Source organism: Hydractinia symbiolongicarpus, chromosome 8 (assembly GCF_029227915.1).
Source record: "Hydractinia symbiolongicarpus strain clone_291-10 chromosome 8, HSymV2.1, whole genome shotgun sequence".
Lineage (NCBI taxonomy): Eukaryota > Metazoa > Cnidaria > Hydrozoa > Anthoathecata > Hydractiniidae > Hydractinia > Hydractinia symbiolongicarpus.
In genome coordinates this window covers 13,166,499-13,454,856 of record NC_079882.1, presented here as the reverse complement: position 1 = coordinate 13,454,856, position 288,358 = coordinate 13,166,499, and the positions used below count along the sequence as shown (strand labels likewise).

Sequence of the window (288,358 nt, the reverse complement as noted above, 5' to 3'; positions counted from 1 at the left end):
ACTTATTCACCAAAAAAAGTCTTTATACCGGAAGTTTCCTGTAATTTCTTAAAAAAAAAATTCTCATCATTAATTGATTTCTCTTCCTTCTCTTGTATCATCTATAAGCTATTACATAATAGGGGTTGACCCGTTTGCCAGTATGGATTTATTATGGGGTTTATTAAAAGTGCTTCTATAAAACGCCCCTCTCGAGGGGGGGGCGTTTAATAGAGGGGGCGTTTAAAAGAGGGGGGCGTTTATAAAATATTTCGGATTTTAAGGGGGCGTATATTAGAGGGAGGCGTTTAAAAGATGGGGGGCGTTTATTTGGAGATTTACGATAGTTATTGACTTCGTCAACTCGGGGGGAGTGTTGACGATTGCGTCATATACCCCCGCAAAGACGCGAAGTGTTCATTTTTAGTGTATGTTTTTTATTCGACGAGTGAAGACATGTTTTCGAAAAAAGACAAGAGTGAAGTATTTTTATATTATAATCTTAGTTTATACAAGGTTTTTGATAACAGGATTTCAATTAGTTGAAGAAAAATTCTATTTTTTTTTATCGATATAACGAATGGGACTAATTTTCGTAGTAATTAAGGCAGGATACGCTTGTGCCTGATAGCGCATGGTAGAATACAACTTTCCCACCCATTTCTACTAACAAGTCAATTCTATTTGTACCGTTCAGACGATCCGGCGCCCTGCCCTGTAAAAATTGATGTAGTTACTCAATAAATGATACTAAGACTGGCTGAGTGACATAGTATATTACACCTACTATACGGTTTCTTTTGAAAAATAGACGTAGCCAATGTCCCCTTTAGCTCGCGTTAACCGGACGTTTTTATCCTGACGTCCGTATAAGACGAATGTGTAATATCAACAAGGTAATAAACCCTAAAATGTTTATATCACAGACGACTACAAAGTCAAAGTTAAACAGAAAAAAATAATCATCTAGCTAAAAAGGTTTCCCTGGAATTTGTGCTTCTATTAAGAGTCCGTTTAAAAATTGTTGTTGTAACCGGAGTACAATACTGTAGATGATTCCACACACAAATACCGAAGATGACTGCACAGACAAAAATCAAAGATGACTTCGCACACAAAAACCAAAGATGACTTCGCACACAAAAACCAAAGATGACTTCGCACACAAAAATCAAAGATGACTTCGCACACAAAAATCAAAGATGACTTCGCACACAAAAACCAAAGATGACTTCGCACACAAAAATCAAAGATGACTTCGCACACAAAAGCAAAGATGACTTCGCACACAAAAACCAAAGATGACTTCGCACACAAAAATCAAAGATGACTTCGCACACAAAAATCAAAGATGACTTCGCACACAAAAACCAAAGATGACTCCCCACACAAATACCAAAGATGACTTCGCACACAAAAACCAAAGATGACTTCGCACACAAATACCAAAGATGACTTCGCACACAAAAACCAAAGATGACTTCGCACACAAAAACCAAAGATGACTTCGCACACAAAAACCAAAGATGACTTCGCACACAAAAATCAAAGATGACTTCGCACACAAAAACCAAAGATGACTTCGCACACAAATACCAAAGATGACTTCGCACACAAAAACCAAAGATGACTTCGCACACAAAAACCAAAGATGACTTCGCACACAAAAACCAAAGATGACTTCGCACACAAAAACCAAAGATGACTTCGCACACAAAAACCAAAGATGACTTCGCACACAAAAAGCAAAGATGACTTCGCACACAAAAATCAAAGATGACTTCGCACACAAAAACCAAAGATGACTTCCCACACAAAAATCAAAGATGACTTCCCACACAAATACCAAAGATGACTTCGCACACAAAAATCAAAGATGACTTCGCACACAAAAATCAAAGATGACTTCGCACACAAAAATCAAAGATGACTTCCCACACAAATACCAAAGATGACTTCGCACACAAATACCAAAGATGACTTCGCACACAAAAATCAAAGATGACTTCGCACACAAAAATCAAAGATGACTTCGCACACAAAAATCAAAGATGACTTCGCACACAAAAACCAAAGATGACTTCGCACACAAAAACCAAAGATGACTTCGCACACAAAAATCAAAGGTGACTTCGCACACAAAAAGCAAAGATGACTTCCCACACAAAAACCAAAGATGACTTCGCACACAAAAACCAAAGATGACTTCGCACACAAAAATCAAAGGTGACTTCGCACACAAAAAGCAAAGATGACTTCCCACACAAAAACCAAAGATGACTTCGCACACAAAAACCAAAGATGACTTCGCACACAAAAATCAAAGGTGACTTCGCACACAAAAATCAAAGATGACTCCACACACAAATACCGAAGATGACTCCACAATCAGATCTTATATCTCGAATAACGCCCTAAGTTTAAACGAAATTACGTAGAAAATAAAGCTCTTATTTTTGGCTGAATAAAGTAGGTAAGAAAACGCCTGATAAAATGAAATGTTCTTTATTTCCCTTCGCGGTTCCTTATATTAAGTCTACTGTATTCTGTATTGTTTAATTGTTTATCTTCGGGTAAATTTTGAGAAAAATGCACTACGCTATGTTTTGTGAATCAGTATATCTTTGAGATAGGTTAGCCAAAATTTAAAAGAACACCTTACTGCATTTTTGTAGATTTTAAAAAGACTGCACATTTCTACTTATTTTCTAGCTTTAAATTTTTGCAAATGCTTAAGGCGATATACCTCGGGCGTTGGTTAATTTTTTTTTTACCTAACATTTTTGCAACATTATTTCAACGAAATAGAACATTTCAGGCTAAAAAAAAACATATATAAATAATAAAATTGATAGTAGCCACAAATAGAAGATTTTCATGTAATTTTATTTACCGGCATGAAAAGGAGTGGGCCATTTGTTATTTATGCTACAGCGCCGTACGCGGCCGTAATGTTTTAAATAATTTACTTTTACTCTTGGAATTAGCATGCGCGTGTATCTCTATGCTCTATCTAACGGAAAAGAGAAAACTGAAGCGGAGAACGGTGTCTCTTTTTAAAACAATTGTACTCATTTTCTCCAAACATAATGCTCCAAATTAATACTGAAAAAGTTATTTCAAACAAAGCACGTCAATGTTTACCCATCGGGGCGACATTAGTTTAAAGTTTGTTCTTCTTATCTTCATTTTTTGTGTTCTGGGACTGAGATTGCTACTTTTATAAAAGAATCTATTGCATTCGAATACTTTATTCGGACAAACTTTCGCGAGAGAAACTTTCAAAAATGGCCATTCGCGAAAGTTTATTGGGTACAAACTTTCTAAATTGTCGATACGCAAATGTTTATCCAATAAAATTTAAAAGAAAATTGCTGGTTTTAAAAGTTATTTCTTGACTCGCCCTCACTTGACTTGCCTCCCGATAAAAAAGGAGACAACTGGCTCTGCGAACGAGATTAGAATAAACTTAGAAATAAACAAAAGCGATGATGTTTCAATGTATGTATGGCTTATAACCGAGTTACTGGCGAAGAAGACGATGATGCGTGGGAGCCGGAAGAAGACGAGCGTAGAAATGTGTTTGATCCGTTTTGTGATTTTGACGATGAACCCAATATGTAAATAGAAGTTTTTACATACCATTAGAAAAAAAATTACATCGTTAAAAAACACTTTTCTATCATAAGAAATATAGGTCACTTATTTATAAGAACATAAAAAATCACGAATCGCGAAAGTTTATCTCGCCAAAACTTTCCAATTTCAGATTTCGCGAAAGTTTATCTCGCGAAAATCTTTTAATAATTTGCAGATTCGCGAAAATTTATCCAAAACATTTTGCGAGTTTTTAGACTCGCGAAAGTTTCTCCGAATAATATAATTCGAACCCAAAATCTAAAAAGACAACAAAACTGTTGTCGAGAATAAAAGTTGGCGTGTTGGTAGTTCGAAATATTTTTTATAAAAAAGAAAACCGTACAGAGAAAAGATTGGAACTCAGACACAATACAATCGTATACATTTCTAATCAGTTCGCTTTAGGGAGGAGCGAAGTATAGTAATGGAAGAAAAAATTGATTGGACTTTTATCCAAAAACGCTAGTTAGCTACCTACTAACAAAGCTAAAGACAAGCAGGTGTAACATTAGGAAGATGGTTTAGAGTATCTGGTAGACCGATAAAGTTAGATGTGTAACATTATTTTAGCCATTCAACTTTCAGAGCTCAACGTTCCCTTAAGTATTTAATTTTTTTTGTGTGTCTTGAGCCTAGCTAAATACGCACATTTTTTACAAGAATATACTCTGAAATTAAGTCAAAAGTGAAGAATATGGCTGGATTGTTTTTACTAAATATGAAAATTTGTATTTAGTTTACTATCGCATACCAAGTTAACTGAACTGAATCCGTCCAAATCAACAATAAAGCCTTAAACGTAGCAAAATTTGCCATTAGCTGCAGCAGACTATAGCAAACTTCATTTTATTAAGGCATTGTATATTTTCAGGCCATATTCATAGATTAAAAATAATGAGGATAGTATTTGTCAAAAAGTTAAGAATATTGAAGCTAAAACCAAAAAACACGATTCTTATATAAAACAGCGTGTATTTCCTAGAAAGAAATTTATTAAATCAATGTTTACATCTGTTACGTTACCACCACGAGTTTCTAACGGTTATGGGAGAGGAAAGATGCATGTTTCTTGAAAGCGCGTTTTATAAAAACTGATATATCAACGTTATAATTTTTATTTTTTATTGATGAATATTTCTTGGATGTAAAAAGACAAAGCGAAATTTTATTACAAAGCATACTTCATTAAAAGGGACACTAAAATGCACGTGTTTCTAGTCTATGAGAAACTAAAGAAGAAACAGTCCTTTTTAATTTTTTTTTTGATTCTAAAAATATCTGGGGTATAAGGAGCCAAAAACGCATTTTGCTTTCTTCATTAACAGAAACAAATCTAGGTTATAGATTGATGTAGTTGTTAAACATTTTTGCGATATAATAAACCAAAGTTGTATATTAATTTAAGGCGCAGTTCATTAAAAGGGACACATCGACGTAGCACAAATTTCTATTTCCTATTTCTCATTATTTTTGAGACTAATCAATATATAAAGGGTTGCGGAGCGGGGACAGGTCGAAATATTTACATCATATTTTATGACAAATATGAAAAGAACTTTTACCTGCTCCAATAGACAGTTTAAATAAGATCTTAAAAAAGGTTCCTCGAGGAAAATGCAATCTCGTCCCCAGAGCTTCTTTTTCACTTTTTGATATTGATATTTGATATTGATTTCGCAATCTAATAGTGGCCCTAGCCACTATTAGATTGCGAAGAAATAAGTCCTGAGAAAAGATATTTACAATATGCATTTGTTTTCAGAGCGTATCAACAGCAAACATTTTGCAGCATAGATTATCTCTTATAGGTTTCTATTATTAAACGCACTTTTCCGTTTTCGGGGTTTTTCTGTTTGTTTAACAAAAAGTCTAGAAAAATCAGAGAAGGAGAATTAAAAAATCCGAATACGCGCTTAGTAAAAAACCTTGAAAACATTTTCATACAAAGCAGAAATAAAGGTTAACTGAGCAATGTTATGTGTACTCACATAGAGCATTCTGGCTATTGACCTGCATTGCAGTGTCTTCAAATTTGATGAATTGAACATAACATCGATCCAAATCATAACGTAACGGACTACTTTGTGTTTCAGGAGCTTTTTCTTGTTGTACTAACAGTAAAAACAACGTCATTATTTTTCACAGTTTGAATATTTTATTCTCCAAGTTAAATTATAAAGAAACTGAAAAAACATACAAGGATGTGTTTAAATTTTGCAATAACTAATTTAAAGTTCCTCTCCTCCTAACAACGGATGTTGCAGTTTAAAAATTTTACGAGGACTTTTCTTTCCCAAAACAACGGCCAACGTTATATTCAGGTTGCGCAATCTGTACAAAAGATACAAATAAAGAAAAATTAGATTCGGACGATTCATTTAGAAAACGTTCACGTCAACACGCTTTATGGGTAAAGATTTTTTTTTTTTATCTTTACTATTTTTTCGTATCACAAAAGTCGAAAAAAAATCGTTAAAAATTCCAATTCATTTATCTAGCTAATCTATACTTATCAGAGAAATTTCAAAAAACTGCAGACCAAGTTGAAGCTACCTTTAAATTTAGTTATTCGTTGCCTGAAATGTGACAGGATCATTTGTTTTCGACGAACGCCTAAGGAGATATAAGGGCGGGTTTAAAAATTTTGCTGACGTCAGCAATGGCTTGACAAACCCCCCCAAAAAAAATTTTTTAAATTTTATATACCTAATGCCTTCATCGTATAGATCTTGAAATGCTGATCAAAAAAATATATAGGATCATGTACTTTTGACAAACGGTTGCAGAGATATTGAGGTTCAATGGTTTTTTGATGACATCATCAACCCGTCCATTCCGAAACGAATTCGGGGATCCAGGTTTGGAAAACTTACCCTAATTACTCACGCGGTGAAAAATAACTGACGTCACCACCTCGTTTCCAAGTTATTTGGCCTCAAAGTTTTTAGTGCATTGTAATGGATTCACTAATGTTAACATACTTTCCTTTGACGTCAATATTATTTTAACATTAAAGTTTGGTAAATTACAGAACAAACTTATAACTGATGTTTTACAGACTTAATTGAAGAGAATATGAAGAATATAATGAAGCTCTGTATTATTATAAGAGACTAGTCGATAATGCCCGTGGAAAAATCCACTGAGGCAGCATGATCAAGAAAATGTATAGGATCATGTACTTTGGACAAACGGTTGCTGAGATATTAGAGTTTGAAGGTTTTTTGATGACGTCGTCAACCCGTCTATTCCGAAACGGATTTGGGGACCTAGGTTTGGGAAACTTACCCAAATTGTTCCCAGGTGGTCCCTAGTTACCCATGCAATGAAAAATCATTGACGTCACCACCTCGTTTTCAAGCTATTTGGCCTCAAAGTTTTAAGTGGACTTTAGTGGCTTCACTAATCTTAATTAACTTTCCTTTGACGTCAATACTATTTTAACGTAAAGTCTGATAAATTGCAGAACCGTTTTATGGGCCATGTTTTAGAGATTTTATCAAAGAAAGTAGTGAAGAAAATAATCCACTTTGCAAAAGTCACAGACAGACAGACAGACGGAACTGGCGTATTATTATAAAGATTTTTGAATAGGAACAGAGACTGAGGGAATTTGACTTATCAAGTGAAAAATGTGACACTTTTGTCAAAAGTTTTTTAATAATTTATTTTTCTCTCGCTGTATAGTACAAAATAGAAAAAAAATAAAACGCACTTAAATATCAAATAGGCTCTGCTACGCTCAGCTCGCTTCGCTTAGCTCCGCAAAAAAGAACGTTAACCTGTTATAATTTCATTTTTTTGATTTTTTAATATCCCTTTAATTAAAAACTGCGAAAATGGTGTTTCAGTTCCAAACATATTCCATTAAAAGAGACATTTAGAAATATCCTTTTCTTGAGGTTTTATCGTTGATCAAATCAATAAGAACAAAGAGAGAAAGGACACTCATCTTTAAGATGTTCTTTTAAATTTTTTCTCCCGAAGAAATAATAAAACAATGATGTAATTCAGTTCAAAGCACATGTCATTAAAAGGGACACATTAAAAATGTAATAAAAACGGAAAGGCACAACGCTCTATTTTTGTTTAAAACCCTGTTCATCGGAAGGAACACATCAACGTAGCCCGTTAAAATTTCTATTTTTGATTTCTAAAACACCAAACATGTATTTTTGTTAACAGCTACAATTTATGTCAAAAGGGACACGTCTGTCGCAGTTTCAAAGTTGTAGGTTTCATGGATTTTCACGGTATATTGAAAATATAGGGAGGAGGGTGCATTTTTGTTTAAAGCAATTTTTTTTTTAAATTTTTCGATTTCTAATCATCTTTTAAAGATATAAAACTAATGTGTCTTATTTTTGGTTAAAAGCAAATTTCATTAAAGGGGACAACAATGCCATGGTAGTTTCGTTTTTTCGATTTCTAATCATCTTTTATAGACTTAAAACGAATGTTTTATTTTTGGTTAAAAGCATATTTCATTAAAGGGGACACCAAGTCCAGGATTGTTTCGTTTTTTCGATTTCTGATCTTCTTTTAAAGACTTAAAACCAATGTGTTTTATGTTTGGTTAAAAGTATATTTCATTAAAAGGTACATTAAAAGGGTCGAATTCTATGCAAGTCGGAAGAATAAAATAATAGATATGCTCTATTGTAATTAAGATTTTATGAATTCTCATAGTCTATTAAAACAAGAAGAAAACATATATGTTAGTTTGTTCACAAATTTGCAATAAGGGTGTGCTCGGTTTTTATTTCATAGATAGAGAAAAGTCAATTCGTGTACGCCATTCAACAGTGACAAAGCAGTCCGAAACCTATTCGTCACTATACTTGCAACTCCTGACAATTCTATTGTCTTTTTAGCCTAACTCGAAAGTTATAAAATAGCAGAATTCAATGCACAATCATTAAAAGATTACAATTTCATTATCAAGAAGTTTATTCCTTTTTTATCTTCATTATAAAAAGATTTAAAAACGTACACAATTTTTTTTTTGAACTACACTTACCTTACGTTGGGCTGTCAACAAATGAACTAATTATAAAATCCTATTCACTTTCTCTGCGCTATATGAAATGAGCAAGGCCTTAAATTCCATTACCGAATTATTTTAGTAGGTAGAGAAAATTGTAAATTTACCAATGATTTAACTCTTGGGATTGTGTACGACATTTGGCTTCCACTGGCAAACAATATTCTCACTTTCCATAGATTTACTTTTCGTTTTATTTTTGACTTTCACTTTCGAGGTTTGTAACAATACTGAGTTCAATTTGTTGTTTGCTAAGGTAACATTTGTCCCCTTGCTTTCATCATTTTTCTCTTCTTTCTCTTTATTTCTCTCTTGCTTTACTTCATCGAAAGAAAAACAAATGCTAACATTGTGCCTTTTATTACACTTAAAACACTTCCCCTTTGAGTAATACTCTTTAACTATATGTCCTGGTTTTAAACACAATAGACAACGCTTTTCCTTCATTAAAAATCCTTTCTTGCCGATGGTTTGCTAACGGTTTCGCACTGATGTGATTTGTGTGACGTTTTTTTTGCAAAATACACATGAATACGGACGATTTGACGGTCGATTGGAACCTACATATAAGGAAGCACCTGTTGGAATTTCCTCCTCATCTACATCTGTTGATCTCACTTTTTCCGTTGCTTCTAATTCTCTCCGTAATGCGTCTAGAACTAACGTAACATCCTATGTGTCTTTTCCAAACTGACGACTAATGACAAGTTTAACATCTTGCGGTAGCTTAGACATAATCACACGTGCCAACATAGCTCCATAATTTAAACCCAAAGATTTTAAACTTCTAACTTGTGTGTTTATTGTATCATACAGTTTTCGTAGCTCGATCGAACTCGACATACTATCTGCGCATTCTAAGTTCAAAAGTTTATTTATGAAACTCGATATTATAACTTGTTCATCCCCAAATCTTTGCTTCAACATTTTTATCGCGATGATGGGATAATTTGTATGCGATAGTTGTAATCTCTTGACGGCAGTTGCTGCTTCTCCTTCTAAAAATTAATTAAATAATTTAATTTTTCGACAGGACTGGCTTTCACACTTATCCACTGCACACTCGAACGAATCGAAAAACGATGTTCACTCAGTGACATCACCACTAAAATTTTTAATCTCAATTTTTGGTAAGCGTACAGAATTTTTAGTTTCCTATGGATTTCTTCTACTCTCAGATTTATTTTGTTTTTCCGCAATATTATTAACTCTCTGCATATGTATGTTGGCCCACGCTTCAATTTCATAACATTTTTCCGACTCTGCGATTGCTTGTTACTCACTAACCTGTTCACATATTTCATCATACAATTTTACTACAATATTCGATTTCATTCTTATCACCTATTCTCTCGAACTCATTCTCAACTACAGCTTCTTTAATAAGATTTGCTAACCTATTTCTTTTCTTCGACAATTTTTCAACATCAACCATGATTGCAATGAAATTAAACTCTTTAATAATTACTCTTCTTTTAAACTTTTTATATTTATAATAATAAACGTTTTAATAATAATAGTATCCGGCTCGGTGGACCATGTTATAAACGACGACTAATATCTCAATTTTTGTTTTCTTAACCCTATTCGGTCCGGTGTTTTTCGAACATACTATGACCGGGGGGGCGGATTCCTCCCCCCCCCCCCCCCCACAATAACTTTTCGTAGGATTGTTCAAATTGAATCAAACTTGGTACACTTATAGTACGTCATAAAAGGAACAAAATGGCGCCAATAAACTTTTGCTTGCAGCACATTTTCTGTGACGTCATCAGAAGCTTGAAAATTGTTAAAAATGCCACTATCTGCTTAAAGTATAATTACTTTTGTTCTAGAGCGAATTTTTACATTCTGTTTGAAGTTTCTTAAAGCTAAATAAAACATATCTTCCGGTTTTTACATGGATCGGATAAAAAATTGCCAAAAATTGCCCGAAAATCCGTTTTTTTCCCGATTTTCGGTTGAAATCCGACAAAATCAGGAAATCGGATTAGTCACGTGTTCAAATTATTCAAAATGATTCTTCGTGATGAAACAAAGTTGTGTTGCAAGTTTCAAGTTCTAAGGATAATCCTAACAGGAGTTATTATATTTTCCCCATTATAAAGATTTCATAGAGATTTTTAGGGGTAGTTTCGAGTAATGGCCAATATCAAAGCCTCTGAAAGGTATGGGACCTAAAAAATTAGCATGCAGGTGTCTAATAGATAAATGTTTAAACTCAGTAAGTATCATAGCCATATAACAAAGCAATCAAGAGTTATTAAAAAAAAACCGTCAGGGGGGGGGGGGCGGAATCCGCCCCCCCCCCCCGGACCGAATAGGGTTAAGTAACAAATTTAATACAGAACGTGATATACTTACAAATATGTGTGTCTCGCTCATTCAGTTTTCGACACGCTATTTTATTATTAACCTAAAAAGTGCTGACTAAGGAAAAAAATCATCATAATTGTGCGAAAGTGTAAAAGCCAATCATATTTCAAAATCCGATCAACAATACCAGGGTATTTTTTGACGTATCTCTCATATCAAAAATGCAAAAAACCCTGGAAACGAGGGTGAATTTAGATCTAGTAGCAGCCTAGCATAAAACTACCTAATAACGTCTAAAAGAATTCTCTTATGATGATCATAAGAGAATTCTTTGAGACAGATTTTGGAGCTAGCTAGCTGCCACACATACTGTACAGTGAGTGACATAATTGGGAATTTCCATCACATAGCTTATTCTTGGTAGTTATATCCGTTCACAAGAATCAAAAAACTTTGCAAAATTAGCAAAAGAGCTACTTATTCTACAGATAAAACTTCCTGTCACTCCTCAACATCAATGTTTATATAGACATTTACACATACTAATGCTCGTGTTTTCAAGTGTTTTATAGTTTAGTGAATTATGAATAAAGACACATACACCATGATTTTTAATAGCACGTGAATGATGTACTAAAATATATATCCCGGAATTCTTGTTCTACATCCCTTTCCCTACACCAGGTTTCAGTAAAGCAAACCACCATAAAATTATAATTTAAGGTAGAAAATAACGATTAAAAATCTTCAAAATTTTTTGGATACCTCGAATATTCACATTGAAAATAGAGAAATATAGAGGATTAGAATTATTTCAGTAATTTTTTGCTTAAGAAGAAAAAGGTTTGGTTTCGAAAGTTTTAGAGTTGAAATAATTAGTATCAGGATTGGTACCGTTGATCCACAAGAACTAATTCAGTCATGTAAATATGATAGGCAACAACTAGAGGGGTAGACAACAACTAGAGGGGTAGACAACAATAAAATCGTGATTGCATAAAAAAAAACACATTTCATATGCTCAGCATATTCTCGAGTACCATGTTCTTTTCTTGGGTACTTTTTTCCCCATTCAGTGCAACAAAAATTTGCATCAGCATGACTCAGCATAAATACATGTATTTATATATAATATATTAGTTTAAAAATCCTTACAATATATCTTCTTCGTATCTGTAAAACAATAAAGGGAAAGGAAAAATAAATCAAACAAACGATCAAATATGGAAACTAAGTTATAGCTTTTAACAAGTGCATAATCAAAACCTTGCAGCTGATTTTTTTTACTTCTAGCACACTCTCGTTAGATTATTAATTGATAAAAATCATGACAAAAATTCTTTAACATTAAAACTAACATTTGATTAACTCTCTGCGTAGACATATTTCTAAATAATTTCTTACAACTACAATTGTTAACTTTTACAACTAAACACACATGGACAATAAACTTGTAGTTCGACGTTGAAGAAACAAAAACAATTCGAAAACTGATAGTGGAAAAGTTTAGAGGTAGAAAAGTTATATAGGATATAGGTTGGTTACTCCACAGGTGCGAAATGGAAGATTGAAAGTACTGGCAGGCATTAAAGCAGAACAATTTTTCTGTCAAACAAAAATTCCTGCGGGACAAACCTTTCTGTGATACAAGCTTTTTGCGGGAAAAAGTTTCCGGAGAGACAAACTAGCAGTGAAAGGCGGAAGCAAGAAGAATTCACACATCTTACAGAAACTTAAATAAATTAAGCAGAAATGAGCTTTAAAGTTTTGGAAAAGATAGAAAAAAAATAAAAAATACACTTATTACAGTTATTACACTTTTAGCTGCTTTTTCCAAATCTTTTTAAAACAAAATTTTACCGGCGGTATTACAGATTATAAAATCCACACACAAAAAAAACAATAGAAAAAAACACAACTAGAAAAGCGAAAACACTGACAAAGAGCGTATATCAAATACATAAAACTTAAATTACAACTCGCAACGAAAACGCATATTCATGCTTCCATATTTGGCAAACAAAACACCTTCCCATTCTGATAACCATTTAGCATTTCTAATGCGTCCAATTGCTTTCTCAGCTCTGGTGGATACTTCTGGTGATCGGACATAACGCTTTCCGAATAGCTCGTTTTGCGGCTTGGTGCTCTTCGAGGTGTCGGTATAAACTGTTCTTGTGATGCGCGTCTTGGCATCATGTATTTTAAACGTTTTTCGGTTTCCGGTGTAGGAATATCATACGTGCTTGTTCGTCTTTGCGTTACAAAGTAGGTGTAACCATCGTACAGTTTTTGCATCAGTGGTGGCATGACATCACGCGGTCGCTCGAAGAAGATAAACTCCTGGTGGTGCTTTATTTCTCTGTTGCAGAGGTAAGAAAAGAGAAGAAAAACAGTTTAATAAGAGATTTAAGATATAATATACCTTTCATTTTCTCTCCACCAATATCTTTCATAATAATAAAAGAAATCACAAATGGAGTTGATTAAATAATTAAATCAGCAACCTGTAGGTAGCAGGGCTTATATGTATCTTTCCAGTGGCACTCGTAGATTCCATTTTATTGGCTAGCGTCACATTATTTCCAAATAAACAATATCTTGGCATTCGTGTTCCCACTACACCAGCTACAACTGAACCAGAGTGAACTCCAACACGAATCTAAACAGAAAAGAATGTGGAGATAATGCGGTTAATTTAACATATTGCGCAAGGTTCACTTAATTAAATTCGCGCTAGAATTGTGTTTTTTTTTGCTACGTTTTTCACGTGTTTCGGTCATTAAAAATTTTTGGATAGTTTCCTTTTTATCTACGTTTTATCTGCTTATTATTTTAACGGTAAGTTAACGTTGCCTGATGTAGGAAGAAAAAAAACAAGATTGCATTTTTTTTTTTTTTTGGAACAAAATTTTGAACCAAAATTATTTATTTTTGTTATCCGTCGAATAAATTCCGGCAATTCGGCAAATTTTCTTTTTATAATTTTTTTCTTTCAATTTTTTTACCCTGAAAGTACAGAAACGTAAGCAAAAAAAATTGACTTGTATTTCAGAACGACATGATTTAGAAATGAAACTCACCTGAATACTTTCACCTTCTGGTGTTAAAACGTTTTTCGCCTGAGCAATCATTTCAATACCCATCGCAGTTGTGAGGCGGCCATGTTCGCTATCTTTTCGATGTAAACCGCCTACGGCCATATATGCATCGCCGATTGTTTCGACCTATCAAAAATGATCTAAATGCATTCGTTTGCAGTCTTTTAAGTAATGGTAATACTGGAAAACAGAAAAGTTGTGAATTGTCAGGCGGTAGAGGAAAATATGTGGGTACGAAAACATACCATATTTACGTTGCGAAAGAGCTAAAGTGTAATGCGAGTTAGAAGAGTGCAGATAAAACAAAATATCATACCTTATATAAATCAAACTTTTCGCAAAGAAAATCAAACTGGATATATAAGTCATTTAACATATCAGTTACATCTTCAGGATCGCAATTTCCACAGATTGCAGTAAAACCAACAATATCCGTAAACAAAATCGACACTTCCGCTGCCGTCACAGCTGGTACTGGGAGGTCTCGCATCAGACGCTCCGCAACGTCCTTGGGAAAAATCTCATCCAATATATTCTCCGTATTGACCTTACCTAAAGCTAGCTCTTTAGATGTCTCCTTTAGTCGGTTAGTCAGAACTTGTAGCTGAGACTTTAACGCATCTTGTTCGTGCGTTTGCTCGCTTACTAGTAAAACCTCTCGCGTTGCATCGTGTAAGGGAATATCACTTAAATATAAGTTACTGTCTCCGTTTAGCTGTTCCACAAAATCAACTTTGGGTGAACCGATGAACCATAAACATTTTGAACTCTCTAAATACGAAACCTGTCCCTTCAGGACCAAACCACTGGAAAATGTTTCTTGAAACATCCCCCTGTTACTCGACAGTATAAATGCCGTGTTCAGGTTGTTTCTTATAGACGCGTAATTCAAATCAATGGCTGGTTTTACCACAGAGAAATATTTCTCAATCGAAAGTCCGTGAATTGGAATATAATGTTCTAATAATCTATTTAACGACATTCCTAACTGGCACATCTCTAATTTTTCATTAAACATGATATGAAACGGGAAAATACTGTCCATCAAATAAGGCTCGATGATTAAATCTTTGCAACGAGAAGAGATTTGCAGTTTAGATACTGACGGCTTTTTAACAAGCGAGCTAACGGCTTTAATAGATATGATGGAGTAGTCTTCACAATCTTGTCGTTGTCGCTGCAAGCTTACACGACTGCGCATACCGTACAGTATCCACGCTGCAGCTTTAATAAAACCAATCAAGAAGTATTCCAAGTATTTTTGGTCTCTGTTAGAATGATAATAAAGCAGAAGCGTTCCTTGCTTGTCTAGGATGGCGTAAATAGAGGGAGGGTAGTCGTCAGCAATTTTTTCAATTTTGTGAATATGGCGTCGTATGTCGTCCATGTTGTTTATAAAGTCAGCCAAATTTGTTGCAATCGATTTCAAAATGTCGCCATACTTAGTGCCACAAAATTCGAAATAGTTTTGACCAAATTTTTGAAGGAAAAGATTGAAATTTATATCTACAAATATAGAAAAAATTAGGCCTATAATGAAACAACTAATGTGTAAAAGTAGGAAAAGAAAGAAATTATTCGATTTACAGCTCCCTGTAAATACACGCACCCTTCACATAAGCGTACGCCTTACCTAAACGCACCCCTCCGTTAACCCGAGCAGATATCTATTACATCATCTGCACTCTTGTTGCGAAAGCAAAAACAACACTGTGCTTCTTTCACAAAAATTACGTTTATTAAAAAAAAAGTCATTTTAACTTTTGATCCTCATTTTGATCATTTTTTTCTTGTATCTACCATTCCTAAAGACCACATCCCCAATCAAGCACACTTTAGAAATTTATTTAACTGCTAAACGGAACAATTACGGTTCAAAGAGCAGAAAAACAACGCAGCAGTGAAAACAGAAGACATTCATGACTTACTAAGCATTTTCGAAGCTGTGCGTACAACTTGATCAGTTATCGCGTCATCAAACATGGAGTGTCTCGGTTTTTCAAACATCGACACTTGTCTGCGAGATAGATTCAAGCTACTACTAAAAAGAAAAGTTTAACTTTCCTCGATTCTGAATGTAAAAGTGATCAAATGTTTTTCCCAGCTTTGCTTTAAAGGGTGCAATATTCACTCATGCTTAAGAATATATAGGCTACAAGACGGAGGGTTTTTCTGGATTTAGTGTATCACTTAGCAAGCATCGTTATTTATCATTTATAAACAAATTTATCACAACTACAAAATGAAGGAAAAGACTATTTGAGGTGAACAATCAGTTGTTTTTAATTATAACGGTTTTCTTAATGGCATCAAAAAAATTCCTAAATGATTTTTTGTTTAAATTTGGCAACACTTTAAGGAGGAGAAGTAAAATAGAATAACTGAATAAGTGCCCAAGGCGCTTACCACATTGTGTAACTTCGTAACAAAGACGTTTCATTAGACCGATCAGACCGAAGCAATAACTTAAATTTTTTGACATTTGAACAGCGTGTAAAACGCTGACAATATTTTTTGAACAAGTATTCAACTGTAAACACGACAGTGTGGTCACGACAGTCATAACTGATTTTACTTAATTATTTTAGCCATGCCAACAGAGGAAATACATAACAAGATCAGAAACTTAACAAAATGCTGACACACACTGTCTTTAACTGACAAAGGTTAGAAAATTAATTAATGTGTAATATTATTTTTGTTTTACTACAGCTGTTATCTTGAGCGTCTTCTTTTACTCACATTATTTCTTTCCATTTATCTATTCCATATTCTTTTGATATGAAACTATACAAACAAAAATTGAAGTAGCCAAACTAAAAAAATAAAACAAGAAATATTAAACAAGAAATTGACTCAATTTTCTACCTACCTACCTACCATTCCATTCAATCTTAATCTCATAAGGGGAGCAATTAATAATCTCTTTTTTGGCAAAATTTTTTTGTTATGCAAACACCTTTTGGAGCCAATATTTCATAATAAAAACAGCATCAAGAGTGGACACGCTGTCTGCATAAAATATTTTTAAGCATAAAAAGTAAACAAATGTCTAGGTTCATTTTCACCTAAGAATTATCTAGGTGTGGAAGACATATGCCAAAATGATATAGGATACTGTTCTCACTAACTATCTATCAAATTGATAAAAAATGGCTTAAAACATACCATAAAAGTAAATCTCATGATGTGAATTTAAAATGATGATATGTCACCTAAAGTACTTCTTACAATCTTATTTTGAAAGAGTATAAGTCAAAATTGTTATCGTAATTTGATATTTCCCATAAAAAACATATTTTTTAAAATTCTATTTGGCAAGTGTTAATTTAATTTTTTAGCTGCAACAGTTGTTTTAAAAAATCTGTTAATCAATAAGGTTGCTTAGTCTTTTGATAACGAAATTCCCTGCCTTCCTTCAACAAGATCCACCCATAGTCCAGCACACTAAATATTCTTACAAAGGCAATAACATAAATGTAGTGTTACTTACCATAGTCGAAAAGGTCGTCGTTTTCTGCTCATCAGCATGTATCTTCTTTTCGTATATGACACCTTGAATTTCTTTGGCTAGAACAAGTGATAAATAAAAGTACGATGGGTGCAAACAAAAACAACAAATCTCTTGACAAATATGAATTTTGTTCACTTGCGGACAGCATACGGTGTAAAAAGAAAAATGTTATAAATCACGATAAATAAACTATATACCTATAAGGAGAACATTAAAGTCTTTTCAGAAAACAATGCAACAAAGAGAAATTATTAAACATAAAAACATTTAAAAATGTCGTAAAACACTGCAGCCACTTCACTAAAGTGTCATTTAAATTATACCACCTTATCAATACACAATAGCAACAATAAGTGGCTTAAAATAATACTGGACAAAATATACAATAATTAAAGAAACTTAACAGTTAACATACAAAATTAGTATGGTTTTTAGTCCAAAATAAAAATGAATTAAAAAACCTAAAGGTAAAGTCAGGAAGTTATCTTGTACGTACATCAAAACAAAAGATTGTCAGAGAAAAAGTTTAAGTCTTAAAATAAAAACCTCAGTGTTGCCAACGAGATGTAAATATAGCAAAATGGGGGATGTACTAAACATAAAAAGTATGGTTGTCATAGAAAGAATTAGAAATTATTTCAAAATGTCGCCATACTTAGTGCCACAAAATTCGAAATAGTTTTGACCAAATTTTTGAAGGAAAAGATTGAAATTTATATCTACAAATATAGAAAAAATTAGGCCTATAATGAAACAACTAATGTGTAAAAGTAGGAAAAGAAAGAAATTATTCGATTTACAGCTCCCTGTAAATACACGCACCCTTCACATAAGCGTACGCCTTACCTAAACGCACCCCTCCGTTAACCCGAGCAGATATCTATTACATCATCTGCACTCTTGTTGCGAAAGCAAAAACAACACTGTGCTTCTTTCACAAAAATTACGTTTATTAAAAAAAAAGTCATTTTAACTTTTGATCCTCATTTTGATCATTTTTTTCTTGTATCTACCATTCCTAAAGACCACATCCCCAATCAAGCACACTTTAGAAATTTATTTAACTGCTAAACGGAACAATTACGGTTCAAAGAGCAGAAAAACAACGCAGCAGTGAAAACAGAAGACATTAAACATAAAAAGTATGGTTGTCATAGAAAGAATTAGAAATTATTTTCAATACAAATTGTCATAAATGGTTCTAGTAATACGCAAATGCCCTGCTGTTGACAACAGTTTTCTACAAAATATGCCTATACGATATTATACATGTCAAATGTGCTTTGGTGAAATGAATATTGCTAAACAGTTTAGTAAAAATTAATTTTTTTCATTTATCAAGGACACACAGCACTAGGGCTTGCATGTAAGACGAAGGCTTAAAGAAAATCTAAATGTGTAGTGAAAAATTAAGGAAGTGAAAATGAATGAGGAAACAAAAAATAAAATCACAATTAATGGTACATATACAGTAATTGGTTCATTAATGGTTAGAACAAACAATTTAACATAATACTAATCTCCAGCTAACATTTATAAGAACTTTGTATTAATTACTACTATGCATAATTTGCCAATAACATGTATTCCTGCAGATTATTAGATCAAATAAGCACAAGAGTCTTTTCACAATGCAATAAATCGGTTTAATTCCCGCTTTTGAAATCAAACTAATTTTCATTTTTTAGCTTTTTATCATGAAATCATATATCTACTGCAATTTGGTGCTTTAGACATTACACTGTCTAGACATATAAGTTAGTTATGAAAACATATTACAAATGAAAAAAACTAAAATCAATATTAAAACAGATCTTCTAGAACTAACAGTTATAAATATCAAAAATGATGCATAACCATTATTTAAAATAAAAAACAACAACATCAAATTTGAAACTCTTAAAATTCCCACATCCCCTCAACACAGCCCACCCAATCAGTTAGCCAGAAGTACTTACAGCAATGTATAACCAAACCATATAAGTGAACTGTCAAAAATAACAAAACACTAAATATGTATACAACTTGTTGTTAAAACAGTAACACAAAAGCACCTGCTGTTCTAACTGACAAACACAGAGATGTTTGCTTAACTGGATCATGGGAATCTCTACACAGACAAAGGAAGGTCATTCATTGTATTAAGGTTACTGTAAAGGAAAAAACTCACTTGATGAGTAGTGTCAGAAAAACCCTTATAATTTATCAATACTTTTATATTTTTTCTTATTTTTTTTTTGTTGCTGAATGTTTGATGAAAGACTTTTTTGATGGTGTTATTTTCGTGAGATGTTAATTTTCCCAAATGAAAATATAATGAAATAAACACACACCATTTTTTTTCCACTGTACGTTTTAAAATGGCTTCTTTTCCGAACACGTGGTCGCAGACTTCTCGTTTTTGCACTATTACATTCAGCATAAATTAAATTCAAAAAGGTTCCCGGTTTTTTTTCTAACAACGTCATTATGAAATTAGTTGTAATTATATATAATCATTCAAAAAAATGCATATTTTTTTCTTTCTGTCATCATAATTCGCTAATCGGTAATTTATACAAAAATATCGGGGAACCTTTTGTGCATAATTTATTCAGCTTTCCATTACCGAAAACTTCAATGAGCCAATAGGACGCTTTCGGAAAAAGAGATTACAAACGTAAAGGCAAGTATGCAAAAATTTACTAATGAGATATTTGTTTTTAAAGATTTTCGTAGGTGTTATGAAAATGTGTGAACTGAGTATGCAGAAAGATGATAGAAGTGTGAACTTTTTCTTTATGCTGAATATGCGTGCACTCGTTCAGAATTATTAACAGACAGAAGTCAGGTTTACAAAAAGCTTATATCCATACTCCTTAACTTTGATTTTTTTAATGATTTTTTATACGACAACATTTATAAATATGTATATATATCGATGGTGAAAGTAAACTATCTAAAAAATATTATTGTGCATATATTTATACGGTAGTTTCTTATTATGCATAATGTTTACAAAAATATGCTCAACCCATTTTGCACATATTTTTTAGAAGGTGTGAAGGATATAACACCTCTGTAAAGGCTTTTTCCGGAAAAAAGGGATGTTCCAAATATTTTCATGGAATATAAAATATGTCATTCGAAAGAGAATTTTTTTTTCTATATGTCATGAATTTTTTGCAAAAAACCTAAAACAAAAATTGTTTCCTTTACAGTAACCTTAATGATTAATTAAGTGTTTTTTGTGGTATGTAAGTTCAGAAAAAACCAATCCTCAAGAAGCAATTAAAACTTAAAATTTATATTAAAATAAATAAAAAAGTAAACTACGTCCCATTTTTCTTTTGTTATCCTTTGCAAAATATCATACATATATTTATGATCAAGGTGAAAGATCAACAATGTGCATAATCATGGATAAAAGAAAAACACTTTTCTAGGTCAGTGTAATAAGAATAAAGGTAAGATGAAGCAAGTGAAAATTTCAAAAGTGTAAACGGAATGTGACTATTAATGTGACTATAGAGATTTCAAGACTGATAATAACAGTGATTATTACACATCCAAAAAGTCTTTCATGCCATAAATATGTTAAATATATTTGAAAAATGAAATACCAACCTTGAAATTCTGTTTCAAACTTGGTCAATTTTATGGCAGATTAAACAACCTAAACTGACTACATCGTTAAACTTTAACTTAACCACAATTACTGTATTGGCCACATAATGACTTCTAGTACCATTTTTATCTAATTAAATTACTTCGTAGAAATTAGCTTTCCCTTGTAGCAAAAACGCACAGCCATTTACTTATGATACCACTTAAAGGTTAATTCAAAGAAAATATGTAAAGTATGTTCTCTTTGGTTGTATATACTCCAAAATTAAACTTTTATACAGAAGTTATCTGTGCTTACATAAAATAAAATTTATCTAATTTTTTGACCTATACTAAAAAAATATCCAATTTTAACACAGGAAGACCACAAATGTCACATGACAATTATAAGCCTCATTTTAATAACCTAGAGAATTTTGCCGGTATCTTGACTAAACTCATGGAACATTTAAAATTTCACAAGGTCCTTTCACAATTTTAAAGGATACAATAAGTTATCAATATACCACGTCCGACACATGCTAACTGGAATACAGGCATCAAGGCGAGAATATTGATGATGACGATGATGACAATATTGAACAATGGATTACTTAATTGCGCAGTTTTTGTGTATAAAAGTGCAAATGATAAGGTAAATATAAGTGCAAGCCTATATTTTGGTAAAGTTAATGCATTATTAATGATTAGGCACAACATTATTACAGAATTATTAAGAACAACTGAAAATTAGGCAAATAAAAGGAATAAAAAAAGCTTTACTTATTGTTTTATCTGTTTCCTTATTCTTAATGAAATCAATTTCATCTTTCATGGAGAACTCTTCTTTTTTAATTTCTTTTTTGACTGAGTTGGTAATCTTGCATTCGCTATCATTGTTTAGTGTTTCTGTCGACTGATCTGAATCACTCTCATCATCAGACACAGCAGGACTATAACCAGGTGATGAATAAATGGATCGTTCCTCATCGCTCTGTAAATGCTCTGATGTTTCCTCATCTATTCGCAATTTGTCAAATGGACGATGTCCAGAAATTTCATTTCTATACAGACTAGGTGGTCTATATGGCACTTGTTCGCTGCAAGATGACAATGTGTCATGGCTGACAGAAATAATATCTCTTGTTTCTTTATCGGCAACAACTTCCATCCCCTCATTAGCCAAATCATCAAATGTTAAGTACTGCCCAAATGTGGACATCTTTCTGCTTATATTTTCCGGAATAAAGCATGATTCATAACTCGAGGGTTGTTCATCAAATGTCCGAAACCAATCATTTACCCGAGACATTTTCCGTTTTGGAAGCTCATCCAATGACACAATGCTAACAGTTCCCATCTTGCGACGTGGTTTTACTGAATTTTCCAATGTTTCCTCATCTTGGGATGATTTTCTGACATTATCATGTGTTTCAAAATAAGAACTACCTATGCTTGAGTTAAATGAACTTGTTCTTGTTGTGATACCAATCATTTCACCACTAGCTAAATCACCCAAGGAAGTGAAACGTACATTAGAATTTTCATTGCTATTACCAAAACTATTATTGCGAAATCTATGGCTACGAAATGGATTTTCATCCTCGGGAAAGTAATCTTCCTCGTTAGGTGTTTCTTCATGATTAGAATCGAGAACAGTCAGGTTATTATTAAACTTATTGCCTTCTTGACTGTCAAAAAAACCTGACTCTTCATCTTGTTTCCTAATGTCCCTAACAGATATCATTACTTGTGACTTTTTCCTGGCAGGTATTTGACTTACAGCAGATATGCTCAATGGTGGACGCTCTATTACAGACACTTTATTACCTCGGGCCATATAGTTGCTACCAGAATCATCTGTATCATATTCTCTGTTGTCTGCATTATATTCCTGATCTGTTTCATATTTCCTATCATCTGAATCAAATTTGTCTTTATCAGAATGATCTGTAATTTCATTTGGGACATACCTTTCATCTTTGCATTCCTCAGAAGCATTTTCACCTTTGTTTACATAATTACGACTTAACAAACTTTCAACAGCAGCAATATGTTCATCCTCATAATTGCCAGAGTCCTTTTTCTCAGGCTTAGTATTATTAGTTGTGATTTTATTTGCTTTCAATTTAACTTCAGCTTTTGGACCTATTGTAACTTCCGCATTTGATTCCAAAATATTTCTGACCTTAATTTCTGTCAGCTGTTTTGATTTCAATAATTTTTTATCACAATGGAGTAATAGATTTTCTGCGTTAGCATTTACCAAAATATTGTTCTGGTGATTTATTTGAGACAAAGAGCCAACAGAATTCCTTCTATAAAATGATTTTTGACCTGTTTCAATCTCCATTTTTGTATTGCATGTTGTCTCTTTAATACTAGAGTCATCAGTTAAACCAGATTCGAAAAAAATGATTTGGGACAAACAACCCACTGACTTCCTTCTATCTTTTTCAACTTTATTTAATATTGTCTCGGTTTTTGATTCTTCTTGTTTTTGAAACTTATAATTGTGAAATGTTTTTCCTCTCTCAGAGTTACTCACTAAGCCAGATTCAAAAAGGCTGATCTGAGATAAGCAACCAACTGATTTTCTTCTATTTTTTTCGGTTTCTTTAACTATTATTTTTTCTAGTGATTTATTTTGGTTATGGAATTCTTTATTAAGGAAGGCATTTTCTACCTTAGTATAATTGGTCAAGCTAGACTCAAGCAAGTTGACTTGTGACAAGCATCCCACTGATTTTCTTCTGTTAATAGTTCCCTTTTTCAATTCCCTGATTCTTTTTCTTCCTTTGTTTTCAGTAGCCATAAAATCTTTCTCTATATCCTTTCCCTCTGCATAATTTTGAGATTTTTGTGTGGCTTGAAGATCTTTTGTGCTTTCTTCTTGTGGCAAAGTACCAGCTGATTTTCTGCTCTTTATTGTTAATAAGTGTTTATCAATACTGTCAGACTTTTTAATTACTTTGGGTTTTTCTTGTCCCTTAAAATTCCCTTGTTTATTCATTTTATTAGATTCAATTACCAAATCTGATTTCGAATTGGATCTAAATAAATTGTTGTGAGACAAACTTTCATATGAATTTCGTCTTGTACTCTCTTTTTCCTTCGCAACTGCATTGAATACTTTTTTTTCCACTTCAGTATTGGTCTCTATTGTGGTTGCTGTTTTTTGTGGGTGCTTATTTGGTGCAGATCGTCTTCTTTGTAATGTTCCTTCAACAGCAATTTTTTCAAACATGTCAACAAAGGATTTTTTCTTACTAGCTAAATTGGTTTTGCATGACCCAGAAAACAGTTTTTTTGGCAACTGTGGAGAGTTTAAATGTATTGAAACAACACTTTCTTCTGAAGTGTTAATATCATCTGGTACACTGGCATTGCTATCTGTACTCCCCTTTCTATCTTGGTTACCCAAACTTGAAGTCGAACTACCTGAAAATCTACGCTCTAGTGCACTTTGGTAGTCAACAATCTTTTGTGCTATAACAGGTGAAGAATTTCCAGAGCTTTTTCGTGATTGGGTCATAACAGGATAAGAAATTTTTTTTCTTAATATCACTGGAGTGCTTTCCCTTTCTGGCACAATACGACCAATGCTTTCCCGTCCTACTAATGGCGAATTTTGTGATGAACGTCTTGGCAGATCTTTATTTAACAGAGGAGATTTATTCTCAATAGGATTTTGTTTTATTAACACTTCTTTACTAAACTTTATTGAAGTATCATGAATTTTAAGGTTTCCTTTTGTAATCCTAGACATTTTATTTTCCAATCCCACAATTTGATTATTTTGAGAGAAATCTTTACTTGAAACCAAATGGGATTGACCATCAACATAATTTGTGGCACCATTTAGTCTTGTTTGTTTGGTTTCAGCATCCTTTTCTTTTCTGTTAATATTGTTAGTTATAGGATTGTTTTCTTCCATGACCAAGGTGGCACTTAAACTCCTTCCATATGGGTGGATATCAATCTCATAATTTTGAAATTGTTCTGTTGTAAGTGACACTCTATTTTGATTTTTATCATAGGATGTAGATGAATTTTTTCTTCTTGGTATTGCAATGGGAGTTGAGGTTTTTCGACAAGGTGTTGAATTGTTTTCTTGTCTTTTATCAAAAAAGGTGCCTTTTTGTAATACAGGTAGAGAAACAAAGACAGCACCTTTCTGTTTTGCAACTGATAAAGCTGAATGTCTATCATCATTCGATCCAGTTATCTTATAAACTGTTTTTTCCATCGTTTCATCTATTGTTTAAAATTAAGTCTTGCTCAATAAACAATTATATAAATCTTCTAATGTGATTTGTTCATAATTAATAAAAATTCTGTTAAGTTATACCATAACAATAATTTTCCTTTTAATCACATTCTTATATCGCACCACTTATTTTTTAAGAAGGATAATGTTCTTAAAAAAATAAATCATAACGTCAATGATACTGAAGACATGAGCTGCATTAAATTATTTTGTGAAAAGTAAAATTCTTTCAAGAGCAAGCAAGGACTTTGTGTTGATCCTTACCATAAACAATAGTAAATATTTGTCAGATCAAATTTCACCACTCTCACACATACTGTCAACAAAAGTAGATTTTTATGAACAATAGAAATAGACCAAAGGAAAACATGGCAAGGAAATTAAAATAATGTTGCATAACATGTATAGAAAAGACAAAGGTGACATTGGATAAAAAGGATTATTTATGTACAAAAACTCAGAAACTTTATAAAAATAGCCACAAAGATGGAGAGTTAGTAGAAAGGATAGTACTTACCTACACCTACACAACTTCTTTCTTTTGTTGTTTTTATATCTATATTTAAAAATCTCTCTTTGTCAACATAAAAAAAAACACAACAACAAAAAAAGAAAGGCTTACAAAACAAACTAATTTTTTACCTAGAAGATTAATTAATCTCTATGCTATTGACTTCTAAATTTATGTCAAATTTCCTGACATTTTAAAATCACATACATTACTTCTTTCTTTCTTCCTTTTTTTCATACCCAGAGCTTGTTGCTAATTTTCTAATTTATATATATGTGTATAGAGTTGTATGAATTTGGTATGGGCAGGAAGCAAAAAATTAAAAGTTTGATTTATTATAGTAACTCGCCATAGAATGAATGTATGCACTGAGGATGGTTTAAACCGAAAAGCTTATGCTATTTTAAAACTTGTTTTCATATTTTACTTTTTACCACAAAAGTTTCACTACTCCTTTCTTTTTTATGATTATATAATTAAGGAATTAATTTTCCGACTAAATATTTTCAATTTTGTAAAAAGAGTTGACAAAACTCTATTATATAATTAATTTTTTCTTTACAGAAAAGAAAATGTCTACTGTAAAGGTTTTATAATGATTGCTAACTAACTACAAACACACAGTTCCTGTGTTGGGACGGAAAAACATTGACACTTAAAATACAACAAAACAATACATAAACAAATGACGTATATTATAATTGTCTGACGTAAATTGATTGATCACTTATCAAGTTGTCAATTAATATCTTAGAAACAAAACATACAACAAATTTAGCTAATTACGTAAATCTTGTACAAGTTTGGGTAGGCTAACTTTATACTAAAAGGCTGAGTAACAAAAAACAAACCAAAAAATGTTCTACAAACTAAAATACTAATTGATGTAGCTACCTTCATGTGCACGATAGCTACATGTGCGAGCACAAAACACTCAATTCCATTCTTTAGCTGCTTTTACATATTTTATTGTGGTTTTCGACGCTTGGGATTCACTTTAAGAACATCATGGCTGTAGAACACCGTCAACTATTTGCACAGGCCTCCTAGGTTATAATATGGCCTTTGCGGCCTAACCAAGGCCTTACACGTAAATCACGTTGTTCCACGTAGCTGCATAGGATACCATCGGTCTATTACTTCCACTGCTAATGCAGTAAGACGTCTCAACTGGTTTTCATTGGCGCCATGGCTTTAAATCACCGTCAACTACTTGTACACGCCCCTAAATGCTGTAATGAGGCCTTTTGCCGTTTAATCTAGGCCTTAGAGGTAAATCACGTGGTTCCACTTAGGTGCACAGGATACCATCGCTATAGTCCTTCCACTCTCAATTTACTACGACGTCCCAAGTCGTTTTCCCTGGTACCTTGGCTTCAGAACACCGTTAACTACTTGCACAGGCCTCTAAAGGTTAAAAAATGGCTTTTTGCGGACTAAACAAGGCCTTACACGTAAATCCCGTGGTTCCATGGGCCCAGGCACGTAATCATGGGCCCAGTCCTTGCACTCTCAATAGACTACGGCGTCTCAAATCATTTTTCCAGACAATCATGGCTTTAGAACACCGTTAACTACTTGCACAGGGCTCCAAAGATTGTAATATGGTCTTTTGCCGCTTAATCAAGGCCTAACACGTGAATCACGTTGTTCCACGTAGCTGCACAGAATACCATCACTCTAGTTTTTCCACTCTCAATGGACTACGACGTCCCAAGTCATTTTTCCAGACATCATGCCTTTAGAACACCGTCAAGTACTTGCACAGCCCTCTCGAGGTTGTAATATGCTTAATAAGGACTTTGCACGTGAATCACTTGGTTCCACGGGCTTGCTCAGGTTACCATCGGTCTAATCCTTCCACTCCAGGTGGACTACGACGTCGCAAGTGGTTTTCCATGGCGCAATGGCTCTAGAACACCATCAACTACTTGCAGAGGCCTCTAAATGCTGTAATATGGCCTTTTGCGGCCTCATCAAGAGCTTTCACATCAATCATGTGATTAAATGCACATGGGCAGGTTACCATCGGCCCAGTCCTTCCACACTCAATGGGTTACGACGTCTGAAGTCGTTTTCATTGGCGCCATGGCTTTAAAACACCGTCAACTACTTGCACAGCCCTCCAAAAAATAAAATATGTATTTTTGCCGCTTAATCAAGACCTTACACGTAAATCGTATTGTTTCACGTAGCTGCACAGGTTACCATCGGTCTAGTCCTTCCACTCCCAATGGAATACAACGTCTCAAGTCGTTTTCCCTGACGCGATGGTTTAGAAGCCGTTAACTGCTTGCATAGCCCTCTAAAGGTTGTAATATGGTCTATTGCGGCTTAATAAGGACCTTGCACGTAAATCCCGTGATTCCACGTACCTGCGCTGGTTACCATCGGTCTAGTCCTTCCACTCTCAATGAACTACGACGTCTCAAGTCGTTTTCATGGGCGGCATGTCTTTAAAGCACCGTCAACTATTTCTACAGGCTTCTAAATGGTGTAATATGACTTTTTGCCACCTAATAAATGTCTTACACGTAAATCACGTTGTTCCACGTCCTATTCGTTCCAATCTCAATATGCTACGGCGTCCAAAGTTGTTCTTCCAGACACCATGACTTTACAACACCGTCAACTACTTGCTCAGCCCTCCAAAAATTGAAATATGTCCTTTTGCCGCTTAATTAAGACCTTACACTTTTTTTATATATATAATGATTTAGAAGAAATTACAAGAAAGATACAGAAAAAAATGAAAAAAATACTAAAAGTACGACATTTAAATAGGTGTTAGACAAACCTAACTACCAAAATAAACAAAAATAAAATATAAGTAATATACATTATTTTTTAATGCTTTAAGAAATGGAAAAAAAAAAGTTTAAGAGAAGGGTTTGAAAAGGACTGTTAACTCAAAAAAGAGGTCCCTCAAATCTTCCTGACGATTTAAGAAACACAATTGTGTTATTCAGTATAGTTACGTTTTCGCCAATATTAGTGTTTTCTTGGCCATAAAGAAGTACTCGCACTAGGTTTTCATCAGAAAAATTCGAAATATCACCAATTATTTCTATAATATTATCAAAAAGGAGTTTACTTTGGTTACCATAAAAACTACAGCGCAAGAGGAAGTGGGACGTGGTTTCTGATTCTAAAAGACCACAATTACATAAAGGAACAAGCGTATCAGCGAAGTTATGCCGATGCTTATGGTCCTTTAGGTGACACATACTAACTCTTAAACGTGTTAACAATTTCAAACCAAGAGAGCCCATTATATTGTAAATAGGAGAAGGTTTAGAGCGAATAAACTTGAGAATGGATTTTTTAAACAAGGGCAAGGAATCTAATTCCCTGATTGCTACATCGAGTTTGTTCTATTCATTTATCGAGGAAGGGAAAAAATAATTTGCAAAGTAGTTACTCCGTGATAGGATGCGATTAAGTAAGTTCCTACGAAAAACACTACGCGAACACACATAACCAGGCAAAATATCAATGAGATACTGAGGAGCATCTCCACTTGCAATTTTATAAATCAAGCATAACCTACCATACCATCGCCTATCACGAAGACTTTCTAGAACTAGTTGGTTTGAGTATCTTACAGCCATGCTGTAGGATACTATAATAAATGTGCATTAACTGTCAATATAGCTTAAAAAGTATGATCTTCATGACCTTACCGCTATTGGTCTATCTCTACAACTTGTAACCTTAGCATGCGTACAAGATAAGAAGAGGAAGAAGTATAACCAACTTGGAGCACCAGGACCTCTACATGAGTACGGAGTCTCATATCTCTGTGGCATTTCCTGAATTTACAACGTATGCCATCAAGGTCCCGACGACCTATCTAAATGACCCTGTTAATGCAAATTGGAAAGGACAGGCCCTGGATTACTGGAATATCCAGGCTAACTTTGCCACCCATTGCGCAACAACGGTGCTGGGCATATGTGCCAAGCACATGACCGGTTCCGTGCCACCTACCAACTCAATATTCAAATTCCATGTCTATTATCACATACGACGTATCCTTGCCAGGATGAGGGTACCCATGCGTTATGATGATGGTTTTGAACAATACAAAAACCCCTACTCAACCTCTGGGTATGCGCACGTATGCCGTGATGCTAATGCCTTGTATAAATTCAAGGCTGTTATGTCGTCACTTACCAACGGTTCCCGGTGGCCTCAAGTTAACAGGGATTGGGCGAAGTTTATTATGCCCACAAGTCAGTGTCTGACGTCAGAGGGCCGGACTAAGCTGAGTGAGAGCATCAGGGTTTACGTGGTCCTATTACTGGGTTCTCAGGCGGGCGCCAAAGCATCTCTCATCGGGTCCAATGCCGATAATTATACAACAAGGCAAATTCTAGTACAGAAGTTCGGGGCTATGGTCCAACGTCAAGAGAATGTAAGCCATGACATTACGGAGTTCCAAAAGGTGTTGCAATATGCCAGGACTCCAGTGAATTTCGCTGTCATGCATCACGTGTACAAGTTTCCCTCCGACATGAACTTGCGCATAGGCGAAATCGTAGTGTATAACAACAGCATCCTGATAGCACCAGCTAGCACAATAATTGGTATCTAGCTTGATCTGAATAACAAGCCGCTTATGAGGCATGCCGCACCTCCTATACATACCATACCACGTACACCTCCAAAGCATACCACCGGACATTTAGTGGGGACCAAATCCTCCCCCAAGCATACAACACCTAGTACACCTCCTATACATACTCCGGATCATACCATACAGGCTATACCATCTATACCCCCTAAGCCTACTACATCACCCCCCCCCCCCATACCTGAACAACTCCCACAAAATCAACACGAGGAGACCAAGGCCGTAATAATAACGATAGGGGTTGGCCTCATCCTTTGCCTATATATGGTTGCGAAAAAAATAGACCTATTTCACTTATAGCACGACAAACCCGACGGCGGCAGCAGCTGCCATGTACAGATGCTTGACCGCGTATGTAACGATAGTAAACATCACTCTTAGAAAAAATGAGACTACCGTACCAATGTCCCCAGGCAATGCGGCACCCACCTTACCTGCAAGATATTTAAGGAAGTTTCCGAGCCTTTCAAGTTGCTTTTGTACAAACCCTTTTTCACCACCAGCTGCAGCACTTTCTCCTGCTCCAGCTGCAGCGGCACCCCCCGTAACGGATAGTACAATGGTGGAAATCAGTAGAGCTACAGCAGAGACAATACTTGCAATGGTCAAACCCTGCTCCTTGAAGAGTGTTTTTAGCTTCTCAAGCAATGATGTGTCATCCCCAGATATTTTCAACAAAGTGTCCCTTATATTTCTAAGCTGGCTGTAAATATCCCTATTAAGCTTTTTAACCTTCTCCTGCAAAACACCTCTTTCATCCTTCATCCTTTTAATACCCTTCTCAAGCTTCTTGATCGCCTCCTTGGTGCTTTCATGAATCTCACCATCGGCATCTACCTGATTACTTATCCTTTTCAAACTATCCTCCGAATTCCTAATATTTACATTATACGTGACTATTTTGTTTTCCAGGCTTTTAATATTCCTCTGGTGGGTTTGAAGTTCAAGATTGAGTCCTGTTAATTCACGTTCGGTGAATTTGCCAGAGAATGAAGTTTCCTCCGTAAGGGTTCCAACATCAGAGAATGGATTTTCCTCCGTAAAGGTTTCAACATCATACATAATCCTTCTTATATTGTTGATCGTTTTCATCTGAATTACCTTGCCAGGGTCCTCATTATGAACAATAGCATTAACCTCCATCGAAAGCTTCCGGACCACTTCCATCTTGTTGGGCGAGGTGACAAACGTTCTAAAACCAAAGTTTCGTATGGGGTCTGCTCCCAAACTACTTATAACGGACCCGGGGCTTTGTAAGCCACAACCCAATCTTATATATTTTTTCGGTAATATCCTCACCTCTGTAGAAAAGACGTTTTAACGACACGAAAATCTTCATAGGGGATCACATGGCCCTCCAACGATTCCATTCTTGGGTCCTTTTATTTATTTATTTACAACATTTGTTCCACCTTATAATAAATACATAATGAAAACGTACGGATGCCTTATGGATCCTTTCCAGGAAACCCGGCACAAGCAGCACCTGGACATGAAAGGTAGAGACAGAGGGTCCCATCTCCCATACACCCTCAACCAACAACCAGAACGAAGACTTATATGTCGACATACACAACATGCCTCAAAATGATGTCATTATCCGGGTAGTCTCTAGCTCCTATTTGATTTAGCAATAACAGGGACCAATACGACACGTACCATCATCAAAGGCCTTGTAAAAAACCTTCGTATTACATTAAACGGAAAAGAGGTCCAAAACGTATCTGATTATAATATTCTAGCTGTGTACGGGGACCTCTGGTTACCAAAATTCGATCGTGACAACAATCTTATTCTGGAGGGTATTAACTCCAATGACGGGACCATCAGAGCCTTGCAGGTGGAGGCGACTGGCCACGTGGGAACGGATGAAGAGAAAGCTCTTGTTGCAGAGTATGGAAACACCTTTAGCATACCCTTGGGAAGGTTGTTTGAATTGACCCGGGACCTCCCATTCTACCCAGCAGGCCTCCGCGACAGATTGCAATTTATCATCAATTTTGCACCTTACGGCAATGTCATCAAGGATGCCGGGACGGCAGCCTCAGGGAGCACAGCAGCCAAGTCAGCTGATGCCGCATATAAAATTACCAACATCAGACTTGAATTTGACAAAATTACCCATGAAGGTCTCGCTAGCGCAATGATCATTCGATATTCAAGGCTTGCCCTGGCTTATGAAAGAGTACTTAGAATGAAGGTGATTGCTATGAAAAAGGCTGATACCAGTTACAACCTCCAGATTGATTCTCCATCCAAGTCCTTCAAAGGCGTGTTGCTACTGTTTATAGACCCCGGAAATGTAAAGCCCTATGCCGGCGTCAATGAGAATTTTTACAACCCAAAAATTAAGAACATTAGCGCAACTGTTGAGGGAGAGCCCAATGAATAGTATGGCCATGCAATGTTGCCTAAGGACCATTCGGAGCAAATAGTCAACATTTTCGGTAACCACAACTTAAGTGTCACGATTCCTTAATGAGAGATATGCTCTATTTGTGGACTTTCGGACCTCCTCCGACAATATACTATATTTCTCCGGGAGGCCACTGCAAAGGCTTAGTGATGGGATCACCCTACATATCACCAAAAAAGCCGATGGAACCGGAGACTTTAAGTGCTATGTGTATCTGCTCCAAGACGCTCAATTAAATATCCTGGATGGCAGATTGGACCATGTCGAATATTATAAAGAGACATGGCTACTATAGCAGTACTGGTAGCAGGTGCGGCGATCAACGCATTAGCGTTCAGTGGGACCAATTTTCTATTTTCTAAACTTGCGGGACATGGCGAGATGGAGAGGAAAAGACATGACGAGGCCATTGAAAGATTAAATGCAGCTCAGGCTCAGTGGATAAGGGGTAGACAAAAAAAATTGATTGGTTCAACGAGGAACGAGAGAGGCAAAAAAAAATCCGGCAAGAGCCTTCGTGGATATGTATCAGTTCTATGTGGCCTCCGATAAAAAAGCCCCACAATTAAAGGACTTTTACACCCCTTCAAAGGAGAAACAGGACGGAGAACTCACATTCGTTCTTGGCTCCTTATCCCTGCTAGGCTTTGTGGCCTACAAGTATCTGTAAGAATGCGTTTTTAACATGTATAATAAAGACATGCCAAAAACGCACGTTGTTACCGAAGAAGAGGCAGAAAAGCTGGGCAATATCTACTATACCCCGGAACAAATGTGGACTGGCCGCAAAGCCATTAGATTACTCAAGAAAGAGAGTGGCCTCCCAAAAAAGCTAGTAACTCATTGGCTATCCCGTCAACTGTTGTGGCTGAGACGCATTCGGGGTCTAAAACGTATCGATTATCCCCATTTTACCATTACGGCACCGAATGAAATGCATCAATTCGATCTGTTGTTCATGCCACATGACAAACTATATGGGAACACGTACAAGTATATTCTGACAGGCATTGATGTAGCCTCACGTTACAAGGTGGCTAGGCCGTTGCGAACCAAAAAAGCCAGCGAAGTTGCCGGGATGCTGAAGGACATGTACAAGGTGGGACCCCTTCATTACCCTAAAACCTTCCAGTGTTTTAATGGTAGTGAATCAGATGTGACCAAGCTCCTATAAGTTAAAGGGGTTGAAATTAGGCGGGCCACCACCAAGTACCACCAAGTAACACATTCACGGCTTCGTGGAATCTTACAGTAAGGTCCTTGCTGGAAGGCTTTTTAAGCCTCAAGATGGCCGGGAGCTGGCTTCCGATGAGACTAGCAGCACCTGGGTCAAACATTTGTACACTATAGTGAAGGGTCTAAACAATACCAAAACTTACATGATTGGCATGAAACCTAACAAAGCGATCAAACTGGATGATGTACCACTCGCAAAAAGCGAAGAATACCCCGAAAAAAAACCCTTGCCCGAGGATGGGCTGTACTTGTATCTGCTATAATCTGGGGAAGAGCACGGTGATGCGAAGCGACGCGCCGCTGATGCTTTCTGGAGTAAAAAGATGTATAGGTTGGACCACATGGTAGAAGGTAGTCGTGTTCTGTACTATTTGAAGGATGGTCCCGAAAGAAGCTTCGTCTTGGAAGAGTTGATGCTTATTTCTGAGGACGTTGAAGTGCCGCCAGAGCATGTTAAAGAGTGATAAACACCCTTAATTTACATATAATTTTCACTTTCCACAAAGGCAGTGAAAATTAAGCGCTACTTATGACATATCAATATCGAACATTCCCTCAAATAGTTCCCGTGTATCATCGTCGGGCAACGTGAAATGGTTGAGGTAACAATTATCAGTACCAAGACAATCGTCTCTGAATCGACACCAAGCATGTACGACATTCGGGTCGTTGTATTCCGGTTTCCTCACCGTCATGTCGGGGTACATTACCTTTAATGTGTTTATTCTTGTGCTGAGCTGCCTGTGTTGACATCGTATCATATAATGCTCATGCATGCCCTTTTTTCCATGCACGTGGGGATCGTTTTTATCAACCGCACATAGCACGGTATCATATTGATGACGACGTGGTACATGTCTCTGCCGTAGTTCCGAGTTGTCTTGCTTAAGGACATCAAGATCATCCTCGAGCATAGCGATGGAAACATCCCTTTCTTCAATTGATGCAGCAAGCTCTTCCTGTAATCTCTCCACACCCTTCCCAGCCAACCATTTTGTCAAAGCTACAGCCCTAGGCCTTTTTGACTTTACAACAATTTCGATGGCCCCTTCCAGCGTAACAAAGATGTCATGCGGTCATGAGGGAAAACACTCTTCCAAAGGGGCGGTGCCACCGCCCCCTCCTTCAGCCCCACAATTTCCTGCCTTGTTTTGGTTTCCTCGGTCAAATATTGAAAATTAGACTTGATATTAGCAATACCCAGAAAACGTCCAAGATCTGCCCTTTTAAACAGAGGTTGATCTTGCTTGTCAAACAGGGTTTCAATGTTATTGAAGATATTATTTCGGTTTGTCTGTTCAGTATTCATATTACTGTGAAAATTTTATCATTTCTTGAACATGATAGTTTAGTAGGCGACGTTTCGGAAGATCCTTCTCTCATCATCGGGCAAAGTAAAATGATGTTGAGCACGTATTTATATAATTGCAGGGGATCGAAATTCATAAAAATTAACCAATCAGAAACGAGCTGATAATTACATTTAACTACGGTAATTAACCCTAACTACTTCTTCTGTAGGGCTGGTAACCAAATCTCAGGAAGTTGATACGAGATGCTGTTTATGTGTTTGTTACGTTCTACAGAGGGTTTCAATGCCATCTGCGGGCACTGCATTGAATAGCGAAACTTGCGACGACATCTTTTTATTATATCGATGCCTGGCCAGAGGCACCGCGGTCACCCAAGGATCTTTTAAGTCCTAGGATATTCCAATCTCACCCACAGGCAGGCATGCCTGGATTTTTTTAATTCGGTTTTTATTTCATCCCAGTCTGTTATTAGGCTCGTCTCTTCATCAATTAGCCTCATGTCGCTACGTTCGTGAGGGTACCAGAGGAAGAGCTGTTTCTTTTGACGACGAAGGTTCTTGAGGAGAGCGGAATAGCCCTGGGTTAATAACCACAAACTATGCCTTCTATGCGTACCCGAAATAGCCAATTCAAGTAGTGATTGTCGACGTTTATCGAGGCTTTCATCGGCTATGACGTCATCAATAACAAACAAGGTCCCCTCACCTGCTAGCAATAAAGATAGTTTCGCTATCCATTCAAACAACTCATTCCCGGGGTCTATCATAAATACATAGTTATCCCTCCATAATGAGGCCCTCTCTAGGTATGTCTTATTCCACCGCAATGTCGGGCACAGGATGACAAAATTGTGGAAGTGCCTCCTGTACTCATTTTCCAACAGGTCCAGGACGCGCTGTGTCTTACCGCAAGACGTCGGATCTGTGAAAATTGCTGTGTGGGGGTCACCCACAATGTCCATTTATTTCAATAATTCGACCACTTTCGATCGTGTATCTTGGGGTACAGGGCTGCACAGCCCAAACATATTAACACACCTCCATGCCCGTTTTCCACGGACCCCCGACAGGCAGGGCAGAGCTTAGTATTTCGAGCCTTGTATTCGGGGGAGGGGGGGGGGGGGTGGAGTATATATTAATTTACCCTGCAAACATTTTAGTGCATTTCGATACCTTTCAACGAGCCCTGCCTTCTCGGGGCCATCCCCGATGACTTCCGTATATTGAGGTATAATGTTGTACTAGCTGTTTCCCGTGGAAGAATCCACTGTATTCCATTTAATTTATGTAGCAGATATATGTCCATCAAAAAAAAAACAATACAGCAGTGCGCATCTTACATCTGCAGTATTATATAAATGACCAAAAAATTTAAGGTTTTCAACAACTGCAGTATATATGTGACATTTAAAATCTAAATCTACTAAAATTACTGCTCTGACCATCTGACAAATGCGAAAATTATTCGAAAAAAAGTTTTTAAAAGCATTTCAACATACATCTCACCCATAAAATTTAAATCACTCAAAACGCCACATATATACAAAAAAGCTGATCAATGTCAAACACAAATCTCTCTCATTGTATATGTTAAAATCAGTTAGTTTATTGCAAACCCTGCCAAAGGTTGACACAAAATGTGAAAAATAAACAATAAATTTTGCCTAAGTAGAAATTTTTATCTAAGGGGTTAAAAAGGGATTTGCAAGGATAAATTATAATGCAATAAAACATTATTTGATATATTGCATACGGTCCTTCCTCACCAAACTTTAGACAAAATGCCAACAAAATAACGGTGTTTAAATCTAAAATTAATAAAGTCCTTTTAGCAATTTGCATGCTGTTTTACCATCAATAAAGTAAACAAAATTTCAAATCTCACATAGTATTCTGTCACAAATTTTCATAAAATATATATATAAGTCATAATGAGTCATGTTAAACAACAGCAATCAATCTTTATATAAGTTCATTTTGTCAATTTTTGCACCAATTTTGCAACACAAAATACAAATTCTAAATAATACTAAAATCTCTTATTTTGGTCCTTCGCATACCGACGGTCTCCCACAAAAGTTTAATCAAAATGTAAAAAATGAGAGGTAACGACAAAATCAAAGTTTGCAAAATTTATTTATTTCGGTACATATATCTACTGCATATGCACTCTAAAACAATATTTTAATCCAAAATGCCTAAGAAAGACAGTTTGCAACAAAAATCAGTTATTTCGATAATATTGCATACACTCTTTCCTCACAAAAGCTTCACAAACTGTAAAAAAAAAGAATGGTTGTAGGGAGTGCTTCTGATTCAACAAAAAAAGTTTTGACATATTGCATCTAGCCCTTACCCATTAAATCTTACACAAAATTTCCAAAACTATATACGATTTAGAACACATCAAATTTAAATCGAGAAGGATCAGTCATTTCGATATATTGCACGGAGTCCTCCCCAGTAAGAATTTATACAAAATATAGAAAAACAAAGCTTGCAAGGTGTAAAATTGAATTCTTCTTCTGTGTATATATATATGGTCCTTCCTCGCAAAATTAACATAAAATGTCAAAAAGGTTCAGATATAACATCTAACACAACAAAAACCAGTTCTATCAGTATATGTCATGCCATTGTCTTCCACCAAATGTTCCCCTTAAAGTTTCACAGACACAGCCTGTAAATTAAAAACAACTAAGATCAGGTATTTTGGTCTTATTCATACCATTCTGTTCCAAATAACTTATAAAATGTAAAAATTGAGTGGTAAAACAGAAATTTGCAAAATTCCGTTTTTTTATATGCATGTATATTATATGCCTTCTACAACAATAAGTTAATTCAAAATGTCAAAAAGAAGAAAAAAATAGCTTACAAAGAGTATAAAATTGAAATCAACAAAGTAGCTCTTTTGGTGTATTAAATATAAGCCAAACGCACAAAAGTTTACACTAAATGTAAGAAAATGGTTGTGTTTAGTAATTCTAAATTAAGAAAAGTCAGTTCTTTTAGCATGCTGATTAAGGTTTGTGCCCACAAATTCTTACATGAAAATGTCAAAACCACAATTTGAAACAAATTAAATTTACATTTTAAAAATAAGTAATTTCTGAACTTTATTTTCAGAATATTTGGAGGAAAAGAACTTCGCAAACCAAAAAAAACCCAGGAAAATGTTTAAAATTTTCAGGGTTAATAACGTTTGATGTGTTTTGTGGGAATATATATACTGGGAATCTTTAGTTTAAAGCTAGCATTAGCTAGCTACAGCAGCTAATAGCTAGTCACTTAAATATAAACTGGAGACTTAGCTAGGTATAAAGAACATGGCTACATATATATATATATATTCCTAGCTAGCTAGCTAGTTGTTGGTGGTGGTTGGCTTTTTATGATGCTAGCTATAAAACATGTCTGGCAACAATAATATAATCAAAACTGAAAATAAAACATAAAAAAACCTTACAGAACCTTGCTATGATTAATTTATAAAACCATGCTCTTCTTCAAATGTTTTTTTAAAGATTTATTTTGAATGAAAGAGTAGAGAATACTCAAAAAGAACAGCCATCTTTTTCGTAAACACAATTTCCGTTTTATGCTAGGAACTTCATTTAACAGTCCGTATGCTTTGTGAATATCTAATACCGTTTCATATGTAGCGATACCTATATATATATGCTAACATAGAGTTTTTTGGCATAGGGGTATATATATTTATATCGTTATTAGCAGCGGGTTATATATTTACACCTTATGTGCGATTTCTATGAAGTACATCCCTAATCTTTTTAGTTAAATTTTAGCGTACAGCCACGTCATAAGAAAGTGACCCGTGATTTCCGTGTCGTGGACTCACAGTTTTACTCACGCAAGGGAATTAATATATAAGATATGAATAGCTTATACAGGATTAGGTAATTCTCATTCTGTTGAACACCTAGAATTTCCGCATCAATAGCGATGGGATCCAACTTGTGTTCAACGTCTTCGATATCTCTATTTGCTACAGCCCGCCTCTCCTTCGCTTTATCAAGACAACCTATACAGGTCTTAGTCCGACCATTGCCCCTAATTTTAAACCTATACAGCGACAAAATCTCCTTGCATGTTCTACAGCATCTGATCTCCATCTGTTATAGCATACTATGCCCGCCGTAATGCATTAGTGACGTCAGCAAGCGTTGGAGAATTAAACGTTTCATCGTACCTGAAGCGTACTTTATTATTCACATGCCTCTCAAAGTTCTCCCACGTGTACCCATCGGAAAACTGGGCTTGAATATGGTCCTGTAGGATGATTATTAACTCGTATAGGCGACGTTTACCTTTTGAAATCCTACCGAGATCAAGGCAGGGAATGCATGTTTTTGTAAGTTGCCCTTTACCCTTTGACTTGAACTGATTCAATGGGAGGTATTATAAACATTTATAACACTGCTTGGCCTCTTCCATTATTTCTATATCTCGGTGAGATATAGAAATTTCACTAGGCGGTCTATTTCGGAGCTATTAATGATTTTTTGTACCATCCTTGTTTTATTGCGTATACGTCGAACAGTATCGCTGCACTCATATACCCGGCTAGTTTCAAGTCGTCCTCCATTTCCATCTTAACACCCGGCCTGGAAACCCCAGGGCATTTTGCCCACCCATAGCGATTAGAATTGTGTAAGACACGAGCCTGACAGACTCCCACAGGGCATCAATAATCATGGTTTCCTTGGGACCCATATTTTCATCATGCTTGCTTGTTGCCATTTATTATTACAGCATTTTGAAAAAATCGATAATTGGTTGGGTTTTGCCCTTTTTGCCATGCTGAGGCTCCGGATTAGCCACCGGCTTGTTGGATTCATTTTTACCCCTGCTAAACATATACCAGACACCTACTCCTATAGCAATCACAACTATCGCTCCAACTCCATAGATGTGGACACTGTCCATCGACCGTACGGTACTGTCCCCAGAAGAGGCTTTGACTGCGGGCACTACAGTACCCTCTTGTTGCTTCATTTCTTCCTTCCTCTTCTTCATCAGTGCAGCCAACTTATGTCCCTGCGCAACCCTTCCGGGATGCTTTGGTGGCTTTGTAAAGACTCTCTCTTCTTTCTGTTGCTCTTCACTCATTGTTTATTATAGCGCCGTCTCCTCCGTCGTATCTGCCTCCTTCACCACCTCCTCTTGTTTCTTTTTACCTATATGCCTTTCAGTATGGCCTGCCACAAGCAACGGGGCCAAACACCTCCCGATTGTGCAGTATACGAGGATCCCAAGGTCTGTCATGCTATCCCAGATAATTGGATCTTCCTCAATGTCCTTGCGCAGTTCCTCGACACTGTCGATATCGACTATATTTCCAATCATATTGGCATAGAGACTTATAACATGGGTGGACAGTGTCCTAGCCGTCTTCTCCCCCTTCTCCTGAAGTTCACGTTGCACATACTCTGTATGGACCTGATCGATCGCGTCGTCCGGAGCCTTGTCAACGAATCCCTCTGTACATTTTTTAGGCAAAAGGTGCCCTTTAACTTTGCGAAGGGCCTCCTTTAAAGCCTGACGCTTATTGATAGGTTTCTCTATCTGCTCATAGGCTTCTGCAGACGCGTTGTCGAACACTTATGCAATATCGGACGACATCTTTATTATACGTCTATATCTGAGGAAGCAAAATGCGATCAGAGCATACGGTAGGGGTATGGCAATTAGTAAGCATGCCCCCATTTTGTTCCCCGGTAGACGCTAGGCGGTAATGGCCTCTTGGAAGCGTCGTAATTTGATCGTGTTGTACGATAGTTTGTCATCTGCCCTGTTAAGGGCTAACTTGTTCACCTCTTGGGTATATACCTTATGTCCCTTGTTTTGAATAAGCACCTGGCTTTTGTAGAAGTCAACGCCCTCTTCCAGACATCGCCGATAGTCATCGAAGGTTATTGATTTTTTGGTAACACATCGCTTTACGCCCTTGGCTTTGCGATCTCCACCTTCTTTGGTAAGGCTCTTATAGGCGTAGAGGTTGGCTCTCAGGGTGACGAATTCGGTCATGATTTTACCACCTAATTCGTCCTTCATTAAGCCTACCACCTTCTTGTTCTTGCCTTTAAGAAAGTGGGGCCTTCTATCATCAGGATTATAGACACTCGTATCGAAACGTGCCTCAACATCGTCGGCTATATTCCTGTAGAAGTCCTCCGTTCGTATATGGTAAACGAACGAGTTCGTATCCACGTAACAGAGTTGCAGCTTGCTACTGTACTTAGGCTGCATATAGTCATAATGGAACTCATACATCCCTATTTTTGACATGTCCAATATAGTCTGACCAATGTATACGGGCTTATTCATCTTCACCTCGGTCTTGCCCATTTCAACGCCTACCAGGTTTTTGCTGCACCTGCTCCCACCCTTGAAATTTGGTTTCATCACAAGATTCGTATACTTTTCTTCATTGGTGACCAGTTGGATGTTGCGGTGATTTCTCATATTCTATATGGTCTTGCCAAACACTGAGAGGTTCATGAGCTTGTAGAAGCCTTTCTCAAACTCGTTCTTTGCGTTTTTTCTCAACCTCGTATGGTGATCAATGTACCCCTTTAACCATGGCTTTTGGTTAAACAGGATCATCCTGCGTACTCTCTTCAATTTAAGCCCATGTTTTAAAGCCTCATTTAATGCCCTGATATGTACCACATATTTCAGCTTCTTTTCCAGATCTGGTACTAATTTCTCGACCTTGTGGACCGTACTTCGTTCGGGCAGGAACGGTAACTCGTTATGTTTGTCATGTAGCTCCCTGGGGTAGTCGATATCAACCTCTAATATGTACCCGTGCCTATTGTCCTCGAAGAGCTTCCTGATCCGCCTTTCGGTAAAGGCCTCGACATTCCGCACCCATTTGAAACCATTCGTGGGCAGGTCCTGACGCATCGTCCCGCCGTACAGGTTGTTGGCATCCAGGTACTGCAGGTAGGAGGATTCAACCTCCGAATCGTACTGGTCTTCCATGTATCTATTGTTAGCTTTGGCATACCGGTGCACAGGCTGGGTTATACCTCCACGGATGCCTTTTTCGAACATGAGGAGCATGTCGGGATCGGTGAGAAGCTCTAGCATGATTCCAGTATATTTAAGTGCTGCCTCTCATGCCAAGCCAGGTGCGCTGTACAAGGTGCAGGATCTGGGGTAATACAATTCCATACCTTTTTAGGGTGTGCATACTCATTGTCGCTTATCCCATTCATAATAAGCTTGCTGTAAAAGGCCTCCTTTGGTGGCAGCTCTGCCTCTTCGAATCGTTTCCATCCATCCATGTATTCATACGGTTGCACGCCCTTTCTGCGCATGAGCTTAAACGTGTCGTCCTCATTGAAAAACCAACGGAGATTTTTACACTATTCATCGCCAAGGTTGCTTGCCAATTTGTCAAGGCTTGAGGCAAATAATCGACAGGAATCGATGAACCTAATCTGTATGGTCTTGTACTTCTCGCCGTCACCATATCCCATGCCCCCAAGGGTTACCTTGATTTTGACATTGAAACTGATGTACTTCTCTGTATTCTCTGCGATGCACTTAATATCCTGAGTATCATATTTTTCACCCAATTCCCGTATGAAGAGATGGGCATCATACCCTGAAAGATTATGGAAGATGACGGGGACGTGGCTAGGTATCTTGTATTTGAGGTTACAGCTGTTATGCGCCGCACCCCTATATAATCCTGTATAGTGGCAATGGACCCTGACCTTACGATTATTCTTGCTGTCATCAAAGGGTTTCAGACAGATATGACATTTCGATGCCTCATCATGTTCCCTTTTTAGGACCTCAGTTAGGGGCTTCATGTCCTGCTGCGGGTATGTATTATAGAGACGTTCCACCTCATCCTCCAGGTAATTCACGAACTTCGTCACACAGTCCTCACCCCTATAGACTTTTACCATACGTGCACCAACCAGATGGTACATGCTTGCTTAGCCTTTTCGTCTTGGTATGATTGTGTGGGGGTTGTTCAGGTATGAGAGACGATGGTGTGGGCCTGGGAGGTATGGATGGTATAGCCTGTATGTTATGATCAGGAGTATGTATAGGAGGTGTAATGGGTGTTGTATGCTTTGTGGGTCTTGTCTTGGGCTGCCCTGCCATAGAGTCCCATAACCATATGTTTGAATGTTGCATAGGTCCCCTTGACCCCCTCCTTTATAGGTTTAAGGACAGCATCAACCAGCCAGTTGTACCATCCCAGCATCTTGGTCTAAACAATCGGGCAATTTTTCAATATCTCCTGTTTCTCAAAAATATCCGTGGCCTCTGGCGTTGACCGGTTTCTGTGGTATGTGCTCCAATAGTGCGGCATTGCGTGGCCTTTTCGTCTTGATGTCCCTGGCATCCTCTACCGGTACCAGTAGGCTGTCGAATTCCGCATAAATAACAAAGGGTACTTTGAATTGCTATTCCCTATAATATATCCATTTCTCGGCCTCTGTCGGCATCGTAATTTTAACAGCCTCATGATCCTCGCAATACCTATAATGCTTATCCCTCGATTCAACTGTGGGGAAGCCCTGCAGGCAGTTTAGACAAAAATGCATCGCATTCCTATTCTTCGAGGTCTCCTTGCCTAGGCGTCTCGACAGACTTTTGACAGCCGTATAATGTCTCTTTTATTATTGGTGATAAGCAAAAGTACGTCCGTTGCGCACCGATCGGCGTAGGATGTTGATCTTCTTTCCCACTATATACAAGACATTCACCGCAATGTCGGGGTTATTCCCCTCAAATTTATATATGCTCTTGGTGCTGGTTGGAAACTCTATACCCTCCCAGTTATAAAGATCCACGTAGGGTTTCATCTGAGATATTAGATTCGTGTTCTTCCCTATCTCCTCATGATGTAAGGATGCTATAACAACCCATTTGAAGCACTCCTCATCCTCATTCACCGGGTTAATGATTGCCTTCTTTCAGGCTATCCATTTGGGTAGTTCGATATATGATGAGCCTCTTGTTAATCTCAATTTGTGGAAATCTACGTCGAGGTATAGTATTCCACTAATTGTAAAGCCACTTTGGGGTAATGCTGGATTTTCCACACCTGTTTTGACTTGAGCAAACATCCTATCTATTCCACATTGCTAACGGCGCACGTCACAGTCACCCCCCGCAAAGTCATCGACAATCCCTTAATAGTCACCCCATCCATTCAACACCCATTCCATATTAATCTACATATGACCTAATATTCACCATAATGACGTCATCGGGATTCTAACACATTTCCCTAATAATCAACGCATACATAGGGAATTTCACTCATGATACTAATATTAATCAATAATTCAACGTATGCGCAGTAAAGAGGGAAATTCCCTTAAGGGAAATAACTGTGTTAGTTTTTGAGCAGAATGAAAGCTTCCGACAATGCAAAAACTCTATATAATAAAGAGAGAATGAAATAAAAACTGTCAAACAATTACGTGATATCGCAAAAACACGTGGTTTAACAGGCTATTATAAGTTACGTAAAGCCGAATTGGTTTCCTTGTTGGAGGAGAATGTATTACAGAACCCGGTCAGACCTATAACATCAGAGGATATGGACGTCTTCGAGAAACAGGAGATGGCCAGGACCCGTCCAGGTATACGGGGTAAAATCAGGGAATGGCATAACTGGGTATTGCCCCCATCCGAGATAGACGTCTTCGAAAAACAGGAGCTGTCGAAGAATCATTCTGTTGTAAGGGATGGAATTAAGGGTTTTTATAATTGGCTGGTGGATGCCGTTCCAAAGCCTATAAAAGAAGGGATCAGGGGTGCATGTGCGGCCTTTAAACGTACAGTTATGGGATTATATGGCAGGGCAACCAACACAAGGCCTACGCTGCATGATGAAGTCGAACAGGAGGCCAATGAGGACTATGTACATAAACAGCCGGGAAATAACTTCACGCCCCAGTAACATAAGCATGCTCATCATAGAACCTTCCGGAGTTTCCGCATTCCCGGTATAGGAGGAGCGGACGTCAACGGATATATAGGGATAGTACGACCACATGTGCGGACCCTGGTTGAGGGGCAGGTAGAGGATATGGGATCGGCGAAGGTACAGCTGTCGCTATGGATCAATTGGAGGAAGCCAATAGAGGGAACCAAAGACTATGAGGTTCATCATATATAATCAGTTCATTTCTTCAAACGAAGGCATTCTTATGACTTTTAATGAATTCAAATAAATCAGAAGGCATCAACCTACACTCGATAATAGTTTATAACCCAAAGGATGTCCCCATTAGAAGAAATCCACATTAAAAGACCTTTCTTCACTAAATCATAGCATCTTTTTTCCTCCCACGCAAAAGCCAGAGCCAAGGGGTTTACTGCTAAAAAGTAAACAAATGACGTCACGCTGGAATTCATCTATAATTTTTTTCACATTACCTGTGCACTTTACAAGGGGGACCACATGCAATATGACAAGTGGAACTAATTTTATAGAATTTAAAGTGTGCGTGTTAAGTTATTTATTATTGTTTTGTTTCTGATTTTGTAATCTAATGGTCGATGACTGTATGCACTGAAATGACTGATTTTTCTGTATTTTGATGCGTTTCATAACCTTTTTGTGGCAGATTGATGGGTAATGGCAATATACGACATGCTGAATGAAATTATTTTTGTTGATTTAGATGCGATTCTCAAAAACCAATCTTTTTTACATTTTGTGTAAACTTTTGTTTAGGAACCGTGTACAATGTAATGAAAATAATGATCTTTTTTAATTCAAGTTTATTCTCTGCTTATTGTTTTTTTGACATTTAGGTTTAGAATTGTTGGTAAAGGGCAGTACGAATCATCATACTAAAAAAGGAAAATTTTTGTGTTCTTAACTGGTTGATTTTTACATTTTGTGTAATTTTTTGTGGGAAAGAATGGTATGCAACTGAAATGACTGATTTTTGTAGATTTACATTTAATGTTTTCTTAACTATGACTTTTTCATATTTTTGTATAAGCTTTTAAGAAAAAGACAATATTTAAAATGTGTAAAGAACTTATATTTATTGATTTGTAATAACTCTTGCAGGCATCCTTTTTGACATTTCAGATTGAAATATTGAGGGTTTTCAACATAATCACTTATAAGATGTACATATTTTAGATGCGTTATTTCTGACATTGTTATTATCCGTGTTGTAACTGTCGGTGTTGTAACTGTCGGTGTTCTTACTGTCGGTTTTGTGAGTATTGGTGTTGTGAGTGTCGATGTTGTGAGTGTCGTTGTTGTAACTTCTTATCAACTAGATTTTACATCTTGCAAGCTGTTCTTTTTGATTTTGTGTAAGATTTGTGTGGAGGATTTAATGCGATTTGACATTTGACATTTTGTGTAAGATTTTAAGAACATTATTTTTTTGTATATGCACTACTGACGTCAGCAAAACATCTAAAGCAACCTATTTTTAATTGGCCTTTTGCCTAAGTGGATTTTTCCACGGGCCTTATCGACTAGTCTCTTATAATAATGCAGAGACTGTGTCTGTCCGTAAGAGGCAAAGTGGATATCGTCATTTTACTTTGATGTCGCCGAAAAACTTATGTCTAATAAGTTAAATTTTCTGACGTTTACGGCGCAACGTCAATAACACTACTTTAACGTCAATATCCTATATATTAAATTAATGCAGCCATTACAGTGCACCTAAAACTTTGAGGCCAAATAACTTGGAAACGAGGTGGTGACGTCAATGATTTTTCACCGCGTAGGTACCAATTTGGGTAATTTTTCAAAAGCTGGTTACCCAATCCGTTTCGGAATGGACGGGTTGATGACGTCATCAAAAAACCTCCAAACTCCAATATCTCTGCAATCGTTTGTCAAAAGTACATGATCCTATAGATTTTCTTGATAATCGTTTCAAGGTCCATACGATGAAGGTAACAGGGATATAAATTTCTAAAAAAATTATTCCGCGTTTTACCGGGCCATTGCCGACACCAGCAAAATTTTTAAACCCTTATATGTCCTTAGTCGTTCGTAGAAAAGATATGATCCTATACATTATTTTGATCAGCGTGTCAACTTCTACACGTTACAGGCAACGAATAAACTAAATTTCTCCAATTTTTTTTGGATTTGCAATGCTGACGTCAGCAAAACGTCTTAAACAACCAACTTTTTCAATGTCCTATTGCCTAAGTGGATTTTTTATAAACTAGTAAATGAATAAACTGTGCGGTCATGTGTAACATAAATTAGAAATAATACTTTACCAGAACATAAAATGTTAGCCTCAGGTTCCTGTGTAGGATATGAGGCCTACTCATATTCATGCAGGAACAGTCTGTAACAGGCAAAGTGGATGTGTTTATTTTTCTTTGAAGTTGCCGAAAAACTCATGTCTTATTCGAGAAACTTAAGCAACATCGAGTCCCACTGAAACTTTTGTGTTGCTTATAATGTATTGATTTATTTAAGGTTTCGACACATTCAATCACAGCCTCTAGATTTTTTTTGATTTTTTTTCTCGCGGGACAAAAGCTTCATGGTCGGTTTCCATTAATATAGTGTTGAGTAACTGTTGTAAAACAGTTGGCGCAAGTTTTACAACAACTGCCGCTAGCACTTCATGAAAACACAGCGAATTTTTGCATTCTGTTTGAACTTTTTGAAAGCTAAATAAAAGTTATTTAACATATTTTCCGGGTTTTTTTTTACGTGGATCGCATAAAAAATTGCCAAAAATCCGTTTTTTTCCGATTTTCGGGTAAAATCCGACAAAATTGGGAAATCAGATTAATCACGTGTCCAAATTATGCAAAATGATTCTTCTTAATAAAACAAAGTTGTGTTGTAAGTTTTAAGTTCTAAGGATAATCCTAACAGGAGTTAATAAATTTTCCCCGTTATAAGGATTTCGTAGAGATTTTTAGGGGTAGTTTCGAGTAATGGCCAATATCAAGGCCTCTGAAAGGTATGGAACCTAAAATTTCGGCATGCAGGTGTCTAATAGATAAATATTGAAACTCAGTAAGTTTCACAGCCATATAACATAGCAATAAGGAGTTATTTAAAAAAAACCGTCAGGGGGGGTGGGGGACGGGCGGAATCCCCCCCCCCCCAGACCGAATAGGGTTAAACGGTTCAACGTCTATCGTCGTAAGAGAACTCTAGGACAAGTGAAATCCTAGTAACTTTTGCTATTATTAAATCCTCTATCACGTGACATTTATCTTTCTTTTTTATTTACTTGCTTTTTGAAAGATTTGAGCCTCATTCTGCCTGTAAAAAGCGTGTAATCTTAAAAGAGAAATTAGCTGACAAAAAAAGTTCCCAAAAAAATTGACAATCGAGGAAATAGTAAGAGAAGCATAGTTACCGTTATTTCATTTTTTGTCAAGTTAATTATATGAGTAAAGCATAAAAACATCGATTTACATGCTGGTGAGACATTTATTATTCATCAATTACAATACTTGTATAGAATTAAAAAAGGAATACAAAACTTCTTCTGTGTTGGATGAGAAGTATTATCAAATAATTGCATATTGAGTAGGACCCAGAACTACAACTTGTAACAAAGCCCGTCAGATGCGAAAATTAATTTAACAATGCTTGTATAGAAGTAAAAAAAAACAGTTCCTTCATATGAAAATAATTTTTTTTAATTTTTTTATTCATATAACAGAAGTATTAAACTAAAACCGGTTGATGTTTGAACCGTGGCTCTCTAGGAGATAATACACGTCTTTTTTTAATAAAAAACACGTTTATAAGAGAAAACCCGTGTGGTAGAGGAAGAAGCTGTACTTTCATAATAAACCTATCAAAATAAATCGTAACATGGGAATACGATTTTTACAATAACATTTTTACAACTTTTTTATTTATCCAATTGATTCATCACCCACATTCCATCATTCAAATAATGAATATTGTCGACCCCAATCCCCTTATTTTTTTCAGTTCTAAATTAAAAATAAAGATCAATAAATCATATATCTGAGACATAAATTATATAGCAAAAAATGAAACATATGAGATAACCTACACAAAGTTTACAAACTACATTTTCGGAGTGGTCGTTTACTCGGCGAAGATTAATCTCTTCTGAAATTAAAAGGTAAATTTTCGTGGACAAAAAAAAAAATTTGGACTTTTGGTTTAATCTTTTTTCTTGTAATAAATAATATATCAAAAATTTCAATTCCAGCGGTATTTACTTTTTCTTTTACGTAAAGGTACAAATGGTACAAATCGAGAACATTCTTTTTTCGTGAACATTCGCGAAATTTAATAAACGTAAAAATTAATTCCCTCAAGGATACATGAAACATGCCCCGGGTTGAGAGTATCAACTGTTTCCTAAACTGCGAAATAAAAGTATATACAAGTGTATGTATTCGCAAAGTCAAAAAAATAGTGCTATTTTTGTCATAAAATAATAAACTTCAAAAAGGTTCAAATTATGAAACCCCTTTTTCGAATTGCCGACTGTTGAATTTAAAGTATACCCGCCCAATAATCAAAACTACTCCACCTGAGTACCAAAACGGTGTCTTGGGATTGCTTTTTAAGGACTAGTTGCGAATTTATATCGAAAAGTTTTTCTCTGTTGTACTGTTTTACCTTCACATTGTGATAATATCTTGACCCTCTCCCTGCGGGGCTATTGCTTGGAATGTAATTACATTAATGTGACAAATAAAACATAATGTAACAGCATATACTAACGAGTCCCCTAAACCTTGCAAAAAAATTCACTTTTCCAGCTATTTTAGATAGGAATTTTGTACTATTGAAGCCTTGGATTACCTTGAATATGTAAATATTTTAATAACGAACATATTGAGGGAACAGATTGGTTAAAAATTAATACTAATTATTTAAGAACAAATTTAAAATTAAATCCTTGCCAATATTTTGGAAAAGGACTAACCCTAACAGATTTGTCGTGAGGTATTTATATTTGTAGTTTTGCCTCCATATCCATGTGCTTGTACCTATTAGCCTGAAACGTAGTGGTGCATCAAACAAAAATTGCTTTTGAGATATTCAGATTCAAACTTTGTAACTTTTCCCTCTTTTCAATGTCAAAGTTTTATATTTATTTGAAATAAATATTCTATGAATTATAAACTTTCCAATGATATATAAATTAAAAAAACTGGTGCATGTATCCAAAACTCTCCATAATTTGAGCAATTACGTGAAAGCGGCACGTTTTAACTTAGCAGATTTTTACAACATATATAAACATATAGTAATATTAACGACATAGTAAACATATAGTAATATTAACGACCTACAAATGTCAAACAAAATCCAGCTTTTCAAAGAACGGCATTGTGCTACTTTAAAGGAAGAAAGTGTTTGTGGTTTTTGCGGTTTTGGCTCGAATCGCAAAAGTTTATTCCCGCAAAATGTTGTGATATTAGTGAATCGCAAGTTTTTTCCCGCAAAATTTTCATAATTATCCCAAGTCGGAATATTTTTCATTCATTCATAAAATTTAGCAATGTCTTACGATAAAGTGATAGAGTTTACAGTCGCTGTTCGTGGGTACTATTATTACCGCAGGTTTTGGAAACCACAACCTTCGCAAAAGTTGAACTGTGTCTTTGAAGAGGGTACCCATTCGACACGTTTGCCATAAAAGTATGTAAAATTGGAAAAACCGCAGCTGTCGGACATCTTTCGAGAGAAATTTCACGGGCAACAAAGTTTTTTATTGATCGAGATGGAAGATTATCAGTTACTTTAATGAGTGAGCATTATCAAAGATCGCCATTGGTTCAAGGGGGAATAGAAATAGGCTGCAAAGTCACAGCTTCAATCCCTGGAACTTGCATTAATATTCTCATACTGAAAAAGTATCAGGATATAATAGAGGAAAATTACACAAAACCTAAAGAAGAAACCATACTAGGTTCGTATTTGCTTGTGGTAGATCAAGCAGCAGGAGTGCCCTCGACTGCAACAAAAACGAGCACAAACAAAAAAAGAGAAAAAGTGAAATTGAGCGCACCAAAAAGTAAGAACATTTGGATATTTTTCAATCAACAACGAACAGTAGAAAAACAAAAAGAGAGTGATGAATACCAGAATCGGCAGAAGGGTGAAACAACTATCGTCATTGATTAGTATTCTAGATGTATTATTTTCTTCTTATTTTTTGTTTACATGTGAATTATTATTTCCATATGGCATTCTACATCATGATTATATCTCTTGAAAGAAAAACTAGATTAACAGCTTTAATTCTTTATTTCAGTCTTTTCGATACAGCATTTGTTTGAATCATAATCTGGTCTGTTAAGCTATACTCCGAAAAATATTACTCACATTTGGCAAACGCAAAAGTTTTTTCCCGCAAACTTTCTTCCGCAAACACTTTCTTCCTTTAAAGTACTAATAAAATAAGTAATCGAAAATGAGAAAAAATATAACATACATTTCCTGTGTACTCATTTTTGTCACACCGATACTAACTGCATGTTCTTTGCCTTCGGCCATTATAGCCTATTATCAATTAGTTAAGGAAAAGTACTCGTCAAAATAAAAGTATTTTTAAAGAAAAGTGAAGACAATTAGAGTGTCTGCTTATTAATATCATCATGAAAGAAAGATACAACAATTGTGTCTTTTTCAGCATTGTTCATTTTTGCACCGGGTGAAGTTAAACCAGGACACATTATGTTAGCACCACTTAAAACAAAACGAATAGCACCTTTGTCGACCTGTTCTATTGTCAATAAAAATGGATCTGAAAATAAAGAACATTATTTTGTTAAAATTCACTTTTACAAAATTGAAGTCACGGGGAAACTGGGTAAGACAGAGCATAAAATAATAGGCAACACAACAATGACAAAAAAATCAACATTGTCTTCAACCTTGTGAGAAAAAGCATACTTACATTTATGAAGTAACCTCAATGTAGGTATCCATGGTCCATCACGCTGTCGAAAAAATACAAGCTCTGATTTGACCGACAATACCTCAATATGTTCCTTACTAAAAAAAATGAAACAGGCGTAAATGTTGTTATTCTGTTCAAGTCTACAAAACATCGAACAATCCTACCATTTTATTAACACAATGCTTTCTTTCTTTGGTAATATTTGGTCTATGTAATGCTCGATAGCAGGGTATAACTCCAAAACTTTGGTTCTAATACCTCTTTGCACGGATGATTTCAACTGACTGGTGCCCGATATCTCTTCTTTGGCTACAAATCTAAGAAAACAAATATTAATTTATGAAATTGCAAATAAACTCTTGAACACTGGTGCCATGTTGCTATTCTTTCATGTGCATTACACAAGCAAAATTGCATTGTTTAGCCAGGCATATTTTCCACTTTTTAGTGCTGCTCGTACCATGCCAAGTCACGCATACAGATAAGTAATTTATTGGTTTAACATTCGTCGTGAGGACAATTTTTAATACTATAAACTTACTTAAGGATACAGTAAGATGAATACATCAACTATACCTGTCACAGACGGACACACTCTCCGTATTATTAGAGATATGTTTTTATTTCAACTTTTTTTAAAAAAAAAAAAAAAAAAAAGATTTTTGAATGAAAATTTTTTACCTACTTGGATTTAAAACATTAGAAAAAAGTAATAATCCAATCCTCTAAAAAGCTCGAAAATCCGTATTTTAGAACCATTTTGACTCATTTCCCACCACGAATTCGCCATTATTGGTCTAGGAGAAAAAATCTCAAAAAAATGACTTTGTCATATTGGATGGTCAATTGCATGTTTGTGCAAAAAGTCAGAAAAAACTAATGATCCAATCCTGAGAAATGTCGTAAAAACCATATAATAGGATCGTTTTTGCTCATTTTGCGTAGGATTTTTTCTCAGAAAACTGACTCGTCACATTCGGGGGACTATTGTTCCCTGTCATTGTGCAAAAAATCAGTAAAAAATTAACAATTCAATCCTGACATATATCCATATGGTAGGATCGTTTTTTCTCATTTTGTACATAAATTCACCATTTTTGAGCTGATAAGGTTTTTTATCAGAAAAGTGACATCGTTACATTTGAGGGTTTATTGTTCCCCATCTTTGTGCAAAGAAGCAGAAAAAACTAATGATCCAATTCTGAGAAAAGCTAGTACTGGACGTACGGACACAGGTAATAAGACCTCGCTTGTACCAGGTAGGTCCAAAAGAGGATTAAAGGGGTTAACGTATTCAGGAGAGAAATTCCGTCGAAAAAAAAAGTTTATAGATTGGACAAAAATGAAAGCTCAATTCTAAAAATGACTCAGCTGTTTTTTTTAGGGGAATGTTCACAACTTTCCTTACTAAACAATACGTGTTACCCACAACAACAACAACAATTTTTCTAAGAAAAAGCCGCAGACACGTGATCGCACTAAAAGGCAGGCTAGCTCTATTTATATAAGGAAAACGAAATCTATTATTCCCTCATAAATATATTTATATTCGGCACAATCTTCTGTATCAACTGGTAACCACCTACAGTAACTTAAAGATACTAAGCATGTGCAAATTGCTGGTTAGCGACAAAACTTTTTTCCAAAGGATATTTCGATATAGGCACATCGGAAACAAGGATCTTTTTTTCCGTTCTGACACCTGACGTCCTATTAGGGAACTCGTTCTGCAACCCAATTATTAAATGCACCCACCATCCCTAGAAAGTAAATGTTATTATAACCATAATTAAAATAGTTGTTTTTTATGAGACCTTTTAATTACTCAAAAGTTTTTCACATATCAGTTTAGGAATTGTGACAAGAAACTTCTTCCTGTAAAACGGACTTTGTTCGTTTTAGGGGCAGGGGCTTTAGGCTCATTCGATGGCATGCAAAAGTCTTGTTTCAGATATTTCAAAAAATTCTTGGCATATTCTTTTTTTTCCGCTGAACTAACTTCCCAAAACTTTTTTATTTGCATTGACTAGCAAAGTATCGTTTACTGCTGTTTACTTACTGTTTTAATTTTATTAACCAGAAGTACATGTTTTAGAGAGTTTATGTGGTTGCTACTTTGGATGGTCATAATTTGAAACATCATTGATATATAATGGCTGTGGTTTAATTTAGTGCTAGTAAACCATAGGTTTAAAGATAAAAATTAAGTATGAACATTATTCATCATAACAATTTCAGTTGCAGAGGCATAAAAATCACAAAAAATTATTGCACACAATCATTTTTTTTTAAAAAAAATTCACCACATTTGAAAACACAGATATGTATAAAAATATACCCAAGATTTTTTTCTTTCCAGTCCATAATAATATTGTGAAGATTATCTTATTAAATTTTCCAAACTGAAAATTATTTCTTGCAGTACTTTTTTTCCTCCCAAATTTTGTGAAAATTTTGGAAATTCTGTCCAGGCAATACTTTGGAAGGTCATATTTTGAAAGCCCATAAAAATAAAATGATTAAGTTTAAGTTAAATGATGGAAAATTATTAGTTTTAAAAGAAAAAAAAAGTATAGACCTTTTCACACTTTGATATTTGGGTAAACGAGGCATCAAAATCCTCAAAAAATTACTTGCATGCACTTTTTCGAAAATCAACCATATTTAAATGTAAGGTTATATACAGAAGCACTCAGAATCCCAAGATTTTTTTCCTTTAAGTGCTGATGGATACTTTAAAGATTATCTGCCGAAATTTTCAAAGCCAGAAAATTTTTCCTGCGCTGCTTTTTTTTACCTGGAATTTTGTAAAAATTTAGGAAATTCTGTGTGGGTGGTACTTCGGAAGGTCATATTTTGAAACCCCATCAAAATAAAATGATTAAATTTAGATTAAATGATGGAAAAGTATTTGTTCTAAAAGAATAATAAGTATGGACCTTATCTCACCTTGATATTTGAGTTACTGGAGCATCAAAATACTAAAAAAAACATCTAAAAGCAATTTCTAGCATTCTCTGATCCATAATTGCGGAATTCTAAAAATTTTCTAATATCAGTTTTGGTTTCTTTAAAATATATGGATGGAATACTATGATTTTATAGACTTTTAGAGACATTGGGTGTCCATACATGAAATTATGGCATGCTGAAAACAGAGGATTTTGTTAATGTTAAGAAATGGCCAGAATGGGGAAAATTTCTAAAGGTCATATCCTGGGAACAACTCGAGGTAGGAAGTTAAAAATTTCAGAACTTCCATATCCTATTAATATAAACTTGTGGTAAAAATTTCAAGAAAATCTGTGAGGGTCGACATGGAAAGTCCCTTGATTTTGGTTCATTTGGCATGGAATGACCCAATTAGCATAATCTGCTTAGTTAGCAGTTTCCTTACTGCTTGTCAAATAGGTGTGTGTGGGCAAAATTACAATCAAGTCCTCCATCAACATTCTTGTTGGCTGTCATTGCATGGCAAACATTTTAAAATTATTTTTGCAGACTCAAATATTATTTCCTAAGAGTTTATTAAGCTAGCTAGCTGCTTTATAGCTTTTAGTCAAGTTTGTGTTTCTTGGTTTCCACAATTAAATCTGTTAGTCGAATGAAGTGTATTACATTCCCTGTACCCAGAATGTTTACAAAACCTTGTTTTAATCATAGAGGGAGAAATAGACACGCAGATTGAACTCATCTTAGTGCGCATTACAATTCTATTCAAATTGCTAATGTTTCGGCATCCCTTCGATATCCATGCGTAATGTGCATTTCACTGGATTTTTACAAAAAACATTAGGTAATCCTTCAGCGGACCGTTTGTTTATATACTTATCTTGCGATGTGTATTGATTGTGTCTTGATACATTTGGAAATATGATGTGAAGTTGAAATAACACCAGAGAATCCTGCTGATTTATTTAGCTAAATTTTAAAGTAATGGAACCATATACATGTGTATATATAATTATATTTTTAAATTGTATATAGCTATACGGTAGTCAATATGATTTGAGGGAAAACACAGCGTTCACCCAGTCACCTCTTCATAAATAGGGGCTGAATTTTTCACAGATTCCTTGTTTCCTGACTTCAAACCTGTCATATTGTGTCGCTTTAGGTGAGTTTTTGCTAGTATAGCTTTACTTTAATTCCGATACTTGTAGTTCTTGTTTAATCAAAGCTTCTTTTGTGAGAATATGGCCGTGAAACTTGTGTGTTTTCTCTCATCCGAAAATAGTACCATGTGACAATCCCACGGGGAAAGATTTTGTAAAAGCAGGACCATGTCATGTAAATTCCTTATTTATAGATTATTATTTTATTAAAATAATGCTTGAGTAGTTCTTATACAGTGATATGTTGAAATGGTGTGATGTTTACAATTATCAATTTAGAAATTATTCTGTCGTTTTATAAACTATTTGATTATTTTACAATATGCACCTTTTAAAATTTAGCCATAATGCCCAATGCAAGAATGCTTGGAATGAACAGAAGTTTTTGCGGCTCATTTATTTCTAATATAACATAAAGTTATAATGACAAAAAAATGTTGTATTTATTATAGTGTATTAATAATTGTTCATCTTATGAAGTCTATTTCATATTCCTGCACATGTTCCAACGATCGAAATAAGGGTTTGCAGTTCCCTAAATGCGAATCGTTTTTGAATACTGCGACCCAATTTACACAAATTATATTCTCAAAACGACTAGTGAGCAGTCAAGACATCGTGTGCATGCCACAACTTTAATCTGCAATGTAAATTCAAGCAAATAAGTAAATGCAAATTTTTGTTCAGTTGTTCCGCAAAGCAGTATTTTTCAGGAGTATTTAAGTCGGTGTGCGATGATTTGCACAGATATATCAAGAAACGCGTGTGATGTGAAACAAAATTAATTCACAAATTGATTAAAAACAGGTCACAAAGATGCCAAAACGGCAATCTCAAAAGTTGTCAATCATTTATTTTACGTTCTTTTTCTTTCACTGACAGATATTCATGACCATAGTTTCGATATTATACAAGATCGGATTGTGTGCTCAAACCGACTGGTTTTCTTGTTTATCTTGCACAGTGCGCTACATTTATTGAAAAAGAATATTTACATGTTTAGCTCTATGCCACCACGAGTTGACCAAAATAAAAAATAATAAAGTAAAAATGGTTTTTTTCAGAATTTTTCAGATCTGATGGCGGAAAGTACTGATTGAGGCATTATGCTAAACCAGCAATCGACATGCGCCAATGTTAATTAAACTAGTGACGGATCAATTCTTTTCTGCATTGTTTTTTAAACCAATCCTTTTAGTTTCACAGAATTTTAAGGCTGTCTTGACAAAATGTTTAAGTTTTTGAGACATTCTTTCTGACAGCTGGGGTGAATAAAAACAAGGGAATCAAAAAACCTAAAAACACTTTGACTTTAAAATCTAGGCACAGCGACGAAAATGACGGTAATGAGCCATAGGATAGGTCAGACATGTATTCATGTGACATAGCGAGGGCGTTGCAGATACTGAATGACCTTAATTTGAGGCTATTCACAAACAATTTGCTATGCGAAACGGCTACGCTAAAGTTATTAATATTGCAAATGTAGAGAGTCAATTTGAACAACACTTTATGTCAAACAACGCTTTGAGAAAAGCTACTGCCAGGCAGTCGACAACAACTGATTTTTTAAATAGGTAATGAGTATGCAGTATTGTTATTGAAATTTTATGTTTTGCTGTTAGTATTTTTAAGACCATTTTTCGGTAGATTTGGCCATAAATTCAACGTCATTAACCATCAGATCAATTTGTTTGCGGTAGAGATTAAAAAATCATAAAACATTATTTGATCCTAGTTTTTGAGGCGTTAGTTGTCATCTTTGTTTAAAAAAATGCTTGAGTCTATATGACTTTAATTTCAAAAAGGTCTAAGTCCAAATATCTTTAATTTAAAAAAATTTGATTTTAAGAAAAGTCAAAAAACCTTTCGTGTTTTGTTGTAAGCCCACTCTTTACTCTTCATGTGTTTTTTGATTACGTATGTTTGATTATAATTTCTATTGAGTTGATTCAACTCATCTTGTTCTTACGTATATTAACCAGGGACTGAAAAAAGGATAAATTGACTTAGGCTAATTTAAAAAAAACACTTTTTAAATAGTATTGGATTTAGCACTTTAAAAGCACTAAGTTAGGATCGATACTCGGTCCTATACTATTTTTGATATTTTTTAATGACTTCTCGGAACACCTTGAGAAAAGTAAGTGTATTCAATTTGCTGACGATACCGTCATCTATGTTGCAAATGCTGACCCCTATATAATAGAAACAACATTAAACGATGAATTAGAAAACGTATCCACTTATTTGAACGATAACGAACTCATACTGAATCTAAAGAAAGGAAAAACAGAAACTGTGCTATTTGGAACATCTAAAAGATTATCCCGTAAAAATACCAAAAATACAATCCAATTGGCAATGCAGGGTCAACCTATTCATCATTCCACGTCTTACATATATTTGGGAAACGAACTGGATTCGTCACTAACCCTGGTTGATAATTTCGAGAAGTCATATAAGAAAGCAGCCGGAAGATTGAACCTTCTTAGAAAAATGCGACCATTTCTGAGTTTTGAAGCTGCTTATAAAATCTATCAGATGGTAATTGAACCCCTTTTGTTGTATAGTTCTCTTTTAAATTTAAAATTAACGATGACCCAACGAAAAAAGTTACAATCAATAGAAAATCGAGCCGGACAAATAGTTGGAGGAAAAAATACGATTGGGAGTATTGAAGGAAAGATGAAAGGACGGGCATGCGTTTTGGTAAAAAGCTGTCTGACGAGCACTGTCTGCGAAAATTTCAATAAGTATTTTGTTATCAACAAGTATTCAATTAACACACGGAATCGAAATATGTTAGTGAAATTACCACGTATAAAATTAGAGTTCGGAAAAAGATCCTTCAAATATCTTGGTGCAGCATTATACAATGACTTACCATTAAAAATACGTTGTTGCGATAACTTATTTCAGTTCAAAAAATTAGTTTATCAACATTTTATGTAAATATTCGCTTTTAAAATATGTTTTATATGTTTTTAGTAATTATTAAAGTAGCTTCTGTTTCTAACTTTTGCGCATTCTAGTTTCACATTTTTCTTTTTTCTCTTTTTCTTTTTTCTTGGTACGTACATGCGTTTTATATTAATTTCTTAGCTAACTCATGAGTGGTTATTTAGTAGATAATAGTTTTTGCTTATATTTTTCTTTCTTTTATATATTTTTACTGACAGGACACACGATGATAGCAGTAGTTCATTTTACTGAAGTGTAAAAAATCCTGTATAAATATTGTTTAATAATAATAATAATAATAATAATAATAAAGTATTTTGCAAGTAATTGGGTCCAAGTCTGAAAAAATCTTTATAATTCCCTTTTAAAAGTCTAAGTCCCTACATTTACATTAAGGAAGCAGGAAGCCTTAAAATCAGAAAAAAATTTTTCAATGAATTAGTTGCGAAAGGCCATACACCATAATATTCATATTTTTCCTGTTATAACACACCTGTCACGATTTTATAGCCATAATACTATTATTATCTTTTATTAAAAATATTTAGCTTTAACAATTCCTCTTTAAATTAAAATGTCGTGAATAATTACTTCAATTGGAGAAACTTTCGTGAGAAACTTTCGCGATTTTTCGTCATTTTCGCGAAAGCTTATCTCGCGAAAATGTGACCTACAGAACCACGCCTTTATATGATCAATCATAACTTTCCTTGGTCTTGTTAAAAATAGCAAACAAAATGCAAAGAAAGATTTTTGTTGACGGCCCCTTAGAACTGTCAGTTTCATGTTCTCGTAATAATCAGCTCAACAAGTACCTTTACAAAATGGTATTATACAGTTATATAAAAATGGTAGATACAACTTAGCTACACATTAACAAAGATACACTTACTTTTTAAACATTCTAATACAAAATCGCAGCAAACATCAAACTCATTCGTTCGCCTTGAAATGTCTAAAATGGTACTATAGATAAATAAAGAAATACATTGATAACTGCCGAGATGTCTCCGACCTACGGTGGCCTATACGGTGGCCCACAAGTGCCACGGCAAAACAAAAAGGCCCACGGCAAAACAAAAAAGCCCACGGCAAAACAAAGAAAGCCACGGCACAACAAAAAGGCCCACGGCAAAATTCTCGCGGCAAAAGAGAAGGAATACCACGGCAAAACAAAATTTAAGTATTATCGGTCACGGCCCTATTCTAACCTGAACAAAGCGTGTAACTTGCAGACTCGGTCCCCTTGTTTTGCGATGTCTAATTATTTAAAAAGAATCCCTGGCCTGGAGATTACAATAGGGACTTTACGAAATGACGACACGAAAACCGGAACGGCAAAGGGAGCACAATTTTTATCGACCGTTGCCGTAAAACTTACATTACGTTTTAGGCGGGAACCAGACTGTTTGTTTACTTCATCGAAATATGCCAAAACTCAAGACAGTTCGAGAAGTAATTCTGTTAGCCCATGCTAACCGTTTAATAGATGATGAAGAATGTTTACTCCTCTATGACCTAAACAGTTCTTCGAATCTTGACCTTCGCTATAACAACTATGAAAAATTTGATTTGGATTTACTGAATGCAGATGACTGAAAAAGTGAATTCAGAATTTGTAAAGGGGACATATACCGCCTTTGTGACGTGTTTGAACTGCCTGACAAAGTCAGATGCTGCAATGGAGTGGTTGTGCAAAAAGAAGAAGGTCTTTGCATATTTTTGAAGAGATTTGCATACCCTTGTAGGTACCAAGATGTTATGTTTAGGTTTTGAAGGCCATTGGTTTAGCAATTTCCGTTGAGCCTTCGATTTCTAGGAAATTGCTAGAAAGGCTGTAAACAAAATGGAATATGTGTTTTGCTATTCCTGTGGCACCAAAAATCCTTAAAACAATTTCTGTGCAGTCTAATCGATATCCAAAACTGGATATGTTCTGAATATATTCACTTCATAGCCGTATTCCGTCTGTCCTGTCTCCTGCGCTGAACATGGCGGAGGAAGTAGCGAGACATACGGAAAATCCCCGCGGCCCTGCAGCTTTATTTCGGATCCACGGCAGACCCCGTTTTTACCGGCTTTGTTTTGATCGCTTACGCGTAAAAGACCAATCGCGAGGCTCCATTTTCACTACTGACCAATCCAAGTGCTTCGCGGCCTCAACATACCAACATTCAAATGTGTGCAGGTCAAAGAGCGGGGAGTGAAGCTGCCATTCATGCGATGCGAGATATGTTTGAGAGTGAAGAATCAGAAGCAGTATTATTAGTAGATGCAGCAAATGCATTTAACAGTATCAACAGACGAGCTCTGATTCACAATATTCGAATATTATGCCCGATCTTATCAAATTATGTGACAAATTGCTACAATATACCAGCAAGGCTATTTGTGATTGGTGGGATTGAACTACGCTCGAAAGAAGGAACTACCCAAGGCGATCCCATTGGTATGGCAATGTATGCAATAGGTATAACACCACTACTTGAATTGATGTTAACAGTGATTACAGGACAAGATCAAATGGTCGCTTTTGCTGATGATCTAACGGCAGTAGGAAAATGCGAATCATTGATTTTATGGTGGGAAAATCTGAAAAAAAAGGGCCATTGTTCGGGTACTTTCCGCAACCTCAAAAATCGTGGTTGATTGTTAAAGAACAGTATGTTGAAAAAGCCAACGAATTGTTTCGAAATACGAACGTTCAGATTACTACACGTGGCGAAAGACATCTAGGCGCAGTAATTGGCAGCGATGATTATAAAAGTGAGTACTGTAACAAGATGGAAAACCAATGGGTTCAAGAATTGTCAATGCTGTCCAGAATTGCGATAACCCAACCGCAAGAGGCATATACCTGCTATATTAGTGGATACCAACATCGCTTCTCCTACTTCGTTCGCACAATTCCAGGAATTGAAAAATTTCTTGATCCTGTAGAAGACGTAATCAGACATCAGTTTATTCCAGCGATAACTGATGGTCATGTCGTAAATGATGAAGAACGAATGCTTATGTCACTGCCGCCCAGATTGGGAGGACTTGGTTTGAAAAATATATGCGAATACGCTCCAGTCGAGCTGGAAAACTCGAAACAATTGACGTACCTGCTTCAAAAAGAAATCGTGGGAAAGATCGACAATGACAGTGGTAAGACAATTGCAGTGATAAAAAGCGAACGGCGTCAACAAAATAAAGAAAAAAGCTTCAGCTGTTAAGAGCAAACATGAATGAAGAACAGAAGAGGATTAATGATGTAAACATGATGGTGGGAGCATCGAATTGGCTGACGAGTTTACCTATTAAAGAACAGATGTATGACTTAAACAAAGAACAGTTTAGGGATGCGTTACGTATCCGTTATAATTGGGCACTACCTAGACTCCCTTCAGATTGTGCATGCGGTAGCAAATTTAACGTGACTCATGCTTTATCCTGCAAGAAAGGTGGTTTTATCACGATGAGACACAATGAAGTTCGTGATATCACTTCTGTTTTTCTAAACGAAGTGTGTAAGGACGTTCGACGCGAACCAATGTTGATTCAGTTGGATGGTGAGCAAATTCAACCACAAAGCGCCAATAGAAGTCAAGAAGCTCGTCTTGATATAAGCGCTATTGGGTTCTGGACTCCTGGTCAAAGGGTATTTTTGGATATACGGGTTTTTGACCTAAACGCTCGGAGATACCAGGGTTTGGAACTCAATAAATGCTTTAAACGCAACGAGGATGAGAAGAAACGCCAGTACAATGAACGTGTGCTTGATGTTGATAACGGGTCGTTCACCCCATTGGTTTTCTCAACAAATGGTGGAATGGGGCGAGAGTGTAAGCTGTTTTACAAACGTTTATCGGAAATGATTGCAGAGAAAAGAGACATACCTGTATCACAAGCAGTCAATTATATTAGAACAAAAATTTCCTTTTCCCTGTTACGGTCAATGTTGTTATGCCTTAGAGGTTCTCGTTCGCTTAAGAAAGAACATTACATCCATGACATCGAACTGTCAAATGTCATGTCGACGATATAACGAATGATTTATTAAAAAAAACAAAAAAAAAAACAGATGTACACCGGCGGCCTATCGGTATAAAAACAGAGCCAACAAGTGTTGTATATTACTTATGAAGGGTTAAAAAAAAATAATAGCTATCTGAAAAAAGGAAACATGCTACCCCTACATAGGTCATTTTGGTTTGGAAGTGATGGTTTGAAATTTGTATGTCTCCTTTTGATCCTTTTTTCTTCTGAGTACTTTGTATCCTATAGGATTATTTAGTTTCTGTGTGTAGGGGCCTTCTCGATCGTCGCGATATAGTATTCTCGCATACCCTCGTCGAGGTTCTTGAGACTCTGTCCTGCAGCACGCTGTTCCTCTCGTTGCTTGTTGTACCAATCGATTTTCGCTTCACGATCCGAACCCACTGCGCTCGAACAGCCTGGAGCTCTTTAATCGCTTTTTCAGGCCTTTTACGTCCTGCTTCACCATGCCCCGAGAGCTTGCTGAAAAGGAAATTTGAACCGCTGAATGCGAGCGCATTAATCAACGCTCCTCCTGCCATTACAGCCAAGATAGCCATGTTTATTCTAGTATTCCACAGAGTGGAAGCGCCCATTTAGGATGTTCAGCTGCGCATCTTGGAGCAAATACACATAGCAGCGGATATCCGCACTTGTATCGTCATCTTTCTTAGTATCTTTTTTGGGCATGTGGAGAGTGATCCCATCGCTAAGCCTTTGCAAAGGTCTGCCAGAACGATGGAGACTGTGATCTGGACTACTGCGGAAATCAATGAACAGGGCGTAGCGTTCCGTAAGGAACTGGCGATGGTCACTTTGCTATCGTGGGATCCGAAGAGTTCAACGATTTGCTCGAGATGATCTTTGGGGAGCATGAGTGGCTATACAGTTCATTCGGCTCACCTTCCACCGTGATCGCGGTTTTCTCTATCTTTGGGTTGTAGAAGACCTCACTGACTCCGCTGTACGCCTTCACTTTTCCAGGATCCACGAACAACAGTAAAACAGCTTTCAGAGACTTCGCCGGAGTATCGATTTGGAGGTTGTAGGCGGTATCAGCTTTCTTCATCGTTAGAACCTTGCTGTGGAGTACACGCTCATAGGCAGGGCGAGTCTCAAGTATCGAGACATCATAGCACTCGCGAGATCTTCGTTTGTCACTTTATCGAATTCGAACGCGATGTTGGTGATCTTGCAACCAGCATCAGCTGGTTTAGCTTCGATAGATCCTGATCTTGGTGTACCAGCATCTTTGATGACTTGGTTATAGGGTGCAAAGTGCAGTACAAACTGCAATCTGTTATATAAGCCTGCTTGATAGAATGGCAGATCCCTCATAAATTCGAACATTTTGCCTATCGGGATGCAAAAGGTGTTGCCGTAGGCCGCCACGATCGCTTTTTCTTCATCGTTGCTTGCATGGCCGCTAGCTTTGACTTGATGAACTCTGATGGTACCATCATTGGGATTGATGCCCTCAAGAATTAGATTGTTCTCACACTCAAATTTGGGGAGCCACAAGTCCCGATACACTGCGAGTATATTGTAGTCGCTGATGTTTTACACTTCGTGGCCGTTCAGACTTATGCGAAAGTTTTGAACCAGGGCTTTGCCGATGTTGCTGAAGATGGTGCGCTGGGTGTTGGTACCAGTAAGCTCCAGGTCGAATAGGAGTTTGAGGGACCCTGGGAAAATTACATCATTCTGTCCCATGTTTGGAACGTCGACATACAAGTCTTCGTTCTGATTAATCGTACCGGGTACGTGGGAGACCTTGACACTGTGCTTCTTGCCTTTCATGGCCTGCATCGTCTTTAATTCCTTGTTGGGATCCAACTTCGTTCCGTACATTTATTAATAGGCAATTGCGGTGTTGAATAAATGTCGATTAATCCAGGAGAAGGAGCTTTTGAAGGTATTCAAATGGATGATCTCGGGCCCGAGAATGTTCCTAGTGAACTCCTTGTGCCGCAGAAGTTCCGTGGTCTCGAAGACGTGCAGGGATCCAGCCCAGCAGAAAATACCACGACGGAGCAGCAGGGAGATACACTTGATAGAATAACGAAATCTGTACTAGAGGAAGAGGTAAGTGCTTTCTACACACATCTAAATAATCAAGACCTGGGACCTCTGGATAAAATACGGATGGATATAAATGTAACCAGGGGTAGCTTAAGGTGTGAAGGGGAACAGCTTTTTTTCAAAGGTATAAGGGTTACGAAGGAGAATGGGACCGGGTTCCTAGCATTAGGACAATAAGACAAAAGGGCCTTACGGCTCAAGATATTCGCGATATGGGCTTCACCAAGTATGTCTCTACACCCAACAATGGTGATAAAGCACAGCCTCAGAGCCTTGCACTAGAGGTTGATTTTATTGTTAAGAAGGGTGAGGAGGGGCTTCGGGTAAAGAGGAGGGTGAGATTATTGAAATGAAAACAATTGATAGTGTTCAAAATTTTGCTCGTGACGTAAAGGGTTTTATGTAGATACTTCGTTCGCGGGCATCAACGATGAGATCGAGGTCCGTGATATGAGAGAGTTAAAGCTAGAAATTAAAAACTTGCAGAAGACCATTAAGGAGGTAAAGGATAAACTTGTACAATATGATAGCGAGATAAATACGAAAGAGGGTAAGTTAATAGAACTTAAGAAGCAGAAGGCCGGGGTGCGAAGGCTTCAGGATATTAATGATCTTGAGAAGGAATTGAAGAAATTGAAGGAAGATAAGAAGGATGAACTGAGTAGGCACGGTTTACTTCCCTCCGAGGTTTTTAAGCAACTGAGGTCTATTAAGTCTGAGCTGATGAAGATTACTGGAGACGACAAAACCTTGCTGGAAAAGCTTAAAACGCTTTTCCGGGAGCAGGGCCTGACTATCGCCAGCGTTATTTCCGCTGTTGGCTTGCTGGTCTCTACCATCGTGCTCGCCGTTACGGGAGGTTGAGGCACTACCGGAGGGGCTGCTGGGGGGAGTGCTGGAGGTAGAGGTTTTGTACGGAAACAGCTTGAAAGACTCCTGAAGTACTTAGCAGGCAAGGCAGGTGCAGCTCTTCCTGGCATCATTGGCAGCGTTGTGTCGTTCTTTTTCAGAGTTGCAGGGAGAGTTGTCGGGTTCGCGGCAAATCATTTATACATGGCCATGGCTGCTGCTGTGGGATTGTTGTTGCGTATGTAGGTAACAGGAGGAGTAAGGGTAAATCGCACTGAGAGTCTAGTATGTTGTTCAACACATTAGACCTATTTTTTCATCCAGATGAAGGCGAGGATTAGCCCTACTCCCAACGTGACAACGGTAGCCTTGGTATTCTCATGCTGAGTTGCATCGACTCCTGGCGCAGTGTGCGACTCTGATCGGGGTAGGGTCCCACCCTCCTCTTTTATTTCTTGCCTTGGTGCTTGATATTTGGAACTCTGTGGTCTGGCAGTGTTAATCTGCGGGTTAACACCAATCGAGAAGTACTCCTTGCTGATGAGGATTTTGTTCGTGAAGTCCACGACACTCCCTATATAAAGGCTCATGTTGCTAGGAATCATGTATACTCCATGAGCAACGCTGAAATCGACCTTGGACCGCGCGTACTTGAGCACATTTTGGAATCGCCTTATTCCTCACCCGTGTCACTAGGCCTCGTGATCAAGTCCTCAAATTTTGTCAAGTATAGACACTGAGCGTCTATGGTACTGCCTTCGCTCCCAATTATACCACTGCGTGCGTTCGCTTGACTTTCCAGGATCAAATAGGCATAGAAGCGCACACTCTGGGATAGGCGCTCCATGCCTATACGAGTGAGACCTTGAGAGGTTTCGAGAATCCATCGACTCCATGAATCTTCATCGAAATAGCTCGAGCCACTGCCGGGATAGTCCTCACGAATAGCTTGCCACCTACTGAGGAGAGTCTCGTTCCTCCACTCTTGCTCGCTGTCGCTTACCCCAAATTCACGTGCTAATTGCTGGAACTTGTAGTTCCAGCAATTAGCTTCGCTAGGGCCTGATCAAAGGGTTACTCGAATTGAAATAATGAATAGGTTGTACAAGATCGAGGATTTAGCAACTATCGTCAACAAGCAGGCGGAGGGCAAGATCGAGCTCTTCGTACTCAGGAACGGACTCTGCAGGCTCCGTGTCAATGACGGGTACACGGTGGTGATTCATCGACAACTACAAGAGCTCTTGGGCCTACCCTACAATCCCAGTAAAAAATACTATATGAAGGGTGACCATGATTCATTCTATAGAACTGATGTATACCAGCGGCTGAGACTTGTTTGCCCTCAGTTAGATGAAGATGAAAGTCTGCTGGATGGTAAAAAATCCAAGATACTGGCTATGCTCCCCACTAAACAGCTAAATGCATAGGCAGACATGCTTACATGGAGTTTTGACACTCCTATATACCTTCCCTTGAAAGGCTCCACCGATCGTCTCGAGTTCATGTTGACGGATGAGCATCACCACGATAAGAATGTTTCGTTCGTGGAAATTGCTATGCACCTACTGATAGAATAAATGACAGATATTGCTTAGCTTTATCCGAGCGTACCGAGTGCACCCCCGGAAGACAGGCAGGAGGACAGTTCACAAGTCTACAGACGAAATAAGATCAAAGAAGTGGAACAATATTTGCGAGCTGAGATTAAAGAGCCGGAAAAACTCGCTAAAAATTTCAAGATGCATGGTACGTGGGTTCGATATATGGATCACGGGTTACTATCGGTAAGTGTGATAACTTCCAGCGTTGGTATTGGTAGCATGCTATCTGGGATCGGTGTGCCATTAGCCGTGGCAATGGGTGGAATTACGAATGCTGTAGGGTTGTGACAAGCTGGTCTGCGGAACGCGGAGAAGAGGCTAGGTGCCAAGAGTAAGAAGCATGAGAGCATCAGACTACTAGCGGAGACCAAGCTCAACTCTATCGATGACTTCATCTCGAAAGCGGAGGAGAACGGTGTCGTTAGCGACCATGAATTCAGCCTAATCATTCAGGAGAAGCAAAAGTAGATGGGGTTGAAGGAGCAGATCAGACAACGAACACGCAAAAACGTGGATTCTATCAATGAACGGGAGCGACAGCAGGTGATCGCACAAGGGCGTGAAGAGGCCAAGGATGAACTGTTGAAAAAACTTCAATAGAGATCTGCACAGTATGTCAGCGGTACTTAGTGTGTTGAACAACATACTAAATCACTTACTCGATCTCGAGCAATTCTCCGGTGTCTCGATCGAACACCAACTCAGCATCCTATGCAACGTCGCTGATTTTCGGAGAGCTGTCTCGAGTATTGCTCAAGATTTTTTTGCCAAGCGAGCGTGACGCAAGGTTCGCAATAAGGACCGTCCGTTTGTGTCGAAGCGTTCTTGTACTTGACCTTACGGATCGCTTCGAGGAGTTCAGGTTTTTTCATAGTTAAGTGGTTTGAAACCTTTAGTGCTTTCGCTTCCTTTTTCAGTGCTTTAACGTCGTTCATGTTTGTTTTGAAGTATTGATCAAAGCACGTCAAAACCTCTCACATCTAGTCTAGTACGACGAAGGAATCGCTAAGGGAGCCGTAAAACTCGATAACCTTATACTTACACTCCTCCAAGTAGGTTTTCATGTAGTAATTTGAACCTTGCCTGTAGATGGCACATAGCTTGATGATGGCCTTGCACTCGCAGCTTTGTTTTAGTGGTACTTTTTTGGAATGGAAGTCGGTTCTGACTTTGCCCTCCCACTCCTTCACCTTGGTGGTGATGTATTCACCTTTTTTCACAGATGGGGTGGTGAAGCAATGACCCTCCAAGGAATCTACCTTGGTCAGGATACTCTCATACTTTTTTAACCACTCGGGGTGGTTATAGATGTCGAATGACATGATAAGAGAGCAGCCCTTATCGTAACACGAGGCACCATTGGAATAGAGCTTTTTAGGTGTTGTGATCAATAGAGGGGATGGCTTGTTGTCATTAATATAGCCAAAGATGAAGCGTTCATCTTTGCCCTTGTTTGCTGGAATGGGGTCGCTTAGCATGATATTTTCAATGTTTACATCTTCGATATTTAGTGGAGTCGCTTTGGCATAAAAGTCTCCTGAGTTAACAATCTCGTTACCGAATTTGAACATCCTTTTATTTTTGTGATAATGGAGTTCAACTAGGGTTTGGTACAAGTACAGCTTCCACTATTATACGTGATGTACTCCTGATAACAGTACCAACAAAGCAGTTTAGCTTTTATGAAGAATCTTCGTCCAGAGGAGCATCTGTCGTACCCATCGAGCACACGTTCACACTCATCGCATTGTTCCTTCATCGTTTATATACTCCACAAGAGCCTAAAGTCTGCCTTTTCATCCTCCGAAAAACACCAGTCTATAGCTCTGTCAGGATGCCAGGCCACTGGTAGCAACTCCTTGTTAATCCTGTACTTCACCGCTTTTCGCTGACGATAGGCCTCGAGCAGCCTGGAATTATATTAAACCACCTTGGTACACGTTTTCCGGGTAACAAAACAGTCCGGAACATACCCAAGTAGCCAAGGCATCCGTTTAATCTCCGAGGTGCACATTTCTTGGGTCTTGAATTGATCCGGAATTTCCCCAAGCACCCAAGGGTTCTTTTGAACCGCCCTGGTACACATTTCCCGGGTCATGAGATTCTCTGGAACAAACTAGAGTAGCGTGGGCATGCGTTCAACCGCCGAGGTGCACATTTCTTGGGTCATGAAATGGTCCGGAACATCGCCGATCAACCAGGGTATCTCCTGAACTACCCTGGTACACATTTCTTGGGTCTTGAAATGTTCCGGAACATACTGAAACATTATGGGTAAATCTTGAACTACCAAGGTACACATTTCACGCGTCCTGTTATGTTCCGGAACAAATTGCAGCATTCGAGGCTCCTCCTCGACTGCCTTGTTACACATTTCATATGTCTTGATATGTTCCGGTACAAATCTGAATACCGTAGGATCCCCTTCAACCTCTCTGACCCGCATTTCCGGTGTCTTGATATGGTCGCGAGCTGCTGATAGTAGGGCTGATATGGTGCCATAAATTTTTTGAACAGGATCATATTTATGATACATCCTACATCAATTAGCAGTCACAACAAAGGAAGCGGGGGTTTGACGGGGTAAAGGTGTCAAAGGAGCGGAAATGTACTAAAATTTATCCCTTACTACTACTATATTTAACCTAAATATTGCTTTGTCTTACTCTTAAAATAGAGAATCGCCTAATTAGCAGCACCTACTTAGTTAGCAGTTTCCTTACTGCATATCAAATAGGTGTGTGGGCAACATTACAATAAAGTCCCAGATCCTCCATCGACATTCCTGTCGCTGTCGTTGCATGGCAAACATTATGAAATTATTTTCGCAGACTCCAATATTTTTTCCTAAGAGTTTATTAGCTAGCTAGCTGCTTTAGAGCTACTAGTCAAGTTTGTGTGTTTTGGTTTCCACAATTAAATCTGTTATATGTTGAATAAAGTGTATTACATTTTACAATTACATACCTTTTCACCACACAAATTTCTAAAATTTAGGCCATAATGCCCAATGCAAGAACGCATGGAATGAACAGAAGTTTTGGCTGCTCATTTATTTTTAATAAAACATACAGTTATAATGAGAAAAATGTTGTATTTATTATAGTATATTATTAATTGTATGAAGTATATTTCATATAGGAATATGAAATATACTTCATACAATTAGTACAAGTTCTTTTTCTTGCATCGACAGATTTTCATGACCGTATTTTCGTTGGTCTATTAGCCATAGAAATCCAGTGTGTTAGCAATTTACATAGTGGTGCTCGACCCATTCGAGGAGGTCCTCCTGGCCGAGAAATGATTGGATTGTGTGTTCAAACCGACAGGTTTTCTTATTTCATTTAATTTAATTTGCGTTATTTATTTAACTCAGTTAAAGGGTAATGTCAACCTTGTCCCCTAGGCGTTCTTATCTTTTTTTGCATTTGAGGCTGGCTCAAAGAGAAAATTTTAAGCCGTGAAGTAAGCGCTAGCGTCTTCAACATCAGGCAACAAACCCTTGGGAAGGAGGATGAGAGTATGTCTGAGGAGGCAAGTTCATACTGTTGTCTATTGTCCTCAAGACAAAGAGCAAAGTGTATTGCAAGCGAAAGCTACATTCGCGTCAACTTTACTGCAGTTAACAAGCTATCTTGGTTATGATACCACAAAAATCTAACCCTGACCAACGGAATGTTATATTTTCTAAATGTGTCCTTTTTCAGAACAGAAAAACAGAGAATAACAAAGACTGTGGGTTGATCATATGTATCTTCGTTCCGAGGGCCTCTCCGGATTTTCTAATGCGTCGCGATTTCCCTCTGAGCTTTTCGGCCACGATCTCGATATTTCACTCCCATGCTACTTCTACAAAAAGCTTACAGTAACAAACGACCGTCTGCGTTGACGCATCTTTAAACTTAAGTTTTCGAATGGCACACTCCAGTTTCTCTCTCGACATTTTCGATCTTCTTTTGATACCTAAAATTGTCGCTACCCATCTTCAGAATGTTCCTGTTTGTTTTTGTAGCTACTGCTGACTTCAAAATCCTACTACCGTAAGGGAAGAAATTATTTGCGGAATAAATTTGTACGGAACTTTTTTTTGCGGAATTAATTTTTGCGGATTTTGGCCAAATCTGCAAATATTAATTCCGCAGAATTGAAGAAACTCTGGTCACCCGCAAAAATAATTTCCGCAAAACTTTTGAAATTTTTCATCCACAAAAATAAATTATTGTTACAGCTTAGTATTCTTTTTTTGATATTTTGATGAAAAATAGAGAGATGATATTCCATAAATCGGATGTTTTTCATACACTAATGTACTAAATTAGGTTTTTCCCGACCTTTGATTTACCACATTTTATCAAATTTCTTGCAATAAATGCTCCCTTTGATGATGGCCGAGCACTCTATTGAGAGACGCCCTGTGAGTAAATAAATTTTTAAATAAAGTCTTAATCAACAACGGAGATAGCGTAGGCTGTTGCTTGTCTTGATCAAGATACCCAATCACATATCTCTGATCCTTACCCTTGTTTGCCGGGATAGGATCGCTTAGTACTAGGTTTTCGATATTCACATCTTCGATATTGCGTGGTGTTACGCCACTGGAAAATTCTTTTGATTTGCTGATCTCGTCTCCAAAATTCAACATCCTTTTATTTGGTGTTTTTTAGGGGGTATCGGGTAATGGACATACCTAAATTACGACATACACAACTTCCGCCGTTGTACGTGATGTGCTTCTGATAGCAGCAGCAGCACAACCTTCGACCACAAGTGTCCGTCCACACTTGCATCTATCATACTCATCAAGTAGGCGTTTACAGTCATTGCACTGTTTTATTACTTTATCTTATGCTCCTGAAAATCGTAAGAGCCTGTATAGTGTCATTACTCTTCTAAATTCTGAATCCAATCCGATAGTCTATTAATAGCCTCTGACATTTTGCCGGTGGAAATAACAACCATACTCTCCGGCTCCCGCAGCTTCCACAGTGCCTTAGCAGTTTCCTTCTTTTTTTCACTTTTTTTGGAAGAGAGCCGTGGTTAGGAGGGGCAGAGAGAGTCCAATACCGACCATAAATATCATAAAGGCTGTAGTTTCTATCCATTCGAGTGCTAATTTCTGTTGCTTGTTACTCATTTAGTAGACATTTTTCCATTATTTTTTAAGATCCTTTCTCTCGTCCTATGAAAGCACCAGTCTACGACTCTGTCGGGATGCATAACGCGATTTCTTAAATCTTTGAGAGTCTAACATTACATTAGCTAGCTCTGCTAGGTGGCTAGTTACTAAAAAAATAAGAGGCATAAAATTGTGAGTAATGATTAACTAACTTAGTCAGCTCTTGGATAGTGTAGGAGCACACCCTGCAGTTACGCTTAAAGTTTCTTAAGGGTTTCCATTTTGAAGCATTCAAGAAATATATATATTTTGCCTTAAGAACTACCTAGATAGCTAAGTTGTAAAAGATCTCCCTCTTTTAAAATACATAAATTTTAAAACCTTAAAAGTATAGTTAATAAAAAATTACTTGTTGTGCTAATATTTTCAGACAGTTCTAAAAACACCCCAGCTGCTTTTAATGTGAAATGAGATATTAAAAGTCTTACATAGAAACATTGAATAATAGCATATAACACTGACAATTAAAGCACACTTAACAAAATCCCAGTACGTAAAGGGTTATGTCTGCACTGACTTGCTTTCTTTCGCTCTGTGGTGTGATAATATAAATTTGTATATATCAGGTGATGAAAATAATGAAAGGTATATACAGCTTTTATAAATTTGTGCTTCAAATGTCATTTTGATTTGTCGTTCTTGTACCTTATTTAAATTGACGCCCAACTGAAATAGTTTGAGCACCAGTTTAAAGCATGTGCATTTTTTTATCCTTATTTTTTGAGGATTCTGTCTTTTCAGGTCAGCTGTGATCAAAGCAGCCACCATCAACATTTTTTACACAAATGAAGGAGAGTAAATTTTGAAACCCTACATTCTATTATTACTTTCTCGCTTGCAAGGATAGTATTGCTTTCCAACACCTAACTATCTAATTACGTCCGAAATGGGTAACTTCTACCTCATTAACGAGCTTGTTCTTTTTTTTTTTTTTAAGAAAAACTCTCTCCGGGTGCATTCGAACTCACAACCTTAGAGTACGCGTTATGGCGCCTTAGCTAGCTGAGCTATATGCCTTGAGTAAAAGTGTTTAATTTGACGGCTTTTATATCAATCATTTGTAAAACCGGTTCAACGGCTGGCGAATTAACGCAAAATGATTTTTTGATGCGAAATACAAAAATTTTTCAGAAATTTTTACGAAATGATTCCCCTCAACGAAATAAAGTTGTTTCGTCACTTTCAAGTTCTAAGAATTATCCTAATGAATTTTCCCATTATAAGGATTTTATAAGAATTTTTAAGCGGTACTTTCCAGAAATGGCCAAAGAGAGGTCAAGGACCTAAAAAATTCACATGCAGGTGTCTAAATATAAAAAGTCAGTAAGTATCATAGCGATGCATCATACCCTTCACGCCAAGAACAACTGTAAATCAATTTTTAGGTTTTGTGAATGACCCCGTTAATATATTTGAAATATATTGTTGCAGTGATGTGTAATTGACATGCAAGATGCAGACCCTGCATCTTGTTTATTAAAGGAACTAATGACATGTTGAACTAATTAGTCATTTATTTCGATTGCTTTCAAACATTAATGTATTCTCACTTCTCATTAAACTTGTTTGGAAGTTTTATTTGTGCAATTATTTGCATCAATTTTGCATAACAGGTCTTGTGCATTGAGGAAATGGAATTCATTAAGTCAAAGTGTCTTAATCAGACAATATAAGCCGAATGAATTTATTTTACAATATGTGTATTTCGTGTTACATCCAACACATCTTTCAGCTTGGGACTTGCTTTTATTTTTTATTACATTAAATTGTCAGCTGGAAATAACTGGAAACTTTGTAGACTGTTTTTTATACTGTTTCAGTTTTTTTTCAGAATGCAATTATATTGCATGTAATTTAGCTACGGTTTAAAAATACATGTTACTTACAGTATTAATTGTGAATCAAGTTTTAAGTTTTCTTGATATTTAAAGATTTCCTCATGTTCCTTGGTTTCAAAGTCTATTTCAAATATTGCACCGAAATTTATTTTATAAATAGCTAGCTGTTTTGATTTTGTTTTTATTGCCGTTGTTATAACTGGTTAGCATTAGCAATTTAATCAATTTGACTGTGCGGTTCAGGTTGTCCATGACTACTTCTAAGATTTTCTCGTTGTTAATTTTATCCTCAAAAAAAAACATAAGGAGAAAAAAAGTTATTTGCGTCCTTATGTCAGCCTCGATTTATAAAAAAATAATAGTATTTTAGTTTTAATTCTTGATTTTATAGGTGCTAACCTAATTTGACAAAAATTCTGTTTTACAGAATTGTGTTTACTGAATAACTTGAAAAACATACCTATAAATGTCTTTGTTAAGGAATTTTCAGTGCAAAATAGGTAAATTGGCAAATGCGCGCCCTTCACCCCCAGCCGAGTGCGCACATGTTTTGCTTCGCTCAATATTTCGCCTAAGGGGGAAAAATCCTGTATTCGCCCCTGATACGACTAAAATGACTTGAGAACGAAAAATGTTAAATTTGTTATGCAAAATTTATTTTTCACAAATGTTAATGTTATTTGAAACTACAATTTTATGTAAACAAGTAAAGAAGCTAATGAACAACAACGAAAACACAAGAAAGTTTACCAGCGAGCTACTACTAAAAAAACTCGACCAATATAAGAACAAAATTCCTGTGCGAATATATTACATATTCCATGGCTTCTTCTCTTGTCATATAGTAAATCTTGCAAACACAAATTGCATAGCAAATAAAGCTGGTAAATCATCATGTCTCGAAGTTCCTTTATCATGCTTGCTTCACATCATGAAAATGTATTTACCAAATTGATAATATTACTGTTTTAGTCTGTGTTTTCATGAGGAGAGTAGGCTGCAGAAACTTCCTTACTAAGATCTTTAAACGTCATTTTTCGATATGTTTTTTTGTTAAATTGCTTGGCAAAATATCTCATTGTCTTCCTCTATGTTTATAATAAACACGACCAAGATTTGCCTCGTTTTTACGCACGCGACCTTATACAGAATATAAATTCAGGAAAGGTGTATTGATGGTATTTTAATGTTTTTGTTTCGCAATTATTAAAAACCCTTTAATTCCTTTAAAGAACTAGATTAAGCCTTAGATGCTGAACTTTAACGTGGCTAGTTTTTTAGCAACTGATTGAGAGCTGGGACAAAACAGTCTAAGATCTCAGCCTGTTTTTAGTATCTCGTATCTCGGCTGATTATCAAAAAGTACCTCGCTAATGCATTCAAAAAACACACAGGTTTGTAAATAAATCTCACGCTGTTCAAAGTTACTTCTTATCGATTGAAATTAAAAAATTAAAAATTAAAAATACAATAAAATCAATTGTCTATTAAAAAGGGACGGTTATCAAATAAAAAGGTGCAAAAATAAACGTATTGACATTTAAACCAAGTACTTCTTGGTATAATTTTATTACGGAATATGTGTTTAATTTAATTGTTTCATGTTTAATCAATTATCATTTTCAACTTCTTTCTTTTTCATATGAGCTAACAGGTTCCCCATTAGTGTAGCAAGTGCGACATCCATGGGATCTAATGCACCTCGTTGTATCCATTTTGGAATAGTTAGGGCCGCATGCGTGAAACCTAACTTCTCTAAAACCCAGTCTATGCTCACTGGATCCATTCTTTTACCTGCCCAACTTAACAATCGAACACGGGGTTCAAGTTTCCAGCTCTTACACCGAAATTCACGATATTTTTCTTCCTTTTTGATTGTAGCTTCAGGTTCATTTTTAGTTACGTCTACTGTTTCCTGTTCTTTAGATTGGCCGCGCGTGTGCCGTGCTGTTACTAAACGCAAAAGAATATGCAAAATTAGTAGTAGTCAGTGACTATTACACGAGTGTTGGGAATTGTAACCAAGGCTAAGCTATACTATTATGCCAGTCACAATTGTGTCACCAAGACAGCCGCAAATTAAAAAATTAAACAACTATACTAAAATCACCGCTTTTAATCTATTTACACGAGGCTTTATTGGACTAGTGCAGCGGCAAAAGGAAGGGGGTAACCTGGTAACTAACATGCATGTAATAAGTAATTATATATAACCAATACTCTTACATGAATGTCAGCAGTTTTTAAAATTTAAAATCAAAATTTTAATTTAAATTTTGTCATCAAAATAAAAGTTGGAAATTTTGGCACTCAATCACATGTCCAACAAAAGTTATGGCCAAAAGAAGCTGTGGGCATTTCATGTAAAGTTACAATAAATATTCTATACCAATAGATTGGTTATAAGCCAACTTTGGGATACTAGTGGTTTACATGCAGGTTTAAAGAATGTATCAACAAAATGTTGGCTTTTACAGATTTAAACTGGCAGTTTCACAAAATCGTAGTTAATTGTAGTTAAGTTCTAGGTATTACGTCAGAACCGTTTGAGTAACCATTTAAATTAAATTGGAGAACGAAACGGTTTCTGTGAAGTGAAAAAAATGACGGAACAATTAGCAACTTTTTAAAATAAATCCTACATCCGTTTTGGACATTAAGAAGTGAACTACGACGTTTTAAATGTATGAATCTAATATGGAAAACTATGTAATAAGTTGTAGCGGCAAACTTAAAATTCAGCTACCGTGATAATAATACTACTTGATAGTTGCCTTCACATAATACTAAAAGTCCAGTGTCTGTTGTCAAACTAGAGTTAGAACTAAACTTTTTTTCTTTAAAATTTCTCAGTGCACTTACGATGGCATAAAAGCCATCAGCTTTAATTCCTGTTGCATTGAGACTGTTATGTTTGTTTTATCAACGTGCAGCACCGAAATGTAAACTGGAAGACTGGAAGTAAAACATTTTTAGCAAACTTAAGTAAAAATATCAAACGGGAATATTCTGCACTAAAACTAGATACATTATAGATACTAATTGCTTAGAAATTTAGTGATTTTATCCTAATTGTTTACTGCTATTTCACATCGTATACGACAAATCGTACCGTGTATCCGACCCTTTAAAATCTTTTTTAATACTTTTAACCCTTTTCGTACACAACTTGAGAGCACATTTCAATAGACTTCTGCTGACCAGCTAAATACGAGTACTGTGTTTGTGATTAGCGTGAGAAATAAAACAGAATCAAAGCCAAAATAAAGAGCAACACAAAGTATTTTTAGCACTAAAATCAAAGTAACCATCAGCCCGACAAAATACGGCTATTATTAGACTTGACTTGGAAAAAAAAAGTTGCAATTCATTTTTCGATGCATTTATTAGTAATTTACCGAATAGGATACCCTTATCTACATTGTCATTGCACCGACTGTGGTACCCCTTTAATCTCTTGAAAAAAAAATTCACACTATAACGAGCAATTTTAAGACCAACTTGTTATCAGTTTTTAGTACCCCTTTAAGTTTAGTCACACTTTACAGACTTTTTGTGCAAAGATCAGATGCTTTTTGTTCCGAGTCTGCTAAATTACGTGCTCTACGTGCTTGAGGTAGTCCACCACCTGAAACCCAGGGCTATATGGGTCTTGCTGTGAAATGAAAAAACCTGAAAAGCAAGGAGGACAAGTGTGAATCAGATTCTACAGTGTGAAACAGAGTTTGAAACAGAATCTACACCTCCATTTCATGTACGGCATTGTATTTTTTTTTAAAATTTGATTAACCTAAATTTAACAGTCATTAAATGTTCTTTTGTTGTTGTCTTTTACTAATTGCTGTTCAATTGACTCTCGATTGCGGCTTGTGCGATGTCCGTCTCAAGAATCCACGTTGCATCAGATTTCCCAGCTTTTGTACCTCAAACACAAAGCAAGCTGCATCGAAGTAACGAAAAGTTTAATCTTGTTCTCATCCATTCGACGCTGATGCTTCTTGGTTGTTTCCTCTTTTCTGCAAGATCAGCGGCATTCGAGTAAAACCTGCTGCACTCTCGGCTCACACCTCCAAAACTCGAAAAAACGAGAGGCGTGAACGTACCATGGTCGACTTGGTTTATCCTTTTGTTGTAGCATCTTTTTTTTTCGTTTTCATTCCTTTTTTGTACTGTTGAGACACTCTGGCTTAAGTGGCATTTGGCTAATGGGTTGAAAACCCTTATATTACAAAACGCTGTTTGCCCCTTTGTCCAGAAACGTTTTGTTGATACGTCAGCGCGTGCGTCATAAGAGGTGATAGCAGTTCAGTTGTTGAACGTTACACCAGAAAGTGGAGTTAACATTGGTTCGATGGTGATGTTAGTACAAACTTCATCTAAAATTTCTGCAGTGATGTTAGCAATCCAGCAGAAGTCCTTCTTGAAAACACCGAGGTGGCATGGCTGTGTCACTACTAGACGCAACTTTTGATATAAGAGACAGTCTTCTGCCAGAGTCAATGCTAGACGGTCTCGCACAAGGATCGTACGTGGCAAAATAAAACAGATAAGATTAGAGAAAAGCATTCAAGAAAGTGTTGGGAAAGATATTTTAGATTTTTGGCGGGAGCATAGACCTTGAAAGTACAAAACGAACACTATTCACGAAAAAAAACGAAGGTTGTAATCCGCCAAAGAAAAAGAAAATAAACAACGAAAATGGTCTTCTCGCAAGAAGAATGGAGGCTTAATCTTCTAACCTTAAAATCCGCAAGATCAATGAAATAAACAACACAAAGAGAGAGTTTGTAATTTCAAGCAGTGCAAATAGCAGAACGAATTACAAGCTAGGAATATGTTCGTCGCCTTCTTGTTCCTGCCTGGATTTTAAGAAAAACGGTTGGGTATTTTCTGCAAGCGGATCTTCTTTATATTGAGATGTTTTTTTAAAGTAGGAAAAAATGACAACGTGCTTAGCTCACGATACATACCTGATGATGGGTTTGGACGTATTGCTTATCAGTAGAGTCAAATTTTGAAAACGTTTCTTCCGACAAAACATGTAGTGACTTTATTTTTAATTATATTCTTACGCATATAAAACTATACTATGAACTATATCATAAAAAATAGTGATTTTCATTACTTACGTCAGTTTCATTGGTTTTGAAAAGCACGTCGAGCACGTAAATTAGCAGACTCCTTTGTTCTCCTTTGTGAAAAATTGTGCGAATCGTTATAAAAGTATGTCAAAGAATATACACAAAAATGATTTTGCTGTAGGCTTATCATTATGTGGCCATGCGTTTTTTGACGTGGTGTTTGCTGATAAAATAGATTTTGGCAACAGAAAAATATTTTTCCGAAGAATTTTTTTTTTAGAACCTTCCTTACCCTCTTTATAGAAAAGTCAATGAAACAGGACAACAGTTATTTGTCAATGTTCCTTAACTATACAATTGAAGGCTTGTGACTGGTTATTTCAGTTGGATTTGCACATTTGAAGCAGATACCTTGGAATGCCTAAGCGCGGGTACTATAAAGGAGGTCTAGTTAATTAGCTAAAAACAACATAAAAATAACAAATGTATAATTTCAAACTACAAACTCTAGCTTAATTGATTGTTGAAATAATGGAATAGGTGTATATTATCAATTAGTAAAAATCAATTTTAGGTGCATTGGTGCAATAAAGCTACTTATAAGTGCAGCAAAAGCTTTAATAGCCAGCTAAAGCGAGCTGTGAATAAATAAGGATAACAAACAGCAACTGCGTTACTGTCCAATATCACATGTAACGGTAATGGATAGCTAACCACTTGCAAAACAAAAAAATCAAAATGTCAGAAGTAGTAGTCCTTCCCTCTTTCACCAACTACATAAATAATAATAATACATAAAAAAACTTCACAAAACAGTGGGTTAAAAAGTGGGGTAAACAAGCTTCCCACTTGATTTTCTTGAGTTGAAAATTATGTATTAATTATATAAACCTGAGCTAACCACGGTGTATGAACACCCTTTTAGTCTCCTGCCAAGGAACACTATTTAAAAAATATTCATACATGTCAGCTTGTTAAGGACTCTCCAGAAAAAAAAGTCATTGGATTAAGTGAAGCTGAATAATAAGGGGGAAAAACAAGCAAAAAAATATAATATTTAGATAGATAGGCCACTCGTTAGTTGGAGGTGCTTACCTTACTAAACAGAGATGCAACTCTTTTCAAAATGAGTTCAAGCAAATACGATATTAGAAAAATACGAGAATTAAAAATGACAATCAAACCTGACAACATGGTCTCTTTTTCTTTCATGTAACTCAAGATTAGATTGTGTAAGTAAAAGAGCAAGCTGACATCCATAGTGACGTGTATACTGTCATCGAAGTGAGAAATTAAACTTGAATCAACCGTGTGAGCACTGGGAACTGTAGGAAACAAAATAGTATTCAAGTCTTTATCTGCTTCACGTAGGACCTTTGCTACTATATCCGTAGTAGGTTGATCATGTTCTGTTTTTAATTGAACTGATAATCGGGGCAACGCAAAAATCACCTCTGATTGATTTTCGTATCTATATTTTGGCGCGAATGATACTTTGCGCAACCCTCCAGTAAGTTTTGTGTGAGAAAATTTCTCCCCCACTTCTTGATTGGCCAAAGTAAAAGAAGTTGATGCAATGGGTATGTCATCTTTACTTGTTGTGTTCACAAAAATAAGCCATTCTTGTACTGGTGCACCCAACGATGGAGGGTTTCTACGAACACGCGACACTTTCCTTACTGTAGCCATAAAATCTATAAGTATACAGATATTTTAAAACTATATGTATTTATACGAAATAACCGTGGCATTATTTAACCAAACATTAAAAGATGACTTGGCAGTTAAATCTGTACGTAGGTAATACACAGCAGACAACATAATCAATACATAAGAAGGCCGAGGCTCAGATTTTGCAAAATATTAGGAACATACGATGAACATACTCAGCCTGAATTCCTTTATTGTTTATTAGAACAAAATAATGCGAGCTTGAATTAAAATAATTATTTTGTAGTTTTGAGTTCTTTTTACTAGTGTACGTTTTAACATCATTTACTTTATTGAATGAAATTTAGATACATCTACAAAGTGGACTATTGGTGTTAACGATATACAGAGTTGGTCGTGTTTTTAAGACTGAAACTGGTGTTTGCTAAGGTAGGTACAGCAAGATAAAATACAGGCATTAGGTAAATTGGCCTTATTCTCCACGAGATGCAGACACTGTATAACTCTCTCTATCTCGGTATCATGCAAATTGGGTGGGAACTTGTACAACACGGTGCCAAAATGTTTAACTTTAAATAATGCTGGTAAAAAAGGCTTTTTTTATTATGTTAACCATTTGATGTTTCAGAAAATATATTTCGTAAAATAGGCAGTCACCAATTAAAAAGGTGCATATACATTTATCTTATAGGGCTACATCCGACATGTGATGTTTTGACATTTTACTATTTTTATTGAATAAAAATAAAAGTTTGTGGTGAATCGTCTAGTACTGGTGTGCCATATTTACTTAATAGAATTTGTACTAACCGGACTTGGTTTAGTTTGTTTTACATGTTCGGTGTACGGTAGCCTGGTTGCGGTAGTGCGGTCAGTATTTTGAGCACAGAAAATTTGTTTGCGATGCGCCAACTTAACCATTCTGATTTTCAAGTGGTACGAAAAATTATGCTTGACTTCCTGAGAATGTCTACAGTTACAACAAAAAAACATAATTTCCTATTTTTTCGTAATGTTTTGAAAAAGCTTACTGCATGCAAATGCTCTTATTCTTTCTTTTATATATTTCTTTTCTTTAATCCCTCTCCTCCCCGAGTTCAGCTTGCTCCAGCTGATAGTACTTCACTTACTTGGAACAGACTGTCGAGTTTGAAATAGCAAATATTACGTTATTAGGTATTTTCTAAGCATGCTTACCAGCTATAAATTTAAGCCGTTGTTTTTATTATTCCTAAAAGTTGCAACCCTTCACACGAGGTTTTTTTTTCTGTCTATTCGAAATTGAATATAAGAAACATGTCTAACGTAGTATAAAAAACGTGCCTAACAAAGCTAACAATTTTGACATTAGTAGGCCGTTTATAGTGCGCAGAGTCTGAAAACAGTAAAAGTTTCCAGGGCTGTGCCCCTGACCCCCTATGGGGGCAAACAAGTCCCCAAAATTGTTTCGCGATTTTTGTTTCGCAAAAAAATTGACTGACATGTTAAAAATGCTGGATCCGCCCCTGTATATTTGCAACAAATACAGTCTGTTTTGTTTAAAAAAACCTTCATCAAGGTTGTATCAAAGAAATTTTTCCTATAAAGCTTTATTTCGAAATAAGGAATGTAAAAAACATTTTTTTTGCAAAACTTCAACCTTGCGCCATCACGCCGCTATAAAAATGCTTGTTATTTTTAGTGTAAAAATATTATGGAAATAAAAACCACAATGTTTTAAGAAAATTATCCAAAATTCAGTTTTTCCTTTGAATCTGTTCTACTAACAACACAGTTATACTAATACAATATAAACTGTTTCTCTATGCCGAAATATAACCCAAGGTCAAAAATATAGACCGAGCTTGTGAGGTCGATACGCCGATCGAGGGTTTATTAACTGATAGCTATTTTGATTGGGTTTATAGAATCCAGTATTATTCTCTAACGATTTACTTGTGAAAAAGTTGTAAAAACCAAGTTTTGATAAAGAAAGAAAACGTTCGATTTGAATTTCATTGTATCAATTTTTCAAATACATGTACAAAATAAAACATTCAAATATCTATATCACACAAATTCGACGCCGTTTTACAAGTTGCTCATTGTTGCGATAAATGTTGATATTAAAAACCCAGTGGATTTAAAATTATCAACATTTCTTGTTGTTTTTTCTGGCGAAGTTGTTTATTTACATTTTTGGCAACCATTTTGGTTGCTATAAGGTTAAGTTATACCGCGCTGTATAAAGCCCGTAGTAAAGGCATTTTAGCCAATCAGCGCAGCATATTTCCCGTATAAAGCGGTTAAAAATAGCTATCGGGAACCACTTGTGATTCGCCTCCTTTACTTAGTAAACCGACTTGACGACTTGAGATTTCTCTCGTTGATTCGAAAAACTGGCTGAATTATAGCTGTGATTCCGTTTCATACTAATGGTTAGCGTGTTCGCTTAAGAAACCAAGGCAGATTTTCAGTGTTAAAAGGAAAAAAATCTTTGGAATACCAAATTAGTTCTCAGTAGTTAAAAATAATTTGGGAACGAAGTAATTATGCTCTCGTGAAAAAAATCTAGCTTCTATTTATGCATGCTTAATGACTAGGGTATACGAGCATGATTTTGACTTGATTTTAGCTTTCATGCTTAAAAAAAAATTGTGTTAATAAAACGTACCGTACATATTACTAGATGAGCGACGTGTTTCCGACATTGTGTTGCGGTTTGTTGAGCCAAGCAAAAACACCACATCATGCACACAATCCGCTCTCATTACCTGGCAGCTTTTCTCCACTACCCTGGTCTCACTCACGAATTGTAAACATGGTTCTCGAATTGTAAACAGCCCCCAATTCTGAGAGCGAAAGTTTGATCCATGAAAACAAGCTATAGACACGAAGTTTCCATGCAATCCCAGCGTGCCACCAAGAACTATATTTTTATCAGGAAGTCTTGCAGTAATATTGTTCAGACATTTTCCATATAAACCATTAAGTAATTCCACCCAATGCTGATATTTCAAGCCTATAAATAAGTTTTTATCATTACACACAAGTTGAAATGAGAAAAAACGGGTAACTCCAGACTTCTAAACCCTGGATTACAAGAAAAAAAAAACACTTAAGGAGTTAATTGCAGTACTAATAAAAATTTAGGGATTTCAAGAGTTTTCGCATAAATCTTAGGAATCATGTAATTTGACCAAAAGTCTCTGTTGATTAAAAATAACACCAGATTTTTCCAAATAATAGTGCATACTAAATTTTGATTAACTAGGTCATGCTAACAGAATTTTTTACGATTTGCGTAAGAAAAAAATATTATTAATAATATTATTATATAATTATAAAATTAGGATTTTCTTCCTTCTACATTACATGTTATTTTTCTTTAAATTTGTACACTCACGTGATCTATTTCTGTGGAAGTCGTTTATGGGCTCCGCAGATGCGCCTAAACTATTTGGTCGAATTTCACTCCCAGGAAAAAAAAGATTGAGAAGTTTTAGGAGTGTTACCTACCATCTACGCTATCTACACTTGTACTATCTGTTCGATTTTCCAGCTGCAAATCGGCAGAGTAGTATCTTAAACCTTGGTAACCATCACAAAGCGAAGACAATGCAAGTGCGCTGCTTTGCTGCTGCTGATAAAAAAAATCTTGCAGCTTTTGCGCCATTTTCAAAAGGTCTGGCGTTGTTGACTTGCAAACGATGACTTGAAATTCATTCCATTGCGAGTCACACATGAGATGGATCTCTGTAGGATTTTCGCTAGCTTCTGTAAGGGTTGCTATTTAGAAAGAAATACAAAATACAACTTTAAGAAAACAACTTTAAGGAAACAACTTCTAGGAATGTTGATATGAAAATGCCGGTTTACTCAGTAGATGTATGGTTTCTGTTGTCATTACGAACCTAGCTAAAAGGCATTATCAAAACTGTGTTTCACAATAAATAACATTAAAAACATACATTCGGTATTATTTAAACTAGGAAGTAACCAACGGTCTTCAAGTTTAAACAAAAAAGACGAGAGGGCAGCCATAACAACGCTAGAGCCCATGTAATCGAGTCGCACTTCTCCACTTTTCATATTAACAGTAGTACAGTGGATTGGTAATTTTCCAGAATTCTCCTGAAATTTACCTAAAACAAAAAATTGAGGTCATTAACATGTTTAGACCATTTATTCCAAATCATCCTAGAGAGGGGGGTCACCTACCAACAACATTTAATTCTTGCATGTCAAGGTAGCCTCCTATAACACCCCCATGTGCATCTAATGTTCCTTGGCGAACGAATACTCCAACTTGGCCACCTCTCACGCCAGTATTGTTCAATAAACCATTAGCATCTGCACGGACATCGTTTGTACTCCATCTAGCAATACAAACATAAAATTATAAGTCATAAAAAGAAAAAACTTCGAACTAAAAGCTGTCACAGCCATTCAATCGTTAAATTAAAAAAGAGCCAGTGTATCTTTTGGATCAAATTAAGTAATAGCGTAGAAGTTATCATATCGTAAGCTTACATGACTTGTCCCATCACATTTCCCATGTTAGTAGAGACGTCGATTCGGGAGATTTTAAAGCCAACCGCTATTTTTGTTTGCCATTCATTGGTAAAAGTGAAATCCGATTGTCCTTCAATAAATCATCGTTAGAATGAAACTGTGTATTTTTTTCTCGGTATTGGAAGAAATTAGAGAGTTTAGAAAAATTATATGCAACAAAATAAATGGAATGAGGAAAGAAATAGTATTAAAGGTGTTATTTGAACCAACCTAACTTAAGTTTTACTGAATCATGTTCTTCATTCCTAAATGTAGGAAAAATTTTGCTTCTTGGTGTTGCAGTAAATGGTGTTCTCATCAAATTGTTAAAAAACGATGTGCCTGTGCTAACAGATCTTCTATGACTTCCTAAAAGTAAAACCAGCAATTTATTTTATTAATTTGTCAAAATAAAAGGCAGAATTAGACTCGTAGTCTAATTTACACCGCAAGGTATTTTTCGTTATATTTCAAGTCAGAAAAAAAATCATAAAATTATCGCTTTTTAAACTTAAGAACTTTAAACCTGAAGTTTTTTTAACTGACAAAAAAGCTGATATTGGAGGCGTGGCCATACCGCTTGTTTCCTTTGGAATTACTAATGGGTCAGGTTTCGATGCATCGGACGATGCTGGTAAATTACGTGAGGTCCTTATTTTGCACGCTTGACGGGTACTTTGTTGGGTAGCGTAGGTTCCATCTTTACCCAGAAATATTCTTTGCATCAAACCGCGTTTATACCAAGCTTTAGGAACATCAAGAATTTCGTTTAATCTGCGCATATCATAATTAAACGCAGCTGAGCCGATATCACAAAGAGCTATTGAAAAAAATCACGAAAAGCATACTATAGCTACAATCTCTACTCATAAGATAAACAATTTTTTTTTAATATAAGAAAAAGGAAAACTTGACACACCTGATATTTTTACGCTTGTATGAAAATCAGTTGAGTTATCTGAATCTCCTTTGGGGATTCGAATCGTTTTTCGAAACAAATTAAACTTGATAAACTCTACATTAAGACTAAGAGAATCTTTTCTTCCAGATATCGGTTGGCCTGTTGGTTTGAACTCCTTTCTTTTGGCACCAAGCATTGAAGAATTTTCTCGATCAGTTGCGCTGCTGAACTGTTTTCCATATGGATGAAAAATACAAAATGAAAAGCGTGACAAACATAACGTAAAACTGAAGCCAGACGACATATCAACATCACTCATGGACGCTTGTGAAGAGTTACTCCTTCTTGAACTAAAGGTTTTCTTTTTCGGTGAGATAACTTTAGAAGCAACAGGGGAAGGGCTTGACGTTACGACAAAATCAAGAGATGGGACTCTCAAAAGAAACTCAACTCTTGACAGAGGCAGGCAGCTAAATCTTAAATCTGATGGTTCCACACGTATCAGGACTACAACATTAACCGGAAATGAGTAATAGTCGTTACCAGAAGAAGACAGAAAAGAGGTAGTACCACCTAATGACTCAGATTCCAAAGTTCTTACTTCATCCGCATCTGTTCTGATAATAGGTTCTAAGGCTTTGTCAAGAAAATCAAGTAAAGAAGGTCGAACTATCATCTCCTTTGGAAGAGATTGGATGGAAACAAATGCATTCAAATTGGCTGTTTTGTTGAACTGGTGCTCACAGACAACAGAACCATTATATTGAGATGAGACGTCAGCAGATTCAAAATCAGTTGAACCATGCCTAATTTCCCCAACAACATTTTTTGATAAGTAACGTAGTCGCACATTAACACCAGGGATTAGAATGAGAGGTTTCTCGGAAATTGTGGATTGATTTGAAGATACTTGACCTACTGACCACATGGTTCGGAGCGGTCTTTGGAATGCTCGACTACTTATAGACTCTTCTTGACCTGACATCTTTTTGGAAAATTCATCCCTATAAAAATGTTTTAAATGCAACTTTTGATTCAAAAATTTCATGGAATCAGACCCAATTCAATTTTGTCAAGAAATACAATGCAAAAATAGTTACCTATTTGCAATATTAACATCTTTAACATTGCTGCTCTCAGTATGAAAAGTGCATTTGCCACTTTCAATGTCCATGACGACATTCAGTTCAAAATCCAACGCAGTATTATTACTAACCGATAAAATTGATTTAGTTGTTTCAGAACTTGGACAAACATTAAACGTGCTTTTCGAAAATGTCACACGATTCACTCCTTTTTCATTTTCATCAGAAGATACAGTCTTTATATCGGTGAATTCATCTGTATATGATTCATGGCTCATTTGGTTTTGAAATACTGTTAATTCTGGACTGACGGTATCAAATGTGAAAGTTTCATGCATTGACGATGCGTCAATTTCATCTTTTGCGTAATTGTTTGAATTTTTAAGCTCAATTGGTTGATAAGAGTGACTCAATGAAGAATTTAGTGCATGAAGCTCCGACTTCGAAGCTGGGTAAAGGTAAGACAGTGTCTTCTTTTTATCAATGAAAGATTTTCTACTAGTAGATAGGGTCGAACGCTTTTTTGACCTTTTGAATCTGCTCTTTACATCTTTAAAAAACTCCTTTGATAAAGCAGCTTCTATTTCTTGTAACTGTTTTACCTCACGACTGATTACATCTGGATGAGCATCGTTTCTTCTATAAAAAAAAAGAAAAAAAAAGAAAAAAGTAGCTAAAAAGCTCAAGGAACATCTAGGAGTATAAGAAAAACAAAACTTAAAGTATTTACCTAAACTGATTTACTATTCTAGTTTGCAACCACAACTGTCTCTCAAGGGATTCATCTTCGTCCTGCAATGTTGTGTGAGTAGGAGCATCCACCACATCGTACCCATCATCAGAGATATAATTAGGTATGCGAATCTTGTTTTCTTCTCCAACATCTTTAGCTTCAGCAACTGATGACAGATCAGCGACGTCTGAATCACCTGTAATAGCTGTCAACGTATTTGTCAACAGATTTAACTTCTTGCCAATGTTGGAGTCCAAATGAATGTTAATGCCACACATTTTCCAAAAAAGCGTCATTATCCATTTGCCAGGTTGATTCAACTCTAAACAAATTGGAGAAACAGACCTTTAGTGCTTGTGTATTGTGTCACTACTTTCTATTAAATAGACAGCAAATTTCTCCCAAGGAGCAATCCATGTCTAAAAGTTCAATGACATCTATCCACAGCCCACAGTTATTGATTTTCATTAAAACAAAGAAAAATATAAGAAAGTACCTAATTGTGGATCTGATGATATCGTTCGTGAGCATAAGTCATAACTTCCTTCTGGTATAGTATCTTGAAGTTAATAAAATAAACAATAAGAAAACTAGGCAAATAAAGATCTGTCGAACAACTATATTAAAGTCATTGCCTAAAACTTTTAGAGTTAAAGCAACAAGGAATACAGAATTAAACCAAGATTGTTAATTTTAAGGGCTATGTTCAAAAGCAAAACTGTGGTAGCATTCAAAGCAGTGGTGGGAAATACCATTGGATAGCCCAAACTTGCTTGCTGATCAAAGAATACACATTAGTTAGGGATTTGAAAGAGATTAGCGTTATTTTTGTTTTAAATAAATACGTCTAGATACTTACACGTATTCATAATATCACTCTCATCTATCTGCCAGTTATTATAGGTATGATCGAAGTTATCAACAAATCGTAAGCAGAATTTTCGAAACAAACCAGTACTAACAAAGGAGCCACTACTACACCCTGTTATTGAAGATTCTTCAACAGATACAAGCAAAGCTGATCCCGGGTCACTATCTAAACAACAATACGCAAGACTGCTTTGGTAAAAGTGAAGCTATAATAGATGCCTAAGGAGATGTTTCTTTTATTTTAAACAAGTAGAATTGCTTTCAATATGCAGTCATCATGCAGAAAAAAGGTTATTTTTTATGAACCAAGAGAACTTCGTATTTAAAGGGGCTACGCTTCAAGGAGAACGTGGCTATATTAAATAGTTCTCAAAATACTTTACCTAGCAAGACAGGTGTAGCTAAATTAGTTGACAAGCATGAAGGCTGAAATAATAAAAGGTGGTTTAAATGAGATTTTTGTCATAATATAACAAGCATGGGCCATCAGCAAACTTACCACTTTCTCCTTTAATGGAAGACAAACTCCTAAATTACGAATATTCACTTGTAAAAACAGATAGCTGAAAAGCTTTTCTCTGACTGGTTGCTGTGAAAGTCTATTCAAGATGTGCTCAGCAACAGCAGGAAACTATAAAAAATAAAAGTACACACTTTCTTTAACCGTAACAATTGCATTGTAGAAGTGATTTTAGTGTAAATATCAATTTCACAAAAAATGTGAGTAAATGTAATTAAAAAATGCAAGAAACCATGTGTTAAAAAACGAAGTCATAGAAATCAGCAAACCTCATTTGTTAACATAGTTCTTTGCCCCATCCAGTAATTATAAGCATTCTTGTAATGTAAATATACCAGAACACCTGTGCATAAAATATTAGCAAACTGCAACTAATTGATTAGTAAGACTACAATATCATAACGTAACGTCAATGTTATGTTTGATAATGAGTTTAGGTAAGTTAAAAGCAATAGTTTTGTAAAAAAAACTAGATCAATAAAGTCTACCTTTATCAACAGCAGCAGGCATAAAAAAAAAATGGGGGTTATCCAGGGCTATTACAATGGCTTCTCGATCACTTCGCTTTGGTTTTTCCTAAGATAAAACAAAATAACTGAATGCATGAAAATATTATAACATTTCAGTGAACAGGTGGAAGATATTGATGTTTCACTGGTTGTGTCTCATTGGAAATTAAGTTTGGGTTAAACAATCCTGATAAAACAGTTTAAAAGATTGCCTACTGTTAAAACCCACTAAACACAACCCGTATGAATAGCATTAAAATAATATATAAAGGACCTTTTGAGGAAAATTATCTGGTTAGTTAAAAAAAATTACATCATGTGGTTATAGTTACTATTTTGATCCAAAATTGATAATCACCTGCAATGTGTTATTTACTTCTAATAACGTACTGAAACGAGCAAAGACGTCGTAATCTTGATCTTTTTTAACAAAATTGACCTAAAAACATATAAAAGATGCCTTATGCATAATATATGAACAATTAATCTACAGGCTAGGCAAAGAACCAAAGATACAAAAACAACAACAACAACAAAAATAACATCATTATCTGTGTGTGAGAAACAGTTGTGCTATAGACATCCGAAATAGTGACGGCCAAATTCAGATAAATTCATAATGATCAACTCCTATCCAGTTTTAAAATCAAAATGGTGTCTTGTGGTGGTTTTTGCCTAAATATTGCCAAAACTTTTTCCGCATGGATAAATGAACTAAGGTTTGTATAGGTCTGGGACAAGCAAACGAGTGTCATTTCAGCGAAAAATTATATGTTATTCAATTGACCTTTAAAATATCTATGCATTGATAGTTTGAATGTATCAACAGCTCTAAAATTACTGATGACAGAAAATGTCAAAATTTGCTATTACTTAAATATGACATAATTTATGCAGCATAATTAAATTTGAAATTTTTTAAATGCGAAACATCTTGAGAACGAAAAGAGCTTTTTAAAAAATTTAAGAAGACTTGTGAACTAACTTTTTAAGCTCTATAATATAAAGCCAATATCATTTTATACCTTGGGTTCCCTGGGTTTATGCCTTCTAAACTTTAAACTTTGCCTAAGGTAGGTACAGCCTGGATAACCTGTGTGTTTCACCATGTCTAAGTAATTTAGGTATTGACATGTTGTACCTGTGTTAAAACCAGTTAAGATAAATTTCAAAACTTTTGCAAGAAATTTTTAGACATAATAAAAATACTGGGTGACTGTTTTAGTTAGGCAATAAAACGACATGTTGTTTTTGTTGAGACAAAAGTTATACCATTATTTTTTCTATAAAATCACAAAAGCGCTTGACCAAAAAAATAAAACACTTGGTTACAGTTTACCTGGACGAGGTAACTACAGACTTTTGCATGTTTTATTTAAGTAATTTTTGGAGTGAGGGTTTCACCTAAATTTGCATTCAAATTTACCCGTACTAATGGCCTAACAGAAAACAATTAGTAACCAAGGCAATTAATTATTCCTAAAAACGTTTACATATTAAATGCATAATCTAAAAACAGAACAATTACTGAGCGCATTGCGGAACATTATATTACGTTAAAAGAAATATTAATTACAAGAATCATTCGAAAACATTTTCCCTCTCAATACTTTTATTTCTATAACAATCATGTGAGCCATTTAGACCCTTGTGTTGAGAAACTAGTGTTAAAATCCAGTATTCTCTTCCCGTAACGATAGCGAATCTATGTCACTTTTACACATTAATACTGTATTGTTTACTAACTCTGTTAAGGTTTCCTCAGGACAATCTTTAACAAAATGACGCAGTATTCTGCAGCTCTCAAGTCCTCTCCCTATATGAAATTTGTAATTGGCTAAACGCATTTTCCAATGTAAAGTCGATCCACCTCCTTGTTTGCCACAATTTTGACAACATGCAACATCTAGGTTCAGGTAGTCATTACTGAAATACGACCTATGATAGTCAAGTGGTCATTGTGAGATTTTGACCTCCTAGATTTAACTATTTCAAATCTTAACCATGGGCAACAAAAGTTTTGGAGGGGCCATGCACCACCCTAGGCCGCTACAACCACAACCACAAATAGGCCACGTCACGTCATCTAAACGTGTTGTTTGGTTGAAACTTCGTCCAATACTCTGAGCACTCTGAATTCTCACCCAGTGCTCCGTTAGTATACATATCGGTCCATATATATTGCTATCGGTCGTTTATAAAATTTCCGCACTAACGTGTGAGCGTTGACTTCAAGACACTCTCAACATGAGCTGCAGCAGCCATTTTTTGTGCATGCAGCTGAAATACAAATGTCCAGGGACGAAGTTCTCCAATAATTGAAACAATGGCGCTACAAACAAACAAACAAACGCTATCCATTGGATGAATTTAGTATATGACAACTCTTTCTCCCAATAATAGTTTTGATTGTTTGCAAAGATAGATCAAAATAAACGAGACAAAACAATAATCAAATTTTGCCGGGCTTTTTCTGAAAATTTGTCAACCTTGTCCCCAGGACCTGTTAGGCTTTTTGATTTCCGCCATCGCCACGCGGGGCGGAATCTTTAGAATCGCCGGATGGAAGATAGAGATACATATACAACCAGTTAATCTGGCAAACCTGTGGATTACAACAGGTTAACAGCTAGTATTTTATAAACGATTTTCATGTTATAATTTATTTAAGAGTGGGAGGTAAAAACTGTTTGTAAGGTGTTGGTATCCTAGCAGACATAAGTTTGTTAATTTTATACCGTGCTATTAAAAAAAAAAATTACAATGAATTTTTTTTTCTTTTTTTTAGGTTCAGCTACCGTCACTTGGTAGAGTATAAAAGAGAAGAAACTCGACAGACAGAATTAATTGAACTTACTGAACCTTGAACTTGAATTTACTTATCGGCGAACTTAATAATAAAATTATTGGTGAACTTGATAGTGAAATTATTGGTGAACTTAATAGTAAACTTATCGGTGAACTTATTAGTGAACTTATTGGTGAAATTACTCAATTTTTTGAGCCTGCTTCAAAACAAAATGACAGAGGTTTCTTTAGCTTTTAAGAGTTTTTCTTCTCGATCACACGTTACCACCACTATTGTGAACCCCACATATAAAAACTGTCGCCGTATAGTACTTTTAATTTCTGGTGACGTTGAAACTAATCCAGGGCCTTTCACTATTCTAAAGTCGGTACAGGGATCTTTTCATCAAGGGGATGTTAGGCTTGGAACTTTTATTGGTACACAATGATGTGTAATTCCCTGCTTGCGATCGTTTAGTCGGCTCTTAAAAAGTTTCTTTTTGGAATCAAGGTGATCTTGATCATATCCTCTCCGAAAGAACAAAGTGGTACACAAACCTAGGATACACAAACCAGTACTTAAGCGCAAGTGAGCTCCCAAATAGTTTGGTTCTTGAAAATGAGGTCATACAAATACAAAGTTTAGAAAATATTTCTCATATTATTACAGACGATAGCACTTCATTACGCACAGCACGAAAAGTGGGAAATCGACTTTAAAGGCCGGTCCTCTGCTTATGCAGGCGATCGCAACGACCAGGCGTAAGAAAAGGATCCAATCCTATTTATGAATCTTATAATTTTTTAAATTATATTAGTATCAAGGTCTTCTCAAATGTTCAAAAATAATCTGTGAAAAATAAACCTTTAACAATACACTGAACATTTATAATTTATATCCGTATGTTTTTTATATCGGCGCCATTGGTTTAAGATTTATACACTAAGATACCATAGATTTGACCATGAAGTTGGATCCTACTAAATTTTAAAACGCGGGCAGCTAACTATATACTTTAACCTATACTGGTGTACTGAAAAATATGTAGCTATATATACTGTAGCCTATGCTGACAGAAACTTGCTGAAAAAACTATGGTAAACAATGTAAAATAGCTATTGCTAGCTTGCTAAATAGTTTTTCAACAATTCTTATTTTAGTTTCGGTTATATAGCTTAAATATTTATTTTCATTTGATATGTTGTTTTAAGTATTCCTTTGGTCAGTTTGGGGCAAACTGACAGGAAGGAAAAGACCTTGTGCCCCACTTGAAAAACAACGAAATTCAGAAGACCAGACCCCTGGCAAAAAAAGGGGTATAAGTCAGCCGCTTGGAAAACTATACATAATTATGAGAATATCTTAAACATTGATAAAACTTAAATTTGAGCACTTAAATAATTATACTAACCCAACCAAAAATTTACGCTTCAAAAAACTTGAACAAGCTGGAGTATAACCAATATGGCGTGCTTGAACCCGGTCTTTCCAAGGAATCCCTGGAGCTCGGTTTAGTTAAACAAAATCCGCTTCGTTAAAAAGCATAACTGGAAATGAAAACTTGAAGAAAAAGGGCAAGAAAAAGACCGGCCGTTTTAATAAGAACTGGGATAGATTCTTAAATCTTAATTACGGAACCTTTTAAAACTTAAATGTTTATACAGAGCTGATGAGTTTGAAATATAAAAATATAATTGAAATAAAATATATTTATTTGCATAGTTACAAGCTACGATAAAAAAAATACTCGTAAATCCGGTTTTCCAACTTTTACAATATATACAAGAAAATAATAGTTAAAAGGAACAACCATGTCTCAATGTATGGAAGATTCTTTTCTACTGATTGAAACAGTCTTAGTTTTAGTGTTTTTGGTTTTTATGTGTAAAGTCTTTGTTTATGTATCTGTTTTAATGTTTATGAGTGTACTGAGTCTTTATGTGTATAAAGGTTTTTGATTTCTATTATATTTAGTTGTGTTCTTCAGGGACTGTTATGCATTGAGGCATGTTTAATGTTATTACCTTTGTTCTTTACAAAATGGTAATGGCCTTAGGCATGTCTCAAGGGACATACATAAAAATCATGTTTTGTTCTTTAAAAAATGGTAATGGCCTTAGTCATGTCTCAAGGAAAATACATATAAATCATGTTTTTTTTGGCATTTTTTGCAGTCAGTTGAAAATTAGTCTTCATACTAGTAAGACATGACATAAAAAATTGTTTCTGTCATTGACCAAGTATTTGTTCATTCTTTGTGTTGAGCAAGCACATATTTGTTCATGTTGCTGCACTGCAAAATTATGCATAACGAGTTATGTTAAATTGTGTCAGTTACTTTTTCAGCAACAATGATTTGATAATTTTATGATCCATTTTTATCTTAGCAATCAGTGTGCATAATTAGCTGCAATAACGGAGAAGACAGCTCCATGTGCCTTTTTAATTGTTGTTTTTTTAATATTTCGAGTTGTCACCCGTTGCTTAAAAGTAGAGAAGATACAAAAAGGAAAGAGGAAGGATATTACTATCAAATTTGTAAAATACATGTCAATACGACATAGACATGATACCAACAATACAGCTCTATTGCCAGAAAGAGACCATATCAATGTGCTCAATGTGGTTGCAAAGATATACATAGATTATAATAGCATTCGAGAATTGTGTTATAAAAGGGGTGTGGGAATCATAATTGAGAGGTAAATTAAATCGAAGGATGAAATTCTGTTGATGTATGCTTTTATCACGTGGGTACTATTTCTTCATTTAAAGGCTTGTGTTGGATTTTTTTAAAAGTAAACTTTGTTTAGAATATCTTATTTTACAAGTGTGTTAATCATGTATTTGTTTTGAGCATAAATAAAAATAATAAAAATTTAGACATGTATAACTTTATTACGGGAGTCTTTTTAGACCTGACTCTCGCATAACAAAATGACGCTAAAGAGACTGGCTCAATATAGGGTCGGATTTGAAGACCTTGTGCGAGACAACAACAACAAAAATATGGGAGCCTAGCTATGAATAAAATGTGCAAGTATTATACATGATTTTCGTATATTAAAAAATTCTCAAAACACAAAAAATGAAAATCAAACATTAAGTATTGAGTATCAGAAAGATGTCTAGTTAGAATAAAAAGATACCTTGTTAAACTGTCCAATTGATACATGTACTTCGACTTGAGCTTTACCATACGTGTTTGTAGCTTTATCTAGTTTAAAAGTAAGTGTGAAACATTAATCTGACAACAGTTGAAAATAGCCTTTTTTATCAGCCCAATGTTTTAAAATTGGATAACAATGCAATGGGTATTGTTAAACTCGTAATTAACTGAGACTGACTGGATACTGACTGACTGACTGAAATGTCTCAAATGGCCTAATTCCAAGACGCAGATTTAAATTTTTACCTGAATTATCTTGTATCTTATTATACTTGGTGTGGTGATTAAGTGCCGAACGTTTATTGGGGTATGTGGTGAAAAAAAAATGGGGGAAAAATTTTGTACTCTCCGACTTGTGAACCTGTGCTTGATGTTCCCACATTATTTTTACAAATAAAATAAACAAATAACTAGCACTTTAATAGTAGATAGATATTGCAAAATTAACGAGTTGTAATTTAAAACAAAAGTTAATAGAATGGAAAAATATATTTGATTCTTTTAAATTAATCTAGACTGTATAATTGCAGAACGAGCGCTGCTTAACCACTTATTGAGAAACTGTGATCTAGTAAAAATATTGAGATTGTTAAGAAATGTTTTTAGAAAATGATAATTTTGTTTACAATAGGTAAATTCAACCAACAAAAACAGATCAAAAATGAACATTTTTTTCTTTTTTTTAAGTCAAACTGGCTTATGGCACTGAATGTACAGTGGTGGATAAGCTGTTCTACCTTTATCATTTACGTGTGAAACCCTTTTGATTAAAATTCAATCTAATTCACAGTGCTCTATCTATGAAGGTGCCATATTTTTTTCAACTGGTAATTTTAAATTTGGGTGGTAATCTTTAAGTCCGACAAAGTTAACTTGACAATTACATTTACGATGAGTAATAATGCCACTGATATAGCGTGAGTTACAAAAAATACTTTAAGAATCATTGACGTCATAATCCATGCTCGACTCAGCCTTTTTTACCTCTAGAGGGGCGGCTGGTGTATTCTACAGGTCACAGGTCAAAATTTTAAATTGTTCCATATTATGACAATGCAAATAATTTTAGCCAATTCCAGTTTTGTGATGGAGCGCCAATACAAAATACGCAATAGCAACAGAGAATTTTTAACACTCTTTGCAATCTTTAACACTTATCAGGAGAACTGCCACCGCCCCTTTATATACTCTGATATGAATGTATGAATATAAGCTGCATGTAAACACCTTACGCTACTTAACCGCCCCAACAAGTTTGTTAACAAAATTAGTATTATTGAAGATATTATTTCGGTTTGTCTGTTCAGTATTCATATTACTGTGGAAAGTTTATCATTTCTTGAACATGATAGTTTAGTAGGCGACGTTTCGGGAGATCCTTCTCCCATCATCGGGCTAAGTAAAATGATGCTGAGCATCATTGCAGAGGATCGAAATTCATAAAAATTGACCAACCAGAAACGAGCTGATAATTACAGTTAATTACGGTAATTAACATTTTCGGACCTAGATATAGGTAACTACTTCTTCTGTAGGGCTGGTAACCAAATCTCAGGAAGTTGATATGAGATGCTGTTTATGTGTTTGATACGTGCTACACTGTTGATGGTTTCTTTAATCTTCTTGGCCGTTGTTCTGGATTCTCTGTCAATGATTTTCTTCTCATCCCAATTAAATATGTACCACATGTACCCAGCAAAAAAATCTATATTATAATATCCGTATGCGTCTGTCTGTAGCGCAAAATAGTACCGCAAGTAGTAAGACGCACAAATTACGGTATAAAAAGAACGTGCATTCCCATGCATTTTTCCACGGGCCACCGACTAGTTGCTTCTAATCATCCACAAACGTTTCATTGAAAATTTTTAATGAGACTCAAAAAAGCGAATTTAAATTTCAATATTAGAAGAAAACTTACTAATATTTGTATCCAGACTCTACACAGGATGAGTGTTAAAATCACTTTGTCCGTGTACATATCATCATGTACACGGACAAAGAAACTGCATCGAGGAGACAATAAAAGTTAATTACCCATGACTTTTGTAAAGAATTTAACACAGGCTTCAAGTCTTTTGTAAAACTATATGCGAATTACCAAATAAAAACAAAAGTTTAAAATATTATAGCCAATAGATGAAATATGTAAAGCTGCACGCAACCATTTTAAACATACAGAATACAGTTATTAATAAATAGATGCAGTATGATTTGTAAATTAAATAAGCTGAAATTTTATACTCCTACTTACAGTCTGGTGATTTCAAAACTGAAGATGCAGGATTCTTATTAGACAACACCAACGATATTTCTCCTGTTTCCAATTTAACTGCAATGCTTGAAGGTGTAGAAGCTGTTACTTGAATATTCTGTAAATAACATACAAGACATAAACAATGATGTTCGACTTGACAAAGCTAGCAATTAAAATTATATTTATTTTATGCCATTCTTACTTGCGAGATCAATGAGGATCATTCTGTTTGAGAAATCTAACAGATCATGTCTTAGATTGCATAGTGATTGACTGTTATTTTATCTGTTAACATGATCAATTCAATCAAAAATTCTCTACTTAGGAAAAATTAAAATTTTGCATGTATTAAAAAAAGTTATTCTTTCTTATTTTACATATGGAATTTTACAACAAGTCGCATAATTATTATTGCTAAAAAAATTTAGTTAGAAAGACAAACAAAGGAGAAGAGAATTGACTTAAATATTTATAATAACATCAGCAGTCCATAGATAATTGACTTTTCTTTTTACATTCATATATTCACGGAGAGGGAAGAAGTGCATTGGTTTAGTCAACAAAATAGTAAATTTGGATTAAAAAACTGAAAAACATTTGCCTTATATTTACCTTTTTCAAGCTATCCAGAATCTATTTGGAACAGGTGTTAGAAACTGCAAGGGGTTTCCTTGTTAGATATTAATTTAGCCAATACTTCTACTGCATAGGCCATGAAGCGCTGATTAAAATAATGCATAGGATTATTTTCTTTCGAGGAACGTTTTAGGAGGTACTGTTGTTTAAAATTTTTGATGACGCAATGGTCCATAGTTACTCAAATAGAGGCAAGGTATTGGCGTCAGTTTCATTTACTGATGTGATTACATGTGATAGGGTCTAAATTACCCTTCAGCAAATGACATGTAATAACATTTCCTTAGCAAAATTGACAGACGGACACAGGCAAGGAACATTTATTATCTATATTACAATGCTCCTTGTTTGTCTAAGAACCAACATGATTTGCAAGTAGTGAAAAAAAATTTCCATAGAATTTCCCACAATTCACATGGATTTTTTTTAAAGGCTTTAACTAGTGGGGCATGATTAATTGCAATGGAAAATGTCATTTCTCTAGACTGGATAAAATGTTTGGTCTCAAACCTACAAAATGTTTTATTTAGACCCTATCTGACTTATTTCAATAGACTTGCTTTTTGTCAATATTGATATGCTTGCAAAAATGGGTTGGGGTTCAGGCGTAAACCCCCTCGCTTCTCTAGAGATCCTCCGACACCCCGCTTTATCATGTAAAATTGTGTATATATTTTGTGTAAACTCCCCACTTCTCTAGAGATCCCCCTACACCCCATCTACGCATGTGCAAAAAATCTAACAAATACAACGGCATCTGACAGAAACTGATAACTCCTACAGAATCGTATAAAATCAGACAATGGCATCCAACAGAATCTGACAGTATCTGACGACATCATGCGCAAGTGCAGTAACGGAAATTCCCATAATTGAAAATTTTCTGTCCATCTAAAAATTTATTGATAAATAAAATGTGTATATAATAAAGAGACAAAATGAGTTTTTTTAGAAATGCAATCAGCGCAATATACAACGCTGTATCAGCACCAGTAGCAGCCACTGACGGGATACTGTTACTGATTATTAGAACAAAATAAAGGACGGAATAAAAAAACGAATTAACCCAACACTACATGATGAAATCGAAGCTGAAGCACAGGAACACCATCATGATCCCGAAGACAACCAAGAAAACTACACTGGAGTTGAAGACATCAATCATCCGTTTCCACAGGAAAAGACTGCAAACACCGAAGATATCCAACACATATTTGACAAACACGACATGGATATGTTGGAAGATGGAACTCGAGTCAAAACTTGGAAAATCAACAAGAATCTGAACGAACCACTCATGCGTGCTATCATGGATAAAATCACATCTCATATAGACATGCAAGTAAATGTTGTTTATAGTTTCAGCTATGATATTAACCAAGGTAGAGGTGGTGTATTTCTATATCACAAAACTAAGAGCTCCAAGTTGCTATCAAGCATCGCAGGGATCGAAGGTTTCATAGAGGAATGTGAGATGAAGCGTCTGGATATGGAGGATGGTTATTTTTGAGTAAGGCATATTTACCACCAGTCAGAACTATCGAGACCCCAGGAGCATATGAAGGGAAAATCATCTTCAATCATGTGTAGATTAAGATCATAAGCACACGTGAGCCTCTGTTAGGATGCAGACCCCTTCCAGACTGGCTGCGAAAGAAGAGATGTATCTTCGCTATGGATGGTAAAACAGACAATCTATGCTTCTGGAGATGTTTAGAGGTACTAAATATGGCTAACGTAGAACGTCGAACAGAACGCCTAACAAAGGACACTCTTGCATTAGCACGACAAACAACGAGAAAGCACCATGGCGACTCGTCTATGGTCAGAAGCAGTATAAGAAAGGGTTAGATGACATCACTATTGGAATGTTGGAAGGCCATTGCTTCTACATCAAAGATATCAAGGTGTTGACAAAAACGTTGGAGTGCGAGGTATGCGGTCAACTTTTCACACAAGCCTGCCATCTCACGTGGCATAAGAAAGATGAATGCAAAGGGGTCAAGACAAGGATCATCTGAAAAAGTGAAAAAGTGAAACATATGCCGAGCAGGTCGGAGAAGGTATTTTATGGTGAAGGTTATAGCTATGATGCATCTAAATGGTTAGAACACGTGGCGAGGGAAACAGGAAGACATATACATCATGCTCTATGTGGTCATGGTGGTGAACGTGTGATACGTGATGAAAAAGTGAAGGATTGGGAAGTAGACGGTTATGAGCCTATAACGAAGACCGTCTACGAGTACCACAGATGTTACTAGCCTGGATGCCCCTGTCAGCCCGAACCTCATACATACCGCAATGAACAAACAATGAAGAAGGAAAATATGATACAAGAACAGGGGTACAACCTCATCACAGTGTGGGAATGTGAAAATGCCCCCAAGATCAACCGACATTTCAACAAAAAATTCATCCGGTATCCTCATTATATCTTGTTTGATTTCGAGGCCTTCTCGTCTTCTTTTAATTACCAGCAAACATCTGATTTGACATACCTTTCGAGGAATATACCGGTAAGTTTCGGTATTCACGATAGTTAAAATGACAACCCAACGTTCGTAGAAAATGAAGATCCTAAAATTTTATTGAAACTTTTTGTGGAGGAGCTAGAAAGGAGACACGCTTTTATCGTCACCGAAGTGGAAATGATGTACCCGAAACCTACAGACTTCGACATGCTTCCCAAAAACACCCATGATGCGTGGAACGAATGGGTAAACCAGATAGCTGGGATTGGGTTCAACAGTGGAAAGTATGATTTAAATATGATCAAGCGCAACTTTGTTGAGCAAATTGCGAAAGATGAAAGCGAAAAAATAAAAGTAGCCAAGAAAGATAACAATTATATGTTTGTGACAACATCTAAGTTTAAATTTCAGGACATCAAAAACTTTCTTGCGCCATGGATGAGCTTAAAGTTATGGTTCAAGTCTCTCGAATGCAAGCTTGGTTTCCTGAAGAGATTGCGGTTGCTCATAGGGAAGCGGATAAATATCCAGATAAAAAGATTTCGGGTGAGACATCAAAACTTAAAGGAAACTCCTTTTATGGTAAAATGATTGAAGATCTAGCAAGGCATGTAAATACAATGTTCACAAGTGCAGCATTGACAGAGCCTACCAATGCGGGATTGCAGTGTATCAGCTAGTCAAGTTTCGTACGCTGAATTCTACTACAATTTCCTGCACAGGTATGTAGATCATTGAGATTTTGAGTATATCTACATGGGTACAGACAGCACATATTTTGCTATCTCTGGAGAAAAGTTGCGAGATGTCTTACGTACTGAGTTGCGGGATGTCGTACGTACTGAGTTGCTCGAGGAATACGACAAAGAGGTGGCAAACTGGCTTGTGACGGACGATTGTTCAAAGAGGACAGGAGGTCTGTTAAAACCTGAGTTTATTGACACAAGAATAATTGCTATCACAGCAAAATATTATTTCATCGAAGGGAAAGAGGGCACCAAGTTTTTATGCAAAGGGATGTCAAAAATGAAAAACAAGATGGCGTGGGAACGATATATGAACGCGTTGAAAGAATATATAGACACTGAAAATACAGGTTTACAGGTACACAACCAGGGGATGATCACCTATGAGCAAAGTAAGCTAGGGTTCTCAGCATTCTTCGACAAACGTCGCGTCCTAGAGGATTTTGTGCATACGGTACCTTTGCAGTTGTAATTTTCTACACTACCAAGCACAGCCTCAAGTCACTCCTCATCAGTATGAAGCGGTAAAAACAAGATCATACTAATTTGCCTCATCTATTCAAAAATGTGTACAACGTTTCTGAATAATCAAGGGTTTTCTGCATGATGTACAAATGAGATGCGTGATTTGCCACACATGCAATACTCAAGGTGATAGTGCAAGAGTATATACGAAATTCGAATTATAGTAGAATTGTGGTACCAGGCTTACCTGGTACCACAAGGTCTCACTAAAAAAAAGGTGGGTTCGTTAAAACGGAGTACAGCACAGACATTAAAAAAAAAACCCTTTGGGTTTCAAACAATAACAACAACAGCAACAACAAACAAGAATAAAAAACCCAGAGGGTTCTCCTAAGGGAGTTTTGGTATCTTTTCTTCAAAATAAAACATGAATGTATATCTTATGTATTGCAATAATTTTACCGTATTTAATAATTTTTTATTTATTTTATAAATTTTCAGCTATAATAAAAAAGAAGACGGAGCTTAATGTTTTTCTTAATGATATTGACACACAAAAAACAGAACAGGATAAGCGTGGGTATCTGCGTGACAACCTCTCAAAGATACCTAGTAAAACACCATGGACTGTTGAGAGATTAAATAGGGTGTCTGATAATGTAATTAATAATAGGGTCAATAATAAAGATATGTTATCAAAAATTTCCGGCGTTGATAATTTTGAAAATATGATGAATGAATTAAATTCCAGTTATTTAATAAAAAACTCAGCATCTGAAACTATTGGGAATTTAGCGCCGGATACTAATGGTCATACATCTATGGAGATTTTAGGTTCACATTTGTATGAGAAGTGTGGATTATATCTCGCGCCTGTGTCATTATTTTGTACAATTTTTACCAACTTGATTGGGAAACCTTCGATCAAATTGCTAAAGAGAGACAAACTAGAAAAAATAATGAAACTGATATTTTGAATTAAGACCATTTAATAAATGAGTGAGGAAAAACAGGACCCAAAACAAGTTATTACGAAGAAGAAAAATGAAGGTTGCGTTGCCGCCGGTAAGAAACTTGTCGAATGGAATAAGAAGAACAAGGAGAATTTGCATAAGAACAAGAGGGAAAGTGGTCAAGTACCTGAGGGTAGTACCTCAACAAGTACATCAGCAAGTACCTCACTAAGTTCTAAAGCTATGTTAGGAGCAACAGCAGTAACGGTAATTGTTATAGTAGGCGTTGGTGTTTGGTATAAATTTTTTAAACAACAGCAGCAACCTGGAAAATCATAAGAGCAGCCGTATCCTGTTGAAAAAAAGTTCAACCTCAAAAAATAGACAATTTTAAAATGCGTTTAAAACTATAATAAATGAGTAAAGAGTAAATTGTGGATTCTCTATGGGAATCTGCCCGCTTAGTATCGTACACTATACTGCTAGCACTAGGGGCAAAAAAGATGCTAGGATTTTCTAGACCAGCAGCCAAGATGGATCTGGAAGACGGTCTGAAGCTTGGTGGATATATGACAGGGGCGATATTGTTTGATGACTAGACTATAAAACAAGGATGGTATAAACGTTTCATAATGCCCCCTAAATAAATAGACTTGCTTAGCGAAATTTGTGTTTGTCATGTAGGCAAACACAAAACAACATGGAAGAGACCAAGAAATGCATAACATGTAAACAACCTTCATCTTTAGACAACTTCAGGGTAAACAAACGTAATGGACAACGGATAAAATGTTGCATCAAATGTCTGAACGGAGCCAAAGCGTTAAGAGAATGCACCAGGTGCCCTCACAATAAGCAATTGCAAAGAATAAGATAGTATTTGCGAGCATCAAAAAGAGAGATCTCTATGTAAACCCTGTGGTGGAAGTCAAATATACCCTCATAATAAGCAAAGATTATACTGCAGGGAATGCGGAGGTGGAAGCATCTGCGATTATCAGGGGGAGAGATCTAAGTGTCCCATTTGCAACCCTGCTGGACATCTCGCTTCTGTTGTCTTCTGCAGAATATCTGGGATGTGACATGAGCAAGTTTTGAGCTCATATTGAAACACAATTCACGGGAAGCATGTCTTGGGAAAATTACGGTAAGTGGCATATTGACCATAAAATATCTCTCAAGTACCGAGAAAATGGACAGGCTCCATCAATCATGGAAGTAGCGAGAAGGCTCCACTATACCAATACCCAACCTATGTGGGCATCAGAGAACATCTCAAAAAGCAACTGTTACGTCTCAAAATAAATGGCAACTATCGGTGTTCTTGTAGCAGGATTTGAAGGATCTTGATGAAAGTATGCGGGAGTACTATATCGCCACGATCGATAATAGCTTCTAGTAGCTCGTGCTTAGGAAAACTTGTCTTGTGCTTAGGGAGTATTGCCTCGTGTTTAGGAAGTATTGCCTCGTGCTTAGGGATCATGTGGCTCGCCTGTTTGCTTGAGGTCTCAACAGGCTTCTTCACCTTATTCAGGTCAACTTGAAATTCAACGTTAACTGTTGGTACAACCAAGACATTGTTATTATACCCTTGTCTGATAGCAACATATAAACGCTGGGCATAACAGTAAAATTGACTGGGGTTCTAGCATATTGGAGCACCATTTGGAATTGTGTTACGCCTTTTCCTACATTCTCTCCCCGCAGTACCACACTTTCAAATTTTTGTAGTAGAATTTGTCTTGCTGTATAGTTAACTGCACCAGACCCTAGCAAGAATGATTTTGCTTCCGTCTGTGATCCAAGTATCAAGACCACATATATCCGAACACTTTCAGATAATTTTGTCAAACCTTCTGATGTAAGACCCTGGCTTGTTGGCATGATAAACTTTGTGTAATCCCCATCAACTTGGGGTCACCATTCACCATTGGTTAGTGAAGCACCTACTGCTTTAAATTTATAAAGACCCTGGGGATTTGCATCGTATTCACGACATACTTAAGAGAATCCAGATATTGAATAAGGATATTGACTAAACCCATCTTTAAAAGGCATGGGCACTTTCATTCTTCCTAATATACGATGCATGTGATATACATGAAATTTAAAGATAAAGTTGACTATGGGTGAAGATCCTGTCATATATTTAGCAGATATGCCTAATGCTGTCGTTGAGCAATGAACTGCAAAATTAACCTGGATGTTCCAGTAATCCAATGCTTGCCCATCCCAGCCAACTCGAACGGGATCGGTAAGGTAAGTCGTTGGAACTTTGATGGGATACTTGTTAAACTCTGGGAATACTACAGGGATATGCGATTCTGTTGAAACATACAGATCCTGATGCTCAAGATTCGTGATACCCAGAGGCCATTCTCCCCTGTTTGATTTGTATTTTGCTTTGGGGTTATACAAGTAAATATTCATGAAACATGGAACAATTGTATATCACAGATAGCGACAGATTTTTGACGATGACCTCGGGCAGTGCTCTAAAATCAATCAGCATTCGAGGCGCCTGGTTTAATCTTTGTAATGATAATGATTTCACGATCCGGAAGGCAGAATCTAATCAGCTGGTTAACCTGATCAGGATCATGAAAGGTTTGTACAAAATCGAGGATCTGTCAGCTATTATCAGCAAACAGGTTAATGGAAAGGTAGAGATATTTGTATTGAATAATGGGGACTGCCGACTTCATGGAAATGATGGATTTAAAGTTGTTATTAATCCATCACTTCAAAAACTCATTGATGGTAAGAATTATACTAAAGGCGACTATGATGTATACTATATGACCAATGTTTATCAGATATTAAGTCTTATATGCCCTCAGTTAGATGAGGATGATGCTTGTTTAATGGTAAAAAAACAAAAATTCTTGCTTTACTGCCCACCAAAGAGTTTGATAATTGGGGAGATATGCTCACTTCGATTTCGAGACTCCAATCTACTTTCCATTGAAAGGGTCGACAGATAGACTCGAGTTCATGCTGACCAGGCAAAAAATTTAACCAAAATATTTGTGATAGTATAACCATTACATATCATTATTTGCCATAGTCAACCTCGTATCCTACCACTTCACAACTATCAACATCGATCAGTAAGTCTTCATTATGTACTATATGTCGCAATTTTTTAGTAAGTTGGTGGACAGATTTTTCTTGTATGCGATTTCAACGCAAGGTTTGCAATAAGGACCATCCGGATTGCTTCAACAAGATCTTCCTTATTCAGTGTAGAATAAGTAGGAATTTTCATTAATTTGGCTTCTTTTCGAAGTGCTTTCATTTATTTTCATATAGTTGTTATCAACTATATAATTACTCAGTAAAACTATCGTCATCGAGCGCCATACCTTTCAACCTCCTTATATTTACACTTTTCCAAGCAGGCTTGCACGTAATAGTTGCGGCCCTGTCGATAGATGCTTCCTATTTTGATTATTGCCGTACATTCACAAGATTCTTGTGGTATCTTTTTTTATAAAAGTTAGTTCTAATTTTACCGTCCCACTACTTCCGTTTAGGGTTTCTATCCCGGTCTTTCTTTACACTTATATTGGTGAAACCATGCCCTTCCAAATCCTCCACTTTTTTCATTATCTCATCATATTTTTCTAACCACTCAGGATAGTCACCAAGATCAAACGACATACTGAACGCGGAAGTCTCGCTGTATTGAGAGACTCCCTGGGAGTAGATATTTTTAGGGTTTTTTATCAATAACGGTGATAACTCGTCTTGGTTATATCCAATCACGAATCTTTCATCCTTGCCTTTGTTTGCAGGTATAGAATCACTTAGGACTAGGTTTTCAATTTTAACATCTTCGATATTTAGTGGTGTTAAATTACTCTAAAATGTTTTTGATTTAACAATTTTGTCTCCACATTTCAACATGCTCTTTTATTTATATTAAAAAAATTATCAATAAATTTTTATTTTTTGCCCAAACATCTACAACTCCCACTATTGGATATGGTGTATTCATGATAACAAGGCCAACATAAAATTTTACCTTTCACCACAAGTTTCCTCCCACATTTGCACCTATCATACTCATCAAGTAGAAATTCACAATCATTGCTTGTTCTTTCATCGTTTTATCAATCTTCTCTTCTTCACCAACCTCGGCCTTTTTTTCTTCTTTTTCTATTACGAGGCCCGCGATCATAATTGGCATATAGAGCCCAACACAGACAACAACACTACTAAAAAATAATTCCACCATATCTTTAATAATTTTGGCATTCATTTAATATATACAAATTTATTTATCAATTTTTGAATTGGGGTATTTCCCTGATTCAATCACCTTTATTCACATAATTTTGAAATCACTTGCTGATCATCCTCTGAGATACACCAATCCCATTATCAAAGAAGCAGCTCTTTCTAAATTCTACTCTTCTCTGCTTTCTGCTGCCGATAGACATTGAGATTCAGATTCAACCACAACCTTCCTACACATATCTTCCGTAACAAACCAGTCTGGGATCCACTCCGGAACATAATGGAGTATATGGGGCTCATATTTAACTGCTTTATTACACTGTCTTGGGTCTTGAATCGATCTGGAACACACACGAGTGCCAGTGGCTTATCCTCGACTGCTCTGGTGCACATTTCCTGAGTGCTGAATCGATCCAGAACATACGTGAGCGCCAGGGGATTATCCATAACGGCTCTGGTGCACATGTCATGAGATGATCTGGGACGTACTCGATCAACCAGGAATCCTCCATAACAGCATTACTACACATTTCCCAGGTCTTGAGATATTCCGGAATATACTTGAGCACCAGGGGATTATCCATAACAGCAATATTACACATCTCTTGGGTTTTGAAACAATTCAGAACATTTATCAACCAACTCATGTTTCCTTTATTATATACAGATTTTAGAAAAAAAATTTTTTTTTAAAATGAACAAAACATTTAAAAAAAACTTTACTCCACTTGTGCATGATGTCGTCAGATACTGTCAGATTCTGTTAGATGCTGTCGTCGTAGTTTATACGATTCTGTAGGATTTATCAGATTCTGTTGGATGCCATTGTATTTGTTAGATTTTTTGCACATGCGCAGATGGTGTGTCGGGGGATCTCTAGAGAAGCGGGGTTTTTACACAAAACATATACCGCATTTTCCGGTATATAACCCACACATCGTATAACCCGCAGTTCAGCTTTTTTAGGGACTTATGAACTAGATACTACCAGATAGCCCGCACCTTCGTATGACCCGCATAAAATTTCAATCAATGTGTTTTACTAACCCGCACCTTTGCATAACCCGCATCATGTTAAGAAAAAATTCCTAATCATTTTATAATCATGTGCGTGCGTTCTGTTTTTTCATGCTGGAGACAAGTGGGGATGTTTAAACTTGTGAACCCCAAAAATGAGAACCAAGTGGCTGAACTAGCGACTGTCTTATTCTTAACTTCCTTGTCTCCGATTAGCGAAATAATAATGAATTAAAATTAATTTGACAAGTCGATCTTCTGTTAATGCCGGCAGTACCAAATTGGACAATGCTGTTTTCTTTTAATTTGTAAACATTAATTTCAGCCAATAAAAACTCTTCCTGCGATTGAACAAACAAACAAATAAAAAACCATTCTATCAGGTTATAAAACTAAAGTAAAATCTCTGTTTTTTTATGTATATTTAAGTTTTTTTGGCATAAAAATAAACAACATAATAATTATGCCCTATAAATATTACTTATGTAACAGCGATGTACGGAACATTCTTTTCTAATGTTTATAGAATTTTGTTATCTATTTTTATCTCAGCAATCACAGTGTGCATGATAAAATGAATGGCGGCAATAAGGAGGAGATAGTTGCGTGTGTCTAATTAACTGAATTTTATATTTATTTTTCATATTTTTAGTGGCCACCTGTTGCTCGAAGGTAGCAAAGATAAAAAAAGAAAATTATTATCTATACTTTAATTTTAACATTTTTCAAAATTTTTAACAGGAATTAATAATTAAGTCCTGGGCACCAGGTTGTGAAATACGTGTCAATTGAACCTGAAAATGATACCTGCTATATTGCTCTATTACCAGAAACAAATCCTTTCAATGTGCTCCATGTGATTGCAAAGATATAAATAGATTAGAATTACATTCAACACAAAAGAAAAATGATCTCCAGAATTGTGTTTCAGAGAGAGCTCGTAATAATAACAATGGCAGGCAATAGAAAGTTAAAGAAAGCAATTTCACTGTGTAAAAAAAATTAAATCACTTAGTTGAAGTAAGATTACGTAGATATAGAATCGCGCATGCAGTTATATTAATGTACGCATTTTATCCCGTGGGTACTACTTTCTTCATTGAATGTATAAACTTTAAATTTCACAATAAATGACGGAAAATATAAAACTTATCACATAACCCGCACCACAATATAACCCACGCCAACGATGGAAGTCGTAAAAATCAACTTATAACCCGCGGGTTATATACCGGAAAATATGGTACACGAGTTTAGGTAGTAAAGCCGGGGATGTCAGAGAATCTCTAGAGAAGCGGGAGGTTTACACTTGAACCCCAAAATTGTTTATTGAACCATCCCCGTCATCTACTGGAAATGCTTAAATTTAGAAACTTAGGAACTATGATGAGAGTTCAAAAAATTTTTCAGCTTCATTTCATCAAAGTGTTATAAAACCATACTTTACCAAGTTTTAAGTCATTATATTAATTTTTATAGAAGTAATGACTTTTACCTTTAATAGAGAGTACGTTTTTTTAATCCACCAAAATCAAAATTGCCACAAGAACTATAAATTTGAAATTATTTTGTATAATTCTGATAAGTTTATTGCCTTATACTAATATTAAGTCCTACTGTGATGTATCATAGCAGTAAGCTATTTAATATCTGCAGGTATTTAATATAACTGCGTATTTCAAAAATGTGGCACTCGCAAAAATTGGGTTAATCGTCCCCTATTTGTGAAAATCAAAAATGCAATAACTTGAGAATGAGAAGGAGTTTGGACGTGAAAGTTGTTATGGGTTTTTTTTCTCCGTTATTGTTTAATATTTGGTAGCTAACCTTGGTATTTATCACCCGACACTGAATATTTGTCAATCCACAGTGTAGTTTGAAATAAAAATACTGACTGTTAAGCCAGACATATTCAGCACATTATAGTGCCATTAATAAACCTGTTTACCGATACTTTTAAATAGCTATGTCATCATAATACACTTAAAGTGTACCTAGATAAGTTCTCAAAGTAAGAAGCATTAGAAATTTCAGAGAAATCTGTGGCTTGCTAGCTAGATATTTTCACTTTTATCACAACCATTGTAGTGTGTTAGCGAGGGTAGTTCAAAATCATAAAACAAAAACAACTTTCGGTTTATACGGCGGTGATAAGCTACAAAAGGGACATACAGTAGTTGCGGCTATCCTAGCCGGTTGCAAAGTTACAACGCTACATTTGCAAAAGGCTTCATAAGGTCTCTGACTTTTCCATTATCTTAATAAGGAAAATGTATAAAATCGACCCCTTCCTTATGTTTCATGTCCCGTTTACAAAACACTGATTTTTGACTTATAAGTCAAAGTCATTACTCCTTATCTTAATAAGGAGTAATGTATTTCTAAAACAAATTTGATTGTTTTTTATTAATTCTAATTTTGTCTAAATGTTCTTTTTTTTAAAATATAACTTTTTGTCATAAATTTTATCACTCACACTATAACTTTCTTCACAGCCATCAAAAAACGTTTTTAAACTGACTCTCCTACACAGAAGTTGGTTTTATAAAAAAAACTTAAAATAAAATTTGTGAATAAAAATTTGATCATCAAAAATTCTGTTCTTTTTATATACACAACAGATTATTTATTTTAAAAAACTAATAAAAACAACAAACAACATTTATTTACCTTCCAATACCTGAAGTGATTTTTTGACGCTTTTATAAGGAGTTCAACCATTTTTTGTCCTAGGTGATCCCTATTCACACACCCATGAGATGGTGTCGGTTTTTTCATCCATGACATGTGGACTTAAAGTTGCAGGTGCAATGCTATGGCTTCGCGAATAGCAGTTACGTTATTTAGGTCAAGCCAGTGTACTCAAGTATAGCCAATTTTTTGTTAAAGAAATCAGACTAACAACCTCTTTGCACAAGTCACAGATACAGGGATAAAATTAGCTTTTATATTAGACTAGTGTTATGTCCTTAGGTATTCGTCCAATACATATGATCAGGCCTATCAATAAGGGGGGAGGGAATTGCTCTTGCTCACACAACGGTTCACCCAATTCTGGGAAATGAGAAACTAGCTGAGCCATTAATTGCTCCCCCGATTCCAAAAAAATTTTTTCTGGCTGAGCAATATCAATTCATCTCACATGGAAATCAATGTTCTTTTTCTTATTATTTACAGTCAAAAAGAACAAAAAATATATAAAAAAAGATAAATAAAATAAATAAAAAAGACTTTGTGATAAAATGTGCGTTTATAATCTTATTCTATTTATTCAGATTGCTCGCCCAGTTTAAATTATTGTAACCTTGGGGGAGCGATTTATTGCTCTGGTGTTATTTTCTTATTGATAGGCCTGAATGATTCTATACATTATTTCTTTGTATTGATGGGTCCTGGCTGACATCCTGACAGTTCTTTTTTTTATTGCTTTATAACTTGGAAATGAGGTGATGTCGCCAGTTATTTTCTTAATGCAGGGACCAATTGGGACCAAATTGAGTAAGTTTCCCAAACCTGGGTCACAGTTACATATGTATTGGGTATTGCTGCCTTCATCAAAACTTGTTTACCTCCCTAATCAAGTGGATCAATTGCAGGGTACTTTCCCATTAGCTATGTAATCATAACAGTAGCTACCTTTAACATAGGTAGGCAACAATAAGAGAGAATTAAAACGTTTTAGCCAGACCTGAATAAAAACAAAAAGGAAAAGCATATAACATTAGCTAGCTAGCAAGATTCTTTCAAAATAATTAGTATGGGACATGGTAGGTAGCTACAATCATGGTCAAGATAATATGACAAGACAACTTCAGGTAATTGCATAGACTATTGCTATATAAGATTTTACACATCTTAAATTTGTCAACGTTTACAGCATGACCATTTACCACAATCTCAGGGCCTTCGTGAGCACTGCTGTGGACCATTATATTGTATTGTGGCAGAGAATAAGGATGTGCCTACGTGTGCACAAAAATGGCGCCTAACGCTGTGTCTGTATTTGAAAAATAACAAAAAGCTACTTCTGTTTCAATATTTTGACAAAGATTGTAGCTAATGCACCAGCTTATTTCACCTGCATTATGTTTTGAATAAGAAAGCAAGAAAACAGCAAAATTTGTTTTGTCATGTACTAAAGCATAAGTATCTCATGCTACGAATGTACTTCTAATTATTATTATTTGAGAAGAAGGGTTACAGAGGGTAACTGAAGGGTAATTTGTATTACTAGCTTGGTTTTTGCTCAACACTCAATAAGCATGACTTAATAATTTAAAATACTTACTTGCAGTGTCACTTGAATCGAGTATATCATCGGCAAACTAGGTTGGATACTTTCAACAGATCTTGATTTCCATAATGGTACTGGTTCATTTGTTTCTATATCTTTCATGACATCACTAACCTCCTGTGCGAAAGTACAGTCCTTGTTTATTAAAAATAATGATAAAGACAATAATCATATAAGCAAAACCATCATCAATGCAACAGGAACAACAACAACAACAGAAAAAAAGACAACAATTAAGAACAAAAAATATATATTTACTTTAGCAAATCCTTTTTGCAGAAATATTATATGGTTCAAGAGATCTGTAGTTAAATTTTGTTCCAGTCTTTCAATATTAACTGCCACACGTAAGAATCCATGACTTATTGCAGATGAATTCACCACACATGTTTCTTCTTTACTGGAGATCTCCAAATAATGACCATTAATCTTAATCTGTGGCAGATCAATATGTGTTGTCGCTGGTAGTGGTACAACATTACACTAAAAATTAGAAGGAAAAAAAGTTTATCCCAACTGTATGTTTTATGAATTTGAATAAAATCCAAGGTAATGTTGGGATTTTGATGTAGAGTTTAACAAGTAGCTCAAAATTGTTTTAAAATAAAATCTTTAAAAATCCTTTTTTTTAAATTAACCCTATTCAGTCTGAAATTATCCCTAGAAATCTCTGTGAAATTCTGATAATTTGAAAATTATAATAACTTTTGTTAGGTGTATACTTAGAACTTGCAACCTGCAACAAAACTTTATTTTATCAAGAGAAGTCATTCTGTAAATTTTGGACATGTGAATAATCTCTAGCTACATCAGAACCTGCATATGTCGGCCAAGAAATAATATTCCTCACTACTGAAGCACGTCACTTTTGTTTTCGTAGTAATTTTGTTGTGTAGAGCTTCAAATATTCTGCAAAATATTTAATAACACTGACTAACTTGCTACTTACATGATACACAATAGCATTTGCTCCTAATGAGTGTGCAGTGCACTTTATTTAACTGTAAAAGACTATTTATGCCACAAGTACCACGTTTTTTTACATTAAAAACTAAAGAACACAATAATGGAGAAAGAAAAAATGCTCTTCAGGATTGTGTCACAGAGGGAGAATGGAAATTGTGACTTAGTATATAAAGAGAGCTTTGTAATAAGGAGTACTGCGAGTAAAATCTCTATAATAATACGGAGAGTGTGCTGTGTGTCTGTGTATCTGTAACAGGCCAAGTGGATGTCTTTATTTTCCTTTGATGTAGCCGAAAAAGTTATGTCTCAAATGTTAAATTATCTGACGTTACGGCACGGCGTCAATATTACTATTTTAATGTCAATATCTTAATTTAAATTAATGAAGCCATTAATTTGCACCTAAAACTTTGAGGCCAAATAACTTGGAAACAAGGTGGTGACGTTAATGATTTTTACCGCATGGGTAACTAGGGACCACCTAGGACCAACTTGGGTAATTTTGCCAAGCCTGGGTCCCCATTTCGGAATAGACGGGTTGATGACGTCATCCGAATTGAAATGTCGTTTTTTAAAAATTTTATTCTACGTCAGTGGATTTTTCCACAGGCTTTATCAACTACATAAAGCAGTTTTTGTGAAAAAGAAATGAACAGTAGATTCCAAGGTGATCACATGTGCAGTCATATCAAAGCAAGCGTTTTATTCTGTGTGCATTGTTATTTTCCTTGTTGAGTAGTGATCTTAACTCTATTCGGTCCAGGATATTTTGAGCATATTATGACTGGGCGGGAGGGGGCTAATTTCACCAATTTTTTCATTCTTCTTCAGTTTTTGGAGTTATAAATTCAGAAAATCATAAAACTAATTCTTCAGCTGGCAATTGAGGCAAACAGAAGAAATGTTTTGTTATATTAGAGTCATTGAAAAATCCACATTACTTTGTGGACATCACAAATGAAGCTGTTATGCAACCATTTAGAACAGAAACCAACTAAGTGTTAGATCATAATTGTTTTTTATAATAACAGCCATATTTTTTCTGTTCAAAACGGTTGCTCATTAAAAATAGTTATACATTCATACTTTACCAATATAAATAGAATATATTTAACATCAAACAGTTAATTTATCCTAGGTTTTTTACAAAAACATATAATTTAGGTTATTGTTGAAGGTTGTTTATTTCTTGAACGTTTTAGTTTAGTAAGTAAAAAGTAAGAAGATCCTTCTCCCATTAAAGGGCAAAGAAAAAAAATCTCTGAAATGTTGAAATATTATGTTCAGGAAATGTTAAACCTATAATAATATGAACACAAACAGACGGACGGAAAAATATCTTCAATATATTAACTAGGATGTGTCTCTATTTTTTACCTTTGTGTTAAAACAGAGAACATGGCTTTTTAGTTGAAAATAAAACTTTGCTTTTCCATCCATGCTTCCATAACCACTTACTTGGTCAATCTACATAAAAAGAGTGTATGATAATGAAAAATGAACGGCTTGTAAAACGCAGCCCATGGAAATATCATTAAATGGCTTTTCCCAAACAAACCTTGTACTCCACCCGTAGTGAAGGTAACAATGCAGCACTACAAAGTATGCTACTGGATGATATTCTAAAGGTTGCAGAGATATTCACAGATACCAATGACTCTTTTACGCTATCAACTTCAAGAGGAATGTTGTCAAGATGTTCAGGTCTGGCTCTTTATAAATGAAACAATAAAAAACAATTAACCCACTATAATACACATAATACGTCATGTAAAAGTATTGGAAAAAATAGTGGTTGATTTTTTTTTTCTTTCTGAAATCATTTTCATTTCTCAAGTAGCAAAATTGAAAACCTTTCTGAGCGTCTGTAGTCATCAAATTCTAAAAAATGTTTCTGCAATCTATTTGTAAATCTTGAAACAATGGCTCTTAAGGCTCCTGGGTTTTGTGGAATGTCAACAGCAATTGGTCCAATAAAAAGCAAGGATTTTTGTGTTAACTTCTGCATTGGTTGTTGGCTAGTGGTGTGAAGAATATGTGAAGGATAAACTTTACATGTCATCAATGTCCTACAAAACATATATTAAAACTATTGACAATAGCCTGGACTATATTATTACTCAGCGTACTTGACTGGGTCAATAGAATAACACAGCACAAAGTTTCTTTGTGACCTCACAGTTCTTGCATTAAAATTGCATACATTTAATGTAAAATCTATTTATCTGTGAGTCTCTCTATTGTGAAGCCTCATTTGTATCAAGAGATCACAAGAGATTGTTTTTTGCTATATTTTGAGTGATCATTAGTTGTTCAAACTAGCAAAAATAAAAAATTTTATGTGAACATTTAATTTTAAAATTTTTCAACAGCAGTTAAAAATTTAATCCTAAGCATTGGGTGGTAAAATACACATCAATAACACCTGAAGAAGATATACTGCTCTATTACCATAAGCAAACCAATTCTTTTTAAATAACATCCCATAATAAAATAAACAGATATTTGCAAACATCAGACATCACGAAAACAAATTATTTCTCTAAACCCTGCAATCATTTAATTGTAACATAGCATAGACATTTCTTTGTTACTCATGTTACTAATACTATGTAAAACAATATTAACTAAAGCAGATACAAACCTAGATATTTTAAGTGCAGGTGAATGAGGTGGCAAGTGGTTTGAGTTGTCACTGCAAAAAAGCAAAAATAAAAATGTTAATTGATCCTTTGGGAATTTAAACTTGTAGTGTTTTGAAATCTGCTTAACAATGTCACTGAAAATTTAAAGAAATCTGTGTGACGTCTTTGATTGATTTCTGACTGGTAGTGCATGAAAAGAACCCTCTGATCTTTTTAAATGATTATTAAGAAACAGGTTTGAAGCATGATGGGGAGGGGGCGAGGGGGGAGCAACAACAACAACAACAACAACAACAACAACAACAACAACAACAACAGCAACAACAACAACAACAACACAAATAAATTCCTTTACTTTTATACTTTCTCTAACATTTCATTAAAAAACTATCCCTTTTTAACGCTTTATAGGTTCTATGGCAACACTGGTATAGTTGGGTGGAAAATTAATCTAGAATGATTGTAATTAGAATGAAGACGGCTTTAAATAAATGACTTACGTTTTGAATGGCTTGACTGACTCGATCAAACAAATTTTCAGTTTTTCCATATGTACCGAAGAAGAAGATGCGTCTGTAATACCTGAAAGAAACACTTTGTTAATAACTTCATTATAATAATGTAGAAGCTAAGGTTAATATAACAGCAACACTTATTTTAAGGGCGTTATTTACCACCCATAGAACCTTATGTGGCGTGAAAATATTTATGTAAAATAGAGTAAGTAATAATAATAGTATACATTATTACTATTGAAACTCATCACTTTTATTTTTCCTAATTTTAAAAAGTTAATATCTTATCAGTGCTTTTACTTTTTTATTTTTTTTAAATTCGTTAAATGTTTGATTCTCAAGAAAGAAAATATGTCACTGTACTACAGGCCTGGAGGGCTGGAAGGGGCTTTAGACCTTCACACTTGAAGAAAGTAATCTATTCTAATTGATTTAAATATTTCTGCAAGATAAAAAAAGCTTTTTTCGTGCCTTTGTGTCAAATAAAAAAACATGCTATGTGCATGTGGAATGTTCTATATTGATTACAATGATCCATCAAAATACAGTGTAGTTTCTGTACCTTCATCACCCCTTTTTTAGCTAAATAGCAATACACATTTTTTTATTAAACACTTAAATGCTTTTTCTGGAAATTGAAAGCGAAATTATAGAATTTAAAGTAAATGTTAGACAATCTAGAGAGCTTAAATTTAAAAGATTTTCCGGCTTGCCAGCCTAACCCATAATGGGGCCTCTTAGATACTAAAATGTTTTAGCTCCTCCACATTCGATAATAACTCAAAATGCAAAAATTTCATTAATACCCATCTGTTAAGCACTAGTTTTTCACACAGTACACAGCTTTGATATTTTTTTAATCTTCACATTCTAAACTTTGGCCAAGGAAGAAATCAAAACGAAAAAAATATATACCACATAGTATAAGTTTAAAGAATGATGACCAGTTTATCTACCACCAAAAATATATTTTATTTTCCAAGGACATAGCATTTTTGTGTCCATAATGTATGCAATCCCTTGTTTGGTTACTCCTTAGAACGTCTTAGACTTTATCAGTAGGCCTATCAGTAGGTTAAATCAAACATTTTGCTACTGGCTTCACCATGAGATTGATAAGTCGCCTTATAACTCTATGTTTTCATAATGTGCAATCCAAACCTTTTTTTTCATAGACCTAAATTTCTGTTGTATAACAGAAAAGCGCCATTACGGATCATTGGCTATTACACATAATTTTCATAAGTACACTCTTACAAATACATAGGCTGAGTAATTAAAAAATACCCAAACCTGTATTAATTGATGAAGCTTCCTTATTTTTATAATATGTACCATTCATCCTTCTCATTTCAAAATCCAACTGCAATCCACTTATGTTTGCTGTTAATTTAACTTTTTTTAAAACAGCAGTTGCAGTGATAAATAAAGTTGTTGGTACTCGAGCAGGTAAACATTTTTTTGAGGCAGTTTTGCTGTGATCATTGGTCTTTCTTAGAACTGAAAGGAAATCTTCACGTATTACAAAGTAAGCATTTCTAGCTATAATAACATCTCCCTTCAACTTTGATGCAACTAAGATATAAGTTTTTAACCTAAGAGTAGTTGAACAACAAAGTCTTTAATACTATTTTACTGTTTTAATGTCACATCACACAAAATGGACCAAAATACCAAATGTTATCGACGAGTAAACGCAGTTCTAGTGCAAATTTTGACTCTCAGAGTTCTGCGTTAGCATATAGTTTAGGCATTTATAAAAATTACACCATGATAAATTATTTTACATTAACCCTGAGTAGAATAATTTTTTTGACACAGGATAAAGGGAGTGAAAATCCTTGTAAGATTTGTAAAAGAAAACCGAACTTTTTTATGTCAACTTTCATTTAAGGTCCTATTTTTGAGATTGGTAATAGTAGATTGAAAATATCAAAAGTACCTGGTGATGCAAGTATTGGTGACACTGGTTGCTCATTAGGCAACATAGTATATAATTTCATCACATTGAACATATTTCTCCAACACTTTGGCATCTGCAACGCAGGATCAGACACGTCTGCATTATTCCAGTTGTAAACCTCATCTTTGCTGTTGCTTTTACTTGACTTTTCCACAAACTTTTTCTCCTCTTTTACAACATTTAAAGTTTCTGTTATTTGGAGCATTAACCTAACAAGGGCAAAATTTAAATGCTGATGTATCTCGGTCACATCAACAATACACAAGATGTTGGTTGGAGAAAAACAGTTATCAAGGTATGGTAGGAGCAGCTTTTGTTGTGATTGCAGAACAAGTTGTAGTCTTTTCAATTCAAATGCATGTGGATGCTTTTTTTCATTTTTTCCTTCCCCTGATGTCACAAGATAAATTTTAATGCTTTTCATTGAAAAACTTCCCTTTTTCATGATTTCATGTGTATTGAAATATTTATCTTGTTTAATGCCAATAACATCTAATAACGATGCGAAGACTTCAGTTGCTCTTGCCAACTGCATACCACTAGTAGGAACACTAACCATGGGGGATTCGGTTTGTAAAAAATCATTTTGAACATGTTTTTCTAAATCATAGTTTATAAAAAAAGTTTTATACCATCTCATAAATCAACTAATGCAAATATATAAAGAATAAGCATACTTGCAGTAGAATCTGCCTCTTCCTGACCACTTTCGCTTCGACCCTCTATAGTAATCTTCGTATGTGCATTAGTAGAATGTACTGGTAATAATACAGGTGATTTAGACATCCAATCGTAGAGTGTCTGTTCCTTTTTGACAGTGTCTTTATTACGCCGGTTGTCTATTTTATTTTCAGATTCAGATTCACTACTGCTTGATAGCAACATTTCATGCTCAGTAGGTTCTGTGTTATATTCAACACGATGTGGGGAAAGAACTAAAAAGAAGCATTGTTGATAAAGCTATGTTTATCATTTCTGTGACATTTTATATAGATTTTCAGTCATAGTGCATTTTAAAAAATGAGAATTCATTAGTGTAGCCCTATCAACACTGCGAAAAAGCTTACTTAAAATCTAAATACATCTTATATTTAATCATTGCCAAGAGCAATCAAAAAAGAACAAAAAAACAATGTGAAAAAAGATTAAAAACGTGCAGAATAAAGTGCTAAATTTAAGCAAACTTTGTTAATAAATAAAACTAGAAACTTCTATGCCATCACTAATTCAACAGAAGTGACTTAGTTGGTGGAATTTTGATAAAAGGCTCATCTAACTTTATAAAGTAATTACTCACTTTGACTTTTTGACAAGTTTAAAACTGGTGAGGTTAAGTGTTGGCTCCACATTTCACTATCTTTAGCTTCTATATCTTTTGTTAAAAATTCTCTATCTTTTTGTGTCAGCTTGCCTCGACCTACCACTGGCTTTTTATTTCTATCATTAGGGATTGTAAAAATCGTTTCATGTTCCTCAGCACCAATAAATATGCATTTCCACTGGCGAGCCAACGCGAAAATACCTATTAACAAGAGCACTAATTAACAAATATTTACTTGTTACAATTATTTACTCAGAATGGCTTCTTCAGTTCCTATTGGTACTGTTATCAATCAAGATTCACAAATGCGGTCTTAAGGCATTCAAAGTTCCAATTTGAGCTATGGAAGCAGTACAAACCCAGCAACCACTCAGTTACACAACCACATAAAATATCAATCCTATTCTCGCACTGAATACTAAGCAGAAGGGTTGATTTACACTTTTATAGCGTGTGGCATGACTTGGCCAAGGATTAAAGCCACAACTTTCTACACTGGGTGCAAACTTTTATGCTGTTAATACCCATGAAAGTTGAGTCCAAATGCTACATTGCTAGAATTAAGACTACAACAAGACTTAACATTGTTAAGCAGTATTTAAACCAGCAGATTTGTTATATCATATTAAAAAGATTCTGATGAATGAAATACAAAGTCTGAGGTCAGTACAGACAAGGACGTTGTGTTTTACAGTGAAACTTAAAAACTGATCAGTATCCCTTTTTTCACCTGATTGCATCCCATCCAAAAAAATTTTTTTTAATAAAAACAGAAAAAAAAGCTATTTTTAAGTTGATTTTCCCAAGCCACCGAGAAAGACAAAAAACTGCATGTTCGATGTTGATACTTTTGAAACTTAAGATTGTTCGATTCTTTACAACACTAATTCGAATAATTGCTTGAACTGAAATAAAAAGGCGGTTTTAGGTGAAGCACGTTTATATCTTTTATGTGCTATGAAATCTGTTTCTTATTTGTTTATGTTTTTATGTTACCATTTTAATAATGACTTTCCAAACTGGTCTTCACAACCACTTGAAAATGATTTTTAGGTGACAAATAAGAAGCTTTTTCAATGATAATTCCAACCCTACAGGCCAAACTAAAATAAAAAATATACCTATGAAAGCTAATGACATACCTTCTCTAAGATCATTTAGTCCTGTAAAAGATTTTTTATGTTTAAGAGCTTCTTGAAGATTTATTAAACGATGTCCAACTGTCTGTCTGCGAATAACAGAAATTAATTGACTTGAATAATCTTCTTGTAAGAATTTTGATAAATTGTTTATAGCAGATGGGCAGATATGCTAGAAAGAATAACATTAAATTGATATATCTAAGTAAAATCTTTAAAGAAAAGCAAATTCTTGTCCAGGCAATATCATGTTACCTTTTTTAACAATCTTCCATGTTCAGGTAGTGCTTGACCAAGCAGGCAAGCTGTGATGGAAAACTTCCATGTTGTAAATGTTTCCATTATCAAGTTAACTGAACCTAGAATATCAATCATAGGCAGCATCCAGCAACTCAGTGCAGGAACAAGCACCGTGACTAAGTTTACTTCTTCGTCATTATCCCCATTTATGTTTCTCAAATGTGTTGGTGCAGCTAGGTTTATCCATATTGTTTTGATCTCTGCATGACCCACCATGTCTGTTCCAACTATTGATGAAGGATACCCTGCTACTTGCTTTTCTTTAGCACTTTTCTTAGTTTTCTTTTTGTAATGAACTGTTGGTACTGTTTCACTAGCAGTTTTTTCTGAACCTGAAAGAAAGCTAACATGATCCTCATTTTCACCTTCTTCAGACATATCTGCATCATCACCAGAATCGATACACAGTCTTGTATATCCCTTTTTCAGCTTGCTTAAATTACAGGAACTATTTGATTCAAATGAGGAACTGGAATTTGATAAGGCTTTATACCTTGCCGGCCTTGACGATACAAATCCATCATTTTTATCATTAACGTCATTGTCAAATTCTATTCTAACAGCTGTTTGTTCCTTTGTATTAACGTTGGTTGTTGAAATATTATTTTCCTGTGCTCCAGTTAAATCCTTGCTAATAGACTTTCTCACAAAACCTTTTACCTTCACAAAGTGTATACCAGCTTCAAATATGATGTTACCCAGATTTTTATGTCTTATTGCATCAGCTAATGAAACATCGTGTAGTTGCAAACTTTCTGTAGGTTTAATTGAAAAATTTACTTTGCTTTTACTTCTTGGTATGCATGTGATGTGCAAATGTTTATCTGTGACACCCTTTATATGCAATACTTGTGCTTGAATTGAAAAGATATTGGCAGAAAACACCATCACATTGGGGTTAGATAAGTTGGTTAACTTTTTTATAGATTCATTGCAAGGACCGTTTGTGGAGATTTTGTGGACAAGCATAGTTGTGCTATTGAATATAGCATCATTTTCCTTATCTTCATGGAGGTTTAAATTTACATCAGTAAAAGAAACAGCCAGTAAAATAGAGTCTGTATTCTTAATATCCAAATCATAAGAAAATTCACTTCCACATTGGCCAGAGAGAGAGGATTGTTCCGAAGGAGTATATCTTTCAGAAACTATTTGAAAGAAAACTAAATCAATTTCTGGAACTTGCACAGCAACAGTTAGATTAGTAGGCGATGCTATTTCTTGTAAAGTGTGCCTTAGATCATTAACAGGAATATAATTAGACATTTTTTCACTAATTTTCTTTTCCAGAAACTTGTACTTCGTTTTATTGATACATTGTAGATGAAATGAGTCAAGAACATGTGATAAGTGATTTTCTGTAGGAAGAGCTTTCAATGATGACATATATCTATAAAATAATTATGCTGATTTGAGAAAACAGGCTTAAGATCTTCACTAAACTTACTAATATTGTAAAATTGTAACTATATAAATACAAAGTATTAAGACAACTTACCGATCTAAAGCTTGAATCATAAGAGGTGTTACTGTGATAGATAATCGCTGGTATAGCTTTAAAGATATTCTGGTTTTCTTTAAATCGTCACTTACAATATTTCTGAAATTAAATTTTGAGCAATAGAACTATAAAAAAGAAAGGCACTGATTCCTGAAAACACCTGAAAACAAATAACAGCAAGTTTTCAAGATATTGTGTGTGCTTCTGATGGTAGAAACAGAACTGATTTTAAATGGATTTCTTAACCTTGACTAATGACAAATTATTAACTCATTATAACATCATTATGTTATGCCATCATAATGCCAGTCCAGATAATATTATTATTCTGTGGTGACATCATTGTGCATTACTTGATTTACATTTACATTAGTGAAATTTGCAGCAAAGTGATTGACTTCGTTTCAATTATATAAATTTTAAAAAATATGATCAGTTGCAGTTACACAATAAAATTGGTTCAATAATTGGTTCAAAAAATAAATATGTAAAAATATGTAAAAATACATTTGTTTACATTGTAAAGCTGCAGTTTGTGAAAGTTTCCCACATTCAAATTACCACACTATCAAAGAGATAAATTTCAGCACAGGTTTAAAAATCTTATAGAGTCGATAAAACTTCTATCTAATCAGTGTCATGGGACCTTTTTTAGGGCAATAACATTTTTAGACAAAGATTCAGTTCTACCAAGATTCAATATTGGAACAAACAAAAATAGTTCATGCTACTTAAGCTGTAATTATAACTCGTACCGCTTTTAAAACTACATGGTTAGCACATTTGATTAAAAAACCAACAAATAAATTCAACACTTAAACACTGAAGTGACTTTGAGCTCACTTCATAAAAACCATTTCCAGGTGACAACTTTGTGTATTTAGAAAGTAAATCTGTGAACTTGCAATTACACATTTCAGAACTTAGTAAGTTAATTATGAATTTCATACCAGTAAAATAAAAAACAAGTTCAATGTCAAAAAATAGTTTCTTCAAAGAACAAAAAAAACTTACTTGCTTGTCTTTTTCCAACTATTACCATCTTTGTCACCAGAATTCTTATCACTTAATTTGTTATACCTGACCAGAACAAATGGCAATTTTCCTTGTCCATTAGGATTAAAATTTGGTATACTTGGTAATGTGTAACGATGGACAGGACATATAACCTACACATAGTAATGTATTGCATTTTTTCAAAACAAAATGTTGAAATGGTAATACTTGCACCATAAAAAAGAAAACAATGAAAAAAATTAAAATTTACCTTCAAATTCTTTAATAAACTGAACTTTTTCCTCATACAACATGGTACATTTTGTTGCCAGTTAATGCAACTTAATGGCTGCATATAGTTACTGTATGCTAATAAAAGTCCAGGACTAACTAATGGTTGAAAGTGCATCCTGGAACCATCACGTTTGTCTTGTAAAAAATCTTCAGCAGAGCTTATTGCTGATACGTATGATTCTGACGAAACTCCAGATTTTTCAGAATACTGTGAACTGTCTTTTGTCTGCCTTGATATAAAACAAATAAAATAAAGTATATTAACATGGAAATGGTATGGATGGAACACCAGGTATGTATTTTCTATTTTATATCCTGAAAGGTATTTATGTGCGCAGACATATACCAGAAGAATATGTAATAGTGGAGGCTTACAAGCCTATGCTGGTTGCATAAAAATTGGAAGTTTATGACAGGCTACTCAGGAATTTTATTGAACAAAATAGATTGCTTGCAAAAAACAACAACTTCTGTCCCACAAAGTACTGCATTTTGTGCACAAAACATCAGTTACACTTACTGCACATTCCCATCTTGTAAACTTGCAATTGAGTTACATGAATAAAACATAACTTTATCACTGTCAGCTTTGCTCAAAGAAAAGCTACTTTCACTACCATTGATAAAGGAATGAGAATGAGATCTTCCAAATACAATTTTAGAATCTGTAGCTTTACGTCCTATTGATAAATGTCTTGCAGTATCACCAAAACAACTATCAGAAATATGATCAATTGTATCTAAAAAAATCAATTAACTCTTGGCTTGAATAATAAAGAAATAAACAAGATTGTTAAAATTTAAAATACAAGAACTAAAATTTAAACTACAAGAGGCTATGAAAGTTTTAATCTTTTAGACTTGATATGAATCTTACCTGTTCCAGTTGAACTTAATCCTCTGCTAGGATGACTTCCTTCATCTAGAGCATGTTTATATGCCAACTTTGTAGAACTTGTCCTACAGTTACTTGAGTAATGGCTACTTCTGTGAAGGTATTGTTTCTTAATGCTACTGCCAAAATCTGTTTCTCCACCCCACAAACTGTCACTTCCATAGCGCATGTGCATTTCGTTTGTTGTAGTCAATGATTGATTTGTGAAAAATTTGACACCGTTTTTGTTGCTACCAAAGAAATTACAGCCACCAACACAACCACAAATCTTACCATTTTTTCGATCTTTTGTAAGTTTTCCCTTTAATTCATCTGCATTCCACAGAAACCATAGCCTCTTTGTTTCCATGTCATGTAATGTTAGAAAAGTAGATTGGTGAAATTGATATTGAATGCCATGTCCAAGTTCAGTAATATCAGCAGTTACTTGACCTAATCCAATAACACCAACTTCTACCCAGCTGTTGGAGTGTAATGGCACATACTGTGGCTGGGATGAATCTGTCAAGCTAAAGTTTGCTTGCTGAATATATTGTCTTATAACCACTTCATTAATAAAGACACTCCCACCTTCAAATACCTCTTGATTGCTTGAGTTGCAGGTGGAGAATCTAATTGGTGAAGCCTACAATATATAAATCAGTTGATAAATATCTGAATTGTTGAGTTTTTATAAAGCCCTAATTTTGTGGAAATAACTTCTGTTATAAAATTGTTAAAGTTATTTTTTAAATGGCACGGCTATAGAATAAAAATTAATCTGTAATTGCACTCTTGAAAGTGCAATTGTAGGAAATTCACAAAACTTATTGAGAAATTGCATTCCTCAGCTAAAAAGATGTTTTTATTTCTTTTATTTTCTTTATTGAGTATTCACATGTTCAATTTTTTATGTTTCCTTGAGCATAAGTCAGTTGACAGAAGTAAATGACCCAATCAAATGACTGAATGTTCAGGAGCAGATCTAGTGTAAGTCAGAATCAACAAGCTACTGACATCTTTTGAATCCTTAAAAACTGTTAATAACTGATAAAATCTAACTACAGCCGTAAAATTGTCATAACACAGCTACATCTTTAGAACATCTTCTCATTGTCCTCCTGCACACAAAACCAAAAGGTAAGTTGGTGGCGTACATCGTGTTCACGCTCTGGAAAATTTGTACGCCCATAGCATTGTTTACTCCATGAAAATTTTAACTGACTTAAGAAATTTCTGTATCTGCTCCAATGTTAATGACTTCTATTTTCTTAGTTTTTTTAAAAAAATTTGTGTCTGTTTTACTTACCAATAAAAACGACATATAACAATCAGAATGAACAAAACATTATAGCTTGTCTTAAAACTGTAGCAACGTGAATACTGCTATTTATATTCAAAACCTAAAAAATATGTGAAAAACTGACAGAATTTATTGTTTAGTGATTGCATTGCTTGAATCATAATTGTAATTTTCTATTTTGCCTTTTTAATGACTTGTCTTTTGAATCGTTCTATGTAATTACATGGTGCAGAGAACAATTTATTACTACTAATTTTTGGTTTGTGGTTTACATTAGACAAATTTTCGTATTTATAAACTACACATCAAAAATTAATCAGAAACAGCACTCTGCACCACTTAATTACTGCTATTACCTTATTTTAGGAACTTATAAGAAACAAAATCAACGATCACGAAATTAACACTATCCATTGTGACAGAGGTACAACTCAAAGAACTAAAAAAGCTGTAGGGAACAGCTAACTTAAACTTGGGACATGTTCTACCCTTCTATGATAAGTACTAAGTGGATAGATGTTCAAGACAAAAATAATTATTTTTTAAAGCTTCACATGTTGTTTCAATTTTTGACTAAAGTGCTGTGATGAACCTATTTAGAAAATCTAAAAAATATCAACAAGCATTTTTAATATGACAAAACCAATTAAGTTTATGGGGTTTATGTTATAATTTTTGAATGTCTAGAACGTTTAAGAGATAATGTTTGTTCGACATATTGAAGAAATACCACTAATTATGGGCACCAATTTTTTTTACCAAAAGTATTTCACAAAACGGTATATAACGAAGATATTACTTCGGTTTGTCTGTTCAGTACTCATATTACTGTGGAAAGTTATAAAGTAAAATGTCTCATCTAGGTTTAGATAGAGTCCTATAACTGGCTAAACAAAGGTTTTATTGGTCCTGTATGGGAAAAGATATTACATTTTTAATACAGACGCGAGACAACTGAATAAAGGAAAGGAGACCAAATGTTGCTGATAGAACTCCAATAGTACCTATCATTTCTACTCGACCTTTGTAAATAAACTCATTGATTACCTCTAAAATTACATCGATTACCTTTTAAACTCTAAAAATGTAAAGAAGGCTATGAATATGTATTAATGATTTGCGACCATTTTACAAGATTTACCCAAGCTATTGGAAACAAAAACAAAGTATTTGTGTTAAAGATTGGCTTTATGGGACAACTTCAACATGACTAAGAGTAAAAATATAACTCTTTTCAAACAGTTACATGAATTGTCAGGGGTAAAAGCTTCTTCAACCACCATACCATCCAGTGCGTGATAGACAAGTCGAGATGATAAATTGTATTTTTATCAACATGCTAAAAAAACCTACCATCGAAAAGCAAACAGAATTGGAAGCAGGAATTGCCAAAACTAGTATTCGCCTACAATAGTACCATCTGCAAATGTATTTTCACCATTTTATTTTATGTTTGGCAGAATAATAAATTGAAAACAGGTGGGTGGGTACCAATGTATTGATGAAGTCATACATCAACAAATCTTTTGCAAAATAAGCGTTTTTTAGTTACTATGATATCATTTTTCATTTTACAAATGTGATGCTCTCTAGGAAAATCAACCACTTCTCTTTTCGTATTAAAAAATACAAAATAAGGAAATTTCGTATTAAAGAATACGGATTTCATATTTTCAAATACGTGTATTTTTTAAAATACGAAATACGAATTTTCGTATTTTTAAAAATACTAATTCTATTTTTAAAAATATGAAATTCGTATTTCGTATTATTGAAAAATACGAAATACGGATTTCGTATTTTTTAAAATAGAAAATACGAAATTCTAATTTTAAAAATAGAAAATAGGAAAATCTATTTTTAAAAACAGAATTTCGTATTTTTAAAAAATGTTATGTGTATCAAGTGAGTAGTTGAATAAACTGAATAAAAAAGTTACTCAATTTTAGAGTTTGTTTTTATTAGGTTTTTAATTGGCTCGTTGATTTTACAGGGATGTTTTCTTGTCATTGTAAAACAAAATATGGCAACTTTAGAGCTTCGCAGGGACGTTTTCTCGTCATTTTAAAGTGAAATACAGCAACTTTGAAGCGTCACAGAGACGTTTTCTCGTCATTTTAGAATGAAATATGGCAACTTAAGAGCTTCACAGGGACATTTTCTCGTCATTTTAGAGTGAAATATGGCAACTTTAAAACTTCGTATATACGTTTTCTTGTCATTACGATTACGATTATGATTACAGCAACTTAAATAAAACACAAGTTTATTTTTCACAAGTTTAATTGGCTTAAATTGGCTTACGCAATTCGTATTTCTAAAAATACGAAATACGGAATTCTATTGTTTTAAAAATACGAATTAAAAATAGAAGCGGTCGATTTTCCTAGACAGCATCACAAATGTTACTATAAATGACAATGAAAAACCATGTTTTTGTTTGAAGAGTAATCTCTTTATTTTCTTTTGCCATTGGTGTATATAATTTGTAAGCTACAGGCAACTTAATTAGTTGTTTTACAGGCCAGAGCAACTATCTATTTTTTTGAAAATTTATAAAAAAATAATACATATAATACAAGGTTTCCAAAAATATCAAGGACCAAATAAAAAATATGCCAATTTAAATTGTGACACGGTGACATAACAGTCACACCTTGCTACATAACCTTCGAAATATCATGAAAATACCTTTTGCTGCATACTGCATTTTGTATTTTTAGCTTTTCCCCACTGGCTGGTTATTTTCAGCTATTGTGAATGCCAAAATTTTTTTACAATACTATTATTTTCATTTTGCCGTTGTACCCAAAAAATACTTTCACTGCTTGTAGAAAAACTATAGTCAAACCTGCCTATATTAGCCACTTAAGGGAATCATAAATATTGGCTGTTAAAGACAGGTGGCAGTTATAGACAGGGCAATGTAAAATGTTTTAGATGTCACAAGGCTATAATACACTATATGATTAAAAAAATAAGATTTGTCATATTTTACCAATCATGCAGTGTATTTTATCATATATGACTTTACATATGTAACACTTTCAAAAAATCGCACATGGTTAAATTAATTAATCAAACTGGCCGGAAGACCCGGGCCAAAACGTCGGTTAAGTCACAAGAAGTGTGTAACCCACCATTAAACATTCTGTGTCCCCGCAGCCATTTATTTACACACCATTATTATTTTATTTAAAATTTTAAAATTTATAGCAAAATATTTTATGTTTTGTTGGAGAATAGGGTTCATAGAAAATTATTTTAAGGATTTAGTTTTGGATATTATACAAACATTTTGCAATATATTTTTGTACACTAGCAGATTTCAGGAGAAAGCATGAAATTGTGATTTTTATTTTTTAGGATGTATTTTTGCAAATCAGGTTTAAAAGAAACTAATTGAATGACTTATTTTTAAAAATATTAAAAATAATACCTCAATATTTAATCCAGCATTAATTAATCTTCCTATAGGTAATAGGAAACAACCAAAAGCACGCATTCAATGTTTTAGGTCTGCTTTCAGGTGTGCTTTCATTGGCATTTGTACACTCACTTTTTTATTAGACTCTCACCAATTTATGTTTTTGTTGCTTTTTCAATAAAATTTCAGCCATATATCCAACATGATGGTTTTTCTTGAACATTGCGTTATGATAAAAAATTTCAACAGTTTGGAACATAGTGTTACCCTCTTATCAACAGAAAATTTCAAGGAAAAAAAACAATGTGAAATGCAATTCGAAATTTAATCAACATAGTGGTATGGTTAACACATTTCAAAGGATTTTACTCGTTTTAGCCCAGGAAGAAACATTTATGTACCATAGGGACTTAAATAATATATTTTCCTACTTATTTTAGGATATGTTAGTAGGATATATGTACAATGTATTTCTAATGGATTTATGTATGTCTTTATAATGTAAAAAAATTATTTTACGTAAACACAACACATTCAGATCTTCTAGAGAATGCAAGAGTTAGACAAAAACAATAAAGAAAAAATAGAATTTTTGATATGTTTACAGGATAAATATCTAATACTTTAGTTGTTCAGCAGACGTGATGGAGTGAAACATTTTACATTGTTTTTGAAACCCATCATTTTTTAAATCAGTTTCGTAAAATTTTAAACCAACCAAATTTCATTTAAAATCAAAAATTAAAAATTTGTATCGGTGTCACTTAGGAGATATTTTCTTGTTGATCCCTCAATAATTACTAGCTCAAACAGCAAGAAGGGAAAATTATATGATAAATCCAATATGCTTTTTATGGATAGATCCAAAAAAGGTTAACTCGGAAAGATGTTGCTAAAAAAACCTTAAAAAAAAAACTGAAAATGTTTCAATGGTAAAGCTACTAATGTGAAACAAATAACAATAGCTTGAAATGTAATTCAAAGAAGAGGTACAGGATAAACGAAATAAAATAAAATTTTGCAAGTCAATTTACAGGGCTTATACATACACAAAATTTTATTGCAAACCCAGTTGCAGATCCCAAGTTATCGGGTCGTCAGCAAAAAATTAAGAGGCCTGGGAAGAGCAAATGTCATTTGTCAGTGTCATTTTGGCAAAAAGTTTTATGTTAATCAATTCACCTTTATAATATCTATGCATTGATAAAGTTTGAATGCACATCCCTTAACAAGTCTAAAATTACTGCTATTACTTAAATATAACATCATAATTCATGCAGCATAATTAAATCTAAAATTCTTTAAACGTGAATATCTTGAAAACAAAAAGAGCTTTTTAAAAAATTTAAAAAGACTTGCTAACTTTTTAAGCTCTATAAAAGTCCAAAATCATTATATACCTCAGGTTCCCTCAAACACAGGCTTGGCTACAAAACCAAAATATTACCAATTAAAATAAAAACTGATACTATTGCTTGTAGGGCATATGTGACATGTTTGCGATTTTCGACCGTTTCATTATTATAACGCTGTTAAAACGCTGCTATAACGCAGTAATAACGCTTCAAATTCAGCGTTAATTTAGGACTTTGATCTTCATTTTAAAGCGTTCAGAGGAGTTAAAACAACAAGCGTTATAACACGCTAATAAAGCTAACCCATGTTTTATTTTTAGCAGCGTTATAACGCTGCCCCACTTTCGAATTCCGTTAAAATTGGATCGTGAAACAATAACTTTGACTTCGCGTTCAACAAGTTTAAAAAGTGAACTTTAAATCACAAATTTTATTATTAATTTATTTCCCTTTCAACTTACGACATTGGCATCAGTGTTAGCCAGCGTGCAATTATATTACGTTGTCAAAACGGCATAGTAGAAATAAAAAAGATTGCCGTAAATCGTTTAAAAATCAAGAAAATAGGATCGTAGAAAGCAAAAAGATCGCTGCAGATTGTTTAAATACAGTCAAAATGGCATCGTAGAAAGCAAAAAGATCGACGTATATTGTTTAAAAATCATGAAAACGGGATCATAGAAATAAAAAAGATTGCCGTAGATGGTTTAAAAATCATGTAAATGGGATCGTAGAAAGCAAAAAGACCACTGTAGATCATTTAAATACAGTCAAAACGGCATCGTAACAAGCAAAGAGATGGCTGAAAATCATGTAAATACAGTCAAAACAGCATCGTAAAAAGCGAGAAGATCGCCGCAGATTGTTTAAAAATCATGAAAATGGGATCATAGAAAGCGAATAGATCCCCAAAGTTCGTATAGTGTTAAACTATGGTGAAGACCGTCCCTTATAACGCGTTATAACGGTTAGAATAAGCTTTTAAGTTTATGGCGTTATAACGCCTGTATAACGCTTCAATAATCGACGGTTGCTGTAAAGAAACGTTTTAACGCGTTATAACGGTTAGAAGTGATAGTTCTGAACCGTCTGTCTGAGCAATGTTCAAAAGTTTCCTACGTTCCAAATTTGGTGAAATCTGTGACACCGTTATTAACGCATTATAACACTGCTAAATGAAGAGCCAATCAGTTTGAAGTAAGCAAGATGAACTTTAATGAGATACTTTTTACAGTCAGCGTTATAACGTGCTATTAACGCTATAAAATATCAAATGAAGTTAAAAAGCAAACAGCTGATGATCGCAAACCATGTCACATATAATAAAACTTACCAACAAATTGCAAGCACATTCCACTTCCACAACAAACACATTTACACTCTCTACAGCAAATCTCACCATTTTGTACTTGACAGCTTCTTCAGTAGGGCAAACCTCATTTTCATTAGTTAGACTACATTGAGATTGTGGTAGGTTATGGTGACATTTTATTTCAGGATGTGGGTTGATTAAGTTGTTTTCATCATCCATACCATGAAGAAGAAAGGTTTCAGACCAACTCAACAATTTGTAAAGCTAAAAAAATTATAACACAAATAGATAGAGAAAATCCTTCTCACTTTCTTGCCTGCAAGGTCTCACAAGACAGGCCAACCCCCATCAACAAATAGGTTTTTTTAACTTCAATGGTGACTTAACCTCAGTTATTGCTATGCTTTCTTCCACAAAAGATGCCTAAGTTGCTTAAATACAAAAATTTATTCCTTCTTAACATTCCTCAAAAAACTTTGTAGTTGTTTTGATATTGCAGAAGTTTCTTCTTGTGAAAGATTCTTCCCTTAAAGTACAGTGAGGAGAGTGTGTATCCATGTAAGTTATATAACCAGGACGTGGGACAAATTCGGTTTTTTAGACAAATACTCTCTTAAATAATTTTGTATGCCTGTGTTCACCTCCACATTAGTAACAAAGTATGTGGTCAAGTATATCCTTCGCAATGCAAAGCTACACACAATTGAGGGGCCATTCTCATGTTCTGTAATAAGTCAAAATAGCAGTTTGTTTAAGGGCAACCTTAATTCTAGGCTGTTTTGATCAGATTTGTAAGGTGCAAATGCTGAAGAGACAGGACTAATCGCTAGGTAATTTATGGTGAGATATTGATTTGTTTTTTTCCATACTGATTTGAGCAATTGCAGTATGTTAAACCTTGATAAAGTTCACAATTTTCCTTCCAAAACAAATAAATAAAAAAACTTTGAAATAGAAATCATGCACATGCATTTAATTTTTCATTTGACTACTTACCTTTTTGGGAACAATGATGCAGAATTATTGTTTTTTTTTTAAAATTAATCCTTCATAAAGAACTTTTGTTTCATTTTGTGGTGAGAAGGCATTAAATCTGGCTATAACAGTCAGTAACAATTAAAGTGGACCTAACATAATATGTAATAGAGTAACATGGCACAAAAAAACTGAGCTAGAAAAACTGAGCTTGAAAAATTTAATTAAGAAAAAGTTTGTAATAGCAATAAAGGCAGCAAGAAAAGCAAATATTTAAAAAGCTATATCTGGAGTGACACAAAGTTTTAACAAAATGTTTTTCATGCAAATCTTTTAGGTAAGTTCCACTTGTATAAGTACCTCGGGATCCTTTTAAATAATCCTCCCGTATTAAAATTATTTGTTTTACAGTAAATTTACAATTGGAAATTTGCTTCGAAAAACACAATTTTCCCGTTTGAACATAGACCTAAATCTTACTTCCTATGAAAAAAACAAGTTGAACTTATATAAAGGACCCTTGGAAGTTGTCCAGGAATCTTTTTATTTTGAAAAATCTTTTGTTGGTGTTTGAGATATTGGTCTTGATCGTGTAACATACGTTATACGAAAAAAATTTCTATTATCATATACATACAATCAAATTTTTTAAGATAGAACATGTCCTATTTTTTATATGATATATGATCATATAAACATATTGTCTTCTATTGAAATCGAGATTTTAACCATTCATAACGCGTTAATAATTGCGACGCTCTCTAGGAAAATCAATCACTTCTCTTTTTGTATTAAAAAATACGAAATACAGAAATTTCGTATAAAAAATACGGATTTCGTGTTTTAAAATATGCGTATTTTTAAAAATACGCAATTCTATTTTTAAAAATAGGCGTATTTTTAAAAAGAGAATTTCGTATTTTTTAAATACGAAATACAGATTAAAAAAGCGTACTTTCACAGAAAGTAAACAAAAAAAAAGCTTTTAAAAGTACATGGACCAGAATGTTTTGCCGGAAGCATCTGTGGCTCTACGAATACAAAAAATATTCGTTAAAATCTAGCTGTTGTGCATGTTTTTAAATAAATCTTATGTAGTTTATAAGCGTTTCGTCAAAACATAGGAATGTACTCAGGCTGATTTCCCAGCTAACTTCACAAAAAAAGGAATCAAGAAGCTTCTTTAGTAGATTGACTTCGTATTTTTTAATAAATTTATAATGGAAAATTAGTTAAAGTTTGTTATTTCACCTCCGATTCTAGGGTCTAATTTTGTGTTGATTTAATTTTCAGAAAAATAAAAATTTTTTTTTGCTTAATCAAGAGCACGCAGCATTTAATTATTTTTCACGTTGCACATAATTAGATTATTTTAATATATATTTGACTTATTCGTCATTGGGTTTCACAAATGTAATTTGTGATGTTGGTGTATACGAACATTCTACAAAATGCATAGAACAAAATAATGTGGATTCAGAATACTTAAAACAAATATTTTTAAATATGTTTTTTCCTTTCTGCATTATACATGAATATAATATTTAAATATTTACACATGGAAAATTCATTTTTTGCAAGAACAAAATTAAGGCTAAACCAGCTGTTCGGCGGGAAATTTCTATGGCGAATTATTTTTTCTAATTCTGAACTGAGGAGTAATTGTTCCAGTTCTCCAATTGTGGAGAAAAATTGCTGATTGCTGTTAACGTATTTCAGCCTCTGGAAAAAACCCACCATGCAAAAGCGATATCGAAAAAAAACGTGAAAGATCTTTTATCACTCAAAATTACGCGCCTGAAGAATGACTCTTAAAACAGAAATGGCTTTTTAAAAAATAAAAAAATAAAAATTATCTGCAATTAAATCCATGATAAAATATCTGTTCCGCCTGTAAATGCAGTTTTGCAGACTTGCTTTATCCATGCTCCATCGGCGTTCATCTCCACATTAGTTAAGAACCGCATGGCTGGATTTCTTGTGTAAGACCTGGTTACAAACGACGAAGGGGGCAAGCAAGAAAGATTCATGTCTATGTAGTTTTTTTAACTAAGTCAGGAGTCAGTGAATTAGCTAGGATGGTCAGGTTGGCTATGAAACGCTTGCTCATGGATTAAAAGGACCAGGACTATTCAATAGTGTCCAACCAATACGGAAATCTATCGGACATTTTGTCCGACGAAAGTTTGAAACGAGCTACAGACATGTCCGACCAAACTGGAAATGTGGCGGACATTTTGTCTGACGAGTCTCCAAAAATTATTTTGAGGCCTGTTCTATTTTCTGTTGCTTGGCAGTGTGGACTTAAAAAATTGCACATGGTTTGTAATAAGAAGAATTAAAAAAAATTAGATAAAAACCTTTAACTTTAACTTTTATATGGCTAGCATCATTTTAAAACAAAACATGCTTAGAATTAGGATTATGTTTGACCAAAAGTTAAGAATATTGCTGTGTACTTTTTTCTAACCAGACATTTTAAATCCAAAGCATATTTTTTAGAAAAAATGCTTAGTTCTGAAAATACGTATTTTTAGAAATACGCATATTTTTTAATATGGAATTTGTATTTTTAGAAATACGAAATACGGTTTTTAAAAAATATGCGTATTTTTAAATACTCAATTTGTGTTTTTAGAAATACGAAATATGGAATTCTAATGTTTTAAAAATACGAATTAAAAATAGAAGCAGTCGATTTTCCTAGAGAGCGCCACAATTGTGCCAAAGTTATGTAAACATAAAATAAATGTACTGAAGAGCGAGAAAATATTTAAAATAAATATTATTCCCAAGAAACATGCACCTTTTTTGGCAACCACAGATCATAAAGTAGATAAACATAGATTCAAACTTTTCTCTTTGTCGTTTATCTTTATCGGTATAAAATATTCCACATTTCAAAAACTCACAATGGTTTTACAAAAAATATTTCACACAGCGGCTAGTAGCAATGAAAACAGCTCTCTTTGTTTATACATATTTTGAAACAGAGAATAGTCAATATAATCATTTTCTGTATCTGTATATAGTATCGAAAAACAAGTAAAACAAAACAAAGTAAATAAAATCATTTTCTCAACTCAACCTGTAAGGGTGATATTTTGCCTGTGAAATTCCCACATTGTATTTCCATTAACCATGCATACTCAATTGTATCACTCCCGAGTTGAATATCTTTATCTGAAAACATCGCATGACCACGAAACTGAAGACTAGACAAACTAAGGAAGCCAGTATTGAGATGATCAGATGTGTACTAAATATTATAAAAACAAATCAATGAATAAAAGTTAATTTTGGTGAAATCGGTCAAAGCAATCGTTTCTGACCTTTACAGCACTTTCAACAACAATAGATATAGGTGATGTTATTAACTGTAATCTTGTTTCTTGGAAGACTTTATGTATCTCAAATGTGATACAATCAATATAAGCTTGTGGTGAAGATAAGCCATTCATTGTATGCTATTAAAAAAAAACTAAGCATATCATACCACACTGCACTGTACTAAAAAAATAAAAGATATAGCAGTTTAAAAAGTTTAAATCGATGAAAGCCATCTAATAAACAGTTGCTTTTTGCTTTGTTCTGATTTTTATTAGTATTACTATGTAACAGAAAAAACATCTTCAAATAACTGTAGTATGAAGCATCCCTTGCTAAAATCGCAACATTAACAGTAAATCATTTCATCTAGAAATCGTAGAAATCGTAATAATTTTATATCCATTTTTGATGTTGGGAATATAAATGGCTGCATCTTCATAAAATCATCCATCACAACGAACAAGCATAAAAAAATGTAGATTTAATTTTACATCATAGTCTGATGAAGATTAATAAACTTAAAAAGGTATATGTTTGGTAAATGTTTTTTTTCTTTTTGCTTTTGAAAACTGAACTGGATGCAACGAAAGTCAATTTTTTTTTAGTAAAACTTGATTTTTTCACAAGAAAACTCTGGAGAGTCCTTTATGGAAAGGTAATTGCCATTATTAATTGGTGTGATCTGTTAATTTCAATCCCGTAATTATCTGCAGATTAACAAAAAGCCAAAAATAGTTTCAATCATTGCGCATTGATGATATTTATATTATATTTATATTATTTACGGACAAAGACGGAACAGACAAGTGGTAATAAGTCCTAAGTTTTAAAGTGTTTTATCAACATTTATCAGACAAAGCTTTAAGAAACAACTAATAAACAGTTAATAAAAATAGTGTCAACTGTTTTATTACTTGCGCTGAAAAATATTACCCTCAGTCATCGTGACATTAGGTAATATTTCTCAGTGCAGATTAACAAAACAGTTTATTATATTAGAAATGTGAATATGTAAAATGAGATTTTCTTCATAATTTTTTTCCTACACATTTCGGTGCATAACACACACCATGACCACTAGAATGCAAGATCTAAATCACTTATTATTATATTATGGTTATTAAACAAAATCAAGAAAATACGATGCTACATTGTGTTGTTTAAAACTGTTTAAAAACTTAAGAGTCTTTTTACCAACAGTTGTTTGTCACTATTCGCTGTCACAAGAACTTTGACATTATATGTCTGCAAGTCGACGTAGCGTTGAATTTGTTTGTTGAAAGTGTCTGAGATCTTTTCATGAAATAGTAAAACTGTAAGAACTAAAAGTTTTTAACAGTAGTAACAATTAGTTTTTCATTTTCCTGTGTTTCTTGTTTTGAAATGTTTTGAATGATAGCGTTCTACGGAATTTCAAGATATTGATTTATTAAAAAAGAAATAGGCCTCTTTCTTTCATTTCTTGATAAACCATTTGCTATATCTTTTCTGTGAGTTGTAACCTAAAGCAATGTTGATAGTCTCATCTGACAGTACACAAGTAAATAAAATGCTGACACAAAAGATGCAAAATACTAGATTTGTTTACGATTTGATTATGATTAATATGTCCACAAAGAAAATTGACTAAATAATCAATATCTTGAAAACCTCGTAAACGCTTTATTTCAAAACAAGAAACACAGGAAAATACAAAACCAATTGTTACTACTATTAAAAAATTTGAAAAAAAGTCAAAAGATCTAGTGTCGGTGCAGGCTGACAAAAACAGTTGATAAAAGACTCTTGTTAGTTACCTGTCTTCCACCAATTTTAAACAACAGTGTAACAACGTACCCTCTTGAAGTTTTTTTAAAATCTGATAATTTATTAATATATTAGATTATACATATGTTGAGTGATTAAGATCTCGTATTCTAGTGATTATGATGTGTATTATACACCAAAATGTATAAAAAAATCAGGTCAATTTTTTTTGTTGGATGTTTGAAACACACATTCAATACACATTTTATTTAAAAATAAAGCTAAAACATTTAAGAACAGAAAAAATTTATAAACAGGTCTAAAATTAAAATCAAATGTGAACATTTAAAAACAAAGAAGAATGATTTAAGTGTTGACAATTTTAAACTATTTTGTATCTGGACTGGTTGGTTCTAGTTAGTTTATTTTTCTTTCTTTATCAATTAATTTTTTTGCTGTGTTGGGGCAATTTTAATGTTGAAGAAATTATTTGCCTTTATACTTTAATATAGTTTGCTTTAACTTTTCATAGTTTTGTTTTCAGTGCCTGTTAATACAGCCTATTATAGACTGATCATATGATTAAAATGACCAATAAAATGTCTTGAAATAACATAAACATTCAAAAAACACTTCATTACAGGGTAATAAAGGGCAGTAGGTACCACCTTGAAACGGAAAATATTTCTTTGATATTTTTGGCTTTTAACACATCTAGACATTAAGATTTAAGATGGTTTTTTAAACTCCATGTACCCCTGTACAAGTAAAAATTTCAAAGTCGCTTTATTACAAAACTTGTACTTGTACACTAGATAGAACTTAAAGAGAGGATGAAAAATTAGGTATTGCATGTCAACCTTACTTAATATCTAGATGCATCATAAGCTAAAAATATTAGAAACAATTCTTTCCATTCAAGGTGGTGCTAAGTGGAGGAATTAAGAAAAAACAGGTAATATATCTGACCATAGTAAGCTCTGCTTGAACATCGAATAGCACAATAGTGATGTTAGCTTCCAAAGGCCTGACATGTCGAATGTCATCCTTTCCTGCAACATTTCCATTCTTAGGTATGTAAGTGTTATTTATAGCACCTTCCCGCATTGTGTTAAATTCTTGCATTACTTGATCAACACCAAAATAATTATTCTAAGAAAAAAATATAAGGAAAAAATAATACACATTTATGCAACAACTTTCAGTGGAGTGAATTTTATATGAGTGGTTTAATAGTTTATCATACTTTAAATCCAGTAAAGAATTGTCTCCAAAAGTACCCAAATAGTTTGACCGCAGATGGACCAGCCTCTAACTCCACCGTTATTACATCAGAAGCTAATTGCGATGGCTTAAAACCTTTGTAATTCAACCCACATTGTTTATTTATTTTCATTATCCTGTCATTGGTCACTGGAATGGGATGATATTTGTAAAACAGATTTAAAACTATGACTGGAACAGACCAAACATCAATCCAACCACTTCCACTTGTTCTTTGCCTCCAACCTTTGCTTACTTGGTCTTCCGGGTTAACACCACTGTTGACTTCATATAATTCGTCAGGACCATCACCTTGATCAAAATCTGGTGTTACACTTGTTGTCCTAGTAACTTTAGGATACATGACCTCATCGCTACTCTTTGCTAATGCTATAATACTTCTACGTAGTGTGTTAGATTCAGGAACAAAACTTCGTAACATAACTGTTTCTCCACGAAAGAAAAACTTTGTTTCCACAGTTTTTGGCATAAAATGAGTAAAAGGCAGTAAAAAGTTTACATCCAATGCTTCACCACATAAAGCAATTTCACCTGAAATGATTTTTTTTAATTGCAATTTACTGAATATGAAATGTTTATAACTCAAAAAAAAAAGAACTCACTGTTTTCATTTTCGTTGGTGCAATCAATCCAGTTGTGCTTATTTACAAGAAGTACAAGTTCAAAATCTCGTAAATAAAAATTAAATTCCCATTCATAAGGAACAAATGTAGCAATATCAGGAGGTGTTATTACAGACCAATCATTCAGGAGATCTAAGGTATGTGGCGTAAAATCTTGTCACGTACATAGAAAAAAATTGATGTGTCAAATTCACTAAGATTAGGACTTACCATTAAAAAAGTGAACATGTTCATAAATAAAATAAAGTGTTGTTTTGAAAAGCCATAATTCGCAAGTCCAATGTTGGAAATGGTTCCACATTCTTGGTATCATCATACTCACAGCAACCTTAAACATATACAATAAGTTTAACAAAAACATAGGTTAGGCATACTAGATTGTTACACAAATTAATGCTATCACTTTTTTAAATTTTTTAAATCCTCCAAGTGAAACAAGAGAATTTAAAATCATAAATGGCAAAGGGAACCGCCCTTTTTTAAAAACAACCCACCACCTTTTATTAAAAACCACACCCTTCTTTTTTTAAGTGTAACTTCCTATTATTTCGAGGCCAGGCTATTATCTTCATTCTGTAACGGATATGTAATGCAAACACCCTATTAATTTGAACTTGTATTCAAAGACATCAGAAAGCATTTTTGTTGTTGTTGTTGTTGTTTAAAAATATATGGCAGCTACCAAAAAGTGATGTTAAATAGTTATAACAAATTGATAGTGAGAAAAAGTTATAGGAAATTAAAGCTCTTGCTAATTCAAATTGTTTACTTTTTCTGTCTTTTATAGCCATCAAATGTAACAAAAAATACCTGGTATTTTTAGAACTTTAAGCAAGATCTCTAATGCATAGATAATTCTCTCTAATTTTCTAAGGTTGCCAATTTTGAAAAATGCAACAAGCTTTATTAGTGAGTTTATTAAATCTTTTCACAATTGTCAACTTCAAACGATTTTTTCTAAACAGTTTTGACAGACAGAAACATGAATTTAGATATATTAATGAATAAACATGATGTAACTTTAAAATGAAAGAAATAGAAACTGGCTGGGGTATAAATGATATGGACATTCGAATGAGTAAGTAAAAAGGAAAAATTTCAAATCATCACCAGGAAACTACAAAACAGTGGTGTAATTTTCAAAGGAATTCTAAGAGTGGTCACTTCACAACAAAGAAACATATACTGATTCAAAATTTCTGTTAAACTTATCAGCATAACCTACTTCAATCATTTCACATTCCAGAAGCCTACGGCATTGCATGCTAGTCGATACTTCCATCTGATGTAAGTGTGCAACAATGTTACTTGTGTATCCATATTCATTTACTGTCCATGGTTGATAAAAATGTACTGAAGAAGATTTGTTGCAACAGACATGAATAGCAGATGTTATCTTTGACAAAAGTATAAAAATGGGAATACTAATATGGTACTACACAATCCTAAAAACAGTTCCACACTTTGTTTTACTTTTCATTATGAGCAGTGACAAATTCAGACATCTGGGATATGGTTGTAGTTGCAAAAAGAAAAATCTTAAAGATCTGTATCCTGAAAAGCAATATAAACATTTTATCCAGTACGTTCTGCCTATACTGTTGTTTCAAATGGCTATAACAAAAGCAGTCAAGCGGAATGTGAAAAGTACTCAAAATCTTGAAAAATGGCATTAAAACTGAAAGGGTTCCCATACCATCATAGACCAATTGCAATTAATCACAAAAGTCACAAAGAAGAATTAAGTAGAATTGTTCTTCAAATTGACTATTGTGCACAACTTTTTGACTGAAAAAACAAACATGTTTTTAATGTGCATAAGGACTATTAATGTGAGCACCTCGTTTTTTGAGAATAACAAATCAATCGTTGTTGCATCAACAAATTCAACTTTGACATCAAATCCAGAATGTGATCTTTTTTGTTCTGGTTCCAAAGGCTTTGTAACTGCTATTTCTTGAAAATTACTTGGCAAAAAATATTTTTGGATGGCATCTCTGAAAGAAAACAATGCTAATGCAGCATGACTTTAAAGACATAACAAAAGCTGTGTTTTAAACTGACACAAACCTTTGTTTATCAATCCATGGGCCATAAGTTATTGTAGTGCTTTTAGAGAACACCAGATCACATGCCCACTCAGGATCTGGTTCAGGGCTTGCATCACCAGTTCCAACAGGAACAAGCCCTTAAAATAGAATATAACATTTACATACAAGTAATGAAAGGAACAATTACACTGATATTATGGCATACCTGGTTCATCTTGATAATAGCATATCCTTGCATGTCCAGCTTGCAAAACCACAAAGCCTTGTCCCATATACTTTGGAGATCTAAAAGTTTATAATTAATCTCTTATAATAATATGATAAGTGTCCACGTGTGTCTGTAACATTTAAAGTGAATGTGTTCATTTTTCTTTGATCTAGCTGAAAAAATTATGTTTTCTTTGTCAGAAAAGCCTCAAGTTTTGTTTATTTATCTTTTATAATCCTGTGATAAGAATGAAGAAATTTTATTTTTGCTGAATAAAATCATGTGTTTAAAACAAAGCAATTTAATTTGCAGAAATTTCCAAGTTTCCCTTGACAATCAAAATAAATGTTAAACATTTATTCCTGCTTTAGAAGACGAACAAATTAGTATAGCAGGTTGTTTACATAAATTTCAGATTTTTGTTTCGAAACTAAGTGGTGAGAGTGACAGTAGAAGGCAAACGTTACCTGTTTTATAGGCAAATCATAGTGGTTTAATTTAAAAGAGCTAAAATAGTCGCAGCTTATCTAAGCTACAATCCGAGACGCAATGTAATTGGACATCTTAAATTTTACATAATTTCACAAGCTTATAAACTTTGAAGACACTGTGCCACCCCTTATCCCTCTTTCAATGTTGTCGTGTAACCCTCAGAGCTATCAGCTCTTAATCAACATTGAAATTGGTGAAAAGAGGGGGAAGGGGAAAAAGAGGGGAATCCACTGCATATAATGTTCCCAATTGTAGTTCAAAGTTCAAAAAAATAAATTATTAACTTCTTTCTTTCTTTTTTAGATAGCTGTGTTTAATTTTTTTATCATGTCTAGCCAAAGATAATAACAGTAGCAACCATATATGTGGCTTCAGAGGATTCAGACTATTCACTAATGCTGCTAGGTTTGTGTCACCATAACTAACCCTGGAAAATATTCCAGGGTTAGTTATGGTGCCATTATGGGTCAAGTTCCAGACATTACTCAACAAAATGAACTTCCCCAAGAAGCCCATGCAAATGTTATACCAATGAATTATCGATAATGTGTCCTTAACTAGACGTAGACTTGCACAACATGTTGCATCTTCAAGGTGTTCTCAAACTGCTGACTAAATTAACAATGGGCATCACAAGTTGCCAACAGACCTGCCCAGAATGCCGAAGGGCAAGCTGTTGGATGTTAAACACAAAATGATGAACAGGCTGCCAATAGATGTGTTCAAGATGCTGCAAGGCAAGTTATTGCTTGACAAAGGCAAGATGTTGAGCAGGTTGCAAATAGAAAACAAGCAAATGCACAACGAAATGTTGTTGTTTAAGCTCGTAGAAATACCCCATATTATGTTTTACATCAACACGTATTTTCAAGCTGTAAAGTTTGACAATGTGGTCAGTCCAAGACAATATCTAATATTCATAGGATGATAGCATACGCTAGTTTTGGATTAAAAAAGGTATTTTGCTGCTCTTTCAAAAAAAGCACACAGCCCTCGAAATAGAGGTCGGACATCGGACATTGTCCAACCCAGACGCAAATATGTCCGACGAAAGTCAGTTCTGGCCTGTCATTTTGTCTGGCACATTTCTGTAGCAACATCTCCCCTATTATAACTTCAAAAATGAAAAATTGAAACATGCAAAAATAACGAGATAATTCAAATACAATCTTGTATCTTTTAATCAATCTTCGTTCTGCATCTCTTTCATTTTGTTTTCATCTGCCGTGTGCCATCATGGAAGTTTCTTAATCATGATCACACTTACCACAAATAATAAATGTGTTAGGTGTCGTTAAAAAAAAAAAAAGTAAGGCTGGGCATTTAATGAGCCAATTAAATCGCAAAAAAATGCCGTCGCTAAATAAAACTTAAAACGTAAAATAAGTTTTTAAGTTTGTATTATTATTATTATTTGTAAAGTCATCACAAGCGAATAGGCAAAAATATGCTTCATTTTCAAATTAAAAAAAATCTTTATCCATGTGGCTTAAATAAAACTTTAAAATTCATTCAGAAAGTTTAGCTACATTTTAACAAACTTTTTACAGAAAAAAAAAATCAGTTAAATGGGACTTGCTATGGTTTCCAATTGTTTTGTCAAATGAAGAAATTATCTACAATTAAATTCATGATATAGTCTGTTCCTCCTGTAAGTGCAGTTTTGCAGACTCGCTTCATCCATGCTCCGTCGGCGTTCACCTCCGGATTAGTTAACAGCATGGCTGGATTTCTTGTGTAAGATCTGGTTACCAAGAATCGAGCTATGGACATGTCTGACCAAACGGGAAATTTGACAGACATTTTGTCTGATGAGTCTCCAAAATGCATTTTTATCCGGCATGGCATTTTTATCTGTACCAGATATTATTTCGACAAAGTCATCACTAAGGCTAGAATAAATATTTGAGATGCAGGTTGTAAAAATTACTGATTATTCAACATTCCACACATTTGTGTATGGTTTTTATTTCAAAAGAATATATTTTGGAAGGCAAATAAAAGTAACAAAATAACAAAGAGTGACTATAAGCCTATAAAAATTTATGGAAAAAGTTGAAGAGGGAAGGGAAAGGAGGCTACATCACCCCTATTAGGGGCGGTTACAACCTTTGTAATTTGAGACGGCACTCAGCATTTGCTGACGTAATTATCGACATATTTTTAAAACATGTACCTTCGCTTTGGTGAAATCGCACGTGGTGAAATCGCACATTGAAAGTCCCTAGGCTTTGTTGATCAGACGTGTGAAAAAAAGCAGAGGATATAACAACAGAAAAAAGTATTTGTTTCTCCAGAGAATAGTTCAGTTGCCTCCTACAACAATGCATGAACAACAAACTCTTAGTAAATCAGTTAACATATTTGTTGCCCTTCAACTGCATCATTAAAAGTTTTTCACCAATGTAGTTTGATTATATCATTGCAGAAAACGCTAAAATATATTTAATGAAATGCTGTTTTATCTGCTTTGAACTTTAATATTTACGCAATTAACTATTATTATTATTTTATTTTTTATTTTTCTTTGCTTTTCTCTGGTAAAAATAATATTTTTTTATTTAGGAGGTAGCTAAAACATTTTTTGGTGTTTTGTTAAGCTAAAAAATTTAGAAGCTGTCACAGTATTCTAATAAGTGCGAATACAGCAGTTATTTGTCGACACTAAAAATGGCGAATTATGAGGGTTTCGTTGGACACTAAATGCATGATATATGCTTTTAAAAGGTCTAATCATGGAGGTGCAGAGCAGTTCAGAACCAAAAGGCCTGAGGACAAGGTTAGCATTCTCTAAATTTAGAACTGGTTACCCCACATTTTCGTATCTAAACATTCTTAGGAGGAAACCAGCAGCGTTGATGTTTGTGCTACATACTGGAAGAATATCATAAGAAAACAAACTTTAATTAGAAAGTAATTTCTGTCTCTTTCCGTATAGTGGGATGAAATAAGGTAGCACTCTCTTCTATTTATTTTTTAATATTTTTTATAAAAAATGGATCCATCTACTGAGCAACCTTGTTGTCTAATTTGGCAAACCTTGTCCCCAAGAATTGTTGAGAACAAGGTTGGCAATACTCACTTGAGCATCATACCCCGCCTAGGTCAACAGGTAATATCAGTAATTTTTACAACCTGTTTGTTGAAATAAATTTTTTTATGTCAGCAATGAAACTGCTGACGTGAGATACATTTCAACTGATTTGCGTCGGCATTGCATCGGCAGTATTTTTTTGTAATGAAATTTTTCAGCTGGCAAAAACTTTCATCATTCCCGATAGTGAACTTTGTTAAGTTGATAGTTCACCGCCAACTGGCTTTATATATTTCGAGATGAACTAATTAGTTTAAGGCATTATTAAGTTGTATATCGCAGAAGTCGCCGGTGACATGCTTCGAAAATGCTTGTTATACGCACAGTTCAATATGAAGCCAAACTATACAGGAGATTCAATTGCTACAGTTTTCGCAGACCATCTTTTCTCACAAAATCGTGTGGGAGAGAGAACTTCTGGACTATATACCATATACTACTTTTTAGATTATTATTACGAATCAAATGGCACCACGGTCTGTAGCTTGAATGGTTTTAGTTAGTGTTAATGGCCTAACTTCTGAAAATGAGTGTAATTATCCTGCAGTCGCAATGAGTGGGAGTGACTCAAACAATACCAAAATTGTTGTTTTAAAAAATTCCACAACAAAATTACGTTTTGCCAACGCAACTACATTATTGCATATTTTACGTTGGCAATTACATCAGCAGTGCCGAATGCTGACGCAAATTTTAAGGGCTGAACAGGTTTCAAACACATTTTTGGATAAACTTTTTGTGCACATTGGTGAATTTTTGCTTATGTCCACAAAAATTTTAAACTCAAAATTATTGCATTCTAAATGGACAAACCAAGAGAATGCTAAACTTATTAGAATAAAATAATGTTTCATCATTATAAATATAGTTTGAGAGTCGAATTATCATTTGAAAAAAATAAGTGCATTCAACTTTGTTAGGATATTTTTCTTGTGTTATTTTTAAAAACACAACTTCAAATGATTATGCGCAATAAAGTTTTTAGCGAGTGATTTTGTGATAGCAAAACAAAACAAAAACAGTCTCCAAGTTTCTCTTTGTTTACCTACTTTTGCATATTGCTAAATTCTTGAAAATTACTTTTTCTATGACGTTTTTCTACTGGAATTTGGCTTGCCTGAGCGCATCCTCACAAGTCCTGCCAAGCTTTGTTTGTTGTGTGATGTCACAAACGAACAAAATATAAACAACAAAGTTGGCTTTTGTTCCATAATGGCAGTGACAGTTAATGTAATTATCATTTTTTGGGGAAAAGTTTGGACAAGCTCTATACAATAGAGCCAACAGATATAAAAATGTCTAAAAAACGTATTTTGCAGTTTGGTAGTATTTTGTTGATGTCAACTAAAGTTTTCAAACCCCTATATCACTTTAATGTTTGATGAAAGCACATGGTCCTATTACAAATTTTTATCAGTTTCAGGCTCTTCACAATGTGACAAGTTAACAAATTTCTGAAATTATTTTTTTGTGTATTGAGGTGTCACTCCTGATTTTATTAAAATTGAAATGTCAGATTCTTCTATTGGTCTATTGCCTAAGTGCATTTTCCACTGGCTTATGAACTAGTAATACATAATTTTAAAAACCTGATTGCATAAAACTTCTTAGCAAATATTAAAGTAGAAAAACAGTTAAATTAGTATTAATACATGTGAGCAGTATGGATGCTTGCAAAAGATAAATCCTGATAACACTTACTCAGTTGTTGATCCTTCGTAACCTGGACTTCTAGATAACAAAACTCTGACATCGTCACATTTTGATTGCAAGAAATGAGTATAATGGTCTAATGAAGATGGTGCCTAAAGAAATGCAATAATAAAAATGTGCACTTTAAATTAAAAAAAGCATCTACTTGCATGCGATACACATGCACTAACTCTAATATATATCTGCTGATTGATTTAACATTTGCTTATCTGAACATATCTTCTAATTCCTTTTGTGTTTAAATTAGCAGTTATGTATAGTAGAAGAGCTGGACTAACTATTATTTTACACAATGCATCTCATCAAATTTAAAAATCAAATCTTACTTAACCCTCTGATATATCAATCTCAGTAAGTTAATAAATTCACATACGTCGGGCATACAATATGCAGCAGTGGCTGTGTTGAAATGAACCCATAATGTGGTTTCCAACAAACGATTACCAATAGCTAGTTTTCCCTGCAAAAAATAACCATATGATACTAATTGTGAGGAGAATTTGCTGTTCATTGTGTTCATTAATTAGCAGCTGCAGGCAGAAAAAAATGGCAAAGTTTAATAGATTTTTTTGCTGGCTTTGTAAACTTAACATATTATAGTTACAAATCTTTTTTAAACTTTAAATGACCAATCAACTTAATAACAACAACTTACTGAACGAATGTTGATATTGACAAGGGGAAAAAGATCTTGCCACGATCTAACACTGCTCTCATCTACATTATTTCTAAATTCGTAAAACAATTCATACATGCTTTACAATGTTTTACAGAAACTGAGTGCCAAAAAATTATAAGACATACTTGTCTTTTCCATTCTGCTTCAGGACATCTAAACTTAAGACAGACTTCCGTGCATCTAAAAAAAACAAAAAGTTTATTCAAAAAATTATGTTTATTGCTGTTGTTTATGCTTGCCCTATAAACACTTACCTCCATATCTCTCACTTTTTAAAATATCTTTGATGTTGGTATATAAGTCTGACCTACAAAATGAAAGGGGCATGCATTGCCTGTATAAATATATACTTACAAAATAATGATGTTCCAACAGACACAAGAACTTAAGAAAAAGTTACTACATGTAAGGCGACTCCAATTTAATTAGTTGTTCTACGGGCCCGACCGACCCTAATTTTCACGAAAACAAAAAAAATAATTATATCAAACAAAAAAGTATTAAAGAAAAAAACAAGAAAAAAAACAAACATTTTCTCATCCCATCTCGTGAAAATATAATGGGCATAGAAGATAATCAATGATGTTGAATGTCAATCTACAATTATACTAAACAAAGGTGAATCAATAATGTTACTTTAGGACCACCATTGGTAAGGCCACTGAAAGTTGATTCTTTGTTCATGTTAAAATTTGTTGCTATAAAACAAAAATGCGTGATACGCTAATTTTGTAACCACAAAAATAGTTAGTGGTTAAACAGAAGTTTAAATTTTTATGTGATTTATAACAAAAATTAGCTACTTTCGCTATAATAGTTATAATACAAATGAAAAACAAGACAGATCATTGTCGTAACACCCTCCTTCGTTATGATTAATATATATGTTTAAAATTACGCTAGCTAAACTGTAATACAGCAAGACTTTAGTTGATACCATTTACGAAAAATAATTAAAACAAGATAGAATACGCTTGTCGTAACGCCCACCTCCATTATGAATTTTAAAAAAATGATTTTAACGCTGCGAAAGACTTTAAATATTCTCAACTATACAACCATAGTTCGAAAAAGAACTTGCACTTAAATTTAGATTTTCCTATAAAACTGCGCAAAAAACATTAAAAGAACACCAAAATTGTTTGTTTTATTATTTTAGGTAGAAGAATAACTTGCTGTATAACTTTCAAAACAACACAACAAAAATTCTTGCTGAGTAACCTTTAAAAACAATTTTTGAGCATGCAACTATTTTTTGTCTTTCCACCTTGAGAACTAGTTACATATTTTTTCGTGAGACAAATTATTATTATTTTTCCTTTGCAACCAAAAAATATAAACTGCATGCATTATGCAAAAAATACATAGAAAAACGGTTGTCGTAACACCCTCCCCTGTTATTTTTCGATCATACATTCTCGATAAAATTAATTTTATTTTGCCGACCGACCGTAAGCTACTATTGACTTCGCCCGTAGAACAACTAATTAATCGACTAATCTAAATTTTTTTTTGTATCAGTATGCTTGCCCTATAAACACTCACTTCCAAACTTGGTCTGTTCCATTCCTAGATGGCAGATGCACAAAATGTAAGCCAAGCTACTGATACAATTTTACATCTTTCCAAACCCAAAAAGGAATGTAAGATTGATTGTTTGGATAAGAAAATAGCAGTTACAGATAATAATAAATTCAAAGAAATCAAAAATGTGCCATTGGACGATATTTTATTCTTTCTCAGCTTGTAGCTCTTTGTTCTCATGTTCCGACTTTGACATTCTTTGATTTTGCAAACAAGTTTTTAGGATGTTCTAGTTATTTTTTTTGAGAAACACCAAAATCATTGTTGCATAAACCATCAAAATTCTTCTCACATCAACAAGCACATTAGAATTTCATGAGAAAGTGACATTCGGCAAGACGTTTGCCAAAGAAAGAAAAAATATAAAGTATTGATTGTTTAAATACATCATTATTTTTCTTAAAAAACACAAAAGTGCGAGAACACGCAACCAAAAACCCATTAAAAAAGAAAAGAAGCTTAAATGAACACTTTCGCCTTTTGAATGAGAATCGAGAGAAAACATTAAGGCCAAAACATTGCCTTGAAACATTAGCTGATTACTGACATGTTTCTACTGACCATCAGAGGAAACCAGACATTTTCATTATTGGTAGCAGTTTACTGAAAAAGGTAAATAGTCAAACCCTACACAAAACCCTAAAGGATGCTCAAAAGTCTCAATGAAATTATTTCTGGCGCCAAAGTGTAATGCATGAAAACATACATAAAACCTTTTCTTGATTTAAACACAAGCAGATAACTCTCCACGTATGCACTAACGAGCTAGCTATTAAATAAAACACCCTCTAAAATTTCTGAAGACATCACTGATCTTGTCATGTCTGCGAGTTACAGAACTAAAATTATTGTCTCCAGTATAATCGACAGAAATGATAAATATGCAGGAATAAAATAATGTAAAAAAAAAATTGAAAACAATGTGCAATAAACACACCAGGACATAAATCCTGACGTATATCTTAACAATAGTAGTAAAAGAGGAACTAAAACCTGTCCTCGCAACATCATCAGATCTATTGAAAAGTGTTGATGGCTTGAGCACAGCATTCGTGGAAAGATTGTAGAAAATGTTTTAACACTTTATCAAACATAAATCCAACATAAATTGCACCCCACGTTATGGGCATATAAACATAAATTTACATGGAAGCAAAGTTTCCAGGAGACTGTCAAGGATTAATTCTGTTGATATGTGAATCAAAACTTGATCAATCCCTTACCGATTGTATTGAATGGTTTTAAACATTCCTATGAAAGAGACCGAAACAAGAATGAAGATGGATAGGTCTTGTATGTTAATCAAATAGTGATACTAAAACTTTACCGTCAGTGATGTAGAAATAATGGGTATTGAAGTTATTAGTGGAGGACAAAAGTGACTTATACTTGACTTCAAAAGCTGTGAACCGAACCGAAATTTATCAACCTTAAAAACACACTATAACCTAGCAAACTTAATTAAATCATTAACTTTTTAGAAATATCTTGTGAACCCATGCTGTATAGACCATATATAGGTTTCTGACAAGACAAGGCAAGGTTTAGTAACAGGTCTGATTGGCACAAACTTATAACACACTCCTCATAATAAAGTACAAAACTATGAAAAATCTATGAAAAATTTTAATAAATCTGCATTCTAAGAATCAATTGAGTTAGAATTAATGAACTTTGCAAACCTAGATGCGGCTTTCAAGAAAACAGTTAAAAAACATATGCCACTAAAACAAAAGATCGTTAGAAACAATTATGCACTACTTCTTACGAAAAGATTACAAAAAAAAAAAAATAATGACAAAAACCAGAAAAAAAAAACTAAAGGTCTAGAAAATTCAAGACAACAATGCATTTGGGAAAATCATTAAGCCAAATTTCTCTTAGAAAGCAATCGAGCAAAAGATAACTTTATGAGTCGAAAAGGACGCTGTTTTGTGAAATAAAAGTGAAATTCTATCATGAATGATTATTTCGTGAAAATCACGAAGTCACTCAATATAAACGACACCCCTGAAAATAATCTAGAAACAGCAAGTGATTGTTGTTGTACCAAGATTGATGCTATTATTTCAAGTTTCAAAGACACCCAAGCATAAATAATATCAAGGCAAAGATCATTCCAAATGCTGGCATTGACGAAAATGAAATTTTGTCATGCTTCAGTAGAAAACGTAAAGGGTTGTATCAGATCTTTAAAGAGTGACAAGGCCTGTCCAGAGGAAGACATACCTGCAGATCTTATCAAGGCTCATGCAAATGTTTTTGTTGAGCAGTAACCTAGTCACTATTATATCAGTTTAACAGATTAGTGAGTTCATGGAGGGAAAAATGTCCCCCATTCTATCTGGTTTTAGGAAAGGTTGCAGTAGTGAACATGCCCCTATAAATCTAATAAACTTTCTTCGAAAAAGGTCATATTCCAAAACGTGTTGCTGACTGCAATAATCATAGACTGCTTATTGCTAAGCTTCATTCTTATAGGTTCTCTTTTAGTGCACTTATCTCTTTTGGAACTTATTGAAATAGTGCTTTCAGAGAGTAGGTGTTAATGAGTTTCTGGAAGAAGATGGTCTCTGGTGTACCACAAGGGTCAATTTTATGACCACTACTGTCTAAATGATTATCTTTTTCCAGATGACATGAATACTTACTACTCTGACATTTAGTTGTAATTAGAGGTGAAATATATGTTAATACAACTTTATAGGTCAGCAGCTTTATGGTTTTCCAAAAATGGCTTGCAATTTTATAATATTTGGGAAGCCATAAAGTCCAAATTTAATTTTGAATAGAGAAATTTTAACTGCATTAAATGTGCGAAGCTTCTAGGTATTAAATTTGACAGTTAGTTAACTTGTGCAGAACACATCAACTCACTGTGTTAAAGGTAGCTGCAAATGTAATGTCCTGAAAAGAATTTCCTGGATTGTTGACGATAAAAACAGAAATGTATTATATATGACATTATAGCGTCTGAATTTAATTACTGTCCTTGAGTCTGGGGATTCAATAACAGAAAATCTATTGCAAAGGTAGATAGAGTCTTGAAAGGGGCACCTTTCAGTCTGAAGTAGAATCATTTTCTTCTATGGAAGGTATTTATGTGAAAAATGGTAGACAGTTACTAACAGAGGTCTACAAAACAAAATGGAAATTGAATCCTTCTTAGATGGAATGTGTGTTCCAGGTTAGAAATAACACTGGGTACAATTAGGGTCATCAAGTGGTTAAGTTAGATCTTAAACACATGTCACAAAATAGGGGTATAACATTTGGATATGTAGCCTAGCAATTATGGCATTTCCTTCCAGAAGAAATGAGTTTTTGATCTAGTTCTGTATAGATTTAAAAGGATATTCTTATCTCCAATGTAAATGTAGGATCTGTGCAAAAATATATTTTTAATTTAGGTTTTGTATAATTTTACTTTATAACATTCAATTTTAATTAGTCATAACAGACTAACCACCTTCCTTAGTAAAATCAATCATGATTTAATCTTATCATAATTGTGACATGGTTTTCATTTTTCGACCGTTTAATTATTATAACGCTGTTAAAATGATGTTATAACACCGTAATAACGCTTCCACTTTAGCGTTAATTTAAAACTTTGATCTTCATTTTTAAAGCGTTAAGAGGCGTTAAAACAACCAGCATTATAACGCGTTAATAACACTACCCGTGTTTTATTTTTAGCAGCATTATAACGCTGCCCTACTTTCGAAACCCGTTAGACAAAATTCGATCATGAAACAATAACTTGACTTCCCGTTCAACGAGTTTAAAAAGTAAACTTTAGATCAGAAATTTTATTATTCATTTATTTTCTTTCCAACTTACGACATTGTCGTCAGTGTCATCCAGCGTGCGATTATATTACGTTGTTATAAAAAAAGTTTATTTACAACAACGTGTCATGGTTCCATTTACTATGTTTTAGAACAAGTGTTTTAAATCATAGTAGCTGCATATGTTTCATTTCGTCGATAACGATCTTGTCAAAACCCCGTTTGACATATCGTAAGATGAAAACAGGATCGTAAAAAGTGAAAAGGTCGCCGTAAATTGTTTAAAAATCATAAAAACAGGATCGTAGAAAGCAAAAAGATCGCCATAGATCGTTAAAAAATCATGAAAACAGGATCGTAAAAATCAAAAGATCACTGTAGATCGTTCAAAAATCATGAAAACAGGATCTTAGAAATCGAAAAAGATCGGGGTAGATCGTTTAAAAATCATGAAAACAGGATCGTAGAAATCGAAAAAGATCGCCATAGATCGCTTAACAATCATAAAAACGGGATCGTAGAAATCATAAAAATCGCGGTAGATTGTTTAAAAATCATGAAAACAGGATAAAGCTTCAATGATCGACGTTCGCTGTAAAGAAGCGTTTTAACGCGTTATAACGGTTAGAAGTCACAGTTTTGAAAAATCTGTCTGAGCAACGTTCGAAAGTTTTCTACGTTCAAAATTTTGTGAAATCTGGCGTTATAACGCTTCTAAATGATGAGCCAATCAGTTTGAAGTAAGCAAGATGAACTTAAGCACTGGTATACTTTTTACAGTCAGCGTTATAACATGGTATTAACGCCGTTAAAATATCAAATAAAGTTAAACAGCAAACAGTTGATACTCACAAACCATTTACTAACATTAAATTCTTGAGTTGCTATGTTTAGTTATTTTCAGAGATGACAATAAATTTATCTTTTTTTGACAAAGAAACATGTGCAGAAAACATTAAAAGCAATTTTGATGATTACAATGTAGGGACAACGTGTTGATAACATGTGAGAAAAACAATCAGATTAGCAACATTAAAATGTAAAAAAAGATTTTTAAATTTTCAGTTTATCAGTCACACATTGAAGCTAATACAATCTAGTGAATATATTTTTTCTTTTCTTCAAATTAATGTGCACCTGTTAAAGAGATGAAATTCGAATCCATTCAGCTGTAATATCCACCTGCACTTTGATACCTCAAAAAGATCTAAATGTGGGTTAATAGAAAAAGTTACATTTTCAAAACAATATTTAATGGTTGTATGAGTACCGTAATTCCTCTTTTTAGCCCCCAGGGGCTTATTAAATTCTGGAGGTTTTAATAGAAGGGGGGGGGGGCTAAATAAAGGAAGGAGGCTAAATAAATAATAGAATTTTAAAAACAAAAACAATATCTATTATTCAAATTAGTTTTATTTAAGATTTATATCAGATGTTAACTTTATCTGTTTCATCATCATCTTCATCTAACAGAAGTTTTACGTCTTCCATGCACCTCTCCTCTTCTGTGACGTCAACCGGATCAACTGGTCACAAAAAATTGAAAGATGGACTTGTAGTGCCTGGAACATACACAGCCCGTTGTAAAAAAAAGAACCGCAGGTATTTTGGAAACAAAACTTGGGGAGAAAAAATTAAAGCTGTAGCATATGGATATCGTTGTATATGACGTTAAATCAACGAATAATAATTATCTGACTGTCTGACGTCACAGTTTCTAAAATATAATAGAAATATGGTAAATACAAATTACCAAAACAATTTTTACCTTGATCTTTTGATATTCTTCTAAGGTTATTTAGCTCCTCAACCTTGTACTTTAACCACCATTTGAAAATTGCCAATCCATCAACAATTCTAAATATAAATAGCATTCTATGACATAAAGATTGAATTCCCCTAAAAATTTAAACTTGATTTAAAATTTTAAATGCAAAGTCAATAAAAGACACCATACTTGTAAAGAAACTTATCTCTAATAACAAGTGTAAATTTTCCGTGAACAGGGAAAATTTTCATGAAATTATTTCTACCGGCATTTTCACAACGCGGCAAAATCAGAAAACAAAATCGAAAATAAAAATGGCTGCAATAAATAGACGCTTGCTTTTACTGATTTTGCTGCAAAGAAGATTATCTAGAGCAAGTCAAAGCAAGCGATGTAGGGTTTGTAAAATATTTTCCGAACGTACTTTTAAAGGTGAATATCGTGCTCATTCAAGAAAAAAAGTTGTTTGACCATGAGTACTTTTTTAAACAATTTCGCATGTCACAACCTGGTCTGAGCATTTGTTATCACTGATTCCTCCAATTAATACCAAATGGTCATTGTGCAGAGAGACAATTAGAAAGACTTTGTTTATCTTTTGAACATAAACGATGAAGATCCGTCTCGGACATGGAGACCCGTTACGTCACATTGGATTTTTATAGTTTTTTCGCGCACTTTTCATATTGCTTCTAATCTCCGTACGAATAGGACAAGCGTGTGGTAAGGGTGAGAATTGAAAATATCGTAGTTCTTGGTTGAAATCTTAACATAAAGAGTTTCTTTAAGCAGCAAAAAGGATTCAAGCGCAGCAAACGACGCAATAGTTAGTGTTTCATGTTTTATTTTGTACGTGTAATATATTGTCTATCGACACAGGCTATATTTGTATTTATTTATGTTGTGTTTATCTTCTTGCATCTTTGTATTTTATCTGTCCGTATTTAAGCTATGAAACGTCATCATCTTATTGTACTTGACCGACCGATGTACAGTATTTTATTCTACTGCCCCCTGTGTTCACATGCGTCTGCTTTCTTGTGTACTGTCCGCGCACAAAACATTTCATATTAGTCGAACCGATCTACATCGCATCACGATAATTTACCCATTTTTATTTATTATTTTACCGTAAACTTTCACTTAACAAATTTATCACAGTCCCGGCTGGATGTTTCGTATCTTATCATTTAATCTGTTTTAACCACTTTATCAGTATGGATCATTAGTGTTAGAAAAATCATTAGTAGCAGATAGATAGAAACATTAGCAGTTGATTAAACGTAATCACTACACATAATGCATAAACGAGTTAGAGCTACTGTTAACTCAACCGGAGTTTTAAATGAAAAAGTAAATTCTCTAAGGACTAGTCGAAGTGGTCATATTGGCATTATAACTAAAATAATTAATCGTTTATCACTCTTTCAAACAGAGCAAAATAAAGATTCAGAGATAGTTAACATGTCAAATAAACTTAACGAGACACTCGGAATAGTTGAAAATATAACTTTTGAGCATAATAATCTGGTCTCCGCGGAGGAGAGTGAGGCTGCTAACCAACTTTTAATAGAGCAAAAAATAAAAATCGACCAAAATAAAATCTGTTTGTGAGGAAATTTTAAACATTCTAACGCTGATGATAATTTAGAAATTAATAATGCCATAAGTCAGGACTCACGTCACCGCTCATCGTCGCATTGACCACCTCCAGATCACTCTAGATCTTCCAGACATTCCAGTTTATATTATCACTCTTCTCACAACAGTCAAAAAAGCCATCATAGTAAGTCCCAATCGACATCATCTTTGAACTTGCCCCTAGAGAGGAAGACTGAATCTGCTCAGGCTCAGTTAGAGGCGAAACTTGCGGAGGAAAAGCTTAAAAGGGAATTAAATTTATTAGAACGGAAGAGAGAGATAGAGCTTAAAATATTGGAACAAAAGAAAATGCTAGAGAGAGACGAAATAGTAGAAAGGTTGAACGTAGTGAAAGATAAAGCTGAAATTGCCAGATTAAGAGAGAGTATAATAGAAGAACATGTTGCTTCAGAAGATGTCCGTTAGATCGCAAATTACACAGCCATTAATATTTAGAGAGAGGAAAAGCTTGTCTTATTAGGTACCAACCACCGAAAACCTTCCAATATTAGATAGCAGAATTGACAGAGAAGAGAGAAATATTTCATCCCAGATAGACTTATCATCTCTACAACATCCTTAAAACGACACTACTTTCGTTATCCCTAGTGACATCAACAAACATTATTCTAAACCACATTCTACGTATTCATCAAACCATTCAACAAAAAGCCGTCACTTCTTCAACATCGATGATGTACCGTCTGATGCATCTTCGTCAGTCAATCAACATCCATATAAAGATCAGACTAAAGCACTTCCACATTTAAATCAGGATAAATCTCAAACTAACCGTTCAGAACTAAAAGATGTCGAAAACAATGTCTTCAATAATCCGGAAAATATCGATAATTCTCGATATCAACCGATTAATAAATTTATTGGCGATCTTATTGAAGGACAAGAAACCATTATAGAACATGCAAGTGCGATAACTACAGCTAGAGTACTTCGCCGTGAGTATGAATCAAGGAATCTACCAGTTATTGATCTGTTTAGGTTTGATGGTTCACCTAATAAATGGCCAGAGCACACTTGAAGGTTTCCTTTGACGATAACACAAGGATGGAGAGGTTGATAAGTGTATTAGACGGTGAGGCAAAGAAGATGGTGTTATCGATTGGTGCAAGTGGGATATTTTACGCATCTACATTAAAAGCATTGAAACGTGACTTCGGCAATCCTGTTGTTGTATCTTATTTTAAATTAAAAAACGTTCTCGATCTTCCTCAAACACCACCTCGCGACAGAATATCTCTCCGTCGATATCAGCAGCTTCTTAATTCTAATAATACTTGGCTAATCTCTATGGGCTACAAATCTGCTATTAATTCAACTGAGAATCTAGCAAAGGCTGTAGCTAGATTACCTCACTACTTTCGCAATCAGTTTTACAAATTTTCGAAAGACAAAATTACGAGTGAGAATAGCATTAATTTGATTGATTTTGAGAAATGGTTGAGTTGGAAGTTATTAGAGCAATTCAATCCAATAGCAAATTTAATCGCAGATCAGGAATAGAATAAGATTAAAAATGGAAAGGAGAACATTTGCAACAGGTGCAGGTAGTGAACGCAGTACGAAGTGTTGGATTTGTTCAGGAAATCATTTTGTTTTTAAATGCAGAGAATTCGAATCAAAACAGGTGGCAAATCGTAGGAAGTTTGTTTTCGAAAAGGGACTGAGGTGTCGAGAAGATAAATGTGGAAAACGTCACCACACCCTGCTGCATTTAGGACCGTCATAACAAAATGAAAATGAAGATACAAAGAATGAATCTGAGGGAAGAATCACCCGATCTCGTACCTATCGCACCTATCTTCAAGTTATCCCGGTTACCGTAACTCATAACAACAAATCAGTAACAACCAACCCTATTTTAGATAGTGGGTCAGATAGCACCTTAATTTGCGAAGAAACAGCACGGAAACTCGGATTAGGTGAGAAGGAGCAATCGTTGAGAGTATCAAGGATCCTATCGAATTCAGAGACATTTAAATCAAAAATGGTATCATTTGATGTTCACCCTACCAATCTGAAAGAAGAAATCAGAATCGAAAAAGCATGGGTTGTACCAGATCTTAACACTCCTACTTAAAAACGAAACATCACAAATTTAAAAGAAAAATATGTTCATTCAAGAGACATCGATATACCAACCTTCAACAACGACAGAGTAACAGTACTTATTGGAATCGATACACCATCACTTCATATTCAACACGATTATCAACTTGGAAAACACAACGAACCAGTAGCTGTTAAAACGCAACTTGGTTGGATCCTATTTAGTGGGAAGTATAAAAACATATTTACCAATATTAATCGATTAGAAACTGATATATGATCTCACTAAAGCAGTAGAAAGATTTTGGGGAATCGAGTCATATAATATGGAACAAAGCCTCCACTCCACCCAGACCTACTAACGAAAGGCGGAAAACATGCGTTACACATACTTAAATCGACCTCGGAAATGAAAGACGGTCATTTTGAAGTAGGTTTATTGTGGAAAGATGAGAAACCAAAATTACCATACAACAGGGAATTAGCAGTCAAACGTCTGAAATCTAACGAAAGAAAATTGAGCAAGCAACCAATTTAACAGAAAATTACAGGTTACAAGTCAAGGAATATATCGCTCTTGCACATGCGAGAAAGCTTTCAGACTTTTTAAGACCAAATATCCGATATCACCAACTACATACCACATCATGGTGTTGTCCATCCTAACAAGCCTGGAAAAGTTTGTGTAGTCTTTGACGCAGCAGCAAAGGTATTTCATTAAACGACATCTTGTTGCCCGGCCCAGACTTGCTGGACAACCTAGTATCTGTACTCACATTCCGTACCAATCTTTACGCAATTATGGCTGACATTGAAAAAATGTTTTATCAGGTCAAAGTATCAAGGATAGAACAAGACATTCTTTGTTTTGTTTGGAGAGAAAACACCGGCAACAATATTGATGACTTTTTGCCATGGAAGTACATTTATTTGGTAAAGTAGACTCACCTTGTTGCGTGATTTACGCTCTTCGACAAACTAGTATCGATCACGATCGCAAAATCGTAGACGCTATCACGATAAAGTTTTTCATGGATGATTATCTGGACTCCATGAAAACGGTAGACGAAGCCGTGACAAAAGCATTGAAAAGTTGTGGCTTTCGTTTAACAAAATGGCTTTCAAATTCTTGTGAAATTCGGTGTTTTCCAAATACCGAAATCGTAATCAACGTCAATCTAGATCTAAACAAATTCGAATACTGACTATTTCACATTCAAATTTGTCAACAAGCCATCACCTAAACTAAGAGGTATATTAAGTTTAACAAGTTCAATATTTGACCCACTTGGCATCTTAACACCATTAATTTTAGAAGGAAAACTTATCATCCCATCTTTGTGGAAATCCAAAGTAGACTGGGATGAACAAATACCAACCGAATTAAAAACAAGGTGGTTGAGCTGGACGAGTGAACTGGAGAAACTAACATCGATCAACATTCCTTGATGGCTCAAACTACAATCCGATAATCAGTTGATTCAACTACATATTTTTTCCGACGCTTCAATCAATGCATATGGTGCTGTCACATATCTACGTATTCAAGATACGCATACCGTCAATGTAACATTCATGATGGGAAAATCCAGAGTCGCCCCGTTGAATCCGAACTCTCGCAATACCAAAATTAGAATTACAAGCTGCTGTCTACAAGAATGAGAGAATCAATAGTGAGTAGTCTTTCCATGGACCTCAGTACCAAATTTTGGAGAGATTCACAAACAGTTTTAAAATATATATCGAATGAAAGCCGAAAATTTCCAGTATTCGTTATGAATCGCATAAATGAAGAAGACTAATCAAGATATTGTAGGTGAGAAGTGTATACGTAATGATGAAGGTGTTTTGGCTAGCACAGAGGAGGAGAAAAGGGTAGCTTGGAAGAATCATTATCAGAGGTTGCTTAACACTGAGTTTGATTGGGACGAGGATAATTTGTCTGATGATGATGTCGTAGAAGGGCCAGCTATGCAGATCAAGACAGAATGGGTAGTGGAGGCTATTAGGAAATTGAAGATTGGCAAGGCTGCAGGAGTATCAGGTATTGTTGCAGAGATGGTAAAAGCATCTGGATATATTGGAGTTGAGCTTATTACAAGTCTTGCTAACCAGATTATAAAGGATGGTGCTATTCCGAGTGAGTGGCAGTCGAGTGTAATAGTGAACTGTTTCAAGGGCAAGGGTGATGCATTAGAAAGGGGTAACTATAGAGGTTTGAAGTTGGTTGATCAAGTAATGAAAGTTATTGAAAGAGTGATTGACAAGTTACTTAGAGAAAGAATTGATATAGATAAGATGCAATTTGGTTTTGTTCCAGGGCGTGGCACTACAGATGCAATATTTTTACTCAGACAGCTTCAGGAAAAGTATTTAGGAAAGAGAAAGAATCTCTATTTTGCCTTTGTAGATTTAGAGAAAGCTTTTGATAGAGTGCCACGTAAAGTTATTTGGTGGGCTATGAGAAAATTAGGTGTGGATGAGTGGCTAGTTACGATGGTTCAGTCTATGTACAGCAATGCTAGAAGTCGTGTCAGGATTAAGGATTCACTTAGTGATGAATTTAGTGTAAATGTTGGTGTACATCAGGGTTCTGTACTTAGTCCTTTGTTGTTTATTCTAGTCTTAGAAGCGCTGTCGATGGAGTTCAGAACAGGTTGTCCATGGGAGTTATTGTATGCAGATGATTTGGTTCTCATAGCAGAGTCGATGGAAGAATTAGTTGAAAAGTTTGAGAAGTGGAAGAAAGGACTAGAAGAGAAAGGGCTGAAGGTAAACACAGCAAAGTCTAAAGTCATGATAAGTAGCATTGCAGCCAAGTGTGACCTTGTAGTTGGAAAGTGGCCTTGTGGAGTTTGCAGGAAAGGGGTTGGTAGTAACTCAATTTTTTGTCAGACTTGCAAGCATTGGGTACATAAGAAGTGCAGTAGTATTAGTGGAAGGTTAAGAGCTGACATACAGTTTGTATGCAAGCGTTGCAAAGGTGAGATTATAGAGAATGAAGTATTTCCAGCTTTAATGATGTACAACAGTGGCTCGTTAGAGATAATTAAGAACTTCTGTTACTTAGGTGATATGTTGGGCAGTGAAGGGGGTGTTGGAAGAAGTGTTACTTGCAGGATAGGTTCTGCTTGGAAAAAGTTTAGAGAGTTACTTCCTTTATTGACTAGCAGAGTCCTGTCAATTGAGGTAAAAGGTAGGTTGTATGAGGCCTGTGTAAGAAGTGTTATGTTGTACGGTAGTGAGACATGGGCAGTGAAGCAGGAAGATCTTGACCGTTTAGAAAGGAATGATATGAGAATGGTTAGGTGGATGTGTAATGCCAGTCTGAGAGACAGAAAGAGTTCGGATGAGCTAAGAAGCAGGCTAAGTCTTCGCAGAATTAAAGATGTTATCCAGATAAGAAGATTGAATTGGCTGGGGCACTTGGAAAGAATGGAGGAGGATAATTGGGTAAGAAAGTGTAGAGACTTGATAGTTCCTGGGGCAAAGCCCAGAGGCAGACCGAGAAAGACTTGGCAGGAGGTTATAAGGACAGACTTGATAGAGAGGAAGTTGAGTTTAGATCTAACACAGTCTAGATCAGATTGGAAGAGGGTCATTAATATACCCCGTCCAACCCATGCTAGCATGGAAAACGGACGTTAAGCCGAGAATGATGATGATGATGATGTACTACGACTGACGTCAATTCATGGCGTTTTGTACCAGGAACTCTGAACCCAGCAGACAATGCTACAAGATATGTACCACTATCATCGATAGAGAAATCCAGATGGTTAACCGGTCCATCGTTCTTAATTGAAGAAGAATGCAATTGGCCAGACCAAAACCAAAATGTCATTCAAAGTGAAGAAGACGCAGATATTACCACCAGTAATGCAATACCAGAGAAAACATCTTTTATCAAATGGGAAAGTTTTTCTGATTGGCAAAAACTATTAAAGATGGGAGGGTCTGAACGTGAAAAATTTGATTACCTGACCTTTGATGAAATTGAAGCAACAAAGTTACATTTGTATAGCATCTCACAACAAGAATCCTACCCATCAGAATTCAAAAACCTACAATCATACAACGAACCACTAAAAAGATCACCACTTGTAGCTTTGAGACCAATGATGCAAAACAATTTGATTCGTGTTGGAGGAAGAATTGGTTTAATCAATATACCATTTGAGCCGAAACACCACATTGCACAACTCATAATTCAACACATTCATCATACAAACTTCCATGTTGGACAAAACGCCACACTAGCACTATCAAGACAAAATATTTGGATTCCGACTGGAAAATCCTTTGTGAAGAATTTGATAAATGCATGTACATACTGCAAATCAAAGAAAGTAAAACCAATGTCATAACTTATGGAGATCTACCAATCGATCGTCTTGCTGTAGGTGAACCACCATTTAATCGATCAGGAGTAGATTACTTTGGTGCAATTTGGTCAAGAGAAGTAAGAGGACAAGAGCTTCATCTGGAACCATGAAAAGGTATGGAGCATTGTTTACCTGCATGACGTCACGTGCCGTTCACATTGAGCTCGCTGGAGATTTATCGACAGATAGTTTCATTCTTGCACTTCAACGTTTTTTTTCAAGAAGAGGAAACCCCAAAACAATCACAAGCAACAATGGAACCAATTTCGTCGGCGCAGATCGTGAACTAAGGGAGCTGATAAGGAATTTGAATGAGACAAAACTTCGAAAAGAGTTAACAAAGAATAGTATCGAATGGTAATTCAATCCACCATTTTCACCATGGATAAATGGAGCAATGGAATCTATGGTAAAAATCACTAAACGACTATTAAAAGCGATAGTTCGTGATTGCGTTTTTACCAAAGAAGAGTTACGTACATTCTTGACTGAAGTAGAAGCAACCATCAATAGCCGACCATTGACTTCTATCAGCAGTGACACAGATTGTTAATGTTTAATATTGTGATTCTCTTTCTTATAGTACTCTAGACAATAGAACATCGTGGAGGTGTATTCTATACCAAAAGGGGAAGCAAAGATATAAACACCAACAGGTAATATCCTATCTCTTTAACAATGGTAGCAGAGCTGGCAAAGTTATACACTGCCCAGGTGTAGTTGGAATACTGAGGTATTTATATTGACTCTTTTGCTTCAAACGTGTACAATAAGTGGCATAAAATCACCTCCGGTCTTCGAACCTGAAGAAGTTGACGATTATGCATCATGGAAGAATGATGTTGAAGTTTGGTATACCTGCTGTTTATCTGTCATTGAAAGGCAAAGCTAGGGAAGCAGGTCGTGCCATATCAGTTAATGACTGGAAAGGAGATGATGGTGTCCAAGTGATTCTACAAAAACTTTATGAAGTGTTTCAAAGTGAAGAGACAACTCGTGCATATCATGCATTCAAAGAGTTTGTAGAGTATAGGAGGAGTAGTGGAGAGAATTTTTCGACCTTCATTGTGCAATATGAAAAACGATACAGAAAAGTGAAGAGGTACAATCTAGAATTACCGCCGGGTGTGCAGGCGTTTTTCTTAATGCAAGCTGCAAATTTATCTACTGATTTAGAGAAACTGACGAGAGCTACTGCCAAGTTACATGGATATGAAAGACAAACTACAGAAAGTATTTGGTGACTCATTTAAAGACAGCTCTGAGGTGGTTCCTGTGAAGCAAGAAGAAGCTTACTATATTTATGGCAAGGACTAGTATGGTAATGGAAAACGAGGCGGGAGAAATTTTTCCAGTGGAAGCAGTTTTTGGAAGTCAAAAAAAAAGAGCACAGCAAATACATCTGGTAACCCAGTTGATTCTGAAGGCAATGCCTTACGGTGTCATCATTGTGAGTCGACAAAACATTTTGTTGGAAATTGTCCTCATCGTGAGAATGTTTTATGGTGTCATCATTGTGAGTCGACAAAAGATTTTGTTGGAAATTGCCATCATCGTGAGAAAGTGGTGGAAGAAAGTAATATGACTGTTCATATTACACTGGTGACTGGGAAAGGTAGTGGAAGTATGGTGTTAGAAATGCTGGGAAAAGGTATCCCTGACAGTGCGTGCACAAAGAGTGTAGCTGGATCGATGTGGATTGATGAGTTTGTTAACATGTTGAGTGAAAAAGATCAACAAAAGGTTCATCAAAGTACTGTTTCAAGTGAGTCGCTGTTTCATTTTGGTGATGATGTGGGGAGTCGTAGCTTCAAATTTGTGAAGATTCCAGTAAATTTTGATGGTAAAAAGCGAAATATTTTGAAAGTTGATGTTGTGAGTAATGAGATTACATTGCTTATAAGTAAACCTGTGATGAAGTCCTTGTGTATAAAAATTGATTTTGAAAACGATTGTGCAATGTTTGATGGTGAAAAGCTTGATCTTCAGTGTAGCTCATCAGGACATTACTTTTTGTCATTGACAGAGTTAGCTCATGAAAACTGTAAAGTTGTTTTTCATACAGAAAACGTGTTGACCTTACCCAGAGAAGAAAAAAAGAAGAAGGCAATAAAACTTCATCATCAATTATGTCATGCGTCAAAAGAAAAATTGGTTGGCTTGTTGAAGAAAAGTGGATGCAGTGACAAAGAATTTTTTCGTTTGATTGATGATTGTTGTTCTTCTTGTAAGTTCTGTGAACTTTACAAAAAACCTTACTCTAGGCCTGTTGTTGGACTGCCAGTGTCTGATAAACTTAACGATTTTGTCTGTAAGGATTTGAAAGAGCTGGAAAATGGAGAGTTGTGGTTCCTTTATCTTGTTGATGCGAGTACTCGATACACAGCTGCATGTTTGATTAATACAAAGAAGAAAGAAGTTGTGGTATGCAAGATTTTTCAATTATGGATAGCTTATTTTGGAGCACCTAGAAAGTTTCATAACGATTGTGGAGGGGAATTTTGTAATGCAGTTATGGAGGAGTTTCAGTAACGGCATTGTAGCGCTCTATGAAATGATGATAAAAACCAAAGAAGATGTTAAATGCAATATGGATACTGCTTCGGCATGGACAGTTTCGGCAAAGAATGCGCTTCAAAATCAAGGAGGATTTTCTCCAAACCAGCTTGTTTTCGGCACCAACGTGAATTTACCTTTGGTAATATCTGACTCCCCTCTTGTTTTAAAATTAACTACTTCCAGTGAAATTGTGAGACGAAATCTTAATGCTCTTCATTCAGCTCGTGAAAATTTTATTAAGGCAGAATCAAGTAACACCATTCGCCGTACTCTAAGACACAATGTGCGCAATTTTTCAGAGGAGCATTACACAAATGGCGACAAAGTTTTCTACAGGCGCAAGAATGCAAAGAATTGGAAAGGTCCTGGAACAGTTCTTGGTAAAGAAGGCAACTTTGTGTTAATATGTCATGGTAGTTCCTTTTACAGATGCCATCCTTCCCAACTAATGAAAGCGATGCCTCCCTCAACTGTACAGTCACCCACATCTTCCAATGAAGTAAAGACGCAACGAAGAATGAATTGCGGTAATGTTGTTGCTGAAGTGGAGGATGAAGATGAAAGTGATGCGGAAATGGTAGAGAAAGATGAGAAGGAATCTAGTCTGAGGTTGATGACGAAGCAGAGAAAGTAGTTGATAATAATATTGAAGGCGAAGATGCTGATAATTGTGGTGAGACAATAAGTGATGTGGATGATGAAGTTGAAGAAGTGGTAGCAAGTGGTGCTAGTGAGGTACTTGGTGAAGGTGATGCTGAGAAGCTAGATGGCACTGTTACAAAAGAAAGTGATAAAACTACTAGATTTGCGAGGGAGAGCGACGTGTCTCAAAGTAAATACTCCAATCACAGTAAACCTAAGCCAGAAACTAACATTCGTTATATGTTGAAAGATGGTCATGGTGGTCAGGCAAGAGTTTTATCAAGGCAACCAAAAAGAACAGGTGGTTCTAGAGATTGGGTTAATATTTTGAGGGCCGGAAAGGATGAACCAAGTAGTATTAATTGGAATCAGGTGTCTTGGTGGAAAAAATTGGCTTCAGAGGAAACTGTGTTGATTTTTTCAAAAACAGATTAGTGTAAACAGGCTGTGATTGATGCAAAGGAGAAGGAGTTCTCTAATCTGTGTGATCATAATGTGTTTCAATAAGTTAATGATGTTGGTCAAGCAACGGTGTCATGCAAGTGGGTAGTTACAGAGAAGGAGAGAAACAGAGTTACGTTGTTAAAAGCTAGGTTAGTAGCGCGAGGCTTTGAGGAGGTTGTAGAATGTAGAACTGATTCACCAACTTGTAGTCGCCAAGCTTTAAGAATGGTGTTTGTGTCTTCGACATCAATGTCTTGGAAGTTGGAATCATTAGAAGGTAAAGTTTGGAAACTTATGCGCTGTATCTATGGTTTCAATGATGCGCCACTGGAGTGGTATAATAGAGTTAAAGAAGTTTTGAAAGATTTCGGTGGGAAGAAAAGTTGTTTTGATAGTGCAATGTTTCTGTGGTATGATGATGACGAATGTCTGTGTGGCATTGTGCTGACCCATGTCGATGATTTTATATATTGTGGCACCAGCAATTGAAGGTCTTCTATTATTGATGGTATTTTGACAATATTCAAAGTTAGTAAACAGGAGTGTTATGCTTTCAAATATATTGGACTTAACATTGTTCAAACATCTTCAGAGATTTTTGTAGACCAAATCAATTACGTTCAGAATCTCACACCAATAGAAGTGTCTCAACAGCGAGCTTCGCAGAAAGATAATGATCTTACTATTGAAGAAAAGAAATCCTTAAGATCTCTTTGTGGCCAGCTTATATGGGTTACTTCTCAGACCAGAGCAGATTGTGCCTTTGATTCGTGTTATGTGAGTAACTATGGAAAGAATCCGAAAGGCAGTCATCTGATTGAGGCAAATAAGGTGGTTAAGAAATTGAATGTTACAAAATTACGATTGACATTTCCTAATCTTGGTCATCCAGAGAATCTTGCAGTATATGGTGATGCGACTCATGCGAGTCTACCTAGTGGTGCCTCACAAGGTGCTTACATAGTTTTCTTGTGTGGTAATGGATATGTTTCACCTGTCACATGGCGCTTAAAGAAGCTTGATCGTGTTACAAAGAGTCCACTATCTTCTGAGACGATGGCGTTACGTGAGTCAGCGGATGCTGGATATTTTGTTGCATCAATGGTAAAGGAGATATTTCATCTTAATGTTGCTCCATCTGTTGCATGTAAAACTGATAACCAATCGCTACGAGAGCATCTTGAAAGCGCAAAGATCATCCAAGATCTGAGATTACGTGTTGATATTGCAAGATTGCGTGAAATGATTCAACTCGGAGAAAATAATGTACAATGGGTATCTGGTGCTGAACAGATAGCTGATTGCATGACAAAGTATGGTGCATCGTCAGCTAGACTTGTTTATGTATTAAAGACGTTTGCCTTTTAAAAGCAAGCAAACCTAAATGTTAAATAGAAATACAAAGTTGAGTTGTAGAAGACAGCACCAATGTTAATGTTTAATATTGTGATTCTCTTTGTTCTTACAGTACTCCAGACAATAGAACATCGTGGAGGTGTATTCTATACCAAAAGGGAAAGCAAAGATATAAACATCAACAGTTAATATCCTATATACCTCTTTAACACAGATGACTACCAAGCACTAACGCAAAATCATTTTCTCATTGGAAGAGCGTCACAAAATACACACGTAGATTCTGTATTTACAGACCTTGACGATCGAAAAAGATGGAGAGCCATTTAGGCTGCTTCAAATATGTTTTGGAATAGATGGAGAAAGGAATACCTGCATTCTTTGACAACACGTGCTAAATGGAATACAAACTACGACCAAAGGAAGGAGATCTTGTGATAGTTACAGACCAAAAAATCATTGGCCGCTGGGTTCCTAGCAAAGATGGCATCAGCAAGGTTGCAAAAGTTAAAACTGCTGATGGAAATTACATTCGTCCCATACGATCACTTGCGTTACTGGAACGCAGTGCTAAATGAAAATGTCACCCGGACTATGCTTTGCATACGACGGTGAATTGCGTTCTTCATAGGTGTACATACTTCGTGAAGAAACAACAACGACGTTTTAAAATTCGATGATTTCGGGCAAACAATATTGTAAAGCGATGATGAAGAAACTGGAATCACATAAATTTTAATTGGGTTTTTATAGTTTTCTCGCGCACTTTTTACATTGCTTCTAATCTCCGTACAAATAGGACAAGCGTGTGGTAAAAGTGAGAATCGAAAATATTGTAGTTCTTGGTTGAAATCTTAACATAAAGAGTTTTTTCAAGCAGCAAAAAGGATGCAAGCGTAGTAAACGACGCAATAGTTTATTTTGTATCTGTAATATTTTGTCTATCAACACAGGCTATATTTGTATTTACTTATGTTGTGTTTATCTTTTTGTATCTTTGTAATTTTCTGTTCGTATTTAAGCTATGAAACGTCATCATCATACTTTACTAGACCTACCGATGTACCGTATTTTATTCTACCGCCCCCCCCCCTGTGTTCGCGTAGTAGTGTCTGCTTTCTTGTGTACCATCCGCACACAAAACAGTTTAACATTATGCTACCTAGAGACTGGTGATTCTCAAGCATCTATTGCATGTAGTTATTGCGTAAGTCCAACATCAATTACTCACTTAGTTGCAGAAACGTGCGAAGCTCTTTGGACAATTTTATTGAGAGAAGGGTACTTCAAATGTCCTACAACGAGTGAAAAGTGGGAAAAAATATCCTAAAAGTTTGAAGAGTCATGGAACTTTTCAAACTGCATAGATGCAATTGATGGTAAGCACGTTATGATGCAAGCACCTGCGTCATCTGGCTCTACTTTTTTTAATTATAAAAAGCATCACAGCATATTTCTGTTAGCTGTATGTAATGCTACGACTAATGGTATAACACCTGGAGAATGGTGAAGTGAAACAACAGATTGAAATGTCTTATTACCTAATGCTAAAAAGGTTCTAATAATTTTAGTAGGTCAGCAGCACAGATACGAGATCAATTCTGCACATACTTTAATTCTCAGGCTGGTTCATTAAGTTGGCAATAGGATATATCCCGTTGCCAACTAAATACTACATATAGTAAATACAACAAAAGATATGTGATAACTTTTTAAATATATATATACTAACTAAGCAAAAACGAAGTTTCAGAATCATTTTCAAATTTTGAAGGAGCAACTTCGTTATTGTTATCATCACTTAGGGCTTTTATTAACGCATCAATAATCATTTGTAAATCTGCTTTTCTTTTGGCAGATTTTCTTCTAAAGGGCTCAACGTTCTCCTGCAAATCATCATCAACAGTTTGAATTTCGATAGGTACGGGATTAGATGCATTTTTGAAACAGTAAAGGAAATCCAGCTCAGCAAAAAAATTGCAAGTGGGCAGCTTTTTGTTGCCTGTCCCTGAATGTGTCATCTTTTCACTTGGTTGAAGACACTTCCAATAGTTCTCTCACAACTTCTCACATTTCTTTGTCAGATATTCCACTTAAATAAAATAAATTTCCTAAGATATATAGTTACTATTTGCAAAAATAAAATCCCCGAAAAAATTAAGAAGTATTAATTCGTGGAAATTTTAAAGTACATGTGTATGTAGCTAGACAGCTACAACTAAAAAATATTTTTTAGTGTTGTATAAACTAAGCAAAAGGGGTAGTAGCTAAGCTAGCTTACCATCAATGTCTCCCAATATTTTTAAAATTTCCTTCCAGGACTTTATTTCTTCTTTGTCTTTGTATTCTATTAAGTACACTTCCATATGCACAAGTACTTTGGCATTAGGTTTACTAAACTTTCATGCACATAGAGTTTTTCATGTTCTTCACAAGCAGAATTATCAGCAAGATCTTACTGCTATTCTGAGTCATCAGCATTCTCTTAGGCACTTGGAACTGAAGGACTTGCAATGCCACAAACAATGCTAGGACTTACAATGCCAGAAAAGCGATGTTGAAAATAAGATACAGGTGATGGAAGGGGAGATGCAACTGTGGTACTAGCTACTGGTGCTGAAGGGATTATCACAGCAGCATGAACAGGATATTGCACACGTATCCACGGTGTTCTTGGTTGTCCAATGCTACAAATTCTCTGTTGTCGCTCCACATGCTCCACAAATAACTTGTTTCTTATAATCATTTTATCTTCCCTTGAAGTTTCATCACTACTAGTATTGTTTGCCATTTTGTTGTTTGTTTACTCTACATCTAGCAATTTCAGCCACCATTTTTGTCAAATTTAAATCGATTTGATTGGTTGAAAATATTTTTTCTGTGGTACAGAAATTTTTTTTTCTGCGGCAAAAAAGAACCACCTCTGTTTTGATATACTGCGCATGTGCAATTCCGAAAAAACAAGCCTTAAACAAAGTGTGGATGGAACAGGCAAAACAAAGTTTATTTATAAATATTTTGATAAATATAAGAGATTCCAGTTGTAAAGCATCCATTTTTAGAAATAGAAATTAAATCACCAAGGCGCACTCTTTACACATTTGCAGGAGTACTAATTATTTACTGTAATACTGATTTTGGGTTTACAACATCCAACCTCTACCATAAAACATGTTTATATACATTACATATATATAGGAAGAATTGTGTGGAATATTCTTAAACTTGCAAATCAATTAGTCCCTTCAAGTGCAAGTAAATAGAATCTCCTGAGAGGGATGGAGTTAAAAAGACTCCAGTTTTTAGCTTTCATAATGTTAAGTGTTGGTAACAGCAACTCAGGTTACATGATTTAGGGGAATTTTTAAATTTGCAAACAGTGAATTACAAACAATACAAATTTGACTAAGGATCTTATTTGAACATTTGAAAAGTTTCTTGACATATTCAATATGAAAAAGAACATATAAAAACGTATCAAACATTTAACATACTGAACGCTGTAATCTTTGGTGATATATCGAACATCTTTGAACATAATCTTTCCAGAAAGCAATGAAACAGAAAATGATCCTATAAATTTGTATTAAAAAAAATCATGTAGATTAAATATAAAAGCAATTTAGTTTTAACACTCGTCAATCTTCAGGCCTGGAAATTTGTGGAGTCTAGGGAAACGATTCATTGTTACCGTGATTTGAAGCTGAAGGAAACGATCAAAATGTACTTTCGCTTCCGCAAAGTAGACCTTGCGGAAACGATACGTTAACAATGGTAATGATTAGCTTTAAACCGATAAATAAGTGGAGAACCATTTCAAAATCGCCCTAGTTAGTGACAAGACCCACTCCATAGTAGTAAAATAATATAATATAAAATTATTATAATTTGAAATATTTTCCAAGGGAAACGATCTATCATTACCATCTTTACTGATTTGAGGAAACGTCACAGAAACTAAACGATTACTTCCGCCAAATTTCCAGGCCTGGTACTGTGAAGTTAAATGCTTGTAAATTTGCCACAAGTTTAGAATCTAACATTTCTCACCTATAAACATTTTAACATGCTGTTGTAGTCTAGTAAGAAGTTCTCTTCAAAAGGATTTGCTTTAAGCAAAAACCATTATTTATCCAATCAGCCTTTCTAATTAATTCCGACACTCAGCAATCACCAAAGTGAATGCCAATGGGTTAAATAATATTGATTCAACCTGTTAGCAACTTTTCACCAAAGAGATTTTTCTTTATAGCATGTAAAATGAAGTAACAAAAGTTTTGCTCTCATTTTCCCTTTTAATTCAACTGTTATTTGTAACATGGTTTGCAATTTTCGACCGTTTAATTATTATAACGCTGTTAAAATGCTGTTATAACGCCGTAATAACGCTTCCACTTTAGCGTTAATTTAAAACTTTGATCTTCATTTTTGAAGCGTTAAGAGGCGTTAAAACAACCAGTGTTATAACGCGTTAATAACACTACCCATTATGTTTTATTTTTAGCAGCGTTATAACGCTGCCCCACTTTCGAATCCCGTTAAAAAAAAATCGATCATGAAACAATAACATGATTTCCCGTTCAACGAGTTTAAAAAGTAAACTGTAGATCAGAAAGTTATTTTATTTCTAACTTACAACATTGTCGTCAGTGTTAGCCAGCGTGCGATTATATTACGTCGTTATAAGAAGTTTATTTACAACAACGTGTAATGGTTCCATTTATCGTAGAAATCAAAAAGATCACAGTAGATCGTTTAAAAATCATGAAAACAGGATCGTAGAAAACAAAAAGATCGCCTTGGATCATTTAAAAATGATGAAAACGGGATCATAGAAATAAAAAAAAAACGCTGTAGATCGTTTAAGAATCATGAAAACGGGATCGTAGAAATCAAAAAGATCGCTGCAGATCATTTAAATACAGTCAAAACAACATCGTAGAAAGCGAAAAGATCGCCGTAGATCGTTTAAAAATCATGAAAACGGGATCGTAGAGAGCGAAAAGATCACCATAGATCGTATACTGTGAAATGATGGTGGAGACAGTTCCTATATCGCGTTGTAACGGTTAGAATAAGCTTTTAAGTGTATGGCGTTATAACGCCTGTACAACGCTTCAATGATTGACGGTCGCTATAAAGAAGCGTTTTAACGCGTTATAACGGTTAAAAGTCACAGTTTTGGAACATCTGTCTGAGCAATGTTCGAACGTTTTTTACGTTCGAAATTTTGTGAAACCTAAATGCCGTTATTAACGCGTTAAAACGTTTCTAAATGATGAGCCAACCAGTTTAAAGTAAGCAAGATGAACTTTAACGCTAGTATAGTTTTTACAGTCAGTGTTATAATGTGTTATTGACTCAGTTATAATATCAAATAAAGTTAAAAAGCAAACGGTTGATAATCGCAAACCATGTCACATTTGTGCATGGGCATGTGTCACCACACAACAAGACATAGATTGCTGACATGAAACACAAGTTTCCCAATGCAAAATAAAAGGTCGCCAAAGTGCAGCGCTTTAAATAATGGATGGTCAAGGGTTTTTGTTGATTGACCGTCAGGATCATGTTATGAGCAGTCAGACTGACCAGCAATCAATTCCTTGCTTTGTAAAAAAAAATATTCTTTATCTACCATTAAGAATAGATAATACAAGTCTTCACCGTTGGCCGTTTGTATATTTATTTTTTTGATAGAGAAAAAAGTATGAATCTCATCCCCAGAGCTTTTTAATTTACTTAAATGTAGATGGAACTTGATATTTTTATAAGGATACAATGTATGTATAATAAAATCTCTTGCGTTTTTTTATTTTAGGTATGGAAGAACGACAAACATCCTTAATTTATTTATTTGACTTTCTTTTTTACTTTTTCTATTTAAATCGTCATATGGCTCAAAATTCATTTGTTTTATTTTGTCAACCCAAAGCATTTATCATGCTTAACCATGCACAACATTAACAACTTTAACATGCACAAAAAACTAGACAATCTTGGTAGATCAAACTTTGCTACACATACTAAACTTGTGAAGAAGAAAAAATTGCACATCGGTGTTCTTTTAAATATTTGAATAAGCCTCTTTTTGGTATTCATTATTTATCACATGTATTTGTAAATAATCCGAAAATAACTTTTTTTATAAAATTGATACAATTTAAAAAATTTTACAGTGCAATGCCAAATTTCTCTATTTTATTTTAATGGCTGAGAAAAGAAAAAACTCTAATTGTGTGATTGATGCAAAGTTGTCTAAGTATCTTTTTATTCTTATTTTTTTTAAATAATTACCAATTTCTAGACAACTTTTTAAACTTTTTCATAAATGACATGTCATGCAATTTGGGATGTCTTGTGAATCTTCAATATCACTATAATTTATTACAAAACGGTGGCATGCCCTATATGTTTACTCACAAAATTTGATTGCAAACCAACATGCAGATCCCAAGTTATGGATTCGTCAGCAAAAAATTAAGAGGCCTGGGATGGGCAAAAGAACTTTATTTTGGCAAATCAACTTACCTTTAAAGTATCTATGCATTGATAAAGTTTAAAAACTTTCCTACAAAGCTCTTTTCTTAAAATTTAATAAAAATGCTTACTTACAAAGTTTTTACATGTATTTTGTTATAAATCCTTCAAAAAACTTTCGTGAAAGTTTAGTTAAAGTTAATAAGTTTACAAATCTCAAGTATTGCTATATTTTCCTAAGAAATGATCAAAAAGCTTTTTACGAAGCTTAAACATTGCCATTTTTCGTTATAAAGTTATCATAAATAACCTACAAATAAAAAAAATTACTAATAAAAATATGGTGCATCATTAGTTTAATAAATATTTTCTACGATGCTGGAAAAATATCTACTGCATAGCAATAAAATACTATAGCATAGCACTTAAACATTACAAGGTAATAAAACACCCCATTGGTTTCAAATCGGAGGCATAATCGAAAAATTTTAATAGCATAAGAATATTGTGTATATACTTAAAACAACTGTATAACAAATTGCAAAACATGATACATATAAAATTAACTTTTTGGGGGGAATTGAGCTTTAAAACTTTCAGTATGTTCTTTCACTTTTTTTATTATAACTGCAATAAGACAATCTTCAATAACTGCCTCTGGACAATCTCTTGTTTCACACATAAAAAAGAAACAATGAACCAATAACACTCTCTCTGTAAATGGATAAATTAAAAAAGTAACTTAGGCTTCTTACCAATATAGATGGAACCACATCTCAAATAAAACTTGCTCAATATCTTTGTAACAATAAAAGCCAGTATGTGTGAGTTATAAAAAGTCATAAACAGCAGCCAGGTAGCAGTAAAACAACATGCTATTAATACTAATACCAATCCAGGATTCTTTTCAAAATCAAAAGATTGATTCAAAATGTTGCCACTTGTATCATTTCTTGGAGAGGGTGTCAGGAGATCTATTGTTACATTGGCCATTACAAAAACTTCAGCATGGTATATATCAATTATTCTGAAAAACAAAAAATTGTATGGTAAGAGGCAACATCTATACCAGCTTGGACATACTTAAGATAATAAAATTATGAGTAGCTATTTATAAGTTTTTATTTATTATTATACAGAAGTCATCTCTATTAGCCAGGTTTTTTGTGTTTAAAATTAGTTGTACGCAGCTTTAATTTTGACTCAATGGAGGGCAAATAGGGATGCATGAAATAATACCCATGGGATAACAACCAGTTAAATATTAAAAAGTAATAAGTTTTGCAGTACTGATAAAAAGGTGTATTTTCATCCTAAATATAACCTAAACTGTAATTTAAAATTAAAAACAGAATTTAGGATAACCGTTCAACATAATACTTCTCCGTGTTATGTTTCTTACATGTCCGGCGAAAACTTGAGGTCACTATTTTACCGTATCTGCTGTTCGCGAGTATTCGGCCCTGCACCCTGTAGGAAACCACATGGGGTCAATAATTTCTGAAAGATTATTATAGACAAAAAACATTTCTTTTCTGTAATTATCACAATTAATACTGATATTTTATAGTTGCATTTTGCCTCGTTTTTATACTTATAACTGTCTACAAAATTTCTAACCCTTTAGGGCAAACATCGGGTGAGGGGGCGCAAAAAAAAAAGATGGTTTCAAAGCACGCAACCTCATTTCCCAGAGGTTCCTTAGGATGATAGAAGAGAAGCAGAGAAGCTCTCTCGCTCATAACGACTTTTAATTTTAAGACATTGCTTTTGACTGTAAAGACTTTAAAAAGTATAAGGAAAGATTTTTACACAAGGTAAGTTTCGATAGATATATCTAACTGGCTATAAGAGCTAGCCACTAGCTAAAAGAATGACCAGTTTTTCAATTAGGTGTCCCTACTCTCCAGTGGAGGATTCAAAGTATCGTATGTAGAGAGAGGATGTTGTGTGGGTAAAGGGATGACCTAAGAAAACCTGTTACAGTATTCTGTAGAAATACATAGGATTTAAAAGTATTATAAAATTAAAAGTTTTATATGCCTCAATTGAGTTAATAAAGTTATGTACCTTTGAGGAGGGCGTTTGTGTTTATTTCGTTAAATCAATGAACAACATCTCTAGTCAGAAAGTTGGAGGAAAAGAGGAAAACCGTGGGAAATGCAAATTGCTTTGTATTTCATTTTCCTACTCGAAATGCAGTGGTTATAGAAATTAGATCTTTATCTTTGTGCAATACCCCTTTATGCAACAGTTTTTTTTAACAAATTAAAAGCATCTTTCTATTTAATATAACATGGAGCAAGAACAAACTCAGTGCAACATTCTGTTATAAACATTTAATTCATTCAAAAATTTATTTAATGAATGAGTTACAATACTGAGAAAAGGTTTGTTAACATCGTGGTTCGTTAATTAACACTTAATGTTTTAATTCGTTGTCATAAAGCTAGCTAATATTAGATTTTGTTTTTTCGTTAATCAAAACGCGATGTAAAAAAACATTTCTATCACCATTTTTTGTTTATAAACTTTTAAATGCGATCTAAAAAACATTTCTATCGCCACTTTCGTTTATACATTTTAAAATGCGATCTTAAAAAAACATTTCTATCGCTGCTTTTCGTTTATAAACTTTTAAAATGCGATCTTAAAAAACATTTCTATCTCCGCTTTTCGGTTTTAAACTTTTAAAATGCGATCTAAACAAACATTTCTATCGCCGCTTTTCATTTTTAAACTTTTAAAATGCGATCTTAAAACACATTTCTAAAACCACTTTTCGTTTATAAACTTTTAAAATGCGATCTAAAAAAACACTTCCAACGCTGCTTTTGTTTTTAAACTTTTAAAATGCACGCACGTGGACATAATAATATTAGTGGACATAATAATATTAGCGTTGTTGCCACAATAGAATGTTTGAATGTTTGTTATATATAAAAACCACGATTTTATCGTGGTTTGTGTGCACCACACTCGTTACACGAACACGATGTTAACAAACCTTTTCACAGTACTGCAATGTTTAGATGAGCAGATAAGTTGATAAAAATAAAGGGATATCTAAAAAATTCATGTAACCAGAACATAAAATAAAACAAAATAACATGATAACATGAAACTTTTTTAACAACTTAAAAGAAGCTTTTCTTTAAATATCTACAAATAAAAAGAAAACAACATTGTCTGATTCAGTATCAACTTGTATAAATTAAATTCAATTAATTATTATTTAGGCAATCAAAGAGAAGGAAGTTTAAGATTGAGAGAGTGGCTAGTTCAGACACTGAAACATTTTTTTGTTTCACTGCTTTACGAACAAGCTTGTTTTTTGGTAAGAGCAAATGATTTCAGAGATTGTAGTAGTGAACTTGACTTATGGCAAAAAAAACAATATTTGGAATATCAGCAATTCCCAGTAATTCAACAATTCAGTAAAAATACTGACACAAGCATTTTTTGTATAAACAGCATAGAGAAATCAAAAAACAAACATAGCTCAGAACTCTTTATTCTAATTTTGTAGGAAATTTGCAGATTTTATCACTATTTCTTTTCTGTTGTTTGAAAGTAGCACATATAAAAAAGTAAAAAAAAAAAGAATTATATTTTTAAGATTTAATTGTAGCTTTTTTTTAATTTTTAACACCAATTTATAACTGAAGTCCTGGGTACTATAGGTTATGACATGCATGTTCAATAACACCCAAAACTGATACCTGCTACACTACTCTATTACCAGAAGCAAATCATTTCAATACATTCAATGTGATTGTAAAGATTTAAAATAGATTATAATAATGCCCAAGACAAAAAAAATGTTCTTCAGGACTGTGTTGTAGAGAGTGTGAAAATCTTTTTTCCCATGTGAAAAAGAAATGAACCATAGATTTAGGTTTTAAAAGAGTTAAAGGGAACCTAAGGTATAAAATGATGTTGGACTTATATTATAGAGTTGGCTCGTCCAAGGCCTCTTAGCCACAATATATAATATATTACGATACAGTACTGGAATCAGGACATTTAATGTCGTGGACGGCATATCATGCAAAAAGTGCACAATCCATGATGCTGTCATGATAACAAAATTTATCGTGAACATAAAATTGCAATCCTAACAATATTAATATTATTGTGATCTTTACAATCCTTATTACAATGTAAATTATGAAAAAAATAAAAACATTAGCAGTCAGCAAGATCAAGAAATATATATTAAATTATTCAAAATAAAAACAAATGTTCTTTATCCACATCGTTTAACCTTTAACATCCAAGGAATAAAAAAGGTTTAAAGAAAACAACAAATTAAGCAACCTTTCAGTCCTTAAAGCTTATCTCCCACTTTAAATAAAGTTTGTCTTAGCTGTTATACTATGTTGAGAATTAGTAATTTCACATTTAAAATAAATTTGAAATAATAAAGCATATATAAAGCCACATTTTGTTGTGTTTACAACATGCTTCCTCGTCGAAAGGTGCCATTTTGATTAAGTCCAGTTTCATATCATCTGACGGATGGCAAATAAGGTCCCTTAGACATGTTGCAGCAAACACATTTAACGAACCTTGCAGTAAAAAAAGAAGAGCAAATTATTACAACTAAGTTTAATTTTGTGAATAATTTTAAATGTCTTCCTGTACCATACCTTTTTGTAATAAGAATAATAGAAGTAGCGCCAGAAAGCATTCTTTTTTTTAGCCGGCCAAACAGGTAAGAAAAAACGAGCAGCGTGGACTCATTAAGAGAGTCAATACTTTTCCAAAATGAGTTTTAATATAAAATGGCCAGTTTTTACCAGATGTTTTGATCAACTCTAATAACAAGCCTGTGGCAATTCTTAATCTCAGCCCACCTGGTCTTTGCGTTTGAGCATAGACCCTGAGCAAAATCTAATATAGGTGGGCGTCTCTGTTTACAATGCACTGTGCCTAGGGCTTCTCTTTTACACCCTTTTTTTAGAAAATAAAAATTCTAACCAGGCAGGTCATTATTTTATTTTTTATTTGGTTATTATTCTCTATTGTTCTAAACAATATATCTATTGTCTTACTTTAAATCCCAGCCTCATATTCTTATAAAGGAAAAAGCGTTAAATTTGGTACGATCCAGGAATTTGGAGCTACTATTTTTCTCTGCGTGCTATTTTCTGCTTGCTGTACAGTCCGCTTGACCCTCTGGGTATCTGCTTGAAGTTCAACCGACATCACAGGAAATGTAGTGTTCTTTTGATATTGAGGATGAAATGCATACTTGTTGTTGTTTCTTCTTTCTTTCTTTTTGATATCACCTTATTTGTTTTTAGTGTCACATACGCGTTTCATCCTCATAAAAAACCACCATGGGCCTCTTGGAAAAGGTTGTGTGAATTTTAAGTCTAGGTGCTAGACCACGCCCAGTCCAATACAACTTTGTGTGTTTACTCATGTGGTGATCAACACTGCCGAAAATCTAGCCAAAGAAGGAATTGTGCTGCTGTAGTGGTTTATTGTGGTTGTACAGTGCCAATCACGAGTAAAGCTTCACGTTTTTAAGAGTATGAGTATTGATAAATGTGAGTAAAAAAAATGAGAGTAAGACTACAATGCGAGTATAATAATCAAGGGTAAATTTTTAAAAGGAAAGGTGAGTGCGCATTAACTAAAGTACTTGCGTGTACATCTTTTTTAAAAAATATGTCATTACACCTAAAGAAAATTAATTTTAATTCGCCATTTATTTTTATTAAAATTAAAAGTTTTTCTTAAAAAAATTAAAGTTCAACGTTTTACTTCTTGTACATTCATTTCTTTAAATACTTTTGCTACTTTCGTTATGTCAAATCATTTGCAGGGGTTTTTTTTATGGCAAGCACAGTGCCAGCATAATATAAAGTACAGTTGTCTTGGTGATCAGTTGCCACATGCAGACTTTATTTTCGTGGTTTGTTAGCACTTTTTAATGCTTAACATTGCATATTTATTTTTGTGTTGGTATATATAAACTTATTACCCTTTTGTATTTAGTTAAAGTTTCAAGAAGAATGAATAAACGAGCTGTTAATAAAAAAGGCTCTGGGATAGGTGGTCAAAAGGTTATGACCATGCAAAATAACAACCTAGGAACATACCCAAAAGATTTTTATTAAAATATATCAACATCAAAAATTATTTACAAAAAAGTTATTAATTTAAACAGTTATGACAGTAACTCATTTTTGTTCTGTTGCTCAGCCTTACGAATTTGTCAATTGCACGTTGACATTCTCTCCATGCTCCAGGTGCAGCCATATTGGTTGGGTAAAACTTCCAACAAAAAAGCTTTGATAATTTCTTGTTTATATTGTGCAATCACAGGTTTTTTTACACTTTTGCAATTTCTGTCTACAACCTGTTTATGGTCAAGAAGGTTTGCCAACAACAGATATGTAGCAAAAAATTGATACCCAAGATGATTATGTGGGAGCAAATATTTAATTTTTATTATTTCAAAAAAAAAAAAATATAATTTTTTGGAAAAAAATGTAACTTATATAGATTTAAAAAAAAAAATTTGTACCATAAAGAGGAGACTTTTGTTCTAACTAATCATTTAAAAAAAAAATTTCTAAAAATCAAATTTTTTTTCATACACCTTAATGCATAAGTGGTTTTGGTCTTTAAGGCGACTCCAACTTTAATTAGTTGTTCTACAGGTCCATCCGAGCCTAATTTTCATGGGAACAAAAAAAAATAATTGCTTTGGGTTCCAGAATAATAACACAAATTGATAGAAAGAATGTATTTTTATTCAGTATGCGAAGACTATGGAAATTTTTTGGGGAATGGGTAGGAATGAAAGTGCCTCCTTCGTGCTTCGTCATATGCACAAATATATAATGCATATCCTGAGCGTCAGGATATGCACAAATATATAAGCCAACTCCAATTTAATTAGTTGTTCTAGGGGCGAAGTCAATAGTAACTTACGGTCGGTCGGAAGAATAAAAATAATTTTATCCAGAATGTATGGTCAGAACAACAAAAACTAAAATAAAAAAACAACGGAGAAGGGTGTTACGACAAGCTTATTCTATCTTGTTTTAATTATTTTTCCTAAATGGTATTGACTAAAAGTCTTGCTGCATTACAGTTTAGCTAGCGTAATTTTAAACATATATATATTAATCATAACGAAGGAGGGTGTTACGACAATAATCTGTCTTGTTTTTCACTTGTATTATAACTTTTTTAGCGACTTAACTTAATAACCACTTAACTATTTTTGTGATTACATAATTAGCGCATATTAGAGTTATCGCAACAAATGACCATGAACAAAAAATCAACTTCCAGTGGCCTTACCAATGGTGGTCCTAAAGTAACGTTATTGATTTAGCTTGCTCAGTATAAATGTAGATTGACATTCAACCAACAAAAAATAACGTAACTGATTATCTTCTATGCTCATTATATTTTCACGAGATAGGATGAGAAAATTTACTTTTTTTTCGTTAAAACTTTTCTGCTTGATATTATTATTTTTTGTTTACGTGAAATTAGGGTCGGTCGGGCCCATAGAACAACTAATTAAATTGGAGTCGCCTAATGCACATCCTGAGTGTCAGGATATGCATTATAGGTGTCTTCATGCCCTGAGCGTCAGCTGCATGAGACTGATGAGATGCACTGAGCATCGTCAGATGCATTGACATGTCCTGAGCGTCAGACACATGCTAATTATGGTGTTTTCTTCCATACCCTGAGTGTCAGGTGTATGAGAGAATACTGGTGTTTTTATTCATACCCTGAGCGTCATGTGTATGAGAGGTACCCTGAGCGTCAGGGGCTCCGACATGCCCTGAGCGTCAAGCGCATGTTTCCTATTCACATGATAACTACACTAGAGATGCCCTGAGCGTCAGGCGTATCGAAATGTCCTGAGGATCAGGCACATGCTAATTACTGTTGTTTTTGCACATACCCTAAGTGTCAGGTATATGAGAGATGCCCTGAGCGTCAGGTGAGTCAACATGCCCTGAGCGTCAGGTTTTTTTTTCTATATAGGTGCTGCTGATTGAGATGCCCTGAGCCTCAGGCGCACCTCAATGAGCGTCAGCAAATATGGTGAACACATGTACACATGCCCTAAGCATCAGGTAAGTTTCTACAATGACTTGTATCAACACATTACTAACCTAAACGGCTGACAAAGGAGGCCCAACATACCCAAATTTCCCCATATTGTAAACAGAAACCACAAGAAATATATGTTGTTTGCTATAAATATGACGTGATACAATGTAATAACACAATAATTCACAATGTAATCGACTGGCACAGCCATCTTTCATCTCACTAACACTCACAGCTGACAACACATAACACTCACAGCTGATAATACACAATACAATCATTAATTCCGAAATACACCGAGTACACTACAGAGTTCTCACATCCCATAGCTTAGTGATTTTATTAACATTGCCAATGTTAGTGCACCAGTTTTGTAACACATTGTCACTCAAGTGGACATATCTGCGATAAGTCGCTAGACCACCTTCCTATTTTTATAGCTAAATCAGGTATGTCACAGGATGCCACTGCTGATGCCCCTTTAATTCTAAAACTGTGTGTGCTTAAGTTAGAACTTCATTTTAGAGATACTTTGAGCATGGCACTGACATATTCTTGGGTCACAAATTCACCACTATGCAAAAAAAACAGGGACCGGGGGCCAAACCGCGAAATGATAAATAATGCGCAAATGCATTTATGGGACAAAGGCATCCACCAATCCTGGTGAAACGGATCTTAAAACCAGCTCTAAATGGATCAGTTTTCGCGCTTTGATATTAACATACAGAATGTTATTATCCTTTGAAATACTAAAATCATGTGGGGATAAGTGTCTTAGAGGATCCCATTTGTAAATAGTAGGAAAGACATATGCAGATACTCGCAAAAGGCCAAAAAACGCCATTAATACTAAGCAACGCCACATGGCCTTATCGTGGTTAAGAAATTGGCTATCTTCCAAAAACAACAAAATCTCTGATAAATGAGCCGGGGTGATTGGCAAGCGAAGTGCAGGTATGTTAGGCAAGCTTCTCTGTATACAATCATGCATAGTGTATTTTAGTCTATACATATTTGACATTGTGTTGTGACCATTAATAACACTTTCATACTGAACTCCGGCAAGATAAACTTTTATGGTATTGTATTTGATCGTTGAAGCAAGGTACGTAGCAAAGAGTTGTAAAGTTAATTCTTGAAGTGGAAACAAAGGGGTTGACAATTGATAGCAAAATCTTTTATAGGCACGAAAACCAGAACGATAAGTTAACCTGGTGTTTGCTAAAAGCGCTGATTTAAATAAAACCTCAATCAGCCAGTAAGAATTCTGACATTGCTGGAGGGAATGGTATGGGTAGCTTTTCTGCTTCTGGACGCAACTCTTGGAATTTTGACACCTGCAAAGGGGAAAGCAAATCAGCATAAACATTTCTCGTACCTATGACATGATGGATTAGCAAGTTAATGTTATTTTGAGCAGTAAAGGAAAACAATGTTCTAATTAACCTCATAATATGCTTGCATTTACATAAACCTGTGCTCCAAATATGCACCAATGCCTCATTGTCTGTGAACAAGACAACCTGCTTATCCTTCCACCCAGCACCCCAAGTATGTACAGCAACCATAATAGCCAAAAGCTCTAAAAACATAATACTGTGATCCTTCCCAGTAAACTTAATAGAAAACCACGAACCGTCATAGAAACCACCCAAACCTATATTGGACGCATCTGTAAACAAATTTAAACTGGAGGAAGTAACTTTTTCTGACTGTACCATAGCAACACCGTTCCAGGTTGGCAAGAACTCAAACCACCATCTAATGTCCTTTCGTGATTTAGAAGTAATGCTAATGTGATGGAACAAACTAGTCACAGATGTAGAAAGATCAATCAGCTGCCTCAAGAACATGCAGCCACATAACAACCTTACACGCAAAGGACGAGCCAAAGAGAGACAATAATTCCTTCTTAGTACACTTTTTTCTCTCTCGCCACAGTTGTAAAGTATTAATTAATGCCTGAAACTTATCGTTAGGTAAACGTATAATGAACTTACTAGTATCAATTTCTATGCCAAGGTATGTAATAACCTGTGATGGTCCAACAAAGTTATCCGAGGCCAACGGAACACCAAGTGCTGAAAACACATCTTTAATCACTTTTAATGTTTTTAAGCATGCCTCCCTTGTTCTCTCTCCTGTTATGAAATCGTCTAACTAGTGTAATAAGTTTTTTATAAAAGCAAGATAGTGAAGGATCCAATCCAACTTGTCTGGAAATGTATATATAAATGGCGAAGAACGACCTCCGAAGGGAAGAACAAATTCAAAATAATACCGGCCTTTCCATTTATAACCTAACAGATTTTAGTCCTCAGGGTTAACTGGGCACAGTCTAAAGGCATGTTTAAGCTTAAAGGCATGTCTAGCTTAGCTAAGAAGCAATGTCGGCCTAAAGGGATAACCATGCTGACAGTGTCATAAAGAAGAGTACAAAACTGAATATTGATCTTAAAATTCCATCATTCACTGAACTCCCCCTTGGAGACAATAAATCTAACACAACCCTTACTGTGCCATCCTTTTTTGGAGCAGCACCTAAAGGGGAACAATGAAAGTTACGTAGTGGAGGATATGGAAAAGGAACAACAGTATATCCTCGGTTTAATTCCTTAAGAATAGCCTCCTCAACTTTTGCCATGAGAGATTCAGAAGATTTGTTATTTTTATTGCTAGAAGTAAGATAGCTACTGTCATAACCCAGGCGAAAACCATGTTTAAAACCTGACACAATGAAGTCAACTAAGGCCCTATTAGGATAATTGGACAAAAGACTTGCTGAAACATTGACTTTAATAGGTGTGGAAACTAAACTCTTAACCATGAAAAATTTATTGGGAACCTTGTCGAGGGGCCCTGGGTGGGCAATTGATGGCTGGGTGATTTTGGTGACAGCAAGAACACCTATGGGAATACTGGTAAGGCCTGTTGCGGCAAAGCCCTTGGTTAAACCGCCGACATACTTGACTGAAGAGGGGGCATTCTAAAAGCGATTTACAAATCCACTTACCAACCGATTTAGACAGCTGGATGCAAAATGCCCTTTCTCGGAACAAGAATAACAGGTAAAGCCCTGGAGGCGACAGGCAGAGGTGCTAAAAGCATAGGATTGGGAAGATGATGATACAAGAAAGTGAGACTAGTATCCATGGCAACCTTTAAGATCAGGTCTATAGGTGGAAACCACTCTACATGACATCCTCAATGACTAAGGTAAACTTAATGTATACTAACCATATGCTAAGTAACTGTACTTCTGTCACCACAATTAACATGAGCAAAACTTGCAGTTTAGCTCCATTAATATAAAGAAAAAAAGTTTTAAAGAAAAACAAATTTAAAAAACCAAACATTTTCTCATCCCATCTCGTGAAAATATGAGCATAGAAGATAATATAATCAATGGTGTTTTTTTTTGTTGTTTAAATGTCAATCTACAACTATACTAAACAAGGTGAATCAATAATGCTACTTTAGGACCCCCACTGGTAAGATCACTTGAAGTTGTTCATGGTAATTTGTTGCGATGAAACTAAAATATGCGATTCACTAATTTTGTAACCACAAAAATAGTTACATGGTTAAACAAAAATTAGCTGCTTTCTCTAAAATAGATATAATACAAGTGAAAAACAAGACAGATTATTGTCGTAACACCCTCCTTTGTTATGATTATTATATATGTTTAAAATTACGCTAGCTAAAATGTATAATACTGCAAGATTTTTAGTCAATACCATTTAGCTAGGAAAAATAATAAAAACAAGGTACAATACGCTTGTCGTAACACCCTCTTCCGTTATGAATTTTAAATAATTTTAAAGCTTACCTCCCACTTAAAAAAAACAGTATTCGAAAATCAACTCAAAATATTGCACTAATTACGAAAAAAATTTTCTTTTGTACTTATTTTGATTTGTTTGCAAGATATTCGTTGTTGAAGTTGTAAAATATTAGCTGGAGAAGAAGCTTCGTGCCAGTCGCCATCTTGTGTCCCGATAGTAAATAAACTCCTTCGCGAGAGGTCTTGTGACGTCAGCTCCCGAATGATAATTTCACTGACTCTGCCGTTGGCCCATGTTTTTGATTTCCACCATCAGCGAAGGCGGAATCTTTAAATTTTTTTTTTAAACAGCAAAACAAAGTTCTCCGTTTCTCAGACTGATATAGTACAGGCGATTGTGCGTAGTATAATCGAGTTTCAATATATTGAAACATAAAAATTTTAGAAAATCTCTCAGTTGACAAGTTGGCTCGTTGCATTTGATATCTCGAGACAATCAACATCTACTTTTATCAACCTTCGTTTTGTATAATGATAATTTCGTCCGAAGCCAATTTGTAACGGTACTTTGTTCTAGATTTCTTTTTTCCGCTACTTTATGCGACAGAGTGGAGATAAAATGTTCTGTGTCTCGACTGGATCCCCCATATGGTGTGAAAATCAGCGGTGTAAATGATCCGTGTTCTACTTCTAGCACTCTTTGTCCATATGCACGTTTCTTGATGTTTTCATTCGATTTGAATGCATTAGGCAGTTTCTGATTGAGGTATGTCAAAGCGAATGGGTTAAATACCCTTACGTCAAAAAATGCTCGTTGACCTCGTTGCCAGAGTCCTCTAACGCTAATGTCGAGTCTAGCTTCATCTGTGGAGTTTGCAGAATTGCTTGATTTTTCTCCAGTCAGATGTTGTAAATGCGGTTCTGTTTCTACATCATTGGAAATCTCTTCAGATATTTTTGCCAAAGTATCTCTTAATTCGTCGTGACGTTGATGAATATAGCCACCCTTGACACATGACATAGCATGGTCAATCGTGAAGCGTTTTCCACAGACACAAATTATTGGTAGGAACTGGAGAAAAATCAAGCAATTCTGCAAACTCCACAGATGAAGCTAGACTCGACATTAGCGTTAGAGGACTCTGGCAACGAGGTCAACGAGCATTTTTTGACGTAAGGGTATTTAACCCATTCGCTTTGACATACCTCAATCAGAAACTGCCTAATGCATTGGCGCCGTAGATTAGTGGTTATAGCTCTCGTACTCTGTGCGGGCGACCGGGGTTCGATTCCTCTTGACGGCGATTCAACATGGGCGAGTGAATGTTACCATAGCCCCGGGTTAACCCAAGCCATGTGAGGGAAATTGGGGAGATGGCACACTATGTGGGCCGTTGGATGTTGCCGGGAGTTGTCTAGTAGAGCGCGGGTCCTAATTGGGTCTGCGTAGCTCAGGACTCTCCATCTAAGCCATGGCCCCTCCTGGAAATAATAGACAGGGTATATCCCTCGATATTTGTGAGGCTAGCCATGTAAAATATGCACATCTATCTATCTATCTATCTATCAAATCCCACCGATATCTTATTCGTATGGCATCATAAAACTCTCTTTTGTTGAGTGCATAATTCTTTAAAATCGCCTGAGGAGATAGAGAGCGCAGCTAGGCTGGACGCCCGAAACTTATCCAGGCTAAAGATTTTTTTTTGAGAGCGAGGCTAAAATGAGTTTTAAGCCAATAAGAATCCTAACAGTGCAACAGATTGTTTTATTATCCAATGAACAACTTTATTTTAAAGTTTATATGCTATCAAAAGTTAAAGCTCGTGCAGTGTAGCATAATGAAGATCGTCTTATAATTCGCCATCTTTGATGTTAATTCCGCGCGTAGCGGAACGCCTTTGGCGGAATTTTCACAAGAACAACAATGGCCGCTCCGCTCCACACGGAATAATCCGCCTAGTGGAAAACCAGCTTAAAGCTATATTCAGTAGAACTAATTAATTATTCATGAATTTTTTTTATTGAGTTGTATTTTAACATTGCAGGTTAGTTAAGGCCAGGATACACTTGTATAATATCATTAAATATATTCTATAATACAGTTATAATTTTGCTACAATATACTTATAATTTGTTAAAATATCGTTATAATTTCATTTAATTTCATAACATCGTTGCCACAACAACGCTAGCAGATAATAGATCTGTTGTCACACAAACAAAAGGCATTAGAATCCAGATCACCAACAATATTATTAAAATCAAACTCGTTTGATTTTATTCAAATATTATAGCCATACAACAAATTATGAGGTTATGACGCACATGTCAGTGTTGAAATTATTCGTACTATAGCTATATTATAAGAAATTATAAGAAATTATAACTCTATTTTAAACATATTTTAAGAATTTATATTGATATTATAAGTTATATTTCAGTGATATTGTACAAGTGTATCAGGCCCTTTATAATAATAATTGAGAATACTCAATGATTTGTTTACCCCATAATTCTCCGTTTTCAAGATCAACCTCAAATTTTAAAATCTTTTAGGCTAATGGCGGAAATCTTCAAGCCCCTGGGCTTCTTGTTATATATACAAAGCGGTTTTATATATGACAAAGCGGTTGTTGTTTTTTCAACATTTGTGAGGGGTCTGAAGATGAGCACTTGTTTTTTACTTCCCTTTTTAAAACTGCGTTCCCGAGAAAAAGTTGTGGGCTTTCTTAGTTTTGAAGTTTCGGCCAGTAAAAAGTCTACAACACCTGGCAGTGAATTAGATTCCAGCTGGGAAAGATGTTATGAGGATGAGAATGAAAGTGGAAGCAATAGCTTTGTAGTGAACCATGGCCTTTTTCGATATCCCGATGCCCTGAGAACGAGATTGGCTCTTTCCGACTTGTGTAGAGACTTACAGAAATGCCCACATAGACGGGTCGCGACGCCGGAATGTATATTTTAAAGTAAAAAAGAAGCTATTTAGGGTTATCAGAACAAACCATGGCGGGCGACATTTTATTTTACTCTTTTGTAGCCTATCTTACCCCCTCCCCCCAAAAAAATGTAAATGCTGCGCCGCGATCTCTAAGAGTTTTTGTTGGTTAGTAGAGTTAGACTCGGAAAGCGTTTTGAATTTAGAAGGTTAGTAAAAAACTTCATTCTATGGCTAGACTATCGGCAGCGTTAATAATCACGACTATGAGAAATTAAACATAGAAAAGACGGGTGCAAGCTTAAACACAACCCCTTGGCTTATTATAGTAACAATTCAAGCAACCTCGATCCCAGGGCCTATAGCGTTCTTTGATATGAGAATGAATCGCGACAGGAAAAATAAATTAAAATAGATTATTATAAGAAAGAAAGAGAGAAAGAAGGAAGAAAAAAAAGAAGGAAGGAAGAAACAACAACGCGCGTAGGACAAAATATAATCCGTAAATCCATGCAGTGTACCACAATATAATAGAAAAGTTTTAGACGCCACGTAGAAGAAGAGCGAGCACCTATACCAGAATTTGCACATGGCCTAATGCAAAGACAAGTGGACAGAGATTTAGAATTGCTAAAGCCTTTTTTGCCAGCGTTGATCAAAACATTCTAGTGATTAAAACTCGACTTTGAAAGCGTATCGACTCTTTTAATGAGTACACGCAGCTCGTTGTTTCTTGCCTGTGAGAAGACTGGCAAAGGAATGCTTTCCAGCGCTACTTCTATTATTCTTATTGCAAAACGTCATAGCACAAAAACACATTTTATAATTATTAACAAAATTAATAGTGGGGGGTCGCCATCGGGGAGATGACGTCAAACTGGGTTTAATCCGAAAAGAAATTATCACAAAACGACGGTGTTCTGCCCAATCTTAGGACGCTGCCCAATCTTTGGACATAAAATTGCCCAGTCTTAAGACTGGCCGGCCAGTCTTAAGACTGGGCAGGGCGTCACAAGTTTGGGCAAAAGACCATGTTAGGCCCATCTTTGGCGCCTCTTAGATTTTAAAGAAGGGATGTACCACACGAGCTCTGTTTTTTGCAAGTCCCAACAAAGAGAGTGCCCTATAAGCCGCAAACGCCCGTATATATAATACGGGTGAGTCGGGCGACTTTTCAAATAAAATTGGCGGTTGTCCCCCGAAACCGCCCGCACTTTCCCGAACTCGCCCGGAACATTCCCGAAATGCAATTCCTTGTAACAAACATGCGGACGATGGTTAGGAAGAAGGCGCTTGAAGAGAAAGGAGTTAATAAAGTTTATATAAGTTATTTATAAAGTAAACTTTTTCAAAAGCAGTTCTTCTAAGAACTTCTCTACGACATAGTAAGTTTTTTTTAATTTTATAGTTTTTTTTAATCATATATTAGTGTCTGTTTTTTCTTTTCTTTCGGGCATTGTTCGGGTCTATGCGTTTCTCTTATCATCAGGCCCGAGGAGGATATCTTCAGCAAAAAATAACAAAAACATATATATGCTATATATACCTTGATTATTCACAGATGAACTTTCAGCAGAAGCTGATGTTTCCTGAAACTGAAATAAGAAATGGTTTAGCTAATATGGAACTAACAAAGCATATTTACATTAAAATATCATTAGTTTACTGGGTTTGTAGTAAAGTCATTGATTTCAAAGGAGTTTTCTACGGCTGTTTCAGCGGGCAATATTTCGGAAACTCAGACTGTGCATATCTAAACATTTTTTTGAATTAGGACACTAGGACTGGGGCGAGATCTGTTAAACTGTAAACATATTTTAGGCTAGCTAACCTTTATTTAAGCTTTATACCCATTAAACACACTGAAACCTTAAAAATGAGATATGATAATAAAAATTTATTCATTTATCAATAAAATTTTGAAAAAATTAAGTTTCGTTTGTTTATCAGCTGGCACAACAAGCTTAGCGAGATTTTATGTCTTTTTTTAATGAAAACAGAGTATATAGTTAACCTACTTTTGCTATAAAATAGCGGCAAATAGGAAAAGAAATTGCTTTAATTGGCTGGCTAAATATATGGTTGAAGAATCATTTTATTCATTGGAAGTTGTAGCAATATCTTTTTGTATGATTCATTCACTAAATTTTTCAATTTCCCAGACAACAGAATCTAATGAAAGTGATATGTTCTCTGGTGGTATTACTATCACTTAGTCTGAACCGGTTTAAGATGTATACACAAAACAGTTACTTACAGAAATTACTTATATCTATTTTACTATTTTCAGAAACAATCTTTGTATCAATATTATTGCAGTGAATTATTTCGACACGGAATTATTGCTTGGAGAGTTATATCAGGTACTTTATCCATTGTTGTGTTAAATGCCTATCATTGTGAAACTGGTGATTTTCTTGTGAGTAGTTTTTGTATTGTAAATCAGCTGACTACTTCAAGATCTCCTATAAACGTATTGTAAGTTTCAGTTGTTAAAACTGGTTTTTCACATGATTTGACGACTTGGTGAATTTGTTCAATACAAGTCTCCTCAATTCAAAGCAACACTGTGAAGATGTTTTATGTATCACGAAAAATGTATAAGACTTTTAAATTCTTACGTATATTTTTCAGCAAAATGCATATGTACATATGGAGGTCATGGGCATAGGTGAAAACGTTATATATCACTGTTCCTGTGAAACATTCCACTGCTTTAGAGCCTAGTTTTGGTTCTAATCAAAATTTGGATGCTTGCTGTCATTGTAGACTTTTGAAAGAGTTAACTACGGGTGTAGTTACATCTTCTTTCATCAACCACAAAAAAGTACATGATGGAAAATTGATGGTGTCTCAACCTGTTATTCAACTTGCTTCAAAATCTGGTGTAGATTGTTTTTCCGTCGTTGCTGACGAAAATGTTTCCTTCTTGACGTTATTCAACGTTAGTAGAACGTCGAAAACCATTGTGAAGTGTCATTCGTCTATCTGCAAAATGAGAGAGGGCTCACAGCGTAACATAAAGTTACATTCTCAAGCCAAATATCTTTGTCCTCATATAAAGAGTTCCGTAAATGCTACATGGATCAAGTTACATTAGCGAGTGCACAAGACCTGGATGAAAACACAGATGATAGCAGTGGTGAGGAAGAAACGGAAGAAGACACTCTACCGAATGAAAAGGTGGCCGTGTATTGTACTCTTTCGTTATAATTGTTTGGCATGTGAGAAGCCTGCAGTTTACTTTTATTTACTCGATTGGAGAATATTATATTTGTTTATTTACACATAATTATATGCTTTTTTTCAATGTATATTTTTAGTGGGAAGCAGTTTTTGTGCCATCACTGGCCTTTGTAACTTCGGAGCAACTTCACCTAGCCAACAGACTGTTGACGATGATCCTCTTAGTGAAAATCTCCGAAAAAATTTAAAGCAAAGAGATGGTAATTGGAAGCAAGAGTTTTGTGCGAAATTGGATGGTGCATGCGATTGTGGGGTACTTAATTTTACTATTGCGTGACTTTCATTATACACCTTAATAATTTGCATTTGCTTAATCAATTTTTTTGTTAACTTTCTTGATTTTCGTTTTTGTTTTTTACTTATACAAAATGGTTTGAGCATATTGAGGTGCAGATTCAAAGTAACAGCTTTAGTTATTTTTGAGCTATTTTCTTATAAATAAATCGAAATCATTGAAATTTATTTTATTTTGCAAGGCTGGCTGGTCACCCGAATATCCAGAGGGACGGACAATCTACTCGCATGACACAAACCTCTATACTGATACTTGTGTATTAAGATGCAAAGTATATTCACGAATGTGTATGTCAAAAACTTGTCGAAGAAAGTCGGACGGTGCGACAGATTCTGTATTTCAAATGACAACTTCGACCTGTGCTGGATATGAATTAGGTAAAATTATCCGTGTGCACTTCATATTTATCATAAATTTATAAATTATGGTATTTATATCGGTATTTGACGATGTCCGTGACGATGTCCGACGTCCGCAATGTCCGTGTACCACAGAGCCCCCTCTGCTTTTAAAATTATGCCTATTTGGAAAGGTGAGTGAAATCAGGCCCATCGGACATTCAAGCCCGCTAACAAAGTCTTCAACTTTTCTGTAGGCTGGGAATTTGTTTCTGCCGTTATGAACGAAAAGATGACATTCAGTGGCTTTGTGTCATGGTACAGTGAGAGATACAATTTTGGATGTCTCAACATTCATCAAATGGTTTTTCGCGTTGTCGTCTAGAATGCGAATAGATTTTCGACAAGGATGTCCGGGTTGTGACGATCCTTCACTTATCTTAGCTTGTGATGGCACCAAAATTGGGATGGGCTTCAAAAATACGTTCGTTTCACCAATCGAAACACCGACGAAAGATGCACCGACTGATGTGAAACCCAGCCGTTTTGATCGACACCTGGTGCAATGTCAAATGCTGATTTGAATAGAGCTTACGCCACTGCGAGAGTTTTTTTGCACGAGCTTTGTAACAGCATGTTATCAAAGTTACCGATCAGGCATACCAGGGAACAGCTTGCAGCCTTGTCAACTTACATCCCACCCAGTTGTAGGGCAGCTTTCGATACGATGATAAGTGACAACATATCTCCGAAAGTCAGTGACTCGTATGCAACTGTTCTCCGCCTACTTTTCTATGACGCCAGTCTTGATAAAATTTTATATTCATGTATGGAACAGAAGAAAGGCAAAGCCTTATATGAATAAACTTAAATTAAAAATTAGTGGTGCTGATCTGTAAAGTCGGTAAATTGAATAAATGGAAATGAAAAGTAATTCTTGGGTGTTCTTTTTTACTTGATTCATCGAAACGGGACAAGTAGAGTGCGTGTATGCGACAATACCTTAGACAAGTCCTCCATTCGGAACCTTTTTCTCTGAAAAAAAATTTTCAGGCCTAATTTGGATGAAGCAACAGAAATGGAATGCGCATAAGAAATAATATCATAGGATAGTCCTCAATTTGGAACCTTTTCTTCTGACAAAATTCTTTTCAGGCCTAATTTCGACGAAACAAGAGAAATTGACAGCGCATAACGAATAATATCATAGGATGGTCTATTCGGAACTTTTTCTCTGAAAAGTTATTTTCAGGCCTAGTTTGGATAAAGCAAGAGAAATGGAATGCGCATAACGAATAATATCACAGGATAGTCCTCTATTCGGAACCTTTTTCTTCTGACAAAATTCTTTTCAGGCCTAATAGTAGTAGTAGTAGCAGTAGTAGTAGTAGTGTGTGTTCTTTTCGTCAAAGAGAGTTACAAGTTCGTTTATATATACAAGCTCGTATCATTTTAAAGTAAATAAAAAATATATACATACATCAGCTAGTTAGATAAAGGTCTTAAACCATACGAAAAATATTAAAAGACTGACTGAAGCTTGCAGAAAACAATTTTGCCTTATCACCAAGCCCCACCATAAGTTTCGTTAGTTTCTATATAAACAAAAAAAACTTACCAAGCAAAACCAGGAAAACAATTTCAATTTAAGCATAAAAAATACAACATAATTTGTAATTTACACATACCTTCATTAGCCTGCAATGACCAAAACGTTTCATTGTCCTTTTTATTAACACTGGTATACATGCATCCCTTAAAACAAATAAATTTTTAGCATGTTACATTTTGCTTCAATTAAAGATTTTCCTATTCCTTTTCATTTTTACCATTTCTGGTTATATCAGAAGATGATTTTATTGTGTTCTGTATCAATTTTGTACACTTGTATATGCTTTTGTAAATTTTTCAGCTGAAAGTGATAGTACCTGCAACCTATGACACAACATTTACCTTTCATATTTTTTTTCTAAAATCAAATTAAAGAACTTTGGAATAAAATCAAATTAATAAAAAGTTTGGATAGTTTTAATAAAGATGTAAGATAAAAAGTTAGTAAAAAACGATCATTGGTGGTCCAGCCTTGCACTTTTCTTTTGGCAACTTTATCTGAATATATAATATGCAAAATTACATAAAAAGTAAACTATTATGGTTTAAATAGTTATGTGAACGTTTCACAAATTTTGGAAAATTTCCTCAAGTAAATATTTTTTAATATTGAAAAAAAATATATATATATATAAAAAACAATAAAATGATAGTATGATTACAAATGTAAACTCTTCTATATTGAAGAAAATTTCTCTAAACTCATTTAAAAAAACTTGCTGTAAAACATCTGATTTGGTATGGTTTAAATTGATGAATACCTCTGCTGATATGAACTGAGCCTGCCATAAAACTATATAGCCTTTGTGTCCTGAAGTTTTTGCAAAAAATGAGTCAATCAGTCGGATTTTCAGATCAGAGCAAGTAAATTCGTTCCCAGGACCAATCAAATTTGTTTCAGTGTTTTAACTGACTTGCCGACGCAAGTTATTACCGCAAGCGAGTCGGTCGGAGGACGCGAACGTAACATATTTTTGATGATAGTCTAAGCTAAAAACCATCTGTGATTAGAAAGCGACGCATGTGCTGACAAAAGCGAGAACCTCAATATCCCTGGTTGCTCTGGTTTCGGGGCATCCGATAGTTGGATCTAGGATCCAATTCCTCATCACAGGATTCCTGGTTTGTACGTCAAGCCTACTAAACCAGGGGCAGAAAAAAACCTAAAAACGTTTTTTAAACTGCCCATGGCCTCTCAAAGGCGTATGCGCCAACAAAGTCGGCACACTCGTAGCTATTAGCTAGCTAGGTAACTTTTTAAAGTTAATAAGCTTGGAGTGACCCCTTTAGTTCTGTACAAAATTACTTCCTTAATTATTTGTGGTTAAAATTATTTCCGACAGTATGGGCCAATGCAAAATTGGAAGAGTTATACTTACTACTACTTACTATGATATGAAGGGCGCTAGGCTATTCAATCACGCTAGCCTAGCAACCGGGTTACCATCATTAAGGCGCTTTACCTTATATGGATGTCTCATAGCTTTATATGGATATATACATTACTCTAGTTATATCAATCATAATTTTCCGTATTTTATTTTAAAAATGATGCAGCTTCTTCTTGTTACTTAAAACGTGTTTAAGTTCGAGAAATACGCATGTAGCTTTATAAACTGGAGATAACAATGTTTACAGAAATGTGCTCTTCTTGAGCACATTTGGCACGCTATCCTGAGATAGTTAGTTATCTCGAGATAACTTGTGCTACCTGAGGATAACGCCATTATTGTGCACATATACGTGTCCCTTAAGCACATTAATAAGGTTATCCATGAAAAACACTAGTTAACTCGAGATAGCTATATTAATGTGCTCAGGGGATTCCATAACTTTTCCATATAAAATGATTTTTTTTTCAACCGGGTTGACCCGCCAACTGCTGGGTCAACACCGAGCTGTTCTGCCCGGATTGCGAAAACGGTCTGCTTATAAACAGGACGGCCGGATTATGTACGCGTGGCCTGATTATGTTTTTTTTGCCCTCTGGTTATGGTATGTCGTGGTGACCGGATTATGAACACGCTGATATAATGGCTGGCTGTGATTGGCATTTTCTTCGAACTTTTGTGATTTAAACATTCTCTGGGAAAGATGGAACACCCCTAAAAACTAGACATGGCGAAAAAAAGTCTCGACGTAATTCTTAGTATAAACTACTCTTGTAGTAAATACATTTCAACATAATATACTTTGAAGTAACTAAATTTCACGGAACCTAAATTATTCTTTTTACGGGAATTAAGTTTGGTGAAAAGTTTCTAAATTTGCGAATCCCAAAATTTAGTATTTGCCACGAAATTTCGTTTCATTTGAGAACAACAACAACATTGGCACCAGTGCTATTTGCTTGTCATGAAGTGATGAATGATATAAAAGCGGTCGGCCCTGATTATGTTTGTTCTATCTACAACCTCGTTCCCAGGGCATTTTGCCTTGTTGATAAGTTGATAGCGGCGAAGAGGCCCTGGAACATTAATATTATTAATATTACGTTGGTATGGCCATCGACAGAAAATTTATGTATTTTTTATGAATTATGAAGGTATTATGCAGTATTATGCAGTATTATGCGATATTACGTTGGTATAGCCATCGACAGAAAATTTATGTGTTTTTTATGAATTATGAAGGTATTATGCAGTATTATGCGATATTACGTTGTTATGGCCATCGACAGAAAATTTATGTACTTTTTTTGAATTATAAAGGTATTATGCAGTATTATGCAGTATTATGCGATATTACGTTGGTTATGGATTATTGACAGAAAAAATATGTATTTTTTATGGAACGATAGAGAGTATTATGAAGGTATTATGCAGTATTATGCGATATTACGTTGGTATGGCCATCGACAGAAAATTTTTGTATTTTTTATGTAACGACAGAGAGTATTATGAAGGTATTATGCAGTATTATGCGATATTACGTTGGTATGGCCATCGACAGAAAATTTATGTATTTTTTATGAATTATGAAGGTATTATGCAGTATTATGCAGTATTATGCGATATTACGTTGGTATGGCCATCGACAGAAAATTTATGTGTTTTTTATGAATTATGAAGGTATTATGCAGTATTATGCGATATTACGTTGGTATGGCCATCGACAGAAAAAATATGTATTTTTTATGTAACGACAGAGAGTATTATGAAGGTATTATGCAGTATTATGCGATATTACGTTGGTATGGCCATCGACAGAAAATTTATGTATTTTTTATGAATTATGAAGGTATTATGCAGTATTATGCAGTATTATGCGTAATTACGTTGGTATGGCCATCGACAGAAAATTTATGTATTTTTTATGAATTATGAAGGTATTATGCAGTATTATGCAGTATTATGCGATATTACGTTGGTTATGGATTATTGACAGAAAAAATATGTATTTGTTATATAGAGAGGATGTCGGATAATGCGGTTTCATTTGTCGGGTCCATTTGGTTGGAGAAGTATGACTGAACGTCTGTCGGACTTTTAATATCGATAAAGTATGAAGGGTACTAGTTATGTTGTACGTCGTGTGTCGGGACCACTTAGCCCGGTGCTAAATGAAGTCGTTCCCCAGTATATCTGGGCATTTTTGTGTCACATGACCTGTCCAGGGTCATTGTTGGCCGTAATAACGGCTCAGGGGCCACAAAGTCTTAAGCAATATTAGACTGTCGTACATAAGTAGGCCTGCCCCGATTTTTGTGTGTTTTAAGTAAGAAATGATATTAGACTGTGGTACATAAAGCCGCCTGCCCTGATTATGTTCCTTTTATAACTGCCAAATAATATTTTTTAACTGTCGTACATAATTAGCCCGCCTGTCCTGATTATGTTGTCCTGATTATGTATTTTCTGTCCTGTTTTTAACCGGGCCAAGCTGCTGTACATGGGCAGCGTTTATTATCCGGGCAGAACAGAGCCAACCCGCCTCATAATCAGGCTCTGAGTGGGACAAAGGCATCAGAAGTTTGGAGACGAAAGGCAGACAGTGCTTTCGCACTCTTTATTGGAAACCACGAGCGACTGTGTCCGTCACAATTTTTTGCCATTGAAGAACTGAATTATTCCTCAAGAGCAAACAAATGCTAACATATAATGATTAATGAATTTTCGAAATTAATTGATAATCATATACATATAATAAGGGTAAGGTTTATTTGTAGTTATTATATTTTCATTGAATAGCTAGCTATATAGCTAGCCTGCCACGTTGACTATAATGAAACATTGCCATTGTCTTGTCATCAATGACACCAACAAAGACCAAACGTAGCTTAATTACGTAAAATATGAGCTTAACAAGCTTAACTAAAACTTTTTCCCTGACATGGACCATCGCTACAAGGGCATTCCCGTACAGATGTGGAACAATAAGATGCGACCTCTGTCTCTCTGAAAAAGTGTGCATTATCTGTGCTGAACCCAAAGGACTCCTTAACAAACGCACTGAGTTTCTTTCAAGAGGTCGTCATAGGAATAAGTTTATTATAGGAAATTTAAAATATGGAGAGATTTATTAATCCAAAGGCTAAATAAATTCAAAACAGGTAGATATAACTGACGTCAACTCATGTACGGGTAACTGTGGACTACCTGGGACTAAACTGGGACCAATTTCCAAAAGCTTTGTCAACCCAGCTGTTATGGAACAGACGGGTTAAGGTGAAGATATACCTTATGAGCATGATTTCTTAAATCGTAATTTTTTAGCGATAGTTAATCAAAGTTTATTCTTTCAAACATCACCAAAAAGCATTTTTAAACACCTATCAAATGATACAGTACAGTCTGAATGTAATCTACCGTGTACACACTAATGTCACACCTTTGCGTGGAGGACGGCAGTCGTTTGTCTTTTGTTATAATCAAATCCCTTAGGGTTTTGCGAGTTTATATTTGCGTGTTAAAAAACAATGCGCTCACGAAGAAATATCGGAGCAATTATATTTCTTTTAATAGCGAGATGCATAGTGTAATGTATTGATAAGTTATTCCATTAAGAATTAGCATGAAGTAATTAAATAGTAAAAATCTTTTGTGAAGTTTTATAATACATTGCGCGAGTATGTATTGTTGATTTAATTACTTAAAAATATTCCAGCGCGTTTAATTTAGGAAATATACGAGAAGCATTGTTCACAACTATTAAATGCCGCTTTTCGTTTATAAACTTTTAAAATGTAATTTAAAAAAACATTTCTATCGCCGCTTTTCGTTTTTAAACTTTTAAAATGCGATTAAAAAAATATTTCTAACGTTGCTTTTTGATTTTAAACTTTTAAAATGTGATCTAAAAAAAAAAATTCTACTGCCGCTTTTCGTTCTTAAACTTTTAAAATGGGATCTTAAAAAACATTTCTATCGCCGCTTTTCGATTTTAAACTTTTAAAATGCGATCTTAAAAAAAATTCCTATCGCCGCTCTTCGTTATTAAACTTTTAAAATGAGATATAACGAATCTTTTCTATCGCCGTTTTTCGTTCTTAAACTTTTAAAATGGGATCTTAAAAACATTTCTATGGCCGGCTTTTGATTTTAAACTTCTTAAAAGCGATCTAAAAACATTTCAATCTCCGCTTTTCTTTTTTAAACTTTTTAAAATGTGATCCTAAAAAACATTTCTATCACCGTTTTTCGTTCTTAAACTTTTAAAATGGGATCTTAAAAAACATTTCTATTGCCGCTTTTTGATTTTAAACTTCTAAAATGCGATCTAAAAAAATTTTTCTATTGCCGCTTTTCGTTTTTAAACTTTTAAAATGTGATCTAAAAAAACACTTAATTATTGCAATTAAAAATTTCAAAAGAGTTCGCACAAAATAGATTGTTAAAATTGATCTTGCAACATATTGTGATTAAACAATCAATTGCGTGGGGTCATTGTTTATCAGCGAGGCAATTATTTTCTTATAAAAACAAAATCTCTTGCAATGTTATTGTTCTGTGTAACTATTCATGCAAGTTTCGCGTCCACGGTAGATTACATTCAGACTGTACTGTATAAAAATAATTTTTAACTTTTTAACTCCTGAAAAGTGCAGAGACATTTTTGAAACACACCCTGCCTTCAAAAAAGTGACTTTATTTACAAAACTACTTTGTTTCCAAATCTCATTCAAAGTTCTTTAGAATTGTGATAGATGTATGTAAAAACAATCCCAAGTCCCCGTTTTTGATTTATTTTACTTTTTCTATAAAGCCATTTTTTAACTTAAACTTTCATCTTTAAGATGTAATATCTAGAGAATTGATGTTTTTTTTGAAAATAAAAAAAAATCGCTTTTAGATAAACACGTTGGCTTCAGCACAATAGTACTCTCCCTTGTAGATCTTATGTAGTTTTGTAAAGGAGATTTGAAATGTAATAGATGGTATACGGAAAAAAAAACACTACGAAAAAGTGTTTTAAAGGTTTTTTAAAATGTCACACCTTTCAAGCATACTCATGATGATGGTGATACTTTTACACGCCCAAGGCAATGAATATTCAGAAGGTTGTCCTTTTAAATTTTATTATTCGCAAAGACATGACTGAGAATACTATAGAAATAGAACTTTATAAGACGTTTACCATATTTTCCGGTATATAACCTGCGGCTTATAAGTTGATTTTTACGACTTCCACCGTTGGTGCGGGTTATAATGTGGTGCGGGGTATGTGATAAGTTTTATAATTTCTGTCATTTATTGTGAAATTTAAAGTTTATACATTCAATGAAGAAAATAGTAGCAACGGGATGAAATGCGTACATTAATATAACTGCATGCACGATCCTATATCTACGTAATCTTACTTCAACTACGTGATTTTTTTCACACAGTAAAATTTCTTAACTTTCTATTGCTTGCCAGTGCTAATATTACGAGCTCTCTCTGAAACACGATTCTGGAGATCATTTTTCTTTTGTTTTGAATATAATCCTAATCTATTTATATCTTTGCAATCACATTGAGTACATTGAAATGATTCGCTTCTGGTAATAGAGCAATATAGCAGGTATCATTTTTAGGTTTAATTGGCAGTTATTTCACAACCAAGTGCCCAGGACTTAATTATTAATTTCTGTTAAAAATATTGAAAAATGTTAAAATTAAACTATAGATAATAATTTTATTTTTTTTCTTTGCTACCTTTGAGCAACAGGTCGCCACCAAAAATATCAAAAATAAATATAAAATACAGTTAATTAGACACACGCAACTATCTCGTCTTTATTGCTGCCATTCATTTTATCATGCACACTGTGATTGCTGAGATGTAAATAGATAACAAAATTCTATAAACATTAGAAAAGAACGTTCTGTTCATCCCTGTTATAGACAATCTGTGATGATTATTATATTGTTTATTTTTATGCCAAGAAAATTAAATATACATAAAAAACAGAGATTTAACTTTAGGTTTATAACCTGATTTTTTGTTTGTTTGTTTAATCGCAGAAATCAAGAGTTATTATTGCCTGAAACTAATGTCTACAAATAAAAAGAAAACAGCGTTGTCTGATTAAATACTGTCGGCATTAGCAGAAGATTGACTTGTCAAATTAATTTTAATTCATTATTACTTCGGCAATCGGAGACAAGGAAAACTGAGAGAGTCGCTAGTTCAGAGACTCGGTTCTTGTGTTTTGGGTTCACAAGTTTAAACGTCCCCCACTTGTCTCCAGCATGAAAAAAACAGAACATAAAATGATTAGGGTAAGTAAAAATACACTAAGTTTTTTTCTTAACACGATATGCAACTGCAGGTTATACAATGTGCGGGTTAAATACCGGAAAATACGGTACCACAGAACCGAAACCTTGTCTACCTAAGACACCTGGAAGTACACTCGAGGAACGCGCACATTTGTTTGGAAGAACAGTAGCAAATAACTTGTTACAATACAATCCAAAAGACTGGACGCTGCTGAAGAAGAATATATTTGATTTATTTTTCTATTACGAACAAGGACATTTAACCAATGCTACTACTTTTACGCCCAACCATTTCCTAATTTTGGCAACATTACATTCCCTAATGGTTCAGGTTTTCAACACTATTCCATCGCTGCAAGAATTTTTCTGAGATTTCAAACCATTCGTTAACTGTGCTTAGGGTTTTTAAATATTGTTGTTGAAGTTCGTCAATAATCCCTTGTGCCACTCTTAAAACTATTCTTGATATAGAACGTTTGCTTATTCGAAATTGATATTCCAAGGATCTAAACGATTTTCCACTTGCTACGTATCGTAAAAATAAACAACATTGTTCCCTTCGTTTGATACTCTCTTTCATGACAGTATCTTGTTTTTCGAGATAGGGGTATAATCTTTCTACAAGGTAATCAAGGTGCATTCTATCCATTCGTATGTAGTCTTTAAATGATTTTTTGTCATCTAAAAGTAATTCTTGAAAGAGATTGAAGATTGAACCCATGGTTTTACCCAGAGAGTTCGCTTGACTTTTTTATTTGCTTTTTCTTCTTCCTCTGCATCGTCAAGAAGCAGAGCAACACAGATTAGAGCTTGTTGTCTCTTCATGCTCATGTCTAATAATGACACAATATCGCAGAATTTTTTGGATGGTGGGGCCACAGATAAAATTTGCTGCAAGAATTTTGCAGCACTCTATTGCTGCACATGGATGAAAAATGCTGCATTCAAACTTATTGCAGGCTGGAGCTTTGCGTATTTTCTTATCTGCGGTTTCTCCAATGCTGACTTATACGAACATGGTAAGGCTGCATTTCACAAGAACACAGTTGTCCAAACTGAAATTATTGGAACAACGTGCAGAGCAGATTGTCAGAAAAATAACCAAAAGTTAAAACTTCCATAATGTAAGATTGAGTGTGGAAAAAAGTATTTTTACTATATGGGAGCAAAATTTTATAATGATCTCCCAATCAAGGTTGGAGACGAAAGTGATGCCAATATTTTTTATTTATTTAATAAGGTTGCCATTCAATTTTCTTGATATTAGATTTTTTCAATTCATTTTTTCAATTTTTGGATGTTATAGTTTTTGAGTTTCAACATTTCTGTGCCGTCCTTTAGTTCTTTTTTAATAAAATAAATATATTTATTCATTAAAAGTAATTAAAATTTAATTAAAATATAAATAGACTAAGGTTAAATAAAATAAAAATTGATAAAAAATGGACATTATAGAGTAAAACTTTATTGTCAAAGGCTATGAGGCACGCAAGCTGAATAGAAGCGAAGTGCGCATTGGTGACTAAATAAAATAAAAACTTTATATTCTGGCATCTACACAGGCAAGATCAAAATCATCAACCACCTCTGTGTGCAAATTGGTATTCAGGGATCTTGAACCTCTAAGGCAAAGCAAAGCAGATTTTATTATTACGAAGGAGAGTTTACATCTCATCCAAGTCATTATTTTATTGTATTGTTTGCCGGATTTCTGTGAAATTTTTTTTGCAAGAAATTTGTGAAATGCAGAACATTCTTTGCTCATTCCCCAGTTTATGGAAAAGACAAGTGGGGTGAATGTGCCATGTTCGTTATCTAATACACGTTATCTAATAGAAGCTTCATGCTTCTTATACATCTTACTAATTGACGTTTCAATTCGGATGTGATCGTATTTAGAGGTACTAAATATTCTTCCATACCAGGTATTGTACGCATGAAATATGTAAATTTGTTTAACTCGCCATGTGTAAAAGCTGCAAAGGCTGCTTGCGGTTCTGTCAACGCTACTGTTGACAGAACCGCAAACTACTGTTTCTTCACACCATTGACTAGTTTTATTATTTGCATATTCATCACGAAACTCTTTGCTTCCAATTCAAGCTCCAAGATGTCGTTTTCCTGTTGCCTTAAATTGTATTGACAAGTGGCTGAAAATTTTTCTGGCTTCAAGTTTAAACGCTTCACTTTTGCAAATCATCCATGATTTACTCTCGTTGACATAATAACCGTAGTTTTTTCTGTCTTTAATCACACCGTCCCACCACTTTTTCAGGCCAATAATTTTACCAGCACCAGTTACATCATCTGCTAGCCATACCTGTTTCACATCTGCAGCAGATTTTAGACGTTCTTGCAATAACACTTAAAGCATAGAAGGACATCGCAAGGTTATCCTTTATTTCTTTTGAGTTTTTCTACAACTTCTACAATTTTTTTCTTTTGTCTTTGTGTCTAAAATTTTTTGTTTTTATGCACGCACATACAAAAAACATTAAAACACAAAACTTTTTTATTAAAAATAACTTTTGTTTTTTATTATTTTAAGTGGGAGAATAATAACTTGCTGTATAAATTTGGAAACAGGCCTAAGTTTAACCTGCTGTATCAAAACAACGCAGGTATATTCTGTATAACTTTCCAAACAGCACAAACGAAATTCTTGCTGTACAGCTTTCACAACAACGCAAGAAAAATTCTCTATGCATAACTTTTGAAAACAAGTTTTTTATCTTTTCGCCTGGAGTACTAGACATTTTTTTAGTGAGACAAATTCTTCTTCTTTTTTCTATGCAACTAAAAAATATAAATTGCATACGTTTGAAATCTTGTCGTAACACCCTCCTTAGGTTGTTATTTTTTTATTATTATTTTTGTTGTTGTTCCAACCATACATTCTTTTTTTCCACGAACTTTCATTAAATCGGACATTCGCTAATACATTCTCTAATACAAGCAAAACATGCATAGAAAAACATGCTTGTAGTAACACCCTCCTCCGTTGTTATTTTTTTATACTTTTTGTTGTTCCAACCATTCATACATTCTCGATAAAATTATTTTTATTTCACTGACCGACCAATCGTAAACTACTATCTACTTTGCCGGGAGAACAACTAATTAAGTTGGAGTCGCCTTATTTCTAAAATCCAATTTCTAATAAAAATACAAGATGCTAAAGAATTTTTAAATGTAAAAAAATAAAAACAAAGACACAAAGATTATACCCATCTATTGTTTAATATTTCGAATGTTATTCACGATCCATCGCAACACGCACGATTAATGGTTTTATACATTGCGACTATTGCAAAGTTTTTTGTTAACATTTCTATTTGGTCACGATTGTATTGTGGATCGTTCGCATCATGCATGATACGCGCTCACAAATTAGGTGTCAGGACACCTAATTCCAGTACTGTAACTTTAAAATTAATTGTAACTAAACGTGCTGATTTATGCTTTAAAGATTTGTGCTTGGTTGAAAATATTATAAATGCTTGTTCTCGAAAGAAAATCTTTTATTTTCAACTGACAATGCTATTGAACTATGGAATAAGTTCAGATAATTGATATATATTCTGAAGATGCTGAAAATTTTTACATGTATTTTCATGGTATATTGAAGGAAAATATCTTACCATTAAAATTTGAAGAAACGCGATTTAGCAATAGTTTACTTGCAGAAGTGGCGAAACATATGACCCATTTATATCCTGCATTGGTAAAGATACCTTAAAAGACCTTCAGGTGGCATAAATTTCTGAAAAAGAGCTCATAAATTTAGATTATTATGGTGAATATATTCTTCACAAGATAAATTTTAGTTTTCGATTTTCAAAGGCTACTTAACAAAAGAACACAATTTATTGCACTTCTGCAAATATGTAAAGTTGATACAATGATTCTCAGACATCAGGCCATTTCTTGAATAAAACTATGCCAGAGCTACAAAAAGCACCCAGTAAAAAGAATTACGAGTGCTATGGTGTGCGAAAATCGCACTCGTAAGCAAAATTTCCAAGTGCGATGTGAATATTTGCAAGTGTGATTCACACTAACGCCAAATATTCTCAGCAAGCAATTCAAAACTTATAAATCACAAATTGCAATTTTTTTACAAATATTTTTTTACTTTGTATGTGGTCAAATGTATGTGGTCATTTGTCAACTTGGGCACTAATTTTAAGCCAATTTTAGGATCTTCATGATATAACTGTGTTATGTGACTTCAGAGTAAAAAAGGAAAACACTGCTTCACATGTACCGTGTTGCTCTACCAGAACTGTAGTTGGACAGACAATTGCAAGCTGTTTTACCCCTTCCCGTCTCGTTCCCGGACTAGTCCGGGATATTGCTATGCTAAAATTATCCCGATCCCGGACAGGTCTGGGATTTCACTAGGACCACTTTGAACGGCCCTCACGGCCGCCCTGTATCTTTAAAACTAACAAGGTCGATTTTTTTTAACACTAGAATAATTTATCTCTCACTCTGTGTGGAACCTTGTTTTATGCTTTATCATAATTACAAAGATTTCATTGGTAAATATATTCAAATGATGTCCGAATAGAGAACTGAGAAACCGATAACGTTTTAGTATATACATTATGTTTTATATATTTCAAAATTATGTTTTATATATTTGAGAAGAAGTTCCTCTTACATTCCTTTTATTTGCTAGTCTAAAGCACTAAGCATAAGTTGTGGTCCAATAAGCACAATCTAAGCATGGCTAATAGACGGATTGCCAACTTTCCTTTTATATACTTACAATTTATACTGAATTGTCTATTACCGGAGTCGAGCCGGGACTTAGATAATGCTTTATGACCATTTTTTAAAAAAAGAGAAATACCTTACATGCATTTTAAACATAGTATATGCTTTAAATTAGTTGTTAAGGTTTATTTTAGACTAATATTATGAAATTTACGAAAAATGTGTTTTTTTTGCTAAAAATGCCTGGGATCAGGGACATAATTTGGTAAAAAATGCCTGGGGCGGGAAGGGTTATTAAGATCAGCTACACCAGCAAAAATAATATAAAACGTTTATCTGTATTGTATAGGTTGATAGAGCGATATACTACAAGTTTTCCTGACTCTCCACATAACTTGTGCATTCTAAGGCACCATCAGCTGTAACAGCAATAACTTTTAAATTTATTTGCTCTAAATAAGAAACCACTTTCTAAAAATTAGGCAGGAGCTTGTATGAAATAATACTGGTGGACTGAATTTTTCACATCAAAGTTTGAAAACTAAATGTACTGATCAAAGAAACCAGTCTCACTTTAGAAGAAATTCTTCTTTTGCAATAAACTTTAGGATAATGTGTTTTAAGCTATATAATGTTTTTGATTAGGTTTTTTATTAGACCACACTTTTAAGCGTTTACGAAAAACATAACTAAGGCTACAACCATTTTACCTTCTTGTAACGGACATTACAATAAAAGGACAAACATTTTAAAGCATTTAGTTTTTATTATTTTAAGTAGGAACACAGTAATAACATGTTATGTTGAAAAATATATAAACAATAGCGAAACTAACATTATTTTAATGCCTTTACCTTTTCACATAAACTTATTCATGGAAATTCATCAAAAGTATAGCTTAAGGGACATTATTTCGAAATGTAACAGACATTTCATTTTTGTCCTGATGGTGAAATATGCTATTAAAAACTTGTAATTTTAAAATTTTTATGATCTGGACAGCATCTGAAAGTTCCCCATGTAAGACAAAAGCAATGTGAACCACATTAATAACAATTAGGTTACAATATGTTTCAAAATTTAATATTTATGTTATGTGCATGTCCTCATTATGTGCAATTTGTTTGAATACATTGGAACAACACTTATCTATCTTCATTCTGTGACCGCCCAACACATTTTGTTTCTGAGAAAATGTGTTCAGAATGTGTTCAGAAACTAAAAACATGTAGTTAAAGTAATGTAGAACGAATTAACTAAACTGAAAAAATCTAAAGGTTTCTTTAAATAGCCCACTTTTCTTCCAACTCTGGTACCCTGAATGTCCCACGATTGTTTATAGGAACAGGAAAATTTATCATTCGTACAACTTTTTTTCTTTCATAATCTATGACATCATCTTTTTCAGGCCAGTGCCAACCACCTTTGCACTTCTCCATTGCTTTTATTGTATCCATTTATCCATAATACACATAATAACACCAGGAAAAAGCTCTGCTTCATACTCAACAAGAACATAATACTCAACCTTCAAATCTATCCCAGATTTCTTATCACAAGTTTTATCATTCCATTTGTCATCACTTTTAGGTTCAACAGAATTTAACTTCTCTACCTGATTAAAATAATTTCGAGTTTCTATTGCATATGTTTCTGATGTCACCCCAACATAATGCATTTTCTTTATATCGCTAATTGGAGATGATTGTAGAAACAAAGGCTGGAGACCTAAATTGTCAAGCTGTGTTTTCATTTCATTTTGTGATACAGCTTTTACAACAATTTTTTTATTTTTCTGGTTTGCAGATTTGCACAAATCCTCTAAGCTATTTACCATCACAATTCCACTCAATGTTCCCATCCATACTTCCCTTTTCACTGTACCTCCAATAGCATCTACAGCTCCTTTGCCATGAGAAGTTGCAAAAAAAGAGCCAGTGTAGTTCATCTAATCCACGTATTGATTTTTGAATTGGGATGATGGACCATCTGAAAAAACATCTACAACTTTATGTTCAGGGGTCCCAGCTGGCGTAAAATCATAAAAAATCATAAAATAAGCAATTTTTTCTCAAAAACCATAAAATAAGCATTTTGTACATGTGTTTATCAAAATTTTGTTTATGCAGTTATTTTTAATTTTTTTTGCTCTTTACTCAGCATTTCTTATTCTTATGACATTTCCCAGAGTTTTATGTAGCAATTGTTTAAGTTGAGAAGAGAGTAGAACAACTTTTTTCAAGGTTAGTAATTACAATAATGATTGATGAAACACCGTCCAGAGTGGGAAAAAGCTATCCTAGGCTCAGTTTTGTTAAAAATGATAAATTTTCAGCTTATGGTAAAATTTGTGTTGAAGCATTCAAAATTGACAAAATTGTGTCATGACACTATTAGCCAATGCAGTTTCTTCCTAAGCCTAGCAAATTTCCGAAGGCAGAAATGTTACAAGCTTTGCAAATAGTTGATAAAAAACAGAAACAAGTTTTAGGGGCGAACCCTTAGACTAGATTGATTTAGCCCATTGTTTAGCAATGAACCTTGGTGGTAACAGTATAGACTGTCAAAATTCAAAGCACTTTTTATGTGTACCCAGTTTTCCAAGGGTTATCCAGTTTATGTAGGAAATTTGTCAAATCTTTGAGAAATTAGTAAAAATTAAGCATTGTCATAAAATTGGCATAAAATCAGCTAAATTTTCATAACAAATTGCATGAAGTTAGAAGTAAATGGCATAAAATATCATAAAAATACAATGTAAATTGTCATAAAATCATAAATAAAATCTGTGTTTTTGCCCTGGGCCCCCTGTATGTTGTACTCTGTTACCAGTTTAGACAATAACATATGCATATGGTACACCAAAACAGACACTTTTTCATGTTCTAAATCCTCACTAACAAAAACTTTTGATATTTGAAGTTGGTTCAACCAGGAATTAAACAAAGAAAGTTGATCTTGGTTCCAATGGGCACGTTGAACTTTATTTTGAAACTCCAGACTGTAGTTTTAACTGAAATCAACCTGAACCACAGCATTTCTTTCAGGTATCGATACAAACTTCAGTTGGAAATAATTATTCTACTTTTTTTTAACGTAAACACGATACAAAAAGTAAGGCATTTTTCCTTGCAACGAATCAAGCACATCAGCCACTGTCCCGTTTTGAAAACATTTGTCCATCTTTTTAGACGTTTGAGAACCTGGATTAGTTACTTTTCTTTAACTATTTTTATTCTCCTCATATTCAACCCTCATCCATTCACACCAAACAATTTCATTATTCAATTTGATCCCTTCAAATATACCACAAAACTTATCAAAATGCCCTTTGCAGTTGTCACAATTCCCGAACATAAGTTTTCGAATTTCTGGAGAGCAAACAAAGTTTTCACAAAATTATTGCTGTAAAGTGGGAACTCATTGAACTCTTTGTGCAATGCTTCACATATCAAGTTGATCTTCTCCTGATACAAGCAAAGATAAACATCCCCCATTCGCGAAAGTCCCAGTGAACTACTAATATTTCGCGGAAGAGCACAACCGCAAAATTTAATCCCAGCAAAAATTTATGCCATTAAAGTAGTCACCTTTTATCAGGTGCTTGTCGAGAAATATCATCACAGTTGTAAAAGATCTCGATGGCATTGACTGTGCCTTGGTTGAGGATATTTTTCGGTTTAGTCACAGGTTCTAATAAACCATAGTTCTCTGCAAATTTTTTAACTGCAGCTTTTCTCTTTGATGGACTGTTAAGAAAGTTCTTTTAACTCCTAAACAGCTTTTCGAAGACCTTGGTTGGAACCAAATCCTTCTGGCTTTTTATTTTATTCAGCAATTTGGACTTTGGCTCTGTACTTTTGCACGCTTTCTCTATTGAGCATCCTTTGATGGGCCAATTTTTCTTCTGACACTCTTTTACTCTTCATTGTAACCCTTTTCTTTCATTTCCTCAGCTTATCCTTTTCCTTTATTGCATCATCCTTTCCATTTTCCTTAAAAAATCTCATTCTGTACTCTCTCATACGTGTTCTTAGGGACCGTCTCAAAATGTTCGTACGTAGTTCGTATAATTCGTATAAAAAACTTCGTATCGATTTATTAAATCTTTCGTATCATTTTATTTTTAATACGAACTTTTTCGTATCATCAAAATTAAAAGTTCGTATAAAGTTCGTATCATTTAAAATAAAGTTCGTATGTAGTTCGTATCATTTTTAAAGAAGTTCGTATAAAAATTTGCTTATAGGAAGTTCGTTTATTGTAATTGGACTATTATCTATAGTCTTTATATTTAATTTTTTTCAACAATTATAAAGTTCGTTTCGTTATACGAACTTCGTTTATTTTAATTGGACTTATTATCTAAGGTCTTTATTATTTAAATATTTTTTAACAATGACAAAATTCGTTTCATTAACGAAATTCGTTTAACAAATATTATTCACGTTATTACGCGTCTTATATCATAAAAAAAACTTTCAAAAAAAACTTTGTTTTGTTTACTAAGTTTATTGCGCTATCTTTACTGCATCTTATTTCGAAAAAAAAAAAAACTTTATTTAGTTAGAATTAAATAATATGTTTTAAAATATTGCTTCCACTTGAATTAGATAAAATAAGTTTAAATAATATTGCTCGCCCTATCATTGCGTATTATTTCACGTTTTTCTACAAGAATTTTCTGTAGGAATATCGAGGATGCAAAACGGGTCAAAAGTTAAGAATATCATAAGAATAAACCAGGCTCCAACTTTAAATATAGATTTTAAATTTTGTATGAAGTGTAAACTTTTTATCCTTTTAATAATAACAACTTTGGCTTCGTTACGCGTTGCAAATAATAAGGCTGATTATATGCTTTCAGGTTGCATGCATGTTTTTTTATGTTTGTTTATCTTGTCACGGCACAATTTTATTGGTGAATAGGTAAAAATAATTTCAGTTGCTATTTTTTTTATTGTTTTTTTGCTTTTTTTGCAATAAAAATATATATACAAACTGTGCTAAAATATGCTAAAATATATACAAACAGTGGTTAAAATATATACAAATTTTTCTAAAAACGCAACGATAAAATACTTTTAAAAACATTAAACATTGTCTCTGGCTTTTTGTTTGGCGATTAATTTTCGTTTTACTTGTCTGCATTTTGAGTTCACATCTTCATTTAAATTTTTCATTTCCATAAATTCATCGCTGTACCGTTTTTTTGCTTGACGCACTATAACACTCATACGATTCGGAGAGAGGGAAGAAGTGTTTAACGCTCCTGTTTGGTAATTTCGAACACCACCTTGTATTCTTCCTACCGCTAGCTCTTCCTCGGTATACAACGCTTGCAGTTGCTGTTTTATATAACAAGCACAAGAATTTATTTTTCTTTTTTTTGGAAGTGGCGTCGAGTTAACTGGATCATTCATTTCAGTAAAAAGCTGAAATGTGGTTGGGTCAGTAGTCATGGGATTTTCCAGTAAATGCATGTAGGAAATTTGCGGAGGTTGCATTTCTTCGGGCGCGACATTAACGTGTTCAGGCGTCACATTAGTGATATCGGCCAGGATACTTGTGACTTCAGGTGTCATGTTAAATTCTTCGGAAGTAATGTTAGTGGCGTTAACAGTGGGGGTGACTTGAAATGCTCTGGTACTGTCTGGACGAACAAAAAATGTTTCAGATGAAAGTTTACTTTTCTCCTTTCTTCTTTTTAAATGCGTCTCAATGTGTTTTGTAGTTGTTTCCACAAGTTCTACTTTATCATTTATTTGATTAGTGGTAGCCTCGTTTATGTCAATTCTTTCTCGAATTTCCCGTATGTCGACCTTAATTTCTTTTATTTCTCGAAATAATTTCTTCAGCAGTGAAGATATACTCTCTCCTTCTTCTAAACATTCTGTTGTTTCATGGATTTCAGGCTGAAATGTTTCTTCTTGAAGGGTTGGAAGGTCCTTTGGTGAAAGTGAAGATGACCTTTTTAAGGCAGGTTCAAACAAAATGTCTAAAGACTTTAAAGCCGGTAAACACGACTTTTCTTCTGTTGATACTTCAACGGTTGTGTCATCTGAAAAATCTAGTTGTAGCATGTTTGCATCAGGTTCTTCCGCTACTGCAACGATTTCACCATCGTATTCTTTGAGGTTTTCGTAAAGAACTGCTTCTCCAGTGGTTGTAGTAATCTAATAATAATATAAAAAAATGTTAGAATTTAGCATTAAAAAAATAGTAGTAATTATCAGCATAAGTATTTGTCGACATACTTTAGCCTCGTATTGATCGTTTGTGTCAACAATAAATTTCTGATTTCTTTTCATGTCGTAAATGACATCTTCATATTGGAGATCTTTTGGATGTTTTCGATTTGGAAAGTTTTTCTTCGATATTAAATTTAACTATGCGAACTTGACCGCAAGTGAAATGAAAGTCGTCGTGTGTTTTTTTTTCTTTTGTATTTCTTTTTGGAGGAACACGTGCGTCTATCAGACATTTGTAGTTTTTACTCGCTGTGTTTTTTTTTCGGGGTGGAAGCATTAATCTGTGAATGGTGTGGCGACTAACAGTTATACCCAAGGTTTTTTTGACGTGCATAACGATATCATTCAAAGAAAGCCCATTTGTGTACATAACACTGTCTCTCCGACGTAAGTGAGCTTCAGCAGAACCCTGTTCTATCAACGTCTTGACACAAGTAATTATTTCCGGATATTTCTCGTGTATGCTTGGTCTTCCTCGTCTTTTATTTTTATCTAAAAAAATAAGTAAATTGAATTTTAACTACATTAATAAATTTAAGAGTTTAAAAAAAGGGGAGAAAAAAATAAAAAAATATATACTTTGCAACAAATCAGTCTCGTCGTCGGAACTGGCTGTGTCATATATCCAATCGATATCACTGTCGTAATTTTTAGACATGCTATGAAAGTAGCTAGTTTTAAAAAAAACTGTTTAATTTAATTAAATTCGATATTTTAAAAAGGAAATACAAATGCTTGATATTAAATTTAAGTTTGGTTGAAACTATTAAAATAAATCGTATATTTTACTTCTTTTATTTCTGGTTTCGTATTGAAATAATTATGCGCAATTACGCCGGTACTTTTGAAGTTCGTTTTAAGTTCGTATAGCAATTTACTTCGTTTAAAGTTCGTATCATTTCTTTTCCTATGTCAAAAAAACTTCGTTTAATTCTTTTGTTTCTGATTTTGTATTGAAATAATTACGCGCTATTACGCCGGTACTTTTGAAGTTCGTTTCAAGATCGTATAGCAATTTACTTCGTTCAAAGTTCGTATCATTTTATTTTGTATGATAAAAAAACTTCGTTTAAGTTCGTATCATGTATTAAAAAAGTTCGTATAAACTTCGTTTATATTTTTTATTTTAAACGAAGCACTTCGTATGACATTCGTTTCACGAAACGAAGTACTTCGTAGCGTTCGTATAATTATACGAAAAAAACGTACGAACATTTTGAGACGATCCCTTAAAGATGTTGGTTCACATTTCTTTGTGCTTCTGTTCTCCATTGTACCAAACCAACTGAACTTGCTTGCTCACTTCTTGCCTGGTTTATAGTTTTCCTTATCCTATGGGTATCTGCTAACTCTATTTTTATCAAAATACCTGCAACTTTTATTCCTTGTAATTCCCATCTGGGAATAAGTTGATGAGAAAATCTAAAATTAAATTCCCATTGGGATTCAAATGATAGGAATAGTTATGTTTGTCACATGGGCATCCCCATTTGGGAATAACTTGTGAGAAATTCTAAAATTAAATTCCCATTTAGGATTTAACTGATGGGAATAATTTTTTCCCTGTCCCATGGGTATTCATGATACCTGTAACTTTCATTTCTTATTTCCCTCAGGGAATAAGTTGGTTAGAAAATCTAAAATTTAATTTTCATTTTGACTTTATTGAAAGGATGTGACTTTTTATTAATATATAGTAGAATTTACTTATAAATATATATAATACAAAATATAAATAGTAAAAATGGAATATTTTAAGGTGGCAGTAACCCTTTTAAAAATCGGAATTTTTTTTTACATAGTTACGAAAGGTTATTTTAAGACTATATAACCATATTTTTCTGTTAACACACTTGTCACGATTTTATGGCTAATATATTATTATCTTTCACCAAAAATACTCAGCCTCGACAATTCCTCTTTAAAATAAAAATCATGAATAATTAATTAGTTCTGCCGAATAAAGTTTAAGTAAACATTAATAACAACAAACATGGCGCATTATGTAGAAATTTAAGACGATCCTCATTATGTTACACTGCACGATCTTTAACTTTTGATTGCATTTTCGTTTTACTTTAAAATTTTCAGACATGCTTGGTGAACCATGCAGCCATGATATGGTGTGCGGAAATCTTTTTATTCGGAATGTTTTTCTTTTAACAGCGTTCGATGCAGCAGGGGATGCTAACAAAGAATCTTTTAAAAAAACAAAAGGCTATTGTTAAAAAAATAATGAACAAAAAAAATCCGCACACCGTTTTAACAGGGTTAACCCAAGGTTCATTTAAAAACAGAAGCGGATGAAAAATAACAAGATTGTAAAAAGTTGGAGCTCGTGGAAGCCGATTTTGTTCTTGTTTATGATAATACATTTTTAAAAAAAAATTCTGCTGACTCAGCAATTTTGGTGTTAAGTTAAAATCATTTTATTATGTATTAAGGTCTATATTTTTAGAAAGTAGTAAAAAAAATCATATTAATAAAACACTGAGTAAATAATTCAGCTATTTGGACAGCTAGAAAAGGGTTACTGTCACCTTAAGAAAAGGAAGTTTTTAACATCATGTAATGTCCGTTGTATGTCCTTTACGTAATGTCTACTACATTTTTTTCAAACCAGTATATATGAAAATATTAAACGTATATTCCATGAATATTCCATTGGGTAATGCCTTTTAGATATACATTGAAAAGACTAGTGTCAGCGACATGGTGATGGTGAACATCAAGACACCATCAAAATTATGTTTAAGACCACCGACTGACCCATTTAAGTTAAAAAAATCTGGGTGGGCAATACGAGAAAAATCTGGGAAAAACGATCAAAGTAAGGTTTCTGTATTGTCCTTGAAACCTTACCTTTGATACCTTTGCAGGCCTATCAATAAGAAAATAACACCCGAGCAATAAATCGCTCCCTCAAGGTTACAATAATTTAATCTGGGCAATCAATCTGAATAAATAGAATAAGTTTATAAACGCATATTTTATAACACAGTCTTTTTTATCTATTTTATTTTATTGTTTTTATCTATTTTTGTTCTTTTTTACTGTAAATAATAAGAGAAAAAACATTGATTTCCATGTGAGATGAATTGATATTGCTCAGCCAGAAAAGCATTTTTAGAATTTGGGGAGCAATTAATGGCTTAGCTTAGTTTTTTATTTCTTAGCATTGCTCTCCCCTTATTGATAGGCCTGCTTTGATAATCTACTTTTAAAGGTTGGGAAATCCTTGGGAACATCTAGCCAAGGACTTTATGTAGACTCTGTTGTGTATATATTAAACTTCACCCATCATCATAATTCAGGCTTTAAATTTTTGTCCCATCATAGATATTTCAGATTGATGTTGTGCATCCTTGGCACAAATTAGTGAATTAGCAGCCATTTTGAACAGACATATAACAGAGACATATTATAGAGACAGACATCTTGCTGAAATCATCATATTTCTCCTGATGCCATCAAATATTTAGCACTGAACCAAAAATTCAATTAGTTCACGCAATCTGCTATATTTTTAACCCCAGTAATTTGAAATACAACACTATATAATAGGCACATGTCAGTAAAAATATACCAGGGATTGGTAAGGGTGGCTAGTCTCAGTGTGGATGCTACACAAGCAGACTACACACCTTATAATTTTTAAAATACTATAAAAAGGTATCGTAAAGGGAACCCAAGTTGTAAAATGATGTTAAACTTATTTTTATATAGCTTAAAAAGTTGGTTCACAAATTTTTTAAAAAGCTCTGTTCGTTCTCAAGATATTCACATTTAAAGAATTTTAGATTGAATTATGCTGCATAAATTATTATATGTCATATTTAAGTAATAGCAAATTTTGACATTTTTTGGCATCAGTAATTTTAGACCTGTTAAGGGATGTGCATTCAAACTTTGAGTTCCCTTTATTGCGTGCAACTCGATCAATAGAACTTGCGGCTGAGTTTTGGAGTTATGTTCTTACTATTGCAAAATAATGCATAAGCCTGTAAAAGGCTAAGAAAACCAACACAGCCAGCCTCAGGTTGGATTTTACTGGTACTTTTTTATATATTTTTATCTTTTCAAATTTCCTTGAAATTAAAGTGTTTTTATATAGATTGAAGAATGGGTGTATTGTAATATACGCCTAATTGAGTTCCTAACTAATCAAACCAATATGAGTATTTTTACGCAGGTGAAATAAGCAGTAGGGGTCACAAGCAAAAACAAATAATTATTATTACCTTGAGAGAGAATACAAAATAATTTACATCCTGGTTTATCTTTACAGCAAAATTCAGGCTCGAGTTGTTCTTAATTTTGGAAGCAAAGCTGTTTTTATTTTTTAGCAAAATCTGAGGCTCATGTTGTTATTAAATGCTTTTAGGCTTCTGTTACATTCATTGGTTTTGCAGGTGTGGCGATTTTTTCTAAGAAATCACATTTGGTAAGTTATCTTATATTTATACACCCATCCTCGTATGTTTGATTCTCATGTTTTGTTCTCAATTTTGTGACTTAACCCTATTCGGTCCGTCCGATTTCCCTATTTTGTCGGATTTTACCCGAAAATCTGGAAAAATCGGATTTTCGGGCAATTTTTGGCAATTTTTTATTCAATCCATGTAAAAACCGGAAGATATGTTAAAAAAATTTTATTTAGCTTTCAGAAACTTCAAACAGAATGTAAAAATTCGCTCTAGAACAAAAGTAATTATATTTTAAGCAGATAGTGGCATTTTTAACAATTTTCAAGCTTCTGATGACGTCACAGAAAATGTGCTCACGCAAGCAAAAATTTATTGCCACCATTTTGCTCCTTTTATGACGTACTATAAGTGTGCCAAGTTTGATTCAATTTGAACAATCCTATGAAAAGTTATTGAGGGGGGCGGAAAGTATCAACCAAAACGTTAGTTAGAAATGTAGTTACAAATTGATTCTACACATACTCAAAAATGTGCACAGCAAGTTATCAAATTGTACTATCTGTGCAAATGATTTTATGTTTCTATACAATTTTCTTTTTGAGATTATCAAGATTCTGTAGGTAGATTTATGTGTACGTATAGGTAAAAGAATGGTTTACAAAGTTACAAAATATGCATATATATGTCACATAAACACAGGAATCATCCAACCAGCAGCATGCAAAAGTTGAAGAACTTACTTTCAATGAATGAGTAACAATTTCCTCTGCCAGTGTTACAACCAATTCTTCATAAAAGTAGTTATTAAAGCTCGGTTACCACTATGTTTTAAGTGTGTTTTAAGTATGTTTTAAATAAGATTTTAAAGTTAAAGCATAATGTGAACGTGTTCGTGTTTTAAAATTTTTGGCATAAAACCTGTTTAAACCACAGATAAAATAAAACCTTAGATCAAAAAATTTTGATATTGTGGTTTAAAGTTCAAAGGCGCCAACAAATGCCGAAGGAGTTTTCAACAATTTTAGGGCACATTTTGCGCATTTTCACGTTAAGACATAAAAGAGAATAAAAAATGGCAGAAAAAAAACTAAGTTTGGTACAGAAAGAGAATCTTGCGTACTTATTCACCAATATCCAGTGATTTTTGATAAATCACACAAAGGCTGCCAAGAGAGAAACGCTACATGTTTTTGCTTTTAAAAAAGTGGGAATGCTCAGGTTTTATTTTTATTTTTAAAACACATTTAAACCTTTTAAGTTTTATATTTAAACCCAAGTTAAACCACAGTGGGAACCAAGCTTAAGACTTCTTTCTATCAAATTCATGGGCACTGTTTGCATGATTTTTTTTTCTGTTTTGTGTGGAAGAAATGGAGACAAAGTTTTGATTTTTAGTTGCTGCAGGAATAATTGATAAACACAAATAAAAGCTTTACTACAACATTGTGGAGGAAGGATCTGGAGAATTATTAGGCACTCAACCTAAACCAAATCAGCCTGATGAGACAAGTGTATACCCTGCGCAAAGTTTTAGACCCTTATTTTTTACCTCAAAAAAATAAACGTTATGACTTTTATGTGTTTTTTACATGCGTCCAGGAAGATACCAATGAATCAATTGCTTGGTATGTTACACGATTGCGCTCATTTGCCAAAACCTGTTAATATTATGACCTTGACGATATAATCGTTGACTAGGTAATTAACAAATTTAATTCTCATAAACTACAAGAACAACTGCTAAAAGAGCACTAACAAAATTATGTGAAATCGCCATAATTATTGAAGCTGCCAATCAACAAGCTGAGCAATATAAAGATACCAAACATACCAAAAGTAAGGTTGAATCTTATCAAGATGAGTTCAATAAAATTTCTGATTGCATCCATCATGCTCATTTTACTAAAACTGCTATTTCAAAACTAACAGAGAAAAACCATGTCATGTAATGCTTGTGAAGTTATAAAAGTAAAGTCTTGTTGTGCATGTGGAAAATCAGGTCACTTCAGTAATGTTTGTAAATCTATCCAGCGACAAAAGAAATGTTCTAGCTGACAGTTGTTCATCTGATGACGATTTTGTTTTCCAATACTTCCCAATTTAACCAACCATATTCAAGCTGCTTCAATGGTCATGTAAAGGTGTAATTGGCAGTGGCGGAACTGTTGACGTAATCGGTGAAGATATATTGAAAACTTTCAAGCACTGACCTCAAGTGATAACATACAACAAAAATGTTAATGCCTTCAACACAAAAGCCTCTTTGCTGTTACTGGCTGTATGTGGGTGACAGTTGCATCTAATAACCACATCTCTGCAAAATTTATGTTGTACCAAGATCCAACACAACAATTTTGGGTTATGATACTGCTTGTGCTTTGAATTTACTAAGGGTTGGACTTAAGGTAGATGTTGTAAACTGTCTTGAGATACCGAATAGCTCTAGTTTACCTCAAATGCTCAGTGAATACAGTAATCGTTTTAAATGTTTGAAAAATGTTGTCTTTACATCCAAACTGATCCCGCAAAACCACCTATTGGCTGAAAAAGCTAACCGTTTGCCAATATTGGTGCAGAAACAAGTAATGAAGAACTAGATAAACTACTACACTTTACGACGTTTCGGCCGTTCAACGGCTATTTTCAAGTAAGCAAGTCCTAGTACAATATGTTCAGATAAATAACATGGTATGAACGTATTGTACAATCAAAACTTATCCCAAGGGGGAAGTTAATTATCAGAGAATAGAAATAATGGCAATGACGCAATATTTCTATTGAGAATTGGCTTGTTCCTACGGATCAACAACCTCACTTTCAATTCCAAATCAAAATTAGTATTAGCGGAGGAGAGTATAGAAAAGTTCTCCAAAGTAGGGGTTTTTTTTGCAGAAAATAATATGCTCTAAAACCGCACTGTGATTTTAAGCTTTGATGGTTTTTCCTGTCAAGGCAGAAAAACCCATTGTTCGCAGACTCTTATTTTCAAATGTTACATAGTCTTACTGTAATAAATAGCATTGCAGCCATTGCACTTATATTTATACACGGCTTTTGAACGCAGAGTGCTTGAAGGACTGTCCTTATAACGGAAAAAATCTCCAATTTTACAAACAGATTTAAAAAACAACCCTAAGCTTACAAAATGGAAGACTTTTATCAAATGTGTTAGTTAAACGAGATTGCAATTTCAAGTATGCTAAAATAATAACAAAACGTCGCAAAGTGTAGTGATTATTACTTGTTTTATTTAGAACGCCACGCACAGCAATTTTTTTATAGATAAACTACTCTTATTAGTATGTTATAGGACCTGTTAAATCTCCACTAATATGGGTCACCCTACTTGTCATTGTCTCTAAAAAGGTCTCCCCAACTCCCAGTATACCGATGTGTTTTGATATTCGTACAGATAATGCTGCTGTTATCAGAGAACCATATCTCCCACACTAAAGGAATCCCTGCATGTGTTTATTGGTTGTACCATGTTCACCAAGTTAGATTTCAACAAAAGTTACCACCAAATTGGTTGGGATAAAGAAAGCACAGAACTTGCTTGTTTTGCTACTCATCGTGGTATTTTCATATACACTAGGCTCATTATTAATATGTCATCTGCTGCTGAGCTATATATCAAAGAGAAATAGAGCGTGCTCTTGTTTGTTTTTAAATGTCTCCTTGACAAGCACCCTACCATTAACCGGTAAAAATGTGACTTTTTGCAACAGGAGATTATTTACATGCGCCATAAATTACCAGCCGAAGGTGGTAAACTTTCAGAAAGAAAGGTTCAAGCAATCATAGATTTAGAAGCATCATCAAATGTTAAAGAATGATGTTTATTCTTGAGTATGTTGACCTGTTGTGCCACAGTTACTGACCCTCTACATCAACTCCTTCGAAAAAAGTGCACATGGAATTGGTCAATGAAACACCAAGCTGCATTTGACCATGTAGTCACTGCTCTTGTCAACTGATACACTTGCACATTATAACCCATATGGATATACAGAAGTTATGACTGATGTATCTCCAGTCAAACTTGGAGCTATTCTTTCACAACACCAATCACCTAAGTCTTGCAATTTTATTTGTCAAAGAACGCTTTTGCATGTACTTGAGTGGTCTAAAATTTACAGTGGTTTTTTTCATTAACCACCAAACATTTTCCACCCCAAATTGAGCAATGGGTTATGAAATTGATGCCATACAATTATATTGTTCAATACTGTCCAGTCAAAATATGTGATGATAAAGAGTGCTGCAAAATTCAGAAAGGGAACCTCCGTTTGTAAGATCTCTATTGCCATTGCCCATGCATTTGTGGAAATATCTAGGACAGGTCAAATTTTCTCTCTTTGTGTGACAGTTCTGCTCAACCCCAAGCCAGGGTCATTTAACGGGAAAAAAGTGTGCGCATGTGCAATTATTCGTTGTCAGATTTTCTGCCAAAAGCGACCCATAATGGTCATGGTGGTATGAGCTTTAAAGTTCCTTAAAAACAAACGTCTTTTGAACCTCTGTGACTAAGGTCATTTAAGCGTTGGTGAAAAACGAAGATATTTGCTTTCCTACGCATAGCCATGCTTTGAGACATGTATTTCCCAAAAGCTGATAACCTGTTTTACCAGATAAAACCAGTGGTTTGTAGCTGTCGTTTTTTTTGAGTGAAATTTTAATGAGAATTGTGCATTCAATAAGATAAATATAAACAATAAACTAGTGTTGGATGTAAAAAATGTTGCTTGTGACTACCTCCTACCCTTTCATATTCTTCCTTTTTTTTAAAAAAAAAAGTTTATTACGGATGCAAGTTCCTAGCTAGATAATGTCAAATCAAATAGTGTATATTGTACTTTGTAGTTTGACATATTTGCTTTCTATTTAATGTATCTAAAGCTAGTTTTCTTCCCTTGTTTTTACTACGAAAAATACAATCCTAGTTTCCTACAAGGGTTAGGGATTAGTGGTTCTGCTAAAAATAGTTTTTCATAGCGAAAGTTTGTTTGTTATGAAAAATCCTCATGCCAAAAGAAATTGAAAAAAAGACAAGATTTTTTTTAAAAAATGTGTATAATTAATAAAACAACAAGTAACACTGAACCAGAGAAGCTCTTTTGCTTTTATCTGGGTGGCATATAATTTGACTTTTCTGGCTAAGTGAGGCTAAACTTAAGTTTGTGTGTCTGGTGAAAAAATGTATTATCTGACAACGGAAATTATCAGGTAACGCCAGAAAAAAATAGTTTCATCAGAAAAAGTCAGGGATTTCACAGGAATGTGATTAACATTAGATCAGATGTCTGTATTCACCATGCACTCTTTGCTTTCAAATTGCATGCTTTTTTATGAGAATAATTAATCAAAACACAAACCTCAGACTTTTTCAAGAACTGGGGGCACTTTATGGGCCCTGACATCTGCTTAAATCAATGTTTTCAAGAGTTTCATCCTTGACTTGTCCATGAATTTCCTATTTGTTTATTTTTTGATACATATGCTCCTGTTGTTTAGTTGTTTTGTTTAATTTTTTAAACACTGCTTTAAATTGTTCTTTAAGGTATGAGTTATCAATGCTCGGTGCTGGACAAAAAAATTAGTAGTGGCTTGTCATTAGTCGTTGTCACTTACCACATGAAACAACTGTCTCTGTCTAAATAAAAAACCTTAGTTTAAATTCATTTTGTCCTAACCTATCATTTTTTACCTGGTGCGATGTATCTTACAAACATTTTTCTCTGTGTCTTTTACTTGTACTGTCAAGCTTGTTTTTTACTATTACTCATCTTTTTTGCTATATTTTTCTTCAGGTGGGTTTAGTGCTGTTTTATCAAAATACTAAAACAAAGAATATTTTAGAAGAAACATTTACAGTAAAAAATAAGTTAATTCCAAAGCTTTTCTCGAAAGTGTCTTTTTCTTAAAGTAGTGTGAAAAATGAAACATTTGTAGAAAATAAAGGAATGTTTTTTGTTTAATTATAACGTTCACTATTTGTGCATGTCAGCGAGTTTTGTGTGAGCACGGTTACAAAAAAGTGCGAGTATTTTTTATATACTTGCTCACATGGAATGTTTGTTAAGTAATTACTCATACCGTAGTTTAATACTTGCTGTATGTTGAAAATATGGAAAGTGTAATGTTGTTGAAAATGTAATTGATTTTTAATTTAGTTCAAGATTTATAACAATGCTGCTGAAATACCATCTGAATTTATCAGCAAGCAAAGACAGTTAAGAGGAGTTGTAAAAAATATTCATGAATCTGGAAAAATACAAATTCAGCACCAGGCTACTCTTTTGCCAAAATTTTTCACACAAAAAGGTCAGGTAACAAATTCTTATTTTATTTTGTCCAAAACTTGCATGTATATATTATGTTATGCTATAATACTTCAATTAAATTTTGGAGATATACACAAAAGGAAAACATTTTTAGCAACACATAACTTGGATGGATTAAGTAACATGTCAGTGGTTTTAAAAAATTCTAAGATCTCACTCCTGTCTTTTTAGGTGTTGAATGCGAGAGTATGCTTTTGTTATCCAAAAAATTAATAAGAAATTCTTTTAAAACATATAAAATTGGTAAACAACAGCCCAGTCTGAAGTGTGCAAAAAGGGAAAAAATAAAGATTATAAAACAACAGTTGTTACAGAGAGATATTTTGTTCTTAAAGTAATGTAAGTTACATATGAAAAAGGTGATTAAAAATAGGGATTGGTACACTAGCTTACTGAGCAGGGAAACACGTAAATCTGGTTTTGCTGTATTTTGTGTTATATAAAAAAACAGCTGTTGAGAGAGTGCATTGTTTATGCATTCCCAACAAGAGTTCAAAAACTTCTGGTATTGCTAAAAAAACTATTAAGACAGCATTGTAATAATTTTTTTGAACTTTTTTTGTGTGTTTCTGTGTGTCTGCGTTTAATAGTAACTCCTCTAAAATTCTATTTCACATCAATATAGAATAATCTATTTGCTAAACCAAGAAAGTTGAGAGAGAAATTAACAGTAGCTGTTTTATGAAATAGTTTATTATTTCAGGAAAGCATCTGGAAATTTTACTGGCTGGGACACATCCTAGAAATGGATGGCTTTCATTTCTTACTACGCAGTTATTGCATAAACCTGTTCATTTTGTAATACTAAAGAGAGAGGGTAATCTGCTGTACTCTGTCCTATACCAGAAAAAGGTGCAATATTTGTCTATCTTTAAAATTGTTTTTTTTTTGCCATGTTAAATTTTTTTAAAATAAGGAAATCTGAAAACATTTGCAAATAGAAATACGAAGCTTTTTATAAGTAAAAACTGTTATTAGGTAGGTAGGTATTTTAATTTTACAGCTTAATGCCTATTCTGCTCACCCCATTCTTTACAGTCCTTAGAGAGTTTGTAATTTTTTATAATAAATAAATGGTTTTATTGTCTTAACAGTGTTATATTTTACTTACAAAAAACTTCGTATTTTTATTTGTAAGTTTTTAGATGTTCTTATTTTGATAAAATATTTGTCTTATTTTTTATTATTTAAACTTCACGTTTTATCAATTAGTACATTTAATTTTCGCAAATTTCTAAAATATTAATTATATATGTATATACAACTTTTAAAAGCAGCTTCGGGTAAGAAAGTAGTATGAAGTAATGCATGGTGGTTAATGCAACAAAATTATTGAGTTTTATATTATTGAGGTGTAATATGCTGGGAAAAACCTTCATCACTTGCAAATTTGTTACTTTTTCCTAACAAACATCTTCTCCAGTGCAAGATCACAATTTCTCAATTTTTTAATTTACTATGAAAAATTGTTCTTTCTTTGTCAATGGATCAACGTTTTGTCACAAATTTTGTCACACTATCAGTGCATTTGTTAGGAAATTATTAGTCAGGCCATAAATTAGTCAGAAGAAAATCATTTTTCAGGGGATATATTTGTCACCCGAATAGTTCATCACTTCTCCTTAAAAAAATCTTTTTTCCGTAATAAAGTATTATTTCAATTTTTGTTTTTAATAATTTCAGCCTGTACCAGAGGGAAGATTTATTGCACTTTAAAAAAATAAAATCGATTTTCTCAGGGAGCTGCTTTTCATGACTCAATATAACTTTTTTACCAATATGTTCTAACATATAAACACAAAGTGTTTTATAATCTTGTAGTTAACCCGTTATTAATATCTGTTTCTGTTTCACAAAATACACATATAAAAATATAGGTAACATGAAAATGAGATTATTATTGCAGTTGTAAAAAGGATATTGGTGATGGTGGAGTGACAAGAAATACAATTCATCGTTGATTTTAAAAGTGTGTAGCTATCTTTTTGTATACCTTACCCATCTTGTTATGTTTTTGAATAATGTAAATACAATATCATTTTACTGCTTGCAAGTAAATTTTAAAGTAAAATGTAATGTACAGTTTACCAACGACCAGTGACACTCCATATCACTCTGCTCTTTAATAAAAAAATAGCTTGCAGGTAGATAGATATGTAAGTAGGACAAACACCAAGTTTGTATATCTAGCTAGCTCCATGTGTAGCTGGGATATTATTTAGCTAACCATCAACTTCTGTCTTTATCAACTGTTAATTAGCATTTGTATCAAGTATTATTCATGGTGAACCTTCTCTTAATTTTTCATGTTAAAACAATTTGTGTGGTTATTGTAGCATTCTTTAAACTTTTCATAGCATAGTTCAACGTATGCACTCCTTAGTTGCTAAGCCTTCGCCGTTCTAAAGGACATAAAGTTTTAAAAATAATAAATATATATCTTTCAAAAATAGCATACCATATTTACTCTATTATTCCTGCTGCTGGATTAGCGAATCAACATTAGAAATAAAGGTGGTTTACTAGAGGGACAAGAATGTTACAGAGGCGGGGTTTATTTTTTAAGCTTTTTTAAATCATGAAAATTGGGGTAGTATTAGTATTAGGTTTTAGTATCACCACTTTTACGACTTTTAATTGAAGTTCTAACATGCATGTAAAATTTTAATTCTTATGTTGCTATATGCAAAGGTGTTATTGGAGTATGTAGATACGGTACAGACTTGATAGTTACTGCAGCAGTCCTGCACGTGGGCTTATCAGAGAGGCGAAGGTGTTTTATTAATCTGAAGAAGATTAAGCTAAATTGACTAATTCCATACTGCATGAATCTAAAAAGAATAATATCTCAATAATTTAGCAAAACATCAAAATTAGCAAAAACGTCTTCCACACAGTTTCCAAATTTTTCCAGGCTGTGACTGACCACTACTAGATTTTAAGAACGTCAAGACGGTTAGTCTTAACCTTTTTTTTTGATTCAACAGGAACTTAGACACTATGATTATATTGAAAAAACTTTTTGGCTGAATTTCATCAAACCAATATAAAAATATCAATTTTCAGGTTACTGAGCTTAATAAAATATTTTACCGCTAGCAGTCACTCTCCCAAGAGTTTAAAATGACTGGTCAAGTCAATGAGAGTCTTTAATTAAACTTAGTAACTACTTCTGGGAAAATGTATTAAACATGAAGTTCCTTACGCACATATTTTGCCAATAATATAATGTAGATACTTAAGGCCTTTTTAAATGAGACCGGGGAAACTCAGTCCACCAAGATATCCCGCATGACCGAGATCTCAGATATTTGTGGAAGAACGCTGAAAATTGAAATCGTGTTTATATGTGCATATTCATCTCGCCCCGGTTACAACAGGAAACTCGGTCAACCGAAATCCCGGGCAAGTGAGCCGGGATCCCGGTCAAACGGGATGGATATTTGTCCATGTAAACAGAAAAACCCGATGGCAAAGTACGGAAAAAGTTTATGTAACCTTAGAGGAGCAAATAATTATCACTATTAATGCATCAATGGACATATTTGTGTTTGTATTATAGTGTATTTGTAATAAAAGACAACAAAACCATGAAACATGCTGAAAAATCCTGGTTTCACTAAAATTATAATTGAGAATGACCTAAGATTAAATTTTACTGGACTGGAGTATATATATATATAACGGGCAAACCCATGGATTTTTTCTCTGGCTAATGACCAGTTATACTAATTTTTACTAAAGTTGCAGGACCTTTTAGCTGATGCCAAGGAAAAATCTGTTAATATTTTTTAATTGACGAAAAATTGCTATGTTAAAAATTTTTTAATTCATAAATGGAAGATATTTCCTGGTGAAGTAAAGGCTTTGGAAAGTAAAATGTTCTCTTTTTTCTGAAACTACCTTCGTTTTCTTTTTGTTTAAAAATATAAGGGTAATTTATCTATTAAAATTAGGTCGGGTACTATTTGAAAAGTACATCACTGAGCCAAGTCGATGTTTTTAGAAGATCACTCAATAACTGGAGACAGGATATATGCCAAACAGCATCACCATTTTAATAAATTGGTTCAAAATTTCACATTTGTATGAATTAAGCCAGCTAGACACTCATGTCAAATCCAAAGCAATGACAGCTTCATAATAATAAAAAACTTGTATAAGCTGAACATTTTTTAGCGATATTATCCCAATATTAACTACCAAAAATATAATTGCTGCCTGATAAGGGAGCATTATAGTCAAAGTAGAAGCATGAGATATTAACGTCATGGTATGGCAGAACAGATCTCGCAGTTTAATTTTGATTTCCATCCTTATTCAAAATGTAAAGTCTCATAATCATATTTACATTGTTTTAGTAATGAAGAAAGAACTAAGCGTGTAAAGCATAGCCGTCTGGCATCAGCTTTCAAATGTTTAAAGTAAATGAAAATTCGTATAAGATTCACACATTTCAAGCATTTTTTAATACTTTCAGCTACATATAAGTACAAAATAAGTTTATCGAAGTTATGCGCCAGCTAGCCTGCCTATCATAGCCCTTAACCAAATATCTGGCTACTATCTAGTTAGCTAGCCACAGCTTTATGTTTTATTCAGCTCTAGCATATAATGTTAGCTAAAGTTGAAGTACCCAGCAGCAGAGATGTTTTTAGTCTGTGTTAAATTTAAACGTTTGAATGTAGATAAGTTTTTACACACCTGTATTGCAGCCATGCTCAACTGTTTTACTTATGACTGGATAATAATAGGTTAACTATCAAGGCTGTGTAGTTTGTAAAAAAGTCCTTTCAGCCGTAAAATTGTTTGACTGTGGTGATATCCGCAATCAGTTTTCACTTTTTTTTAGATTAATGCACAAGCTTATCTGTAAGATCTGGATTATTGTTTTAGCTTCACCAGTATAACCCTATTCATGCACGGACATTTGATGGCCTTATATTTAAGTCGGATATCAGCTTTGTTTCATTATCTTGGCAACCACTTGACCTATGAGAACCAAACCTTGTACAATGTTAACACAGAGAAAATAAAATTACATAAGCTATAAGTGCTAAACAAGGTCAGTGGTTAAAAAAAGTGATTTTTGTTTAGAAACCTATGTTTTGCATAAAATACAACTCGTATGACTATACTTAAACTTGGAATGACGTGTTTTCGGAGACGCTGATAACTATTTTTGATTGCATATCAATTTTAAAAAAGATACATGGACGGAAAACATTTAGACAAATTCTCATGATTAAAATAAGTCAGATAAGGGCAATTAAATATCTTTTGAAAATATGCCTTAAGTTGGCGATACACAATTTATTCTGTAGATTCTGAAGTTTTTGGATTTGTTGAAAGAAACAACCAGTTTTTTCAAAATTGTATCAAAAATTTGCAACCAATCACACTCTTTAAAATAAAATTGAATTACACAAGTTTGTTGATTTCGAAAAATCTTATTTAACAAAATAGAATTCCTAATTACTTTTAATGCAAATTGGATCGTGTATTGCTTGCTTGAAAGGGTGCTCCACTGAATGTAGGGCAAAAATGTCTTAATATTTGAAGTTTTTTCTCTTGGCAATAGAACACATAATTTTTCACATTATCTACATCATTAACATCATTTTTATTTAAAGTTATACAAAAGCTGTTACAACATCAACCATATTTTTTCTGATATTTTGATTGGATTTTAAATGAAATTTTCTAACTTATCATAAGCCTTAAATTTCCATGATAATTAACATTTGCATTGTTTCTAACCCCAGGGTACTCAATCAAATGTATACAATAATCATTTGCAAATGTGCTGATAACTACTCTCGTTTTCATGTTATTCTATTGTTTGGGTGCAAAGGTGTTTATGCTCTTTATTTTGGGCTGTTTATAGGGCATTTTTATGAGAAAATGTGTTAATGAAGAAGTGGTAAAAAATGGGGTTGCTGTGGTATCAGAACTACACACTACTGAAAAATTGAATGTATCAAGTCAAGCATTTCTTTGCAATCTAGTTAAATTGGAAGTAATCGCTGATGCACGTGGTAAAGGAGTATGGAAAAAAAACTCAATGAAGGAGAAAATCTTGAATTATTTGAGGAGAAAAAGAAGTAGGTAGACTTATTTTTACTTTTTGTGATAACAGCACGTAACTATGGGTAATTAATTTGTTTTTTATTAGCTGGGAGGATGTAAGTAAAAAGATTTGTATAAAGACATTTATTTATTGAAAATTCAGTATAGTCTTCCAAAGTTGTCATATTGCATTCTCATTTTGTGTCCTGTTGGATTTTTTCACCTTTTTGTCTTCTCTTCTTATTTTGAATATATTTGATTTTTTATCACCACATTTTTAACTCTGCGTAAATCTTAAATCAATTTTAAGTTTTCGTCTGCAAACGTCGTGAGAAAACGGAATCCCTCGCTAGTTAGCTATTAACTGTTTTTATATGAATCAATTTTAAGATTTCGTCTGCAAACGTCGTGAGAAAACGGAATCCCTCGCTAGTTAGCTATTAACTGTTTTTATATGAATCAATTTTAAGATTTCGTCTGCAAACGTCGTGAGAAAACGGAATCCCTCGCTAGTTAGCTATTAACTGTTTTTATATGAATCAATTTTAAGATTTCGTCTGCAAACGTCGTGAGAAAGCGGAATCTCTCGCTAGTTAGCTATTAACTGTTTTTATATGCTGTTTTATTAAGGTTTATATTCAGTTAATATTCAGTGCTTTTTTACCCTACCCAAAATTGTGTTATATTTACCAGCCTGAATTTGATTAAGCTGCAGCTTGGGTTAGTATTTCTCGCTAAAAAGTAGAAAAATGGTAGAGGGTTGATTACATGGAGAATTTCAATTAGGCATGGAATTTTAACCCAGGGCCGGGGTAAAAAATGTTTTGCTATTACATGGAGATTTGAGCATGATCTCGGCCTGGGCTGAACTTTTTTCAACCTGGCCGACCTGTAACAACATCCTTTTTAAATATGGAAGATAAGTTAAGTTTTAACTAATTAAAAACTATTGCAGAAAATATTGTAGCGTAGGTACATCGCGTGGTATTTTGTAAATGGACAATGAATATCCAAAAAAAATAAGAGTTTGAAAAAAAGGTGGCTACCACCTAACACATTAAATGTTAAAAAGATATTTGTTACAGCCTTTTGCACCAATTGTAATTGTAAATTCAGTAGCTATATAGCTATGTACCCAAAACTAAAAAAAGATGCCTATAATTTTCTTTCGTTTATTAGAGAAGCAAAACCCATACAATTTTCTTTCATAAAATGACGATTCGCGAGCGCAAAGTGTTAAATACTGCAGCCTAAGCGTGTGTATTCGTTAACCATCACATTTTTGAAATTGTTTTCTCAAAAAATTATTTTTTAATTCGCCCTATTTAGCTGCTTTAAATTTTCTCAAACTTAGTGACTACAGCTACACGTCTAAACTTTTTATTCGGTCCAAAATTATTTTTTATCAACTTACCAGAGTCTGTAAGAGGCTTTAAAACCTAGAAAACCTCAAAGCCCAAGAACATGAAAACGAGATTAGTTATAAGAAATGTATTGACAAAATGTTGACTTTTACAGCTTTTAACTGGCAGTTTCACAAAATCGATGTTAGCAAGAGGATATTGGTAGTGGTGATGTGATAAAAAATTTAAAATATTGCAGATTTTAAGAGCATGTTCTTTTGGTGTATGTTTAGCGGGCTAAATCTAAAAGATAAAGAAACCTAAAAGATTTTCACGGCGTAGTGATCCTTACAACATTAAACCTGATCTCACCGCAAACACGTCATCTGGTTATGTAAAGTGTAACAAAAATTGTGATTCTTGCAAAAACTATGTAGATGAAACGTCTTGTATAACATCATTTGCAACAAGGAATACATTTAGGATTAGACGAAACAGCACTTGTATCGCAAGTAACGTTGTTTATGTTGCATACTGTAAAAATTGCGGTAAGCAAGGAGTTGGTTCAACTGTATCTTGGAAATCAAGATCGGCGAATTACAAATCACATAAAAAAGAAGGTGCCATCCTATAGAATAGTACGACATTTTACTTAAGAGTTTTCTAACGACGCGGTACGGCATATTCGTTTTATTATTATTGACGTGGTTAATAATGTTGAAAATCTTGCAAAGGGTGAAATTGATTGTTGTTGTCGCAAAATGCGAAGTGTTTTTGAAAAGTGTGGAAAAGTGCGATGCGATTTCTAGCATTTTTTACATTTATTCGAATTACATCAAGCCATGAATTTTAGGTCGGCGTAAGAAACAACCATGATTTATAGCCGTCTTCTTTGTAGGACTAGCATCTTGTTGAACGCCGGTCGATTATCTTTCAGCGCAATATTCTCCTTAGGGCTTAATATAATTACTATTTCGAGACTTCAGCTCTTTAATTTTCTATTGTTAATTTTCTTTTTTTTTTGTAGTTGACGTTTTTTATTGCAACTATACGCATAGGAATTTTTAAATGTACCTTGTAATATAAATAACCAGTATCGTTTGTAACTTGTACCTGATGAAGAGTAATAAACTCGAAAGCTTGTCAATGCTTTGTTCTTTTTTATGTTTTAATATATTTTTTTTATTTTTATTTACTACTCAAAGGGGCCAAATAAACGTCACCCCCCCCCCCTCCCGTTTATTAATTTTCAGAACGTTTCGTTACCTTTTTTCTTGCATCAGTTCGTGTTCTTTGTAAAACCATCTTAAATGAATAATCCACATACATACTCTTGTTGCCCCTTTGTTTGAGATACGATGTATATTCCTCAGCCTTTTTCTGAGAATTGTCGTCACTACTACATATTCGTCGAAGTCTCAATGCCACACCTTTAGAAATGCCTTTAATAGATAATTTATTTTGGTATGATGTAGCATGAAGATACATGTGTGAATGAGTAGGTTTGCTATAAATGGTGGTAAAAATAAGATTATTGCTCAACTTTAGTTGTAGATCCAAAAAACACAAGTCATTACAACCTATTTCCATTGTAAATTTTAAATCTTCATTCAATTTACAAACATAAAAATTAATTTAATCAGTTTTAAAATTAAAAACTATTGCAGAAAATATTGTAGCGTAGGTACATCGCGTGGGATTTTGTAAATGGACAATGAATATCCAAAAAAATAAGAGTTTGAAGAAAAGGTGGCTACCACCTAACACATTAAATGTTAAAAAGATATTTGTTACAACCTTGTCTGTCTGTCTGTCTGTCACGCAAAATGGTAGCTTAGCTGCGCAATAGCGAGAAGCACGCAATGCGGTATAAAAAGGACAGGCGAACCCGTGGATTTTCCACGGGCTAATGACTAGTATATATAAAATATACGATGAAGGTTTAAATTTTGACAAAAACAAGCGAAAATATTCCAAGGAAAACTTAATGTCTAACTGGCCCACCAAAAATACTTCGAATACTTACCTCGTGGAAAAAAATATACAGGGTAAGGCACCCACCCACAAGGTCAAATATTATTTTAAAAGCACTATCGGTAAGCCTGACTAATGTTATTTTTAAATATGTTTAAATATGTTTAACAAAACCAGATTGACGGTTGTTGTTGTTATATACTGACTACCTATTTTGAAAAAACAATAATCGCGACGTATCACTGCAACGCATATTAGTAAGAGTAGTCGGTGACCCGTGGATAAATCCACGGCTTCGCCCGTCCTTAATTTACCGCATTTTGTGTCTCGCTACTGCGGTTACCATATTGCGTGACAGACAGACGTATACGGGTATTATAATATAGACTAGTCGTTAGCCCGTGGAAAAATCCACGGATTCGCCCGTCCTTTAAATTTACCCGTGGCAACAAAGTGGATAAAAATATATCGCATTTGATATTCGTGTTCAGAGACAACAATACGGCTATTATTAAAGAGACTAGCCGGAAAACCTAGTGTCGAAAGGCCGGGTTAAGCCACAAGTAACTTTGTGACCCCGTGTTGAATGCCCGGCGGGGTCCTTATAAGAGACGGAAACTGTGTAACACATTCAGGTAAAGCGCTTTAGTACAGGTATGCAGTATGTTGTAAATCGAGTGCAGCGCATATTTTGGTGTCTCGAGTGTAATATATATTTCAAGAAATATTTTTCCCGCACCTTTAGCTGAAATAAAACACGGTATAACCCGTTGTTCAAAAACAATCAGTCGATATTATTTTATTATAAGGAATAAGCTTAATCGTGACACTGAGTTAAGCACTTAGTACAGGTAAACCATGTTGTACATGCCAGGGTTCTCACGCCTCCTCATAACTCCGCAAATCTCAAATTCAAAAGGTCTCAAATCTTTTTGGAATTAGGTTTTCTTTTCAAATCTCCTCAAAACATTTTTGACATTAGTTTTTTTTTATATATGGTAGTTTTTATATTATTTATTTTGAATCATCACAATTTGTGGTTGCTGTGGCCTGCAAATATTACTTTTTCTTGTTGTGTTTGTATTTTAAGCAAAGTTTCTTAGTTATCATATCTTTTGTAAGAAAATATTTGAGATGCCAGTCTGTGTGTTCCTTTATTTTTACAAGTGCAAATTTCTCTCTTCAAATCTCCTGAATTTTGTAACAAAAATCTCAAAAAATCACAAAAAGCTCCTCTAAAGTCCTCAAATTTTCTTAACTTTTGTTTTTAAAAAAGAGTGGGGTATGCGTATCGCCGTTATACCCTTGTCAAAAAAGCTTTATAGCAAGTTATCAGTCAGCCCGTAATTAACGTTGGGCTGAGCGCTCAGTACAGATATATACACCATGTTGCACATCCGTATAGGGCCAATACCGTTTTCAAAAAAACTTTATCATAACTTTGGTTTAAAAAGCAATACAGGAAACAGCCTGTCGTTACCTTGTCAAGTTGAAAATTACTCTGGAATATTATATTGCCAAATGAGTTCTCATAGCAGTATTAAAGCTGTAGCTACCTAACTGCATTTAGCATAAGAATTAAGAAACTTGTAGGCAAACTGCATTTGGTGGCTATTTTCACTATTTAGTCGGTAGCAAAAGCTAGCGGCCACAAACCCAAATACAAATAAAAAACAATATACCAAACTGAGTAAAAACTTCAAAAGAATAGGAATAAATAAGGCTAGTTATAGCTACCTAGTTAGCTAGCTGGCTTAGGAAGCAGGATGCTTCCTCAGGATCTACGTTTGCAGCCAAAATCCTAAAATTGGTTTCTTTAAGATTTATACATGGCTAGATAACATTAGATCATCCAGCAAGCACTCTGTCATCGCTAGAACTTTGCAACAACGGAACAGATCGCGTACAAGGAGGGGTTTATAATTAAAATGACATAAATTTTTAAAAACATGTTTTTTTATATTTTTTTTAATTAATGAATAAAAAAATGGCGTATAAGATATAACAAAATGAATTAAGTCACCCCTGTCCGCTTTTTCAACGACTTAACGGTAAGTTCTAAAAGCCATCGCTGCTTCGGGTACCATTTTGCGCCCAAACAGACAGACGGAATAATACGGCTATTAGTAAGGAGTTGGTAAGATTTTTTTGAGCATATGATAATGAATAAAATGATACAAAGTCAACTATAGAGTTTGTTATGTTAAGATAATCTTGTCTTACTTATGATGTTGGATATTTCGCGAAGATTCTTCAAAAACGCATCCTAACATCATTTTTTGAATAACAACTTTCTAAATATGGCGATTAATTATTGAACTCACATGAAGTATAGTATGCCGAAGATGTGAGCAGAAGCGCGTGAGAAAGTTAAAGTAAGTCTGTGACGACACCTTAAAACCTTCCTACTACATTTTTATCGTCATATTTTCACAAAGGTATTGAAACTTAAATAGCAAGTAGGTAGAAAATAAGGCGAGCAACTTTTTGCGAGTGCAATGAGAATAAGCGCAGTCCTCCAAGAAATGTATATTTGTTTTTCTTTCTTCCGATCAATTTAGCTTCAATTTATTTATTTGCGTTCTTCAAATCATGCACACTAAACTTATTTCAGTCCTTTAAATGGACGCCACGAAACCTTCAAATCGACGTTTTTAAACATATCTCTACTTTGTAAGGAAAATAAATTCATGCTTTAAGAAAGAATCAAGACGGACAGATGGCAAGGTTTGCAAAGTTTGTTGTTTTATATAGATGTTTAAAAGTGAAATTTTGATAACAATGGTTGAAGTAAATTCTTAGTGGTTTGAAATGAGATTTGTGATGCGCACTTTTGTTTATCGTAAGTTATTTTTAAAAAAACCTCTCAATTCAGCCTCAATTTAAGTGTATGGTGTCCTTTGTAATGGTCAGAATTTATCCCCTGATGTCTAGTCAATGAATGAAGGTGAACATCGAGTAGAACCGTGGTTGTTCACGTTGGCAGAAAATCAAATACAGCCTAAGAAGTTACATGTAATTTTCATTACGACATCAGTGGATATTGTAACCACGTTTTTCGGGGAATAACTCGCAAAATCTGGCAATTAAATTCTCGATAAAATTAACAGTTGGTAAACGAAAACAATGATAACGATATTTCTTATTGTTAAGGGCATATTTGATTTTAGTAGAGTGGTTTTGTTCTACCATCTATCTACATTTTTTGCCTCCTGAATTTTTTCAACAACACAATTTTGATCCGCCGAATTAAATTTTGGCCAAAATTATTAAAAAAAGTAGATATATACTTTTCTTTATTAAGAACCCGAAACCCGTAAAATAAGGATAAAAACGTCGGATATTTCTAGTCAATCTTTTTAATTATTAACGAAAAGTTTGAAATAAATTCCTTTGTATATGCTTTAATTTTCCAAAAATTAGTCGGCAAAATGTGACTATTTTGTGTAATAATATTTTTGCCAATTAAAAACATTTACCCCAATTTTTTTGTGCTATTTTTCCCGATAAGTTATTGGGTTGAACATGTAAGGAAAATAAGACCTTGTCTGAAACCATTTTTTTTAGTTCTCAGAAATTGAAGTTCGAATAAAAATGCCCAATCTGCGATTTGCGAAAGTTTACTCAAACAATTAACGTTTTTTATAAGAAACTCTTTTATAAGAAACTGTACTAAGAGCTCCAAAATTTAAGCAACTTTTGCTTGTGGAGCTTATTTATCCGAAAAAAGTTTTAGAGCGCACGACTTTTTAATACCTACTTTTTAATACCACGTTTTTTTAAAAAGGTAATTTTACCGTAAATTGTTATCTCTTGTCGAATACTTACACTAGAAGCCCGTGAGTTTTTTTGTATGAGCGTGTACACTTTTTGTCCAAGTTGATACGCCGTAACAAAATATTTTGTGAGGAATTTTCAGATTTTTTGTTGTTTAGTGTGGCTAAGGTCAAAATTTCATCTAATTATGTTGCGGATTGACTATAACATAGATTTATAATGTAAAAGGATCGTCTTCATCAACATCAGCATTATCTTCAAGATGCTTAGAAGCATTTTCCATGCGTCTTTTATGCAAGGATCCATTTCGAACTTTATCTTTGTTTGTAAACGTAATGCCGTAGACATTAAAATATCTTTTTACTATCTCGGATGGTTTTGTAAGCAAGGAGTCTTCTTTGTCACATCGATTTTTTGTAAATAAATATCTTGTGTTGTTTATTAGGCTACATGTTAATGGGTCAAAAAAAAAAATTCTTAATTCTTTTATTGATCGGTTATCATGATTTTCTGCACTGCACAGATGTTAAAAATGGCGTCGAAGAACGATGAGTTTCTTTGTGGTGATGATCTTGATTTCTGTTAATTGAAGGTGCATTTTTAAATTGATGCTAATTTTAACGTGGATATAGATGCAGTTATATCTGAAGTATCTCTTCCTAGAGATAAAAGCGATCAATTTGAGTGTAGTCAATGTGGAAAAGTGGTAATTTTGGTAGAGGATTAAGAAGACACAAAAATACCAAACATAAAGCGAAAAGTAGTGATTCAGATACTGCAAGGCCGTTTAACTCTCTTACTAAGGAAGAACAGTTACATAAAAAACTGCACCCTTTAAAACTACGTGTTATTGTAAAGAAAGGTGCCATCATTGTACAAAAAAATATGTGTCTATCTGAACAGTTAAAGAATGCGTTTTTAAACTTTAGCTTTTCTGTTGATGAGGCAGTGGAACTTTGGAAAAACTAAAAATTGTAATTGAACAATTCAATGGTAATGCTTAGAAATTTCAGAATTTTATGGGTTATTAAATGAAAATATTTTGCCAACAATGTTTGTTGATGTCACCTTAGTTAACATTTTGCTAATGGAAGTTGCTAATCATGTTTTGATACATCTCTCTGAAACAGATGTGTCATCATTTAACCTTTCACAACAAGTAATTGAAATTTTGGGAAGTGAAGTAAAAAGTTTGCAGTATCTTTCTGGTTACATTGCGCATAAACTACATTCAAAATTTTGTTACGGTAAATAACAGTCAGATGTACACAAACAGTATGCTCTTTTGTTAAAAGCATCCAAAATTAACATAGACGACACACATACACTGGTAAATGTCCAGAATAGAGGCTGTTTGTGGAATCGGAGAACCCAAAATCTTTTTATTAAATGCGAGCAGTTATTCCGTCAAAAAACATCTTTTTTTTCAGTACCAATTTATGCGCGAAAGAACAAGTTTCGACTATGTTAAGTAACTGCACCATACTGTCGAATTTTAAAATGATTTGCGAGGGAATTGATCCCTAAGTGAAAAAATAGATTTGTAATGATGTACTTGAACATTTACTCAATTTGTTTGTTAGAGTTCGCACATTTTCATATGCTAAAGACGTTCGTGAAAAGCGCAAAGCTGCAAAACAGAAAGTAAGAAAACGCTCATTAAGAACATAACTAAAGAAAACCAGTCGTGCAACAGACATGGGTTACTGAGCTTTGCAAGTCCTGCACATGGACTTTAAAAACTGTTAAAAAGGCAAATTTTATACATTTGAAAAAAACAATTGGGTAAAAGGTTCGCTGTTAAGATTAATTTTCGCAAATTTTATCCATATTTGCGAAATTTGTTTGCGCGAAAATTTCAGGAGCTGCGAATAAGTACTAGTAAATTCGCGAAAATAAATTTCCGCGGAAAATCTGAGCAAAACTGATTCGCAAAAAATAATCATCGTAGAATGCATCTCCCAAAAATATGTCGTTGGCTTAAGGGAATTAAATTTGGCGATAATTTAATTTGGCAAATATATAAATAAACTTTATTAAGCATGTTCATGAAAATCCTCATGCAGAAACATGCTAAAACTTGGCGGATGGCAAACAAGAACTTAATTTGGTTATTTTTTTGTCAAATCTGCCAATTTCGCCAAATTTTAAATTCAACCAAAATGTCTTTCCTTGTCTTTTCTTTTGCCACTCAATACAATTTTGGCCAGTTCCACAGTATAAAGGGAACTCGACCTTTAATATCACCAAACACTGAGCAAGTGTGCAATTCTCTAGCTCTGTAGTATAAAGAGAACTAGAGAATAGTTTAATGTATTAGAGACAATGTAATGTTTTCAAAACATTTGTGGCTATAGAAATAGCCGATTTGACAGTTTTAGTCCATGTCCGGAACGTCAATATTACTGCGTCTTCTTTCTTTTTGGCAAGGCTGTATCATCAATTGATATGGGAAGTAAAATCAACAGTTTTTTGTGATAATTCTTGTATAATAGAAGAATTAAAACCACGAGTAGGGCGAATATAATTTTTGTACACGAAGAATTCGTAAACTTGGTAATACCAAAACACCAGAACCTGTTTTTGCATCATGTCGTAGATCAGAATAAGCCGAAGATAACTTTGCAGCTAAGGTCAGACAAAATTTTTTCTCCATTGGATGGTAACGTACACTACTACCACAAGAGGAATTAATATAACTCTGTTGTTCTTCCCAAAATAATTTCATAAAATATGGAACAGCTGTTTTGTCACAACCAGAAAATAATGTCGGCAAATCATTATTCATTTTCTAATGCTGCTTTCATTTCACAAATCTCTGTTCCAACGACGAGATGTAAACGTAATAGAAGCATTCAGTTTGGCTGGTTGGCTGGACACCATCGATTTCGTTTTTTGCATAGGTCAAAAGACTCACAGTGGTGACATGGATCAGTGCTACAAACCAGAATGTTACAATTATTTGATGGATAATACTCATCCTGCTGCAACTTTGGTTTTAAAGACAATTATTGATAATTTGCATAATCAAAATGCTTTTGAAAATTAACTTCTTTATCTGGATTTGGAGTTTTAATCCCATCACATATAGCATAAGTATTTAGCTCAGCATTAAGAGTGGACAAGGTAACATTGTGAAATGATCGTCCATTAGACATGATAAATGATGATCATCTGATAACGTCCATCTAAACACTGTTACTGAATATGATAGTAATTCGTCAACAAAAATTTCGAACTTTGGCAGACAGTTGGAGTTGGAGTTACAGTAACAAGATGTTCTTCTGTTTTAGTATGCCAACAACTAGGCAAAAACAACTTTTTAATGCGCACTTCATTGTTTGGCAATTGAACTTTAAATAAACTGACTCCTTTATACCTCCTGGAGACAGGACAGCAAAAAAATTAAACAGGCATAGTGAAATGTGAGGTCAAAAACACAGCAAATGTTGAAGAATCTCAGTAACAGCCTGCGTATATAGCTGCCATGTTGAAGTTTTGTGCAGAAGCGGAGGCCTGGGGACTAGAAATTTGCATATGAAAGAGTTATTACAATAGACCATTGTTTATTGCCAGACTTTCTTTCTTCTTATGGCTATGCTAATACCTTTTATATGGAATCAACTTGTTTTTTCGCAGGAGCTAAGCTAAGCATTATTAAAACAAAATGTGAACGTTTTTCTATCAAGATGTACAGTATCGGAAACTAGTTCCTGCAATTGTGTGTATGTCGGTGTTTTTTTTAGAGTGTACCAAATTGTATTTTTGGGGCACCTTTGTTTAAGACTGCCTTTCTAAATCATTTTTTATCATTGCTACTTTAAATTTTAATGAAAAATAGAAAAAGATGAAATATTCCAAATCGTTTTGTCCGGTTTCTATTGGGTGAGTGAATCAGTTGCAATTTAAGTGTAAAGTTAGGGGTAATTTAGGATGAAAGTTTTTTAGGTGTCCAGGGATGAAAAATTCCAAAGTGAATTACTTCTGATCTATGAGAGAGATACCGTTTTGAAATTTCAATCACTGATTATATTATTTCTAAACTTTGAGAAGATGTATAAAAATGTTGAAATGAGTAAAATAGGATGAATTATTCCAAAAATAGAGTGAAAAATTGATTGCAAAGTGGAATGTATTAAAAACTCAGAGGATGTGCTATTGACTATAAAAATGAATTTATCGAATGATATTTGTCTAATCTTAAGAAATATAGCAAAAAGTTTTAATAAAGAGTGATAGAGGATGGATTATTCCACTTTTAAGTTGGCCACTACAGAAAGCGTGTGATGTTTTTCAAATATTAATGATCGTTGACAAATGGTCTTCTTCATTGTTTTATAGAAATTCTCGGAGTCACATAGGTTTTCTTAACTTGTCAATTCAACTAAACTGAAGTGAAAATATCGCGAAAGGAGTAATTTTGGATGAAAAATTCCATTTTTTTAGAGATTTTGCATTATACTATTGATACTCTATTAAAGAGAACAAGATTAACGTTAGGCTATTAACTTTCATTTTTACTGACAGTTAGTTCCACAACATAAAATTTAAATGTAATAGAGTCTTTCAGGATGAAATATTCCACACGCAAAAATCGTGATAAATTGAAATAATATTCGCGATATTTGCACTTAGTTAAGTTGAATTGGCAAAGTTCTGTTCTTACATTATTGTTATAAGGTGACATTCGTTAATAATTATTTTCGTATCAATACCCTTCAATACCAACAAGACGTATGATATACGTAAACAACCTCGCGAATAAAGTTTACAAAAAGCTGTCTATTAAATTGTGATTTCTGTTACGAAGTTAGACACGACATATTTTGCTATTCAGATGGGCAATAACATTTCTTGTGGACTACGCAGTTATTTTTCGAAATTGATTTGTGAGATCTTCTTGAACGGAAAATTCCTCGAAATTTCAATTTTCGTTGGGTCAGTCTGGGGTAAACTGACTGACAGAAAGAAGAAAGCGAAAACGAGAAATTCTTTTCGCTACAAAAAGAATTTCGTTCTCGTAATTATTTATATATGGTGGAGCGTCTTCGTTTTTCTCTTACGTATTGTTGTGGAAATTTTATTTTTCGCAGACTACTTTCCAGGCATTTGGGGAGACCTTAATTCTGCCTATATTCACTTTTGAAAACTTTGGTGGAAACACCTTTACTTTACCAGTTAGTTAAATAAAGCTTGTGAACACTAATCTTATCTTTTTAAAAAATAAACAATATGCAGGCGCTGCATAAACTATCTCGCTATTGAAAATGCACAACTATGAAACATCCACAATGCAACCCAATTTTACAATTTCTGCTAACAAAAAATACAGCCTATCATTCATGGTTAAAAGTCGCGCGATTGAAACGTATATGAGCTTAAACTCCATTTAGGTGACAAAAATCAAAATTTTGATGTCACTATCATATTCAGCATACTTTTTTGTTAACTGTGCCAAATTTTGCCGAAAATAAAGTATTTTAATTTTCGAACCAATTTTGGCCTAAAATGACATTTAGGTGACAAAAAATCAAAATTTTAATGTCACCATGTTCGGCATACTTTTTTTGTTAACTTTGCCAAGTTTTGTCTAAAATAGTTTTAATTTTTGGACCAATTTGGCCTAAAATGACGTTAAGTGACAAAAATCAAAATTATGGTGGTAAGTTTTGTCGAAAACAAATACCAAATTTGGCCTGAAACGTCATTTAGATGACTTCCAAGTACTTAGAGAGTTTAGGTACGAAATTTAAATCTGTGACGTTGCAATTGATTATTTCGGAGATAGTTAGTTACGAGTTAGTAAAAAGAAAAAAAAAGTAAAAATAGTTACCAAGATGAGATTCGAACACACGACTACTCCCGTGTCGGTGCTCAGAGAGGCAAAAATTTCCATTCTTGTAGGACACATTTGCGTTTTAATACAAGCTCACGAGCTTGTAAAAAGCTCACGAGCTTGTAATAAATAAGAGGAGTAATAAGGAGTGATACTGGATGAAAAAATCTTATATTAAATCAAAAAGCAAGTTTATAATTCTTTCCACACTGCTCTGAAAAGTCATTAATTATTTTTGGAATATTTCTTGTTATTTCACTCTTAAAATTTCTTCTTTTGATTTTTCCATTCTATTAGATTCCTTTTAGTCAGAAACATTAATCTTTGTTTAACTAAAGTTGTACTAAGCCTAATGTGAAAACAGTGTTTGATATTTCGTATTTCCCTAAGTTTGATATTTGTTTGGATTGTGTTACCAGTTCTTTTCGTTTGCTAGTTTGTTAAGATGTTTGGAATAATTAATCTTCTGATACTCTCGAGGATACGTGTTAGCATATGTATATTTATCAATATATGTATATGTATATGCATATGTATCAATAAAATGTCATTTCGATTATTGTTTTTTTGGAATATTTCATCCAATTTTACTCCGACAATAGTTTTAGAATATATTTCGTGTTTTATTATACATTATCCTTCAAAACTATCCTTGTATAGTTATTCTATCATCGTTTACTAGCTTCTTACCTAAATGTTAAAACTTGTTTTAGAAGGGTTATTACGATGGAATTTTTCATCCTTTTCCAATTTCGAAAATTCAGAGTATCAACAATAGGTTTTAAAAGGATTTCAATGATTAAATTGTCTAATGTTAAGCATATAATGAAAAGCATAGAAAAAGCATTTTCTGGAATATTTCATCCTAGATTACTCCGATATCAGAACAATTTTGGTATAAAAATACGTCTTTTTGGAAAGTTTTGTCCAAAAATTCCAAAAAATAAAGATCTATGTTAAATAATGTGATTTTTCAGATTTCTAAATTTACATTTTGGTACATTCTAAAAAGAACACCGACAGTGGATTTCTTTTTCTTTTTTTTTTCTTTTCATTTTTTTTTGGGGGGGGTGGGGGAGGGGATTAATTTTACTACAACCATTGTTTTATTTTCGATAACTTGTTTTTAAATGAGGTATAGGCTAGACATTTTATGACTTTATTTTTTTCAGTTACGAGATGTTTAAAGTTTACTCTCGTTAAAAGTGGGGTTTTTCTGCATTTATGATATGACACAACTTGCGTTGTATCATAAAAAGCTAAAAAGAAGATTTCACACTATCACTTTATTTTCATAATTCTCTCATCTGTAAAATTGATCAGCAGCAGAGCAACAGAGTTCTATGATTTGAATACGTTCCATAGAAAAAAATTCAATCAATCCGTTTGTTTGAAGGCATTTTTTCTTAATGAGGGCGGTACCGCGCCTGGTTTGCATCGGGGTTTTTTTATTCACCAGGTAAAATTAATAATAATTTTTTTTTCTTCATTTTTCTTTTTATATTATTTTTTTACATTTAGAAAACGTCCTGTTCTGCTTTACTTCTTAAATACAAATTTGGGATATGCGTTTTTTTGTTTGTCCGTTCATCAGGTCCTCCAAGCTATGCTCGCAGCTTATAAAAAAATATTAAAATATGTACTTCATTTTTATGTTTTTGTGCAGTCACTCTCGGGAAAGGACATTTTTATAAGAATGAGGCTGGGAATGGCTGAAAAATCAGAAAAATTCCATGCTAAATTGTGAAAATCCACTATTTTTAAAATTTACGGGTGACTTAAAAAGGCAAATATATTAACCAGAAAAATTGTATTTTTTTAAGTAGAGAGTCTAGCAGTGATCAATTTTCGCATGTATGAATAACGTCAATTGTTAATTTTACATTATTTAATCAGATCAAATTTTTTTGTTATGTATTGTTTTTCTTCGATCTTCTTCCCAGCTGGTTTGAAAGGTTATCTTTCAGCTCGAGCGTGTCTGCTCAGTGCTTTTGTATGTGTTTCCAATGTTTATTTTTCTTATTGAAACGGGATGAGAAAATATAAATTTCATTGCAAAAAATTTATTAGCACTTTGAATAATTTTACTAATTCTTTTGTTTTGATATTTTATGATACTTTAACTTTCAGGGAGAGAGGGGGGGGGGGGACATAATTTATTTCTGTTTTTTTATTACTTTTCTTGTTTATTTTTCGTTTTGATTTTTTTTTGATTTTTTCGATTTCTAAAAATAAAGAACTAATAGTAAGAAATTTTTATAAATTCTCAAGCGATCGCTGTATTTACTTGCAAAAGTATACTTCGTCGCCCTCCCTAACACTACTACATTCGTACGAGATATGGATTAGGCGATCAATTTCACATTTATACATTAAAGTAGACGTACTGTTTCATTGTTTTTCTTTTAGATATAAGTAAAAGCGATGATTGAACAAAACGGCACACTATTCAGAGCATAGCCTGGCACCGATTAACAAATGATGCAGCTCCTCTATTCGAAACCAATCATGAACGTAAATTTTATCAACGGTCCAATGCTCGTCAACAATTCACAACTCTTTGCTAAGTACGAACATGTTGGTTACTCTCTACCAATGATGTCTCCACGAATGCATTTACCTATGGACGCCAAACCACGTAAGCGAAGAACAAATCACAGTCTTGTTGCTACAATGGATCCAGTTGCTGTTGCCAGACGTAACGAAAGGGAACGAAATCGCGTAAAACAAGTGAATGATGGGTTTGATTCTCTGCGTAAAAAGGTCCCGTTTCTACCGGACAAAAAAAAGCTGTCCAAAGTGGAAATTCTACGTTATGCTATGATGTACATTCGAGATTTGAAAAGCATAGTGGAAGAATACGACCAGAATAATGTTAATAAAAGAAAAAATTCCGAGTCTTCAAATTTAAGTGAAGAGGGCTCGATTGAAGATCGAAATGAGTTACCTTCCTCAAGTTGAAAAATCTGTCAAAAAATATTTTTTAATTTTTTAAACGTATTATTTTGTTAGATTGTAAATATTTCTTCGCTGTTATTTTTAACTTAAAAAAATAATGTATATATAATATATAGTGTATAGAAATGCCAAATTTCTTAATCACGTTTTTGTATTTTTTCCCCTGAACTTTAAGCCCGGAAATCTAAAGTTACGGCCGTTGTCAATGCATTTGATCAGGGGTCCCAGCTGGCATAAATCATAAAATCAGCTATTTTTTCTCAAAAACCATAAAATAAGCATGAAATTGATTTTTTGGCATAATAAATTATAATTTTTGTACATGTGTTCTCCAAAATTTTGTTTACGCAGTTATTTTTAATTTTGTTTGCTCTTTACTCAGCATTTCTATTCTTATGACATTTCCCAGAGTTTTATGTAGCAATTGTTTAAGTTGAGAAGAGAGTAGAACAACTTTTTTCAAGGTTAGTAATTATAATAGTGACACCGTCCAGAGTGGGAAAAAGCTATCCTAGGCTCAGTTTTGTTAAAAATGATAAATTTTCAGCTTATTGTAAAATTTGTGCTGAAGCATTCAAAATTGACAAAATTGTGTCATGACACTATTAGCCAATGCAGTTTCTTCCTAAGCCTAGAAAATTTCGTAACGAAGGCAGAAATGTTACAAGCTTTGCAAATAGTTGATAAAAAACAGAAACAAGTTTTAGGGGCAAACCCTTAGACTTGATTAGCCCATTGTTTAGCAATGAACCTTGGTGGTAACAGTATAGACTGTCAAAATTCAAAGCACTTTTTATGTGTACTCAGTTTTCCAAGGGTTATCCAGTTTATGTAGGAAATTTGTCAAATCCTTGAGAAATTGGTAAGAAAATAGTAAAAATTAAATTGGCATAAAATCATAAATAAAATCTGTGTTTTTGCCCTGGGACCCCTGATTTGATATGTAACGAGATCAGATTTTTCTGTTCGTAAAAATTAAAGTTCAATTTTTCCTCATTTTCTCTACAGCAAGGCGTAACGGGACAGTCAAGATGACCTACCGCTAGTTAGATTAAAAGGTTGGTCAGGGCGAGTCGAATATTACAACTTTTGGCCACTTATTTGAAATTTCAGTTAGGGATTGAGATTTTAGAGCAAAATAAATCATCTACTAAAAAATGTACAAAAAGAAAAATTTGTTGACAGTTTTAACTTTAACATTTAAGTTAATTTTATCTAAAGATGTGATCAATAACTGATTGGAGAATGAAAAATAGATTTTAACTAAAAATAAAACATTCGACCAAATTCACTTAAAAATTTAATGAATACGGTGCCTTGGTTAGAGTGGCATACTCTGTTTTATTGCGACAATGAACAGAGTGAAATTCGTTTGTAAAAAATCAACACGCACTTCAATAGTGCGTATTAGTAGTTCTTCTCATAAAATCGCACGATTCAATTTGTGCTCCCCTTGGACGATGTTATGTTGAGAAAAGTATTTTAACTCAGCTTTAAAACATTGTACTCTAGTATTAACACATTTCAATTAGTTTTTTACCTTTTGAATTTAGTATTCATGAATATAGCTCACCCTCTCTTATGCCCATAATTCAAACGTTTCATTAATGTGTCCCTAACAAGGCTTACCATTTTAAAAAGGTAGCGAGTAAGATAAATAAAAAACTCATTGTTTCTTTCGTTTCTATTACAAAGTTTAACCAAGACATTTTAAATTTTTTTTAATACTTCGAATCTTTTTCTTAATCAATTTTTTTTCCACCATGGGTTTCGAATAAGAGACAGTCAATTGCATTCAGTTTTGTTTGTATTTAAAATGGACAAGTGTCACTCTGTCTTTATTCGAAGCTAACTTTACTTTAACTCTGCACAATTTATATCCAAGCGCCTCTAACGAAAGACGCTAGGTATTATAATTTTTTATCACGCAAATTATCACACTTTCCCATTGCACAACGTATTTTTGCACAAACTTTTGTCCAACAAAGCAAGTTTACCTTGTTTATACTAATTTACTGTGTGCGTTAATTTTCGCGCGCGTTCAAATCTTCGCCAAAAGAAATATTAATGCATTTCGCGCGTATTAATTTTTGCGCACGTTTAAATTGCACCATAATTAACAAAGATAAAATAGCAAAATTAAGGGTTTTAAGCACAGGCGCGTTTCTTTCATGCAAACTATCCAGCTATCCTTTTAACAGCTATTGTTGCAAATTATAAAAATAAACAGAAAAAAAAGGGACACTTAAAACGCTTTTCTGCATTCAGTTTTATTTCTTTCAAACAAAGTAAATTTTTCATCGCGTACTACATTCCGAGCATTAAGGAACTTTTTTTCGCGAATGCGCGAAAATTAGCAATTGCTTAATGCCAGTAAATATTAGATTATTTTTTATTATTTACTTCTCTACGAGTTTTGATGCAGTATTTACACGCCACTGTTGTAGCCGCTTGAAAATATATGATTCGCCGTTTTTATGAAGAATCCTTTTTTCGCTTCACATTAAATTTTAAAAATCCAGCACATATATATACATATATATATATATCGAATTTAACATCACTTGAGAGAAAGTTCGCATTCTCTCACAGTATCCTATAGCGTTGAATAAAAATTTTTAAATGTTATTTCTTTGATATCTTTGTTGATAAATTGATAAAAACGGAATAAGGAAAGAAGAAAAAACAAAATGCACCTGCATCTCCAGCTGAGCAAATATAAAAATCAAATTTATTTCAAATCAATTCTTTGACTTCTTTAGACCTTTTCAAACATTTTCTCGCCGCACGATATTTCACAACATCGTTATGTCAACTGCAATGAAAAAAAAATCATGAAACAACATGAATAAACTTGGCTCGCGAGATGATTAAACCTCGGGAAGAACAAAACAAGTCTGTACCTAATCATTTTTATTCGTGAAAAATATTATCTATTGTTACATCATAGAGAGGGTGTTTTATCTAAAAAATGCGACAAACGCGATAAATAAATTGTTGGGAAAGACAACCTTTTAATTTTCTGAAGAGAACTTGTCGCTACCATCCCTTCAACACACGGTGTTGACAACGAATATGACCTTAAATACGCGTTAAAAATAAAAATACTTGAATCAAATACTCGTCTTTTTAAAACTACTTAATATTCGAATACTCGTCCCATTTAGCTCTAATTTCGCATTCAAATAACCTCTTCCCCGTTGATTTAAGAAGCGCGTTGATTCGAGGGGCTACTCAGACTGACAGCTAATCATGGCACGATTTGTTTAATAATATTTGAAAACAAGAAATGATTTTGTTAAAATAAATAAAAAAAAGTTTGACGTTTATTTACGACTAAAAGGTTATTTTAACGGCAGCCTTTAAGGACATCATTTGACCGGTGTCTTTTTTCCACTCTTGTACACGTCGCTGTCCAGGAAGACATTTGGTATACTGTTTCCATAATATATTTTGTTGTTTTGAGAAATGGCTTGTATACGCATTAATTCCAGATACTCCGGTGTTAATTTTAACTATAAATAATAAAGATAAATACACATAAAAGTTTGTGACTGTACTCCTTCAGATCAGGAATCAGGAAAAAGATTCTAGTGATGACAAAACTTAGCAGAGATAAAAAAAATTGATTGTTACAGCGAATAATAACGAAAGGCTTTCAAGAGGTGGGTTGTTAACCTTTTTTTATTTGATAGGGCGGGGCACCACCCCAATCAGTTTCGTTCACGATAAGGTATGGGCTTGAAATTTTAAGACTTTTACTTTGTTTCTATTACGAAGAAATATGAAAAGTTTTATTTCCGTTACTAAAACAAAAGTGAGATTTACATCTTGTGAGAGCTGTTGAAACAGTTTTTCATTACAACACTTCCAACATAAATTTTTATAAATACACATCTCATCTAAATATACTTGTGTTACACATATGAAAGACAAATTAGGAAAATGTAAATAAAATTTATTTTTTTTGGAAAAAATGATGTATTCAGCAAAATATAATGACGTCAGCATTAATTTTTTGATGTTAAATAACTTCTTTTGTTTTGATCAGTTACTGTGCCAAGTTTCATAGTCATGGTACTTGATTTTAATGGAGGTGGTAAAAAACGAGATCCGAAATACCCCCAAATTCTTTTTCAAATTCGAGGTTGGTTGGTTATTTCAGTCGGCTATTTGTATGAAAAGATCAAAGTACGTGGGGACCATATTTGCAAAATCAATAATTGTATGAAAAAGAACCAAAATACAGCAAATAGGAAACACTAATCTAGTTAAATCCGTATCGTCGTGCGAAAAAACCTTCCCAGGACGAGGGGAATAAAAAAATATATTAAACTGTACAATTTAATTAGAACGAAGGCAAAGATATTTAGACTTAATCGAAAAGTATAGTCCCATCCCTTCACTTAAGCTGAGATAGGACAGGCTATACTTTTACAACAATGAAATTTAATTTTTATGATTTTTACGATAAAAAGATGGCTTTGAAACGGTTGTTTTTTCCTACAAGCATGCTATAATGTTGCTAAATTTCTGCTAATTTCAAGCCTGTTTCGAACTGATCTTGGCAAAGGCCTAATCTTAAATCAGATTTTAGACGCGAAATGACAGCAACGATTTGTGCGAAAAGTAAGTAGCTATTCACAAAAATGTACACAAATGATTAAATTTCCGCTAATTCACGAATAAGGTATTCAAAACAAATTTGAAACTACTCTACTACTACCTCTTATAGACGAAAACAACTTTCTAACGTCCTGCAGTGACAGCTCTCATAGTCAGAAACAAATTTATACGGTCCCGTAGTGACACCTCTTATAGTCGGAAACAACTTTCTATGGTGAAACAAAACATAGCGCAACTACCAACCTTGTTAGCCTCGATGATCTTCTTCTGTGAGTAAAATTCCGCATCAGCTTGTGCGATCTGTTTCGCCAAATGTGTTTCGTCTAAAAAAATCATCAAATGAAAATTTATTCAATTGAAAAGCTAAGGCGTTATACTATGAAAGAAGCTTAATCAAACCTTCAATCTTTGATATTTTTTGATGACTTTCTTTTTCTAATATCTTTTGATTAAATTGTATCTGCGCAACTTGGGAAAGTTTTTCAGCCTCTATAAAAAAGACAAAGCGTTTTATTCAACAGAAATATTTAGTATTTAAAATATTAAGGTTTATTATCTATAGTGTCAAATTTGGCACCTGTTAAAAGAACCCTCTTTTTCTCGTTGAAATAATCTGGTCAATTTTTCACTCTCTGTGCTACATTCTTTTCTAAGAATATTCTTGTATGGCTGGTGTAAAGCAACTTGTTTTCAAGGGTGCTTTAAGAGACTCTTACAGAACCGCTTAGGTTTGGAGCGTTAAGTTGTTTCCTTATACTCTCAAGATGATTCGATCCTTGTGTAAATGAGGTTCACCCCCCGCTAAATCTATATTTACTTATACACACACAAAACTTCTTAATTTACGATGTTTAGCAAATTTACGACAATAAACAATTCTTTTCTGACTGTTGCTAATACAAACCCACCATAGTTACAGAAAAACGCAACAAATTATTTCCCAGGAATGCTAATCTAATAATCCAAAAAGCGAAAATTATATTATGGCAAAAATCATTATCACTCTCCAATAAATATAATCCTGTGTCCACGGCCCATAAATAGTTTGCAATGGGACGCGATCTAAAGAATGAATGAATCCTTATTAACGCTAACTCGTCAAAAGAAAGACACGTTTAAAACTTACGTATAACAGCAAGTTTTCTTTCGGTTTCGGCTTCTTTTTCCATGACCTTTTGATGCTGAACGCTTATCAACAGTTTGGTCTTCTCGCCTTCCCTTTATTTTTAAAAGATTGTATTGAGCTGGTTAAGTACAGAATGCTTTACATCGACGGTTTAAAAGTTTTTGTTTCGTTCAAACAGTTTCGGAACTTTTTTTCTCAGAAATGATTACTAGTTTTGTAATACCCTTTTTTTCTCACTTCAGGCTGAGCTGTTATCAACCCCTTCATTCTTTAAAGTATTTTAGCCTCGTGTTTGTTAGTTGGCCCTACCTTTGTATGTCTGGATTGTCCGATATTTATTAAAGACATGTGACCTTTAGTAAAGAAAAAACACGAGTTGGCGTAGGAATGCAAAAAATGTTCATCGATCAGCACTTTATATAAAGAAATCCCAGCTACTTCGTAGCGTTGTTAACCTTCACTTGTGTTTAGCATGCAAAAAATATCCGTTGCATGGTTTGGATGAAAACTGACTTGAATTTCTGAATATATATCTGTTGTTAAGTGAAAGATTATGCAAGTTCACAATGATTTAAAATGTTTTATGCTGGCTACGGATGAGTGTTTGAATTAGATTGTTTTGTCATGTAAAGAGTGGATTAGTATTGGCTATGGTTAGTAACATGAGGCTTATAAAAAGTGTGTGTAAGCGAAATTAAATAAATATGTTTATTTGTAAAAAATATTCATACCATTTTTCTAAAGTTGATACAAAAAACAATAAAAATCAAACTTACATAAGCTCGTAATTTTTACGGATTTGCTCCGGTATTTTTGGTTTAGTTACCCGCACAGCCTAAAATAACAGTATATGCTTAGTAATACACGTTAAAGAAAGAACTTAAATAATAATAAAAAATAATAAACTACTTGAATCATTAGGCCTGGAGCCATTTTCGTCAAGTCAGTTTGCAATGCAATTTTTAAATTCTCATCAATTTGATCTAAAATACACATAGATAATACAAGCTAGCTAATTTTAAGTCACTTTCATCTTTTATTATTGCCATAAATGTGGGTTACGTTTATGGTAAAAAAGGAGAAAGCTCCACTTGGACATAATTCGTCAAATATGAAACAATTTATTGCATTTCATAATAAAGTTTTGCGGATACAGCATTTTCAAAAAAAAAATGTTTAATTTTAAAACAAATATAAGAAACAAATATTAAAATACTTTTTATTATTAGTCTGACACACGGCGTTGGAATAAATAAACTTTGTAAGGTGGACATTTAATTTTTTCTGAGAAAATTGTACATTAAAACTGTCATTTTCCGCAGGAATAAATTTTCGTAAATGTACCCTAAAATTCACAAATTCACGAATGTTTTTACTCCTACAATAGACGAAAACATAAAGGGCGGGAAAGGATTGAATGAACCGTCATACCAAATAAATCAATGTAGACTTCTTGCAAGGTGTGTCCACTGCAGAATTGATTGAGCTCATGATGAACTTTGTTAAAGATAAGAGCTTTGTCGTAATCTGCTGTGTAGCGCTTTACAATATCGTAAACTATTAAAACAAAAAACGAACTCAGTTTCACAAAAAGTAACTGCATTCGAACACATAACCATTGTTAATCGATTATTCAAATACCTGAATCGGCACCTAACAAATTAACAACTTCTATGCGATCAAAGTATATAACCACACCACCACTATAAAAAAAGGATTATTTTACATGGAGAAAGTGTGTATGAATGCACAAAGAAACTACAACCTCAACTTGTACTGCTAACGTAAAAACACACCTTGTTCCACATGGAATATTTTTTACTTCATCTGTTTGTAAAGTTGTCTAAATGTAAAAGTAATGAAAAGATGTTCGGGTTTAATTTCAATGATTGGCAAATACAAATTGTAAAACATTTAAGCTAATTCTGATTTTGCCTGATACCATATCCAAGTTTTTTTAAAAAAAACCTTCTGAGTTTCCCCAGATGTTAGTTAGAAAAGTCAACATTTTGTGAAATAGGCCACCCTCATATAAGCAAAAAGATCGCAATAAATAGGTCAGAATAACATTTGGATCACTTCCAAAAATAAAGGAGGCTTTTGTGACATTTTAAATTTCTGACTTTAAAATAGGCTGGAAGTGACAATTGTTGACTTACCAAACTTTGGTTGGTGGCATCATGGTTTTTCCTTTTGGTTCTGTTTAAAAAAGTGGTTGCAGGTAAAAAAATCACCTTCTCCACTTAGATTTATTTTTCTCTTTATTCTAATCGTCATTGTTTTTGGAGACCAGACAAAACAAAACAAAACAGAAAGAAGAAATCACAGCATTGTCTCGTGGTTATGAATTATGATAATTAATGTTTATCACGCTCTTTCTTTTTTTATTAGCATGACCGGGATTATTGCATATTATAGGAAAAAAAACAAGAATGCTCATTGAGATAGTTGAAGATAGTTGAAGCACTATGGAGATAATTAAATTTAGAGCATAAAAGGGGAAATTCTGAAAATTTAGGTATTCTAATAGTCTATATATGATACTGTCTCCATAAGGAAACAACTAACTGTTTGAACAAAGGAAAATAATCAAAAAGTAAGACAGCTAGCGAGGCGAAGCTGTCTTCAGAAACAACAACAAGAATTGATCGGTGTTGCAAAGAAGTCTGATTTCAGTAAGTTAAAACGTTTAAAGAATAAAGAATAAGACAGAAACTTCGATTGATTTATCTGATTTATCATGCTTGGAACTTTGTTGATACATTTATAAAAGCTCTCCCTCATTCATCATTTTTTCTGTAATGGCATGAATTCAGCAACCATGTGATCGATTTAATTTTGCCATGCGTTTATTATCGCATGATACTTGCAATGAAATGCAATGGCAGTGCTGTAGGCGAAGAGAAATTGGGGTGAGTTTGTTATTTCTATGAAACATTTGAACTTATTTTTCGCGGATTAGGCAAACTTGGAAATATCGCGGGAATTTATATTCGCGGCTCGCAAATTTTATATAAAGATAAAGTAAAAATAAAAAAAATTGAATAAAAAAAACAAACAATCCGGTGAGTATGTTGTTCTTGTATTGTCGAAAGAGTTTACTGTAAACCAAAGAAAAAAATAATCACAGAGCAGATGCAGATGCTGCTAAGCTTGATGCGGGTGTTCCTAATAAATAGAAAAACACGTTTGATATACGTAAACAACCTTGCGAATAAAGTTTACAAAAAGCTGTCTATCAGATTGTGATTTCTGTTACGAAGTCTGACACGACATATTTTGTTATTGAGATAGGCAATAATATTTGTTATACACTATGCAGTTATTTCTTAAAATTGATTTGTGAGATCTTCTTCAACGGAAGATTCCTCGAACTTTTCATTTTTAATGGGTCAGTCTAGGGTAAACTGAAGACCACAAGCCCCACCTAAAATTTGGGAAATTCAGCAATTCAGTAGACCCCCCCCTCAAAAAAAAAAGAAAAGAACGGGGTATGAGAGAGTCACTCAATGAGAAAAAGCAAAATAAATAAAATAATATACGACTAAATCTTAATTGTTCGAAAAAGGAAATAGCTGTAGTTGAAAAATTATATTACCAGAACTGTTACAAACAGCAAACTTCGTTAAAAAGAATCCTGTGCACTTATGGCGCGGAGACAAATAACAAGAACGGAATCGGAAAATTTACGTTCTTTCGGAGTGTTTCTGAAATCATATTTCTCTAATGTTGGCGTGTTATTAGCGTAGTGAAAAGAATTCCGTTCTCATCATTATTTACAATATAATTTGCCTTTTGCTTACATTTTAACCAAATTTTGTAAGATGTATTTAATGATGTATTTAATAAATTTAATAAATTGATATGGTGGAGCGTCTTCGTTTCTCTCTTACGAAATGTTGTGGAAATTTTATTTTTTGCAGACTACTTTCCAGGCATTTGGGGTGACCTTAATTCTGCCTACATTCACTTTTGTACACTTTGTTGGAAACACTTTTACTTTACCAATTAATTAAATAAGGCTTTTGAACACTTATCTTTAATTTTTTAAAAATAAAATTTATAACAGCAAAGATCATTTTGGAGCTTAAAACATTTTGATTGCATCATTTAAGGAACTTATAGGTACCTAGCTAAATTAGGTGCATTTTGGAAATTCATTCTGCAGACTTTCATTGTATATTCTTTTATTCTATATTATTCTATCTTTAAATTTTATATCAGTGTTGCAAATGGTTTTGTATCTTTATTATGATGATACAATCATCTTGAAATTTGTCATTTCAGATAGTTCTTCACCCGACAGACAACAACATTGTTGGCTACGTCACAAAATTATTGTTAATGAAGTCCAGAGTTTTGCATTTGTTATGTTATTGAGATTTTTCAAATCGAAGTAAGATAAACTGCATAGCTGCTTTTTCATGATTTAGTATAGAGCCTACAAACAAACAGCTTTAGCGTATAACATCCGTATTAGATCATTAGTAAAATAGACTTTGGAAATAATTCCAATGTTTCTCACATTGGAAGAAACACATCACAGAAATAGGACGTAAATCACGAAATGAGGACGTTTCAGCTGATTCCTTTTTTTACTTAACCTGGGGAAATGTCCACCTTGTTAACCTGCATTTTTGCAAAGTTATTTTATGGAATCAAAACCATGAAGTTATGTGGCGAGCGGAGTCACCAGATCGTCGCTGGAGTTGTTTGTTTAAACAATCAAGTAATAAAAGGATGATATTTTTTTTCACTTCCAAAAACTACAATTACAGCAATAATATAAGAAAGAACAACAACATAGTTGCTTAATATACTTTATGTATATATATATATTAGTTGTTTATATATTGAGGTTTATGAGAATAAATGTCAGCTCCTTTGCCTCAGTTTTAACGTTTATTGTTGTTTGAGTATTAAAGTCCGAAGTACCTGTTTTTAACCTTTTTTCCTGCTGCCACTTCTATTCCGATATGTTTGGAAAGATTTTTAAAAATCACATCCAAGCTGCTACTTTTTTTAAATTCCTTGCATTTCATAAGTGATATATTTTTTTTCCTCATTCGCAAATTTGTTACTCAAAATCGCAGTAATATGATGTGGCGATAGTACAAGGATAGCACTTGCATATTGGGTTTTACAAGAATTAATTTTTTCACTTTACCCAGTGTTTTTTTGTTCTTTATTATGTAGTCAATTGGGTATATTCTTTTGTTATTCATGGTTTTTGAAAATAATTTATTGAAATAAAGAGAAATATTATTGATATCTTTCTTGTTGTAAAAGTTCTTTACAGTACTTTTTTTGATGCAACATCACTTTCTATATGCAAGTACTGCTGCTACCCCTTACAATAGAAGATTCACAAAAAAGCGTAGATAGTTGAAAACTTTCCTGTTTCAACTGCCAGGAGGTCAGAATGACCTTATTAAAATTTGCTTTTCTCATTTTTAAACAAGTCTTGGAAAACAATAAGACAATTTATTGATGCAAGAATAGGTAAGAATAAGCTAAAAAAAATTTCTATGTTTCTCTTTCTTTTATAACAGTTATTCCTACACTGCGAAGAATTGACCACAAGTAATAAAGTTACCTGCACCACATTGTAACTGGTTAGAAATGGCAACATCAAATGAAATCCAGGTCCACTAGTTGATGATAACAATGCTCCACCCTAAAAAAAGACAGGATAATCAAATTTAAAAATCAAAAAGGCTAACAAACTGGATTTCCATCTCAAGAACAAATCAAAATAAACATCTTTGTTTCAGTCTGTCACAAATTGATATAATTTCAATTATTTTAACAGTCAGGAACAGGAAAAAAAACAAAGGAATAATTAGCAGACATTTTTCTATTTCATTCTAACAATGCTCATAAATGGGAAAGTTATTTGGCATTACATGAAGTAAAGTAAGGAGCCTTATCTTTTTATATTTTCATGAGAAAATTACAACTAGCAGATTTATTTCTAAAATATGGATGATTTTTTGTTTGTTTTAATTTGCATTAGCCGCAGTTCTAATGCATTTATTATCAATGTGGCAAATGTTATAGAAAGATGCATCATCAAAATCTTTAAAGCTTAAAAAAGATCACTTTTTTTCCAATTTTTGAGAAACATTTTAGCCTGCTAGAAATGCAAAGAAAACTGATTTTTCTGGTAGTATATGCAACACCCACAACTCATTTTTAAATCAGGGTCATAAAAAATACACAAAAACAGCGTATCCTGAACAATGCTATAAGTTATTAAAATTACAAAAAAACAAACTTTATCAAATTCAGGGGACGATTTAACCACCAAACTCTAAAGGCTGGAGAATTTAAAGCCTTTATCTTTGAATTAAAAATTAAACAAATATCTTTTTCACAAGCCTATTTAATGGCTTAAAAGGAGAAAGTAAAATAGGAACAAGCTCTTACCCGATAATAAACTGCGACATGTCCTAAAAAGAAATAGTTGAAACAATTATTGATAGTTTTCAATATATTGCTTTGGTTTAATGTTCAACACTGCAGGTATTCACACTGCAGGTATTCACACCTCTCCTTCATTGTAATACATTACTATACATCGTTCGTCTTAATTGTGCAAAATTAGTGAATTTTTTTTGTATAGTTCCCAGGAGAAAATTACTAAGATTTGGTGTTACTGTCACCTGACCATAAAATTTTCTGATATAGGACCATCAAATTTTCTTATATAGGTTAGAATAAAAAGAAATACTTTATGCTTGCTGTTTTTCTCAGCCATTACTCACCAATATTAATGTGATCTGCGTTAAAAAGGCAGACATGAATGCCATGACCCATAGTAGTGTAAAACAACATTTTACAAGGCAAGGATATAAATGATGCACGTCTCGACGGTAGAATACTTCAATTTTTTTAGTTAAGTCAGACTTTAAGCCTATTTAACCCTCAAATGACCCTAACACCAAATGTGAAGCGATTTGAAACAATTTGGAAACAATTATTTAATTAAATTTTTTTAAAAATTTTGGGCATAAAGGACCTTATTTTAAAATGGAGCTAAACTGCAAGTTTTGCTCATGTTAATTGTGGTGACAGAATTACAGTTCTTTAGTATTGTGGTTAATATACATTAGGTTTACCTTAGTCATTGAACATGTCATGTAGAGCCTGACACAGTGGGGGTGGTTTCTACCTATAGACCTAATCTTAAAGATTGCCAGGGTTATTAGTCTCACTTGCCTGTAAGGGAACTGGACCCTACCCAGGTCTTGATTATTAATGGTTACATATAAGAACCCAACATCCCACACTGCACAAGTTCTTCAGATGTACCTTACAGCTTACGCTCAGGGTATGAATAAAAACACCAGTAATTAGCATGTGCCTGACGCTCAGGACATGTCGATGCGCCTGACGCTCAGGGCATCTCTAGTGTAGTCATCATGTGAATAAGAAACATGCGCCTGACGCTCAGGGCATGATGAAGCCCCTGACGTTCAGGGCATCTCTCATACACCTGACGCTCAGGGTATGAATAAAAACACCAGTAATTAGCATGTGCCTGACGCTCAGGACATGTTGAAGCCCCTGACGCTCAGGGCATCTCTCATACACCTGACGCTCATGGTATGGAAGAGAACACCATAATTAGCATGTGCCTGACGCTCAGGACATGTCGATGCATCTAACGCTCAGTGCATCTCATCTGTCTCATGCACCTGACGCTCAGGGCATGAAAACGCCTATAACGCATAACCTGACGCTCAGGTTATGCGTTATATATTTGTGCATATGACGGAGCACGAAGGAGGCACCTTCATTCCTACCCATTCCCCAAAAATTTCCATAAATAGTCAACGCATACTGAATGTGTTGTATCTACTCATTCAAACAGTACATTGTTTCTATCAATTTGTGTTATTATTCTGGAACCCAAAGCAATTAATTTGCTGTTTGAAGTGCATACACTTTAGCAGCCACTAACTGTACACAAACTTTATTTTAAATTATGTTTCTAAATTTGTTTTAAAACACTTTCGAAAATGTTTCCCAATCGTATTTCATTTGTTTCCCATTTGCTTCCACTTCCTGTCATTTTTTAAAAATTAAAATTATTAAATTATTTTATCTTTTTGTGGCCATATCAAAGGACTTAAAAACGCTGTTAATAGAGAAGAATGCAGTAAACTGTGAGCATTAGCTGCAAATCTTTTTTGAAAATACACCCAAATTCCCCTTATTGTGGGAAACTTTGTTTTGTCTACAACTAAAAAACAAGTCTACAACTCAAAATACTATGGATATAGGATTAATTAAATGACATGAACTTCTGAATCCAGAATTTTAACCTTTTCCAACAAAATCAACAGTATTTAAGTGTGTTTCTCCTATTTTTTTAAAAAATTTGCAGGCAAAAAAGATAAAATGGCTAAGATCTTGCTGATATTGCAGGGTTCAAATTAGAAAAGTAAAGTCGGTTTCAGCACTCTGTAACGACGTAAACTACCTTCTAGATGTGGTCTGGGAACACCACAGATCAATGATCATTGGCTTGTTCATTAGTAGCTACTTGTTTTTCGACAAGAATAAATTTGTATTTTTTTGCGACCTGCAAGCTTTACTTTTTCCAGGGTTATTATTTTTCATGTTGGAGTTAAGGGCCTTTAAATTTGTGAACCCAAAACACGAGAACTAAGCATCTCAGCTAGGGACTCTTACAGTTTTAACTGTCTTGTCTCCGATTTACTTACATCTTGCGCCATTTCCTTAGTACTTAGCGACCACTCACCAAAACTGAAAACCACACAGTCGAAAAACTATATATACCTGAATTGAGATTTCTAGAGTAAGCTTTATTCAATACTAACAAAACTTATAGCTACGTATAAACAATTTGGCATAGCTGTTAATGAAGCTCATTCCACCAATGGGTTCTCTAGAAAAATTGTATAATAAATCTTTTATAGATTGAGTAATTGCTAGCACATGTTGTTTTTTGTTTAAGAACTTTGAAGTGGAGGTGAGATGTATAACATATTATTTGTTACCAGACTTGATTAAAAAAACAAAACAAGACAGATTATTATTGTCGTAACACCCTCCTTCGTTATGATTATTTATGTTTAAAATTACGCTAGCTAAACTGTAATAGAGCAAGAATTTCAGTTAATACAATTTAGGAAAAATAATAAAAACAAGGTAGAATATCATTGTCATAACACCATCCTCCGTTATGAATTTTAAAGAAATTATTTTAATGCTGCGAAAGACTTTAGTCCGTTAAATTTGAAAAAATATGTAACTGTTCTCTAGATAACTTATATTTATGTTAGGAATCTAAAGCAGCTATAATCTCATACCTTCTTCAACTTTATGCAAGCTAAAATTACAAATTAATGCAAATAATGCAACCAATACAGCAACTGCGCCAACATTTACATCCGCCATGTTGTTGGAGAAGGTCTATGTAAAGGGATCACTAATTTTTAAAATTTAATTCAAAACATAAACGATACAAAGAACAAGATACGATGGCGTAAATCTTGCGCGACTTGAAGTAACGTAAACAAGAGAAGGTGAAGTAAAGTAACAATTAAATCAAAACACTACGGAGTAACCAAGTGAAGAAGTAACCAAGAAGGGAAAGGAAGCAGGGAAGGATAAATTTGACGGAAATTACTGGTGTACCTAGATTGGGGTAAAACTTATCTTATAATTTGTACTTCGTACTGAAAACAAAAAAATATTAAACAGGCAGAAAGACTAGGAAAATAAAATACAGGTAGTTTTGAATAGATAGAAAGACCAAGATAGATAGATAGATAAATAGATAAATGTGCATATTTTACGTGGCTAGCCTCACAAATATCGAGGGATATACCCTGTCTATTATTTTTAGGAGGGGCCATGGCTTAGATGGAGAGTTCTAGAGTATTTAATGCTCCTTTTTGAGCTACGCAGACCCAATTAGGGCTTGCGCTCTACTAGAAAACTCCCGGCAACATTTAACGGTCCACACAGTCAGTCAGGGTAAACACTTAATTAGGCGACGGTAGGTTAATTAAGGCATACCACCTAATTAGGCGACACATTGTAGACTAGTTAGGCCATATGTAATCTAGTTAAGACATTACAATATTTAATAGCTTTTCACACATTTCTAAGAAAAAATCGCAAAAAATCTTTGTTCAGAATGGATAGTCTACGCGACCATGATTCCAAAATTGTCACTCGTTCCTTGATATGTTCGTGCAAGTAAGAATTATGTTAAAATGAAATATATGACCTAATTAGGTTAAGTGTCACCTATTTAGGTGACAATAGTACAATACGCAATAGGTCAAACACTACCACATTTTCGTCCGCCATATTTATTTTTTCCCTGTGGCGTGGATGGCTGAAATCCATTTTTTAAAACAACAAATAGTGTCACACAAGGTTTGGGCCATAAGTTGCCAATGCGCGATGCAAATAAAACAATAATTGGTTGAAATTGTCTGCAAAGTGGACAGATTTGATTTAAATAAAAATTGTAGTGTGAAACACAATGATTTCAACGTATTTACAACAGTAAGTTTTCGTTGGCCTAGTATGACTACAGGTTGCCTAGTTAAACTATACATCACATCGCTTAACTAAATGACTTGCCTAATTAGGGCATGCCACCTAATTAGGTGTTTACCCTGACTGACAGTGTGCCATCTCTCCAATTTCCTTCACATGGCTTGGGTTAACCTGGGCGGGGCTATGGTAGCATTCATTCGCAAATGTTAAATCGCTGTCAAGAGAAATCGAACCCTGGTCTCCCGCACAGAATACGAGAGCTGAGAAAATAGTGGAGGAGATAAGCGAAGAAGTAAAGTCCTTTTATGCAATGAGAAAAGGAAAACAGCCTGGAGTATACGATGATTGGAAAAATGGGAGAAGCAAGTAACAAACTATGAAGGAGCTGTGTTCAAAAAGTTCAAAACAAGGGAAGAAGCAGAGGAGTTCCTGAAATACGTACAGTGAAGTAAAGGTGAAGATAAGAAAAAAGACAAAAAAATGGAAAGGGAAAATTCAAAGAAAGTTCAGGAAAGGAAATGCATAGGAGAGAATGTGGATGGTGAAGAATTAACACAGAACAAAAAAAGTGAAAAAGAAGTGATAAATTGGGATAAGGAAAAAGTCTGCAATGTGGAGCAAAGCATAAAAGATGGCGTGGAAGTGGTTGATGATAAATGTAAAAAGTGTGAAAAGGAAGTTGGTCCAAGTGCAAAAGCAGTGCAGTGTGATGTTTGCAGGGGGTGGCTACATGCACACAAACGATGCGGCACAGAGTTGGAAAGAACATATGAATGGCTGAGGGAAATTGAAGATGATGACGAGGACGCAGGGAAGGAGTATAGCGTAGAAGAGGTATGCAGAGGATGCAAAAGAGAAAGGAAGAAAAAAAGGAAAAATGAAAAAAATGGACTTAAAGATCACCGATGTATCCAGAGAGGTTTTGCTACCGGTTTACCAATATGGGATCCCAAATTCTGTTGAAATGTAAACTTTATATATTTGCAGAGTTGCTTCGACTGCTCCAATAACTTTATGACTCTATGACTCTAAAATTTACAAGACGTTCTCCTATTTATATATTAAAGATAAGATACTTTAGAATGTTCTAGTATATTCCAGATGTTCTATATTTACTATTAGTAGTTTCTAGTATAGTTATCTTATTTCTGGAATATTCTCCAATGTCCCTTATATTTCTAGATAGTACACAAGGTTCTAGAATGTTCTTGCGGCAAGAGTGCCTATTTTCAACACTCCTCCTCACTCGCAGTCCGTAAGGTTCTTCAATCCGATCATCGTTTTTGTGTAGAGAATCCAATTCGGCTTCCATTGCTTGCATCCACTTGTCTGCATCATGTCCTTTGATTGCTTTAGAAAATGTATTTGGATCTTCTTCTTGAGTGATGTATACCCATTCTCCGTAACGATCAGGAGGCCGTCGTTCTCTTACTTGTCGCTCTTGCTCCTCCTGTATTTGATTATCTGTGTTTTCTTCACGAGGTTGTAATTCGATCTCTACTTTTGGTTCGTCTATGTCACGGTCGTCTTTTAATTCACCACAGATTTCATTGAATGTCACATTTCGGCTGTAAAAGACTCTCTTCTTGTCGTTGTCATATAGACGATATCCCTTGATTCCATCACCGTATCCAAGAAATACACTCTTCTTGGTTTTTGAATCAAGTTTCTTTCTTTCATCTTTTGGTACGTGAGCATACGCATCACATCCGAAAATTCGTAGATTTTCGACATTTGGTTTCTTTCCAGTTAATACTTCAAAGGGTGTCTTCCCTTTAACTGCTGTCGTTGGACATCGGTTACGAAGGTACGTTGCTGTAGCCAAGGCTTCGGCCCAAAATCGTTTTGGTAACTTTGAATCTGCTAACATTGATCTTACAGATTCCACGAGTGTTCTGTTCATCCTCTCTGCAACTCCATTTTGTTGCGGTGTTTTCGGAATTGTCAACTCATGATGAATACCTTCTTTCTTCAAATAGTCTTCGAACTCTTTGGATGTATATTCTCCACCATTGTCAGTTCTAAACGTTTTTATCTGAATTCCAGTCGATTTTTCCACAGTTGCTTTCCATTCTTTAAAATTCTCAAACACTTCACTTTTGTGTTTCATGACATATACCCATACGTATCTTGATTTATCGTCAATGAATGTAACAAAATATTCTGCACCACTAAGTGATTTTGTTTCTATCTTTCCACAAACGTCGCTATGGATTATACCAAGGAGATTTTTCGATCGATCTCCTCCTGTCTTCGGAAACGGTATTTTGCTTTGTTTCCCATCAATGCACGGTTTACAAAATGTCGGTTTCTTTGTTGCATCATAATCAAACCCTTTAACAAGTTTGTCCCTTGCCAATCGTTTAAGATTCTGCACACCGAGATGACCGTATCTTCTATGCCAAATTTCTTCCTTTGTTGTAGCGTTATTATCACATTTCATAACTGTGTGATTCTTCTTATTTCTCAATCCATTACAGTTGAGATGGTAAAGGTTGCCATGCTTTGTTGCTGTACCAATGATTCCGTGTTTCGCATCCACGATGTCACATTTGAAATCTTCAAACTGAAACTTCTTTCCATTTGTTGCAGCTTTTGATACACTAAGTAAATTGTACGAAAGTTGTGGTACAAATAAGACATCAGATAACTTGCATACAACGTTTCTGTTTTCTGAAATGTTCATTTCCAAGGTTACTGTTCCTTTTCCAATTGCTTGTACTGAATATCCATCACCGACAGTGATATCTTGTGGTATTTCAAGTGACGAAATTTCTTCGAACAATTCCTCTTCGTTACACATGTGACATGTTGCGCCTGAATCAACTATCCAGTTACTTTTTCCTTTGACTGCCAAAGTATTTTCAGCAACTAAACTGATGATTTCTTCGTCATCATCTTCTTCTTTTTCAGCCGTACACACATTTTGCGGCTTCATTCGATTTTTACCGTACGTCGAAGGAGTCTGTCTCTCGAACTTCTTCGTTAATTCTTTGCAATATCGTTTCACATGACCAATCTTTCCACAGTGATAACATCTGGGTCCCTTTCTTGGCTTTCCATGATTCGATGTCATTGCTTTGACATTCGTTTCCAAAGTGTCCTTATCTTTCCGCTTGCTTTCCTCGTGTAACAATCGTTCAGTTACGACTTCAAGCTTCGGTACTTCAGCACTAGCCTCCAGAGCTGTAACTAGCATATCATACGAGTCTGGTAAGCTTGCTAACAAATGAACAACTTTACTTTCATCATCCAACGGGTCTCCAATAATTGCAAGTTCATCGAAAATTTCTGTCAAAGCTTTAACGTGCTTTTGAACAGATTGCTCATCTTTCAACTTCAAGTCATACAACTTCCTGCGTAGTGTCAATTTATTACTCCATGTCTTCTTTTGGAACTGGTCTGCCAACTTCTTCCAAACCTCAGTAGGATCTTCTGGATCTGGTCCAAGCAGGTATAACAGCGTTGGTTCCACCGACAAAACAATCGTTGCTAACGCACGATCTCTACGCAAATTAAATTTCGGAATTTCTCTCTCTTCAGTTGGAGCATTTTCTCTTCCATCAACAATTCCCCAAAGTCCATCTTTGATTAACGCCATTCTACACTGTACCTTCCAGGTAGCATAGTTTGTTCCATTCAATGGTTTTATCAATACTTTGGTGCTTTCCATCGCCATTTGTTCCGTATTCAACTAATCCGGATAATCCGTTTCAGGTTTCCACAATACGATTTTTCGTGCGAACTTTACACCAATCCAAACCAAAATCAAAACAAACTCGTCGGACACACAAGATGGCTTCTTCTTCTTGAATATTATTTCTGTAAATATTCAATCTTCTTGGGCATAGACTGGGCCCATAACCTGTTGAAATGTAAACTTTATATATTTGCAGAGTTGCTTCGACTGCTCCAATAACTTTATGACTCTATGACTCTAAAATTTACAAGACGTTCTCCTATTTATATATTAAAGATAAGATACTTTAGAATGTTCTAGTATATTCCAGATGTTCTATATTTACTATTAGTAGTTTCTAGTATAGTTATCTTATTTCTGGAATATTCTCCAATGTCCCTTATATTTCTAGATAGTACACAAGGTTCTAGAATGTTCTTGCGGCAAGAGTGCCTATTTTCAACAAATTCTTATCCCAAAAAATAAGAAATGCAAAAAAAAAAATAATAGTAAATTAAGTAAAAGCTCTAAGTAGTATTTTTTTCTTTAGCAAATTTGTGATCCTTCAAAACAATTAAACTCCGTGGATTTGACATACATGTGATCACATCCATAACATTTGAATGTTTTAAATTCACGAGCCAACCACCATATTTACTTACTCAGCCATTTCAAAATAAATCGAGTGAATGATAGCTTCAGTCTATGTTATACCTAATGCTACGTCTTTGAACGTAGGCTAGTGAACGGTTTCCTGTAGGAATTAATACAGCCCTGGTGACAAGATTGGTAATCACAATTTTGAGGCCTTGTACACATGGTAAATGGTTAAAAACCTTTTCAAAACACGTCCAAATTTCCTCTTTCCCTTCGCAAATTTACTGAACCCCTACAGGTTATGAAAAATGTGCAAGTTTTCTTTTTTCCCTTTGCGAGTTTAATAAACCATGACTACTGTAAAACAGTGAAGAAAAATATGGAATGTGAGTTTGAACAGGTTCAAATAAATCTACAACGGACAGTATTGTGTCGCCATTATATAAAAAACAGGAAACTAACAGGTGGTCGATATATTTTTATTGTAAGTATTATTTCTGTGAAGAAAGTATTACTGGTATTTATCAGCAACAAAGACTAAAAACGAAAAATATATAAAATTATGTAATAAACTGCAAGTAATAATTGTACAAAATTTTGCTGCTTTGAGTGCCGCAAAGCCATTTTCCTGCGATCTATGGATCTCAAAACCCAAAATTTTACCTTCTGCACCAACCATGGTGGTGCCTCACATAGATACTAACCTGAGCAAAAGTTGGGTATAAGAAAACGGTAGTCCCAAAAAACTCTGAAGATGGCAGAACAGCAAAAGCAAATGATAAAGAAGGAGAATGAAATTGCACATCTAAAAAAGGAGACAGAGAAGTTAAAAAGAATAATAGATGAGTTAAGTGAAGATAATGAAAGATTGAAGGAACAAGTTAAGAGCAGAGACAGGGATATTGATTTGGAAATAAAGAAAGGGAAAGAAGAGATTAGGAAAGAAAAAGAAGAAAATGGACAAATTGAAGAAAGATATAACCAAATACATTGATAGGATAGAAGAAGAACAGAGAGAGAACAGAAAGCTGGAAGGGAAGATATTGCAAATTGAAGAAAATTATATTAATGCATTAGAAATAAACAAACAACTGCAATGTAAGGAAGCAGAAAAAAGCAGAATAGGAGACAAGACTGAAGTGACAAAAGTGAGTAAAGGAGAAGTTCCAAAGAAAGAGGACAACAGAATACCAGAATATGCACATAAGAAAAAAAGAAAGAATGGGGGAAGAAAATGATTAGTTGACATGGGGAAAGGAAAGAAATTACAAATGAAGGGAAAAGAGGTAAAAAGAGGCAAAATAGTAACCAACACAGTAAATCTATGACAGAAGAAAGAGCATGCCTACTTTTTGCAAAAAATAGGGTGTGTAAATATGACAGAGCATGCAAGTATAGTCATGTGAAATTGTGCAAATGGATTATTGAAGGGAGATGTACAAGACAAGGCTGCTGGTTTAGTCACGATCAGTCAGCAATATGTAGATGTGACAGGGAAGATAAATATGGGCATGGAATGAGCTGCAAGTTTGTTCATAAGGGTAGAGGAGAAAGGCAAGGTGAGAGCAAGACTAACGGAATATTACGCAACAATGTTACGCAGCACAAATTGCAAGATGAACAGGAGGAGGTAGATGAAAAAGGCTAAACAGAAAAAAGACAAAGGACAAAGGAAATGGAGGAAAGGATAATAGAAACATTAACAGAAGTAATAAAACAGAGTCTACTCTTCGGCAGCTAATTATAGGGGTGGGAGGTTTGCAATTTTTGAAAAAATCACCACCCATTTCCATTTATAACCCCCCCTCTCCCCCGCCCCTTGTTTATAATCTTTTCCCAAAATATCGACCCCTTCTTGCTATTACACCCACACACCCCCACCCCCCCTACAATAAAATTTCACAAGAGCTAAGAAGGAATGGAGGTGTGATGAAAGGGAAGAGTTTTTAACTTAGAATGAAATCGAATGGGAGGAAGAAGGAAACTGGGACACAAATGAGAGACGACAAGGGAAGTATAAAGTCAGACCCAGAGAGATAAAAAAGTGTATAAAGAATTTTACCAATGATTGTTTACAAAAACTATAAGAGAAGAAGAATCAGAAAAATGGGTAGAACAAAATGTAATACAAAAAGTTGAGGATATTGTAAAAGAAGGAAACAGGCAAGACCCAATGATAGTCAGGATTGAAACAGTAGAGAAAGTGATAAAGACGCTGAAAAGAAGAAAGGCTGGAGACTGTGAAGGCTGGTGTAACGAAATGGTAAAATGTGGAGGAAATGAAATGGTGAAATTAAGCTTCGACAAATTGTGGGCTGGAAGATTGTATGATAGACTTGACGAAAGATGGCATGAGAGAAAGGGATCACTTATCTATAAGCTGAACCAAAATCACTTATCTATAAGCTGAACCAAAAAGCGAAAATGAAAATAATTACACCACTAGGAATTACAGATAAACTTTACGTTAAAAATGTGGTGAAACAAGGAACAATCTTTGGACCACAGGTAGACGAGATGGGAAAAGTTTCGCCCAAGACTGTGATCTCACCAAACATGGCACTTGGAACATTGGTATATGTAGACGATATAGGAGCTGTAGGGTCAAAAGAAACAATAGAAGAGGTAGGAAAAAATGTAGCTGAAATGAAAAGAATGAAAGGCTTTGTATTTACCAGAGACAAGACAAAATATGTTAATTGGGACAGGAAGGAAAGAACGAAGATCAAGTGAAGTTATAATAGAAACGAGACAAGATAGAATTGAAGGTACAGAAGAATATATAAGTATTTAGGAAACTAGATTAGAAAAGAAGGAACAGTGTGTAGGCAGATTGAGAAAGTGGAAAAGGGAATAGAAGGTGTAGTTAGTGAAGTGTGTAAAATAGGAAAAGAAGAGCTAGTAGCAAGTCTATCAACAGAAAATAAACTGATCCTGTTTGAAAAAACAGTTGTTAGTTCCTTAACATACAACTTACTGGACAGTAATATCAGAGCAGCAGGTAGAAAGGCTGGAAAGGGTACAAGGTAAAATAGTGAAGAGATTATTGAATGTGCCTGAAACTACACCTTACTTGGGATTGATGAAAGAAATTGGAATATGGACGATGGAAAAAAAAATTTGCTACCAGAGACTGATGTTGTACCAAAACATGATGTCATCAGATGAGGATAAACTTGGCAAACTGGTGATATTAGATCAGATAAAAAAATAAACAAAATGGTTGGTGCAAGGAAACAGAGAATATTGCAAGTAAGATAGGAGTGGAGTAGAAACACGTAGAAAAGATGACAAAAGCAGAGTGGAAGAAGAAAGTAAAGGGAAGAATTGAAAAGAAACTAGAAGAGATAATGGAGCAGAAGGAAAATAACATAGGAAAATGAGACACCAAAGTGGAAAAAAATTCGGGAAAAAAAAGTACATAAGTGGAATGGGGATAAAAGAAGCTAGTTATACAATAAGAAGAAGATTGGAAATGTTAGGCATAGGTAATAATATGGGAAAAAATAGGACGTGTGTGTGTGGAGAAAAAGAAACTACGGAACATATAATAGATTGTAAACGAGTAAACTTGTGTGGGAAAAGAGATATAGCAAAGGAATGGTTAAAGGAGACAAACGGCATCAGCAGAATGCGAGAGACAAATGTATGGATTGGAAAGTATATGGGAAGAAGAGACAGAAGGGCAATAAAGCATAAAGAATAGAAAAAAGAAAGAAGTGAGAAATAAGAGGAAAAACAAGCAAACCAAAAAAAACAAAAAAAAAACAATTATTAAAAGAAAGGAAAAGAGAATAAGGAAAAATTTAGCCTTGTACCTAGTCGACAATAAAGACAGCAATATATTGTATCAATGTGTAGTTTTATCTTTTTTTGACTAGGAGCTTGTTGGCAACAAAAGTGGGCGCTTGAAACATTCAAAGATTCAAAGGCTTTTTAAAAGTGTGATCTGTCACACAAATCCAAAATGGAAACCTAAGGTACGACAGGAACGCACGCATTTGAAACAGTTTTGTTTTTATTTTAAAAGGAAGGGAAGAAACAACGAAACGTAAATAAAATCACGAACAAAAAATTTGCTAATTAATCCCTACTAATTCTGTTAGCACGAAGCTAGCTGAATGAGAAGAGGAAGATGTCATGGTAGGGAAGCATGTGTGAAGGAAGTCCAATACATGCAGGAACACAAAATAAGATAAGGTACACTTTAAACATTGCAAATTGAAAGATTCATTATATGACGATACAAATTAACAAACAACAGGAGGAAGAAGTGTTATCACAAGTAAAATAAGAACCATAACAAAGGAGTATAAATATGTGTGGAATTTGTGGAATGAAAATCATAAATATAGATAGGATAGATGTGCTTATTTTACATAGCTAGCCCCGCAAATATCAAGGGATATACCCTGTCTATTATTTCTAGTAAGGGCCATGGCTTAGATTGAGAGTCCTAGAGTATTTAATGCTCGTTTTGAGCTACGCAGACCAACCGTCCGCGCTCTATCAGACAACTCCCTGCAACATCCACAACGGCCCACACAGTGTGTCATCTCTTCAATTTCCCTCACATGGGTTTGGTACTCATGCTCAAAAGCTTTTCTGTTTCTTTTTAAAAAGTAAAAGAATTGGAAAAATATAAAAATAAATACCAGAATAAAAGAAATAGAAGATAAGAGAAGAAAAATAAGTAAAATGTACGTGCGAGGGGACAGAGGTTACCAAATTAGAAGTATGTCAAGAAAAGTAGAGTTACAAAAGCGGGAGAAATAAGAAACGAAGCTAAGGATGTGGGATGTTGTTTAAGAGGGAATAGCAATGTTTGCTGTGTGGTGGGGAAGATAAAAGTGTAAGATTATGTAATGAAGAGTAGGGAGATGAAAGAGACAAGTGGTGTAAACATGAAAGAAGAATCCCTCAAGGACTGGGCAGTTCATTCTAGCTAACTTATTACTTTAAGGAAGGTCCATACAGAAACCTTTGAAACTAGCTTTTATTACGTAGAAACTCGTAACAACAAATGGGGGACAAATATTCTGTCTTAGAAAATTATTATTCTTTGGTAAAAAATTGACAATTTAAATTATGCAACGGTTTTTTTTTGTTTTTAGTTAATGTTCCGCAATGGGCTCTCTGCACATGTTCTTAACTCGAGTTTTAGTGTCACTTATCCTATCTGTATTCATGGCAAAACGAGGATACAACAAAAAGTCTCTGTGTGTATCTGGTGCAATCTCAGCTGTTGTTGTTGGTTTCTTTATAACACTGGCAAATTATTCCTTCTCAGCATGTTTGTTGACCTTCTACATGACGTCATCGAAACTTACTAATTTGAACACTTCCAGAAAAAGAAACATAGAGGAGAATTTCAAAGAAGGTATGTGATGTTCTATTACTTTCTTTCTTTTTAGTGATATGCCACATAAAAATTTCAATGGTAAGCTGACTAATAACATTCTAAAAAACTTCTGGGCCTTAGATTCAAAATAAAGGGGTGTTAATAAAATTTGGTGTTGTCTTCACCTATAATTGGATTACAAAGAATAGGTACTTATAAACATTTGATTTTTTTTTAGGAGGTCAAAGAACTTGGAAACAGGTTCTATGTAATGGAGGCGTTGCCTTGCTTGTATCTATCATCTATATAAGCGAAGTCGGTTGTTCTGAGCGACCTATAAACTTTTCGAAAGACTTTACATCTTCTATTTTGTGTACAGCTTTGGTGGGATCACTGGCATGTTGCAATGGTGACACGTGGAGTTCTGAAATAGGAACTGCAGTAGGTTCCCACTCTCCAAGACTTGTTACAACCTTTCAGAAAGTTCCAGCTGGTACAAACGGTGCTATTTCGTTAATTGGTACCATAGCAAGCTGTCTTGGTGGATTAACTGTGGGACTTGCATTTTTTTGCTGCGATTATGTAATAGTAAGACCAAGTAGTTTCCTACTGGAATACCCACCACAGTGGCCGATATTGGTGTTAGCGACGTTCGCTGGCCTAGTGGGTAGCCTAATTGATTCATATCTTGGTGCTATATTTCAATATTCTGGATTCTGTTCAGTAAGAAAAAAAATAACATCTAAAAAAAGTTCGACGACTAAGCATGTTTCTGGTAGCGACGTGTTGGACAACGATCTAGTTAATTTTTCTTCTTCTTGTGTTATGGCCATTAGTACTCCGTTGTTGGGATATTATATTTACAATACTTTGCAAGAACTGTGAAACAAACGCACGAGTTTTTATGCTACACAAAACTTAATTGATAATTTAATCTATTTTCTAACTCGCATGGCTGTTGACTGACACTGCGTGGTTTGGCGTTAAAGAAAAAGGATCAATAAAATATGTTTTTTATGACTTGTTGTTAAGAAAGTACTTTTATTACATAAAATGCAAGTAGATCGGTAACTAACACAGTTGCCTTTGATGGAATTTAATAAAAAATACCCGTTAATTTCTATGCAGTTTGGTCCGACCCGAGTTAATTCATGGCTCAGATTATTACAACCAGCGTTGATTTTAGTTTTGTGTTAAAAACGAGCACTAGCAATAAAATTTCTTACGGTAAAAAAGAGAGAAAAAAATCGGTACAAAATGACCAAATTTTGCCTCATACCGACGTAAATTTTTTACCGACCACCTATTTTTATTAACCTAGTAGTAGCAAGGAATGAACATAAATGGTTTTGACCTCCTTTGACACCTTTACCCCCTCAAAACCCTGCCTCCACCACCTCCACCCCCACCCCAGCCCTACCCTCCCAAAATCGGTAAATCCGACGTCATCCGAAAATAAATCCGATAGCATTCTGAAACCCGATAAATCTAACGCATGCGCACATGCCGTTAGTAATAATGCTGACATCAACAAAACTAGTGCATGCGCAATAGCGACTAGCGGGAATAATGCTGACATCAACAAAAAATAGAGATTGCGCAATTGAATACTGTCCCAGAACGTCGATTGGGCTTCTCAATATATAATAAATGGATGTTCCAGAAGCTTTTAAGATGCAGGAAATGTGTAATAGAGTGTTTCAAGAAAATCCCTTGTTATTCAACCACATTCCGGATCATTTCAAGACACAAGAAATGTGTACTCGGGTGGTTCAAGAATATCCCAGGGCGCTTGAGCTTGTTCCGGACCATTTCAAAAGCCAAGAAATGTGCAATAGGGCAGTTCAAGAATATCCCAGGGCATTCATGTATGTTCCAGATCATATCAAGACCCAAGAAATGTGTACCTTGGCAGTTCAATCGGAACCTATGCTCCTATCTAATGTTCCAGTGGTTTTCAAGACAGGAAATGTGCACCAGAGCGGTTCAAAATGACCCCTGGATACTCATGGATATTCCGGCGCATTTCAAGACACAAGAAATGTGTAACGGGGCGGTTCAAAAAGAACCCTGGGTGTTCCAGTTTGTTCCGGACGCCCTAAAGACGCAGGAAATGTGCAAAAGGATGGTTCGGGAGGACCCCCATCTGCTCGGGAATGTTCCGGATCGTTTCAGGACCCAGTATAAGGATCACGGCCGTTCAAAAGATTCCCTGGGTGCTCGCGAGGGTTCCGGATCGTTTCATCACGCAAGAAATGTGCAACATGAGTGTTGAAAAGGAACCCCATGTGCTTATATATGTTTCGGGGCATTTCAGGACTAAATGAAAAAAAGAAAAGAAAATCTATTTGAATGAGTATATTCTTGGACATGCGCACACGCTATTAGTAATTTTGCTGACATCAACAAAATTCAGAGCATGAGCAGTTGAGTAGGGGTGAGTGCCAAATGAACGATGAAGGAACAATGCGACAACTGTTAAGCGACCCTCGACAACTACGACAGATGCCTTCAATGCCAACGGATACTCCTTATACGAGGCAAAATACAAAGCTGGTCCTGTTAATACTTATACATTATGTACGATGGCGGCTACTGTCCATGTACCCCACTCTAGTTGAACCCCCATATTACCAAAATAAAAGGATGTTTAAATTTGGTACCAAGACTGTTAATTCAAAAGACTTTTATGCCAAGGCGGCTCCATTAAATATCAAGGATGTAAACATTGAGAATATCGTGCTAAGTGATCCATTTAGCGCCAACAAGGGCAGGGATGAGCGCACTTTAATTGGATATAATAATGATGGCAAGATCAGGCATCTAACGATCAAAACACCCAAGGAAATATATTCCAATGGAGCCTCGCGCTACGATAAAGAAGCATCACTCACCATTTCATTCGACATCTACGATAAATCTCGATGGTTGGGGAAGTTTAATAGCATCATGGAAAGGGGCAAACTTTGCTAGCCAACCCGTTAAAAAGGGTAAGTATATTACCTCAAAAGTGAAAGAGTGGGAAGGTAAGGGCAGATCGGCTTTCAATCCCGAAAAAGTCCCTTTAGGGAAAAGCTGCAGGTGCCAGGCCATTTTAAAACTGGCGAGCATTTACAAGCACGGCTCGAACCATCACACGCAGATTACCTTGGAAGAATGCAAGTACAAAATCAAGGATTTCAAGCCAACCCTCTACCTGGATTCAGATGACGACTCGGATGATGACAATGAATTCCTTGCCTAGATCCAAAAATGCGTTATGTGGTTGTTCTCCAACCTTATAAGAACATGTTCGTTACTGAATTGAAAAAGGAAGCTAAATCGTTAGGTATCCGTAACACTTCAACCATGAACAAGGCCGCCCTTATCGAGGCAATCCGCAAGGTTAAGTACAAGGACGCGTCGACACAAACTGATGTACCTTATTGCGAGCCTTGCGTTACCATAGCTTGGGAGAAGAACCTCGAGCAGTATACGCGACAACTATTCGAAAAGAAGAAACGCGTATCGCATGATAGTGATCACACCTTTGATCGAGACACTGGAGAAGTTGTCTAGCATGTTATGTAATATACTAGACACCATAAGCTGGCGGTTCATCTAGATACCGCTTACATGTTGAACAGATTGAAGTTTTTTCATAAGCTTCTGCTTGCCTCCTTCACGCCCTTCTCGATCAGCCGCTATCGCTCCCGATCATTAAGCGAATCTACGATCTTTCTGGTTCGTGGAGGTATTTGCTCCTTGAGTAGCATATAGCGTTGCTTTTCCTGCATAATCAAGCTGGACTCATAATTGCTAATCTCGCCATTCTCCACAGATCTACTGCTAAGGTTGACAACAGAGTTAAGTTTGGTCTCTGCCAGCAGCCTGATGCTCTCGTGCTTTGCGCTTTTGACATCTAGCTTCTTCCCTGTATTCCTCAGACCTGCTTGCTCCAATCCCACAGCGATCGTGTTACCCCCCATAGCCACTGCCAGGGGTACGCCAATACCGGATAGCATACTACCAATACCAACACCCGTGTAATGACACTTACGGGCAGCAGACCATGATCGGTGTATCGAACCCATGTGCCATGAATTTTAAACTTTTTAGCGAGCTTGTCACGCTCTTTGATCTCGTTACATAGGTACTGTTCAACCTCTTCTATTTTCTTGAGTCTGTACACTTGGCTTTCATTAGCCTCCCCCTCATGAGGTGCACTAGGTAAGCTCGGATAAAGCTTAGCAATGTCTGTCATTTATTCTTTCAGTAAGTGCATAGTAATTCCCACGAACGAAACGTTCTTGTCGTGGTAATGCTCATCCGTGAGCATAAACTCCAGCCTGTCTGTCGAGCCCTTCAAGGAGAGGTATACAGGGTTATCGAAACTCCACGTAAGCATGTCTCCCCATGCGTTTAGCTCTTTGGTGGGGAGCATAGCCAGTATCTTGGATTTTTTACCACCCAGCAGGCAGTCATCCTCATCTAACTGGGGGCAAACAAGCCTCAGTCGTTGGTATACATCAGTCCTATAGAATGAATCGTAGTCACCCTTCTTATAGTATTTTTTACTGGGATTGTAGGGTAGACCCAAGAGCGCCTGTAGTTGTCGATGAATCACCACCGTATACCCTTCATTGACACGGAGCCTGCAGAGTCCGTTCCTTAACACGAAGAGTTCGATCTTGCCTTCCGTCCGCTTGTTGACGATGGCTGCCAAATCCTCTATCTTGTACAAACTGTTCATGATCTCAATTCGAGTAACCGTTTGATCGGGTCCTGCCTTGCGGATAGCAAACTCGTTGTTACTGAAGAGGTTCAGCCGCGTAGGGCGGATACTGATCGATTTTAGAGCGATCGTCGTGTCCTGGCCTAGGTAGCCATCAAATATCGTAGGGTTTTTGATATCAGTGATATACAGTTGCTTCATGTTTCTTATATGAAAATATGAGCATTTACTCGTATAACCCCAGAGCATGGGAGATATCTCGAGAGGTTGAGGGACGAGCAGCTCCATACGCAGGACATTATCATTAATGCGTTCAAAGTAAAGTTCCCAAACATATTCATGGACTATGAGTTCTACTCTGGTGCTGTGTTGCATACATGGCAAAGCCACCCATTCAGCCTCTGGTCCACTCAGCTCAACTTTGCTACCTACTGCGCCACATCCGCATGCGGTATCTCTATGCAACATTTACAGTCCTCCTTACCGCTCGTACGCAGCGTGTAATTTTTTCACGTTTACTTCCAGATTCGTAAAGTTCTGGAAGATCTCGATATACCCCTGCTAGATTCTGATAGATTCCGTCGCCTCAACAACCCAATCAATATGCAAAAATGCCATCAGCTGGCACGTGAATTTGATATAAGTGCCAGCGAATAGGAATGGCGGAATGAGGCCCTATTCTCCAGTTCGCACAGATTATCTTGGATCAGGTCATTCCTATTTCGATAAAGACTCGTGGAGCGGGTGGATTCTGGAGAAATCCCGAGGCCTAACGCGTATAGGTGTAGAGAAGCTCTCCCAAAGCGTGCGACTATATGCCTATCTCATATTGCAGAGCCAAGTCAGTGCGAGGTCTAGCATTATAGGCAACCAGGGAAGTGCTATCGATGCGCAGCGCCTCTATTTGGCGGAGTTTGAAGGCTTGACATTAAGTTAACCAACACGAGTAAGGAAATTGACGAGTTTCAAAGCGTGCTCAAGTATGCCCATTCGAAGGTAGATTACAGCGTAGCTCACGGTGTCTATATGATACCCAGTGATATGGACCTTCGTGTTGGAGATATCGCTAACTTCACAAATAAAATCCTCATCAGTAAGGATTACTTCTCCATCGGTACTAACCCCACGATTAATGTCCAAGATGTTACGAAGCCCGATATCCGGCATGCCATGCCGCCCCCTCGGCAAGAAATATCGAAGGGAGGGGTGGCACCCTCCCCATCGGCAGTTACACATGTGGATAACAAGAACACGTTGATCATCGTTGCAACAGGCCTCATTCTGGTCTATCTCTGGATGAAGTAAGTTCCAATATATTGTACAAACATATTGGACTCTTATCGATTTTTAACACCCTTCCCAGCCCTCCCAACATAGGCTACCACGAATGCCGCCACGGCGGCTAAAGCCATGTATAGATGCTTGGCTGCAAATTCCACAATCTTAGCCGCAGCTCTGAAAAAGAATGATACCACGCTGCCAATGATACCAGGTAACGCCGCACCTGCTTTGCCTGCTAGGTACCTCAGGAATTTTCCTAGTCTTTCAAGCTGTTTCCGTACAAAACCCTTCCCACCTGTACTTCCTCCGGCGGCTCCTTGGGCAGTGCCTTCACCCCCCCGTAACTGCCAGGACGATGGTGGAAACCAATAGACCAACAGCCGAAACTATACTCATGATTGTCAAGCCTTGTTCCTTGAAGAGAATCTTGAAGATGTGTCATCCCCTGCGATCTTCATTAGAGTGTCTTTAATGTGCTTCAGTTGGCTCTGGGTATCTGAGGAAAGTAAACCGTGCGCTTTTCGTGCCTTTTCCTTCTGATCACGGAGTCCCTCTATCTCTTCCCTGGTCTTCGCGATGTCTCAGATACTCCAGGCGTAGCTTTCTTGCCTCTTTCGAGCCTCTTCACGTTGGCCTCTGCTTTGTCTATTTCGCTATCGTAAAATATCATCTTGCTTTTCAGATTTCTCAGATTGCCTCTTAGCGTTTGAAGCTTGAGGTTGAGCCCTCTTCTTTCACGCTCTGTGAAGCTTCCATCCTCGCCAAAGGAAGTATCTCCAGAAGACTCTCCGTCTCGTCTAGAACATTTCCGAGCAGTGGCAGCATCTCGATGTCATCAGCCCTTTCCTCAATATGGTTCAATTTGTTCATAAGTTTCTGGGCCGCTGCCTTACTGCCCCTGGTTGGTGTGGTATAGTCGGTAAACCCCATGGCTCACAAACTATTCGTCCCCAACCTCCGTTGTATCTCGGCAACACTCCTGAGCTCACCATTCCTTTTGGTGAGCTCTATACCATCGTAAAGAAGCCGGTTCCCATCGACCTCAAACTCGTTGTAGTATCTAGCGCTTGGCTCACCTAGCTCATCACCAAGAGCTTTGTAAAGATCGTCAACCTTCGACCTCAGTAGCTCACCCCTTGCCGTGGTGGTGTCAGTGAGGCCACCTCGTAAAGGTGTTGCGGGCATGGTGGTTGACCCAGGAATATCCTTAGGTCTACCGAAAGATTCCTCCTCTTCCCCACGGTCAAAGTCCTCCTCCGCCGTGAAATCGTCATCGAATCCTGGATTAACTGTCATTTATTCCACCTCCATAACACTATTAAATAAACATGTACGGAACTAAACTCGATCCTCATAAGGAAGTAAAGACTATGCTGGCTATTAAGCCAAGAAGCAGCGCGTCAAAGTATCACACCTGTCAAGCACAATTAATCAGAACGAAGATCTATACGTGGACGTGCCCAATATGGGTAAAAACGATGTAATTTTCCCGGGCCCTCTTAAACTCCTCTTTGACCATAAGCTCATGGGGACCAATACCAAGCGCACCATTGTCAGCAATATTGGCAAGGCCCTCGTTCGAGACCTTCGTATAAGTTTAAATAGCCACGAGGTGCAGAATATTAGCGATTACAACGTATTCGCAACCTACAGGGATTTGTGGCTCCCCAAGCATGATCGTGAAAACAACCTGATACTGGAGGGAATCGACGATGCCGATAGTGCTATCAGAGCTTTACAAGTGAAAGCGAGCGATGTCTCGAAGAATGCCGAAATCGAAGCGATCGCGGCAGCGTATGGTAAAACCTTTTGCATACCTCTTGGTAAGATGTTCGAGTTGACGCAAGATTTACCCTTATATCAAGCTGGGTTATATGACAGACTACAGTTCGTAATCCACTTCGATACCTATCCAGATGTTATAAAAGATGAGGGAATTTCAGCCTCAGGGACGTGATCCTGTACAGTAGCGGCCAAGCCCGCCGATTCGACGTATAAAATCACCAATATCACGTTTGAGTTTGACAAGGTAAGCCACGAAGGACTTAGTGATGCCATGGGTTACTTTCAAACTTTGCCCACTTGGAAGCGTTAGTAAACAAGCATGATTCAAAAATTGACATTATAACCTTGTCTGAAACACATATTTTAAACGAGGATTTTAGTGACAATGATGCTCTTTATGAACTGTCTGGTTACACTTTGGTTAAAAGAAACAGAACATCTGGAAAAGGAGGAGGTGTGGCTGTTTATGTCAAAAACAATATTAATTTTAAGCAAAGGCTGGATTTAGAAAATTCAACTTTAGAGTCTCTGTGGCTTGAAATTTTTATTAAAAAATCGAAATCAATTTTAGTAGGGTGTTTCTATCGCCCTCCAGAGGGTTCAAAGTACTTACCATCTAAATATAACGAAACATTTGACGATCATTTAAATCATAGTCACAAGAAAAAAAGATAGTCTAGCAACAAACAATAGGCCATTGTTCTATGTTTTTACGGCTGAACTATAGTGGCTCTTTTCTTTGCAAGTTTTTTAGCAGCCTTATGTTTTTCACGTATGTCTCTAGCATAGGAAAAGCTGCGAACTCTTGTAAACATAGTAAGCATGTGTTCCAGAAGATTCATACTGACTTCTTTACTGACTTGTGGATCAATGGTATAACAGACACTTTTGAAATTGGAAAGTACAGAACAGTTTTTGAGCATATTTTTAACAAGGTCTTGACAATTTAGTGTTGTGCTGAAATTTGAAGTTTTCAACCGAAACATTTTTTCACATTCTCGAAAAAGTTCTTGTATTTGTTTGTTCACTCTCCACAAGCCACCACGGTCGCGTATATTGATCAATGTCTGTGAATCATCACAGTCAACTTTGCATGCTTGTAGGATTGATACAGCCTGTTTGTTGAATTCACTTTGTTGAGACTTTTTCGAAAAACGGAATTTTGTATAAAGCTTGTGAACGATAAATCCAGCCACATATTGCAGGCTTTTTTGTTCATTCTCCGAGATAGGTGTTACAGCTTCAGTTACAGAATCGACAACTTTATCATTACCCGAAAGATGAATTAAAACATGATTTGCAAGTTCTGTTAGAATAATATTGCTCAAAGTAGTGTCCTCAAATTTTGATGGAAGCAAGTTATCTTTCCATAGACCATAAAAGTTTGCATAAAAATCTTTTGCATCACCGTTATACTTTCCAATGATTGGCTTCAGTTTTTCCCAAAGTTTGACCGCATCATCATTAGAAACTTTGAAATCACGAAACACTTTCCTGGTGGATTTGGGTAAACATTGATCACCAAGGCATATCTCAGCATTCTTCGTGATAAGTACTTTCAACTTCAAAGGGTGTAGCTTTTTCAAAATTTGTTCTTCTTTAGTAAGTTTTGGTCATGAAGGACCAGCATTCGTCGATATTTCAGGAGTAACTTCAGTAGTGTGTTTGACATTGCGATGTCTAGTCAGGCCACGTTGTGATTTACAAATTTTATCACAATCCTGACAAGGATACCCAACTTCTTCGTAAGCTTCCACTTCCGTTATCACAGCATCTAATTCCACATTAAAATCCACATCTTCATCAAGAAAACCGCCTTCAAGTAACTCAAATAAATCATCAAGATCTTCGCCTGCAAGGTAGTCTCCTCCTGCATGCGCCACCATTTTGAACTTCTGTGCAGGATGAGCGGGCCGTCCCAGGCTGATTGAGGATAGTTCGCGTAAACAATGCCGACGTTTCACGCAACTAGACTATCTTTTTTTCTTGTGACTATGTTTAAATTGTATCAATCAAGAAAATAAGGAAACTATACTCATGGGAGATTTCAATGTGGACTATAATGTTACAAACGTCAATAAAGATTTTAAATCTACAATTAATGTGCATGGTTTTAAACAACTTATCAATAAACCCACGAGAACGTCTTCTACGTCATCAACGACAATTGATTTATTTTTCACTAATTGTCCCGACAATGTTCACTGCACTGACGTATTCCCTACTTCGCTGAGCGATCACGATATGTTTGGTGGAATACGTAGGATACACAACATCAAACATCCTATGCGAACTCTGAAGTGCCGTAATTACACTAACTACGTTCCTGAAAATCTTTTTAATGACGTCTCCGAAATTGACTGGCGCCCTGTATACGACGCCAGTGATGTAAATTCTGCAGTTACGTATTTTAACTCGAAGCTAAGAGATTCTTTTAATAAACACGCCCCGTTAATCGAAAAAAGAGTTAAATCACGACCTTGTAAATGGCTAACTTCAAAAATAAAATCTCAAATGAACAACCGTGACAAACTTCATCGCAAGGCTCGCAAATCAGGTAAAAGAGAAGATGCAGAGAAATATAAAAAGATTAGAAATAGTTGCAATAATAACATAGTGAAAGCAAAGGCAAACCACCAGCGTGATCTTATTAACGAAAATCTGTCAAATCCAAGAAAGTTTTGGAATGCAATAAAATCAGTATTCCCAAGCAAACCGAAAAAAGTGTGTCAAATGTCAAAAGATAGTGAAAGCAGAAGTAAAGTAAGCAACTTCAGCAAATTTTTTAGTACAGCTGTTCACTCCCTTAAATCCAAGTCAATTCAACTTATGAATTTTACATGGAGATACGTACCACCTTTTTCTTTACGAACAAATAAAATTTTCATGACAGGTTATATTTCTAAGATTTTTGTAGAGAAAGAACTCCGATCACTCAAACGAAATAAAGCAACCGGTATAGACGAGTTACCACCCGGAATGTTAAAAGACTGTGCTATTTTAATTTCAAAACCTCTTAGTCACATAATAAACCTTTCGATAAACACCTCAACTGTACCATCAGCCTGGAAAGTTGCGAAGGTTGCACCTATATTTAAATCTGGGGATTCTTCTCTTCCCGAAAACTAACGCCCGATTTCAATTTTACCGGTGCTATCTAAAATTCTTGAGAAGGCTATTCATAACGAACTCATGAACTATCTCGAAAAAGAGAAATTACTGAACGACTGTCAATATGGTTTTCGAAGTAAACGCTCCACGAAACTTGCTTCTACTTTATTTTGCGACAGTATTCGTCGCGAAATAGATGGCGGTAAGTTAGTTTGAGCAGTTTATATAGATTTATCGAAAGCTTTTAATACGATCGGACACTCATTATTATTAAACAAGCTACGCACGTACGGAATTAAAGGCAAGGAGGTTTACCGACTACTTATTTAATCGAAGTCAGTTAGTAGACATTACCAACATTTGATCTAGCTACGAGCCAATTTACTGCGGTGTTCCACAAGGTTCCATTTTGTGACCACTGCTTTTTATAATTTTTTATGATGACTTTGTAGACCATATCTCAAATTCTAAAGTTATAATGTACGCAGATGACACCGTCATATACGTTGCTCATAAAGATGTTACTAGAATTGAACAACTTCTCAATCAAGACCTTGAGAGACTATCAGTATATTTCCGTGAAAATGAGTTAATTATAAATTTAAAAAAAGGGAAAACAGAAGTCATGTTGTTCGGAACGGCTAAACGCTTGAAAGCACATGACAAGGCTCTACAAGTTGTATATCAAGAAAATCCGATAAATTTCGTTTCTCAGTATAAGTATCTGGGAACAGTAATCGACAGCAAGTTAATGCTTAATGACAACTTCGACCAATCATATAAAAGCGCCAGCAGCCGTTTACGCCTACTACAAAGATTACGACCGTCCCTTACCGCTGAAGCCGCACACAATGTTTTCTCGATGATGATTGTACCTTTAATTACTTATAGTAGTGCATTGAGAATACCTATCACAAATACACAGCTCAACAAATTAAAATCGCTTGAGAACCGTGCTAGATCGATTGTCCGAAGTGATAATATTCCATCCATCACAGGACTCGTCAACCGTAATATTTGTGCACTCGTTAAAAAGTGTCTACTAAATGATCTAACATCTGAACATTTTCACAATTATTTTGTCAGCCAACAACATGACAATAACACACGAAATAACGGCTGCATTGTCAGGTTACCTCGGGTCAAACTAGAAATCGCCCGGCAGAGTTTCTATTTTGCAGGGGGTAAACTGTATAATTCACTGCCACTTGAAATTCGAAAAATCGATAAAATGTCTCTTTTTATGAAGGCGCGCAGAGGGTACTTCTCTTAATAGACGATACCAGCTATTGGGCGATGTGCACTCTCAGCGGCTATCTTAGTCACTGTGCCGTCCAGTCTGCTTCAAGTTTAGCTAAGTGGGATTAATGTTTTGAACTATGCCTATGTCTTATTTAGCTCCCACATGAAGTCACTTCACACCTTGTATGCATACTGTTGCATTTCTAGTTGATCAATTTTTGTTTGTTTTTATCGTTTTTACTATTTTTACTGTTTTTACTGATTTTTTCCATTTTTATTCTCAGACAGGACGGACATTGATAGCAGTTTTTTTGTATTTATGTATATATTTGCAAATTACTGAAGTCCTCATCCTGTATAAATATTTTTAAATAAATAAATAAATAAATAAACGATGTCTCGATACTCGAGGATGGCGTTGCCTTATGAGCGGATCCTACGCAGCAAAGTTGTTACGATGAAGAAGTTAGAGACCAGCTATAATCTCCAAGTTGATACACCCGCGAAAAGCCTGAAAGGTGTTCTACTAATTTTTGTCGATCCGGCAAAAGTCAAAGATTATGCGGGTGCTAACGGAGTGTTCTATAACCCTCAAATCGAGAAGATCGCGATCACTGTCGAGGGGGAGCCTAATGAGCTATACAGCCATGCTATGCTGCCAAAGGATCATTTCGAGCAAATCGAGCAGCTCTTTGGGGGTTTGAACTGATGGGTAACCATAGGCCAGTTCATGACAAGTAGATACGCGCTATTCATCGGCTTTCGCAGATCCCCCGATAATCTCCTACATGGGAGCGGTAGGCCTCTGCAAAAACTATCGGACGGGATCACTCTCCAAATCACCAAGAAAGCTTATACTGTGGGCACGGGTGCGGATTTCAAATGCTACGTGTACTTGCTTCAAGATGCCCAGCTAAATATCTTAGACGGGAGGTGACATAGTACGGAATATTAGAAGGTTATAATTTTATGCTCACCCGGTACATCTCGAGAATTCCAACAATAAATGGCAACTTTGACAGTTATGCTAGGAGGGGCATTGATTAATGCGCTGGCGTTTAGCGGGTCGAATTACATATTTGGTACATTGATGGGCCACGGTGAGGAAGGCATGATAAGGCCTTGGAACAACTGGATGGGTGCGGGACAGGCAAGCCAAGATCAACTGGTATAACCATCATCGTGAATTGAAGCGCAAGGCTGGTCAGTCTTGGAAAGAATTTGATGAAGGCATGCGAAAGTATTATATTGCGACTAGAGAAAAAGAGCCCAAACTATCGGACTTTTACGAGCCTTCCCAGAAACAGAAGGACAGTGAGCTGACGTTCATCGTGGGCTCTCTGGCTATACTGGGTTTCGTGGTGTACAAGTTAACCTAGCAGCAACGCGGAACATTTTCGACATGTAATAAACATGTCTAAAGTAAAAGCACATATTCTTACAGAAGAAGAGAAGGAAAAACTAATCAGTATCTATTACCAACCAGAACATCTCGGGACTGGTCGAAAAGCCATCAAACTACTCACTGAGCAGAGTGGACTACCTAAATAGAAAGTCTTACACTGGTTGACTTGTCAACTTGCCTGGCTCAGACATATTCGAGGGCCTAAACGTCTCCACTACCCACATTTCACCATCACGAAACCCAATGAAATGCATCAGTTTGATTTGCTCTACATGCCTCATGACA

At 34.7% G+C, this 288,358-nt stretch overlaps 8 protein-coding genes and 1 long non-coding RNA gene across 17 annotated transcripts; 4 read left to right on the top strand and 5 right to left on the bottom strand.

Annotated features, from left to right (window-relative positions):
• Window positions 1–11,989: 11,989 nt before the first annotated feature.
• On the bottom strand, window positions 11,990–25,947 carry LOC130654384 (uncharacterized). 2 transcript variants are annotated; one of them, XM_057456948.1, is made up of 8 exons: window positions 21,962–25,941; window positions 17,573–17,649; window positions 16,822–16,895; window positions 16,008–16,120; window positions 14,396–15,585; window positions 14,062–14,205; window positions 13,486–13,640; window positions 11,990–13,340 (listed from the first exon to the last, which is right to left on the bottom strand). In XM_057456948.1, the coding sequence occupies exons 1-8, from the start codon at window positions 25,425–25,427 to the stop codon at window positions 12,977–12,979; spliced, it is 5,583 nt and encodes a 1,860-aa protein (XP_057312931.1). In that variant the 5' UTR covers window positions 25,428–25,941; the 3' UTR covers window positions 11,990–12,976. The 2 variants fall into 2 exon arrangements, 1 of the variants encoding a protein (XP_057312931.1); XR_008984408.1 differs by lacking the exon at window positions 11,990–13,340 and having other exon boundaries at window positions 14,062–14,219; window positions 21,962–25,947.
• A 23,048-nt stretch (window positions 25,948–48,995) lies between these two features.
• On the bottom strand, window positions 48,996–60,680 carry LOC130654392 (malignant T-cell-amplified sequence 1 homolog). 2 transcript variants are annotated; one of them, XM_057456957.1, is made up of 7 exons: window positions 60,456–60,680; window positions 52,649–52,801; window positions 52,482–52,579; window positions 52,195–52,328; window positions 52,017–52,084; window positions 50,502–50,573; window positions 48,996–49,530 (listed from the first exon to the last, which is right to left on the bottom strand). In XM_057456957.1, exons 1-7 carry the CDS (start codon window positions 60,464–60,466, stop codon window positions 49,446–49,448), a joined length of 621 nt encoding a protein of 206 aa, XP_057312940.1. In that variant the 5' UTR covers window positions 60,467–60,680; the 3' UTR covers window positions 48,996–49,445. The 2 variants fall into 2 exon arrangements, with proteins under 2 accessions (XP_057312940.1, XP_057312941.1); XM_057456958.1 differs by lacking the exon at window positions 50,502–50,573 and having other exon boundaries at window positions 60,456–60,653.
• Window positions 60,681–76,530: 15,850 nt separating this feature from the next.
• LOC130654382 (bridge-like lipid transfer protein family member 1) lies at window positions 76,531–189,187 on the bottom strand. Of its 2 annotated transcripts, XM_057456946.1 has the most exons (60): window positions 188,835–189,187; window positions 177,658–177,929; window positions 173,917–173,995; window positions 157,329–157,417; window positions 156,698–156,767; window positions 150,440–150,492; window positions 150,311–150,365; window positions 150,162–150,234; window positions 149,880–149,966; window positions 149,495–149,598; window positions 144,205–144,284; window positions 144,019–144,136; window positions 143,789–143,945; window positions 143,174–143,344; window positions 142,159–142,276; window positions 141,928–142,080; window positions 141,288–141,856; window positions 141,011–141,193; window positions 138,298–138,432; window positions 138,054–138,224; window positions 134,012–134,254; window positions 126,597–127,239; window positions 126,240–126,459; window positions 125,697–125,949; window positions 125,444–125,598; window positions 124,427–124,528; window positions 122,884–124,318; window positions 122,632–122,800; window positions 121,466–121,690; window positions 120,846–121,103; window positions 120,148–120,768; window positions 119,499–119,705; window positions 118,191–118,272; window positions 117,690–117,740; window positions 116,899–117,114; window positions 116,604–116,757; window positions 116,423–116,512; window positions 114,338–114,562; window positions 114,074–114,196; window positions 99,250–99,367; window positions 96,976–97,043; window positions 91,397–91,477; window positions 91,018–91,105; window positions 90,799–90,872; window positions 90,509–90,640; window positions 90,393–90,435; window positions 89,999–90,175; window positions 89,636–89,698; window positions 89,137–89,461; window positions 88,422–89,045; window positions 87,340–88,325; window positions 86,998–87,240; window positions 86,652–86,789; window positions 86,400–86,511; window positions 86,088–86,245; window positions 85,838–86,011; window positions 85,386–85,655; window positions 84,541–84,888; window positions 81,401–81,910; window positions 76,531–77,088 (listed from the first exon to the last, which is right to left on the bottom strand). In XM_057456946.1, exons 2-60 carry the CDS (start codon window positions 177,893–177,895, stop codon window positions 76,745–76,747), a joined length of 13,251 nt encoding a protein of 4,416 aa, XP_057312929.1. In that variant the 5' UTR covers window positions 177,896–177,929; window positions 188,835–189,187; the 3' UTR covers window positions 76,531–76,744. The 2 variants fall into 2 exon arrangements, with proteins under 2 accessions (XP_057312929.1, XP_057312930.1); XM_057456947.1 differs by lacking the exons at window positions 156,698–156,767; window positions 173,917–173,995; window positions 177,658–177,929; window positions 188,835–189,187 and having other exon boundaries at window positions 157,329–157,344.
• A 3,776-nt stretch (window positions 189,188–192,963) lies between these two features.
• LOC130654396 (uncharacterized) lies at window positions 192,964–196,540 on the top strand. 2 transcript variants are annotated; one of them, XR_008984415.1, is made up of 6 exons: window positions 192,964–193,112; window positions 194,018–194,146; window positions 194,362–194,910; window positions 195,051–195,226; window positions 195,450–195,645; window positions 195,864–196,540. It is a non-coding gene; the product is annotated as an uncharacterized LOC130654396 (long non-coding RNA). The 2 variants fall into 2 exon arrangements; XR_008984414.1 differs by having other exon boundaries at window positions 192,965–193,112; window positions 194,018–194,090.
• Window positions 196,541–200,842: 4,302 nt separating this feature from the next.
• Window positions 200,843–248,243, top strand: LOC130654391 (protein C3orf33 homolog). 4 transcript variants are annotated; one of them, XR_008984412.1, is made up of 7 exons: window positions 200,843–201,368; window positions 220,278–220,337; window positions 226,494–226,644; window positions 227,368–227,516; window positions 231,561–231,729; window positions 232,673–232,768; window positions 234,370–235,223. XR_008984412.1 is itself a non-coding variant. In XM_057456956.1 (6 exons), exons 1-6 carry the CDS (start codon window positions 201,318–201,320, stop codon window positions 234,375–234,377), a joined length of 636 nt encoding a protein of 211 aa, XP_057312939.1. In that variant the 5' UTR covers window positions 201,121–201,317; the 3' UTR covers window positions 234,378–235,223. The 4 variants fall into 4 exon arrangements, 2 of the variants coding, with proteins under 2 accessions (XP_057312939.1, XP_057312938.1); XR_008984411.1 differs by lacking the exon at window positions 234,370–235,223 and having other exon boundaries at window positions 200,844–201,368; window positions 232,552–232,691; XM_057456956.1 differs by lacking the exon at window positions 231,561–231,729 and having other exon boundaries at window positions 201,121–201,368; window positions 232,552–232,768.
• LOC130654387 (uncharacterized) lies at window positions 213,684–217,122 on the bottom strand. The gene is made up of 3 exons (XM_057456951.1): window positions 216,473–217,122; window positions 215,900–216,385; window positions 213,684–215,818 (listed from the first exon to the last, which is right to left on the bottom strand). Exons 2-3 carry the CDS (start codon window positions 215,951–215,953, stop codon window positions 214,736–214,738), a joined length of 1,137 nt encoding a protein of 378 aa, XP_057312934.1. The 5' UTR covers window positions 215,954–216,385; window positions 216,473–217,122; the 3' UTR covers window positions 213,684–214,735.
• Window positions 248,145–248,624, top strand: LOC130653766 (achaete-scute homolog 1a-like). Its single transcript, XM_057456283.1, has one exon. It carries the CDS (start codon window positions 248,145–248,147, stop codon window positions 248,622–248,624), a length of 480 nt encoding a protein of 159 aa, XP_057312266.1.
• A 2,895-nt stretch (window positions 248,625–251,519) lies between these two features.
• Window positions 251,520–263,858, bottom strand: LOC130654388 (erlin-2-like). The gene is made up of 12 exons (XM_057456952.1): window positions 263,715–263,858; window positions 260,803–260,825; window positions 259,970–260,050; window positions 256,170–256,216; window positions 256,015–256,076; window positions 255,805–255,930; window positions 255,283–255,356; window positions 255,150–255,208; window positions 254,374–254,465; window positions 253,647–253,736; window positions 253,491–253,570; window positions 251,520–252,136 (listed from the first exon to the last, which is right to left on the bottom strand). The coding sequence occupies exons 1-12, from the start codon at window positions 263,800–263,802 to the stop codon at window positions 251,993–251,995; spliced, it is 966 nt and encodes a 321-aa protein (XP_057312935.1). The 5' UTR covers window positions 263,803–263,858; the 3' UTR covers window positions 251,520–251,992.
• A 26-nt stretch (window positions 263,859–263,884) lies between these two features.
• Window positions 263,885–275,658, top strand: LOC130654390 (transmembrane protein 19-like). 2 transcript variants are annotated; one of them, XM_057456953.1, is made up of 3 exons: window positions 263,885–264,052; window positions 274,309–274,574; window positions 274,774–275,658. In XM_057456953.1, the coding sequence occupies exons 2-3, from the start codon at window positions 274,322–274,324 to the stop codon at window positions 275,418–275,420; spliced, it is 900 nt and encodes a 299-aa protein (XP_057312936.1). In that variant the 5' UTR covers window positions 263,885–264,052; window positions 274,309–274,321; the 3' UTR covers window positions 275,421–275,658. The 2 variants fall into 2 exon arrangements, with proteins under 2 accessions (XP_057312936.1, XP_057312937.1); XM_057456954.1 differs by lacking the exon at window positions 263,885–264,052 and adding an exon at window positions 271,193–273,174.
• The last annotated feature ends 12,700 nt before the right edge of the window (window positions 275,659–288,358 follow it).

What these genes read in the sequence shown, in the direction of transcription:
- LOC130654384 (XM_057456948.1), bottom strand. Translation starts at nt 25,427, where the DNA reads ATGGAAAAAACAGTTTATAAGATAACTGGATCGAATGATGATAGACAT. An exon ending in GGAAACAGATAAAACAATAA is followed by an intron (nt 17,650 to 21,961) that starts GTAAAGCTTTTT and finishes CACTTGTTCTAG; the next exon opens with CCAAAGAAATTCAAGGTGTC. An exon ending in CACAGCTTCGAAAATGCTTA is followed by an intron (nt 15,586 to 16,007) that starts GTAAGTCATGAA and finishes CTATATTTGTAG; the next exon opens with ATATAAATTTCAATCTTTTC.
- LOC130654392 (XM_057456957.1), bottom strand. An exon ending in CTGAAAAAGACACAATTGTT is followed by an intron (nt 52,085 to 52,194) that starts GTATCTTTCTTT and finishes AATTGATAATAG; the next exon opens with GCTATAATGGCCGAAGGCAA. An exon ending in AAAATGAGTACACAGGAAAT is followed by an intron (nt 50,574 to 52,016) that starts GTATGTTATATT and finishes ACTACGTTTCAG; the next exon opens with GCTAATAGGTACAAGCACAT.
- LOC130654382 (XM_057456946.1), bottom strand. Translation starts at nt 177,895, where the DNA reads ATGGCCAATGTAACAATAGATCTCCTGACACCCTCTCCAAGAAATGAT. An exon ending in TTCAGTAAAACTTAAGTTAG is followed by an intron (nt 86,512 to 86,651) that starts GTTGGTTCAAAT and finishes GATTTATTGAAG; the next exon opens with GACAATCGGATTTCACTTTT. An exon ending in CTCATCTAGTAATATGTACG is followed by an intron (nt 81,911 to 84,540) that starts GTACGTTTTATT and finishes GTATACTTATAG; the next exon opens with ATTTTATGGCTACAGTAAGG.
- LOC130654391 (XM_057456955.1), top strand. Translation starts at nt 201,318, where the DNA reads ATGATTAATGAATTTTCGAAATTAATTGATAATCATATACATATAATA. An exon ending in CTGTCCTATACCAGAAAAAG is followed by an intron (nt 227,517 to 232,551) that starts GTGCAATATTTG and finishes GGCTGTTTATAG; the next exon opens with GGCATTTTTATGAGAAAATG. An exon ending in TTATTTGAGGAGAAAAAGAA is followed by an intron (nt 232,769 to 248,072) that starts GTAGGTAGACTT and finishes TTTTTCTTTTAG; the next exon opens with ATATAAGTAAAAGCGATGAT.
- LOC130654387 (XM_057456951.1), bottom strand. Translation starts at nt 215,953, where the DNA reads ATGAAAAGAAATCAGAAATTTATTGTTGACACAAACGATCAATACGAG. An exon ending in ACGATCAATACGAGGCTAAA is followed by an intron (nt 215,819 to 215,899) that starts GTATGTCGACAA and finishes TATTATTATTAG; the next exon opens with ATTACTACAACCACTGGAGA.
- LOC130653766 (XM_057456283.1), top strand. Translation starts at nt 248,145, where the DNA reads ATGCAGCTCCTCTATTCGAAACCAATCATGAACGTAAATTTTATCAAC.
- LOC130654388 (XM_057456952.1), bottom strand. Translation starts at nt 263,802, where the DNA reads ATGGCGGATGTAAATGTTGGCGCAGTTGCTGTATTGGTTGCATTATTT. An exon ending in CTCCAGGCCTAATGATTCAA is followed by an intron (nt 255,209 to 255,282) that starts GTAGTTTATTAT and finishes CTGTTATTTTAG; the next exon opens with GCTGTGCGGGTAACTAAACC. An exon ending in AAAAATATCAAAGATTGAAG is followed by an intron (nt 253,571 to 253,646) that starts GTTTGATTAAGC and finishes TGATTTTTTTAG; the next exon opens with ACGAAACACATTTGGCGAAA.
- LOC130654390 (XM_057456953.1), top strand. Translation starts at nt 274,322, where the DNA reads ATGGGCTCTCTGCACATGTTCTTAACTCGAGTTTTAGTGTCACTTATC. An exon ending in AGAGGAGAATTTCAAAGAAG is followed by an intron (nt 274,575 to 274,773) that starts GTATGTGATGTT and finishes ATTTTTTTTTAG; the next exon opens with GAGGTCAAAGAACTTGGAAA.